This window comes from Clarias gariepinus, chromosome 2 (genome assembly GCF_024256425.1).
Source record: "Clarias gariepinus isolate MV-2021 ecotype Netherlands chromosome 2, CGAR_prim_01v2, whole genome shotgun sequence".
Lineage (NCBI taxonomy): Eukaryota > Metazoa > Chordata > Actinopteri > Siluriformes > Clariidae > Clarias > Clarias gariepinus.
This window is the reverse complement of record NC_071101.1, coordinates 32,558,075-32,846,432: the sequence shown is the minus strand read 5'-3', so window position 1 is coordinate 32,846,432 and position 288,358 is coordinate 32,558,075. Positions and strand designations below refer to the sequence as shown.

The window sequence follows — 288,358 nt, the reverse complement described above, 5'->3', positions numbered from 1 at the left end:
TCAAATTAAATACAACGTGAAGATGCAAGCACAAGTTCTAAAAAGTCATGCTACATAAGAAAATGTCAACAGTTTTCACCTGCCTAGTCACTCCTGACCACACCTTTATCTCTCTTCTTTCTCTCTTAGATTTTTCCACAGTTTTTTCATTTTCTTACCTGCAGCAATGCAGTGTATAATGCCAATTAATATAGCATCTCTCATTTTTAGCATAATTTTAGAAAAATAGATTTTCATTTATTATTCTAGTGGGTAATATAAAGTAACATTGTTTTACATTGCTCATTACAGTATACTACTCTGTAAGATCTTTGACTCGGGATGCACCACAGGCATAGGATACATGTTGGATACATTTTGGATGTAGGATACTCAGCCAGTAAGTAATGGCTGTGGCAGAGTGGCAGAGAATACCTGCGTGGGCAATGACTCCTGCAGGGTCAACAACACAGCTCTCGCAGTAACGGCCAAATGTCCCCACCAGTCCTTCTTGGGTGCGGCTGCAGACAGGAATCAAACATGATACTTCCAACATCGGCTTTCCCTCCTCTGGTAATCAAGGCAGCGATCCTGGCTGGAAAATGGGGCTTTAACATTGACACTGCCACAGCAGCTTGTGCAGTCCTTTAGCCACTGTCTCTCTTATTCAGTCTTGAACTAACAAAAAATAAGTCCATTGTAGACTAGTAGATACTGTCAAAGCTATGCTGTTTAGAAGATTAAATCAGCACCTTTTAATTTGAGGATTCTACTGTGCTTTTAAATATCATGCATGTGCCCTAATTTAATTCCATATTAGAATAATCATATTTCTAGTATTATTTGAAATTTGTAATAATATCAGAATATAAATTTTGTTTATTTAAAACCTATTTGGTGTATATACTCAAAGACATGTAATGATAAGAATACAATAAACATTGCAACATTTGTGTAGACAAATGTTTCACTGGGATAAATCTGTACCTTTGAAACCTCGATTACTGCTGAAGGTCCACATCATTAAAGAAACCAAGTAAAACCAAACCATTTTATCAAAATTGAGGCTTTATGAGCTATACTCATTCTCAGAGTAAGGTTTATGCTTGTTCTGTTATGGAAAAATCTTCTATCCCTGTCTGTGGCTCCTATAGCATTAATACATTGTGTAATACAAGTGCATAGGTGGGCTTTGGTGTGTGTGTGTGTGTGTGTGTGTGTGTGTGTGTGTGTGTGTGTGTGTGTGTGTGTGTAGGTGTGTGTGTGTGCGCGTGTGTGCGTGTGTGTGTGTGTGTGTGTGTGTGTGTGTGTGTGTGTGTGTGTGTGTGTGTGTGTGTGTGTGTTTCCATGTATTGAGTGGTGTTTACTCGTGTGTGCTGACCCTTTCAAATGTCAGCTGCTGATGAGTGAGCATGACTGATTGAGCTACTCCTGTACTCTCCATCTCTCCCTCAATACTTGTAGGAGCTGGTGAGTTTAAATTAATTTGCACATTGCATTTCCTACTGGAGCCTTTTGAAATATCAGGCTGTAACCCAGATTAGGCAAAAAAGACTTACATTATATTCATGTGATTAAAAATTGGGTAGTGAGATATGAATATGTTAAAGATATGTTAAAGACGTTTTACTTTACAGAAACAAAATACTAAGCTGTTCCTTTTTATTGTCTTATTGTCTTTTAGCAAACTGCTTGTAATTGTGATGATAGTTTTCCAGTAACAGGAACACATGAGCCTGACATATCTGCCAAAAGCTTTTATACTCGTTATGCAGTAAAAACCACAAGAAAATTGATCACTTGGGCTAAGTTACTGGTTAACTTGTTTGGTTAACAATCAGATACCTCATCTTTGCGGAATATTGATTTCTTTATGCATTTGTTAAACCAAACAATACCATATAATTAGAATTATGACCTGTTTGTCTCTACTTTATGGGATTAGGCCAAAAATGGCAGATTGGTCCCATTATACACTAATAAAACAATATTCTACACTTTACTGATCATGGAGGTTAATTATGTTTTATTTAAAATTGAAAATTTAAATAAAATATAATGCCTCATTTCTAGGCAAGTGTTACACCCTAATTATCACACCTTAAATTAAAATGCTTTGGGGGGATAGAGCTAATGCAGGGCTGTACATGGTGATGAAGTTGAAGCAGTTGAATAAAGTAAGCTTTCCTGGGGTTTACCACCTAACTAAAAATCTAACTAAAAATGGAATCTTACTTCAAAGTTACATTGTTCAGAATTGATTTTGTTATCATTCTAATTATCAACCTTTGAGTTCTTGTATATATAAACTAGAGAGAGAGAGAGAGAGAGAGTTCAAAATTAGTTCAAAATCATCCATAGAGAACACTGGACACATTTTTTTATTTTATTAATCATGTTATTTAATCTAATGTCACATTAAAATATTGTTAATGGATTGGATTTGTTGCATTGTACTTCACTGTTCAATGATTTGCCATCCAAACTTTAGAAATTAAAAAATACCCAGTAAGCAACAGTAAGTACTGTATAAAAAAAATATATATTATTATAAGCAGATATTTGGAGGTATCTTTTTGACTTAGTCACTAAGGTGAATGAATCAGTATCTGTCACTGCTATGCACTGATTCATTCCTTTTATTCAGCTGCTGAAAGGCTTTGCAATTGCAAACCACAATCTTGAGACAAAAAGGTCAATGCTTTACATTTCCGTAACCAAATGCATAGCGTAGTTATCAGATAAACAATCTAATGCCCTAACAATGCAGGATGGATTGTATGGTTCTGTGGTTTATATAGATATTAATTTGTTTCTGCCTATAATTTTTTCCCAAAATACAGATGTAAAATCTAAAAAAATATCTTACAGTACTTGCCTCCAGTATAAGCTGGACTTGGGAGTTTAGTTTTTAGTTCCTATTGGAAAACCTGGCTTGAAAGGTCAGCCCATCAGCCTCAGGACCGAACTTGGGTTGGGAAACCAGCTCAGCAGGCTTCAGTGTGATCAAGAATTGGAAGACCATCCCTTAGGCCTCCGGCAAGAGCATGGATTACAAGGCCAATTTGTTGGCATCCATTATGAGCTTGAGTTGAATACCTTATCATCTGTATTCATTATGAGGATATAATGAAAACTTACACTGTAGTCCACAGGCTTGGCATGCAGATTCTTTCCCTCACCCTCCTTCCCAAGCTTTTCAAATGATATTGGCACTGTGCTAGGATTCTATTAAAAATGTACTTAAAACATCATGGGTAGCTAGGGTGTCAAAAGGAAGAGCTTAGTGAAATTTATTTAAGCTGAAGAACGTTTCAGCTTGCCAGCTGCCATGTGGTCCTGGTGTTCTGACACTCCAGTTTAATTGCTGAATCAGATATGCATTTAACAATACATATTATTCAGAATTGGGTCAGGATACAGGTAAAGAAAATTAGGTAATGAATAGTATAAACAGGATAAGACAAAGATGAAAATCAGAAATTTTAATTCTGTTGGATATGCAATAACATCCTCATTGAAGTTTTGTGATACTGTAGGTATACTCTAGGTCTTATTATTATATATCTAATTTATTATTATTATTATTATTATTATTATTATTATTATACTGTAAAAAGTTTGTGGTTGGCTCCAGCCATGTTAAACAGTGAGCAAATTTAATTAAGTTATACAAAGGTTTAAAAGTTGTCAAGAGTTGGTTACTAAACAAGTTTAAATAAAAAAAAAATCTTCACACAATAATAAACTTACAATATAACTGTTTTGACAGGACCTTTTTTTAATCCAGTGATACATTATATGTGTACTTGTTTACAGGCATCTCAGTATTGTATTTAAAATATTTGCTTACATCTCATTGTCAACAACAAGCAAAGACAGGAAGTAAGACTCAGGCCAAATGACCATACTGACTGATGAGATGTCCCTACCACAGAAACAGATAAACAAATTCCTTTCAAAATATTTTCAGATTTTAAAAAGAGATAAAGTAAGTGTGGAATTCTCTGCATTCTTTGTCTAAAAGGCATAAATGTCTTCCATTCTGTCCATGATTCATTTCAGGTATAATGCAAATGTTTGAATTATATTAAAAGGATTGTTTGCAACCATGGTCTTGAAAGATGAATTTTCAAAATGCTGCAGAATAATGGATTGTAAAGATAGATCCCTTCCAGCAAGGCTGAGAGTAAAAGAAAGGTAAAAAAATGAATCTTGATATCAACATAACACCTGAAAATTAACACTGTGTGTGGTATTATTGCCTTGTAGTGTGGACTAACAACAACTAAGCTAGGTTATGTATATAGCCATTAAGAGCAGAGCTAGCATAGTGGCAAGTTCACAAAGGGTTAAGCTTACTTCTGTGAAGGATCCATCTACAGTCAATGCTGGTTTTGGCATGCAAGAAGAAAGGGTTATTTTTGTTTTTATACCATTTAACAAAACACTGCCCATGAACCTTTGCTATGAACCAACCATTAATGTACTTCCTTTTACCTATAAGAATTCATCCAGCCCTTTGTCCAGAAAAGTCTCTCAAATGCTATGTGGGGGTGACTGCCAACTGGTGGGTCACTGACTAATTGTTTGTATGTTTTCCATAAGAGCACCATAACTCGGCTGCATTGGCTAAAGACAGGGTAGGCCATTGCATAGAGGAACTGACTGAGTAAGCATGCTTGACCACAGGTCAAAAGCATTTCTTCCATTAAAAGCAATTTGCCATGCATTATGTTTACCTCCTAGGGCCCTCTAAGAAGAGTGTAATTTGCAGACATTTGTGAAGCAATGCCATAGATGTTCACCTGTGTTTACCTTTGCCAGATTTTAGAAAATTACATTTCTTTGTCACAACCCAGGTGCCCTGTGATGATTCAGGGTTATTCTAGCCATTCAAAATACAGTTAGCAATGAGTAATTGTATGGTGTCGTCAATATTTGAGTGCTGTCTTTTATTGTCTGGTAAGGTGTGTCTTCAGGACATGTTATAACCTCTTGTGTCAACTTATACTGTACCAGCCATAACGTTAACTCTGGTCCCTCAGGGCATGCATCCACAAGACCACTGGTGGTGTGCATTGGATGTTGTGCTTTAAATGTGGAGCCTCCATGGCTCTGACTTGTTTGTCTGGCATATTCCATACTCAATTGGATTGGGATCTTAAGAGTTTGGAGGCTAGGTCAGTTGGCCTTGGGCTCTTTGCCTGCCAGACAGCAGACTTAGCTTGCTCCCTGGGTTGGTTCCCAAATTCTTGTCAGCAGTTTACAGATATATAATTCATAGTTAATGTGAAAATGTTATGTGGTTCTAATATAATGGGTTATGTAAGTACATTGTATATAGTAGCTGTAAATTAATTACTCTTCATTCCGAAATGAAAGGAAATACAAAACATCTTTTACCATAGTTCTACCACATGGTAGTACTTCACCACTAGTCCTGAAGTTATTACCTAGGTGTTTCAGTCAGACAATGGATATATTATGCAACCTTTTATTTTGTGTCATATATAAAGAAGAAAATAATTATACATTCTTGAATGTGTGTTGCCCAGGAAGGTTTCACTTCACAGGCGATTAAAGTAATACTAAAGAGCAGCTGGGTAAACACACACACACAAACAACACTACCAACATTCACACATTCACAAAGGTTTCTTTTACCAGAAACACACTCCCACTACACAGAGGATTTATTGTGCAGTTATACATTGAAGAGTTTTAGTGAACTGGATTTGAGGTTTAATTGATTAATTTGCATTATACTAACAAAACTATCAAAAGGCAGCATTGTCACTGTGAAGGGGCTTCCTTACTGTGAAAAAGGAGGATGTTTAAGGAATCTTATGTGGTCTATATAGCATATACAATCATAAGTAATTAAGACGAAAATTCACATAATAGAGGAAAAATGATGCATTTTGCAAAATGTAACTGTGCTTTCTGCAATATCATTGCCCTGGGGCATAAACAGAGTGTTCTGCGATGCTACGAATTGGAATCAAGTTGCACTGACTTCTGACAGTGCTGCAATGTTCTGTTTGTGCTGCAGTGAAAGCTATGTCATTTGCACTTGACTTGTACACAGAATGATAGGTGGCTGGGTGACAGGCATTTACCAGACCAGCTAAAGCCCCAGTTACGTAAATCTCCAGCTGTCAGTTTTGGCCTGTTCTAAACACCTTGCCTAAAGTGGATATTGTCTTCTTTGGCAAGTTAAGTACAAATCTAATGGGAGTTTTATGATTCCCATTATGAGGTAGCCTAGAGGCTAGCTCATTATTTCTAAATTGACAAAGTTAAGTAAAGAGGCATACCCATAGGGTGGTAACAGCTTGCTTGTTTTGGGGGGGAGTTGTGTATAAGGGTTTTAATCAATTTTGACCATACTTATTAAAAACAAAAACAAGCAAGAAGAGCTGAATACAGACAGAAAACAGAACTACAACTGCACTGAACCATTCAAATATAATATTTTACTTTTAGAATATTGCCTCCTGTACAAGAGTACAAAACGCAAAATTGAATATTTTGATTCATGACTTCATGAATACAGTTATAAAAACACCATGGGCGTTCTGTGAAGTGAAAATAAAAAATTTTCAAGTGAATCTTCTTAAGCATAGTACTACATATATCAATATAACATCTAACTGTTCTTTTGAGATATTTGATATTGTTTTGGCTGTAATTTAAACTTTATCTCTTGCATACACCGTATTTTTTCCTTACAAATAAAAAGGTTCCTACTGTATGTTCCCTATTTATTTTTCTTGCATTCACATTAAATTATCCATGAAAAGCTCTCATTTAAGGAAAATTATGAGTGAATAATGTTACTTGTCTTCTGCTAGTCTTCCCTCTTTTATCACATAGTACTCATAATGAACATTAATTATGAAAAATATTATGATGAAAAGGTAAACTCTTAAAATACATCACAAAAGTACAAATAAAAAGCAGCACATTACTAGACAGGCTACTACTATAATTTATTACATTTATTATTTATACTGCCACACTGCTATCTTATCAACTTGTTCCATCATGCTCTACCAGGAACATAAATGAAGGATGCACGCGCACACACACACACACACACACAGTTCAGTTAAATGTTTAAGGTGACCCATTTTACACTTTTTTCCGGTAGTGCAGAGCAAAATGTAAGTTGTATTAAAAACAAGGTAGGAACAATTCTGGTTGTGATATCAAAGCATTATTCATACTGCAACTTAATTAATGTTTAGTTTTTTAATCCATCTTAAAATAGTCACTACCAATAATGTAAACTCTGCATCATATATTTATCAAAATTGTTGCTAAAATTACATTTAAAAAGACCTAACCTCTATAGCACTATGGACCCTGCAAAATTAAGCTTGCAGTGTATTTATATTTCCTGTGTGACACAGAAATAAGGCTATACTAATGCACAAGTGGGGGTATGCCAGAGAGAGATAGAGAGAGAGAAAGAGAGAAATAATGATGATAAAGGATATGTGGTAATAATGATCTTTCAGCCCTGTCCAGGGAGATATCTCTCTTGTATCCACTCTGGCACTGACATCTTTACTGTTCTGAACCTAATTGAACCTGTACGGTTAGACAGTTTCACTGATATGCTGTCAGAGGTCACAGCCACTGGCTCTCATCATCTCACACATTGACCCCAATATTGTAATGAATAATCATCAACTGTATAGAATTGACAGACTGTGATTGAAATTATGTTAAAGGCAATTAGTGGTAAATGTTCATAAGCAATTTAGGATTGTATTTTTCAAAAACACATACACACACACACACACACACACACACACACACACACATACATACATATATATTATATATACACACACTGCCAGTCAAAAGTTTGGAAATGCTTTAAAATGTTCTTCTTCAGGGTTTTTTCTTCATTTTTACATTGTACATTAATACTAAGGACTTTCAAAATAACTTTGAAATATATATGGAATTTTTTAGTAAATAGAAAAATTGTTAAACAACAAAAAAATATGTTTTATATTTTAGACTGTCCAAAAATACTTTTACTGTAGCTTTAAAGACAGCTTGGCACCTGGAATGCTTCCTGTTACATAGTTTCATGGTTTCAAATTGTTTACTATGAGTTTCTCATTTGTACTACTATTTACATTCATAGCTTTTTTTTTAGTAATCATATCAACAAATAAACAGTTTCTTTTTGTTTTTAGTGCCTATTTCTTGCCTATTTTGTGCTTTTTTGATTTTTTAAACAATGCATTAGTTTCTCCATCTAAAAACAGCTAAAGAACTTCAAACAGCAGCAAAATCCCAATTAGGTAAATGTTAAATGCTTATCATGTAACATTAAAGTCATTTAGTGTGTAGAATGTAGTCATTCTTCCTCTATCATCTAGCATTAGAGCCATCACAGTGGCACTCAGTGGCATGTTTGCTCAGCCAAAGCTAATGCTAAAGCTAGCCCACCAGAGCTACCTCTTCTGCATTACACATGTTCAACAGGTTTGCTCTCCACAGCAAAGCCTAAAAGAGCTCTGAATTTAGCTAGACCATTAGGGGCACCAACAGCACTTCTTGGGTATACCCCAGAAACCAGGGCATGTAATCTTAGGACTTTAGGCCAGCTTAGGTTATTCAAGTTACAGTAGTCGTACAGGATCTTATGATGTCTGCCTTTGTCAGGAGTTTAGAAAGACCCCACAGAACTCAGACAATAGAGTCAATACTCTACTTGTTTCCTTGTGTAATTGTAAAACAGACCACTTAAAAACTACGATAGATAAGATACCGCGCCATTGTCATTGTACCATGTTACCTGTACAACGAAATTTTTAAAGTCAAGGTGCGGCAATCATCCTTGCATTCAACACTCAACAATAAAAACTAAATTACAGTACATTAAAAAAAATACATGAAAACAACCCATTTCAAAACATATTCATTCAATCACATATTCACACTTATTACACCAAAAAATAGTTTTTGTTTTGTCCGTGATCTGATTTGTCTGTATCCCATAATAGGAACAGTTTTAACAGATAATGTCTGGGGTGTGATATGTCCTTAAGGATGTTTTGAGCTTTTTTGATGGAGCTGGTGATCTTCTGGGCCATGTTTACAACCCTCTGGAGCAATTTTTCTGAGTCACTGTACAGCCGGTGAACCATACATTGTTGCAATATGTTAGAATGCTCTCTATCGAGCACTGGTAGAAGGTCACCAGCAGTCTCTTAGGGACATTGTTCTTTCTCAGCGCCCTGGGGAAGTAGAGTTTCTACTGGCCCTTTTTTAGCAACTCAGAGGTATTTGCGTTCCAAGACAGGCCCTCCTCTATCTGAAGTCCCAGGAACCGGAAGTCAGCAACTCTTTTAACACAGTCCTCATTAATGAAAAGTTTCTTCCTCTCGTAGTTGATGATAAGCTCCTTGGTCTTTGAGGTGTTAAGGAGCAAGTTGTTCTTCTTACACTAACCCAACAGTTGCACCACCTCATCCTATAAGCCCACTCATCAATGGTGTTGCTCTGATGTGCGGGGGTGCATTCTTGGGTGTAGAAAAAAAATAGAACAGAGGGCTCAGCACACAGCCCTGTGGGATGCTGGTGCTGAGACTGAAATGTATATCTCTGTAGATGTGCAGTATATCTGTCTACTCTAACCCGCTGATTGAATGTCGTGTGGTGTAACTTTCTCAGGTGACTCTACCTGAAAATGGACAAAGAAGAGGTTGAGTTGTTCTGTCAGTTTGGTGTCATCTTCAGCAGCCCTAGGGTTGGTCCTCAAGTTGATGAATTCCTGGACTTCCTGCCACACCTGCCTAGTGTTGTTGCTGTCCTAGTGGTTCGTGATCCTTATCCTGTAGTCTTGTTAGTAAACGCTGGACCTCCCGAGTCATCCAGGGTATCTGGTTGGGATAGACCAACAGTGGACAAATGCATAGATATATGCATTTGTCCACTGTGACAGTGTCTATACAGTTCTTTATGTAGCACAGCTGATATTTAAACAGATCCCAGCTGGTCCTGTTAAAGCAGTCTTGTAGCTGCTGAGAGGCACCTTCCGGCCAAGTTTTTACCATTTTTGTGCTAGTTTTACAGAGGAAGGCAGGGATCAACAGCAGAGACACATGGTAGGACTGGGCCAAGTGTGGTTGTGGTCTTGCCCTGTAGCCCTGATTGACATTAGTATATGCTTTGTCCAGAATGTTTGTACATCTAGCAGCACATTTCATGTGCTGATGAAATCTAGGGAGCACTGCTTTCAGGTCTGTATAATTAAAGACCCCTGCTACAATGAGCACAGAATCTGCTGTTTGCTAAGGCTACCATGTAAAACAATGCTGGCATTCATATCTGGTGAAATGAAAGCCAAGTTATAAACTATGGTAAACTAAATAAGAGATAAAAAAAAAGGAATGGGCCTGCATTTAACAGTCATATACTCTAAATCCGTAAAACATTGTCTGTCCACAGGCACTGTGTTTGTACACCAGCTGTTATTTATATGCCCCCCTCCTCTGCTCTTACCGAAATCTATAGTTCTGTCCTGTGCCATGTAGCCTGTTAACTCAATAGCTGGGTCCAGAATGGATAAATGAAGCCAGGACTCTGTGATTTCAGTATCAGTGCACAACTGTTCCTTACCATGTTGTTGGCAACAATCTGTAGCCTCAATTCGTCCATCTTTCCAGCAAGAGACCTGGCATAAGAAAGAGACTGGGAAGCGGTGTTTTTTTTTTTTTAATGGCTGCCTCCTTAGCCTAGCAAGCATGTCCTGCAGCCCTGCTTCTGTTTCCTATCCTTGCACCGCCTCACCGCTGGGATGATAAGCCACCATGAGCTCGGGGTTCTCGCTATGTCCACCGGGATCTTATGCGAGCAGATAAACTCAGCTATAACACTGCCCTCGGAGCAAAATCCAATCTTTAGCAGGTCACTTTGGCTGAGGATATTATTCACCAAACAGAGTAAGTTGTGATTGAACACCCACACACAAACAAACAAACAAAGCACCGACTCAGAGAGCACTGAACCACAGCAACTGTGTCCGCCGCCATCTTCTAGAACATAAATGAATTCTAAATTTGTGGTATTTCAAACAGCATTAAAGAAGAGCATGTTGAACCACAACAGAGTGTTTTTAGATCAATGTATCTCTTTACGTTTATAGAAGATAACAAAAATAATCCAATATAAATCAATCCATGTACCACATTAACTAGGTTTAATGCCACTATACATGTACACCAGTGTAATGTAGTAATTTAGTGAAATAGGTTATTATCAGCCAAAAAAAATCTCCTTTTAAAATCAGTTATTTGATTTTATGATAATAAACTTTGATGCAGGTGATAATCTGTTCAGTAAGCTGTCCAACTATAGGCCAATTTTCAAGATGCTAGAAGGGGTTGTACCACAGCGGCTTTGCTTATATTTCGTATAGGAATAATATTTATGAAATCTCAGTTAGGATTTAGACCCCATCATAGCACAGAGACAGCACTGGTTGGAGTGGTAAATGACTTCCTACTGGCCTCTGATCAGGGTTGTTTTACATGACCTTTGTGCAGGTTTTAAAAAAGAGGTAAATTATTTGACACCATTGATCATACTATTCCAAATTAGAAAATGTTGTAGGAGTTAAGGGATTCGCCATTTCCTGGCTCCAGTCATATTTCACTGATTGTTATCAGTTTGTAGATATAAATTATGACTATTTTATGTGTACTAAAGTGAAGCTTGGTGCTCCACAGGGTTCGGTTTTAGGCCCACTGCTATTTTCTCTCTACATGTTTCCCCTGGACAACACAATTCATAAGCGCGAAATTGGATATTATTAACTTCCTTCTGCTTAATTTCTGATTACACAGTAACTCTGAATGGCATTTTTGTTTTTTTCCTAGGTGCATGAACAAGCCCCAGTTAGTCCAGACTGCTGCTACCTTCACTAGAACCAGAAGATATGAGCACATGGCCCCAATTAATCAAATATTCACTAGAGTAAACTGCTAATGATTTGCTACACCTGCTTCAATCAGATGCAGGCTGCTTGTCAGCACTTTGTATTAGGAAAAATACCTTGGGGCATTTTTTTTTTACTATTATTATAATTTTTACAAAAGCATACTAATTAATGTTAATTTTTTTAAGTGTTTAAGTCTAGGCTAAAAACCTATTTATTTAACCAAGCTTTTTGTAAATAGATTTTTGAGTCCTCCAGAGTCATCTGAGATAATCTTCCCCACTCTCATTGATCACTCAGGTTTGTTGACGGTGGAGTGAGTGGCTGCTTTTACATCGTAGGGATCTCTCATGTCTGTGTCTCCCTCTGGCTCTCTTTTTTAGTTATACTGTCATAGTTGGTCCTTGCACTCACAAAATATACAATTACCTTTACATTGTGAGTGACTGTGACCATACCAAACTGCTCTCTTTTTCTTTCTGTCCTTTTTTTTGGGTAAAAAGTTATAAGTTTGGTGTTTGTTTGGAGGTTGCATTTACCTAATAGTGGCACCCACTATGATCAGATTTTTATTGTTATGTTTTTATTTACACAAAAGCACATACAATTACAGTATAGAAAAAATACTGTACATACAGTACAAAGTCATTTTCAAAATGTTTTACCCCTATATTTTAATCCCTTCATCTCTTTCCAATTAAATAACAGCATTAGTGTCATCTTCCGTCTTCTTAGAAAATGATAAACTAATTTTAATTCTAAGGTGTGTGATGTTAATGACAGACCTGTCAAGGGGAAAAGCTTCTATGGTAACTGTCATCCAGGTGACAGATGATTAGATATTTATTCCACTTCACTGGTGACCCAACAGAGAGTATAATTTTAGTGAATTAAGAGTGGTGTTAGTTATAGCAGGAAGGAAAAAAGTAGTCAGGTTATCATCAATCATTGAATCTGTTGCTATTTTTTTTCAATAGTGCAAGTTAATCTTTTTTTCTAGCATATCTCTAAAATTAATTTTTACCATTGCCCACTCCTTCAAAAAAATTTTTTCCTAAAAGTGAACAAAGAAGAAAACAATGAACTACAGCAAAATCATCTCGATTCCTCTACCGCCCTTTTTAATGTTTTTCATATTTAGCATTTTATGTCAATTAGATTAAATTTTGATAGTCACAAATGAAAAACTGTTCATCAGGATTTTTAGGTTTTTAATAATATCAGTACATGGACTGACATGGTGACATCGACTGACATGTCTTCTAGTTGTATGAATATATTCTTAAATTCTGGCACCAGAATATTATATCAGTACTGTTATGAAATTATAACAGAGTGCTATCTGACCTTCAGTCTTATTCATTGCTCTAAAAGATCTAGATTTTCTGCATAGTTAATTGGGTAAGACTAAAATAAAATAAAACAACAACAACAATAATAATAATAATAATAATAATAATAATAATGTGGAAGAAGAGGGGATGGAGTAGCTGGAGTAAAAAATCACTGAGAAAAAAACTTAGATTTGAAATTACTGGAACTGGGTTAAGAAACACATTATATCCATGGAAGGATACTGCACTAGCAAAATTGGAGCAGCAGGCCTCCCAGACAACATTTCCAGCATAGTGTATATGTACCACACTGACGTGTAAGTCATATCTTGGATCACAATTATAAAAGCTACGGTTCAACTCTCAATACTGATACAAGTGCACACATAGTTCATCTTATAGAAACTGTGTCTGTTCCCCAAATAGTAAAATAAAAGAATAAATTTTTTAAAAGCTCTCGAAATTATTTAATCACCATAAAGAAATTAAAAGGCCAAATAAGTAACCAAAAAGTTTTTCCAAAGATTGGGCTTCTCAACATTAGATCCCTTGCACCTGAAGCACCTTATTGTTAATGAAATTATCTCAGATTGTAGTCTTGATGCACTCTGCCCTACTGAAAATTGTCTTAGACCAAATGAATATATTGGTCTGAATGAGTCTTCTCTGTCAGGATATTTCTATAAGCATGAGCCCCATCAGACTGGTGGTGGAAATGTCATTGCAACTATCTATAACAATTTCCTTACTGTTACTCAGAAAAAAAGGACCCAGGTTTAACCCATTCGAAGTGCTTATCCCTTATCCTAGATCCCTGCTTTATCTTGCTCTGGCCACTAAATATAATATAATATCCCAAATTTTCTTAAAGAGTTTGCCCATTTATTGTCAGACATATTGATTAATTTTTTTTCCTCTTATACTGTATGAAAACAATTTCTTCAAAGAATTTCAACCTGTCCTCAGGCCCCAGAAACTGCACTAGTTAAATCATGAAGGACTTGTTTTAAGCTTCTTAATTTTAATATTAGTCCTACCCTAATATAAGACTTGACACATAAATCATAATATTTTCATAGATCGCTTACAAAATCACATAGCTATTCAGCTATACCTACCTGCCTGATCAATGTACCATTTTGTAGATCTAAATGGAGAACTGTCCGGTGTAATGCCAGTGAAATACAGAGTCTCACAAGGGTTAGTTTTAGGACCTCTGCTGCTCTCAATATACAAGCTTCCCTTGGGTAACATCACTAGAAGACATGGGATTAGTTTCTATTGTTATGCTGGCAATACCCAGTTACATTTCTCATTAAACCAGATAAAAAATCCATATTGTCTAAATTAACTTGTTGTGTCAAAGATATAAAAGATGATCAATAATTTTCTATTACTAAATCCAGATAAGACAAAGATATTACTTATTAGTCCAAAAAACAGTACACAAATTCTCTCACACTTCAGCTTGCATTTAGAAGTATGTACTATTACTACTAGCTCGACAGTAAAAGACCTGGGCATAATATTAGATAGCAAGTTATCTTTTAAAAATCATATTTCCAATATTACAAAAACAGCCCTTTTCCACCTTAGAAATATTGCTTAGGAACATTTTAGCCCAATCCCAATTCTACCCCTTACCCCTTCCCCTACCCCTCGCCCCTTCCCCTTGTCCCTTAAAACGAAGTGGAAAGGGGAAGGGTTAAAATATTTCCCCTAAGAAATGGGACACCACTACAACACTGTTATACGTCATCATACGTATCCGTTCATTTACATGTACACATACAGTATGGCCGTAAGCAAAACAAACAATGCGTTATCAAAAGCTCGGCAAACTGCCGTGCTACTGAACTTTCATATTTGTTTGTAGCATGTAGTAAAGTGTATATGACATAAAAATATATTTTTGTAATATTGCGCAATCGGCGCTATCCGCTAGCAAACTTTAGCGGTTTTTTTGCAAACGTTTTTTTACAAAACATCACCATAAACACAAACACAAGGCTAAAATTAATATACATATAATAAAAACTTGTCATAAAAATCCTTATTTATGGCAAAAAATCGTTACATTTACGGGTCTGCTTGCTCGAGTGAGCGGCCATCTTGAAAATTTCGTTAGCCCTTCGTTTGAAGTGAGGTCCCGAAAAATCTTCGTTTCGAGGGCTATCTGGCCCTTCCCCTTACCCCTACCCCTCCAACCAAAAGAGAAATGAGACACCCCTACCCCTTCACGTGAACGCGCCAAACGGAGGGGTAGGGCTAAGTGTAGGGGTAAGGGGTAGAATTGGGATTCACCCTTTATCTGCATCTGATGCAGAAAAGCTAGTTCATATATTCATGACCTCCACACTGGACTATTGTAATGTATCTCTAGGTGGTTGTCCTGCATCCTCAATAAACAAGCTACAGTTAGTCCAAAATGTAGCCATCAGAGGTCTTAGTTGAATAATAAAATATGATCATATAACCTCAATATTATCATCCATGCACTGGCAACCCAACAGTTTAGAACTGATTACAAACTAGCACTACTTTAAATCGTTTTGCTCCCTCATCACAAAACTCCGGATTTCTTGTACAGTAGTTCCCAGAATATTAAAGTCTACAAAAGCATTTTTGTATTTAGCTCCTAAGCTTTGGAATAGCTTTCCTGACAGTGTCTTTATACAGACACAGTCTCCCAGTTTAAAAGTAGACTAAAGACATATCTTTCATAATTTATCCCATAACCTTATACTTCAGTATATCTAAATGCACATCATCATCTAGTGTTTGTTTAATAGGTAAAGTAAGAGCATTTTTTATACAGGATTAGGACTAAACAACTGGAGCCATAGGAAAACCAGTTGTTTGTAAAACTCATTAGAAAGAAAAAAAAAGCTTGAATTTGATAGAATTTGCATGTTTATGTGTTTTTCTTCCCTGATAGCACAGGCATATTTCATGACTTTAATTGTGAACTGGCTATTACACTTTGTGCTGTAATTAAAGCCAAGGTGATTAAATAAAAACATGGAGTTTGGGATTTTTCTAACCAGGCAGTGTAAATAATCATTGTTTCCTACATTTTGACAATATAGTACATCTCATAAATACTATATGCTTTCATGCAAATTACAATTTTTGCCCCTTGCCGATTTCTTTTTTTTTTTTTTTTTTTTTGCATGTTTGTCACACTTAATTGTGTAGATCATCAAACTAATTTAAATATTAGTCAAAGATAACACAAGTAAAAGCATCATGCACTTTTTAAATTAAGGTTTTTATTATTAAGAGAAAACAAAATTCAAAACTACATAGTTCAATTTCCCTAGCCACACCCAGGCCTGATTACTGCCACACCTGTTCGCAATCAAAAAATCATTTAAATAGGACTTGAGTGACAATGTGAATTAGATATCCTTAAAAGCTACACTTCCAAGATCCAAAGTAATTCAATAACAAATGAGAAAAAAATAATTGAGATCTATCAGTCTGGAAAAGGTAAAATTTTTAAAGCTTTGGGACTGCAGCAAACCACAGTAAGAGCCATTATCTACAAAAGGCAAAAACACTAAACAGAGGAGAACCTCACCAGAAGTGGCCGGACAACCAAAATGACCCAGAGAGCGCAGCAACAACTTATCCAAGAGGTCACAAAAGACATTACAACAACATCCAAAGAACTGCAGGCCTCACTTACCTCAGTTAAGGTGAATCTTCACCATAAAAAAAGAGACAGGACAGAAATTGTTCCAAATTGTTGCAAGATGAAGCTGAACTTTTTGAAAGGTGTGTGTCCCATTATGTGTGCCATAAAAGTAACACCGCATATCAACAGTAAAATATGGTGGTGGTAGTGTGATGGAAGACTTGCTGTGATAAATTGAACCATGAACTCTGCTGTGTACCAAAATATCCTAAAGGAGAATTAAGATGCTGTGGCCTTAAAAAGGTAGTTCATGCTCGAAAACCTAATATTTCCATTTTTTTGATGATCTAAAACATTAAATTGTGACAACCATGCAAAAAAAGTAAAAAAAATTCTGTGTGTGGGGGGGGTGTTTTCCACACTGCTGTGGGTGTGTGTGTATGTACATACATACATACACACACACACACACACACACACACACACGCACAATGTGTGTATATATATATAATATATAAATAATGTGTGTGTATATATGTGTGTATATATGTATGTGTATGTATGTATGTATGTATGTATGTGTATATATATATATATATATATATATATATATATATATATATATTTATGTATGTATGTGTGTGTATAAATGTATGTATGTATAAATACATGTGTGTGTGTGTGTGTATGTATGTGTCTATACACTGTCCCTCAAGTTTATATATATATATATATAAACTTGGGGAACAGTGTATGGACATTTGGACTAACTTTGGACAATAAATGTATCTGCAGTTTTAAAAAAGAATAATTCTCCCCCACAGATAATCAGGTAATTAAAGCCACCATGAGCTGAAGTCCATGAAGCTGAAGTTCACTGCTCATAGATGACATCAGTCCTGCAATCCACCTCCATGCTCTCATCTGATAAGGGCTGAGAAGTATGACAGGTTCTGAGTAACTCTCTCAGCTATTAAACCCATAGCGGTGTCTGCTGCCAAATCATTCATTTGTCCTGAGCAGGGGTGTCTTTAACCAGCATATATGTTTAAAATTGATCCTGAAATCCATCCAGCAAAAAGCTTTTTGTTTTAAATTTTCTGCAATTTAATTTTTTATCTTTAATTTTACTGAAACTTTATTTTTAATGCAAAATATAAAACTTTTTCTTTACATACAGTATTAACTATAGGCTAAAACCACTCTGTTAATCTATCCTACAGTGTATGTACAACTTACAGCTTGTTTACACAATGTTATATTAGCATGCTATTGCAAACTTTGTTTTTAAAACCTGGAGACAAGTCAAGAGAGGTGAATAAATTATTACTTATTATGCAGTTTAATGCACCCATATTTTTTTCTAATATGCAATGAAAAAGTATCAGGCTTTAAGGAACATAGTATCATGTATCATTACTCAACAAAGCCTGCATTTCAGTATAAGTACAAGCAAAAGGAAAGAAAATACAAGTCCTACTTCGAAGAAGTCCGTGTGTGTGGCAAATGTTTTCAGCAAGCTAAAATTTTATTTAATGCAGCAATTAAAGCTTAAGCATTTTGTAAAAGAAGGGAAGCCTTTTATAAAGGATAGTTTCTAAAAGATTATATGCTGCAGTAAACTAATTTCACCTTTTTTTTTTTAGAAAAGCAGCCTTAGTCATTAATTGCATAAGATCAATAACCTTTTTCCGTTAAAAAAAGAGATTATGAGCACATTATAAGCACAGCTCGCTGAGAAAAATATCATCCATTGCTCAACATGCAAGTATTTTATGTAAGAAAGTGTTGTATTCAGTGGTGATCAGTATGTTGCTGCCATTGAAATCTTACAACAAGACTTGTGATTTTTCTGCTTTTAAAGGCTTAAATTTTCCAGATTTCCTCAAATTCCTACTCTTTTTATGTGAACAGTGGTCCAACAGTGCATCAAATGGACTTTACAGAACTGGACAAGCACTGGACAAGTATTACAAACAAGAATATGTAAATACTGTGGTAAAATTAAAAGTTGAACATGGAACATTTCCCCCAAAAATTGTTGTTTCCCCCTTTAGATATGACTTTTCTCTGATTCTTGTTATGAGTAAATATTAGGTTCTGGGTGTTAAGTACCAGGTAAACTGTTTAGACTAAGGTTCCTTTGCCAGATTCATCACTCAGCCAAAACCCAAATGAGCAATATGCTGGCAGCACCTACCTTGACACCTACTTGAATTAAGTAGAGCATGACATATGTCATGCATTTTATCAAATAATTTAATTGATAGTTTATCACATTATATGATAATACTGATAAATTGATTTATCAGCTCTGCCATTTTCTATGTACATTTCACATATACTTTAAAATACTATTCCAGTTCTTTTTGAACAATTGTTGTATATTAAGCATTAACGAAAAATAAATTATGTGACTAATCAGAATCAATATTTTATAAAGTGATTAATTATTGAAACTATCCTGCTAGCGTTTTTTTTCTCTCTCTCTTTTGTGGGCTGTTGATAAACACGGGCCTATATTTGTTTAAGGGCTCCAACAGGGTCCTAAAAAGCTGAACATTTTTCTTATTCAATAGTCACCCTAAGGTGTTCTTAGCTGTCCCAAACTAACCAATCCAGAATTTCCTACCACCCCTTATTCATAGTCAGAAGACTTAGATTGACTGTGTGCATGGTTAATGGGTTCCAGCTGAGGAGATCAATGAGCTGCTAGAGGCAGAGAAAAAAGAAAAAGGCAGCAAGCCAGGCACCCATGCATTGTCTGAGGAGGGAATGAGGCTAAAAATGGAGGAGGTTATTGAGACTTATGTCAAAAGGTGCACAAATCCCATTTAAATGAAGAGTAGTGTTCTCAAATTCATTTATTGGAGCACAGCACTTTGTCATGACATTTGTCTTTGCCATCAATCATCGCTCTCTGGATGACAGATGACATGTCTGCTGAAAAGTCCAATTGGTACCTCTGGTAACCAATTCCCTGAATAGTGTATTATGGGATAGATAAAACGGAAACTCTCTGTATCTGTGGCCACCCGCAAGTTATATGCTGCCACCACCCATAAGACATTTTACTATGGAATGTACTATAGTTTACTTTAGCTACTTTATGTTAGATGGTACTGTACAGTATGTACTGTACCCCTGTGTACAACATTTACACTTGTATCTTTGATTGTGCCATGGTGCAATGTAATCCATTACATTATATGTAATGTTGATAATTCCTGAATACACTATGGTATTTAATTATAATTAAATAAATATGATGGTAATGCATAGGTAATACCATTATCATACGTAAAAATGCACAGCATATTTTTGACAGTACTATTGCACATGTTCCATGAAACCATACTACACTAGGACACTGTACCATAATGTGGTACATGTGTGGCACATGATAATACTGAATGTACTGAATAATACTGTACTTTACATGTACTGTATCATCAAATATATACTTGGTACTGTTAAAAATACCCTGGTGCAATAGTGGGTGTCACAACGATCTCATAAATTTCAAATATGGCCTATGATAAAATTCTCTGACATTATATGAAAACCCTAATTTATAAGTCTAGGTGGCAAGACATAAAGGCATTCCTAATTACTGCATACATATACACTAAAACTTTAAGAAATGTTTATGCTTGTACTGTAGCTATCAAATGTTATTTTGTAAACCATTCACCTCTTAATGGTTTAATAATTAGTTAGCTATCAGCTCGGTAACACATGGAGAGATAAAAGGGGACAGCATTTGACTGAAGAAAAAACCCACAATGTTTTATAACCTTATTTTGCATCATTAGCAACATACAATCTCTGATGTGTGGGAATGTGCGCTATAGTACTGCTATGCCTGCTGAGAATAAATGATGAATGAGTTGTATGCACCATGGCTACAGGCATAAACCAAGTTTGAGTTTTATTTATTCACAACAGTTAGTCCAGGAAAGAGGAGGAGGAATGAGAAGCCAATTAATATAGGCAGTGGAGACTGAGAGGACCAAGACCCCCAGGCTGAACACGAACTCCTGTCAAAACACACTGAATTCTAAAGCCATTCATTATGCTGGTGCAAAGCGTGGTCACAGATTCAGCAGATATAGACTGGCCAGAAGTGCCTGTCTTTTAGTGTATCTAAAAATCACACCTTTGTGCTTGTTGCACATCCCATTTCTAATTTGATAAGGATTTTTGTTTATTTAATAACCTTCACCTTTCTGGGAAGGATTGACACTAGATTGTGAGGTGTCACTGTGAGCATTTTTGTTCATTCATCTGCAAAAGCATTAGTGAGATCAGGGATAAATGTTTGGTGAGGAGGTGGCCAGGGGTAGCTCAGTGGTTAAGGCATTGGACTACGGTTAGGAAGATCCCAGGTTCAAACCTCACAACCACCAAGTTGCCACTGTTGGGCCCTTCAGCAAGGTCCTTAACTCTCAACTGCTCAGATGTATAATGAGATAAAAATGTAAGTCGCTCTGGATAAGAGCGTCTGCCAAATGTCTAAATGTAGGAGGTCTGGAAGGCAATCACTGTTTCAGTTCATCCCAAACGTGTTTAGTGGGGATGAGGTTTGGGCTCTGCTCAAGACAAGTAATGCATTATATAATTATTTAAAAGATAAATCCATGGTGCTCTGCAAGTGTGTCTAAATAGTTTGTTTTTTATAATAATAATAATAATAATAGTGACACCATTTGTTATGTAAATTGTAATATACGTATAAATATTGTTACTTTGTACGTACTGTATGTGTACTAGTGTAAGTGTTCAGGCACAACTGCAAATGAAAAAGCAGGAGTGTTTCCTGATTTTCCTTATAGCCTGAAGGTTTCTTTCAATCAAAGTTTAATAAAGCTGATGCTGAACAAAGTACAATGTGTGCAAATCTCTTGGTTATTTTTTTTTTACATTACATATACTGTATTTTATATGCTGAATACACCTGCAATGCTTTGAACAATACATTTTTACAACTTTTCAGGACAAAGTCAAGAAGTAAAATCTGCTGTGTAATAAATCTGGGTGTTATTCATTAGAAATGCAGTCACAACAATAAGGAAATGCCTGATAGCGGTTAACATTTGCTATTCATTTTGATTTCTATGCCCACATGAACTGTTCTACAAGCTAAAAGAACAGTGTTTTCTTTCTGTGAAGTAAGATAGAAAAAAAGCAGAAAAGGGTAGATGTACAGCCTTAGGGAAGATTTTGTGCTTCAAGTCATTATTTTATTGTAGAACATAACGAGCATGTTGTAGACTTACCATCCTGTTGTCTTACCTCTTGTCCCTACCAGGTTTTATGAGTATTTAGCTGGCGTTATTTAGCATCTTTCAAATGTAAATCTGTTTCCATATGATAATTTAAGTTGCAACAACCAAGTAGATAATTTGCACTGAGTTTGATGTTCAGTAAATATGGTCAGCAAATGAAAACTCGGGTGAGCTAAGATAAGTTATATATAGCAAATAACATATTTGGTATCACAAATTAACCCCAGTTCTTGGAATGATTGTATTAATAATTCTTTGTAAGGAAGTCTACATTATTCTTCTATGTAATTATGGTTATATTACAGTAAATAGTAATACAATATAAAACCGATCACCTCCAAAATAAATGGTAAGAGAAGAAAAATAATTTCAGTAAGGTGTTGGAGATCTTGTGAGTGGTTGTTAGATGATCAGACAGATGATCTTTCTTATTGTAGTTATTGCTTTTTGTTCAGTTGTGGGGCAAGATGTTGACATATAACCTTGAAGAGGTAAATTATTATTAGAGAGCCAATAAATTACAGTTTTAAAATCTGTGAGTAGACAAAGCACATATTTTAGTGTTATTGAATATGTTTTTAAGATAAGGCTAGGATGATAACTGATACCCCTCAACCAACGCATATGCTTACAAAATGGAAGGAAATACATGTGTCATGACAGGGAGAGGGCCAGGTTTTTATTTTGTTTTCATACCAGCAGATTTTTGGATTGTGTGTTTGTAGCCATAGCAACACCAGTACAATGGGCTTGTCTGGAAAATCCATGATGAGGAGGGAGCTCAATTCATTATACATGTCTGTTCTTTGACTAGGTCAAATGAGATCAATGGAAAGTGCCACCTCTCAGAGTGAAAACAAAGATCCTTCTATAGTTTTAACTTTGTTTTGTGGCTGATCCACATGGGTTCTGGAGTGGTAATTGTTTCTTTTTTATATAATTTAATATGACACTAGTGTGAGGTAAGAATGTCTCTCCATGAACAGCTTATGAAGGCAAAGAGTTAGTGCCAAAGTACGTCAACTGACATATTGATATCAGTTCTGCATTTACTGTGTAAATTGCATCAATTTGAATAAAAAAAAAAACAATCAAAGCTGACTTATTCTAGCTAATTCCTGAATTGTTATGCAACATCGGTGTGTCCAGTCAATTGGCTAAATATGTGAAAATCCAAAGACAGATATAAACGGTGTCCAATAGCATAGATCTATGAAAAAAAAGATAAAATATGGACATACAGTGTTTTACCTAATAGTGACAAGTTTCACTCAGGTTTGCTGATGGTGGAATGGCAGGCTGCTCTATGTCCCAGGGAGACCTCATGCCTATTTCTAATTAGTTTCTCATTCTTATTAAATGCCTGCACTCACAATGTAAATCCTCTTACTTCACTATAGAACAAAAGCTTGCCTAATAATTTATTCTCACTTACTTCATATCTCTCTTTTTCGCTATGTTTTGAAATCCCACCATCTCTCTGTGCAGCTAGTATTTCTGGTACTTGAGAAGGTGCTAGTACCTGACCCAATTTTTTTGGCCTCTGGACCTGTTTGCCCATCCTGAGACTTTATTCTGCATAAAGCTTCTTATACCTGAAAACGCCTAGAACTGCCTTGAGATTACAGTGGTAATATCATAAACCAAACAAGACAAGTGTAAGGTATTTATTGATTTTTAAATACTCTAGCCTCTACTTGAAGCCTTTAAAAATGGTGCAACTTGACCAGTGTATTTACAAAATAAGACTTTTATGAAAAGAGAATTTTGGTTCTTCTTCTTCTTCTTCTTCTTCTTCTTCTGATAGATAGATAGATAGATAGATAGATAGATAGATAGATAGATAGATAGATAGATAGATAGATGAATAGATAGATAGAAAGAAGACACATTTTAATTTCCGCCAGTGTGTTTTTAAAGAGAGAGATAATGTTTAATAGGATAAGTATCATTTGAGAGCTACCTGAATCCCCAGTGACAACCATGTTTCCACTCAACCATGTTGATGTAAATCTCCTGTGTATAAATTACCTAAAAGTTTTTACTTAACTGTCATAAGACAGTCATAATAGAGTGCAAATGCAATACGTTGGCAGTAAAGTATCCATAAAAACAGCTTGCTGCTGTATTGAGCTTGTTTTGTGCATAATGACCTGTCTAAAATGGGACATTAGACGGTGGAACAGTGAATAACCAAAAGGTTTGTGCTTATTTTGTTTTGTCTTTTTTGTGTCCAAAAAAAAAAACTATATATTTAAATGTGGCCAAATTATCATTTTATAATTAAAATAAAGCAAACAGCATATTGTGTCAGGGATCAGGGATGAAATTATTTGAATCTTCTGGCTTTCAGGTCAGCTCTACTGTATGTTCCTCTAGTTCTCCATTCTCTCTGTAACACAACAGATACTTTTCAATATCCAGCAGCTCCCAGATCCTCTAAAGCAGAAAAGGGCCTGCTTTTTAGGTCCAATTTTAGTTGTTGCTTTCAGTCATGAAAGAAAGGAACAACAAATATAGGTGAAGATTATTCTTTAATAGACATAGTGAATACACAGAAGAAACGGAGTATAACATGAACTATGCACAGAGACAAAGAAAAAAACTGAAAGCAAGCATAAAAAAATAACAAACAATTAGTAACAAATGCAAGCCAGGTGCAGACATAATCAGGGGCATGTAATCAATGGTAGCTTATGGGAGCTGTAGCTCCCTGAAACTAAGCAATTTCTCTGTAAATAGTGCTTTTTTTTTTTTAAATCATCATCATTCGCAAATTAACAGAGTCTACTTCAGATACTTAACAAACTTGGACACATGTTGATCTGATGAGCTTGCCTTATGAATTTTAATTAAATCATATCAGCAGATTCAATTGTATCAATAAATTAAAAAAATATATTTTGTGGTAAACATTGTATCATATTATTAAGCAGATTTAATGGTATTGTCAAATAACACATGACTGCCTGAAGAATCTAAATTATTATATTGTAAGGGTTGCCCACTAGAGGGCACTGTGTTTAGTTTGTAGTTTTTGTTGGTAGACTCAGTTTCCCAGAAGACACCTCCGTCAGGTGATGCGGGTGCTCACCTGAATGAGGTAGCTAATTATTCTCGTTATAAATAGCTGGTCGAGCATTAATGTGAGTTCTGTTAAGTGGGTTTTGTTTAATTTAATTATAGTTGGCCTTTTGGTTTCTGGAGCTTTAAGTTAAGTTTATATTTGTCTTAAGTTAGTTTGTCTTTGTGTCTCCTAGCAGGATTAGCCTCTAGGAGAATTAGCCCTTTGTGCTTACCCTCATCTCACACTTACCCTCTTACTCACACTTACTCACCCTGTGTGAGTAACCTCCTTTGCATATATATATATATATATATATAAAAGACTGAGATTCACACACCAGACACATATAGTTTGTGTGATGGTGTTAAAAGCTTTCTTTATTCCATGGAAATGTTTGATATGACATGGTCCTGGAAGATCTCTGACTTTGTCATTTTGATGTTCAGAAATTCAGTCTTTAGTTTATCAGTGTTAAAACATTATCTTAATGAAATATGCAAAAACCAGTAGAAAACAATGTTCACATTATCTGTCATACAAGCCACTGTGTTATGTGCCTATTACACAACCATGTAAAATAATTACCAGCCTTAATAACTCTGGCAACATGACTTCCAACATCATTATAGACCAACTGCCATGTTTTACAGCTGACAATAGACATTTTGAATTGAAGACATCATTTTGTTTTCCAAATCTACATAGGGGAAAGATATCCCACAATAATAGTCTCCATTATTGCTTAAACTTGTGTGCTCTCAGTACCTGATTACTGCTTTTTGCCCTTTGGATTAACACACAAGCAAATTTTACAATTAGCCCAAATTTACAGCTGTTTGAGCCCACAATATATAGACATTTCTAAGATTTAAATAGGTTTATTTAAACCTTTTGTCATTTTTGGCCAGAATTTTATAGTGCTTATTGATTTCTAAGCACTCTGCTGATTGCCTGTCGCTACTGTATACAGCATTTATTTTGTTTATCCTCTATATGCTGCTGGCACCAACACTTAATTCCATTAGACCTGACCACTTTAAAAACAGCTTTCTTAAATAGTCATGGTGCTCCCGCCACTGCGCTTTACTGTTGGTATGGTGTTCTTTGGGTTATAAGCTCTCTTTTTATGCACCAATTGTTAGCCAAAAATGTTATTCATTTCTTTTTTTTAATGATTGATCTATTAATTAAGAAAGAGTTTTATTGTACCCACCTACACTATAATCTCTCTCCTGATTGATATCTTTCAAATGGGAGATCCAAAATTAAGCAATATCACATGAGAGGGAGTGCTGTTGTGCTACAGTAAATAGCCAAAAAAGCAGGCATAGGCACGAGGGCAGCCAGAATGTCAAAAATATTACAACTGTGCTTGGGATTTAGTCTTGTGTTTGAAGCTAGTAAACTTTGCAGCTTGTGTAAGCTGTGAAAAGAATAACACGGAGGGTTCAACAGCAATTCAAGATGATGTAGAAGCAAATACTAAGGAATATAAGTTGTTTTAGATGGCATTAAATTATCACATGAATTTTGGCAGGCAACTTCTCTTCCCTATTTCCACTACTGTGGACCATACTAACCTACTTTTACCCATGCTGGCAACTGACAATTACTGTAATTAACAGTTGTTGGAACACCTGTGACATGGAGTGACAGATATAGTTAAACATCTCAATGCTGTTATGCTGTTTATTACAATTAGTCAAATGCCTCTAATCCAATCAGATTACTTGGTTGGAACTAACATTTGTATACCATAATTTGGAATATCTTGATAGACTATGGCTTCAGCAAGCACACAAAACCAAAAAGTGATGAGAAAATACTAGACACACTTTTTAGGGTTAATCAGAACTACTTATTGGTGACAGCTGAATAATAATTCCATTGAACATGATCGATTTATTCTAAACACAGTCACATGCCCAGTTATAAAAGGGTGTTCTGTTCATTAGAGGCATTTGACTAATTGTGATATATAGCATAACAGCATTGGGATGTTTTACTATATCTGGCCATCTCACATCTCATCTCATGTTCCTGCTGCTTTAAAGAAGACAAGAGTTATTCCCATCCTCAAGAAACCCTGCCTGGATCCAGCAGACATCGGCAACTATCGCCCAATATCACTTCTCTCTTTTCTTTCTAAAATTCTTAAAAGGACTTTTTACAAATACATGTCTTTTCACAGAACAACCTCAACAATCCTTACCAATCCGAATTCAAAGTGACACATTCCACGGAGACTGAACTGCTAGATCGGCTGGGCTGTTATCTGTTCTTGTTCTCCTGGACCTCTCGGCTGCATTTGACACAATTAACCACAGGATTTCCTTGTTTGTTCTTGCAAGCCTTGGAGTCTGTGGCACAGCATGGCAATGGTCTGCTTCCTACCTAAAAGATAGGTTGTATGAGGTGACATGGAGGGGATGCACATCTGCCCCATGCAGACTCTCTACCGGTGTCCCACAGTGCTCAGTACTTGGTCCTCTCCTGTTTTCCCTCTACACCCTGTCACTTGGTAAGGTCATATCCTTTCATAGATCCCATGACACGCAACTTATTCTCTCTTTTCCTCCCTCAGACACTTGTGTTTCCACCAGAATCTCAGTGTGTCTGGCAGACATCTCATCCTGGATGGGCTCAATTTACTGTAAGTAAAACCGAACTGCTGTTTATCCCTGGTGATTCATCCCCCTGTCAATATCTTCTGATCTCCCTGGACAACAATCAGTTCACTCCTTTAGCCACTGCCCCTAATCTTGGGGAACCAACTGATGAAAAACCAACTGTCATTTTCATTTTTTACCCATTCCTTTCTTCACAAAACTGGACTACTGCAACACACTCATGGCAGGTCTGCCTCTGTCCATCATCCAGAATGCAGTGGTACATCTCATTTTCAACCTTCCCAGGTTCTCCCACACCACCCCAAATCTCCGCTCCCTGCATTGGCTTCCTGTAGCTGCCTGCATCAAATTCAAAACCCTGATGCTCGCCTACAAAACTAAAAATGGCCCAGCACCCACATACCTCTCAGCTCTAATCATACCACATTCCCTCCAATCCTCCGGCACTGCTCGTCTGGTCCCACCATCTCTCAGGGATCAAGGAAGACATTCATCCAGACTCTTTTCTGTTCTGGCACCATGGTGGTAAGAACTTCCTCTAGAAGTCTGTACAGCTAGAGTCTTTGACAATTTTTAAACGATGACTTAAAACATATCTATTTCTTTAGTACTTATATTGATCTCCCCTTTCATTTTTTTTATTTGTCTAATTTGTTCTATGTGTTAGAAGCTAAAGTGCTTTTGTATTACATATTTATTACTGTATATCACATAAAAAACTATCACCGTTAACATTAACTAACCTTCCCCATGACATGTATTAATATCCATGCTTGTCTAATTTTTTATAGATTTGCAGAAATTGTCCTAATCATTGCTGTAGTGGATTTAATTAGAGCTAGTACACTTGGTCATTATATATATTTAAGTTTAGTCGTGTCATGTAAGTTTACTCACATCATTGAAAGCTATATGAGAACTAAGTGAATTATGTATCTAGTGAATACAGATGACACCATCCCTATTGATGTAACCCACAAAGAAACCCACATTATATTCGAAATCACATTGGTTATAAATACAGGTCATTTCAGGACCTGAACCAAGGGCAAACAGGATTAGTAAATCTTTTAAACTAGTGAGTACCCTGAACAGATTTGATTGTACTGTGCATCATCCATTCAAAATGCAGGTCTCTCTCTCTCTCTTTCTCTCTCTCTCTCTCTCTCTCTCTGGTTCTCTTTGGCTCTTGCTTACTTGTGCTTTCTCTTCTTTGCAAGACAGCAATACAAGAAGGAGTTTTTGGTTCAAGTTTTTTTTCTGAAAATATTACAAATTAAATTTATACATTACAATGAAACATTTTGCACACTTACTTTTTAATGTGACTGTCAACTATCCACAGTATATGCTATGAATCTGTCAGTTGTCTATTGCACTGACCACACATAATTTTCACAAATTTATTTATTTTTATTTAGTGAAATCATATACAACTGGATGGCAGCAAAATTTATCTTCATATTATTCGTCTGTAGAATAGGTAATGAAAAATCCTGTCATGCCTTCTCCTCATTTCCTGCAGTGCACTCAAATGGAACATAAAGCACACACACACACACACACACACACACACACACACACACACACACACACACACACATCTCAGCCATGGTGAGTAATTTTCCTGTTTACCCACTGCTTGCATTACTAACATTCCTCTGTGACACTTTGGGTCTGCTTAAATAACTGCAGTATGAAGCCGCCATACTGCAAGAGATCTACAGCGTGAAGCTCATTTACCAGATTTTTGTTTGTGGGGTAGCTGTGCGCGTCATCATTATAATGCTGGGTGGGAGTCGCGCTCTCTATCCTTCTGCTCAAAATGTGTACAGTCATACTGTAGTTGAAAAAATAAAATTTAATAAAAAAAAAAAGCCAAGCCAACTTTATTGTGAACCAGCATGTGATTTCCTTCTTAGGAAGGAGGCCCTCTCCTAAGGGCCTCCATTCAGGGCTGTGTGTTGCAGTCACAGTTGAAGTGCAATGATGCTGTCTACATGCTTGATCTAAATTCAAAGCAGATCATTTGGGTAAGATATGTACAGATTTTGACTAATCATGTTGAATTAAGGCATTAAAGGTGCTCAGTTAAGTGTGGACTGTAATACTGTGTGGGCTGCAGATTCTTATACATTGAACTGTGCCATTGAACATAGTCAGTCACAGCACCACCATTGATACCCCACATCATTTATTTTTATTTAAACTAACTGCATGTGCTCAGAAAATTACGCTTTAGGAGTTGGTGGGAGACTGGTTATTGCAAGCTTTCTGTCCTTAAGCAGAGTATCTTGGTGCAGGAACATGTCAATTAGAGCATTTAGAGACAACTGATAATTATAGAATACTAGCTCTGTAAACAGATTGGCAAGGTGTCCTTGATGGAATTCTGCCAGGGTATGGAAACTAACCACAAATTTGTCCAAATGTTAGATGACCTGCTTCAAGAATAGGAGTTACTCTCAATCTTATTTTCCCTTGTGAGAATGTTCAAACATACACTGTAAAGGTAGGATGAGATACACCTAAGAGGTAAGGTGTGCTCCTCCTTGAACCAGAATATTGCAACCAATGTTAGTGCATTGTTGATAAAAAAAAGGTTGATGAGCTTAGCTATTATGGTATGGCTTTTTGGTGCGTGAAATAAAGCAAGCACTTTAGCATGAAGTTTTTCCAGGGTGGCACCCTGAAATACTTGTCTATAGAGTTTACATCGCAAGTGTTGTGTAAAAGTCCTTTTATGCAGTGATTGAGGGTGGCTATAGTCAAGGTCAGGAGTGGTCACTCTATTCCTGAGCATTTGTTACTCTCTTTTCTGAGCTTCCTATGTTTTACCAACTGCATGTTTGTTTCTTCATGTTGATATAAAAATGCTTCAGCTTGCATATGGGTGCACTTTAAGTGCACAATTTTCCTTTAAAATTGTATATGTTGACTTTAAATAATAACAGCATTTTAGCAGTATATTTACAGTCTCATTACTTCAGCTGCTTATATGCTGAAATTCCTTTGTTTAAAATGTTGAATAATGTCAGCTAGCTAGTAATCTTAAAACAGTATAAAACAACATACTGCATGAAGGATTTAGTATTTCACATGAAAATAGATTAATATGCAGTGCCTAATACATTTGCACCATTGATAATAGTTAAGTAATAATTTTCAATGTATCCACTACTAGCATAAAGCAGCACCAAAATGGGCAGGCAAGAGGTGAAGCCACTTTCTGACTAATTGAAACTACTGCACATGGTTTTCTACTGCTCTAGTTTAAACCTAAAAACATTATAACTTTCATTTAATTCATATTATTTTAAGGAATAATATATAATATTACAGGCTACTAAATGGTACTAATTTTACCTCTCATATACGTTTACAATTATTAAATTTGTTTACAAAACCGATGTTATTTGAGCAATGTTATGCTAACTCCATCTACTGCACAGAGCAGTTTTTCCAAATGCTACTGGATGAAACTTTTAGCCATTTGGTTATTGTTAACCATTTACAACTGACAAGCTAACATTAAGGTAATGCCAAAAATGCTAATAAAATGCACCCTAATAGCTAGAAAATACAGTAGAATAGGTTTTTGTAGGTTTGCCATTATACAGTTAAATGTCTGTAACACAAATTTCCATGTCTAACCTAAATTCCCATGCTTATTCAGGTGAAAAAGAATTTAAGGACATGACTTTACAAAAACAAAATTGGACCACAGAACTTACAAACAGTCAAACCAAACATAGCGCAATGATCACACATTAAATTTAAAAAATACCACACTGGTGATCGATTTATAAAAATAATCTCACGTAGGCCAGTTCTAGTGTAGTTAAAATAAAAGTCAAAGTACTGGTAATATTATTTTTATATTCAAATATTATACACGTCTCTATCCAGTTTCACTCATAAGTGTTCATATCCTCGCAGAATCATACTTAAAGGAAAATAACTGGTAAAGCCAAACACATTCAGTTTTTAACGGGATTCAAATTCACATATAATCGTCACATCAGTAAACAAAACATGACAAAGAAAATAATTAAATGGTCCGAATGGACCGAAATGGTATGGTGCGAAAAATTTCATACCCTTCGATCGTATTGCTGTATATTGCTCTGTTTAGCATCAGCAATGGTTTGCAGTCTTTTGTTATAGTTGTAAGCAGGACCTTGTATTTTTTCAGGCTCTACAGCTGCCCATTCTGGTAAAAAGCCTCCAAGTCTCATAAATTCTTAGGTTGTCTTGCATGAACTGCATGTTTGTGAACACCCCAAAGTGTCGCAGTCACATTGAGGTCAGCAGACTGTAATCTCTACGTTGGGACCTTTCTTTTTTTTCTTTTGTAGCCACTGAAGGTCGTCTTGGCCTTGTGCTTTGAATCGTTGCAGTGTTAGACAGTCGAAGAGCATCCCACGTGCAGCTTCTGGGCTGATGAATGCAAACTGGCTTCCAATATTTTATGATATCAGGGGTGTATTCTACTTGCCATCAATTTTGACAAAATTTGCCATGCCAGTGCATCTGAAACACCTCCAGAACATCAGAGATCCACCTCCATGCTTGACAGAAGGGATGGTGTGTCTCTCATCATATGCCTTGTTTACTCATTTCTAAACGTACAAAAACTTCAAATGTAGTCTGATCACTTCATATGACTGTGCAAATGAGAATTTTTAGGGTTTGTCTAGGTTTTGTTTGGCATAATGTATGCAGGCAACGTTGTGGTATTGGCACAGTAACTGCTTTTTTTCTGGCAACTCAATCTTGCCCTTATTATCGTGCCTCACAGCCACACCTCTTCACTAAAATTCCCTATCCTTTTAAATCAAAATACATAATCAATCATGTATTTTTTGAATTGGCAAACTTTTGCACAAATTCTGCCAGGGTATGTATATGATGAGCAGATAAAATCAGGGATAACTGTCAAACAAGTAGGTACTTGAACACTTATAAACATTTGAGTTGCTCTGCAGCTCCTTGGAACTTGGAGTAACAACCTCATACCATGATTATAAGCCACAGTGGGTCTCTGTAAGCTATTGCTTATGTTTCTGCACAACAGCTGGGCAGGGCTGTAAAAAGTTTTAAATAAAGAGATCTTTACAGTTGCTGATCACATAATTTGCCAAGCAAAGAAGTGCATGTAACTTCCGAAAATATCTGGGAATGTCATCATTATCTGACTAGATCCTCAGTTAGGTGATGACCTAAATATTTAAATTCAGTACAAGGCAAAAGAAAATCAGAAAATATTGGTCTTCTGTATTTAATGCTAGCAATCATGCTGTTATTTTTTAGAAAAAAAAATAATAATAAAAAACACACAAATCAGTGCAATGTGGCCAGAAAATCACCATATCATCTGTATACTGTACATAAGATGATTACTAAGAGAATTTCCAACCATAAATCCTGTTCCACTTCTATATAAATGCATTTACAAATCATACATGTAAGGGTAAAGATGATAAAAATCCAAGCCCATTACTCACATTGAAAGAAGCAGATACAGAGCTGTCCCCATTATACTCTTAGAATATGAAAGTAAAATATCTGTGCCATGATTGCATTTAGTTTCAAAGCCAAACTTTTTTACATACAGTACAGTATGATGCATGCTGAAAGTCCACCAAGGAAAAAAAGATCACAGACCAATTGCCATCATAGTTCAACTCAGCTGAAAGAGTAAAAGAAAAAGGATGACTCTGAAAAAAAAAATCAAGCTTCTAAGAGGAGATATATGAGCAGCATCCACAAACACCTGCAGAAAAGCATGCTGTGTATAACACTTCAATAAGCATATTATGAACAGAGTTTTTCTGGTGCTCTTGAAGTTCTATCAACTATTAAAAGCCTAAAAAGAAAGACTAAAACAAATATAGCAAATGCAGAGGGTGAACATGGACAAAACACAGACAATTGATAAAAGTCATGTTTTTTCAAATATTCCATGCATTTTTAAGCTAATATAAGCATATTGATATAACATGAACACTGACTGCAAAATTTAATAATCTATTTTGGCGATTTTGAGGAAAGAATTGGGTTTTTGTTTGTTTTAAAAGAAGCAAGTAGTATAACAAACTCATGTACATACAAAAATGTATATTCATTTTAGGCAATATGGGGTTAAAAAGCTTAAATTGCAAAATGTTCCTCAGTGTTTTAAAATGTTCTTGGCGAAATAGATTTTTAGAATATGGCAGAATTGCCTAGCTTGGCAGAATTGATGCATCAATTTTTGTTGATAAAAGTCATATATATATATATATATATATATATATAATGCATTTTAAGCAAATATATGACCTTTCATTTTTAAATAATATAAACACTAAAATTCACAAAAGGTTTAAAAGATTTTTAAGATTTACTGTAGTAGCTTTGCAGCTTTGATCATCGACAGCAATGCATCAGCCCCTCTACTACAACCACTGGAAGGCAATGATTGCTAGGGGAAATGTAAATGTCCTTTATCTTGACTTTAACCGTCTTCAAAAATCAATTAAATGCATTTAGATCTATTCACTTATGCTCAACTGGTAGTTTTCCTTCACTGGAGATGTGACAGAAACAAGTGATGTGGATTGGATATTGTGTACTGTATGTGTCAAAGTTTGCTGTTATGTGGTCGCTAACTGTCACTTTGGCCAAAAATTTATAAATTTCTTAAAAAAAAATGGCATGGTTTCAAAAAGCCTAATCAATGTCACGGCATTAACTCTCATTATTTTCTCTACAAGATCTTGTATTAATGATAGGAGAGCTTGACTACTGCAACGCACTGCTGTAAAGCTTTCTCTAGCACATTCCAAAGGTTCTCAGTGGGGTTAAGTTCTTTCCTCTGTGGTGACAAATCTATTTATAAAAAATCATACCTTGTGCCTGCATGACAACTCTTTCCCAATTTGAGCCAGATGAATCCTGACCCCCTCATCTTGGAATATGCCAATACAATCAGGGATGAAAAAAATCTATTGATTAAAAAAACAGGTCATTTATTATATTTAGATCTCCAGCAGATCTTGTTGCTAAACCTACAGTATACCTGACCAACAGAAGCAACTCAAGATCATAAACTAGGCCACTAGACATGATGGGTACATCTACCTCTGTTTTTATATAGCTTACCCATCACTCTGGAAAAGGGTAAACCTGGACTCAACAGACCACATGACCTTTAAAGACCACATGAACTACGAAGTAACGCATTAGAGTACTTGGATTACTTTTTTGATGTAATGAGTAATCTACCCTGTCAGGTCCAGCATTTAACTACTCAGTTATTTAGTTACTTTTTCAACAACATAATCTGTTATTCTGACAATTTATGCAAGCCGTGAGCCAGACAGTAGTCAATCCCAATCCGTTATTGTGTGTGTGTGTGTGTGTGTGTGTGTGTGTGTGTGTGTGTGTGTGTGTGTGTGTGTGTGAGTGAGAGAGAAAGTTGTCCTACAAGCCCAATAACCCGCCCCCTCTGTTATTCCTGCTGTTACACCCCTATCTCACTTTGACTATGTGAGGGCTGACATGCGAAAAGATGGAAACCTAATCGAAGTGGCAAAAATTATAAAAGTCTTGACTAAAGCAACATGCATGAGGAATTACATAGGAGTTTTCATTTTCTGCAATAGACAAATACTCTAACTAGTTCCTTTTATCAGAAAGTAATGCTGTAATGTACTTGATTACTTTTTAATGACAGTAATTTTGTAATGTAATTAGTTACCTTAAAAAGTAACCTCCCCAACACTTCTCATAAGTGGTTCTCTCAATCTCAATCCCTTGAGTTGTCTTTAAAAGTAAAATGCTTTTATTTTTATGATTAAACAAAGTTTTGTTTTGTTGTGGTTGTTTATTTTTGTGATTATATTTCTCTTTTTTCTTTGAAAATGATAGTTCATCACTATCTTTCCAAATGGATAGCAGGACAGCAGGACAATGCTAAACCACATATTGCAGCTATTACAACAGGATGGCTTTGTAGTAGGAGAGTCCAAATGTTGAATTGACCTCCCTGCAATCCAGATCTTTCATGTAGAGAAAACATTTGGTGCATCAATAAACGAAAATACGTTAAGACAATCACAAACTCTTCAGCAGCTGGAAACATATATCAGGCATGAATGGGACCAAATTACAACACCAGAACTCCAAAAACTTATAATCTCTTCAAACTGTTTTTAAATGAAGAGGAGATGCCATGGTAAACATGCCCCTGCCCTGACTCTTTTGAGACCTCAAATTTAAAATTAGTGTAGCCCAGTTTGTTCATAAAATTGTACAATTTCTCAGTTTAAACATTTATGTTATCTAAGTTTTATTGTGAATAAAATATTGACTCATGTTATTTGGCAAAATAGTGTTTTTATTGTTATATATATATTTTTTACCTAGTATTATATAATTAAAATTTACAGAAGATTACCCATATTACCCTGACCAATGAGCTATGTACACGTATGTTTGAATTTTACCTAAAGAGGGGAAAGTGATGTTTTTCTATGTTTGTTGGAATGTGGAAGAGTGAACTGTTAAAAAGCAGTGTTGTCACTTTGCCTGTCTTCTATGGGTTTATACACTATATTTTATCATTGTCAAAAACAATTCTTGAAAAAAATCCACACTAAAAAAGGTTTTACGTATACATTAAATATATCTTAAAATATGATGTGTTCTTATCTGTATGTTTATAGGCAAGAACAAAATTTGTGCTTCCATACCAGCCACAAGGCTTATGGCTACAGCATTGTACAGCAATAGCTCTCCACACTCCACTGTACATTCTGGGGCTAAAGAAGTAGTGCTGTGATAACCTCATGGTACAGCTGAAATAAAGTGGTTGCCAAGTTCTTAAAAAATGCTAGGCAGGCACAAGAGCTGAGGCTTTGGCACCTCTCCTGTACACCTGAGCTCAGTGGCACAGCTGCTAATTACTGCAGGGTGCCACATGGCTGCATAGAGCCCTCTAATCCCTTTCCCACTTTTAATCAGCAATCAAACCCTCCAAATGCCTCTCCTCTTCATCAGGTACTTTCAGCTGTTCGGACCAATTTGCTGGATGTGGACATTATCTCTGATTGCAGCAGAAGTACATGTTTGCTGTATTTCTTTTTCTTTCATGTTGAATTGGCGCAGAAGGCTGCTCCAAAGACATGCAATAAGTAAATAGTCATCCACAGTTTTATGCTAAATTGTATGCAGCACAATTCAGTGCCATTATTTTTAGATTTGCAATAAACCCATAATAAATGACAGACATGTCTGACTTTAAAAGAGGCCTGTTTGTTGGTCAGACTGAGGGTGGACTGCTCCAGAGAAAAACAGCTAGGAATCTTTAATTAATTAATGTATTAATTTACTTTAAAAAAGATAAAATGTTAATAGAGTCACGACCATTTCAACATGTCACGGGACAAACTGGAGGTAACAACAGATGACTTAGCAGTTTAGCCCGTGTAGCATGGATAGTAACCCAAACGCGGAAGTAGCACGAAAAGGCAGGATAACCACGCGAATATTCTTAGAACTCTCTCGTAATGAGAGCAAGTGTCTACAAAACCATGGGTAATGTAGTAAAGGGTTTGAGTTGTGATTTGTAAAATACCACAGACAGCTGGAGCCGGAAGGTGACAGGGTTGATTCTGGGGTGGATGCGATATGGGCAGATGAACCTGGGTGATAGTTTCTTTGATTCAGTATGGAGGTGAAGATTTTTTGTTGATAACCACACCTTGTCACCTACGTTATACAACCGTCCTGGAGGGTGTCAATGGCGATGTTGTGTGGCGTAGCAGGTGGTGGATGGCTTGGTTGGCTTGGGTTCACAGCCACCAACACCTGCGGACCAACTGTTGGGCCGACGGTACGTCAACCTCCGGTTCTTGGTGTTTGAACATCTGAGGCTGGAAACCGTGGCATACCTCAAACGGGCTGAGATTTGCGGCAGATGTGACATGGAGATCGTGTGATTCTCAGTGGGGACCGACTCCAGGTCGGTCCCCACTAAAGAATTCAATTCTGGGTCCAGGATATGAGGGGGTCGTGTTGTAGAAGCCAGGGATGTCCAAGGATGATGGGTGGTGATGAGATGGTGGTGAGATGAAGTTGGATCTGTTCTTGATGCATGTCAATGACCAAGGTGATGGGCTGAGTATGGGTGGTGTTGGGGCTAGATGATAAGGGCCGACCGTCAACAGAAGTGATCCAAATCGATAAACGCAGTACTTTCGACTCGTTTGTGGCCAAACTGGAGATATATTTGGACCTAGAGACGGGAGGTGTTGGTCGTGATAGGAGAGTTGGAGATGACCCGGTGAGCTGCCCTTGTTCCTCACCGGGTCTGGGCATTTCCCGGGCAAAGAGGGCAGATGGCTCGATGGTGTGGGTGTTCCACAATACGCGCAGAGCCCTTTCCGGAATCGCCACTCCCGATCTGCAACAGTCAAGGAGGCACACCCTAATTGCATGGGTTCCCCAGCTCCCGTGTCAACCACGGCGGGTGGTGGAGATCCGACAGTTCCAGTGATGGCAGGGTTGAATGTAGGTCGTGCTTAAGGTGCTGGAACATGACAGAAAAGGGAGGAGGATCGTGGTGTGGCGTATGAAGGTGGTGGCGTGGCAGACGGCAGGGTTTGGGGGGCTTGCTTTGGACCAGTTGGATCAGGCCTACAGTACCAGCGTAGCAGGCAGCTCTCGTCCCGCAAGCTTGTCTCTTATGCTTGACGCAAACCCCTCGTAATAGGTTGTCCGGAGGGCGGAATCTCCCCAGGTGGTTTGGACAGCAAGTGTAAACTCCGCCGTGTAACGGCTCACAGACGAACGTCCCTGCCGCAGATGGTAAAGCTTCGTGTCAGTCTGCACCTCACCGGCAGGATGTTCGAAGGTAAGTTTCAGTTGTCGGGTGAATTTGTTGTATAAATGCACGGTGTCAGAATTGGAGTGAAGAACCGCTGTGGCCCACTGAGCTGCCTGCCCGGATAGCAACAAGACAAGAAGAGCGATGCGCAACCGGTCTGTGGAGTATCTGGTGGAGTTAAACTCAAACACAAGATCCAGTGCGGTTAGAAAAACACTACATTTCCCATCTGTGCCATCCCACTTGTCCGGTAGTGATAAATAAACATCGGGTGGAGAACGTTGCGGTGCGGCAGCCGCTGCGATGGGCGGCGGAGCAGTCAAAAGAGCGAGAGTGTATGACAGTGGGCAATTTTGACAGATGTGTTTGTTCTGTTTAAAGATCTGTTAAAAATAACACCCTCATTCTACTATATGTCTATCCGAGTTGGTGCTCTTAAGGTTACTTAAAGACAGTCAACAAAGTATTAATAATGTATTAATTAATATCTAAACCATACTTGTTTAAAAATGAAACAAATATTTAGTTCATATATTTTATCATAAAACTGTGTCTATTTACTGCTAGCATGTCTGTGTAGCTGTTTGGTCAGTCTGAGCAGCTGGTCATTTTTTTCTCCCTCTCCTCAGCTCTTTCATCGTCCTTGCTGCCTCACAGACACCTCAATTACACAGCCATCTTACCGTGTGCTTGCCAAGTCAAATGGTGGCATTACAGTTTGCACCAAAAGACCTGACTCAGCATTATGGACAGAAATTATGCCCTCTCCACAGTAGTTTATGACCTGCAATGCAGTATTTGGCAGGGTCATTCAGCCCAAGGCTTGTCTGTTTCTTTCAGGGGGTGCAGACTCTATTTTCTACCCTACAGACTTTGCTTCAGGCCAACCAGAAGAGATTACATACAATTCAATCATCCTTAGACCAGCAGTTGTCCTTTTTTACAATCTGTTATCATACCTCCTCTCTTCCATCTGCCTGGGCTGCGAGGGAGGGAGGAGTATTCTCAGATCTGCTCTCCGATTCAGACACTAACATGTTATATATGACTAGGAATGGAGACAGATGTCTGTGAAAGATCATTCCCTGGGCAAAATATGATTTGTGTGGGGTTTTTCTATGTCACTTTTTTTAATGCCTAAGGATCTACTGTAAATGTCTAGTGGTAAAGTATAATGCAGCTAGACTTGTATTTTTCTATACTACTGTATATTGTATATTAATGAAGACAATGAAAATAAGAAAAAAAAATCTGCCAAAAAATAAAACTTAGTAAATGTGTATAAACAGATTAATAATATTATATTTGGTTTAATGTTGCCTTATCATAGGAAATGTAAGATATAAAATACAATATGAATGCAAAGTTTTCACTTGCTAAAATGACATGGAAATTCAGCCAATAATACAAATTGATAGAAACTATTTTGTGCATGTTTTCTTTGAGTCCCATGGTGTTAAAAACCTTTGTCAAAATTGTTGTGGTCTTATCAGTCAGAATTTTTACAGCAAATTGGATGGAGGATCTCCACCCATATAAGAGTTTTTGTGGACATGCCCAAAACTGGGAGTTATTTTATCTTTCCTTAAATAGGCTATTTTACATTAATTTTATGAAGAAGAGTCATATTAAGGCAGCATGCTATATATATTATTGCAGTTAGCAATTTTAATGCATCATTATGATGGGATGTTTGAACTGTCCAGTTTTGATTATTGGGGGAATTACAACCCCCATCCCTCCATAAATTATGCCTATGTTTAGAATGCATTGTCAGCATTGTCTTCATCAGCAATGCAGTATCAGCACCTCTACCACTTTTTTACTTGACAACAGCACCTTATGACTGCTGGGGAAACAACAGTGGCAGTAACAGTCTATCGAACAGCACTTTGGCTGTAAAATGTGTTTGGAGCTTCTGGAAGAAAGATTAAAGAACAACTCCCATTTAGAACTTGTTTATATTTAACCATGCTTTCATATACAACATATAGAGGTGAATCTCAATAAGATAGAACATCTTTGAAAAGTTTATTTAAATTAAATTTAAAAAGTGAAACATTTATGATATATTATATAGATTTGTTACTCAAAGACAGATTGATCATTATAGCTTACAGCTAATGAAAACCCAAAATTCAGTATGTCAAAAAAATTCAATAAAATAAATTAAAAAATAAAAATTAACACAAAAATGTTGGACTACTGAAAAGTATAAACACTTTAGTACATGGTATGAGTACTTGGTATGAGCACTCAGTACTTGGTCAGGGCTCCCTTGGCATAAATTATTGCAGCAATACAGCATGGTACAGTATGGAGGCGATCAGTCTGTGGCACTGCAGAGGTGTTATGGAAGCCTGGTTGCTCTGATAGTGGTCCTCAGCTCCACTGCGTTGTGGGTCTGGTATCTCACATCTTCCTCATCTTAAACCAGGGATTAGTACTTTTGGCCGTGTTGGCAGATGCTACGTCCTGCTGGAAAATGAAATCCTATCCAGAAGTCAGCAGAGGGAAGTATGAAGTACTCTAAAATGTGCTGGTAGATGGCTGTGCTGACGATAAAACTGATAAAACACAGTGGACCAACACCAGCAGCAGACATGGCTCCCCAAACTTTCACAGATTGTGCAAACTTTACACTGGCCCCTCGAGCAAATTTTGTCCCTTTCCTCTCCTTCTTAAGATTCTGATTTCCTTGATTTCCAAATGAAATGCTAAAAACTTTTTTTTTTTCCTTAGCTCAGGTAATTCATGCAAAGGGGAGCCCCGACTAGGTATTAACTGCTGGCTCTCTCCTTATACTTTTCAGTAGTATAAAAATCTTTTTTTTATATTGATCTCATGTAACATTCAAATTTTTTTGAGATACTGAATTTTGGGTTTTCATTAGCAAAAAGCCATAATCCTCTAAATTAAAAGGAAAGAATCACTTGAAATATGTCAGCCATTGTTCACACTTGTTTTTTTTTTCTCTCCTTCTGCATTGAGCTACTTTAAGCATCAAAAATTTAAATGCTCTGTCTGAGTGTGACAGTTATTGGCAGGTCTTCTCCACGTTTGTCTCCATGAGGCAGGTTAGACACAGCAGTGAGTAACCACAGTGTGGTTGAATGAGGGAGTGCATGCTCACCATTTTAAAACATCATGTAGTTAATTACTCATCATCTCATCTTCTACTGCTCAACATGTTTATCATGGTACTAGATTAATCTTACAAGGCATCACTGGTTATAAAGCATTTATAACATGGGTTTTTACAACAGGAAGGTAAATAATAATTCACTGTCATCTGCAGCAAGTTGAGTTACACTGCCACTCTAGTGCGTGTAGTGGAGCTGGCCGTTATGCTGAATGCGCGTCGCAATCATTTTACCTTGCTTGACTAGGGGGTTGTCATATGGTGATGCACAGCAGTGCTGCATTGGAGGAGAAGTTGGGCAAAAAGCACTGATAATAACTCACTGGCCCCCAAAAGACTCTGATTTTGGATGTGTGTGCCACTTGCCACTACCCCTTTGTCAGATATGGCGTGGAAAAGAAAAGGGCAGTCCCCAGCCGCATGATAAGCTCATCCACTGGCAGCACATCTCCATAGCTTGGCATGGTCACTCACGCACGACCATGCCCAGTGGTGTTTTAATATCATGTCTCACAAGGTGAGTAAGTGAGTACGTTCAGTGGAGAACATGTCCTGAACGCATACTAAAACTGTTTGATTAGTTTATTAGATTAGAGTAGAAAGGGTGGAACATGTGATTAAAAGTATGCGGTTTGAACGCATACAGAACAGAACAGGGAGGGCTGTTCCTCCCAGGTTTCCTTTGCTACATTGAGCAGTCTGTGCTGCTTCCATCCAAACAGCCGCTCAAAAGGGGATGGTACACGAAGATGCGGATCTGTTTCACTTGTAACAGCCAACACATATCTGCCATTCATTTTGGCATAAATGAAATATAATTTTCAGTAAGCATATCCTTTAGTAGACCCATGTGGCTGAAAAGTAGCACTAGCTTTCCATAGCGGGGGTACTCAGCTGCTATCTTGCATAACCTTTTGAAACAAAGAAAGAAGTACATAAGAGGGAGGGTGTTGCTGACCTTTAGCCTCGTCGTCTGCACTTTTTTCATTGGCCTGGACCATCCATGCTGGGTGTGGTGGGGCAGATTTCTCTTTGTCGCTCCTTGTGGTGAGGACACCTTTTTTTCTTCTTTCAGGTCCCTTTCAGTCCTCGACAATAATGCAAGCCACTGGAACTTCCCGGCAAACTCCATGCACGCAGCTGATCGGAAGATGGCTGTACATCTACGGGATCGCCGATGTGCGAGCTATTTTGACTACTACATACACTTGCTGTATCTAGGAGAACTGCTTCGACACAGACCCATCTGGTGTGGGCTGGAATGCCATCATCATTGCTATGGCTGCAAACCCAGAACTCTCAAGCAGACTTGCCTGTCTCAAGTTCGGTGAGCATGGGCTCATTGCAGGGTGCTGTTTTTTTTCCAGGGAGGTATGTATAGCGGTCGGCTTTCCTCTGTAGAGGAACAACTTGATGCAGAGAGGTGGGAGCCCTCATGCCTTTGTTTCTGAAAGGGAGCTGAAAACCCAATCACAATCCTCTCCATGACCTTACGGGCAGTGAGCTTCTTCAGCTGCAGCCATTGGCAAATGATCCTATACAGTTGATCCAGCTGAGCCTGAGGTGAAACCTGTAAATCACCAGCTCATAAGAGTGAAATAGGCTTGCACAGAGAGCAGAGGGATGAGGTTAGAGGTTCGCTGTTGCTTTAGCCATTCTTCCTGCTCCACTGTCTTTTTAAAAGTCTGTAGGAAGGCTTCCACATTATCATGTGGCATATTCTACCATGAACAAGATGTACTTGTGGCCCCTCGCTGCCTTTCGGAGTGAGCCCATCAGGTCCATGCTGATGCTTTCAAATGGCACAGTCATAATAAGCAGACTGATAAGCGGGATGGAAGCTGTTTTTTTGGACGTGGTCTTCTAGTACTTGGAACACCACTGGCAGAAGTTCTTAATTTCAGCCTTGAGTCCTGACCAGCGATTTGTCTCAGATCCTTTCCATGGTGTTTTTCACACTGAGGTTGTACCACTGAGTGTGTGCGTGTGTCAGGTGCATCACAACATCAACTTTTCCTTGGGGCACTAACAGGAGATTGCATGGTTATCCTCTCCCTGTGTGAAAGTACAACAGCCCTCTGCAAATAAGAAAGTAAAACATGGCATATATTGACCACCAAGCTGCTATCTTGCATAACCTTTTGAAGGTTGCACAGAGAGCAGAGGGAAGAGGTTAGTGGTTCGCTGTTGCTTTGGCCATTCTTCCTGCTCCACTGTCTTTTCAAAAGTCTGTAGGAAGGCTTCCACATTATCATGTGGCATGAACTGGTTAAGCAGGTGCTGGGCCTCCCTCTGAAGTTCGGGCAGGGGAGCATTTTCTCCTCCACTCTGTTTCAGCTGGGAGTGCTGTGACATTGTAGTGAAGTAAAAATTAAATTATTTTGTTCAAAGAATGTAATCATTGGACCTTGAGCTTTAGCAACGTGCAGTTGAGGAGGGGCTGAGCTGTCCGAGTATGAATATGTGGAACCTCCTCAGTGGTTGAGCTTCGGCAGAAGCTTCTTCTCAGCTGATTTGTTGTGTTGTTGAGCCTCTGGATTATATTGGGTGTGCAATGAGAGAGCAGGGAGAACAGATCCATGAGTCATGCACCCAGAATGTATTACAGAGTCTACAGAGTGTTAAAAAAGGATCATATCATCTCCCATTTGCTTCCGTTGATTTACATGGTCCAAGCATGCTCTGTGTAATAAATGTGGCTTTAAAAGTGTATTTGAAGCAACTTCAACTCTGCTGGCGTTCTGGATTAAAATCAAGGGTGGGATATCCTAAAATTGCCACAAAAGGAATACAAATCCTTCCTCCATTTCCAATAACCTATCTTTGTGAGACAGAGTTGTCTGCAGTGACAGCAATGAAAATGAAATTATGGAGCAGACTGGACATGAGAAATACACTTTGTCTGTCACTGTCCCCCATCACTGCTAAATGGGAACGTCTTGTCACAAGGAAACTAGTTTAGAGCTTACACGGATTCTGTGTTATAGTATGTTGTATATATTATCCACTTTATTATGCTTTGTTATGAGCACTTGATGGCCTGTCTTGGAAAACAGGTCTGTGGTGCAAAAAGGTTGGAGACCACTGGTCTAGAGGATGATAACTAATTACACATTTATTCAACTGAATAAATATTTTAATTTGTTTAGCAAGTATTAAAAAACTGATATTATAAAATTGCATTAACAGTTAAATTAACAATGTGTCGGCATGTTCCCAATTAGTAAAGTAAGCTGCAATGAAAAAAGATGGCTAGGCGTGTGTGTGTGTGCGTGCGTGTGTGTGTGTGTGTCTGTGTGTGTGTGTGTGTGTGTGTAAGAGAGAGAGAGAGAGAGTGTGTGTGCATGTCCATGTTTGCACAAGCTTTCTGGGATCACTTTAGACAGATGAGCCATGCTCGAGTTCATGTGTCTTACATATCTATTATTAATCATGCAGCAGAGACAGGCAGCAAAACAAAGGGCCCATCCTCTGGGTGCTGTGCTCAGATGACACACACTCTCTGCAAAAAGAGATGTCCAGCTCCTGTGTCAGTCTGTGTGCTCACTTTGAGGGCTGCTCCCAGTGACAGCAACGAAACCCCGCCTAAGCACTTTGATCATTCAAAAATCTAAAACCATTTGCAGAAACTGAAATCGTGATATGTTTCTGCTTCCAGGGAAAGGTGCTACGATCATAAAAAGGAGAACACTCTGTCTCACAAGCATGGGTAAGTCATGAGCTCCGAGAGGCTATGAGATCAGATATCTGCAGACCTACATTTGAAACATTATATCAATATATAAATAGCTCTGCTCCCTGCTATGGTAATTCCGAAGCCATCTTCTCTCTCCCTCTCTCTAGAGAGTATTTTCAGGGTGTATGATCTGGTACATTTTCCCACCTGCAGTGTGTGCTGTCAGCTTTGTAGAATACAATAAGTCTATGTAATTCAGTCAGCTCATCACTCAGCAAACGCCCAAGTGAGTGTGCGTACTCAGGGAAAAAAGGAGGCAGCCATTGCTTTTGCATATTCTTTTTGTTAATGTGCAAATCTTTCTCTAAATTTTACATTATGTTTGAGGTGCATTATATAACTAATAGTTGTAGTGGCCATTCAGTCTTCTATACCTTACTTTGCATTTTAAATATAATAGGACATCCCAATTTGTATTTCTGCAAGAATTCCATTGAAAAATTTTGGAATTGATAATGCAAAATTTGTAACTATGAATGATCACTATAATCATGTGCTGATCTTAGAAACTGCTGTCAGAATTGGGTGAAACATAGACAGATGATGATGATGATAATAATAATAATGGCATAGTATTCAGGTATATTATTCAAGATATACTGTGTATATATATATATATATATATATATATATATATATATATATATATATATATATATTAAATAGTATACCGAATATATAAAACTTAAATATTATTCAACTCACGTTATTATTAGTAGTAGTAGTAGTAGTACTAGTAGTAGTATCTTGATGGGCAAGCTGAGCGTGGCTGTGGCAAGAAAAAACTCCCTATCAAATATCAAATAGCAGGGATTCATTTGCAGTCATACGGTGTGTTAGGCGGCTCTTCTTGTATGGGGTCACATTAGAGGGAAAAGCTAAATGGCTTGTCCAAACCTTGGGGAAAAAAATGCAATGTGTTTTTGTTTTTGTTTTTTCACATTATTTGTTTCTACTGTCTCTATTGCTATATTTGTCCCTATTATTTCACACTGGTGACGTGTTAAAGTCTAAAAATAACTTTCGAAAAGTTTGAAAAATTTGAAAAGTAAATTTTAAAGTATACCTACTGTAACTCAAGCAAAGTTTTCTGCATGTTAATAATTTCCATTACAAAAAGAAACTAAAAATCAAAGCAGAAATGTAATAAAAAATATTAAATCTGCTTTGATGTGGCATGCAAAGTGGCCCAGTGAATATGCAAAAAAAAAAAAAAAAAAAGAAAGAAATCTTCACTAAAGGTAAGAAAGGTTAAGATGTGACCCCAGTGTGGCTTTCAGCGCACAAAGGTTTAATAATTAATGCCCTTTCACTGAGACATTCTGATAATGTCTGCAGTCGAATATTAAAGAGTAATACTGCATTCTCAACCGCCAAGGCAGGAGCTTGCACTCTTTTAGATGTGTTTGCCTCATCCTTTTATTTTTGCTTCTTCTTTTCTCAATTTGTGTGCAGATTGTAGGAACTGTCTGCAGTAGGTGAAAGATAGAAGAAAAGAGAAGGTGAGAGATTCCACTACTGATCTTGATTTGCATATTTGTTTTCTATTTATTGAAAGTGGATACCTAAAATGAGTACTCAGGCTCTGTAACGCTCAACTGTTGTAAGTTTCCTTACCATAATTTATGGCCATTTTAAATATGGCAGCCTTTGTCATGGAATTTTTACTGTTATTCTTCATAATTGTTGCCATGGTAAGCACTTAAAACAATAAGGGAATTGACTGGGGAAAATTACTCCCATATTTCCTCTTGCATAAGCATTTGAACATTTGTTTAACCAATAGTACCTACAGCAAAAAGCTTTATTATTTTATGAATATATGCTGGCACAGGCTGTGTATAAGGCTTTTGCAGTATTCATTTTTATGGATTTAGGAAGTCAAGGGTGACAATGCACCACAGCACTTCACATTTAAGATAAAATATTGAGAAATAGTGACAGACTGGTATCATGCTGCAGAAATGAGTACCTCGCTTCATTTAACATCTGATTAGCACTTTTTAGCTAATTACCAAGATATTTGAGGGCTAAAGGAGAGGTGGAGGACTGAAGGCTAACACCCTTGTATAATACTATTATCACTTGTGAAATGAAAAACATGGTCTTCTACTGTGATTAATAAGCTAGGTTTATCAGAGTATTATAGAAATGTATAACTAATCTCATGGCCCAATATGAGTCTCTTCAAATATAGTAATTAGCCAAAAGATTAAAAGGCAAAAGATTAAGACCAGTTTTCTTTGGGTTCCCCTTGTGCCACTGGGGCAGCTATGGCTAGTATGACCTCTGGAGGTCTGCTTGTGTCAGGCACCTGAACGTTAGCAGTGGATGGTCTGGGTGCTGTGGATTGTGGGGTGGTGCCTCTATGCAGATCTGATATATGCTTAATCGGTTTGAGATCTGGGGAATTTGGAGGGCTTTTCAACAACCTTAAAATGGCTGCTAAGCCCCATATACAGCAAGGGTGTGCTAATACGTTTCCATCATAGCCAGCTTGCTATGAACTTTATGCCTGCTAAGCCCCATACATAGCAAGTTGTGATGCATTGGGTGCTACGTATAATACATTTCTATCATAGCCATCAATGTTTTTCAGTAATTTGTGTTACATTGGTTTTCTGCGGAATCGAACACAAACAGTTCTGCGGAATCGAACACAAACAGTTCAGCTCCACTCACCGTTCTTCTGCAAGGTCAGACAAAGCAAACTTTTCTGTGAGTAAACTTGCCATGACAATGCACCATGCCTCATACTGTATACAGTACAAAACTCACATTTTTATACAATGCAGTATGTTTTTGTTTTTGTCTCTCAACAGTTTTAAGACTCAGCAGAACAGTTTAAAGTTTTTATATCATACATTTTCTTTGGATGAATGAACTCTTGCCTGAAGCTGCCATCTTCATACAACAAATAAAGCATTTTAAAAATATATACACATGACAGATTTTGGACTAAAACCCAGTGGAATGGAACAAAGTATGTGGGACTTACTGTCTTAATCATGAGTTTTTGCATTAATATGATTTCCATTTTCTGTTTCAGTCAGCATGTATGTCAGAATCAATGTAGCAAAAAAGGGTTTCTCCCTCTCTCTTCATCTATCTCATTTCCCTCCTCCTCTCTTCTTTTTTCTTCTTTAGCTATCCATTTTAAAAGGGTGGGGATGCACATATTGTGCATGGGAAGCTGTTGCATTTGGTACACATGGGTATGTCTACAACTTATCCTGAAGAGGGAAAAAGAGTGGCAGGTGATTTTTAGTGTTTTGCAAGATCATCGAAAATAAATTTATGCAGACATAACCTGAATCATCCTTGTGCTGAACTGGACTCCATGTTAACCTAGACAACTTCTGTTATACTAAACTTCCAGCAGCCTAACACACATGATTTTGGTATATAATTCCTGTTATCCGGTATCACCCAAATAAGGAAGGATGTATTTCCTGTTGAGTCTGGTTCCCCTAAAGGTTTCTCCTTATTGCCATTTTAGGGAGGTTTTCCTTGCCACTGTTGCTGACATCCTTGGCTTGCTCATTAGGGACAATCTCATTTTTATCTAAACACAATTTTTCACACTTTCATAAATTTTCCTTTCATTTTGTGAAGCTGCTTTAAGATGATGACCAGTGTTTAAAGCTCTCTATATAAATATAATTGAATTGAATTAAATTAAATTGAATTGAATAACCAAAACATTTTTGATAAAAAATTTCGCATTTGTGCTTTACCATTAATGCTTTAACATTTGAGCGTTATCATCCATGCGACTCAAAGAAATGTGAGGCCTGACTGATTCAGTCTCCTCTGAACCATGGAAGTTGAAACATAACTGCCGCTGAAACTCTGAGAAGCAGTTATGTGGGCTCAAATCTAAGGTGCTGTAAATCAAAAGGTTCTGATGCTGGTCATTCTAATAAACTTATTCTCTGCAGTAGATGTAGCTCTCGGTCTTCCTTTCCTGGGACAGTTCTCATCAGAGAGTTTTATCATAGCATTTAATGGTTTTGGCAACTACACTTTGGAATACATTTAAAGTTTTAAAGATTTTTCAGATTGACTAACCTTTATTTCTTAAAGTAATGATGGACTGTCTTTTTCCCTTTACTTACCTGAGTGTGTCTTGCCATAAAATAGACTTGTACAGTAGTTGTAGTAGAATTAATAGGGCTATTGAACCTGCAACCAACCTTCCCCTGCACAAGACTGCTGATGGTCAATAAAAGTCACAAATTAACTCTTGAGAAGGCACACCTGTGAATTGAAAACCATTCCAGGTGCCTACCTCAAAAATCTGATGAAAGAATGCCATGTACCAAGCTGTACATCAAATCCAAATGTCGCTAATTTGGACAATTTAAAATTTTAAACATACTCTGTTTAACAGTTTGATGTTTATTATATAATTCCATATGTGTTCTTTCTTGGTTTTAATGTCTAGTATTAATGTACAATGTTGCTATATTTGTCCTGCGCTCATTGGATCATTTAAAAAAAAAAAAAAAAAACCTTCTGAAGCTTTTGAATGATTTCTGCAGAGGAACATTCAAACTTGACACAAAATTTGACACAGATCCATTGCTCTACTCACTTAGTCATTTAGAAAGTGACACCATATATATATATATATATATATATATATATATATATATATATATATATATACTGTATATATATATATATATACTGTATATATATATATATATCCCTACATATAAATACCACCGATTGCCTTTAAGTCAGAGGGAAAAAAAAACTGCCTAAAAATATAGGTGTAGGTAGTGTTTTTTTTTTTTTCTTTTAGCTTGAAAATTTTAGATAAAACATTACTAATGCATTCATTAATGCAGTGTGCTCCCCTATAAAGTGCTCTACTGCACAGACAGTTTGACGGGTAAGCTGACCAAGCATTAATCAGGCATGTTTACAACTCTTTTTTTTTTTTTTTTTTTTTTACTGTTGGTCATAATTTTATGCATTAAAAATATCAGGCCTTGTCTCAGCCTTGTCTCCTTTGTGCAGAATGTGGAAATTAAAGGTGGTAAGTCCGCTGTTACATTTGAGGTCTGAGATAATGATTTGTGTCCAACATCCCTCTGATGAGTGCATGTGTGCTATGTTCAGTTAAGTAGAACTAAGCAGTATTTGAGTTTTGTGCAACTTCCATCATGAATCTAGAATGGGTAATATCTCCAATGAATGATCTGTGGTTCAGTTAAATATTAGGCTATTCATGCACTGTACAGAACATGAAAAGTGCTGGCATTTAATAGCATGAGTCACACTGACTCACTGTTTGTTTACCATGTCAACACTCTATAAATTACTACCGATCCACGCTTCTACAGAGCATTTTCAATTAATGTGTTTAAGATGTAATCTGTAGAAGGCTGCACCGTGTTAATTACACGATTTGCATGAGGTGATTAAGACAGCAGTCACCGAGGAGATGTCCTCAGGAGCAGGCTGATGGGACTGGGCTTCCCACACTGCATTTCAGTTGCCTATGATTAAGTTAGAAAGTAGGTATAATAATGAACAGTTTTAGCACTAGAGAGGGGAATGAGTGGACGGACACAAACTAAGACAGTAACTTTTCTTAATAAGTCATTCACAGCTTATGCTGGTTTTATTATTTGTTACTATATAATTGCATTCATATCTTCTTCATTGTTTAGTACAGTCCTAAAAAAGGGCCTTACATTATGTGTGTGACCTCGATTTGTAAATGAGTTGCAAAATAATAATTTAAATGGAAGCATGTAATTGAGACTTTCATATGAGTAATTACACATCAAGTATATGATGCAGTTATAAAAACAAGAGGAAATTCAGCAAAATCAAGTGAACAGCAAAAAAAAGATTGTAGAAGATTTACTTTTCATATGGTTTTAGGGTTTTCTCTTTGATTGGTGTTACCTGCCTTTAATTTAAATTAATTGCAGTCATTTTTAGTCAGAATAGTTTTTAACGAACTTCAATATTCTGTAAGTAATATTGAGTATTAATAATGATAACAATAATAGCTAATTATTATAAAAAACATCCACACATTTAAGTCAACCTTTGGTGCCAAAACAAGGTTTTGAGCCTCAATCCCGTTATACATACAGAAAAACAGCTTGCTGCTTACTTTACCCAAAGAGAGAGAAATAGATGGTTATGTAACTGTTATCCCTTATCCCACACTCTTGTTCCAAAATCCCTCCTCCTGATACAAAATTGCACGAAATTATGTCTAACCTGCTACAGAGGCTACATGCATACCGATCAGACATACCATTAGCACATTACCATTGATTATCAAATACATAACCAGTAAGCTGGTGACAGGATCATAGGCACGTAAGGCTCAAATACACTTTTAGTGGAGTTATCCCCTGAGGGGCCGCAGCTGCCCTGGCAGCACAAGGTGAAAAGGCACAATACTACAGTAGGCATAATATTTTGTGTTGCAATGTCACAGCCGATCGGTGTATGATTAAACCTGTCCTGTGTCCATTTTAACTTCACTTTTATTCCAACTGCCAAAAACATTGGCTGAACTAAATTTTTCATTAGTGTACATAAGTGTGTGATTGTGTGTTGTCCTGCAGTGGACCATCATGGCATGTACATAAAATCATACTGCAGATGCGAAATCAAACTTGTTTTTTGTCAATGATTCTTTCACAATCTATGACCTAAATGTGCTCATGTTGATACTTTTGATAGTACCACAATTCAGCTTTTGCAGGTGTTAATATCTGCATTATCTTTATGGTTTAGTGATATCAATTTGTCAATGATATCAATTTGTCTTATACAAACTCATGGCTGACATGTTTCTCCAAGCAGCACTAGGAAGTCTACAGGATATTAAATGACCTTCATTAAACAGGGCCTTGTTATCATTTGAGAGGTCCCCTTTAACACAGCCTCGAGCGCTATTTATCCACACCTATTTCTACCGTACGTTACTTTGCTCAACATCATAAAAAGGCTGAGTGTGAAATTACACTGAAAGTCAATGATTTAATGACATCCTCATTAAAATGAAATAATAATAATAATACTAAATTATTATTGTTATTATTATTATTATTATTATTATTGTTGTTGTTGTTGTTGTTGTAATTTACATTATGTAATAAAATAGCTATAAAACAATCAATATTTAGTATGACATCTTTATTCTTCAAAATCTACTGGATTCTGCTCAGCATAGAATCAAGAAGACATCTCTGTACTCTGGTGTCACTTGCTCAATCCATGACTGCTGTTTCCTTCCTGAAGATTATGTACAGAATTCAGTTTATGAACTGCTACAGCCTTCTTCACCAATGTCCAGCAGTTTTCTAGCAGGTGTCGTTCTGAAGATGATCCAGGCCATGGTTTCAGAAGCTGAATGTCATCATCGCATACCCAGTTTTCTGTAGTTTGAAGTTAACTAGCACAACTCTTCAGCCAGATAGGCTAGAACTAGTTAGAAATCACCTGTTTTGTGCACAGGGAGAACTAATACATGGCTCATGTTGTCTTAATACTATTGGCCGCAACTGCACGTATAGAATTGTATACAGTACATTCAAACTGACTGACTTTTTAAAATGAGGTTTTGTGTGTGTGTGTGTGTGTGTGTGTGTGTGTGTGTGTGTGTGTGTGTGTGTGTGTGTGTGTGAGAGAGAGAGAGAGAGAGAGAGAGAGAGAGAGAGATTAAAAGTCTGTATAGGCCCTGTAGTTTTTATTTGGACAGTGCAGTAATTGAAACGTTCTTACTGACCCATAAACCTTAGCCTTACTACCTCTGAAGTGACTTTTCTCGGGCCCTCTTGGTCTAGCCTATATACACTGACCACTACACAAACTCTAACCTAATATCTGAATCACACAGTACTCTCAGCAGCATTTTTAATACAGTTTATTTAATAAAGCTTATTTTGTTTCATAGAAAGAGTTCTTATTCTCTGATATGTTTATCAATCACGCATGCACATTACTTAACAAGTTTACATTCATCTTAAATGATAACTGTATTAAAAGAATATGTTTAATGTTGAGAATTCTTGTGTAGAACAAAAAGAGGTCTGCATACCTCTGCAGGTCTTGAGCCTCTACAGTATGATGGATTGTTGGATAATAATAAATAATTATTATTGTTGTTATTATTGTTCTTTTTATTATTTATGTCTTGCTCAAAGTGGCCATCGTAATTTTTTTCAAATACATTGCACTTAGCAGTAAGATGTAAAGCTATGCAAGAAAAGCCAATAATTTGATCACAGCAACACTGCACAAAACCATTTGCAGCATTATCATTAAAGGCACCAGCAGCAGGAGCATCAACATTTGTAAACCATGGATTCTGTTAAACTGACCTTTCACTATATTCATGTATAGACATGTTCAAAAAGCACATTTTTTATTTTTAGATTACTTTTAGACGTGCTGTTTTAAATATGTTATTTTCAGTCCTGATCAACTCCACTTATCTGTTTAAGGTCTTTCGATTTTCTCATGCTCTGGGATCTAGACTTCAATAATGATCTGTGGTGGTCTGCATTATAAAGTCATTCCTGCTCTCTGAGGTGGTAAGCATATTGACTCTGGGGTTTATCCACACATGTAACTGACAGTTCAGCGTAAACAGAAGGTGCAGAGTTTTACATGAATTTGTAATGACTCATTGGCACCTAATGCCTAAACCAGCATTTATTAGCCCCTATAATTGGACTAAATTAACTTGAGGCACATTAATTAGTCCCATTAATTTCCCATAGTTTTATTTGTACTTTTTAAAATCCAGATCTTGGGATGCTTTGCAAAGACAGTGGTGACAACTGCAAATTATGATTTGTTTTTTATTGCAAAAAGTCAGAAGTCAGGCAATGTAGTTTTAGGTACAAGACACTGTTTGTATATTTGGATAGAAGGGAATCTGATCACTGAAACTCTCTTTCACAAATTATCCAGTGCAGTGCTGAAACCCCACCCATTATTTAGTTTTTTTTTTTTATTATTCAGTCTTTCCTTAATAAAGCTTTCGATATGATTGAGCATAATTTTACATTTTGGAAATTGAACCTGTTTTTTTTTTTTTTCAAGAAATACATTTTTATGCCTAGCAAAGTTAATCAATATATGCACCAAAAATGAGCCGAGGTGCATTTGGAATTGTTTGGTGGTCATGTTTTGGATGTACTCTGAATGCATGCTATTTCATTCTTTTATTAATTGTATATTCTTTGGAATATAATCAGAGGTTTATTGTTATTTATTAGTCCCTAAGCACACTGAAGATGGTGACGTACTGTATGTGTGCACATGCACAGTTATCGCAGAACTCATGACTCTACATTCAACTGCTGATACTTTAGCTGTTTAAAAAAGTTAAATAATGTTCTACTGCATTCGGTAATGAGAGCTAGCAACACATTCTCTTTGCTGCTGAGATACTAATTTCAACTTTTAAAGTACAATGTTTTATCTACTGCAGGAGTTGAGTTGAGTTGAGACATCTACTTATACTATTCTATGTGTTTCTTATTGGATCTCTTGGGTGACATTCAGTCATGGTCAAATGTTAGAACTTAATAAAAATCATCTGTTAATAGCGAGTCTTAGTGTTAGGTAAATACAACCTCAGACAAAGTTATAACAGCAACTTATAACTTTTTTTCGCTGTGCCATTATTATTATTATAATTTTTTAGCAGCAATAACTTAAAGTAATGATTTCCTGTATAACTTTATCAGTCTCTTACATGTGCTTTGCAAATTTGTTTTAGTTCATTGAGATTTTGGGAGATTCACATATGTACTGCACTCTTAAGGTCCAGAGCACTTCAACTGGGTTGAGGGCCTGAATTTAACTACACCATTTTCAAAGCTTAATTGTATAAGGAAGTCTGGAGTGGCAAAGAAGTATATTAGAGTGGTGCAGGACATGTACGAGAGCTGTAAGATAGTAATGAGATGTGCTGTAGGTGAGACACAAAAGTTCAAGGTGGAGGTGGGTCTGCATCAAGGTTTGGCTCTGAGCCCCTCTTGCTTGCTCTGGTGATGGACAAGATGACAGATGAGGTTAGACAGAAGTCTCCATGGACTATGATGCTTGCAGATGACATTGTGCTTTGTAACGAGAGCAGGGAACAGGTGGAGAAAAATGTAGAGAGGTGGAGATACGCTCTGGAAAGCAGAGGAATGAAGGGTAGCTCGCAGCAAGACAGAATAAATGTGTGGGAAGGAGAGGGACCCAAGTGGAACAGTGAGGCTACAAAGCTACAGGTGTGATAAAAGAGTATCTGAAGAATGCAAGGAAAAGTGTACAAGACACTGATGAGACCATCGATGCTTTACAGCTTAGAGAAAGTGGGCCTGAAGAAAAGACAGGAGGCAGAGTTGGAGGTAGCAGAGCTAAAGATGTTGATGTTCTCTTTGGGAGTGACAAGGATGGATAGGATCAAGAATGAGTCCATCAGAAGGACAACCCATGTTGGAGATAAAGTCAGAGAGGCCAGACTGGGGTAGTTTGGTAGTTAGTTTGTTCAGAGGAGAAAAGCATATGTGAGCATATTGGTAGAAGGATGCTGAGGTTGGAACTGCCATACAGGAGGTCTAGAGGAAGACCAAATAGGAGATTAATGGATGCAGTGAGAGAGGACATGAAGATAGTTGGTGTGAGAGAAGAGGATGCAGAGGATAGGGTTAGATGGAGGCAGATGATTCGCTGTACAGCCGAAAGACAAAAAGGAAGAAGATTTAAAATCCTTAACACTTTTACTAAGACACACAATGAAGCGATAACTTGCATTATGTATTCATACAAAAATACACAGAATTAAAAGAGGAGGTACACTGTACACTGATCATAGTTCACTGACCCAAAAATTGGATCTTCAACTATGTTGCTTCTGACAAAAAAAGAGGAGAAAGTGGTATTCCACTGCATTGCTGTATTGCTTCACATACAGTACAGTACCTTTTTGATGGAGCTTATTGAAAGCAGAAGTCTGAAAGACATGGTCGCTACTGCTCTCCACAGTATGTCTACATGTAGATATGAGGATTTGAAAACAAATCACACTGCTTAGAGAAATCAATTGGACAATGAATTTGGTTTATATTACTTCTTCCAGATGTCATAGATTTTTTTTTTATCAGGAGTTAACTCCTGACCTTTCTAAGCTTTTGTTTAATGGTTAAGACATCAGTGCCCTTAAAATCTCAAATTCCTTTATCTGTGAGGTCTGTATTAATCCTTTATATTCTGACATATTATGCAGAAATGGCATAACTCAAATTCACTTTTAAACTAAAAAAAATTTAACTAATTTCCCTAAAATCAAAGGAAACACGCCTTTTAAACTAAGAATTTCAGATTACATTTTGGTCTAAACTTTAACATAAGTCCCTTTTGTAAGGAAGATTTAGAAACACAAGATCATTTATTCTTTGATTGTAAACATATAAAAACTTTTTGAAAAAGTAGTCGTTACTGGTTAGTCCTAAAGTTTATTGATCTACCGAACTCACAAGAGAAAATATTTCTGAACTTGAAACCGTTACAAACATGAGTAATAAATTCAAACCATTCTTCTTTGCATTTCACAACAATCTTTGCAGTTACTTCTCGGCTTCCTCCTCCCAAGTCCTTTTATACTGTAGGATTAGTAGTCCCATGCTCGTAGTAAATATGATAGATCTACTTTTACATCTGACATTTTAACACCAGAAACACCAGAAGATTTTTTTGCATGCAAACATGATTAGGTCATTTTTCTTTGTGATCAAGCAGTTTAATAATAAGGGCTCAATTGTTTTTCCTATAAGCAAACTTTTCTACAAATACTTGGCAGTACTCACTAACATCCAGAACATTACATCCACTAACATCCACATTTTTTTCAGAATTTACCTGTTTCACTTAGCAGGTCATAAGCCAAGTCTCACACACACACACACACACACACACACACACACACACACACATATATATAATGTATGTATGTATGTATGTAATTCAAGTGGAATTGAAAACAATTTAAATTATTATTTATAAATGTCAACTGGCAATTATTTTTAGAGAATCATTGCAATGCACAGAGAGTTTTACAAAGCTCTGGTTAAATAGGTATTTTTTAACAACATGATTTTTTTGTTTGTTAATTAACAACAGATTTTTTAAAATCCTAGATTATGTCGATTGTCCATGTTGCAGATCCTTGTGAATAAGTTGCTGATAAAGGTTTTGCTGATAAAGGTTTATATCAACAAGGACACTGATATAAACCTAACATTTGTTTTACAACCAGAAGCACTCTTCGGGCCGTGCTGTTACACAAAAATACCTCAAGGTCTTGAATGATATCAGAATAGCCTTCATTTAACCTTCTCCTTTCATTTTTTTGTTCACTAACACTGTTGTAATAGAACTAGGAACTGGCTCACTCAAGCATTTAATTACTTACTTTCCCCTGGTCATGAAAATAACACCTTACTGGCTCTAGCACTGATAAATAAACAGGTGAAGAGATAAAGTTCCAAATAAAGAACACAGCTATAGCTTGCCTGTTTTATCAAGTTTAAACAGCATACTGGTCATACCTTTTTTAATAAGAAGCATGTATAACTGGTTTATTTCTTGTGACATCACTACAACTAACATCTCTAAGGAGGATGTAAACCATTTCTGTAAGTTCATGTACATAAATTTGCTTGTCAATATGAGTGTAAAGAATTGAATGTCTGTATTAAACTATTTATTCATAATTAAGATTTCTGGTTGTCAAAAGTAATTGAATTCCTTTACTGATGGTGTTGTGAATGATAACTTCAAGTAGTAGTGATATTATTATTGTTTAAATTGTGATAATACTGTTTAATTATTTGCTTTATTTCAATATGGTGGGAAAAAACACCCCCATTAAGACATATGGCACAGCACAGGTGGTTAAGTAAAGAAAAATTAAGTGACTAACACAAGCCTTCTGGTAAGACTATGAAATGACAAATGAACTGGGCATCATGGTGGTGTAGTAGTTAGCACTGTCACCTTGCACCCTTAGGGTCCGGGTTCAATTCCTGCATGGACTTTGCAAGTTCTTTCTGTCCAGGGTGTACCCTGCCTTGTACTGTATCTTAAGTCTGAGAGCTTCAGCTCTCGAGACCCTGTATACGGGATAAAGTGGTAGACAAAGAGTTAGTGAGTGAGACAAATGGACTGAATATTTATTCTGACCTAATTTAATAAAGTCCCATTGTCAACACTTTTCTGTCCCATGTTATGCTTAATAACTTGGTTAAAGCACTGCTGAGTAGAAAAGGTAAAAGATGATTGCAATGACCTTTGTGGCCAAGCATGGCTCTGAATGTGTGTATGTGTTTCTTTCTTGTACCCCTGGAGACACACAGCAGGCTTCTTGGAGAACACTGCCAATCCCCTTCTCTAATCAGAACTGCTTAACACCTCTTAGGTACCAGGCTAAAAGTAACTATGCAAAATCCTTTAATCACCATAGCCTTTCATTAAGGTAAGGCTAGGTTTCATATCATGCATATCATCTGCTTGTCCAAGAGCTGCTTTAATTATGACCGTTGCCTGCAACTGTGAACAGCATATCACACTACTTTTTAATTAAGAAAGGAGATACATAATTACACATGCACCAAATCAGCCCACTGACTTACTCATTATTATTTTGCAGAAAGACAAAGAGGGTTAGAAAAGGGATAGGAAATTGACTTGCTTTTTTAAATCCTTAGTGCTGTCCCTCTCCAAAAGACAATCAAGAAAAAAATAGCAATGTCTGCCATCTTATATGATGAAAGGCTGTTGCTTACAAAATCCCCAAAGTCACTCTCTGATGTGGGCAGAGGAACAAGATGCCACTAAACTCGCCATGTTTTCATCTGGGAAATAAAGCAGCCTGTCTGAGGATTAAACGGCGCAGATTAGACGCTACATCAACAAGCATCACAATTAAAAAGGATAATTAGAGTGAAATTTCATTCATAGAGGTCAATGAATACACACTAATGATGTTGGAGAGGAAACATGCCCTTCAGTAAGTGACTTGGGCTAAAAAGAGGTCACTGCAACACAGGATAAGCATGTTATCTGTTAATTAAAGAACATGTTGCTACTGTTAGAGTAATTATTTAAAGCGGTACATTTTGAATTGTTTAAAGGACACTGAAGACTGTGTTGATACTGAAGCCTGAGCATCAAAAAGGAGCCAAGAGGGATTGGTTTCATTTTATTGATCTCTGACTGGGTCTAAAGCTCATTATCCTGAGTGCTTCTTTCATTCTTACAGCAAACTCATAGCACTAAAGTAAATTTATTTATGCAAGCGCACAATCTGTGACCTCCAAATTTCTGTTAGTGGTATGAGTCTTTATTTTGATTATTTTGTCTATGAATGAAGCAAAACCCCAGTCATTAATAAATCCCCATTGGATTAATAAAGTTTTTTTTTTTTTTAGACTTATAGATTGTTTGGATTTTAATGTATGTTAATTTGTTTATTAATATCTCCTCCATGATTAAACTCACATGCAGAGCAATAAACATGACCCCAGGAGAAATAAGTTTCTAGCAGGATTTCTTTCATACAATTATGAGGATTGTGATGCTTGCATCATCACAATCCTCATAATGCATCCAAGCAGCCGAAGAGGCTTTTTAGGACAAATCTGCGTTCCTGAATTATGAACTTAAGATATAAAAATGTACAATGTATACAAGAACCATCAACTTTTACAGATTTAAGGGAGTGTTTAATATTTGGTAAAGGGGCACTGACACACATGCTATACAGTAAACCTGAGTTCCTGCAAAGCCTCTTTTTTTTAACACAAGGTGACATCTGCCAAAAACAACATGGACATTTGTACCCGGATGAGTCTAAAATAATCAGATGACCTCTAATCATTTCTCAAAGGAGACCTGAGAAAAACATCAATGTGACCAATCCAGATGAAAATAAAATCAGAAAGTAGACCGCAAAGTAGGAAATTACCGCATTACCCCATGTAAACTGAACCCTAAGGGCTTAATACATACTGTATTACTGAGAAAAAATTATCAACAACTGCTACAATTAATAATCTGCAACAAAAAAAAAGAAGAAAAACAGGCTTTATGTCCTGCACAAAAGAAATTAAAGACAGGAATCTGGGCCATGGTCACCAGGGATCCAGTTTGAGGACAAAATCCAATGCAACAATTAAATAGCTAAAGATATATTGAACATGTTAGATAAAAAATATACGGAAAATATACAGAAAGGGGATTTGATATGAAGAAAGAAGAAGATATCTTAGGGGAGCGGAAGGAAAAAAGGAAATGCTCATTTACGATGCACTCCAACTACCATAGCGACCATATAGACCTTTTAAATAGCCTTGCTTTATGCTTCAAGATCATATCATTTTCTATTACTTTATGCCCAGCCACCCATGACATTATCACTGTACCATTAAATCTTTATCCATAATGGAAATTGAGGACTAGTTGGGAAACTTTGGAGTGTACAGTAGGAGTATCAGGAAAAACAGGAATATAGTTCAGTTAAAAAGCTATATATACTGTGTGTGTGTGTGTGTGTATATATATATATATATATATATATATATATATATATATATATATACACACACACACACACAAGTAAAACTCGAAAAATTATAATGTTATTATAATAAAAGTGCAAAAGTTCATTTATTTCAGCAATGTACTGTAACTTAAAAGGTGAAATTAATATATGAGAGAGACTTATATCAAAGCAAGATAGTTCATAATTGAGATGATTTTGACATACAGCTCATAAAAAACCCAAAATCAACAATCTCAGACAATTTGAATATTACATGTAATCAATAAAACAAGGATTGTACAAAGAACATATCGGACCTCTGAAAAGTATAAATATGCATACGTACTTAGTACTTGGTTTGGGCCCCTTTTGCAGCAATTACTGCCTCAATACGGCGTGGCATGGAAGCTATCAGCATGTGGCACTGCTGAGGTGTTATGAAAGACCAGGATGCTTCAATAGAGACCTTCAGCTCTTCTGCATTGTTCGGTCTCATGTCTCTCATCTTGGCAATGCCCCATAGATTCTCTATGGGGATTAGGTCAGACGAGTTTGCTGGCCAATCAAACACAGTAATCCCACGATCATTGAACCAGGTTTTGGTGCTTTTGGCAGTGTGGGCAGGTGCCAAGTCCTGCTGAAAATTTACATAACTCCCCAAATCAACACAGACTGTGGAAACTTTACACTGGACTTCAAGCATCTTGCAGTGTGTGCCTCTCCATTCTTTCTCCAGACTCTGGGTCCTTTGTTTCCAAACGAGATGCAAAAGTTGCTCTCAAGAAACTTAGGAAAATAGGACTTTGGACCACTGAGCAACAGACCAGTTTTTTTTTTTTTTTTTTAGCCCAGGTTAGATGCTTCTGATGTTGTTTGTTGTTCAGGAGCGGAGGAATACGACATTTGAAGCCCGTGTCCAGGGTCCGTCTGTGTGTGGTGGCTCTTGATGCACTGACTCCAGCCTCAGTCCACTCTTTGTGAAAATCCCCAAATTCAAATTTTGAATAGCCCTTTCCTGACAATCCTCTCCAGGATTGGAGATCATTGCGGTCTTCCCTGCTGCTTGTGCACCCTTTTATTTGACACTTTTTCCTTCCACATAACTTTCTATTAATGTGCTTTGGTATAGCACTTTGGGAACCTCCAACTTCTTTTGCAATTACCTTTTGAGGCTTTTCCTTCTTATAGAGGATGTCAATGATGGTTTTTTTAACTTTCAGGTCAGCAGTCTTTCCCATGATTTTGTTTTTATACTGAACCAGACTGAGAGACCATTTTAAGGCTCAAAAACCCTTTGCAGGGTTTATGGCTTAATTAGCTGATTAGAGTGGGACACTTTGAACCTAGAATATTGAATCTTGCCACAATATTTGAATGTCCTGAGATTGTGGATTTGGGGTTTTCATAAGCTGTATGACATAATTATCTCAATTATGACAAATCACAACTTAAACTATCTTGCTTTGCATGTAATAAGTCTATTTCATATATTAGTTTCACCTTCTAAGTTGCATTACTGAAATAACTGAAATAAATGAACTTTTGCACAATATTTTAAATTTTTCACCTGTGTATATATACACTCACCTAAAGGATTATTAGGAACACCATACTAATACGGTGTTTGACCCCCTTTCGCCTTCAGAACTGCCTTAAGAACGTGACATTGATTCAACAAGGTGCTGTAAGCATTCTTTAGAAATGTTGGCCCATATTGATAGGATAGCATCTTGCAGTTGATGGAGATTTGTGGGATGCACATCCAGGGCACAAAGCTTCCGTTCCACCACATCCCAAAGATGCTCTGTTGGGTTGAGATCTGGTGACTGTGGGGGCCATTTTAGTACAGTGAACTCATTGTCATGTCCAAGAAACCAATTTGAAATGATTCGAGCCTTGTGACATGGTTCATTATCCTGCTGGAAGTAGCCATCAGAGGATGGGTAAATGGTGATCATAAAGGGATGGACATGGTCAGAAACAATGCTCAGGTAGCCCGTGGCATTTAATCGATGCCCAATTGGCGCTAAGGGGCCTAAAGTGTGCCAAGAAAACGTCCCCCACACCATTACACCACCACCACCAGCCTGCACAGTGGTAACAAGGCATGATGGATCCATGTTCTCATTCTGTTTACGCCTAATTCTGACTTTACCATTTAAATGTCTCAACAGAAATCGAGACTCATCAGACCAGGCAACATTTTTCCAGTCTTCAACTGTCTAATTTTGGTGAGCTTGTGCAAATTGTAGCCTCTTTTTCCTATTTGTAGTGGAGATGAGTGCGTGTTGGGCTTCACAAATTCTTTGCTGTTGCTCTCCTATCAGCTTGAATTAGTTGGCCCATTCTCCTCTGACCTCTAGCATCAGCAAGGCATTTTCGCCCACAGGACTGCCGCATACTGAATGTTTTTCCCCTTTCACATTATTCTTTGTAAACCCTAGAAATGGTTTGCGTGAAAATCCCAGTTACTAAGCAGATTGTGAAATACTCAGACTGGCCCGTCTGGCAAAATTTTTTTTTTAATTTTAGATTGTCTTGACCAAGACCACACCCCTAAATGCATTGAAGCAACTGCCATGTGATTGATTGATTACATAATTGCATTAATGAGAAATTGAACAGGTGTTCCCAATAATCCTTTAGGTGAGGGTGTGTGTGTGTATATATATACAGTGGTGTGAAAAACTATTTGCCCCCTTCCTGATTTCTTATTCTTTTGCATGTTTGTCACACTTAAATGTTTCTGCTCATCAAAAACATTTAACTATTAGTCAAAGATAACATAATTGAACACAAAATGCAGTTTTTAAATGATGGTTTTTATTATTTGGGGAGAAAAAAAATCCAAACTTACATGGCCCTGTGTGAAAAAGTGATTGCCCCCCTTGTTAAAAAATAACTTAACTGTGGTTTATCACACCTGAGTTCAATTTCTGTAGTCACCCCCAGGCCTAATTACTGCCACACCTGTTTCAATCAAGAAATCACTTAAATAGGAGCTACCTGACACAGAGAAGTAGACCAAAAGCACCTCAAAAGCTAGACATCATGCCAAGATCCAAAGAAATTCAGGAACAAATGAAAACAAAAGTAATTGAGATCTATCAGTCTGGTACAGGTTATAAAGCCATTTCTAAAGCTTTGGGACTCCAGCGAACCACAGTGAGAGCCATTATCCACAAATGGCAAAAACATGGAACAGTGGTGAACCTTCCCAGGAGTGGCCGGCCGACCAAAATTACCCCAAGAGCGCAGAGACAACTCATCCGAGAGGCCACAAAAGACCCCAGGACATCATCTAAAGAACTGCAGGCCTCACTTGCCTCAATTAAGGTCAGTGTTCACGACTCCACCATAAGAAAGAGACTGGGCAAAGCGGCCTGCATGGCAGATTTCCAAGGCGCAAACCACTTTTAAACAAAAAGAACATTAAGGCTCGTCTCAATTTTGCAAAAAACATCTCAATGATTGCCAAGGCTTTCGGAGACAAAATTTGACCTTTTTGGAAGGTGCTTGTCCCATTACATCTGGCGTAAAAGTAACACAGCATTTCAGAAAAAGAACATCATACCAACAGTAAAATATGGTGGTGGTAGTGTGATGGTCTGGGGTTGTTTTGCTGCTTCAGGACCTGGAAGGCTTGCTGTGATAGATGGAACCATGAATTCTACTGTCCACCAAAAAATCCCGAAGGGGAATGTCCGGCCATCTGTTTGTCAACTCAAGCTGAAGCGATCTTGGGTGTTGCAGCAGGACAATGACCCAAAACACACCAGCAAATCCACCTCTGAATGGCTGAAGAAAAACAAAATGAAGACTTTGGAGTGGCCTAGTCAAAGTCCTGACCTGAATCCTATTGAGATGTTGTGGCATAACCTTAAAAAGGCGGTTCATGCTAGAAAACCCTCAAATAAAGCTGAATTACAACAATTCTGCAAAGATGAGTGGGCCAAAATTCCTCCAGAGCACTGTAAAAGACTCGTTGCAAGTTATCACAAACGCTTGATTGCAGTTATTGCTGCTAAGGGTGGCCCAACCAGTTATTAGGTTCAGGGGGCAATTACTTTTTCACACAGGGCCATGTAGGTTTGGATTTTTTTTCTCCCTAAATAATAAAAGCCATCATTTAAAAACTGCATTTTGTGTTTACTTGTGTTATCTTTGACTAATAGTTAAATGTGTTTGATGATCAGAAATATTTTGTGTGACAAACATGCAAAAGAATAAGAAATCAGGAAGGGGGCAAATAGTTTTTCACACCACTGTATATATACACACCTAAAGGATTAGGATATATATATATACTGTGCACATTCTTAATATAATACTAAATTATTTAAATATGTTTGCATATGGTTAACCATTATTTATCCCAGCCAGTATAGCCAGTGGAAAAATGTCTGTACAATATGACTCAACTTCATCTCTCGAAGGTCAAAAGCAAAGTCCTTCACACATCCCAGCACTGTTCAGAACACCTTGAGATCAGTTCTGCTTCACGTCTGCTGCAACTAGGTAGGCTTTACAGCATGATGCTCTCCACACTCCACACTCATGCTTGCTTTGCTAAACCTGGAAGGCTTAAGTCAGCAAGAAAAGTAACTTGGCTTGCATAATTTGCCTTAAAGAAACTGCAGAGACAGAATAGTGTCAAAAGAGCTTTTTATACTTATGGACACAACATAAATCTTTGTGCACCCTGACACAAATGACTCTGTCTCAAATATCCAATAGATGTACACATGTATTTATTTGAATGGATAAATAGCCATGGCTATGATCACACTGCTTTAAACACTACTTAGCTTTGAATATGAGTTATATACAGTAAAAAACCCTCGTAATTTATTTATTTATTTAAAAAATCCAGTATATTTTATACCAAAATTTAGCAGTGCGCACAATAAACTATATTTAGCACAGTAAGACTATATTTAAAAGGCTTCTGTTTTTTCCCTTACCAAACACATATACAAGGTTTTATAATGGGAAATTTGTGCTCATTATTAACCAGTCACTTTTTAACTTATATTTAAAATTAATTATCGTGCATTTGTCACTTAATTTACCAAAGTGGGTGGCAGCATACAGGATAAAGCGGTATAGATGATGAGTAAGTGAGTGAGGTGGCAGCATGTTTTATGTTCTAATTAGATCAAGTTAGAAACGTTTTTGTGTATTTTTAATATGTAGAACAATAAGTTATTAAAATAACTAATTTGAAAACAAGCTAATAAAATAACAATATACCTAATGACAGTGGAAGCATCATGGTATGGGGCTCCTTTACTTCAGCTGGGACTGGAATTCTAAGAAAGATAGTGAGAATTATAGCCATCACCAAAGCCAAAACCATCACCAAAACCTCCGACAGGATAATATAACATATATACACTGAGGAAAACAAGAAACATCTGACCCAACAATACAAATAAGCTAAGGTTTCTATTAAAGCTCTTGAAATAATATCTGCAATTAGATCTGAGCAGTATACTGTATATACAGTACCAGTTAAAAGTGTGGACACACTTTCTCATTTAGTGGTTTATCTTTATTTTATCATATTTAGCATTGTACATTATTATGAAGACATCCCAGGATATATTTATATGTGGCGGCATGGTGGTGTAGTGGTTAGTACTGTGGCCTCGCACCTTCAGGTTGGAGAGTTCAATGTCTGACCTGGGTCTGTGTGCAGGTCTCCTTATGGTGGGTGTGTTTCTTCTGGGTACTCCACTTTCCTCCCACAATCCAAGGCATTGCAGATTAGGTATAGGTAATTGGTATTCCCAAATTACATGGTGTGTGTGTGTGTGTGTGTGTGTGTGTGTGTGTGTGTGTGTGTAGCCGTCTCCTGGAATAAGCTCTAGGCTCTGTGTAACAGGATAAGTAATATAAAAGATGAGTAAATGTTTTAATATTGTAGATTCATGAGGTAGCACCTGGAATGGTTTTAAAATCACATATGTGCTTTGTCAAAAATTAATCTGATATTTCTTAATGTGATGTGTTTAGACCATCAATTGTCTTGTGCAGAGGAAGGGTGGGTACAGAATCAATAGCACTATTAGTGCTACTACAACTACTGTTTAAATCCATATCAGGCAAGAAGCATTCAGTTAAGTAAGGAGAAAAGACAGTTCATCATTACTTTAAGAAATGAAGGTCAGTCAATCTAAAACATCTCAAGAACTTTGACTGTATCCACAAGTGCAGTCACCAAAACCAAAAAGAATGGAGGACAAAAAATACCTCAGCTGCAGAGGATATATTTATTAGAATGACCAGAATCAGAAAACACAGATTTACAGCACCTCTTATTAGAGCCCACATACCCACATGTTCAAATGGCAGACATATTTCAACATCTACTAGTCAGAGTAGCTTTAACGAGTCACTCATTTATGGTCAAATTGTAGCAAAGAAACCATTACTTCAGAAGAACAACAAGCAGAGGTACTTTGGTCTGGTGAGTATAGATGTGAGACTTTGGTTCTTTGTTAGACATACAGAGGGTAAACAAGCTGTTCCTAAAACTATGGTTCCCACTGTAAAACATTGAGGAGGAGGTGTGATGGTGTGGGGTGCTTTGCTGTTGACACTGTTGGTGACTTAGTCTAAATTAAAGAAAACACTTAACCAGCATGTCTTTCACAGCATTTTGCTGCAACACGCTGACATGGTTTGCACTTAGTGGGACCATCAATTGTTCTCCTAAAGGGCAATGACCCCAAACACAACACAACACTAGGTTATGCAAGCGCTATTTGTCCAAGAAGGAGAGTGAGTAATGCATTAAAATACCTGAACTCCACAATCGCCTGGTCTAAACCAGTTGAGATGGTTTATGAGGAGTTGGACTGAAGAGTGAATGAAAAGCAGCCATCAAGTTCTCAACACCTCTGGGATCTCAGTCAAGATTGGTGGAAAACTATTTTAGAAAACCATCCAGTCACCTGAACTGCCTTATGAGGTTGACTAAGAGAATGCCAGGAGAGTGCAAAGCTGTCATCAAAGCAAAATATAAAGCATATTCTGGGTTATATAACACTTTTTGTTGACTACTGTATATAATTTTATATTTGTTCTGCCATAAATTTAAAGTCTTTAGTATTGAAATACAATGTTAAAAACAAAAATGAAAAAGCATTAAATAAGAAGGTGTGTCCAATCTTTTGACTTCTACTGTACCATACGTATATCCCTTTAATCCTGTCTACAGAATAAGCTTTCGCTTCATGAATGTTATTGTGGCAATAGGATTATAGAAGATCTGTAGCAAATCAAATAAGTGTCACATTAAACATGTCCTTATAGTAGGAGATGCAAGTTGTTGTTGCTGTTTTTCTTTTTTAAAATTCAGTGTTTGCTAAGCATTTTAGCAATGACAATGGTACAGGTTAGACAATAGTAGTGACTGAAATCTGTATTCTGTATCCACTCTTGCACTCTAACAAAAAAAAGTTGTGTATAAAGAAACATAAGCACTTTGTATTTGTGTCCCTAGGCCCTCTATCTATTCCCCTAAACCTATCAGGTCTCCACAGGGGAGGAGTTTCATGCTTAGTATCCATCAAGAAGTGCTGCAGTGGGAGATTCCACCGGAAACAAAGAAAGATGCTAGAGGGTCAAAAGTAGAGTAAACACCATAATGCATTTTCACACTGCAGCAGTCAATGATGCTTCCAGCTCATAGATCCTGGCAGTATGTAACCTCCTAGGACATATTTACCTCCTGTAAATTACATTAATTACCCATTTCAATGCTTATATTTCTGCCATCATACATTATCACCAGTGGTGAGCATTTTAAGCTGTACTGCATTATATAGAAATATTTAATATCAGTAATTCATGACTTTATCTTGTCTATAACTATTAGATAGTAAAATGAAGAAATTGAGTAGTGCATGATTTAAAAAAAAAAAAAAAAAAAAAAAGCCAGGGTGCATGCCATATCCAATACAGCTTGGTTGGTGACTGTTCACACTTTATGATTTTCAGTGCTGATGGCAGCTCTGTGTAAAAAAATAATAAGATGCAGTCTCTTTCTTAATAAAATAATTATCACCAAGGCAAGGTTTTTTTTTATTTATATTATATTTTTATAACCATGGAATTTTTTATTATTATTATTTAGGAGTAATGAAGTACTATCTGTGAATGTGTGCATGACTGCATACATTCCCCGATGTACAACTAACATGCCTCATATAAAAACACAGCCAGAGGATTCGCATCTGCTTCCCTGCAGTAGATTCAAGTTACATTCTTCTCTTACCACTCTGTTCTCTTTCTCCACCTTAGAGCTATGTGCCTTCCCTAACATGATTTCTCATTATATCACCAATAACAAACATATCAGTTGCTGTAATCCAGGACATCTACCTGCGTTTGGAGACTGGATGACTGTTTTTGTTAAGGCTTCAAACAGAGTGCAGTTGTACAATAGAGTGAGCAGTTTCACAGCAGCCACACACATTTTGTTGTTTCTGCTGAGCTAGTCAAGCTCAGATCACCAAGAGCCCTCCTAGGATGTCAGCAGGGTGCAGAAGAATGAAAAACGCTCAGCATCCGAGCATTTTTTGCCTTAGGTCATTCATCTGTCAGAAGAGAAGACAAGAGAAGACAAGAGAAGACAAAAGAGATAAACAAATGATTAAATAAGCATCACTGATACCTTTTCCCTGTAAGTAAAACAGATTTTTATATGAATTTGGTCTTTTTCTCAGTTGTGTTTCTTTTGGGAGGAAGTGGAGTATCGGCTAAAAGGTGATGAAAAGGTGATCTGTCTGAAAGCCCCCCAGAGGACTCAAATTCATTCACTAAAACTCTTGGTGCTTCTAAAATGACCTGTTTCTTTGGATAAATCCATAAGGCTTTCCAAGGCTTCCAATGACAAGACCACATTAATTGATTTCTTCCAACCACCGTCTTCACCCCTTCCGACTGCTGAATGTCTTTGACTATGACAGAAAATCCAAGGTAAATCATTAAAGCAAAGAGATCAGAGAAGACAAAGTGTGTTACGTGTATGACAGCTAGACATGAGTTTCACAATACCACAGCATGCAAAGAGCCACTATAAGTGATGATTTTTTTTCAATATTTCCCTTTACCATGTCAGATGATTGTTGCTAAATTAAAAAAATCTGAAATAAAGAAAAGAGGACAGCAATGAGTAAATATTTCTTGAGGCAAAGCATGTCATCTGGAAGGCTGCTGCGACTCACTGGAAAGAAAGGCAGAGGGGGGAAAAAAGCCAGAAAGTGAGAACAGTTGTAAGTCAGGTGATATTTCACCACGGAGTGAGAGGTTGCAAATATCAGTTATTCCTGGCAAGAAGTTGAGCTGATTCAGAGATCTACTGCGTATGAGAAACTGCAGCTGCCAAACGCTGTGCTTCCTCCTCAGAGAGGAGCTACATCAATTTATTATTTATATTCAGCACTTGCAGAAATGTAAGAGTGCACAATTCTGTAAGCAGCATATTTCATGCTTATAGATACACAGTCATTCTCTAAGGAAAACTCCACTCAGTCCACTGACCAGAAGTCCATTTACAGTATGTCTATTAGAACAGGTAGAATTTCACTGGTCAAACATTTCATGCACTCTTTTGGTACAGTATAGGCTCATGGTGATGTAAGTTAGAGCCTTAAGGGGTCGTTTTCAAGTCGCAATAGCGTCATTTTCATGCCAGGAAGTTTGAAAAACATTGGACGTCTCTTACAGATGTGTGTATGTTGTTTACTCGATCTGATAATATAAAACTCATTAAAAGCCTCGTTTGTGTGCACTTTTACAGTCGCAGGCCTGAATGACTGTTTGTTCTTTTCTTCTACAGTGAACATGCAATTGAAACTGAAGCACAGCAACAACACCAAACCATAATGAGGAGCTTAGCAGCAAGCTAGCCAGCTGCTGTTAATAATAGCTTTAATGTTCATGATTACCTTTTAAAAGACAATGATTAGTAGGGTCGTTGTTATAGATTTAACCACATTCTGTGTGTCTATTTGACCCAGTACTAATGTTTAAGGCTGTAGTTAATTCCATTGTGTTTATTCATTTGCTGCATGTTTCTGTAATTCTTAATTATGTTGTGGAATCCATATTATGTATTTTAATTTTAACTGAAAGTTTGTTTACTATTGCTATTTAGCTGCCATTTTTTGACCAGGTCTCCCTGGTGAAACTGATCTCTAGTTTTTGACTGGATTTGTTCAACCTGAATAAATAATAATTAAATAAAGTAAAAAATAAATAAATGCTGCTATAAACTAATGCAAAATTAGTGATGCGAGCAGCCATGTTGGCTCTGATAGGGAAGGAAATGGTGGTTGGGAAGACTATAGGATGAAAACTACCACTTAAAAATTCAAGCTGAGGGGACGTTCCCTGCTAACAAGCTGCAACCTTCCCCCAAATGCAGCATTATAAATTTTAGCAATTATATTTATAAGCAATTTATTACACATTGTAAAGAACATAAGATGGTCTATTTATCTTATTCAAAATCAATTATCTTTAAAAAGGGTGTGTATAAATATATATATATATATATATATATATATATATATATATATATATATATATATATATATCTTTTTTTTTTTTTTTGCCCTTATTCACATTGCCCATAGTACAGCAGGTGTGTATAAATGTGTTTGTGCCCTGAGATGAGATGGCATACCATCTACACAGTATCCTACAGTATTTTATGCCATAAGTTTCCTGGTACAGGCTTTAGGCCCCCCACAACTGATGGTTGGTTGGTGTGCTTCATGGTGACCTACTAAAAAATTGTTATGAAAAATATGCCAATTACATAGTCTATTTCAGAGAAGATTCATACAGTGATAAAATCATATAAATCATCTAAAAGCCCCTCTCTTTCCTCATGAGGCTAGGACTAACTCTAAATATCAGCTGTTCTGCTGACCATGTTAGCACTACTTCTAAACTACTTAATTCAATGCAGACAAATAATTTGTCATCATGCTCCACCTGCAGCATAAAAACAGCTATGAGAGGTTGCAAGTGGCAAAAGACGGAAATGCATCATCCAAACAACAGATGTTCAGCACCAGCTTATTAGTTTTCTAACATTTTTTGTCTAATTAAGTAATAAAATGTTGGCTGCTTTAAAGGCTAATCAGTGGAGGCCAAATATTTATGCAGTGTGTCAGCTGTGACTTTTATTCAGCAGATATTGACATGGATGCTCATTGTCCTTCAACTCAGTTTGCCTCTCAGTTCTGTGAATGAAGGCCAGGCATCACCTTGAATGTTAAGTAATCTGTATGATTTTCGGACTTATTTCCTTTCTGCCGCACCAAAGAAAGAGAAAGAGCATGCTTATACATTAATATATATTCATCAAAATGCACTAACACCAACACATACAGCTGGTTCAGAAAGAAGGACTACGAATGTAAAGATTATTTTTCATAAAATATAATTTCCCAGAAAGTATTCAGGCCTCCTTAACTTTTTACTCTTTGTTATGTTGAAGCCATTTGCCAAAATCATTTAAGGTATTTTTATTTATTTTTTTCGCATATTTATTAAAAATGAAAAACTGAAATATCACATGGTCCTAAGTATTCAGACCCTTTGCTCAGTATTTATTAGAAGCACCCTTTTGATCTAATACAGCCACAAGTCTTTTTGGGAAAGATACAACAAGTTTTATTTAGAGTACACCTGGATTTGGGGATCCTCTGCCATTCCTCCTTGCAGATCCTCTCCAGTTCTGTCAGGTTGGATGGTAAACGGTAGACAGCCATTTTAAGGTCTCTCCAGAGATGCTTAATTGGGTTTAAGTCAGGGCTCTGGCTGGTCCATTCAAGAACAGCCACAGAGTTGTTGTGAAGCCACTCCTTTGTTATTTTTGCTGTGTGCTTAGGATCATTGTCTTGTTGAAAGGTAAACCTTCGGCCCGGTCTGAGTTCCTGAGCACTCTGGAGAAGGTTTTCATCCAGGATATCCCAGTACTTGGCCGCATTCATCTTTCCCTCGATTGCAACTAGTCATTCTGTCCTTGCAGCTAAAAAACACCCCCACAGCATGATGCTGCCACCACCATGCTTCACTGTTGGGACTGTATTGAACAAGTGATGAGCAGTACCTGGTCATCCAGTGCTTTCTCCACACATACCACTTAGAATTAAGGCCAAAAAGTTATATATTGGTCTCAACAGACCAGAGAATCTTATTTCTCACCATCTTGGAGTCCTTCAGGTGTTTTTTTTTTTTTTTTTTTGGCTTCCGTCAGGCCACTCTGCCATAAAGCCCCGACTGGTAAATGCCTGCAGTGATGGTTGACCTTTTACAAGTTGCTATTTAATTTTTTAGTTTTTAGTTTCTTGGCTTCATTAGTTAAATGTGATTGTAATAATATTATACTTCATTGTGCCTAGTTGATTGAAGATTCAAAGAACTTTATTAATCCCAGACGCAAATTGCTTAAATTGCAATTCTTTGCATTTATTCTTTGCATTGAACAATTGAATTATTGTATGGCCAAAAGTAAAGGGACATCTCTCTCTTTAAACTGTTGCCACAATTTAGTAAACATACAATCATGTAAAATCTCTTTGCATACTGGATGGATTATCTAGAATGTTCACTACCTGCCAAACCTCCTCCTTGTCTGACATCAGTGCCTGACCTGATTAATGCTGTTGTGGCCGAATAACCACAAACTCCACAGCCACACTCCAAAATCTTGTAAAAAGCCTTTCCGGAACAGTGGAGCTTCTTGACTCAAGAAGTCTTTTCAGTCCTTCAAAAATCAATCTGTGGATTTCAGGGTAAATTCACTGACTTGGTAAAAAGAGATTCCACTTTTTGTCCCTGAGGTCGAAATTCATATTAATGATTATATTTCTGATGATCGTCCTGCTTCAAAGAAACTTACCAAAATGATAAATGGAGTAGAATGGTGTGGATATACATGTAATTCAAACTCAAAACCATAAAACTGTCAAGCAGAAATTAAATACAGGATACTGACAAGGCTCAATAATGCATGCAGTTGCAAATAGCAAGTTTACTTAGCTGAGCTGGACACAGCTGTGAGTGATAATGAGCTGGATGATTCTCGGGTTCAAAACTGTGGAGAAGTGACAGTTGTCTGCTGAGCTCCCAGGCATTTGGGCATTTATGATCACTTGCAATGTCTCTATGTATCTCAGAAAACAAGCTGCTGTTGCCAGCTCACCAGTGTGCTTTTCCTTCTGGAATCCTAAACAGTGAATATTGAGACATTTAACTTACAGTAGCATCTACAGTTGGTTTATTCTGATTTTACTGCCCCATGATAATTTGCACTACTGTGATTGACACTTGTTCAAGTCGAACACAAACACGCACACGCACACACACATATATGTGTGTGTGTGTGTGTGTGTGTGTGTGTGTGTGTATATGTGTTCTGGCACCTTTCTATCAGACCCAGCATGAACTTCCAACAATTTATGCTACAGTAGCTTTGCAGTGGGATTGGACCAGACAGGCTAACCTTCCATCCTCACATGCATAAATGAGCCTTGCTTACCCCACAAGACCGAAGAGATGCCCTGACAGTCATCAAGCCATCGAAATTCTTACATGAAATTTTACATGCTGCATAGTATATCTCAAACCTTGACTATACTGTTTTTTCACCTAACTCGTATGAATGATCTGGGAATAAATATATGGATGTCTTGGATTACATTTTTACTTCATAGTGTTTTTATTAATATAAAAACTAGACAGTATCCTTGTTTACATATTCTATATAGTAGTCAATAAATTATCTGTAAAGATGTGTATGTACTTTATGTTTTTATGAGTCTCTACATTATGACAGAGAGAGAAACAGAAAGGGGTGAGGGGGGCTGCAGGCATCCAGCTTGTAATTACCCTGCCTGGAAAATGGTATCTCAAATTGAATTATGTTTGAATATTCTGCCTAGAATATCCACAATGGTTTTGTGCTCATGGGCTCTTAGTTGCTTGGCCAAAGTTTACATACACGAATAGGAATTCGAGCAGCATGCCAAGCTCAACATAATGGGCATAGAACATGTAATTGCTGTAGTGCTGCTTTAATCCTGAATTACTTACAGATTCTTAACACCTTTGATAGTGCATTTATAACTTCCTAATTAACAAAGAATTTAAATTATATGTGTGATAGAGCAGAGAAAACTCATTTTATAGTGCAGCAATATTAAAGAATTGGGAAATGCTCTTTAGACCAAGACAAACCGATGCAATTTTCAAATACACTGAGTAATTGTAGAAAGAGTGAGACAAACGTTTGTGTGTGTGTGTGTGTGTGTGTATGCACCAACGTGTGCATGCATCTTTATCTTCACACTGGTTGAGGTTTGATTAAGTTACAGCTGCATAATAAATAGAGTCAATTTCAGCTGAAGCATTAAATTAGCTGTAATTAGGCTATTGATTGGCTGTTCTGATCTACTTAATTGATTTTATTGTCCATTAATTTAAAAGAAAATCTTCTTTAGGAATAGAAGGATGAGCTGCCACGCTGGAAAAGCGACCATTCTTCAAGTAACTGATATGCAAATGCAATTGTTTGCGGATTCATGCTCCTTTTGGCAAAGCTTTCTAAACAGCAACAACTTCTCACAGACTCAGATTAGAAGTTCTCTTTGATCATTTTGTTCTTTCTATAAGATTAATTTAAACACACTCCTTTAGTAGTTTTTATACTGAAAATGGAAAAGAATGCATGCATGGAAATGCTACGCTAAAGCAATATTGTATGGCAGAGAGTGTGTTTGAATTGAATATTGGTATGGCCATGCTAATTTTCAGTACGCTTCCTCATAAAATATTGCAGGACAGGTGAAAATTGAATAGGCAATATTTAATGGCTATAGAAGTTATAGTATCACTGGAGCACCACCCCATGATGCACCACCTCATTTTGCTCTTACTGTGCGTGCAGGGTTAGACCAGCATTTTCCAGGACATTGGCTGGGATGACAAGGAGGACGTGTACATAACAAAGCCTCACACACTGGAGGACTTGGAGGCACTGATTCATGGGGTTCTCAGCAACATCCCAAACGACTTCCTTCAGAAGACTGTGCATTCCATTCCGTGGGGAAATTGGCTGACGCCACTGGTGTCTACATTGAACTTTAAAGATTTGCTTTTATCTTATGCAATAAACTACATCTACAATTTATGTAAAATTTTAAGTACATCACAAATATGGACACAAATTGTTTAATGTCTAGTTACTTTTCACCCACCCAGTAAATAGACACATTTATAAGTTCCATAAACATGAAATTAGGTAGCATCCAATAAGTGACATTTAGGGCACCGTGTAATTAAATAATCTGTTTATTTTTTGCTAGTGCAAATACGTACTGTAGATCTTAAAGAAGCCACACTCACTTTACTGTATATTATGTCACTAGCTCAAAATTATTTATATACTAGCTGAAGTACATAAGGTTGGTGAAGGTTGGTGAGTAAATAGTTATTAGAAAATAGTTAAAAGGTTAAAGTTATAAATAATCTGATCAGCTTTAATGTAATCAGTGATATTATTATTTGAGGTTGAAGCCCATGTACTCATGTCTGTTTGTCCTCCAGCAGAACTCTCTGTATAACTTATTAATACAAAGAAAAAAAATATTGTACTTCAAATACACTCCTCATGTGGGAATCGGAGAGTGTATCACAGATGAAAAATCGAAAAAGTAGATCAGATAAAATTTTGCCTTAAAACGACTCCAAAGCATTAAAATTCACGGGATTGCGGTGGCTTGTATCTTGTTTCTGTGTCTTCCGCATATTCTACGTATACATGTTCAACTCAGGTTGTTTGGCTCTGGTGAGTGACGCGTTTAGCCACTTTATTCGCTCAAATAAGCGCTAGATGCCTTGATGTATTTTGCCACATATGTATCTGCTCGTCATTTCTACTCAAACTTTTTTTTTCATGTATGGCTCAGCTTATCTAACAACTACAAAATTTCATTAAATTGTCTCCAGGCTGTTTTGTGTGATGCTGTGACAAAATCTGACTGGACAGATGTACATACATACATACTGTACTGTACTGTACATACAAAAATACTGCACATACATACTGTACATACATACAGACAAACAGAACATTTTCTGAGACACGGTGGTTAGCACTGTTGCCTTGCACCTCCAGGGTCCGGGTTCGATTCCCGGCCAGGCTCGATTCCCGTCTCTGTGTGCATGGGGTTTGCATGTTCTCCCCGTGCTTGGTGGGTTCCCGTAGTGTGTGAATGGGTGTGTGAGTGCGTATGTGTGCCCTGCGATGGATTAGCACTTTGTCCAGGGTGTACCCTGCCGTGTGCCCTAAAGATACCATTAAAAGAGCGAGTTTCAACCAATGTACAGGCAAAACCTTTTTTTTATTTATATAGATTTATGGTAAAGGTAATACTGTTAAAAGATAATTACCTCTACAGTTATTAGAGAACAGGAACTAAGAGTTGTGCAGAAAGTAGTTATAAAGCAGTCATTATTTCTACTGTTAATTTTTTTGGTACTATTCTATAACTATGTAATAACAGTAATAAATATAACTTACTGCTCTTCCGTGAACTGAAAAAAGAGGAGGTACTATATGGTTGGTCAGCAACCAGCAATCCACATAATCTGTATATCTCTACCAGACTATGCGTTAAGCAGAGTAAGACAGGGCAGTAATGAGCACACGTGACCTTAGGTTCACTTCATGCTACATTAGCTCCAAGGACTAACATAACATCCACAGCAACTAAGAGCTCGTTCATTGGCATTCTAACAGAAGAACAGTTTTAAAGTGCCTAATCCTTCAAACCTGGCTATAGAAATCGATGTAATTAGATCTCAATGGCACAGGATACAAAAGCACTCATGCTCTTCCCAGAGACAACAACGGACACCTCATTTTTCTTTGATGGATTTTGCCACAGGACATTAAGAAGGTGTGCACAATAGACTCATTATATAATGCACTTTTCACAATATTACCCAGACTATGAGCGCATAAATATTTTAAGACTGTATTAGGAGGTATCCAGCAGTGAGTTATAAATATCTAACACCACAGCATCTTCTTGACCTAGTCTAATTAGAGCAATCTCCAGCAATGAGTCAAGTGTCACCAGTCTGAATTCATGATCAAACAGCTCAGTCTGGGAACTTAGAAAATAGACACAAGACTTTAAAGATTACATTTTATGGATGGTTAAACTGCAGGCTCCGTCACACTCCCACTTCATCCGCTCAGTCTCCTACAGTACGGTCACTCTCTATCCCTATCCATCTCCATCTAAAGAGAGGCATTAAAGTCGTTTCATTTCCAGACTCCTTCTATCAACTGAGCAGATGTTCAGTCTAATCAATTTAAAATTAATAAATGAAACAGACTTGCATCTGGCTAAGAGGGTTAGAATGACCCATGTTTTAAAATCAAATTGTTTAGGATTTTGGTTTTAAAATAATTACAACTTGTTTTGCTGGTTGAATGTTTGTTTATTTGTTTTTTTACAGTACAGTATGTTGTCATAGATGCATCAGTAACGTGTGTGTGCCTAAATTTTTTTTTGCTCTTCGCTCACTCCAAAGAGTTCACTTAGCATGCCGTCTCCCCTTCAGCAGGTGTGTAAAGGGGCAGGTCATTAAATCTGGCACAGCTGGCAGGAGATGATCATCAATGATGATCGTCAGACGTTTGGAAGGAATGAGAAGTAAGGTACCTCTGAACACGCACATGCACATCCTCACTTCTTTCCTCTTTCCCAATTTTTATGAACAAAACATCCCTTTTTCTGTAATTACGTTCAATTAATTTCCATTTCATGGTGTAGTGGTTAGCACTCTCGTCTTGCACCTACAGCATCCAGATTTGGAATCCACCTCGGGTCTGTGTGCATTGAGCTTGCATGTTCTCCCCATTCTTGTTGGGTTTCCTCTCCTGCTCCGGCTTCCTCGCACAGTCCAAAGACATCAAATTAGGCCAAACTGCCTGTCGTGTGTGAATGAGTGTGGGAGTCTCTGTATGTGTGTGCCCTGAGTGCGTGCGTGCGTGCGTGCGTGCGTGCGTGAGTGAGTGAGTGAGTGACATTACTATTTGTTCAGTTTGGTTAGGTGGATTGGCTATCAGGAAGTTTGGGATTTTTCCCATGGCTCTATTTTTCTTCTATTCTTTTCTTACCACAGTACCTTCTCTCTCTGACAGGTCTCTCTCACACCCACTCACATGCACACCATGTACTGTAGCCAGCCATCACTAAAACATAGTTTGTGTTCTGCTAGCATAAAGCAGTAATATAGTAATCTTATCATGGTACACGACACAAATCCCCACACCCATAATAAAAATCACAGTAAAACACTCTCGAGTTGCTCAATCCTTTTAGAAAACACTATAAACAATTCCTTTGCTGTGCAATCCAGTCTTTTAACACTGAGCTTTGGTTACTAAGCAACAAAACAGGCAAAAATTAGAGCATTCTATAGACAGAACAACACATTTATTGTAACTGGTTTATAAATGTAACACCTAGTGCATAAACAAATTATTCAATTATTTAGTCAATAAGAAATTTTATAAGCTTTGAAATATACATTTTGAATCAGATTTTAGAGACATTTAATAAACAAAAAAAATTGAGGAGTCCATCATGGACATCAGCATTATATTAATTACTTTCCTAATCGAATTTTTTTGTTCTGTTTGTACTATGTGACCCATTTTGTGTAACCCATAATTAAAACATACAATATATGTATCCTACTCACATTAACTGCAGTCCTTCATGCACAATCTGTGAGATTACCTGAAATCATCTTCTGAAGAGACCAATTAATTACACATGATAAGGCATTCAAGTTTAAACTGGGACTTTTGATTGCACAGAATTAAAGAACATAGTAACGAAAGGAATCTTTATTCCTATATATATACAATACTACATCGCTTGCCACACTACAATAATTCACTTATCCCAGCACTTTATAGCACTTGGATACCATCAAGTCAGAAAGTTTTCCATTAGCCATGATCAGACTGCCTACTTCATATCTAAAATGCTGGCCTCCCAGGAACTCCTTTTAATTAACTGTATCGAGCTTAATTTAAGCTAGCTGGGCTACACCTTACTTAAATGGCTTCACTTCATGGTAGATATTTTACAAAGAGCATACTGTACACCATGTTTTTTTTTTTCCTCCTTTGCATATTGCTGTTGCCTCTCCAAAAGTTCAACATTGTAAAAAGTATGCAAACCATCACTTATCATTTGGGTTCAACAACTATAAACTGTCATTCCAACGTCCATATACAGTACAGTCTCTTTTACCTGAGCTTGTCATGTTACCAAGAAAAAAACTTCTTAACACTAAAGGCTCCTTCCAAGAAACTCCCCGATATTGCCAATTATACACATTTTATTAATCTGTTTATGTCTCCAGTACAAATTGGAAGAAATGCACTGATGAAAACCTGGGCTTTGTCCTGTCCTTAACTATTCTCATAGCATGCTGGTAAACACCATTAATCAATACCTTCTGACCAAACATAATTTTAAAAAATCAGCTTTTCAAGCATAATTGTCAACACATAGTTGTTTAGTTTTGACTATAGAAAAATTCCTAAATGCATCATAATTGTTTCAATACAGAATTCAGTTAGCAAGCAGTATCTGATTGACTTCTCAAATGATATCAATAATATCCATATTTTTCTATTTAAATAGGGCATTACACCTTGGATTAAATAGCCCTCTATTAAAAGTGGTAAGACATTTTCATTTATTCTTGACTTTTTGCGGGGTCGGAAGCACTTTAAATAAAATACCCTGGATGATTTTTGTCCAAGTCTGTCCCTGTTTAATCTCACAGCTTGGATTAATAATACCTACAGTGGAGAGAGAGTACATTACAGCACATGTTACACAATCTCCTAAAATCCTACCCATCCTGTAGCCTTAAAATCAGTTAATTCTATTTATATAACCAAATACAAAAGACTGATTGTAATCCATGGGGTGGAATAATGCCTACTTGTTTTTTTCTACTCAGGAGTAAATCTCATTTGAGATTTCATAATTTATTTATTAAGGTTTTCATGTTTGAAATACTGTTGGAGCATCACCTTTGGCTATCTTAGATAATCTAAAAGTAGCTTAAAATTTTAAGGGTAAAAGAAACAAGTGGATTTATCACAACTTTGCTTATCCACATTTTGCATTTAATTAAATAGATGATAGGTAATGGAGAAGGAAAGGAGCTTTCATATATATATATATATATATATATATATATATATATATCTGTATATCTACTGTATATATATTAGTATTGAACTACACCATTTACACTAACACATTTACACTAACTGCTAGACTAACACTCTTATATTCTCATCATGTACTGTGAGTCGGTTTTTATGCTTTTAAAAGTCCTGGTTTGACTTGAACACCCCTTGTATTTATGCACAAGATTGTGCAAGTCTAAACACAGTAAAAAATGCATCCAAATGTTTTTTCCTAGTATTTTATACTATAAACATAAACATTATACTAAACTAAACATTTCTGCTTCTTTCTAGAAAAAAGGATATTTTAAGCTTGACTTAGTAATCTTATTATAGGAAATCCTCCATGAATCTGAACTATAGACATTTTTGTTTCTGACTTTGTTTACATATTTTTGTTTGTTTGCTTTTGCAGTGCAGGCTTGTGCAGAGTTAACATTCTGGCTTAGTGAGTTTCTCCCAATGTAGTCAGACACTATACATGATTTGGAAAGTAATTGCTTCTACAATTCTAACACTACATTACAATATGACACTGTATCTTTTTATTTGATCTTCTTTCAATATTCCATTAATTGCTACTTAGCAAGCTTGCTGATTTTAATATATTCAATATTTAAGTTACATCAGCCTGTCAAACATACAAACAACAGATAATTAAGAACAAATTGCGTTTGTTAATTGCTTTTCATTGCATCTTTTCCTAACAAACCTGTGCTTATTTCTCTAGTCTTTTTTATTCTATAGTTTCCTGTTTAGATTACATAACCACCTTTAAAATGAAAAGAGCAGCAAGTTATTTTGAGGCTTTGCTATGCTTCAGATAAAGCCCAGTCCCTACCTTAGTCCACCATGCTGGATAGAAACATTACAGCTGCGAACACAAAATGGCATACAGCACGAATCTCAGTGTGTTAATGTGTATACATGTAATGCTGATAGGGAATTCTCTCAAACAAAATTTAGGGTACTGGAACAGACTAGTCAAGCCCCAGCACCAGCAATCTACCCATGGTAGGCCCTGGAGCAAGGTCCTTAAACCTTCCTGCTTCAACTGTGATGTCTCATGGCCGACTCTGTGCTCTGCCCTCAGCTTCCTAACAAGCTGAGCTATATGAATAAAAGATTTTCCCTAAGCTGTAATGTATAAGTGACAAATAAAAGGCTTTTTTTCATCTTTACTTAGAACCAGATGCTGGCTGTCAATCTGATAATGTTGACAAGCATACATTTTTTGCTACTTCAACCTCTGGATTAAACAGCTTTATTTAAATAATAAAAAATGGCAATGCACTTCATGAACTTGATGTATTCATTTCATATTTATCTTCCTCTGTTGAATACTGAGCATCTGTGGCTTAATTCAGTCGATGGAAACAATGGACCTCAAAGTAGGCTACTACTGCCCAAAATAGTCTTCCTGACTTTTTTGTGTGTGTGTTACTTGTAATGTCAGTTGCCAAACTGCAGAGGCTAAAACAAAAGGGTGTAATATTTTGGAATTCTACATAGATACATAGATGATTCTCATGGTACACATTTGGATTAAAAAAATATATCATATAATTCAGGAAATGCTGCATGTTTTCACATATGGTCTAAAAGATCTCAGAAACACAACTTAGCAAGTTTTGTCAACAGAAATGAACAAACACAAATGAACTTATTCAGTGAATGTACTCAGACCATGCTCAGAGTGATTTAATTGTGATCCATTAGATTTGTGAATTGTGAAAAAATCTCAAATCACTTAATCTCTTTGACCTTGAAAGGTTTTAACAGAAAAACACCACAAATTGGCTTCCTAGGGGGTTGTGCATTCCCACAATAAGGTCACCACAATAATGTTAGGTATCAGCATGGCTAGAGAAAGACCAACTGCAGCACTAGTGATTATGTTTAAGAACTTAACTTACTAGGGAGCAGTAATGGTTTTATGTCAGTGACAGTACAATAGTTATTGTATAGTAATACTACTTAAAAATATTTTGTTTTAGTAAACTGTGTGTGTATAGTGTATACCGTATACTACATGTAGTGGACTACAGTATGAGCAAATATTTGGTTTACAACATCAACAAGTATAACTCTATGCTCTATGGGGTGAAGCATGAGTTGATTATGATGGCTCAGGTTTAAAAATCCTGGTATTTCACTTTAAAATAGTTTTGCCTGCTTTGCTTTTTAGTTGAAAATTACATTTCAGTAACTAATAAAATCATGCATACCATGCATTTTGTTAAGCACTGAACCTGTTTGCATGTAGGTCCTATAGCAGCTCTACGCACACACACACGCACACACACACACAAACTGTAAATAATGTGGCTTTTAAATGAAGTGGCTTTCTTCTGGCAACCTTTTCAAACAAACAATACTTGTTCAGTTTTCTTTTAATGTCATGGACCTTAATAAATAAATAAACGAAGGACCTATCATGGACCTTAACAATTGAATAAACCAAGATGGCGGCATGTGCTTAATGCAAGACTCTTCTTAGATTTAGCAATTTAGTAGTTATTACATCACCATACTCTGCAAGCTGTTAGACATCAGCTACAGTTGCACAGATGGTGTAATAAGCAACTTTCAAGAAAATCAGTATTATACCGTGGGCAGCTCTTCTGTCGGATAAAACCCGACGTTGACACTGAAGCTGTAAACAATGCTAAGGGAAGAAAGGCAGCGTAAGAGCTAGACTAAAGCTAAGCTCACATCGGCCATCTCTCCTAACCATCTTCCTTGCAAATAAGCGGTTTCTGGTGAACAAAATTGATCAAAGGGCATACAGTCCATCACTGATGTCAAACCAGCCACGCAGACTCCACCGACAAACAGTGCCTTCCTTCCTGATGAGATGAATAATTTCTACACTTGCTTTGACCTAGGATGCAGGCAGCATGCCAAAAATGATGACGTTTCTGTGTTGACATCTCCTCTCACTTTCCACAATAGATGTGCACTCAGCACCAAGCAGAATAGCTGCTTGCCCTGACGGCATACCAGGATGTGGATTTAGGGCATGTGTAGGACTACTAGCACAGGTTTTCACAAATATCTTCAACCTGTCACTGAAGATATTGTTTCCACATGCCTGAAGATATCTACAGTAATACAGATGACTGAGCATTCTACTGCATCGTGCTTGAACAACTTCTGCCTGTTTGTACTTACCCCTATTTATAAAAAATCCTCTTGAGTCACCTCAAAACAAACCTACCACCAATGTCACCAGTTTGCCAACTACCCAAATAGGTCGACAAAAGATGCCATTTCTACTGCACTTCATTCGCCCCTTTTCCAGCTAAACAACAACAACAAATACCGAAAGGTAAATTTGGGCAAATTTCGATACAACTACAGTGGTGTGAAAAACTATTTGCCCCCTTCCTGATTTCTTATTCTTTTGCATGTTTGTCACACAAAATGTTTCTGATCATCAAACATATTTAACTATTAGTCAAAGATAATATAATTGAACAAAAAATGCAGTTTTTAAATGATGTTTTTTATTATTTAGGGAGAAAAAAAATCCAAACTTACATGGCCCTGTGTGAAAAAGTGATTTCCCCGCTTGTTAAAAAATAACTTAACTGTGGTTTATCACACCTGAGTTCAATTTCTGTAGTCACCCCCAGGCCTGATTACTGCCACACCTGTTTCAATCAAGAAATCACTTAAATAGGAGCTACCTGACACAGAGAAGTAGACCAAAAGCACCTCAAAAGCTAGACATCATGCCAAGATCCAAAGAAATTCAGGAACAAATGAAAACAAAAGTAATTGAGATCTATCAGTCTGGTACAGGTTATAAAGCCATTTCTAAAGCTTTGGGACTCCAGCGATTACATTATCCACAAATGGCAAAAACATGGAACAGTGGTGAACCTTCCCAGGAGTGGCCGGCTGACCAAAATTACCCCAAGAGCGCAGAGACAACTCATCCGAGAGGCCACAAAAGACCCCAGGACAACATCTAAAGAACTGCAGGCCTCACTTGCCTCAATTAAGGTCAGTGTTCATGACTCCACCATAAGAAAGAGACTGGGCAAAAACGGCCTGCATGGCAGATTTCCAAGGCGCAAACCACTTAAGCAAAAAGAACATTAAGGCTCGTCTCAATTTTGCTAAAAAACATCTCAATGATTGCCAAGACTTTTGGGAAAATACCTTGTGGACAGACGAGACAAAAGTTGAACTTTTTGGAAGGTGCGTGTCCCGTTACATCTGGCGTAAAAGTAACACAGCATTTCAGAAAAAGAACATCATACCAACAGTAAAGTATGGTGGTGGTAGTGTGATGGTCTGGGGTTGTTTTGCTGCTTCAGGACCTGGAAGGCTTGCTGTGATAGATGGAACCATGAATTCTACTGTCTACCAAAAAATCCTGAAGGAGAATGTCCGGCCATCTGTTCGTCAACTCAAGCTGAAGCGATCTTGGGTGCTGCAGCAGGACAATGACCCAAAACACACCAGCAAATCCACCTCTGAATGGCTGAAGAAAAACAAAATGAAGACTTTGGAGTGGCCTAGTCAAAGTCCTGACCTGAATCCTATTGAGATGTTGTGGCATGACCTTAAAAAGGTGGTTCATGCTAGAAAACCCTCAAATAAAGCTGAATTACAAGAATTCTGCAAAGATGAGTGGGCCAAAATTCCCCCAGAGTGCTGTAAAAGACTCATTGCAAGTTATCGCAAACGCTTGATTGCATTTATTGCTGCTAAGGATGGCCCAACCAGTTATTAGGTTCAGGGGGCAATTACTTTTTCACACAGGGCCATGTAGGTTTGGATTTTTTTTTCTCCCTAAATAATAAAAACCATCATTTAAAAACTGCATTTTGTGTTTACTTGTGTTATCTTTGACTAATAGCTAAATGTGTTTGATGATCAGAAACATTTTGTGTGACAAACATGCAAAAGAATAAGAAATCAGGAAGGGGGCAAATAGTTTTTCACACCACTGTATTTTCTCTAATGCAAATAGCAAACCTGATACAGTATATTCAGAGTAAGGACCGAACATTATTATCTGGCTCCTATTGAAGCTCTTCCAAGTTCTTGAATCAGTTTTGCTTGACAATCCTCTTAAGGTTAAGGTCATCCCTGTTGCTTGTGTATTTTCCCTACCACACTTCGTCCTTACAGTCAGCTTTTCATTAATATGGTTCAATACAGCACTTTTCATGGCTTACCCACCATTCGTTCTTCTGGACAACTGTCAAGTCAGCAGTCTTTCCCATACATGTACAGTACCAAACTAGACCAGGATACTGGGTATTATATTTATACTGTCGGAATAATAATAATAATTCATTCGAAGTTGGAATAAAATATTAAAAGTTTTGGAGATGTTGGATTTTTTGTTTTTCCTAAGTTGTAAGCCATAATTATCAAAATTAAAGCAAAAAAAGGAAATATACAGTATGTTAAAATATTTCACTTTACATGCAGGCAATCTAAGATATACTGTATGAGTTTTTATTTTTTAAATTAAATTATAGAAAAACTGTCATGGTATTTTTTAACAGGTTACATTGCCTTATTGATGCCAGAGGTCAAATTGGAATGGCCAAACTGGTTTGAGCTAATAGAAATCGAACAGTACATCAAATAGCCTCTTGTTACAATCTTCATTGAAGCAGATGGGATAGAGCAGCAAAAGAAATGGGTGCTACTCCAGTCAGCTATCAACAGGAAACTGAGACCACAATGGTCTGATGAGTCTCAATTTCTGCTGAGACATTCAGATGGTATGGGCAGAGTTGGGCATAAATAACTTGAAAGCCTCATATCAGCAGTTTAGGCTGGTGGTGGTGATGTAATGTTGTGGGGGATATGTCTTTGGCACATTTCGAACCCCTACTTATTGAACCAATTGAACATAGTTTAAAAGCCACAGTCTTCCTGAGTATTGTTGATGACCATGTCTGTCAGGATAACAGATAATGTAACAAATCTAAAATAATCTTAAACTAGTTTCTTGAACATGACAATAAGTACACTGTCATTAGATCTCAATCCAACAGAGCACCTTTGGGACATGAAGAATGATTGATTCACATCAAGGATGTACAGCCGACAATTCTGCAGCAACTGCTTGATGTTATAAAACAAATAATTAAGGCAGTTCTGAAAGAATTATTTATATATATATATATATATAATATGTATATGTGTGTGTGTGTGTGTGTGTGTGTGTGTATAGGTTGCTGGGCAAATTTCGCTACAAATATTTTCTCAAAAACAAGTGGCAAACCTGATATATTCAGAGTAAGGAATGAACATTATTATCTGCAGGGTGACTCAGCACTCTTAACAGCAAAGAACATGATGCTCGAGAGAGAGAGAGAGAGAGAGAGAGAGAGTGCACGGGTACGATACGTGCATGTTTCGCTGAGCTGTAAGTGTTGACAGATTAGAGTTGTGCTCACATCTCTGTGATTCCCTCCCGCCTGTCATTTTTCTGACAAAAAACGACACACTAATGTGAGATTTTTCGGCGCAGCTTCCACCAAACACTGCACAACTACACGCTGCTCACGTCTGAAAACCAAGCCCAGTCCAGGAACTGACATGAAAAATATAGCTCACACACTGCAAAATGAGTTTCAGGGACTTGCACTGCATCATGAGCTAGGACAATTTAAGTAAGGGTAATTCCATGCAGATGCCCACATTACAAGTTGTGAGCAAAAGAATACTTTTTCCATTTTGGACTATATTTAAATAGTTTTGCTGAATTTTAAGGAAGTTTAATAATTTAACCAAATGTGCAGAGTGCTTTTGCAGGAAATCAGATGTTGCCTTGATTTTAGAGAGGGAACTGGAGTGCCATTTTCCCTAAATGTCTTTAATAAGTCAGGTCAGAGGGAACTCTTATTTTATTTCTAATTCTTTTTGACTTGTAAAAAAACAATCTATACTCAGTCATCCCATATCTATTTGGACACAATTGGAGACGTACAGTAGGTCACTAATTTTAGATTTTGTGTGTAAAGTCATGTATAAAAGTTTGTACCCCCTCTTTTATTCTATGTAATTTTATTTCAAAATATAATAAAAATCATCTGATTATTGTGGGTCTTATTATTAGGGAAATAGAACCTTAGATGAAGAACAACAGGTTTTTCTTCACCATTATTTCTCACATTATTTAGTTAACAAAAATGGAAGTGCGAAATACTGTACTACTGTAAGAACCGCTTCCACAGAATATAAAAGGGTAAGTTGTAAGGTGTGCAGACCTTGCTGGACTGGAGCACACATTTGTGTTAACACAGGTGTGTTACCATAATACCAAGAGGGAGATACATAAACAATAGTCTTAGAGAAGCACATTAATCTGGAAACAGTTATAAAACCTTTTTTTAAACTTTTCAAAAATTAACATTTAATAGAGAGACTAGTTTCAGTATATATATATATATATATAGAGAGAGAGAGAGATAGAGAGAGAGAGAGAGAGAGAGAGAGAGATACTAACATTTAAACATGGCTAATGTATATACAACAATACAATAAATATTGTAAATCTATGTACTGTAAATGCTATCTGATCTCTCTACAACTTTATAGACTATGCATAGTATAGGTTATAGTCTAAAATTACCAGTGTCAAAAATGCTAATAAAACATTTATTGTATTGTGTATTTCAAATCATTATTTGCTGGCATAGCATTCAACTCTATTAAATTTTATTTGTATAGTGCTTTTAACAATTGTTTATTGTAGCAAAAGCAGGTTTGATCTGATGATCTGATGGCAACGGTGGCAAGGAAAAACTCCCTGAGATGGCTATATGAAGAAACCTTGAGAGGAACCTGACTCAACAGGGATCCCATCCTCATTTGGGTGATAACAGATAGCAGGAATTAATCTGTCAAACGTTGAGCCATACAAGTACAACATAATAAGCTGTGTAGGAAATACACAGGTTTACAAACCTGTACACAGGTTTACTGGTGTGAAGGATAAAGGTGCACAAACTTAGCAATATATAAGTTTAAATTTTGGAAATGCTGGAATTTATCCATGGGAAAATGTTTAAGATGTAACCCTGCTTTACAATAGAGCTGTCTGAGAGTCTAAGGAAGCCCTATTCAGTTTATAAATGCCACAAGTTGGAAACTAATCCACATATTCATAAGGTCTGAGGTCTGTGTAAGCCATCCAACAATATTTTAAATTAATTATTTGTTCTGTGAATCTGGAAGGAATATAATATAGGACAGTTTAACAATATTACCACTCTCTTGACAATCCAAAGGATAAACAAAACAACACTTGTACCTTTTGATTATATTTTCAATCTGCTGTAGTAATTTATGTGATTTATCATGTGGTTTGAGTCAATTTGCTAAAATTACATATTAAATTTCAGCTTAGTGTTTTTGTCAAATTTGCCAGAAATGATAAAGTCTCAGCTACAGTGGGCACCTTCCATCCATCTAGCAACATCTTCAATCCAACTAGGGACCATGGAGACCAATGGTGATCATTGTATTTCTTCCCATTTTTACAACCGTTGCAGGACCTCTGGTCAACATTCTCACACGCATTCACACACTACAGGCAGTTTGGGAACGCCAATTAGCCTAATCTGCATGACTTTGGTCTGTGAGAGGAAACCAGAGTACCAGGAGGAAACTCCTTGCACACAGGCCCTGAATTTTCACCATTGAACCTGGATTTTGGAGGTGCAAGGCAACAGCGCTCACCACAGGCAAAGGATCTCCTAAACTAACCAGTTAAGGATTAGAACAAGATCAACCTTTTTTTTTTATTATTTTGCACTGATCCTGTTCCTACTGTAGCCTCTAGTTCATGTTTGGTGGCTAACAAGAAAGGAACCTGATGGGTTGATCTGCTCTTGTAGCACACCCACTTTAAGGTTTGATGTGTTGTGTGTTTTGACATGTAAATTGTGCTTATTTGGTTTGCTGTATCCATCCTGTTGGATCGAACTAGATCTATAGGTTCTCATTTGACCTTACTTATCAACTTGGGATGTCTAACTGCCTATTGAATTTTTGTGTTTAATATTCTGTATAAATACACAGTAAAGCCAATCCCTGAGATCACATTTTCTTTATGTTTCTGTGAAAATTAATTAAAACTCTTGCAAACTGTACTACATGGATGTCACATGGGTGAGGAGCATGTGTTTCTATTAAAGTGGCAAGTGTGTAATAGATAGATAGATAGATAGATAGATAGATAGATAGATAGATAGATAGATAGATAGATAGATAGATAGATGTGTGTGTGTTCATTTATGCAAAATAGGACAATGACAATGAGCAGTGATCACTGTTTAGGAATCTTATAATCATTTAATGCAGTCTTAGTCAACAAGCTTTTTCATTCCATGGCAACATTTGAAAAAGTGAGAAATGCAGGGATCAGGATGAAGAGAGTAACTGGTTCATATGGAACCCAGATAGGCTATGAAGCATTTACTCTATTTTGAGTAAATCACAGACAGCAAAGGAAATTTCTCTGAGGTTGTCACCATGGTTACATGTATTTTGAGCTAGTCCGAGATGAGAGCTAACTACAACACTGTCCCAAATAGTGCCCTAAACCCTGCGGTCCTTCCCAAGGCTGCACTTTGGTAATGAAGGCGATGTGAAAATATCTCCCAAGCTTGAATTTTTAAAAATGGCCATTCATGACACAGCATCCTTTAGATAACATCACACTTTTATTCACTCTTGCTAATGAAGTAAGGATATCATTCTGACGTACCGACTGTATGAACATTCATGAGCTTGACTATAACAATGCTATGCTATGCTATGTTCTCCAAAACCAAACTGAGCCCACCTTTTACAGACAATCTTAACATTCACACACTAGCTTGAGGGCTGACACACAAGGACAGCCACTAGGAAAATAAATCTGCATGTTCTGCCACAGTAGATGTGGGCGACAATTTATTTCCCACTTATCTTCTGTGTGAGAACAAAAATCACATCATGGAAGATGCAGCGCCTCCAGAAAATATTCGCCCCCTTCCCCCAGTGATTAATTCTGTTTTTGCCATATTGCAGGAACAATTTTAAATGCAGCAGAAAATGATTTTTTTCCCCTTCCGTTTGATGTGACAGTCTAAAGGAATAAAATTAAATGAACTTTTCAAATGTCCTTAGAATAATTTTTAAAAAATGATAAGTATACGCCACTTTTGCAGAAAATACAGATTTAAGTTATCTCTGAGATTTGGATATTTTTAGTGTGGCTCTGTTTTTCATTCCTTAATGCATATTTTCTAAAAGTTTCTCAAGTTCCTATAGATACAAAATGTTTGCAGACTGCAATTTTTGGGTCATGTCACAGATTTTCAGCTGGATTTAAGTCTGACTCAGCTGTTCCAAACACAAACCTTTTTTTTAAATAATTATATGTCGTTTTTGAACTGTGCTTTTACTCATTGCCTTGTTAAAATATATGCAGTATTTTCGTTTTAAATACAGACGTCTGGTTCAGGCAAAAAAAGCTCCCTTTAAACCAGTGTGTTAATTTTTTTAATTTTACTTTTGGAAGCTTTGAGGCTCCAGAAGATAAAATGCCGCTTGCTGATGCAACCACCACCATACTTCATCACAGGAATGGAGTTACAGGAATGTTTTGCTGTAATTGTTTGCTCAAATCATTATATAGGCTTTAGACCAAATGGCACAACATTAGTCTTGTCAGACTGGAAAGTCTTTTTGCCACAAGCTCTCAAAGAAGTGGTTTCTTCCTGGGCACCCTCTCATAGAGACCAAATCCTTGAAGAGCTCATGATAATGTTGAAGTCGCCACAGGTTCTTTAATTTTAGACAGTGAGCTCTATAACTCTTTCTCTGTAACTCCTTCTCAGACAATTGCCTTTCTTGCCCAAGCATTCAATTTGGCCTGATCTTGCTAGTGTCTGTTTTTGTCTCACTCTGTTATAATGGATTTCATCGTACTCCGTGGAGGGTTCAAAGCTTCGCCTATGCTTTAATCATCTTCTCCATCTTTTTTGCTCTTAAAAGTCTCATCTTAAAGAATCAGGGGGCGGATGCTTGGTCTTCTTGACAGCAGGACTGATCTGATTTGACATTTTATCTTCGAGACCTTTTAACGTCAGAGATATTTATTGTCCAAGCATACAATTGGACACAAGTGGATTTAAAGTTAAAACGTGTGCCCTGTTTGACATATTTAATGTCAGGGCTTGAAATTTAAATGCTAGTCCTTTTTTAAATTGCTAAAAGTAAAGGACTTGAATAAATATAAATTATGCAGTTTCTTATTCAGACTTATTTTTAGATTTTTTTTCCTATAGAGAGTTTACTCGAAAGGAGCAGAAAATCCCATTTTAATATACTTTTAATTAATCAGTGAATAGTTTTTAGACCCTCTGTATATGCTGCAGTTAAATAGTAGTAAATAGTAATAAAAGTAAATAATAAAAAAAAAATAATAATAATAATAATAATAACAAACAACGTTTGATAAAATGTGGAGTCTATATTTACTGAGCAGTATAATTGTTTTGTTTTACTTTACAATAGTGTATAGGATGTAGAAAGTGTCAAATTGGGAATTTACATACTCATATAAAGTCACCAGATAGCATTTTAAACATAAATTAAAAATGTACTAGAAATAAATTCTATATTAAAATGATATTAAGAAAGCACCCAACAGGCACCTGACATGAGCTTAAAGTTCCTGTCTGCTAGACATTATATAAACATATTATCTACAGATGCTACAGTACTGTATGTGGCTGTCAAAATACACCAATCAGCTTTAAACACTGATTATCAATTAAACCAATTTACTTGTGACGGGATGAGGCCTCATGTGGACCAAAGTGTAGACCCCCTTGTCCGATCCCACAAAAAAAAAAAAGCCAAAGTAGCATAAATTACTGAGAAAAATGTTATTGCTAGTTATGATAGAAAGGTATTAGAATACCCAGAGCATCACAGCCTGCTGTGTATGGAGCTTAGCCGGCAAGGGTTGTTTATCCAGCCTCCAAATTTCCCAGATCTCAATCCAATCGAGCATCCATTTGCTCTGGGCAAACATGTCTGATCCATGGATGCCCCAAATACAGCACTTTAATGGATCTACTGCTAATATCCTGGTGCCAGATACCACAGCAAACCCCCAGAGGTGTTGTGGAGTCATGACTTGAGGAATCAGAGCTGTTTGGTGGCACAAGGAGTACCTACAGTACATAGTATTGGTCTTAATGATTTTAATGTAATGGACGTTTTTTGTAAATAGGTTTCTTGGGCCGGTCCAATGACCACGCATGACCACTTGTACCTCATGCTGTAGTCTGGTTTGTTTCGTCCTAACTAAGGTTAAGGTGGTGAAAGCTTATTATTAGCTAAGGAAAATCTAGCCAAAATACCACACAGGGAGATAATGCTTTAAAGCTTTTATCAGCCTGTCTAAGTGCCCTACGGTTTCATTAGAAATTGTTATTTGATAGCCAATTAGAAACACTTAACTTACTGTACAGTTTTGGTAGTAGCTTACATTTTTAAGGGTTTGTTTTAAAAAAGACGTTAGCTTGGCAGCTCCACTTAAGACAAAATATGATGGCAAATGTTGAGTGAAGAGGCATTAAAGACCCAAAGATGCCAGATGTAACCAGGTGTGAATGACCTCGGCTAATACCCTTGTGATCTGATCACCTAAGACAGATGTTAGCACCAACTGAACTCTGTCAAACTGTAGGTCTGTAGAGTCATACTGTAGCTTCTTTAGGTCTAAGCTTTTAAGACCCAAATATCTCGTATGAGGACATGACATTTTTTCCAACTACATTGTTTATATATCCTTGTAAGGTCCATATGAGGACTGTTGGGTATTATTATTTTGCCAACTTTTTCCAACATTGGTTAAGTTCATAGTTATCAGGTTCTAATAAACAGAAACAGTGAGGAGAAATTGCAAGGTACAATATAGTACAATCCAAGTCTCAGAAAGTTAAAGCTTTAAATGTGAGAAAAAAGTTGACAAAGTTTACATGTTAATGCTATTTCAAGCCCCAAATAGAAAAAAAAATATTATTTGTCATTTTAAAATATATATTTTTTTATTACCAAACATTATTTTATAATGAAGATGTAAGTGCGCATGTAGAACATGTGCAATAATGAATAAAGGGCTAAAGAACTCCTGTGCATATTAATAATCATAATAAAAATGGTGAATGTGTTTGTATATTTGATTGAATATACTGCTGCATGTTCTTTTGTTTATGATAATAATCCCGACAAAAACAGGACATCTGTCTGAGGTAAATGCTATTATCACTGCTTTGGGCACTAGAGAGTGGCTGGCAGTAACTATCCAGAGGAGGCTTGGAAGGAGTAGCAGTGCCAACACTGCCATCTTCAGAAGCTAAAAGCTTTAACTTCAAACTGGCTGATTGGAAATGAGCTAAGGTGCCTCAGTCTGCCCAAACACCAGGAAAGCAGACAGTGGTTGCCAAGCAGCTCTCTCATATGCCATCTCCCTGCATTTCCTTCAACTTCCAACCCCCCACCCCGCCCTGCATACAGAGAGGCAACAGCTCCCCTTACAGGGCCTGAAGAGTATTTTTCCCACTTTACCACCTCAAAGATCCTGTTGCAATGACTAGCATTTGTGATTCCTGAATTTTAACTTGAATCCAAAAGGACTGGCAAATTCTAAAAATATATCGCCAAGTCCTCTCTAAAAATCTGAGTAAGTAAAGACAATCAAGGCACAGAATAATTTAATAGAATACATTGATGTGCTCATATTCATTCATAAAGAATCTTATTCAATCATTTTATTCAAAGATTGAATTATACGGCTGAAGGTCTGTGAACAAGTGACCACTCCACCACACATACATATTAAACCATGTGCATTAATCTAGTGTTGCTAAGTCCTTTGCGTTCCCTTTATAACAGCCTGAGAAGGTTTTAACCTAGATTTTGAAGTGTGGCTGGGGAGATTTATGATCATACAGTTGCAAAAGCATTAGTGAGATCAGGCACTGATGTTGAGTGAGGAGGTCTGGGGTGCAGGTATGGTTCAAGTTTGTCCCAGAGATTTTTAGTTGGATTTGGGTCAGGGCTCTGTGTAGGTCAGCTAACCTCTTCTACATCAACCTTGAAAAATCATCCACTTCTTGGATCTTGCTTTTTTTTTGTCATGCTAGAACATGTTTAGACCAGAAACCTTAGCTCGGATGAACTAGACTCTTCAGTATACAAAGACAGTGTAGATAACTGTGTGCTTCCAAATTTGTTCCAACAGTTTGCAGAAAAATGAGATACAAGTGTTATAGTGAGATACCATACTGTATAATTTTGGCCATACTGTAATGTACAGTAATCTGTGAATTTTATGCAATTGTTGGGGTAAGCCTTACAGTTCGAACCTGAGCTCAGGTTATGGTCTACAGTATATGAAGCTTTGCCCTGTGTTTGCCTCAAAAAGTTCCTCTGGGTTCTCCAATACTCTCCCATGCCTCATGGCCATAGGATTGTTGTAGGATTGTCTACAGTATGCTAAATTGTGTCTGTGTGTAAATGGGTGTGTGATGATGCCTTGTGATGCACCGTTCATGGAGTATTCCCACCTCAAACCCAATTATCCTTGAATAGTATGTAAGTTCACACCAATCCTGACCCTGAATTTTAATGAATGAACGAATGAATATTCAGTTGGGTTACTGAATTATTTTAAAGATAATTCTGCAAAGCTTTTAAATTAGTGACCATAATGAGATCCCAAAATGTTTTCTTTGGATACATCAGTTGATAAATTACTGAGAATAAGTCACTGAGAGAAAAGAAATATGCATTTCATAAGTGCAGCAAATTCATTTAGCAGCCTCTCCATTTCCCACTGGGATCAGTCTGCCAAAGCAAAGCGTCTGTCAGTGCAGAAGCTCAATCTCAACATTTCTACTGTTCATAACCTCAAACTGTTTAGTATTCAGAGCAGCCTGTGTTCATGATTCAACTGTTTTACCTTCAATCAAAAAGTGAAATGTGTTCTTTCTGACCCCTGTTTCAATATCCATTCATAAGGGTCTTGCTCCCTGGCAGTGTGAATATTAGCCACTTATACCCAAAGCTAGAGGCTAGCAAAACAGGCCAGTGCTATCTCTCAGAGCCGTGTGTGTGACGACTGTGTGCAATCTCTATAAAGAGAGTCTCAGCCACAGCCCCTTAGCTCACGCCGCTGGCTTCAGACTGCCAGTTGTGGCATCTCTGAAGGGGGATTTTATTGACAGTTACAAGGTTTGGTAGTTATATAATTCTGATGTGCTTAGAGTTTCTGAACAGATGCAAACATGAGCATGGTCGTCCCACTGCTGTTTATTTGTCATATTGCAGAATTGTGCACCCAACCAGAAGGCATTTTCCTTTCAGTCTTGATTATTTGTTACACCTTTTCCCTTCATAAGCACATCTGCTACCTAACAGAGAGTATGTACTGTAGCATACAGAAGTTAAATTGCTGCTAACAGGTAAACCTCTTTCCAATTTCTTGTCCTTTGTATTTGTGGAAAGTAGAAAGTGTGAGGTTTACTTTTAAGCATCCCTAAAAGTGAATAATCGGCCATTCTTCATTTAAATATTTTATAAGCTGGCTAAAAATGTTCTGCCTAAAACATTACTGTTTCTCTCTCTGTGTCTTTTGCCAGCCAAACATCAGGGAAGCAGGGAATGAATATCCTCTGTGAAGAAAGACAACAGTAGAAATCTGAAGAATTCAAATGGGTATGGAGAGAGAGAGAGAGAGAGAGAGAGAGAGAGAGAGAGAGAGAGAGATGGAAAGCCTGGGAATGCATCCTCACATGTTCTGAAGGAAAACTTTAAGATCTGTCTCCAGCTCCCCTCCCACTCTTCAACTTCTTTCAAGTTGATCTCTCCTGGGTTTGCCAAGCACAAAAGGGCTGTGGTTTAATTATTGACTCGTATTTCTTGACACTTTATTTTTCCCACTTGTGGAGGGTCTTACTTTTTTCTAAAGTTTTACTAAGATCACCACCTTATACAAATAAACAGTGTGTTTTTGTTATTTTGCCAGTATGTTCTATCAACCCAATCTGACTCAACAGTGCATCATTTCGCTGCATGTTGCTGTTCTCTGACTGTTGATGTGGGCATGTTTGTCTTTGAGGTGTTTCCATTTTCAAAATCCGCTCAGTCCAATGTTCACTCTCAGGAGTTTTGGTACAAGATGTTTGCAACCCACTTAAAACTGATCATTAAATATTGAATTACTTACGCACTCATATTCTATATCACTTATCCAGAGTCACAGGAGCCTATCCCAGGAAACTCGGGGTACCGGGCAGGGTACAGTGAGAACAGGGTGCCAGTCCATCTCAGGGAACAAACATGCACACACTCTCACAGGCTTGGGGAGATCATGCAAACTGCATTAACACAGAATCATAGGTGGGAATCGACCTACCATATACATAATCATGGACGCATCTTAACAAAAAATGCTTTAAACAGGCTCTTTTGTTTTCTCCTTAAATGGCTTGACAATTAGATTCAACAATAGTCTTGAAATTATAGCAAACGTTTTCAGTTTCAAATCCTGCAGTCATGTTTCTGCAAGCAATTAGATTTTGGTCAGGATTTTTGTTATCCTGTCAATCAAAGAACTCTTGGGTATTTCTCAAGTTATCCACTCCCTTCAGTTGTGAACCCTTACATGCTAATAACAACAAGTAAATTGATGTGTACCCGATTCTCCACCAGAAGGACTGAATCACACAGAAACTGAATAATAACCTCAGTCACACAGGGATGCATATGCACAGTGTCCGCTTTTTTCACTATGTACAGTATATGTATTGTTAATTCTCTGTAAATTCCTTGGTCACATAAGTACACACAGGCCATGTTACATGTTGTTAATAATAAAGCAGTTTTGTAGATAGGGTTTGTATTTAGACATAAGACCAAATTTTAAAAAATTGGGAGTGCACTGGACCAAAAAAAAAAAAAAAAACTTATTAGCAAGCGAGCATATATATAAAATAGACAGCTCTATCTATTATTTCCTATACTGTAATACGATGACATTTGGCCAAATATAAAAAGACTAATACTTTTTCTTAATATTTTTTTAATTTTAAGCAATTGTTTCTAGAAAGAAACTCTGCCAACAGAATAAAAATTAAAGCATGAAACTTTTTTTCAATTATTTATTTTTAATAGGGATGGTAATCTTATACAGTACTTTGCAAATGTCTTGAGCCACCCTTCATTTCTTCATATTAAATTAAATTATGTAGATTTAACTAAAGAAATTGGAACAAATGTTTTACTGTGACAGGCTGCAAAGTGCCTAAAGATACAATTTAAAAAGTGGTTATTTATGTAACAAGCTCAGCAGCAATATTATTTCCCCTTTCATCTGTTCCAACCACTCAGCATTCAGCATCACCAGTATACTAATCACCAGCCTGATCATCCGTCATCATCTGCACCTGTTTCTCACTTGATCACGCCTTAACTTAGATTGTTTTTATGCCTGAATGATTCATAGGTCACTGTGTGGCTTATCACACAAAACCATTCAACTGAAACTAGTCAGGTACAGTGACCGGGCTGACAATAAGAGCCAAGAACTTGCCAAAAATAAAAGGCAAAAAAAGTAGTGTTAAGAACAGAAATACAGGACAGAAATATAAGAGGAATAAAATGCATTCGCATTTCAATTAAACTGCAACAGAGTTTGGAAGCAGAAGCAGACCAAACCTGTCGAGTGTTCACACCCTTAAATCTTCATGTATTCTGTGTGTGTGTGTGTATATATATATATATATATATATATATATATATATATACATATACAACTCTCTGGTTAATGGTTTGGAAATTGGAGAATATACAAACTCCATGCACACATATGAGATTGGAACCGCTAACTCTGGAGATGTGTAGCAATAATGCTTACTGCTAAACCACAAATACTGTACATATTTTTAATTTATTTATTCCTAATTTTTCAGGAATCTGACTTGTAGTTTACAGTAAAATGTCTATTTTCTTTGTATCATATGCATCACACCCGACCTAATGACAACCTACTGTACCTGACCTTGTTTTGTGAGAGTTTGTTACACTTTTTCAGGTTCTTACAATAACATTTTTACCATACATGAAAGTTTGAACTTTATTCATTTTTCGAGTACATGTTGTTGCTAAATGTACTAGCACAAAAAAAAAAAACATTATCACTAATAGCATGATTGATAATAGCATTAGTGCTATTAGAGTCATCAACCTTCAGACATGTGTAGATGACTGAAAAGCAATGAGTAAATTCTCTCCTTTTTTCCTTACTCTCCCTCTTTTTTTTAGCTAATTCGATCAGGCCCTTAAAGATATCTGACTCTGGTAATGAGAGATCATCGAGCCTTTGATTGCAGTAACAGTGAGCCACCAACACCATCTGGAACATCATGCATACAGTACACACAGGCAGCTATGTCTGCACACACACACACACACACATTTATGCATACATACACTACCAGCCTCACCTTCAGTCCTCTAATGGTCCCCTTAAAGTCTTGTGCATGCCATTTAAGAACTGTGTAGCCATTTTCAACAGCTGGCAGAATTCAGACAGTTCTTGGTAGGACATGTGCTCTTCCAGGTTTTTTGTCCTCTTGAGGCAGTTCTGGTGGCACGTAGACAGTTGGGAAGTCATTAGGCCACAGGGAAGGTCATTACAACAAGATGTTGCTGGAATGTTGTAAGTGCACACTCAATAGACCAAAACAGCTGGAAGGAACCGAAACTGAGAAGGGAAGAGGAGAGGTATTTTCTAACACATTTTCTAACACTACTTGAGGGGCATGGGCTGATTGAGTGGCTTGAGGACAGAAAATGTGTGTTTATAAAATTAAAGCTGTGCTATGGTAAAGCCCCTCTCCTGGGCTGCTTGATGTTAAAGGGATCAGTCTGGGCGGTGTCACTGAGCCTGCCTAGGGAGTGCTGCAGCATTGGAGTAATATATTATATAGACCCACACCCTCCAGTTTAGTGTAAACACCATTTCTCATACATGAGTGTACGTGTGTGTGTGTATATGTGTGTGCATGCAAGCAGAGCCGGCCATCAGGGATGTCACAGGTGAAATAGTGTCAGGGTAAGGACGGTCCGTGATGATGGCAGTTTTACTGTGGCCTGTAAGGCTGAGTCATGCTCTAAGAATGATGAGGACTATGGACCCTTCAGCACCCTCTCATTAAAGAGTCACAGGATTATTCCATATACAATATCAATATTTGTCCAAACTGCATCATTATAAAATATGTAACGCAACAATGTCATATATGAAGCAACGTTAACACAGCTTGATTTTTAAGCTCACTGAGTGTCCCTTTTTTCCCCATGACCTATAATTAGATTGCCCTCTCTCAGCAGTATAGTACATTCCTATCTTCTACATACTACTTCCTACCACGCTTTTCCCATGCTCTAGCTGAGAAAATAGGAATAAGTCACTATAAAAAAATACAAATAATTAGATTATATTCTGTTTGATTTAGCTGATGATATTTCACATGGAGAACATGTACAGTACAGCAGTGGGAAGTTTTGAGTATATGAGGAATTCCAAGCCGCCTAAAAAATACTATACTGACCCTTAACTATGTTAAATTATATACTGTATTCATTACATATATTTAGGTATACTGGAACTTTTTGCTGTGGGCACCTGGAATTGCAAATGCCTCTAAAGGTTTTATCCACCAGAGGGCGGTATTCTCAAAACTACCCTCTGTGGCCTGTGAAATGATAGTGTTTTCTTACATAAGCTATCCAAAGTTTCTTGCGTTCCACAAGTGGTACAGTAAGGCCATAAAGCAGTTTTTTTACTTATTTTGCCCGATGTTTTCATAAATGATACAAGTGATCATTTGTTGTTCTCAGGTTACATTTACAAAGTGCAGTGCCAACATTATAACGCAAAACGTATCAGCTATGGACTGAGAGAGCCAGTGCTTGTTTAAACTGCTCTAATGTTGATTTCTCTCAGGCCCTAACATGTGTGTAGGTGTGCTCAGTCTCCCAGCATGCTTTGCTTATGCCTCAGTCCTTATGCATCAGAGTGTGTGTTTGCATGACTCATCTTAAAGTGTGACTAATATGGCTTTTTTAAATATGAAACAATGTTTAGGTGATTGTGATAGTTGTCTTTCTCCAAAAGGTTCCCTTTTAAAACTCGAAGTCGTCTTTTTTGCAGTAACAGAGTAGAATCTGTACCATCAGCTTTTGTGCTAGTGGTGTGTTTCTTTTTTTTGTTGTTGTTTTAGTTCATGCATGTACGTACATGTTGTTGGTTTTAAATAACACCATGTGCAGCCACATAGAAGCAAATTGTAGGTAGGATGTTCACATTCTGTTGGATGCATTAGTGCCATTTTCTGTTTATTTGGAGTGGGAGTGAAAAAACACACATATACACACACACACAAATCCAATATGTCGATTTTCCCCTTCCTACACCCTTCCTTTGCTCACTGGATAAGGCTGTAATACCTGCAGAGGGATTCTGATCACTCTCCCTGCACTTTACAGGCAACCAGCTTTCATCTGAGAATTGCAGTATTTTCCACAAAGAAGACGTCGAGAGAACAGGAGAAAGAGAAGAGGGATCATTCCTGCTGAGTATAAGGAGGATTAGGATTTATTCAAGGTGTTTCAGACTCTGGAGGGGAAGCAGAGATTAACCACTTCAAAATGTAATGAATAAAGCAAATATAGACCTTTCGTGGATTTTTTGTTTGTTTTTTGTTTTGTTTTGTTTTTTCGCTTTCAATTGTAATTTTGAGTTAGGAATCATTCAGTGAAAATGGTCCTTTGCTGTTTGATAAGAATTAACAAGGTAATTTCCTGTAATCAGCAATACAGAGTACAAGAACAGGGCATAAACTATAAATATTTAAACCTTTATACCAGCCTCTAGAATATCAAGTTCCTGGGCATTTCAACCCAAACAAGGTCAGCCAACAAATCTACATTGTCGAATGCCTGGATTAATTCTGGATGACAGTAATGAAGCACTAAAACCATGTCATTTCAGCTTTAACGTGCTGGTTGAAATGTTGCATCTGTGTATCTCTGCATGTATGTTTGAACATGGAATTACTGATGAAATGACATTTTTGCTCGAATGGATAAACCAGCTGCCCGACCCTCGTGACCACAAACGCTGCCTCAAACTCTGGTACTGTGTCTCTGACATCCTCACTGAGTCAATACAGATAAATGTGGCACAGTTCACAGGCACACTGGGCTCTAACAACCCAAGAAAAGTAGAGCCTAAGCAAATTCATAGCAAAAAACAACCTGATCTCAAATGATTCTCTGAGATCTAAGACACAAGATACAGGAATGTGAAGAAAAGAAAAGCTCACTTTGATATCGTTTTTAACTTTTCATATGAACTATTGCTATAACTGTTGTACCTAGCAATCCTCTATATACTGTATAGTACTGTGGAAAAGTCTTGAGCAACCTCTTATTTCTTTATATTAAATTACATGAAATCATTCAGATTCAATTTTTTACTCTGACAGTGAGAAACATGCATGGCTTAAGTTACAAAAAAAAAAAAAAAAATCCGGCTATTTGAAAGCACAATGTGAAGAAATGAGGGGTGGATCAAGACTTTTTGCACTATTGCACTATTGCACTATTATTGTAATGTTAAAGCAAAGTTACAAAGCTACAGTATATTACAAGCTATATTACATGTTTTTTGTAAATTGTATGAAAAGCAACAAGATTTTATCAATTTTCATAATGCAGCTAAAGAAACATTGCATATCTATTATATCAAAACAGTGTGTCCTAAATGTTAGAAGCTTCTCTTTGATATCTACCAAGATTGAATCAGGTTCCTGATGAAACAAGAAAACTAAAACTCTCTAAGAGCCCTAATGTTTATAATGTTAGCTTATGTGATGTATAATCTATATAATGTACATCTATGATTATATATTCTTTGTTATAGCCTATATGATGTTATCAGCCTCTCTTTAGCAGTACAAGTATTCTTGAGAGGCAAGCAAGGAGCCCTGTTGCCTCTGATAGCCTGAGGCATAAGGATACTGCAGTATTTGGATAGTTGGATCTAATGTTCCCTGGACCAGGGAGCATGCCATACGCAACACCTTACTACCTTACTCACATATTGCAGTGCTTCCTCTGCCAGTGAACTGCTGTACATTTATCAAGAATGTTAATGTGTTATTTGGAAGTGTGGGTGGAAACATATATCAGAGTAACCAGACACCAGTGAATATGAAAAAGAGGAGATTACTCTTGGAGTTTTATTTAATAATCTGAAATTTTGTTCAGCTTTCTATTCAACATTGTCCATTTTCATTCCATTTTCATACAAACAATTGCCTTTCAAAGAATGAAAAAAGTAAATATCAGCTATTTTTCAGCTATTTACCATCGATTATCCTCGCAGTGTCCCATGTGTGTTTATTGTAATCCCTAGTTCTCACCCTGTGCTACTATTTGCACACATGATGGTGATTCAATCATCAGATTATTATACTCTACATGAGGAAAGGAAGGACAAGAGGAGGTCCATGACATGCTATTCTATAAAGAATATGTCATCCTTCAGTTAAAGTAGTTTGATGCATCGTACCTTAAGGCACATGTTGTCCAGTTGATATAACAGTTAAAAGGGGTTTTAAAAGAAGGCTATTTACATACAGTATTTCAATGGTATTTATAATAAGTAATATGTCACCATTTTTTATAAAAAAATGATTTTTTAGATGTTAGATCTTGGAATTGAACCAAGCAATGTCAAGGTTAAAGTTTAATATTAGTCCATCTGGGAGTCAGAAATCTTCATTAGTGCAATATCTCAAAAGCAACTACGTAAAAATAGAGACAGTATGGAGTTCCTGTCACCAGTAAAATGGGTCATGGGTAAAAGTTTGTGTACACCTTATATTACACTACCGTTCAAAAGTTTTAGAACACTTCCTAACTCCATGATGGTTCCTGATTTTTATTTCTTTCTACATTGTAAAGAAATTCTTAAAACAGTTAATAGTGAAATGTTTCTGCTACTTATGCTCTGTAAAGACTTCATAACGCCTCTAATCTGAGGTGCTGTTAATTGGTCATTTTTCAGGCTGATAACTCTAAATGAACTTCTCGTCTGCGGCAGAGGTAGGTTTTAGTCTCACCCTCCTGAGATGGCCTTCATGAGAGCCAGTTTCATTATGGTGCTTGATGGATTTTGCAAATGCACTTGATAATACTGTTCTTGCAAGAACTATTACAGAAAGGCTGACCTCTGTGTCTTAAAATAACAACTAACTGTTGTTTTTGTTGTTGTTATGTAATTACCTAATCACATATGTGTTCTTTTATAGTTTTAAAATCCCCAGTATTGTTGTAGAATGTACAGTAGAAAATAAATCACTTAACAAAAACAACGAAATCTTCAAGTGACCCCAAACTTTTGAACGGTAGTGTATATTTAAGACATTTGGCCAAGGCCATGATCCAGAGTGACTTACAGTATGTTTATCCCATTTATACATCTGAGCAGTTGAGTTCAACAGCCTTGCTTAAGAGTCCAGCAGGGGGAGATTGGCAGTGATGGAATTTAAACTCACAACCTTTTAATCAGTAGTTTAACATCTTAACCACTGAGCTACCACTGCATGCAATCACACATAATCATCAAACCCATTCATGGGCCTTTCATATGGGGCAAACTAAACTGTAGCATTAAGATTTCCCTTGGTACAGGAACTGACCCATGGCCCAAAGCATGTTCACATCCCAGTGCCTTTGTGCACAAAGCTATAACTAAATAAAGACATGTTTGTCAAGTTTAGAGTACTGTGGAAATGAACTGGAACTCAAGGCCTCTTCACTCAACATCGGTACCTGAGCTCACTGATACATAAATCAGAACATAAATCCCCACAGCCAAGCCACATGGTCTATCCTGAGGTGTGATATGATATGTTCACTATTCGCAATTTTGAGTAATCGGCAGGTAACTGTCAAGTGTTTATTTTATTTTTTTTTTTCAAAGATATGGTACAAAATAAAATTTTATTTTAATGAAATTTCTGGCGATCGAAGGCATAATACCAACCAACTAACAATATGCTGACAAGACTCTTAGCTGCAGTAAAATATTTGAATCGCATGAACATTTCAAGAAGGCGGTACTTTCATAAATAATGATACCATGTAAGGTGGCTTGGAGTCTACTGCAATCATTCCCATGAACATTTAGAGAGTATAAAGTCTGATCCTTAAATGCCTCTGTCTGTGGGAACTGTACACAGAATTATTTACAATTACCACTTGCACAGTACAGGAACTCAGGTGAGAGTTATGTCCACATCCTCTATACAGTCCTGACAAGCCATTTCCACATCTGTGCAACAGGAGTTCCTGGGAGGCCATCAACTCCTTTGGCACAAATGTTACAGGTTACAGACATGAAGCAGACAGTCTGACCATGGATCCAGCATACAGAAAATAACTTTCTACATTAGTGTAGAGAGGATTGTATAGATGTAGTTTTTATTCTCATAACTTTGTTCTGTTATTCTGCACAATTAAAAGTCCGCGTTTGACTTGAACAACCCTCTCATGTTTTTTTTTTTCCTATGATATTTCTTGAATGTTTGATTTTTTTTTTAATCCACCCTGTAAAGCACCTTGTAAGGAAAGTAAATTTAGTCCATGAATATGTGCGTAACATAACCTTTACTCATTACAGTATTACAATGATTTCAGTCTGCAGGATTGGCTGTACAAAGCTTAGTATCACTGCTGAAATGAAATGATGACAACGAGCATCTGGAAGCAGTTATAGATTCTTTTTTTTTCCCCTTGAGGGCTGAAAAAAGATTAGGAAACCCCTAGAGGACACATACACACACACACATACACACACACACAGTATCAAGTTAATCAGAACTGAAGATGTGTTGATATACCAGTATGGTATATCGGATCAGCAACCAACTATCTGTTACGGTACGAAACTTTGCTTTGTTAGAAACTGGAAACCAAATTTTAATTTCTGAACATCATGAGGAGTCATTTTGCCCAAAGGAAAGTACCAAAAAAAAGGACCCAAGTGAGTAATGGCCATTATGAGGAAGCAGTTAAAACTACAGTGGAAAGGATGAAGAGCTGTCTAAATTCATCTTTACTTTATTTATAGCCGATTTGCTCAGACCTAGCATTTAGCAAAGGGTAGAGTCTCAACATCATTCAATTTTAAGACTGACCAGGTTGTGTAATTTGAGAGAAGAAGTAGGAAACCAGCATATAAAGGGCAGCAAGGGGGGCATGTGTGTGTGTGTGTTCGGGGGGGTAATGGAACTAGCTGTGAGTTTGCTTAGTAAAAATGTCATATTGGAAAATGTTCACGATTGAGCTGAAATAGAGTATGTACTGTCTGTAGAGATGCACCAGTTGCATTTATTTCGATCACTTTTTTGTGCCTCAAACTTTATCTTCTTTCAGCATTAGCTATATAACATCAATGCCAATAAACCCAAATGCTCTCTGACAGTTTCCAGTGATAACTTAATCAAAGAAAGAATATTGGAACAAAGTTAGCTTTTCACTTCCCTGTGCACAAATCTGACCTGACAGACATATTTTGATTTTTCACACAGAGAGACAGAGATAAAAGAAAAGATGAATAGGACTGAACTGAGAAAGAAGGGGGAAAAGTTTAGTCGTTTCTTTTTAGGCTGGATGCAGGGCTGGGCTTTAGATGAACGGGGTGTGTTTTTCAATAAGAGTCAGGAGGTGGATTCTCACAGCATTTCAGGGAGTACAGGGTGTCCCTTTCAGGTCTGGTTGGTCCGCCCCCCTTCATGAGAATAGCCTGCACAGACCTCTGGGTCCCTAAATGCGGGAAAGGCTTTGAATGGAGAACTAGACAAGGAGACTGCAGAACATACAGGCAACATGAGAGTGCTTCATTTAGCCCTGTGTGCTGTACTGACCCTGCTAAGTCTGCCTCAGGCAAGCCATGGAGGTAAGACAGTCCAAGTTCAAAAATAAGCTTTAATCAAAGCCACACCGGGGCTCTGTCTGAAATCATACTTTTCACTTTTCTCTATGCAAACCTCTCTTTCCTTTCCTTGCTGATTCTTAAGTATGATTTAAATAAGACTGCATAAAGATGCATGTGCTTTATTGTCTGCTTACTGTCAAATGAATTATGTGAAGTATGAATGGACTACAGGCAGCACTGAGTGTCTATATTTGGATACAGAATGTATTTTAATGCTATATGAAGTGTATGAATATGAATGTATATGAGTGTATATTTAAGGAGGTGCATGGGGATAGCTGGAATATGAGAATCAACAGAATGAGAGGGATGTAGTGTGAGTGTGACTGGTGTGAGCTTAAGACCAGAACATTTGTACAAATATTACAGTTAAAGGTGAAGTCAAGGTGTCAGAGTTGGCAGGAGGTGCCTTTACATCCTAGTCAAAGGCTTATTCATTCACACAGGGCAAATAGCAGAAAAAAACTAGATGAAGAAATACAATGCTGCCATAGTACTATGTGTAATTCATCTTTCTCTCTCTCTCTCTCCCTCCCTCCAATTAAGTATGTTTTTCCAACCAGAGGTTTCAGCATAAAACTAGAGTATGGGGGTTGACGGTGGAGTGTGAAGGGAATGGGGGTGGGGGGGGTGCAGCTGCAGACATCCGGTAAGGTTCTCAGAGTTGGAACTCCATCATAGCCAAGAGCTTGTGCTTGCACAAGGCTAGGCTGAATGAAGAGAGCCTTTGAGAACTGCCTGAGAAGCACAGATCTCCACTCACTGCATTCTGGCATGAACGGCTCTCAGAAAAGGCTTTGAAAGCCGCGTTTCAATTGGAAGGAAATCTAACTTGGTATTGAAGTGAACTTTATGGAGTCAGGCTTCAGATCATTAGGTTGGCAGCAGATCGAAGCTCTAAAAGGAAATCTGTATAGCAGAGTGAATGTTTAAGTCAGTGCCGAATGGCAACTTCATTGCTCAGCAATTGTTCCAAGTGCAACTAAAATCTCTTTCGAGTTAAGAGGTCTATTCGGGATTTCTATCTACAGTATGTGTGTGGCTCCGTTCATGAACCATAAGACATCTAGTGAACAAATGAACAGTTCAATGACCACGCTTTCTGGAAACTGTTTATATCTTCTTACTACATCGCCACATGAGCACTGTCTAAAAAGCTTTGGAATGAAACAGAGCTTCTGTGAGGGCGGCGCAGCCATGATGCGTGGAATTAGATCAAACCGACAGCATGGGTGTGGCAATCACATACAGTACTTGGATCCCAGATGTGTGTATGTGTGTGAGACTGTGCTCTAAATTAATGTCTGATTTGTTAGTCTGTCATGACTACGTGATGACATTTGCTCTTGCTGGAGATTTGGTCTTGCTCATTTCTGCATACATTTATATGTCAGGTTATATTGATGATCACAGAATGTAAACCATCTGACACACAACATGAAAGGAAGTTCTCTTCAAATGAACGGTGTTCTATCATTTTATAGAACAGTGTAATTCAGTTTTGGATTAATAGCACTTTAAGCAATGGCTATTGTGACGAAATAGAAAAAAAATTAGGAAAATGTATATGAAATGTGTGAGAAAAATTGTGTAAACCCAAACGCCCAGATTGTCCCTGTAGTAAAATGTTATGTAACTCAGAGAGAAAGCCCAGTTCTTTAGTTTCACCTTAGTTATTCTTTTGCTATGTCACTGCAGAAACACTCAACACAAACAAAATTTCTGCAGGCAAGTTTTTGAGGCTATACAAGGAGTGTGTGAGGGAAGAAAGAGGCAGCAGTGGAGAAGGAGACAGAGACTGAACTGGGGACTTGGCAGAGTAAAAGTGTTAAAAATAACTATATAAGCCAATAAACAAAATATCTGCAAGAATTTGAATGTGATTCCGTAATAATTGACAGTTGATTAATCGTGACCAGCGTCTCTCGATCAAGTTTGTTAATGCACACACATATGCACATCAGACATTGAGGGTAAATATTTACGCATGCATTTATCTTTGCCAATTATAATCCGTGCTGCAGGCTTCCTCATATTGCTCATGCATATATGGAAGATGTAGCCTTCTGTCCAATTTATAGACATTTCAGACTGCAGATTGTACCCCATGCTTGAGGCGACTTTCTGGATATAGATGCAGTGTGGCACAAACAGCCTTTCCCAAAGTAGATGCTGAGCTCAGTGTCACAAGATATCAAGTTACGTTTACATCAACGTTCTCAAATAAGTCAATAAACCCTACATATATAGGTTTAAAATAGGTGTAAGTGTCATTTTGCCAGTGATGCATATAAAATCAAATCAATGCACTATTGCAGCAGAATGAAGTGGATTGACATGCCACTGTGGTGTGAGTGAATACGGCTTACGAATTAGCCTTAATGAGTTGAGATTCATGACGGAGCATATTACTCACCCATCTGAGTAAGATACACTTCAGCCTGTTGCTGTGGAGACCAGTAGAGTGGAGCTATTCAGTGTATTTTCTGATTCATCGTCACGTAGGGTTTGGAATATAGGTGTGGTTTGTGAGCAAACCGTCCACTCATAAAACTGACATATTAGTCGATGGAACAAAAGACACCCTGTTCTGTGTTTATGTGTCGGAATTCTAAAGTCCAACATTTTCCAAATTTATCGATTAGTTGTTGTTAAGTTTCAGTCAAAGTACATACTGCATGTTTATTTGAGACACAGTCCAAGTGATACATTTTCTTACATTAATTAGTAATTAATAAGTAGGTGGCATGGTGGCTCAGTGGTTAGCACTGTTGCCTTGCACCTCCAGGATCCTGGTTCAAGTCCCACCTTAGGTCCATGTGCATTGAGTTTGCATGTTATCTCCTCACTTTGTGGGTTTCCTCTGAGTACTTTGGTTTCCTCGCACAGTCCAAAGACATGGAGATTATGCTAACTGGTGTTCCTATATTACTCGTAATGTGCAAATGAGCATGTCAGTGTACCTAAATGTATGTGCTCTGCAATGGATTGTCACCCCGTCCAGTTGTGTACACCACTTCGTGACATGTGTTAGTCCTCTGGGATCGGCTCTAGGCCCCCCCACAAACCTGTATACAGGATAAAGTGGAATAGATGATGAGTGAATGATCTAATAATTAAATGAACTGAGGATATTAAAAACAACTAAATAAATGAAAGAGAAAATAAGATAAAAATACAATTTGAGATAAAATCAATTTTAGCCTTTATAATTGAGATTACTCAGATACTCTCAAAGGATTTTGTTGGACCAGGTGGAAACTATTTGTTAACAATTTCAATAAAGAAAAAAGCCTTAATAAATAAAAAAATAAAAAATAAATAATTATTTTTTAGATGAAACTGTGTTACGTAGCATGAAGCACATGATACTTTTTTACAGAAATAGAGCTCCAAATATGGCTAAAATGCCTGATTTTGTGGCTTCTTTCTCAGGCACTGTATATTTAAGTCATGTAATTTTTTTATTAATCTAAAAATCATTTTTATTAGTCATTGCGAATTAAAGTTTTATGCACTTTAAAAGTGCAAATGGCACTTATCATGTGGCCAATGTGACCTCTATACAGTAGATTTAACTCCATAGGTTGCACAGAAGAAGGCCTGAGGTGTGCAATTAGGTATGAGGCAAAATTAATAAAGTGCCAATTTCCACACTATAAATATTTCACATCAATCCCATTTTTACACCGCAATGTATTGTGTTATTCTCCATTAGCTGTAACTCAGACCCAGCCCAGAATTTTAGCTATCAAAGGCAATCAGATGTTTTTCTGCACCAAGGAAAATAACAGCAATTTGTCCTATCACAAAATCAACCTCAAAGAGCAATACAGTTAAACTGTTATGCTTTTCCCTCTTAGTGACCATTTTAACGGCTCTGGTTAAAAACAGACGATGCTAATGCAAAACATAGAACAGCGAAAGAGCGGAAAGGAAAGGATTCCTTGCTAAAATGGAAATAATACAGAACCAGGTGTCGGAAATGTTGCATGTCTAGAGCTCTGTTACTGAAGGAATGCTGTGAGGATGTCTGCAGCTTCGGCCTCAGAGAGAGAGAGAGAGAAACAGAGAGAGACACAGAGAGAGGCAGATGCTGGGTGTGGCACTCAGAGGCTGTGTTTGTACTACAACTAAATACATCTGTCAGCTCACAGTTTCGAGCCTAGCACAGACCCACTTTTCAGACATCATGACTGCAAACATGGTAACAAAAGCGGTATTCACTGCTGGTGATCTTTATCATACAGTATATACAGTATCAATCCAGTCTCATAAAAAAAAATCTTTAAATTTTACCACAAGTACCACTTTACTGAGTTTCAGAAATCTTCTAAAAGAAAAAGAAATCTTATAAGCTAGCTAGTGTTACTGAAGCAATATTGCATATGAAGAGTGCGGTTATGCCGAAGTTTAGCACAGCTTTGATTCGGCTGTAGGCACAAACCAGAGGTTCAAGTGCTACAGGTAACCACAGCCATGCAATATTCAGTATAACAACATTAATGTGAGTGTGACATTAGTTTTAACAGTTTTATGAATAAGAAATAAGAAAATGTTTTTGCTGTGCTAGTGGGAAAAAATCGACAAGCCCATCAACTAGCTGACTAGCTAGCTCAAATTGATTTGTAAACCTCTGTTAAATGTGCGTCCAGTCTTCCTTTTCATTTTGATCTGATGTGCTTTCGTATTTTAATAAAATGTTATACTTCTGAAGAAAACATATCTTTAGACATGTCTACTGATGATCATTTTAAACCAGGAAGTGGAATTGTATGAAGCAAACATTGACAAACAAAGTGATACAAACAGTGAATTGTCTCAGTGTGGTCATTGAAGCACTTTTGGATTGGCACTCGACCAATCAGAATAGTGAAATCAAAGTAACCGTTGAATACTGTAGATCATTTAAGTGTTGCAGATAAGATTTGATCTGATAAGCGGGGATTCTACACGCTATACTCGAAGCTCTTGAAAGCTTCCACTTTATCAAACTTAATCATTTTATGTGTATCTCTGACAGATGATCAGCTTTATTAATCTTAAAGCGGCATAGCTAGAGTCCATTGGCTTGTTTGAGAACTTTGAGTCAAATGTAATCTGATCTGTTGTGACAGCAAGCTCAGCATCCATTTTAGGAAAGGCTGTTTCTGCCACGCTGCATTTATATCCAGAAAGCTCTCCTTAAGGGTGCTTTGTTTGTTCCTCTGCTAGAACTCTTGAAGTTTGTATGATGAACTATAGAAGGGAGTGCATCTCTACAAGAAAGGAAAGCTAAGTCTGGAATGATGCTCTGATAAATGCAATGCTTGTTGATAGCGGAATTCTTCAAAACCTAATAATGATGGTACCATCCTGTATTTGTGAAGGTAAATGTTAATGGTGTATGACCAGCACCTCCAGTGTCTGGGTTCGATTCCCGGCCAGGCTTGATTCCCGTCTCTGTGCATGGAGTTTGCCTGTTCTTCCCGTCCTGGGCGGTTTCCTCCCACAGTCCAAAGATATACAGGTTAGGCTAATTGGCGTTCCCAAATTGCCCGTAGTGTGTGAATAAGTGTGCGATGGATTGGCACCCTGTCCAGGGTGTACCTTGCCTTGTGCCCTAAGCCTCCTGGGATAGGCTCCAGGCCCCCACGACCCTGAATACAGGATAAAGCGGTATAGAAGATGAGTGATAGGGTGTATGACCAGAATGCACCATCTGATGGGTGCCTGTGCTTTGCTGCATAATTAAATGTCAAGCTGTGTTATGGCTTCGTTTCCATCTAACTGCAATTGTAATAAGATTAGGAAGGCACATTGTTGGTAATGGTAAGTTAGCTGCTCCTAGAGGCAGAGTCCTACAGTACCAAGTGAAAAAAAAGCATTCAGTCATCATCAGGAGATAGCTGTGTAGATACTGTAACAAAACCTCATATAGAGGGAAATTATTTCTCTACCTACTAATAAGGAAACTAGGTCAGCTCCTGACTTGTTCTCATGAGGATTTGTTGCAGAGCAACAGCATCATCACATGGAACAGCCTGAGGCATAGTTATGCTGCTTGCTTGAAAATGATTTAGACAGTAGTTATGGATCTGTTTTCTTTGATGCCATATTGAATCTTAGGCTACTGTAAATAAGTGTACCAGCCCTGATCTAACATCTAACATCTAGCATTAGCTTCAATGCTGTTCTAACACAAACTGTACAATGCCTGTACTGTAAGAAGTTACCTCAGGTTCTGAAAATGTCCAAAAATACTGTAAAATTCAAGTTAGATATGCTTCTTAGCCTAGTCTAAACTGTAATCTAAAACCAGTGCCACATGACTAAATTTTGAACTGGTTTGAAGGAATTGCTATCTGCTGGGAGTAATTCACAGCTGTAAACATATTTAACCACAAGCACTTTTAAAAGCACAAATTTGCATTGGAGGATGAGGTGTTTTGGGGCGTTTGCAAATATCTTTTCACACGCTTGCTCCCCAGAGACAGAAAAGAGCTAAGGAAAGGGATAAGACTCAGACACCTTATATATTATCAAATAGAGTGCTATGGATAAATATAGTTGAAGCTGAATAGAAAAAAAGAAAAAACTCTATAAAGGGTCCCTAGATAGAGTTTATATGGGAGCCAGTGCACACACTGACTCCTGTATTCATGGCCAGAGTCATGTCGTCATTGAGAATGTATGAGGGCTTAAAATAAACTAGAGGAAAAGGCAAGCCACACGCTCGACTCTGAGGAGGACGAGTTGCTGAAATGCCTCTGCGTGTCTGCTTCAGGCATTGGTGAAAAAGCAGCCTCTCCAAGAGAAAGACTGCTACTAGTGTTGTCTTTTTTTATATATATCTGTCAAGCACTGATAAGGCCTGATTTTAAATGTGGCTGGTTTTAAATATGGCTGCATGTGGCACAAGCATCATGCAACACATCATGCAGATATAGGCCAAGTGCTTGGAAATGCTGGGAGATGGGGAAAAATGTGACTTTGTTTTGTGGAATGGTTAGGCTAGTGTAAGTCTCCTAGGATTTTCACAAACAACCTTGTTCACACAAAATGAGTGAAACAGTCACTGAGTGGTAGTTCTGCAGCAAGAGATGACTTAATGGGAGGTGGGGTTGCCCAGGGGGTTAAAGGCCAAAGAGCTTGAAATTTGCAGGATGTGTATAGGAACCCAATGAACTACTTTTTGCAACCGTGGTAAGCAGAAAGGCATAACAAAAGACACAATATGTCAGACAATGTAATGACTTAATAAGAGCAAAAGACCATATCAGGTTCTACTACTGTCATCCAAGAACAGGAACATGAGGGAAAGGGAACACATGTTCAACAAAATAGACAATGTGAAGATTAGAAATATGTAGCCTGGTGTTGTTGGCAGCATCGTATCTAATGATACTATATGATATCCCATGTTGTTGCACCTATCGGACAGTAAATCACAGTAAGATGTTTATATCCCATGAATCAATGCTGCAACATGTGCAGGTGGGTTAATTAGAAGGCAAGTCAGCTGCAAGCAAGCCCAAGGACCTGCATAGACCTTTTATTTATGTGTCCCTCTCTTCAATTCACCTGTAATGGATTCAGGACCACATGTATGTACGTGAGGAGACACAGTGTAAAACATCGCTCTGAGACCAGGAAATGTGCTCATTAATGCCCAGTTTGCTAACACTGGAACTCAACAAGCAAGCTGCGCCGGGGATCTGTACTCTGAAATGCACTCAGAGACAAATTAAATTGCAAGTTAAAAGGTGCCGTGACATGGAAGTGTTAACGTGGTGTGTTAACCAAAAGGGCAACCTGCAGTTCTGAAAATGAGTCCAACATGGAAGCACAAAGTATGCAGTTCCTTAAATGAGCTGTAGTTGCTGGCTCCAAAATTCAATGTCAATCCCCTCATGTTACAAAACAAATAAACATGTTTACTGTCCAGTACAATAAAAAAAAAGTTTTGAATCCCATTGTTTTACAAAAAGACATTATCAACTGTCTCAGGTACATTTTGTACAATTAGGTAAAGCTTTATCTCTTTACATTTTACTGAGCATGAATATAGGAAAGATTGCATGTTGTTGTATCCACATCTCATAAAACTCACTATTTAGATTTTTATGACTTTCATAAAGCTCACACAGGGTTTTTCATGCAGAATGCAGCATAATTACAGCACAAACACCTTTGTGTCTGTGGCCCACTGAGTTAGAATGGATGAGTGGATAAACTAGATATTTAAAATGCAGATCTCAAAGGAAAAAGAAGCACTGCCTTTCATTTTCCTCTTGGATCAGTCACAGTTCCATTAAGCTTTTCATTTAAAAAATAAAAAATATATATTTTCAATCAAAGTCACTTAAGGTGAACTAATTTGGAGGGGTTTTTTATATAAATGTCTAAAAAAAATTGAGCCTGGAGATGGCGAAAATTAAAATATGCATCAGGGAACATCATCATATTATAAGATGAAAACAAAGGCCTTATGCAAACTCCTCGTACAGGCTTACAATATTGTCGAATACTTATAAATTACCATATTATCTACCACATAGAAATTCATACGAATCAACAGTATACCTTAGCCGTGGATTGTATTAATTCTTTGCATGGAGACCACTTACTGCTGCTGAGGATGCCCCCAAGTTTTCTGTTTAAAGATTGATAACTAAGGACGGTTCTACTTAACATTCATGACTTTGGCTTTGGACAGTTTTTCTGTGACAGCTTGTGACTGTAATCAATTGAATATTTTTAGGACTGAAACTGCCATCAACAGTTTCATATTAAAGTCTCCATCAGTAAACAGTTGGTAGCCTCAACAAAATGGGCTTCATGTTAACTGGAATATTATGTTATGTGTGGTCACAATATCTCCTATCAACCAGATGTGGGTGGCTTCCCTTTTGACATGGGTTCCTCTCTTGGTTTCTTTTTTAAACTTACCACCACCACCTCCAGGCATGCTCATTAGAGACATACCAAAAAACTATAAATGTACAATTTTTGCAATTTATATCCAGATTTCATTTCTATAAAGCTGCTTTGCAACAATGAAAATTGTTAAAAGCTCAGTACAAATACAGCTGATTTAAATTAAATAAAATAAAATTTAATTAAATTACAGTAACCCTGTCCAGGGTGTATGCCGCCTCATGCTTTAAGTCTCCAGCAGTATAGACAATGAGTGAGTGAGTAAATTAATTATACTACTATGATTTACAATATACTGTATAGCACATTTACTCTACCCAATTGAAATATCGAACTGAGTTTATTTCTAAAACTTGCAGCAAATTATATGTATATATTGTTTATCATTAATTAATTTCTTTATTTTTATATAAATTCTTTATATAGTTATGGGTTCTTATAAACTTTAAAGAAAGCCCTTTTGATAGTAAAACAGTTGTTGGGTTATACAGAGAACTTTTAAGTTCTTGAGGTTCCCCTAAAGGGACAGCTCCTCTAACCATAACCCTGGATTTCAGCTTTATTCCTTCTAAAAGCAGAACAGCAATGTAGTTAGCATATATTGTATGATTCTTTTCATATTGGATGGACCAAACTGGCAGCACAGGCTGGTTGGTTGTGATGTTAACTGACACACACTTGTCATTTCACACAAGAGACTGAGATTGACTCAGGGCTACATCCATGAATAGGACAGCTTTTCATTGGTATTCAAACAATATTTTGCCCTCAGCCCAAGCATCATAAGTAGAAGGCATATTCAAATGAATATCTTAGCATACAAGCCGGAGAAAATGAAGGTGAATTGTTAAGAATGTGTTTGTTCACTGGAGAGGAAAATGAGGCTATTAAGCAAGTCTATTTGAGCAATTCGGACTTATATAACAAATTGTAAATATTATGTTTGGACATTAGTGATGTGCATGGCATATAGAACAGCAACGGTAAAGCTTTTTTAAAGCCAGATGGTGCAAATGCTTTTTTGTCATTTGAGATGCTGCTTAAAATAGAAATAAATAAACCTGTTATAAAAAGTGTCATGGGCAGTGAGAGTCACTGTGCTGCAGACAGACAACGCCCTTAACTGGGAGCCAGACCATCTGGCAGTGCGAGGGGATCCCGCTTCTGGAAACAACTGTTACTCAATTACGTCTGCTACTGACTTTGGCAAACTTCTCTCCTTTTTTGGTAGTTTTGGACGAACATTTCTTTATGCCTTTTTCCCTTGGGTCGTTTCCATGTGTGTACTTTTTAGAGCTGCAGTCGTAAGCCAGGACAAAGCCTCTTTCTTGTAGTAGTCTAGTGACAAATAACCTTGCTTTCTTTGCACAGTTTTCCTATTCCACCCTGCTGAACCACCCATTTTCTGTCTGAGGTGGGATCGCCCACTACCTTGTAAAAAATCAAAAAAAAGAAATGCCCTTTCGTAAAAACCACCTTAAAGTCTGGCAGGATAAGGGAAGTCATCGTTTAAATCCTGCACTCATCCCTAGGCCTGTTTAACAGAGAAGACAGAGGTGTGTCCACATGTCTACTTTCTGCTATCATAGCCTTCTCGGTCTGATGACACAGTTCAGAGCGCATGTTTGCTCCAAACGCAGAATTTAATGTCTTAATTTACTTTAATGTTCACGTATTAAGGGGAAATTAGTGTGCTTGGGGTGGTGTTTAGGCTCTCAACTACCACATGGCCCTATGGAGGGACAAAGTAATACATGGACCGACAGACCACCACTGAGGCAAATAAGCAGACCACAGGCTATGATTTGACTTGAGCACATTCACACATATATCTTAATTTAAGAGCTACAAATGGCATTCTTTTGGCATACAAATTCAAGTTTTCTATAGCTCCTCTCACATCTGTACAGGATTCGGGCAGAAACATAGATGCATACACACGGATGCACAATAACTTTTACACAATGCTACAGTATATTTACCTTTACCTAAAGGAAAAGGTTCTAGTTTCAGTAACATTGAGTTTGTACATACATGATAATTTGGGCATGTATATAATTTAATTATGTGAAGAGCCGTGCTGTTCGTGTGGTATATTAGGCTGATGGCAGAACTGCAAGCAGTAGCTGAGTGGAAGGGTGGTGCCATTATTTTTGTGGTCAAACACACATACACACACATTCAGAAATGTCTACTTGTCATTATCTTTGATCAATGACACAATCATTTCTATTCATTTACCCAGACTAAAAGATTCTCTCTTATTATGACAAATCAGCTTGTGAGAAGTTTCTGTGGCTGCCAGATGTTTAGCGGTTTGTAGAATTGCTGAGGAAAGGCTAACAAACTCCAGACAGGCTGAGATGAAATGGAGCAAAATGACCATGAAACATGGAAACAGTTTTGTAACACACAGTGCTTTATTGACACATTCACAAAGCCATTCAAATGCATTTCTATTTAATGAAATAGGGCTTTCGTTGACTGACCTGTTTCATTTGAGAAAATATAGCATAATAACAAATTATTAATACTCTTTCTTTACCCAGAGGTGCTTCACATGGTAGCAGACATCCCACAAAACTCATTATAGAGAGATCCCCCTGGACATCAGTAAGCCCCCAACATGTCCAACCATTAAATCTACCATGGGCAATAGAAGAAATCGCAGCAGATGGTGGATTGGGGGAAGTCTGCTATGATTCTATTATATTCATTAATTATAACATATTCATATTCATATTAATAACTCTACTCTGGTGCTGAAAGAACCTAAACTGGACTGATGAAGAGAGAGAGAGAGAGAGAGAGCGAGAGAGAGAGAGAGAATTTAAATGTAAACCCCTGGCCAAGAAGAGTGGATCATTTAATACAAAGAGAGGCACATCAGCATGAGCTCTCAAAAAAACAAACATCAGGAAGCTTCCATAAATATGCGGAAGTCTCCCAGTGCTTCCGGGTGAGGTGGGATATATCTGACTTTGTATGCTTGACATTCAGGCATAACAATGTTTAAAATTAAGATAGAGAGATGTCTAGTAACAACTGGTTGTTTTGTTAGAAAAATCTTAACGCTGCTTTTGCCTATAGTTGATGCTAAGTAAGCTGCATAAAATGCATCTGTGTTTAATAGCTTGCAACATGTATGAATTAACTTAAGTTAGCTAGCTAGCTAAAAGCATAACCTGAAACCCCAACTGCATGTGGCTCGCCGGGTAATGTTGGCATTTTTATATACTGTTGCTATTATGTGTAGTAATCACTTCAGCATACTTTATTTAAACTTAATAGTTGAAAGATGAAAAATATAGATAGAAAATGCAGAACCACAAGGAAGATTGTTTTTGCCCAATTTTTGTTGATTGCAGTAAAATGCAGCCTACAAATAAGAGAACCCTTAACAGTAGTAATGCAAACTTATTTTCACATGATTAAGACATGGAAAGGACACATCGCATCACATGTTTACTGCATGTTTCAAATGCACTGGTTCAGAATGCAGTATCTATGCATTTGATATTGCTTCACGAGTTTGAAGAATTTAACTAGTGGAGTGTTTTCTTTTATAAAGAAATGTCACAAAGTGAGGACTATGAATTGATGAAATCATGACCTTGTGTTCAGTGAGAGGAAAATTGATGATCTATGATAATCTCACTATTATCTGTCTGTTCCTCCTGGGAGACAGGTTAAGCTCAGATGAAATAAAAGGCAAAGCAACATGTTTAATAAGCAGGCGGCGTGTGCTAGTGGCTGCTGATCCGGTTTCTTCTAATGAATGCTAATAGATCTGCCTGAATGTATGTCCTTCTCCATCTTGTCCCTGCCGCTGAAGCAGGCACACCTCAGAGCTTGCTATTAAGTGACCGTGAAATTAGAAATCACAAATTAGAAGCAAGAAGTATTACTGTTCTGAATGTGATGGAATACATCGGAATACAAATTTTAATAATGTTAAAGAGATTCGCAAATTGGTACCTTGCACCATTCGTTGGTGAATTATGTCTAATAAATAAGATGTTTTTACCTCTTTAAGAAGAAACATGCTGTATAAACATTCACGGAAGACTGTTAAAAGTCATGTTAGCTATGATGGAATATTGGGTTTGCCAGTAGTTTGTATCTGATTAAAAATGCATTTACTTTTTCACTATAGAAACCAGCTTGAAATTCTTAGAAAGGTCACAGGAATATACAGAATCGTGTGCAACAAGATATGTGTGGCATATGGCATAGTATTGTAAATATGATCTGCGCCGAGTCAAATTGTTCATGCAACGCAAAACCTGCAAAAGTAATAAGGAATGCTGATGGCATTGCTTTTATATTCCCCGTGTACACAAGTAATGTTCAATAAGTGTTTATGCAAAACAATTCTCTATTTGTCTCTATGCAAACCAAAAATGTGAAAAAAAAATTCCCTGTTTTTTGCCCTTTTTTATTTTTGTCTTGGTCCGGTTTAAACATGCCAATTAGATTTTCCCAAATTGAGACTTCATATAAGGAGATACTCTTCAGCTTGTTGCTCAGCTATGCTGTTCTGTTAGGGTAGGGCTCAGTAGTGGCTCATTTACATGCACACTAAATCAGTGCATTACCAAATGGGTATTTCATTTGGAGTATAATGAACTTCAGGAAACCTCTGAGACCTGTGTTAAAGAAATATCAAAATATGAGACTTTTGCTATAAAAAAAAAAGTACATATTTGTTATTGCAGATATAATCCTTATATGTGGTGAGGTTTTTGGTTTCATGCCATGTCTTGTAGGATGATGTGCAGTATATTTGCTAGTGCTTCACCCTGCCTAGGGGTTTGTAAGACCACAGACCAAGCTTTGACCACTAAAAAGCATAACAATGTAGGAGTAATAATGTTTAATGAGAGATTTAATGAGACAATTTTATAGAAATTACTCATATATATTTTTGTCATGCTTGGGGATGTTAGATGTTGAAAAAAAAAAGCGTTTTCTCTTGGTATCAATAATCTGATGATAAAATAAGTAAATTAAGAATAAAGCCTTTAATGCCTAAGCATGTATACATTTTTACTGTAAGAAGCTGGTTATTATAGTATCAGACCAATGATGTTATCTTAGAAACAGAAGTACACTAAAAGCGGGAGGGTGGAGGGAAGGGTGTGGACTGTCTTATAACAGCTAGTGACAGCAGACCACATGCAGATACACAGGATTGACTGGGTTGTTTATAGATTTGCTTCGATTCCTCCTAATCATTCAGATTATTGACAGTGAACTCATTCATAAGCAGTGGGTGAAAATAGCACCACCAACAGGCCCTGACATTTCCAGTAGATTGTGGCCATTTGTTGTCTTCTGCAAATTGTTCTAGGTTATATTTCTGTATCTTTTTATCTCTCCCTTACATGTTATAATAGTCCTAATGTTGTAAACTCAAACAAAGGATCCAGAGATGTCAATACCATGAGATACAGTATAAGGTATAAGTCAATCGTGGAGCTGAATCCCCCAAGATCTGTAACAGTACACCTGTGATTTCCTCTACATAATATTCATTGATGTTTTATACTGGATGTGCAGCCTTCTACAGGTAATGCAAGCATCAGACTTCTAATAAACATCTTTCACAGAACAGCCACAGTGCCATGCTGGATGCCTGAGAGTTGATGGACACTTTTTTTTACTTTTTTATATTGCATGTACCCTATTTGTTTGCAAGTGCCTAGCCATGGGAATAATGTGAGAGCGCTGGAGACAGGCAGAATAGGGAACTGGAAATGGAGATTTGGAAAAGAGTGGCTGTTACTAGAGTGCTGGGGATCTCAGATCCCTAGCTGAGCACATGTTTAAACCATGAAGCTAAATGTCCCTGGGGAGTATAAGTGTGATCCACAGCTGTGGAAAGCTAACAGAGGTTGAAATGTAGCAGGGTGCTCTGTCACCTCATATCACAGCTTGATAAGGCGTTTAACTATGCACACTCAAAAGGGGAATGAGCCATGTACACTTGGGGTGAATTTTTCAGGGAATTAACCCACTAGCACCATATTTAAAGCATAATTTATAGGCATACCTTAAGAGAAGCAGTTCAATAGCATTAGTAGTTTAATCTCATAAGAAAAGTCAACATATTTAGTACTCATCAACAATGAAATCCAAACTCAACAGTTGCAAGAAAAAAAGCCTGAAGCTTATAGCTGTGTTTGACTTACCTGGAAAGTAGCTCAGAATGACCTCACTGTGATGACTGATGCCTTTGCAAAACATTGAACTTTGCAGACAGCGTTATAGATCCAAGAAGCAAATAAATTATCTAAAACAAATATTAATACAGACAGTATAACTCTCCAAGTGCCATTGTGTTTACTGTTCATGTTGCGATGTTGATTTTACCGTACTTGCTGAACCTGGGGTTGAGGAGTTCGTTCTTGAGTATAAATTCCAAATAGATTGGCATTTTTTATTTGAAGATCAGACAACCCATAGTCCAACACAGCGTATGTCAAGAAAGGTCTAATACACCAACCAGCCATAACATTAAAAGCATTGACAGGTGAAGGGAATAACATTATATTCTCATGCATTCTTGTGTTTAGTACCCACCAAAAGTACTCCCGGAATGGACAACACACTTGCCAGGAATCTACTGTAATTTTACAGTACTCATACTGTTAAATTAATTTACAGTTTATTACTGTAAACATAAACAGTAAATAAAGTAATAAACAGTAAATAAAACTGTATATTTCTGTATTTTTTTTTTTTACAATTTACAGTAGAATACTGGTAGCACAGACACCAGCAATCTACTGTAATTTTACAGTACAGTATACATCCGGTATTTATTTTACAGTAATTTTCTGTAAAAAATTAAATGCATAACTAATTATCTCAGTTTAACTTTTATTTTCTCTGTTTATTAAACAAATGTATAATTGATAATAAAATAACTTGAGATTTAAAATAAAAAAATCTACAATATAAATCTTATTATATTAAAAATTCCAAATAAAAGTAGAAAAGTATTGCTTTGTAAATATCTATAAAATATACAGTACTCACATCATAACGTATATAAAACAAAAACTTTTATTAAAAGGTAGAGTCAAAAAATGACCCAAAGAACAAGCCACAGAAAAATTTTATGTAACAAAATTTTTTTATTAAAAAAAGTAAAAACAATAGCCATAAATAATTCTTAAATTGCATATCAGAGGCATGATCATGGCAATTAATTTTTTCTTTTGCATTAAATTGCATAACAACGGCTGCTCAAACCATGACAACACATAAAAACTTGTTAAACATTTTGGTATTTACTTTCTACGGGTCCTGTGAGGGGACACATGCACAGTACTCGTAATCACTCCTTGGCTTATTGTTTCTCTCCAGGTTTCCAGAGAACCACTGCAAAAAAAAAAAACAATAAGCAGTAACTTTCTAAACTAAACTTTCTCTAGAATTGTCAAGCAACAATACCAACTCAGATAGTAAGGTGATATTCACACAGCATTGTCTAACAAAAACATGTCTCAACCCATTCCTAACATTAAAAATGTTTGCTAAACAATTTGTATGAAATTTTAAGGTTAGCCCAAAGAGAAATCAAATATAATTAAAAATCATTAACTATACTATCAACTTTATAGTACCTGATCAGCAGAAATTATCGTTAAAAACTTTTAACATGCAGTATTTAATCAATTCCAAGAAAAGTTACATTCAAGGCCATGATAGCTTTTGGGATTTTGGGATGACAACACTGTTGTAATTAGCAGTTTTTTATACCACCTGTACAAATCTTTGCATCTAAACTTCAAATCATATACCAAGTGAGCCACCAAAATTATCTCAGTTAATAATGATGGTTAACACTTAACATGAAACAATGAACACTATTTAACATTTAAAAGACAATTTAAAACAATGTAACAAGTCTTGGTGAAAGCAAAATCCATGAAAGTATAAATGCTCGAGTTACTCACATGTCAGCACTGAAGTACGTTTTAAACACATATTCACAGCTTGCTAAGCATGAACTTCATGTATTGCTTCTGGTAACAGAACCTCTATGAATAAAATACTGTCAAGAAAACAAAGGAAAAGGTTTAAATTACTATTCAGTTTGTTAGTGCAGATGCTGATAATCACAGAGTTGAAGACGAAGGCAATCCTCATGCGTCCTCTTCAGAATAAAAGCTTTATAAATAAGTAATGACGTTTGCGGCAAGTTCACATATACTTGACTGAAAGATATCTTTTAAATTGCTGCTTCTAAAAGTTATGTTTAAGATAACACAAAACATATTACTTTGATAGAAAAGTAATAAGATTTGATCAGCTTTGCACTTATACATTCCATTCAATTTACCAAAAAAATACTGAAATGTACCGTTATTTAAAACATTAGCAAATAAGACTAGACCACAATGCATTGCAAAATACAGAAGATAACCGTATTAAATAAATAGAGAAGACTACTGTTAAAAAGTGCAAAATATTTCCTAGAATACATTCTTTTCTACAGCACATTACTGCTTAAATGAAAAACATTACATTACTGTCGGATTGTGGCTGTTGTTTAACAGCAATTTTTTACAGCGTACAGTTTTGTACCTAAGCCTCCAATAATGCACTAGACTCCATATTAACTTTAACACATCATCTTTTATGTTGAACTTTCAGCAGCCTAACCCACAGTATGAGTGCAAAACAATTCCTGCTATACGTTATCACCCACATGAAGATGGGTTCCTTGTTAAAAAAAAAAAAACATTTTCGAATGGTGCAATTTTAGAAGTCCCTTATGGTTTTGTTGGATCTTAGATTTTAAATATCCAAAGTTGGTTGAAATTGTAGAAACTTTGTGGTGTGTCTGATTAAAACACTGGAAATCCACCAGTCCTTTGCTTTTTTTATATATTTTATCAAGTTCAGGATAATTAATTCTCAAATAACTCCTCATTCCTCCAGGACCAAGGTGCTACATACAGCATAAATTAACAAAATTTAGCTTACCAAGAAACGTAACTAGTTGACTAGCTGAGACAAGACCGATTGACATTTTTTAATTAACAAAAAACTATCTAAGTTCTATACAAAAGAGACAACGAAAAGTGCATGTGCAAATGTGCAAACAGAAGCGACGAAGTGACAAAGCAACAACATGACACATTTCAATTCTTCGTGGTGAGGAGGTAATGAGATAATGAGTTGAGGTAGTGGGAGAAGAAACAGTAAACAGTAAATTTTCCTTGTAGGTAGCAGCGAAGGTAGAAAATTGTTTTGTGCAAATAACAAGTAATAAATATTGTGCAAAAGAGTAGTTACAAGTTGGTGTGAACAATTGTTAGATAACTGTTGATCAATGTGTTTGCTTATGTGTTGTTTATCAGTTCAGTGTCCAATATCACTAATCAACATTAGAAATATTTAAATATAATATTAAATCCAGTCCAAATAATTCAAATAAACAAATAGAAATCATACAATTGGCAAAACAGACTTAACACATTCTAAAAGCTGGACTCAAAGGACATAGTTGGGCGTCCACTCAGCCACCCACACCTCACCTATACAAAGAAGACAAAGAAAAGATGTGAGGTTTATTTATAGACCTTGACCAACAGCGTATGGGTAATTATAGTACACCATATGGTAGTGTAGTTTACCAGGGATTGTGGGTGATGTAGTACAAAATAAGAAATTTAAAAAATAAAATTCAAAACAGGTTTGGCTTCCTGTCAGTAGTGAAGGTCTGCAGTTATTGAACATATACAATATAAATTAAAGTGTTTCTATGGTGATTGCATTCTTTTCTAATGCTTTTATAATTTAATATAAAAAATACAGTAAATGCACTTAAAGCACATGAATTTTACAGTATTCTTAGTAATCTTAGTAATCGGTATACTGTATCCTCACTCACATCATTTACACCGCTCAATCCTGTATACAGGGTCGGAGAGGGTCTGGAGCCAATTCCAGAAGACTTAGTGCATGAGGAAGGGTACACCCTGGACAGGGTCTCAATCTATCACAGGACACACACACATACACACATTCATTCATACACTACGGGCAATGTAGGAATGCCAATCAACCTAATCTGAATGTCTTTGGACTGTGGGAGAAAACCGGAGTACCCAGAGGAAACCCACCAAGTGCGGGGAGAACATGCAAACTCCATGCACACAGAGACGGTGTAAGACAGTGCTAACCACTAAGTCACCATGCCGCCTCAATATATCCTCTTATTGCTTTAATAACAGTATGTGCTCATGATGCATTTTAGATCAACTTAGTAGGTGTGCATTATAAACACCTACTTCAGTAGATGAGATCTGACAATTAACTTGGCCAATATTATGCATTTGCTTTTGCTTACATAGGAGCCTAGAAATAGTACAGATTCTTGTATAGTATGATTAATTTGTTAGATTAAACTTTTACTTTTTATGTGTTAAAAATATTCAACAATTCTCAAAACTATTTTTTATGAAAGAAATCCATATTTTTCGTGTGGCTATTCAAGGCATAATTTTTTACAGTTACATCATTGAAGAACACATAGTTTAATAAGTATAGCTAGCTTCTCTGAAACAACATGACTTAATTATCTAAGTTTAGCTTGCTAGTGTCTTTGAAGTACATACTAGGCAAGACACATACTGTAGGTTTGTGAAATCTATTTACCTGAGAAGACTTCAACGATGGAGCTCCACAGACTGTTTATCCCATTTACTGTATGCCTGTAACCAAAACCGTTTTTCTGTCTGATCTGAACACTTTTCCAACAGCACAATATGACCTTTTAGGAAACAAATTATGGCTTGATCCTAAAATCACTATAATCTTCAGCTTTGTTTCTGCAACCAGGAGGCGTGACGTGTCTCAGTCAGGGTCTATGGCTGACAAAACACAGAGTCATGTCATACTGTGACATAAGGTGAATTTTTCCATCAGGCCGCCGTTTTATTCAAGCGTTTATTTTCAGCATTGTCAGAGAGCCAGGTGACAGTTCGGTCCTCATGTTTTTACTAATGACTGGTTGCAAGAATAGGAGAGAACTGGGTGCGGTGGAGAAACAGTAGCTCGGTGGAAACAGTGGCGTAAGCAGCTACTGCTGAAGAAGGAGTTCCCTGAAGGCTTCAGGGAAGGATTGGGAGCTGGGGCTGCTGCTGGAAAAGCATTTATGAGCCTCCCTAAAGACAGAATTTAAGCAAGGGGCCTGACCAGGGTCATTTAGGCATCTTGTGCGTTCAGCTGCAAATAATTAAATTCACATTTTGATCAAATGTACCAGTGTTTTTGCTCACAGCTTGAGGTAACTTCTCCTAATAAAGGAGTTATAGACGCATACATACATAAAAATAGGAGAGACAGACGTGTCTGCACGATATAACAGTTTCTGAATACGATATTGCCAAAATAAATCAGGAATAAGGAAATAATTTTAGCAAACAGCAGCAGTGTGGAGACCAAATCTCCTGTGATTCTAACTCATTTATGGAAGCGCTTGGTTATAAACTTTGGGGTTTTACACGCTGTCAAAAATACTCTAGGGGAAAAGTTCAGCACAAAGCTGCCATTGTCCAGTGTTAAGCTCTTCACTGATTGCTTACAGACTGATTATGCAATGCAGCTGCACACAGACACACCGTGTTTAGTGCACTTGGCATGGTCGTCATTATCGTCAGCTATAGAAGAAACCTAGCATAAAATCGAATACCAAGCATGCAAATCATGTTTCTACACTACGCTCACTTTGACCTCTCTTCTCCAGTATGTTGCTTGGAAGAAGGAAAAAAAAGTGCACAAGCATGCGGTCCCAGCTATTAGGAGTCACAGGGGTCAGAATCCAAGCAGGAAAGTACAATATGCTGGAATAAACATGGATGAGTTTCCCGCTTAAAAGACATACACATATACATATATGTACATACAGCTCGAGTAAACACAGCTGAAGCATCTGCCTCTGGACACTTTCACTTCTGGACCAGATCCCCAGAATGATATTATACTAGAGTTTGAGCTCTACAAGCGCCATTTACAGCCACATCAATCCTGGATGAGTAAACATGTGGTTCTGCAGCATGTTTGTTAATAGTTAAGATGAATTTGACCATACACTACCATGCAGATCTGTGTACTGGTGAAACGCTGGGGAGACTCTCAGGAGCACACAGAGCAGCTCTTTGTGCTGAGGAACCAGAAAGCATGGGGCATGGTCTCTTTCACACAGCACTACACTTCCGCCTGCTGTTTTTCTTACTATGCTGAGATCATGTAGCCAGCACTTCTATGACAAATGTCGTCAGTGGTGTCTTGGATATTTCTACTGGATCTGCTTACACAGCATGGAGTTCAGCATAAACACACAGGAGGCAGAATGCGTAAAGTGGGGAACAGAGTATGGCAGTGGTGCAGCGCGCGACAGGGCCCACGTGTCTGTTCTTCGTATTGCTGCAAAGTAAACATGAAACCAAGTGCTAGCCATGAGTTCAATGTGAATTCGATTAAGCACTGTGAGGTTTGGATTGTTTTACACAGAACGCGGGGGAAGGGAGGAGGTTATGGAAAGGTTTTAGGTGATTTTCTCTCCAGATGGAGGACTTCTACAGCTCCCATCACCTTTCACCCTCCAGTCTCGTTCTTCCCCCACTGTTCCACAATCAGTCATGGAATTTAATCCAGTGAGGAAGAAGCGAACCGACATCCCACATATGTACTGTATTGGTGTCACATTTAAAGAATGCATCAACTCTTGTAGTGAGTAAAATATCAGCTTGTGGCTTCAATAAATAACTCCTTAAAGTATTTTAATTACAAATAATAATAATAATAATAATAATAATTATTATTATTATAATACACAATGCAACTCAGACATATTTATCCTCACAAAGTTCTCTTCCTGAGAATGTGGGTTAACATATGGATTAAAGTCAGACGCATATTTTTTTTATTCCACTCATGCCGCCGACTCCTCTGAGGATCTTTGTGAAGTGGAGCGCTAAGGGCTGCTGAGCTGGTTTGCAGTTTGATTTGATGTTACTCGGCAAAAGCCGTGTGCAGACTTCAGGTCGGTTGTAAACTAGAGACGCATAGTGAGAAGCAAAACAGAGCTCTATGGCTCCATAAAACACCGGAGTAACATTCTTTACTAGAAAAAATAAATACACACTACAGCTGCTTTAAATAACTTTTAACAAACAAACACCACCTGGCTCAGTCTCTAAACGCTTATAATTATTCCTAATAAAGAGGCCAAGTCGATGGTGCTCTTCATTATGAATGTTTTATGGGTGAGCATAGCCATGAATCAAGCAGCACACCCATCCTTTCCTTAATTAACTGATTATCTGTTTCATGTCTGAGCTCATTATGGAATGATATAACTATTTTGTCTTTGCCTGAAGCTAATTCACATTAAGCAGAACACTCCTAACCATCTCATAACAACTCTCACTTTAGTGAGTATATCCATCATCCTTATGATTGTTTTGTATGTATTTAAAAGGAGTTTGAAATACCAGGTCTCCTCTTAGTTCGTCGATACATAGGAAATATTTAAAAACCTAGCAACAATGTTCAAGTTTACTTGAATACACAGAAGGTTGTCATACACAGTGGCTCCGTCTAAGTGGTACTGTCTTATGTGTCTCATAATTAAAGCATAGCATCACTGCCAGAACAACAACCAAGGTAACCACTTATAGATTTATAGACTCAGGTCCATAATTGTGTAGTTGTTCTGTGGTTTGCTTAAAAAGTAAATGATTAGAGAGCGTCACCATCGTGGGTCTTCATAGAAATGTTTGCTTCATTATAATTTCTGCATCATGTATGTAAACAGCTCGGAATGGCTGACTGCTTCCTGTAGTTTAAGTGTGGTTGTTACTTCATTCAGACATGTGAAAGCAGCAGGGGGTTTGGAATTGGGATTAAGTTGAGAAGATTCATTGAACGTGTATACAGAAAGGCACGCAGAGTTCCCCATAAGATCTATAAATATAAACTGGGCTATATATCATTCTTCATAGCCATCAGTTCTGGCCAGAGCCAAAGCTCGCTCACGCGCGCGCACACACACAGTGTAAATAGACTGCATTCTGCACAAAAAAAAACCTTTGTGCATATATACAAATCTAGGAAACAAGCCTATGTGCACAATTTCAACACACTCCCTTACACATATGCCAAAAATACCATTGTGCAAAAAAGAGTAATGGAAGGTTAATCACATATTAAACGCTTGCCAATTTGCAGTGGTCACATTTGTGGGTTAATTTAGTCTTCCCATAATCCAGGTGCAAATGAGCTCCATACATGTTTCCCAGAGTTATAGATGTTATTATCATAGATAGTCTTGCAAAGTGTGTGTGGTTCCTGTTAAGTTGGGTTGCTTTTGTGCTCCCAGCATGATTTTTTTAAAAATTTTTATTCATTCTCATGTATGGAAAATGTGTAGTTTTTTTACAAACTATTGTAAGACCATTAGGTGAAAGAATGACATAATACTTTTAATACTGCTTGTCTACTTTTGTCACACAGATCTAGTAAGCAGATCTGTCAGAACCACATTAAACACATTGAAGAACTCCACTACATTCAACTTTTGTGCAATGTCTAATTCTCCACATGTAATAGATTTAAAGTAATTCAGTTGATGAGGAACTATTTGCTTAAGGAAAAGAAAATACACAAAGGTGTTCAAGTCAAACCAGGACTTTTGCGCTAAATAACAAAACGTATTTATGAAATTTTAAACCCTTCTTTTATTTCTCTATATAACCCCCTGCTACAGTGCACTAATGTACTTATTCCTGTATTTCACTAGTGCTTGGATACCATCAAGGTAGAAAGATTTCTCAGACATCCTTTAGATTGGCAGTCTTCTGTGCAGTCCAAAAGCAGAGAGCTCTCTCGGTACCCAACATGAACTCTTTCAGAAATGCAGATGTTTGTGAATGATTGTGTGTACAGTTCCCACAGACAGATGTGTCTCTTCCACAAGTTGGCGACAACTTATCTGTCAATTTTTAAGGATCAGGTGTTCCATTTGCTAAATGTTCATGGGAACAAATGCAGTGGGCTCCGAGCCACCTCAACCAGGACTGTCATTCAAGGATCTTCTTTAATCCATTCAAAAGTTGTACTGTGACTAATAGTCTCTTACTGTACTGTGCTTGAAGCCATCTGTAAATGGCAATCGGTTTTACAACTTCAGGCTTCTCCTCATGAAACGTATATTCTTTCATGTTTATTTGTATATTTATTCACTCAAAGAACTAAGTCTGCAGTCAAGGAAGGTTGCTATTATTATCTAACAGGTTGAACAAATGCTTCATTGTTTTCTAGGCACAAATTTTCAGCTATAGTTAAGTACTACACGCAGATCGGAGCAGACGACAGATCCATATTGTATAGTATACTAAAGTAAAGATAACTTTATTGCTAAGATATCCTTTTTTTTTAGTTTACGCTGTGAACATGACTTCATAATGGATCCCTACTCCCTATATAGCGACATATACTGTGTGTGGCCGGTAATAATGAATGTTACAATACCACGCATTATGCCTCAAATATGAAGACATTTAAAATTAACCACAGTATTTAGCTTTAGACTATTCATCCAGTAATGTGCTGGACCTACATCTGCGCTTTCACATGCGTAAAGATTGGGAAGATTGGAAAGAACTTGGAGTCTGTCCAGTCAAACGCCCAACTAAATGTTGTTCTAGCCTTTGCTTCTGTATAGGTCCTCTTAATAATGTCTCTGTTATTATTTTAGTCAACTCTAAAATATATCCCCTTGCCCAAACCGGGGCCTGTGCAGTTGTTTTTCTAGCTTCCCATCAAGGTATGAGAGCTCTGTGCTCAAATATGGCTTGACCTCATATTACATTTACTCTTTATTATTTTATGTATAAAATTTACTGTGGGTGAGAAATGTTGTCCATGGATGCTACATGTTTTTGCTTTATTTTGTGTCCTACTAAGGAGAAAAACACATCCAAGATGACAGCCGCAGCTAAGCAGCAATTCACATTTCATATGAATGAACAATCACAATCAGTGATACATTTACAGTGTGGGAACCTTTATAAGAGATCCACAAAATCTAACTGTTATTATTGTTAAACATGAAATACTGTGTCTATGTTTTTGCATACTGCGGTTTTTACCAGTTTATTTGTTCTTGGGAGTTCCATCTTCTGAGACACCTTTTGTGAAAAGTAGAAGGAATTTAATCCTGTCTGATTTTTGACTTACATGCATGTAGGCCATCCAACTCTGTGCCCATTCTGAGAGGACATGGAGGGGATTTCCACTGACCATGTAGATGTGATTTCTAGACAGTTGATTGTGTAGGCGGTTGTGAAATATGCATTCATTTTTATCTCTTGGCTCAGGCCTTGGAAATGCTTGCTTGTAGGACTTAGTGCTGTTGCTTAGTTTAGTTCAAGGGGGAAAGTAATGGGAAACAATTCATTTCCTGTGTGTATAATATTGGTGGAGGGAGAAGAGAGTGCTTTTTTTCCTGAAGAGATTTGTGCTGAGCAGGTGGCTGAATTTGCACAGAGTCAGACATCGCACAGCCTGGGAAAATCTCTAGCACTACTAGCAGCCAAACATCCTCATGGGGTTATGAATCATCTAAGCATTTTCCACAATCATTCCAATTTTCATGTGTGTGCGTGTGTGAGTGTGTGTGTAGAGGGCAGCTGTGTAGGATTCAATCTGAATACCAGTCAAACATCCAGGATGTATCAGGAAAAAGAATTATTCAACAAACACTATCTGTACCAGGGAACAATGTGGAGAATAGAACTAATCAACATAGAGGGGGAAATGGGGCACCACAGTGTCATTAGAAAGATCAGTAGGTCCCACTAAAATAGCTGAAAGCCAAATACTGATCACTCCCTGCAATGTGGCAAAATGTGGTATAACCTACAGGTCTCTGTAAGATTGTACCTAAAAAAGGTCAACATTGTTGGAAGTTACGGTCAGGCCATAGATGTAAATCCTATTGAAAGAGGGCTGTACACATGAGACACATCTCGTGGGCTTTGTGCATAGAAAAGTGGAATAAAATTGTCAAATCAATTGTGACATATCAAGTCGGTAGTCGCTTACCCAAAATTACTTGTCATGAGTGTTTTATTATGAGCAAAGGGTTCTTTAACAGAATATAAATTAAGGGTTTGTGCCAGTTTTATGTCTAAAAGATTTCTATTTTATTTAGCCTCAAATGGTGTTAGTTGTTGTATTACATTTAAGATGGAAACAGATCTGATGTTACTTATTTTGTGCATCACACAAACCTCCAATTTTTTACAGGGATGTTTTATATCAACTGAATTACATGAAAGCATTAGTAGCCATATGCATCATGTTAACCCTTTTCTTCTGTTTACAGTTTCATACTTTGGGGATAGCTACTGCCGGATAGATGTGGTGCAGGATCTGTTAAGTTTTCATCTGTCACTTCAGTTCAAGACAAGCAGGCGCAGCGGACTTCTCCTTCTAGCCGCTGGAAACAGAGACTACCTGTCTCTAGAGCTCGTCAATGGCAGGTTACAGGTAACACATACACACAAACCTGACCCAACAATATTGTGGCATCAACCTACAATAATTTCTTAAATTATTACTGTTAATAACTTATCAGATTACAAACGAAATACATTACATTTCTCTTGAAGATTTTTTTAATTAGTATTAAATGTGTGTGCTTTAGTACCGAATACTCATTTTGTCTTTCCTGTGGCTAATAATTTGGTTTGGGTTGCATTATAATTTATTTAGACTAAGTCTCATATGTTTTCTTCATTACATATGGATAACATCTCTTCTGGAATTGGAGTGAGCTGAACATTTGAGTTTATATCTGTCGGCACTTAAAGCAAATATTTAGACTCAAGGCCAAATAACACCAAACATATGGCAGAAATTGTTCTCTTTTTTTATGCAACACATTAGGCTTAAAGCCTTGGATGACATCAAAAACACCAACAAAAACAATAATATAATAGCAATGATATAATAGAAATACTACTACTACTACTACTACTAATAATAATAATAATAATAATAAAACTTATACTAATAACTATATTAATGTATTTGCTTCCACAGACAAAAATGGATATGGGCTCAGGGGAAGTGGTGCTGAGCTCCTCATCTGGTGTGCAGCTTAACAATCTTATAGATCATCATGTTTCCCTTACTCTACAAGAAAATAAACTCACCATGACTGTGGACAGTCTTTTTTCAACATTTGTTAATTTGCAAGCAGGGGAGGAACACCTCAGTATTGACATGGGTGTGTTCCTTGGAGGTGTAAGAGACTTGGATGTTGAGTACCTCAGCACAGCTGTTCCCTTTCTCCGTGGCTGTATGAGTGACATAAAGTTTGAGTCTCATCAGTTTAATATTTTGTCGTCAGCTGCAACTCACTGCCATGACACTAAAGATACCTGTAGTAGTGAGTTTGAAGCTGGAGGTGGGGAAGCCACCAGCTTTATCAGTCCAGACTCCTTTGTATCCTTCCCAACCTGGACCCAAGCCAACACTGGTTCTCGCAATTTGGAATTCCTGATGAAAACTACAATCGAAGATGCTATGCTTCTCTTTCATCCAGGTCACAGTGCTGATTTTATTGCCTTGGGCATGACAGGAGGATTTCTTACAGGTGTGGCAGATCTGGGCGGAGGCATGGTAATTCTAAACAATGACAAAGTAAAGCTGGACGATGATCAGTGGCACAGGATAAGAATGCAGGTTGATCCCAACACTTTTGATATAACGGTGGATAGTCAGTCTGTCTCTGTTCCTCTAGGTGGTTCAGAAAAACTGGATCTTGTGGGAAATCTTTACTTAGGAGGTATCCAGGGCAAAATGAAAGATGTATTCCGTGACGACTTCCTGAATCGTATGGAAGATGAGATAACATCTGAGTCTTTCATTGGCTGCTTAGGAGAAATCAAAGTGAATCAGAAAGACAGAAGTCTACAGGACGCTCTGATAACCAAAGATGTTCATGTTAAATGTGAAGGAGAAGATTATGACTATTCCGCCTATTATGATGCGGAACCAACTACAGCTTCACCAACAATTGTGAGTATAACGCCAGCTGAAAGACACTGTTTACCAACTGGTGATATGCCGGAGATCTTTAGAAATGTCTCTAAGCTCTTGGAAGTCACACCTCTGCTGGTTCCAGAGGGGGGAGAGGCTTCAATTGATATAAGCAACCTGAACCCAACTTTCAATTTAGAGGCTGCAGGAATACGACAGTCACAAATAATCTTCACCCTTCAGAGTGACCCTTGGTATGGGCTTGTAGACATGAACATAAACACTAGGCGCACTAAGAAGTTTACTCTCCTAGATGTGGTGAACAAGAAGATTAAATATCTTCATGATGGAAATGAAAAGTTTGCTGATCAAATCCAACTAGAAGTGGTTGCACATGGCTCCAACCTCCCAGAGTGTTTGAAAACTCCCCGCCTTTACATCCTCCCAGTGGAAATTGTTCCTGTCAATGACATACCCCAGCTCAGTGGTGAAGATATTGCACTTACAGAAAATGGACTCACTCGCTTAAGCCCTAATCTTGTCAAAATTGCTGATTCTGATAAGCGGTGTGACAAGTTGATCATCACTGTTACCTCAGATCCAAACCCTCATGGTTACTTAGAGAATTCAGAGCATCCTGGAAGGAACCTAAGAGAGTTCACTTGCAGACAGCTCAAGGATGGACTGATTTACTATGTCCACAGAGGAGGCTCAGTAGATGGACTCACCTTAGAAGTTTCAGATGGTAATCAAATTATCCATTCAGCCACCTTAAGACTCACAATAACTCAATCACAGATAAGCCTCATAAGAAACACTGAACTACACCTCATTCAGGGCACCAACTCCACCATAGGGATACAGAACCTGGCTGTGTCTGCCACTCCCCAAAATGGTGATATCATATTCAATGTCACACAGCCCCTGAGATTTGGAGAACTGCAAATTATCGGGCAAGATGGTGTGCCAAAAAGAGTGTCACAATTTTATCAATCTGATCTGGAGCAGAATAGACTAATGTACACTACGACAACGTTAGCTGATCTCGAGGACACAGAAACGGAGTATATTCATTTTAATGCGCAGCTTGGACAGGCCACTCTTCCAAACAATACATTCATAATTAAGATCATGCCTGCTCAGGACGTAATGGTAAAAATTGTCCCTCTTGAAATTGTAGCAATGGAACCAGGAGTTATCAAAAAGTCTGAGTTAGAATCTATGATAAAAGGAAAGAATATTGATTTGGGTTTTATCAGATACATAATTTGGAAGAGTCCAACAATGGGTGCCTTGATGTTGCGTGATAGAGATCTGTCAGATACTGAGAGCTTCACCCAACAGGATATTGAGGCTGGACATATCAGTTACAGACCAACAATTCGCAAGGCTTTTGATGCTGAGGACAATTTTCAATTTAAGGTTTTAGCAGGGGATCAATACTCTCAAGTATATACTTACCCAATCAGCATCAAAGCTGACTCTAATATCCCTGTACTAACCAATGAGAGACTGTTGGTATTAGAAGGAAATGAAAGTACCCTAAGTAAAGAACACCTCTGGGTGCAAAGCCCACAGTCTACAGACTTTGTGTACAGGATTATACAAGACCCTATCAATGGACATCTCATTCGGGACTCCCCTCCTGGTGTGCCCAGGTTCGAAGGTGCAGTTCGAGTCTTCAGTAATGAAGATATACTCTTAAACAGGCTCATCTATAAACATGATGGCTCAGAGGTCAGTCATGACCAATTCAGCTTTCTTGTCTTTGAAGTAAATACAGGTAGAAGTAATGTCCAGATGGAAGGAGAGGAGGTGATCAAAGGAACATTCCACATAGCAATTCAATCCAGAAATGATTATGTACCTCAGAGGGTCATTAATAAGCCCTTCCATGTGGTAAGAAATGGTCAGCGTTTACTGACCACTGATGACATTCTATTCAAGGATGACGACTTTGGCTTCAATGACACCCAATTGGTTTACGTCCGAGTGGGAATTCTGTCAGGAAACATTGTGTCCTCTGGAGACACTTCACAACCCCTATACCGTTTTACACAGGCAGACCTAAGGGATGGGAACGTTCTATTTGTCCATCACGGTGCTGACCGGGATTTGTTCCAGCTTCAAGTTTCCGATGGGTTGCACAAGACCACAGCACTGCTAGAGGTGCAGGCAGGTGAATCATACCTGCATGTAGTCAACAACAGCATGGTTGTTATAGACTATGGAAGTACCAAGACACTGGATACAAGTGTTCTGGGTGCAGAGTCCAACATGGACATTAGGAGCGCTTCAGAAATTATTTATGATGTAAACACCCCTCCTAAGGATGGCAGGATAATAGTCAGTGGTGTTGAGGCTACTCGCTTCACTCAGGAAGACCTCAAGAAAGGTGTGGTTTCCTATGAGCACAATGATCAAAGCCTCAGGTCTACGGACTCGTTCACCTTTACTGTGCGTGCAAAAGACATGTCTGAGAAAGGCACTTTTAGAATTAAGATCTTCAAGCAAGGCTATTTGTTTGAGCCTCAAGTAACCGCTAATACAGGGATCATTGCATATGAGGGTGAGCATACTGTCATCGATCAGGATAATCTCAGGGTAAGAGTCTGCTTGAATTAATTAAAAATGCTATGAACTTTTTAAAATAATATATGAAATAATAAGGTATAAAATGTTTATTATTACAAACTAGAAAATTGATTTTTTTTATATATATATATTTAATGTTACAAAACTATGCACCATCAAATCACAAGGTTTAAAGCCTGGAGCGTCTGTCTAATGTAGTAGTAGTTTCACCATTCTATTTCAAAAGTAAACTTTCGGGCATGTATGAAAAGCACATACTGTTAGTGAATTTTCTGGATAAATCTGAGGAAATAAGGCTGACTCTGTTAACCCAGTGTTTATTCTTACCTAAATGTAGTATACAGTGATCAGACATAACACTACAATGCAAAACATTTTAAGCCCAACATTGTGTAGGTTCCCCTTGTGCCATTGGGGCAGCTCTGGTCCCGCAGGGACCTCAACACCTTTTTGCCTGCTCAGTCTCATACATGGCAGGCTGTGATGCACTGGGTTTTCTGCTAGCTTTCTTGCTAGCCATTTAATTTTTTCATGATTTGTGCTCCATTAGATTTTCTGTGGAATCAGACTGAGCTGGCCTTTAGTCCATATGGGCATAGATGAGCCTTGGGTGCCCATAATCCTGTCACCAGTTTGTTGCAGTAGTTGCCTTGATGTGGGAGACCCCTAGCGATGGGTGGGAATTGGATACGTCTAAATTCCACTTTAATGTATTCAGTTATATTAGTATTTCTGGTTGAAGCCCAGGTACACGAAAATCTTAATTAATCCCAGTGAAAATATTTAGTTTAGCTTTTATATAAAGATATAATGTAAAGATATCATTGAGTTCTGACCAATGTACAGGCAAAATCTTTTTTTATTTATATAGCTATTGTTCATTTTTTTCACACATTTGTATTACACGTCAACGCAAGTGCAAATCTCATAAGATGGTGTTTAACCCAGGGCAATAAAGCTTGAGCTTATCATATTTGTGAATTCTGATTCATTTATATGAGGTCAGACATTTGACAAAATGTTAAAAAATGTGGTCAAAGGATGATAATTAGAAATAATAATAGATTGAACTTACTTTTTCATTCACATTACCTTCTCCTTAATGTTATTTAGGTTCTTGACATGCATAGTAATGTGGAGTAAATAGATCTTGGTTACAGTCTTTCCAGAAAAATCTATCAAGATATGCTATAAATCATTTTAAATGGAAAAGTTTGAATTGTCTAAACATATTGAATTTCAACAGATTACATGTAATCTAACAAGTTCATGAATTTTTATTTATTTTGATGTATTTTATGTGTGATGATCATAATAGTCATAACGGTCCAAAATATAACAGATTTATTTATTAACACACACTATGCTACTTCCTTCCAGGTGGAGCAGGCTGACATCTCACCTAGTGAGATAGTGTTTAGCATTAAAGAACATCCACATTCTGGCTTCGTGGTCAAACTGACCAATGATACTGAGAGCGCAGTGTCTCCTGTGCTGGAATATATCCAGACTTTTACACAAGATGACATAAATATGGGCACAGTCTTATATGTCTCAGCCTCACTACAGGGTCAAGACATGTTCTCACTAGATGTCAGTAATGGCTTTACAACAGTCGAGGATCTAAAGGTACAGGTGGACATCATGCCCCAGCTCATTCCTGTCCATGTGGGGAACCTCACAGTGAAGGAAGGAAATGCCGTGACTCTTTCCGAGGACATTCTCAACATCACTCACCCATTTTATCGGTCCATTCATATTGAATTCCTCATGGAGGAAGCACCTCAACATGGAGATATGAGATATCTGGACAGGGATGATGACGGGCTTGTGGCATTCACCTGGGACGATGTGAGTACATATCATTTAAGCAATGCGGCACGACAGGGTGATCTCGATATTGCTCTTACACAACAGTTTCACTAACTCCATTAATTATCAACAGATTATAAGTTGTGTCTTTATTGAAGCAGATATTGTGCTCCACCAACACATATACTTCTGCACCTGGCAAAAGTAACAACATGTGACTGGTGGAGCTGTAGCAATTGACAGTTAGTGTAATTAAGAGGGGTAAAAGTAGTTTTAAATTCTTACTGGTACTATGTAGTGTTATTGTAATATTTGAATATTATAAGAAAACATGGGATGCGGAGTGATACATATAGTTAAACGTCCTAGTGCTGTTACAGTACATTATCACCACTTCTGGAAAGTCTCTCGTCTAATCAGATTACTCGGTCAAAACTAACTGACGTATCATTTATTTCATTTCTTTGGTCAAACCCATTAGGGTTGTTTTTGATTACAACATTTTATTCTGCTATGAAAGGTTGCATAATTCCAATTAGGGCAAATGAAGGCAACAGAATGTCTCTGAGTTAGTTTAAAAGATGAGAAGTGAGACATGTTACTCAAGGCTAATCTATTTTCTCTCTAGGTTAGGGGTATCTTTGAGGACAGCCAGGCACAAAATAAAATACCATTTTGTAAATCTTAATTATAAGTCATTCACCAAATAATAGTCGTTGAGCCAGACTTTGATCAAGCCAGTTGTTTGTACTTCAGAGCATTGGTGTTCTTTGTGCTCCAGCGACAAAAGGAATCACTGTCTCCTCTCTTTCTTCCTTTATGTTACTCACATTTCTCTGTTCACAGTGATCTTAGCACTCTTTGAATTCTCTCAGAATAGGCTTTGCTGAGGCTGCTAGCTGTGTGATGCTTACTGCAGTTGTCCAAAGGTCTGCTAGTGGAAAGAGTGAGAGTGAAATGACTGGTCTCTGGTGGAAAGCACTAAGTGCTGAGCAGTGCTGAGCCTCAGGGAGGTGGTTAGACACTGTTCCTAATGGTAAAGCGTGGGGCTTGGCCTCAGCCCCTTCTCTGTTCAAAAACCAGTGGAAACTCTGATGGAGATGTCCTATTGCCCCAAGCCAAAATAAACTGGCCCATCTAATCCTATAATAAAGCATCCACACACAGCTCTCACTGCGCAGTGCCAGCCTCTCAAAGACTCCAGTGTGATGAGGGACTGCGTAGGTCCAGATCAGGAGAATCACAACCTTGAACTTTGTGTTGATTCAGTGTTCCAATAACTGGACCAGAACAGAGGAATGTGAATTGGAATAAATAAATGTCCTGAATAAACATCGACACTACTATTTAATCAGAATGTTGGAATCAGGATGCTAATCATAAGCTTTAACTCTTAAAAATGATATCTCATCCTTGATCTTCAGTGCATATTTGCAAGTGTGGAAACCTTTTTGATTACATTACAGCTAAATTCTAGGGTTCCAAAGTACCTGAAAAATTTCACACCCTCGACACCTGGAAAGCTCATCTTAACATTCGGCAGCATTTAGAGACAAAGTAGTCTGTTGCTAAAGTGCATGTTTTTTCTTTCTCTATAGCATCCTTTTTGTTCTGTCTATAGAGAGTGCTTTGTTCCATAATGCCAGGAACCATAGATGACAGAATTCAGCAGCACTCTAAATGAGATCCATGTTGAGAGGGGAAAAATTGCAGACTGGCTCGGCAAACAGCTGAAACCTGAGAATAATGGTCTCTAAATGAGAGAAGCCTGCATCATTCTCATTATCAGGCATCACTAAGAATTTCTCCATTCACTCATGTGGGACCAGTGGCTCTTTTCATGCTACTGTTGACACTGTGTGTGGCTTAGGGAACTAGAAAACCAGGGCAGTTGCAACAGTTTGTGTTACTCAGCAGAGTCCTACTGTTAGGCTTGGCATGAGACGTAACAGCCACTAAAAGTTGGAATTTATGAGCACAAAACAGACAAAGCCAACTTAATGTGTCAAAATAAGTAGAGTTGCTTTTTCACACACAAACAAAAAAAAAAACAGGGTGACAGATAAACACTCGCAATTTGAGAAAATACTACGATTTTCCCATCTAGGGGAAGCAATCATCTGGAGGCCATTTAAACTCTGCACACAAAACTCTGTTCAATCTGCTATTGTGGCTATCACTTCTTTGTAGCGGCCCCGGGGCAAAAGCACACCAACACATCAGCATTAAACCTGTTCAATAAATGTAGGCAATAAAAGCTAGGCTTTGTGTTTATATCTGCATGAATGTGCTATGATCATATATTAGTTTTGTAGTCTAGGACATTTGGCTCACTACAGACTAAAATAATGTGTAGACTGTGATTTTAGTAGTAGTAATAGTAGCAATAAAAGTAGTAGTAGTAGTAGTCAGTAATAGCAGTATCACTAGTGGTACCACTGTAAACCCTGAGAAGTAGAATTTACTCAAAGCGCTTGGGGAAATCCATCCATCCTTCTAGGAACCTCTCTAATCCGACTAGACGTGGACGCCAATTTTGACCATTGAAGGCAAATGTGACCATTGTATTTATTTCAATTTTGACCATCTCATCAGGGAACCATAGCCTTAACCATTGAGCTACCACTGCACTGCCCAATTTCCTGTTGTTTTAAGTTTTCACCACCAAACTTCAGTTACTACAATAACCAATGAGAATTAGAATCAGGGCAATGGCCAATGTAAAAAATATTGAAAAAAGGACATTTTAAATTTAACATCCAACTTAAAAATCCAACTTACTTATACATTTAGGCATTTGGCAGACGCTCTTATCCAGAGCGACTTACATTTTATCTTATTACACATCTGAGCAGTTGAGGGTTAAGGGCCTTGCTCAAGGGCCCAACAGTGGCAACTTGGTGGTTGTGGGGTTTTGAACCTGAGATCTTCCGAACCGTAGTCCGATGCCTTAACCACTGAGCTACCCCTGACCCCATAAATCATACAATAATAGAAACAATCTAAGATTGGTTACCTAATGCAATATAAGGATGCAATAAGACCATTGGTTTAAAATGATGTTGACTTAAGTTGTTTGCATAGAACGAAAAATGGGCCAACAGCGTTGTAGTAGTAGTATTTGTAGTTGTAGTAGTAATAGTAATGACGTCCCGAATGTATAGTATTATTGTATAATTGTAATTACTGCTTCTCTCTGTCATGTTCAGGTGCAGCAGGGAATAGTCTCCTATCTTCATGACAGCTCAGAGACCACAGAGGACAGCTTCACTTTCTTAGCCACTGCTTTCGAGCTAAACCGCCGCAGCCTCCCCATCGTCCTCAACATCACGGTGATCCCTGTTAACGACGAGGCACCGCAGATAAGACACAACACGGGCCTGGAGGTACGACATTAAACATCTCAATTCTTTTTGTCCATGCTCACTCACAGCTCTAAAAGCCTATCTAGAATTAAAGGGTGACTCACAAACCGCAACGCTATGGAACAGATACTGTACGTGGTCGGAAAATACCAATTGGGATAGTGGAGTGTCTTTTTTTTTTTTTTTTGCCGTTGTCTGTGGTCTCGCATCAACTTGGTAGCTCATATTTTTGGAAAACCATGTCTGTGGCAGGAATCTGGCTTTTAGGAAAGAGATCAAGTCAGCCAATCATCATCCTCCATTACTTTCCCACAGAATGTGAAATAATGATATGCCTTTTTTCCATGCACACACAGTGCAGTATACTCTTTCTCTCTCTCTGTCTTTCTCTCTTCGCCTTCTATGTGCTTTCTTCTTCTCTCATGTGTTCATGGCTTCTCCTTCTTGCTAGCTCTGTTGGTGATTTAAAGCAGGAAACTGCACTGCTGTCTGACCTACAGCAGATGATCAGACATGATGAATAACATAGTGGTGACACAGGCTCAGGGCCCCAGATCCTGCCCCGTCAGGCTCCAGCTGGTATTCATTAGAGAGCCTCCTTCCAAACACACTCTCAGCTTCGTCATAGCCTGCCTTGTGCACTTATTCTCTCAACTAATGCTAAAACTCAATCAAACGCCCATCTCATCTACTTCACATGCACAATCACAACTCTCTCTATCTCTCTCTCTCACATACACACATACACACACTGCATGTTCTCATTCCAGCAGCCTGTGGAGTCTCTGCATTATCTAAAATCTAGGAGACCCGGTAGTTCAATCAGACACTGATTACTAATTGCTCTAATGACGGCTTGTTGAGTCTCTTTCATGCACGTCCCTTCTCCCACTGTGAGCTTAAATTAAATTTGCCGCACAGCTTCTGAACAACGTTATATGCGTTATACATTGTGTAGGAATACAAATTTCCAGCACAATTTGGAGATCAGCTTTGACACAAGCGTATAGAAACACTGCCACCAAGTGGTAGAGGAGATATACTCCAGGCTCTGTGGTGGTCTTTCCAAGCACTAGAATAGCTAAATTTGGGGAGTTTTAATATGCAGTGATACTAGTGACACTCTCGGGCCAGTTTTGGAAATACAATGTGGGAAAGTGTAAGGATAAAATGACTAATGCTGAAAATTATTTAGCAACTCTGCACAACACTGAGAAAATCGAGACTTTTGTTCTTTTTAAAAGCATTATTCTTCACAACACTCTAATAGGAACTTTTGTATATATTTCTTTTATAATCTAGTCTTTTGTCGAAGTTATTATGCTTTTAGTTGTTAACTATAGGTATTAGTTAAAGCTATTATGTCAAAGTGGCAGCATATTAGCTTGTGTGTGTGGTGTCAAAGCTGTGCACAAACCACGATTTACTTAATAAGCCCAAAAGTACATGGACCCCTGACCATCCCCATGGCTCAATAGACAAATCCCCAGAAAAGCAGGGAATAAATCTCACTGATCTTTATTATTGTTAATCCTGTATACAGGGTCAAGGGGGTGCCCTGGAGCCTATTCCAGGAATCTTAGGGCATAAGGCAGGGTACACCGTGGACATGGTGCCAATCCATCACACAGGCCAAAAAAACCTACATACTGTACTCATTTACATACTGCGGGCAGTTTAGGGAATGCCAATCATCCTAATCCGCATGTCTTTGGACTGTGGGAGAAAACCAGAGTATCCAGAGGAACCCCACCAAGCACAGGAAGAACATGCAAACCCCATGCATACTGAGGCGGCTATCAAACCTGGATTTCAAAGGAGCGGCTAGCACTTTCCTCCGAGTGTGTTACGCCACCCCTAACGGTGCAGGAGCAAGCAGTTCGAAAAGATGCGGTCGGCTGGCGTCACGCGGTTCGAAGGAAATGCGTGATAGTCTTCGGCCCTCCCGGCTGAATGGTAGTAGTAGCCTTAATGTGGGAGCCCCCTAGTGACGGGGAGGAATTGGCCACAAATAAATTAGGGAGAAAATCGGAAAAAATTAAAAAATAATAATTATAAAACCTGGACGCTGGATGTGCTGAAATAAGATGTTCATATATTCAAATATATAAGTGTCTGTGTACTTTGGACACTTTGGATTGTACAATACTGTACATTGTAGACAGTATGGAACGCTTGGAAAAGTGAACCAAATAAATATTTCAACTGGAACTTTTTGACAGTTTACTCATTGTCACTTTGACATTTCAGTTTCAAAAAAACTATGTTTTTTATTCTGTTTGTATAACCCAAGTGCCCCATTGTGTAAGGTTAGTGAGTATTATCGCTGCTTATCAACATTTCTTTGAAAATCTATTAATTTTGGCAAAACCAAAAACGTGTTTTGGCAGCACAATGGTCCACCACTCCATCTTCACTGATCCTGAGCTCAGGTTACTGTCTGAGTGGATTTTCTTCTCATATTCCCCTGTGTAATCATGAGAAAATTTGTGAGTATAGTGTCCTACTATAAACTGGGGTCCCATCCATGCTGTGTTCCTGCTTCACACTTCGATTTCCCAGGATGGGCTTCGGATTCAGCATCACCCTGACCGGAAAGGATCTGGGCTTAAACTGAACATCTATGCAATAATCTAAGAGCGATCAATCTCTATTAGAGGCCAGCACCATTTTAGGCCCACCTCCTGGCTATGCATCTAACAGAAACTGGTGTATAGAGAATTGTATTAATGGTTTAGAACTCAGATAGTATACTGAGGACAGTCAAGTTGAGTATTTTGTAACAAAATCCGACACTGCACTTTGTCCATGGTGTTGAGGTAAGTAGGTGTCGTATCCATAGGTGTGTGTTATATGGAAAATCGCTTCCTGAAAAGTAATGGAATTGAAGTGATTGCTTGTACAGCCCACTGCTTCGTGAATTTCTCTGCCAGACACTTTTTTTTCCCAGCCTCTCTCCCTGTGTCTGGAAAGCAGTAGATGAAGGCAGCCGAGGGGAGAAAGGCTGAATAAATCGATACAAGCCTTTCAGTACACGCCTCTCTGTTCTCCCTACTGACTCCTGCTATTTAAGAATGTCTTTCAGGATCTCTGCTCTCTGCTCAGGCTCTTTCAATTAATGTTCCATTCAGCTCTCCTGCCATTACAGGTCCATTAGAGCTCATCGAGGCCTGAGAGACCAAACCAATTCTGCAATTCACTTTATCTTCAGATAACATACCAAGGAGCTATGTTTCTCAACAAACACTGAAACCCAATTTTAGGGAATCCACGGTTGGTTTGAGGGTGTTTTTTGTTTCCTGTCCTAATCATGTTTTGTGTTCTCCCCCACCCCTGTTCCATTTCTGTGCAGCTTCTTGTTGGGGAAGAAACAGAAATCACTAACAAAGCCTTAAGTGCAGAAGATACGGACACCCCTGCAGACAAGCTGGTTTACAACATCGAGGCGACCAAGAGTGGAATCATTGCTCTGAAAGAGTCACCTGATTACAGCATTGAAAATTTCACCCAAGCTCAGATCGACAACAGCGAGGTCATTTTCATCCATAAAGGTAGCCCATTAAAGACGTCTTTCTGTTGGCTTGGACAAAGACATCGATATGGATACAGAAGTCTTGAGAACATGGTCAAATGTAATTTATCATATACAGCTGAACAAGAGTAACATGATTACGCCTTTCCTTTTAAATTAGATCATTTGAATTTGAGATCCTGTTGGTGGTTATTGCTTATTTTTTAGCACGGATTATGGCCTGAAAAGCTTAAAAAAGAAATAGTCCATAAGTGGCAAAACAAACATTTTGTAATGTGAGGGGATTATTCTGACAGTAAAAGACAACTCTGTAAAGACTGACATGACGTTAACCGATTTTAACAAACGTTTTCGCAAAATATGAAAAATCTGATTTAGAAGTAATTTATTAATTTCAATATGTTTTTAGAAACAAATACTGACAATTGTAAAATACAAGATGCAGTTTGTATCTTTTAAATGAAATTTAGATTTAGAAAATTGTCCAAGAAGGCATGTAAGAATGAGGACACAATGTTAGTTTCCTAATATTATATATCATAAAATGTAAAAAAAAAAAGAAAATTATAATAATTACTATGCAAACTGAGAGAGCAAGCACAGGAACACTGCAGCCTAGAGGTATCAGGTCCCAGTGCAGTCAGATATGAAGGTCAAAGTACAGTAAGTCTCTCAGGATGTTTTGCTTGAGAGCATAACACTGCTCTCATGCTAAACGCAATGGGCAGCACTGTGGAACATGCTTATAGTGTTCAGTAACTCCTTGATCCTGGTCAGGGTAAAAAAAGATTAATGAGTCATTTTGTTTATATTTTTCAGAAATAGAAATAACCAAGTTCATCAGGTGCAAAAAATAAAATTAAATAAAAAAAAACGCATGAACAGATGGGAATGGTCAGTTTGCATAGAACCCTATGTTAAATTGTGAGGGGGTGGGGTAAAAAAATTAAAAAGACGAATGAGAAAAATAAAAAAAAACACGTGTCTCACGCACACGTCTGCTGCAGCCACAACTCCACATGGAGTCTGTTGCAGAAAAGCCGAATAGCTCTGGTCCCTGAGCAGTCTGTTCACATCTGGCCCCACATCTCCCAGCACAATGGTGTATTTGTACATGCTTACTGCTCTGCTACACAAATGAAAAATAAGTGAGCTATATATATTAATAGCTAAAGAAAAAGCGCAGAGGACACCATTCCAGGACAGACACATTACTTGTGAACTAGCTAGCTAGTCAGTTAAAACAACCTCACATTAGCTACATACTGCTGTAAAAAATCCATTCAACTTGTCTGGCTGAAACAAATCCATACAAGTGGTCTATTTACCAGCTTGTCAAAGCTCTAGTTGTCTTGTCCCCCTTTTTTTTTTGAGCTGGTAATAATCTGTGTCCACCGTGTGACATTATAATTAAATCAATACATTCTTCACTGTTATTCAGTCAGTAATTTTATTTTAGAGAACATTCTTTCATATTAAAATGATAAGGGGTGCTCAAGTCAAAACAGGACGTTTGATTGTGCTGGCCTCCCAGGAACTCCTTTAATGCCCCAAAAATGTGAAACACTTGGAGAGGGGTCCAGACAGGGGATATGGCAATAACTTCCTAGCCTAAGTAAGTGCATTCCACTCACGGAATGATAACAGGAAAGACTGGAGTGGGCTTCGAGCCATCTTGGCTGGGATTGTCATCCCTTCTTTGAAACTACAGCACTCTTTAAATGTTTTACCTGCAGCTAAGAGTCACAACACCATACTGTGCTTGAGTTTACAGTTTCAAACCTTCATTCACAAGAAATTGCATCACAAGATTGTCTTGAACCCCCTCATAGGTTATTTAATTATAACGTAGCAGAAATGAGTTAAGTGCCAATACCCTACTTTATCTTACATAACTTAATATCTCTATTATACTCATTTGTATGGTGTAAACATGCACTTTCCATTCACATTAAATTGCTAAAATTTGGAAAATTACTCTTAGAAAAATATATATACTTCAGCATTGTTGAATTCTTCAATCATAAAAAGATTAATAAGTTGTGCCAGCTATAAATCAAATAATAGGTTTGTTTCAATGTGTTTTGTCTAATACATTATTCAATTATTCCATGCAATTACATCTTATTTGTATAGCACTTTTAACAATAATAAATGTTTCAAAGCAGCTTTCCAAAATCAAAAGAAATATTAAAACGAGTTCGAAAAATGTGAGGAAGTTTATATAAATTATGAGTAGAGGCAGAGAGGATTGCTAGCAACTCAGAACTACTATGTTTAGCTCGACAGAGAGAGAGAGAGAGAGAGAGAGAGAGAGAAACAGTTCGGTATGGTCACAGTCTTATAATGGATAAGGTCAATGGATATTATTGTGCAAGCAGCACAGCAAAACTAAAAGTGAAAGCCAGAAGGAAACACAGATGTGAGGGCTCCGGTGAAAGTAAAGCAACCAGTCACGTCACCATCAACAAACCTGAGTGATCAAAAATGAATGATTACCTTTTAGAAACAATCCATAAGATTTATGGAAGCAGTCTTAGGTGTCAGCACTTTTTAACTGCCACTGAGCTGTGCATTTTGGCTTATTAATTGTGAGAGAGAGGAAAAATCTGATGAGGCAGGGATTTTTCATATATATTCTGTAATAGACCGTATAGCTAAGATGTTAAGGACACCTGACCATGTGCTTGTTAAACATCCCATTCCAGATTTAGTCCCGCTGTGCTGGTATAACAACCTCAACCTTTCTGGGAGGACTTCACACTATATTTTATGGAATGGCTGTGGAAATTTTTCATAGTAAGATTAGACACTAATGTTGGGTGCAGTCAGTGTTCCAGTTCATCCAAAATAGTTGAAATTTTGGGCTCCACTTGAGTTCGTTTGCTCGTACTGTAGCATGGTGAACCATTTTGTCATGATGCCCACTTTGGGCACAGAGCCATCTGTCAGGCTTAGGCTTAATGAGCTTAAATAAGTTGGGATAAAACACTTTGGGACGTGCTGTGCTGTAAAACCTAATCATGTGTTGGCGAGACATGGTCTTACTGTGTATCATTCCCTACCTACATAGTTCTACTTGAAGAAGAAGAAGACACTACAAGAGCATTGAAATGCACAAAGATAAAACATTGTTTTTACCACATATTTTCAGCATTCCTGTTGGTCTAACAGAAGCTGTTTTCTTCCATCAGGATCTGAATCTGGTGGTTTTAGTTTCACAGTGACAGATGGAGACCACACATCACCTCTCCATCGCTTCGTCGTTGCTGTCCGACAGCTGACAATCTCCATGGATGTACAGAAAGAGCTTTTGGTCTTTCCTGGTATGTTGCCTCTGGGTAATTCTACCTCTATACCCAAACCAACAAGGCATGACAGAGAGTCTCCCCAGGGAAAACATATGCCCTGTTTAAACTCTGGGCCTGTGGGCTATAATACAGCAGAAGATGTACAAGGTTATTTTGGTGTATAAAGTAAGCAAGAGCCATATAACTTGGCATAGTCATTTCAGACACATGTTCTAAAATTTTTAGAAAAATGTGGCTCCCTGAATAAATATAGCAACAAAATTATATAACATAATTAATAAAATGCCTGATGCAGAATGAACATCAGCAATAAATGTCTTGTTGGTATGAATTAGATTTCATTGTCTTCCAAAAGGTATACAAACATCAACATTTTTTTTTATTTAAATGAAAGTATTTGTCTTGTTGTTTACTCAGGCTCCAGACAAGTCATCAATAGTGATATCCTGCGAGCAGTGACCAGTGAAGATGGAGATGAGATCACATATTCTCTAGTGAGGCCTCCACGTCTAGGACGGGTCATTAAGCCCAATCAGAGTGGACAATTTGAGGAAATCAGCCAATTCACACAAACCGAGGTGGGTAAATCTACCATTTTGATGGCTGTTTAAAATTAGTTACGTTTGGAATCTGGAGGTTTGTTAAATGTGGCCAGAGTTCAGCTGAGGACATAATGATCTCAGAGACCAGACCTACATTCCAACTCAAAAAACTCTTTAACTATATAATTACCAGGCAGAGCAAAATGTTTACTGTTTATTGTTACTTCTTCACCCAAAGCAACATTTTTATAATGTAAAGAATGAGATACTAGCAACGGCAAAATTAATTTAACACTAATTTAATGACATCAAAATAGTCTATAGTATATGGTATAACAGGGGATTCAAAATCTGGTTCTGGGGGACCTCTTGTGCTGCAAATTTCAATGTTTTCCCTGCTCTACCGCACCTACATGGAATCAGAAAAATCTGTTAATTTAATCTGTTTATCTGTTAAATTAAATTTGCTGGAAGCACAAAAATGTGCAGGGTTGGTGTCCTCCAGGACCATAGTACCACAGTAGAAGATGATGGCCCATCTGCAAAGGAACTAGCTCAGTCTTGTAGGTTACATCAAAAATTAAAGGCAGGTGGTGACTATGTGAGCTGATTTGAAGATAGAAGTCAGATATAATGCATATATACTTCTTGAAGTAAAGGTGGTACACTGAGTAGTAAAGCCTCACAGCTTTGTCCTATTAATTTGTCAAGTTATTAATTTCCTTTTTCATGTATTCTTTAGTTGGATGCTGGTGCAGTGTATTATGAACACCAGATGCCATCAGAGTCCTTCTGGGAAGTAAAAGATGCTGTAGAACTTGAGCTCACATCACTACCAGCAGCAAAGCTCCAACACGTTCTCCCTGTTACAGTGTCGTATAATGTCACCCAGCGCAATGAGTCTTCACAGCTATGGAAAAACAAAGGTACCATGCTACATCAGTTAAATTAATTTCTAAACACCTTCTTATTTTCTGTATATTGATGTTTTTTTCTGTACTTACACTTCAGGTATGTCAGTGGTGCAGGGACAATCTATGGCATTTAAACTCTCCATTCTGGATGCATCCAACTTATTAGGCAGTGTACCACAAGAAAAACGGATAGACCAGGACATCGTTTTTGAGGTACGACAGTTCCCTGTTCATGGCCGACTCACACTTGGGGGTGATGATCTTCCCCGGGATGCACCCTATTTCCTGCAAGATGACATCAGTCAAGGAAAGCTGGAGTACTACCACGATGACTCAGGAGCATCATCAGACAGATTCTCTTTCCGTGTTTGGCTGAACCGCCGTGGTCACCCACCTCAGGCAGTACCAGGTGCCGTGGTGTTAGAGGGGGTCTTTTTGATCTCAATCAGAAGAAGGGACTCCAGCCCTCCCGAGCTGGTCAGCCTGGACCTGCTGCTGGAGGCACTGCAAGGATCTACTACTGTACTGTCCAAGCAGCACATCAACACTATAGACCAAGACAGTACACCAGATGAGGTCAGATTCACAATCATAAAGAGTCCTACTAATGGACACATCATCTACAAAGATACTGGAGACAGGATCAAGCAGTTTACACAAGAGGAGGTAAACATGGGCCAGGTGGCATTCATGAGCGATGGTAGCTTGTCTGAAGGTTTTATGGAGTTCACTATCTCCGATGGAAAACACCGGTCAGAACCACACATCATGCATATTGGCATCCTAGCTAAGAAACTTGTGCTTAATAAGGTGGAGGAGATACAAGTCAAGCAGGCAGATGATGAGACTCCTATTACAGAGGCCATGTTGAAAGCATCCACAGGAGGCCCAATAGAGGAAGAAGTGCTTTATAAAATTACAAATGTTCCCAAGTATGCGGTAGTAATGGTGGACAGGCAACCCACTTCTGCCTTTACCCAAAAACAGATTAGGGAAGGAAGAGTGAGTGTTCGCTTCACCAAGGCTACTTCATCAAATGACAGTTTTTCATTTGTAGCCCGCAGCAGAGCAGCTAATGTTTCCTCCAGCCTCAACATCATAGTAAAGCCCTTAATAAATGTGGCCAAGGATCCCTTACTTCCACGAGGCACTATAGTTCTGGTGGATAGAAAGCTATTAGATGCTACCCCACTTGCCAACAAGACCAAAATTACACCAACCTTCATTTTGACCCAGCAGCCAAAAGGGGCACGGTTCATTGAAAGAGGAGGATCAGCAGACGGCCAGCCTGTGAAATCCTTTACCCAGAGAGATCTAGATGAGGGACGAGTGGCTCTTGAGGTCTTGAACTCCACTAGAGATTCAACAGATAAAGGTCAGGATCAGGATGAGGCTCGCTTCCTCCTCCAGGCACGTGGAGTTCCTCCAGCAGAGTGCACACTTTCCTTCCAGACTGTGCCTTATGACCCTAAAGGAATCTATGGTGCTACCGTACTTAAGGTCCCCCCATCTGTGCCCAACTCTGACACAAGTAAAGCGGATGGAAACTGGCCATATGAAGCAGGTCCCACCACAACCTCCCCCAGCTCCCATAAATCCCCTGTCTCTAGACGGAATTCACTATGGGCCATCCTTATCCCCATATTAGTTATCCTCCTTCTTCTACTTGTAGCCGGTCTGATAGCATACTATCTAGTGCGTCGCAACAAAACAGGAAAGCACAATGTCCAGAATGCTGCCATCAATCCAAAAAATGGGGAGGTCGCTCAGGAAACCTTCAGAAAAACCGATCCAGCGAATAACATCCCCATGTCCACTATGGAGTCGAAAGACACAGATCCTGAATTACTGCAGCACTGTCGGACAACAAACCCAGCCTTGAAAAAGAACCAGTACTGGGTATGAGAGGAAAAAAATTGAACTCCATTCCATGATGCTGTATTGACATTTAGTGTATGTTGACAGATATTGACCCATGGGAATTAGATTTTTTTTTCTTTGTGGACACTTTCTTGAGTCATTCCTAACAGTATCATAAAGACCTCCTCTTATACTAGTGGTAAAAAAAAATCATTTTTGATAAATAATTTAACTTTTGTTCCATTTCATTTTGTTAAACACTTCACACATGAATCTGCTTTCGTTGTACACTGATGAAGGACCAAATCTTATGAGGATTGGTTTTCGCACCTTTTCACTGCTAGAAACAAATTCTAGTAAAATAAATAGAGTTCTCATAGAAAGACCCAGTAAGTTCAGATTGGGCCCAAACATGTTTACATGTTTGAATATTAGTCAGTTTAAGATTTAGTCAGTTTTAGATTAAGACACCTTAGATTTCTTTGTCAAACATTGTACAGTGTACATTACTGCTATGAAAATACTTTATGTTTTTAATAATTTTAGTTACAAAAAAAAAAAAGTATTTCATAAAAGTTCAAACAAAATTCTTTTTTAAATACTTAAATAGACTTTGGACATGAACATTACTGATATGTTTGAATCGTTTTTGTATTCTGAAATTGAAAATGCATCATTTGCAACGATTTATAAATATGATAATGATGCATAAAATATGCCCCAATATAAATACTTTTATTCATCAAATTGTTTTCAGTTCACTATAGTGAAATGTTTGTTCTGTAAAAATGATTCCTCAAAATATGTTTAAGTGGATATATATATATATATATATATATATTTTTTTTTTTTTTTTTTTTTTTTTTTTTTTTAATAGGAATAACAGTTAAAATTTGTTTATTGTATAAGAGAATGTATTAATTTTTTTTTATTTGAATTAGGGTTGGATTCTGTGTTGATGTTGTTAATAATAATAATAATAATAATAATAATAATAATAATAATAATATTATTATTATTATTATTTAATTCCTCTATCTGTAGCACGCTGTGCCGTAAATCCCTCAGTGCTTTGGTGATGTAGTTGAAACAGCTGAGATTTTATACATACATGCACTGGACTGATTTCAGCACTGAAGAGCAATTTATAAGTTAAAGCTATAGAAGTGTACTGTATTACTGAAGGCAGGTGGAAGTGATTCAGTAGTGACAGTATTTTTACAGCTACATCTTTATTTACTGATACAATGAAAGCTGTGGTCATTATTTTAAACTGGTCTATTGATTTCCATTAATGTCATCAAGCTTATTGGAACATGAATTTTCAGAGAAGCTGTAATAATATGTTTTATCACAGGAAAATGTAGGCTGATAAGTAAATCTCTTGTGTGGTATTTCTAATGATTTTTGACGTTGTAATATTTCCAGTCATGTTATAATCCAAGGCCTTGAGTTATTTTCATCTAGCTGATTTTAGTGACTTGGCCTATTTTTATTTCTTGCTTGGAAAGTTCAATTTTCTATCTATCTTTTCTAGTATATACCACTTCCATATATCATTTAGGGTGTTATCTGCTATAAAAGTTAAAGTAGAGATCTATGTTTTGCCCAGTGGACTTGTTTTACCATGAAGCATCATAGTAACTTGCCTATAAACTTGTCCATGGACTCCACATTCCCTAGCAGATTAGGTTTCATATTTAATAGTGATATATGTTGAAAATAATGAAATTTTAGATCTTTTTTGGTAAATAATGGTTAAGGAATAAACAAAAGCCTGATCTTTGTTAATTCCTGTCATGTATTTGACTCTACTTTTAAAATTGTCCATGCAGACATTTGGACACGGAACACAATGCCATTGAGTTGCATTGATTCTTTTTAAAATTGACCTATAAATCAATATTTGGGTCATATTTAGCAGTATTTCATTTATTTATTTATGTCTATATTGTTAATTCGTGCAGTATTTCTTTTCTCCGATAGTAAAAATTTGTAGCAATTGTCTAAGTAAACGACATCATCTAAATTTTTTTTTTATTATTATCAGTATGTATTCATTTAGATGATCTTTGAGCAAATTATCCCAGCCCTGGGATAACTTTTATCTAGTAAGATATATATTAAAAGTCATTTAATTAAAGAATGAGATATAACTCAGGTTTTAGGTTTATAAAATTGTTTGCAAGAATATTTTGCAAGCAGTGATGAATTTCTTTTTCTTAAAGCTATCAACCCAGATTTTTTTTAATGCCTGTCTTCTTTGTAAATATTGGATTTTTTTTTTCAGCCTAGCTAAACATGCTGAGTAACTCAAATAGTTATTTTTATTTATTTTTTCATTCAGGAATTATACTGTATACTTTGTCAATATTGGTCAACAAATGAAATAAAATGGGGGAAAAAATTGGACCATAAAGTATTTGAGATAATGATTATTGTTAGTAGTACTAGTAGTAGTAGTAGTAGTTGTTGTTGTTGTTGTAATAATAATAATAATAATAATAATAATAATAAAACTACTATCCTTATAAATGATGTATGTACTGATGTATAAGCAGATTTCAGTGCTTTTATTACAGCAGAAGTACCACTGTTGTAGTACACGTAGTGAACAGCAGATGGCGCAGGGATACCTTTCAATCATAAACCAAGCAGTCCTTCCTCAGCTTTTTAACAAGCCTGTGAGCTGCAGTCATTCTTTCCTACAGACGGCATTTTGTCTTGCTGCACATTTCAGCATTTTGACAAGTTTTTTTTTTTTATTCTGCCGGAGCGATGCCAATAGAACCAACGGGCAACTCGAAGCACCACAGTATAGAGTATTGCTTTTCTTTTTCAAAGAAACAAATACGATAGAAACATTTAAACTTCACTTCACCTTCCTTTTCCTTCAGGCGCTCCTTGTATGATGTTAGATTTTGAACCTTCTCACCGTTGACTGAGGCACTGTTATCAGTATTACAGGAGCATGCGTAGCTCAGTGAGTTATTAGCCTACTGATCAGAAGGTCACAGGTTTAAACCCCAGTACTACCAATCTGCCTCTGTTGGGCCCTTGAGCAAGGACCTTTACCCTCGCCTCCTAGGGCATATAATGAGATAAACATACCAAGTCTCCCTGGATAAGGATGTCTGCTAAATGCTTCAGATGTATATTTTTCCCTTGATCTAAAAAAAAAAATGTATTCACTCAGGCTTCTAGGATGTACTTTCAGACTCCTTTATTCTCTATTTCAAATTCAAATTTTATTTTTTCACATACACAGTCAAACACAGTACGATATGCAGTGAAATGCTTACACGACTGCCAGTGACCTCAAAAAAGTAAAAAATATATATTTTAAATATGTAACTTTTAAATTCTTTGTTAATTTTTACATTTTTTGTTTTATATGTTACAAGTGAGTTTATTCTTCACTTTCATTGCATTGAAGACGTTGGAAGAGAATTGTTTGTAAATACTGATAGTTTAAGCATGTACATCATCCAAGAGACAAGCTCAGTTCATTTAGTTCAGATAGTTTACCTACAACTGCTTATTACTTTTTTTCCTCTCTCTGCTTTTTCTTTCATGGATTACATTTGAAATATCGAGTGTACACGGCTAATCCGAGCCCAGTGCGCAGTGTGTTTGTCTAAGGATTTACTGCTTCAGACAGTTTTAGCATCTAAAATTATCCCATGCTGTAAAGATTTTAGGTTTGCTGAAAGCACCCAGACATGAAACTGCATCTAGCAGGAGGGAGAATTACAATATAATTATTGTACAATATATATATTATAAATGAGTTTTATTGTTTGGTATATATATATTTTTTTACAATCCGTCATGGTAATGCCAGTAAAATCATGAAACGTTTTTAAAAAATAATAATAATAAGTAATTACTAAAATATCCAATTTGGTCAGTTAGCCTTTCTACTAGTACAGGACTCTTATAGGATTCCCTCTACACATACAGGTTGGGTGAAAATTAACTTAGCCATACTTAATGGCTATAGAACTTGTAGTATCACTGGTGCACCACCCCATTTTGCTCTTACTGTGCGTGCGTGCTTAGTCCTAGCATTTTCCAGGACATTGGCTGGGACGACACAGACCTCATGAATGGCCACCAAGAAGTCCAGATCTTACTCCATCTGATTTTTTCCTGTGGGGCTACACAAAAGGAGGAGGTGTACAGGACAATGCCTAGCACACTGAAGGAATTCGAGGCATGGAATTAGGAGGTTCTCAGCAATATCCCAATCGACTTCCTTCAGAAGACTGTGCATTCCGTCCCTGTTTGAGGAAACCGTTTTACACCACTGGTGCCTATGTTGAAATTTTTGAGAGATTTGTGAGAAAGATTTGCTTTTATTTTCTTATGTAATAAAGTACATATACAGTTAGTTTGATACATTTCCATTATAAACATGGACTTTATTACCAATTTTTAATGTCTGGTTACTTTTCACCCACCCTGTAGAGGTAGCCTACAGCATTAGAAGATGTGACGCTGAACTTCAGGACAGCTGGCAAGACTTTAGACCGTGGGTTGTTGAGCCCAGCTTTAAACCATGCAGCTCTCCAAGTTGAATCAGGGTACATCAGGGTCAAACACTGGGCCTGTGTTCACTCAAAAAGAAATAAAGACTCATTCTTTAACTTACCACAGCAAACAGCAGATATCCCACAGCCGTTCCAGGGCCTCAAGGATCACACAAAGACTGCCAGCACTGTTATGCTTCAAGCGACAGCATCATCTGCCCTGTGACCTAGAAGTTAGACAAATCATTGTTAGTGTGGGCGTGCTGGGTACGGTGACACATTGTACTGGGAAAAGTAAAAATCCCCAATTTTTACCGGTCTAACCACTGACTCAATTGTTTGTGATAAACTTATTAAGAAATAAAATACAAAAAGCGATTAATGATGATGCCTGATTCTAAATAAACATACATCATTTAATTCGAATTTGTGGTAGAACACAAATATTTGAAACATGAACTGGTCTCTTTTTCAGTCAGAACTAGCCAGGGGTTTCGGCAGTAGACGCTTGTGTTTGTGTAACTTGCAGCACTGTTTTACACATGGTCCCTGAAACCATAAAGTAGGTTAGCTACTACTACAGTATTGACATTTCCCTGTGATAAGCACTAACCTCATCAGTGTGAACACAGTTTTTAATCCAATGTAAGGTTATAGTGGGTCGAGTCATCAACAGGCCAACAGAGGTCAAGCATTCTAGACTAACCTTATTGCTGAGGGTGTATTGATCCCATGAGCTTGCACATGTTATAACCTGCATGATTGTGGCTGTTTTCTTACCTGAGCAAGATGAAGTGTAGAGATCAAGCTGTTATTTTAGGACACCAGTTCTGGAGAGTCTCCTAAGGCCACAGCATGCTTCAAGCAGAGAAAATATTCGGGTGGCTTCCACAACCAATACGATGTAACTACAGAGCAAACAGACGTCATGCAAAGGCTTCACTCACCATGTCATGACCGAACCTGTTATTTGTCATAGTCCAAGCTGATTTATTCAGACCTTTGTCTTTACTATTACTCTTTTTCAAAAGATTACAAAGATGTATAAATGGTTGTAAATTGAATGGACCACCTGCACCTTAGTTCTTCTTTTAAAACTGATCTTCCTCTTCCTTGAGTCTTGAGTGTGAATTCGACTAAAGGTTAAACATTAAACAATGTGTAACTTGTTAAACATTTCCATCCAGCATGAAACAAATAAAAACACACCTACAACTTGAGGGAATTCCATCTTTCAAGACAATATCCTCAGTTTTCAGCTAATCAACATAAAGAGGGCACACCACTTTATGAGGCGCCGTATAGGGCTTAAATCAAACTTCACTCATGCACACATATGAAACACTTGCATACACATATATGAAACACTCACACATACATATATACTACTAACTGATCAAACAACTACATATGAAATGCGCACACACATACATACTTTGCGCACACACGCACATACAAACTTCTCAGTGTAACCGGAAGGCATTTCAGTAAAACCGAAAGGCATTTTGGTGTAACCAGAAGTAAAAGAAAACTTGAAGCACGGAATCTGTGGCAAATATGGCGGAAAGTATGTATGTGTGTGTGGAAAGTATATATGTGTGTGTGGAAAGTATATATGTGTGTGTGGAAAGTATATGTGTGTGTGCGCGCGCCTTTCATATGTAGTTGTTCGAGCCGTTAGTAGTATATATGTATGTGTGAGTGTTTCATATGTGAAGTTTGATTTAAGCCCTATACGGCACCTCATACCAATTAGCCTAATCTGCATGTCTTTGAACTGTGGGAGGAAACCAAAGTAGCCGGGGAAGAACATGAAAACTCTACACACGCGAAGCAACCATGCTAGCATGAACAATTCTTACTTTTAAATGAGTTATACTGTATACACAATATGGTCAGATATAAAGATTGTTAAAGCTATAACAGTTGATCATTTAAATGAGTATTCATCACTTATCCCAGTTAGCTAGCTAGCTTGTTGCTAACAAAAGAAACAAACAAATATTTGTTTTGTTGTTGTTTTTCTTTCCTTTTTTGTTGGTCGGAAAAAATTCTGAAAGTTACTTTAGATCTAATGTGAAATGGAGCATTATTTATGTGTTTACTTATTGCCAACAACTATTGCAACACCATAGTCCTGAAAGCGCAACAGTGCCGGAGCACAATAATACACAGTGATTAATACAAAACCAGAGAGAGACTGAGAGGTTGTACAGTTGTGGGTGTTTTGTCTTTGCATAACGGAAACAGATGTCATTAGGCAAGCTGATGCCTTTATTCTATCCTCATAAATACAACCAGGTTCCTGGATGGTGTACACAATTAGTAATCTCTCTCTCTCTCTTTCTTTCTCAATTTCCTTTCCTATCCTCAAACTCTTTGAACCACAGATGAACATAAATACTAAAGAGGGTCTATTGGCATACATACCAAAAATATACTTTGTCTGCTTCTTGTTCTAACTCTTCTCAAACAAGCTTTTATGCAGCACACCTTTTATAATAGGCATCTACACCAATTAGCCACAACATTAACACCACAAACCACTAACACATTAACATTGACAGGATCATGGGCACACAGGGCTCACCTATGCCTATGGGAACTATGGGCCAGCCAGTCTGGTCCAATCCCATAGAAAAGCTAATGTAGCACCACCCACGGGAAAAAAAAAGTAAATGCTAGTGACGATCGAAAGCCACCATAACACCCAGTGCACCACATCCCACCACGCCCAGAGGCTGGCAGGCAAAGACACTGACAGGGCCTTCAAACTAACCAGATTCTAATTAGATTCAGGAAAAAACACTTGAGATCTGCGGTCAGACAACTGATTCCTAAAACTAGCATTAGTAAGAGTAGATTTTGTTTTATTTTACACTAAAACTGAGCTATCTCAGCATTTATTATTGCATACTATTCTGTAATAGATAAAATCTATCAGTTCTATAATTTTAAGATCTGTGTTCCTGGTTTGTCAACTATATGGTTCCAGGTTCTGGAGCAGATCAAGTCAAGTATATTTAAGTGGATGTATTTATTAACACAGCCTGTTAAAGGTTAAAAATAACCTTATATACCCTCCTTTTAACAAGTTATAGGTCTCCGAGGTCCCCAAAATGTGTCTGTTAATTTCCCAGCTGAAATGTGCAGTATTCTGCCATGTGACTTCTATTCAATACAAGCTGCTTCAGTGTGAATAGCTTTCAATGCAAATAAGCTACCATTCTACCTCTGTAATGTTTGCATCACACTACTGATACTAGATGACCATGTTACCACCATCCAAACTACTACTCTGATGAAATTGACTTCAAATAATTGCATGCACATTTTCTGGTGCATTCTGACTATTCCTTAAGATTACCATTGTGAAGATTTATCCTGCTTTGGAAATGAAATTTCTCCCGTTACCCCTATCAGCTGCATAGCCTTGCTGGCTTACCTTTTAAGTTCAACAGACTAACTTTGTAAATAAGCAGTAACAACTTTAAAGGTCTCATGTATTACTATTTCTTTAACAAGTTAATGCAGGTCTTAGAGGTCTACTAAAGTGTGTGTGTTGATGATCCAGCTAAAATGGCCTCAATTTCACTCCTCCTCCATTCATGCCATTTCAGTGTCTATGTGTAAATGAGCTATTGCTCAGACAAACGGTTAGAATCCACTATTGAGCTTCAGTCGTGAAGGGAATCCAGCACTGAACCGTCGCTTGTTCGGAAAGCAGTCCGATGTGAAATGATTGGCACACGAACGAGACACTGGGGACAGCCGTCAGAACACTTCCAGAGTAAATAAACAATATCCATTATGTGCAGAATCTGCTGCGGTAAGGAAATTACCATGACAGTTAACAAAGCAGTGTTTTAGATACTTTTAGGCATCAAGCTGGAGGAAGATCTATGCAAATAGCTCTTTTTGACTATCACAGGAGGCAGTCTGACTGGCATGCCCAAGCCCAGGTTTCTACATGAACTGAAAAAGAAAACAGGAGGGAATGTTTTTTTTTTTCTTATACTTTATGTTGTGTGTGTCAACAGACACCGGAGACCCATGTGAATGTTCAAAAATGATCAAAAAGTGAATTTTGCATAACAGATGACCTTCAAAATCCAAATTTTGGCTATGACATTGTTGAAATAACTGAAATCATTATAAACAGGAAGGACCCAGAACCCTGCTAATAGATTCCTGATTTTCAGATCAGACTCTCCTCTGTTTTTCCTCAATTCCCTTAACTCACGCAACTGTCTTACAGCAGAAAGCATAATCGTACTTTTGCATCTCTTTTGTTTGTTTGCCCTGTGCACTTTTCTGATCCAAGTAGCGATTGTATCCCGTATACACTGGGTGTAATTATTGGCCAGCAAGATCCACAATACAGACTTGGCTTAAAGGAGGCCTGAAATCACCGTGCTGAAAATCTGACCCTGATGGGTATTGGATCTGAATCTGAAGAAAGAGAGAGAGAGAGAGAGAGAGAGACTAAATAGTGATAGACTGCCCTTTCCCAAAACTGGAATGTTGTTTGTCGAGGTCAGAGAGAATGTGGGGAATGTGGACTTCGTGTTCTAAGGAAGTGACTGTTGTCTCCTCTGGGATCTCAATCTGGGCGGTACCACGGGAAGGGATCCAGGGAGGAGCTTGAGGAGAAACTATGACTGATGTCAACAATGGAGCATGACAAAGGGGGGAAAAATACAGTATTTAGGAACAGGGTCCTAGCATGGAGAACCCATGTGACCAAAAGTTAACTACCCTCTCTTCCATGTTCAGGTGATTTACAGTAAAAAAAATAAAAATAAAAGAGAGGAAAATGAAAAAGAAAAAAGATTTAGATTTGTAAACTTTCCATATCGCAAACTTGTGCTTCCTTTTTTTACTTTGCATAATTTGAAGTAACAGTAAATAAACTGGAGCAGGTGAGGTTCTATAATTGCACTTCATAACAGAAGCCATCTGGTACAGTCCGAATTGATTCATGTCTGGCAAAGCCAAAAACTGACATTATATAATGCTGCCATTGTGAACCTATACTTAATATGTAATTTAAATAAGCTTTTAAGTATTTGTTGGAATAATTCCATATTTGTATGTGCTGTTTCTGTTACATCTCACTTCTATTAAAATGCACAATACATAAGTTTATGATCGTCACATAACCAGTTGTACCAGTCCATGGCTTTATCCTTTGTCTCTTCCCCACAATCCTGACCCACTCACCTTCTGACACGTAGGATCTAGCCTTTATCCAATATCCCCATTCTGGGAGTTACAACCACTCACAGCATGTGTGTCTTCAGCCAAGAGCTTAAAGGTGTGTCTCTTCTCTCATGCTGCTCTTATAGTACTGCCTGACCTGAAATTCTGGTTTTAAGGCTCCAAACATGAGGGGGGCAAAAACACCAAGCAATCACTCTAGATAAAACCAAGAAATATAATCCACATGTTTAAAGCAAATGGAAAGAAGTAGCAATTAAAGACAAGACATTTGGTTTGAGGTAAGGTAAGGTTATTTTTCTGTATTGTAGCATCAAACATAAGTATATTACATAAAAACATCTAACAGTTTATTCAGACATTGTGCAAATTATAAAAAAAAAAATCTAAACATTGTTTAACTGGTGCTGATTTTATATCCACTTGTGGCCAGTTGTACACCTGTACATAAAATATATTTGACTTTACAGTCTGTTGTACAATAAAATGGCATCAGATCAGTCCTGTTGTCATGTAGATTAAGGAAGTGCCTGTGAATTTTTGAGGTATAGTTAAAACAAGGAAAATATTATAGAAGTGTTTAAAAAGATGAGAAAAGCTTTGGAGCAATGTTAAATCCATTATAGCAAAGTGGAAAAAATAAGGCACAACCCCAGACACTTTCGAGATCATGCCGTCTTTCCAAACTGAGCACATGGCCCGGAATGACAACTGTCAGGAAAGTATCCAAGAAGTGAGTGCAAACACCAGGTAAAGGGATTACAGAGCTCATTGGATGAATAAGACAGTGTCATCCCAGATTCGAGCCCTGTGGCAGAGTGTACAAAAGGAAGCCATTTGTGAGAAAGGTGAACATAAAATGCAAGTGTGTTTTTTTGGAAAAAAAAAAGACTTCTAGCCATTTGATTTAAAATGCAAGCCCAAATACAGCTCAACACCCATATAACACAATTTCTGGTGGTGGTAGCATCATCCCCCTGGGTTTGTTGTTTTATTTTAGCAAGAGGAACTCTAAGTCTGTTGCCATCAAGGGTAACATGCATATCAAATTCTTGAGGAGAACCTGTTCCAGTCAGCCATTAATATGTCTAATGTGAAAATTTACATCCAAACAGGACAATGAGCCAAAGCACAGAACTACAAAGGAATCGCTTGGAAAGAGAAGGTTTGTGTTTTGAAATGCCCCAGACTGAAATTCAATTGAAAATATGTGGCATGACCTGAAAATTGCGGTCCACCAACATTCTTTATTTAATTTGGGAGAGTTGGAAAAAATTTGTATTGAGCAATGTGGAGAAAATGCCTGAATTAAAGTGCACAAAGTTTAAAGACTTATTTGAGACAATTCACATCAGCAACTGCTGGAAAATGAGATTGCACTAAGTATTGTCTTGAATGGTTAATTCTATCAGTGATGCAGTATTTAGATTTTTTTAATTAATATTAATGAAATCTGTAAATATCTATAGAATATGTTTGGTTTTATATTTGTATTGAGTCACATTAAAAGAAGCAGAAAAAAATCCCAAATAATAATCATAAGAATACTTTCATGCAGGCACTGCAAGGTATACAGTACATGCATAGCAACACATACTGTACATGACAGCATAAGAACTGGTAATGTTCTTAATTGCCAAGATTCAAATGTGAAAACAGGATACGCAGTAAAGGTTATTCAACTCTGTGTGTCTACACTGATAATTACCAGATGACGGAAGAAGGGTGAGCGCTGCATTGGTGGAGAGCAGCAAATTTCAGTCACATTCCCACAGGGTTAAGTAATGCTCACTAAGACCACATTCCATTAGCAGACCGCGGTGCTAGCTCACTGGCAGAGGACAAGATTCATTACTGAGATTTGGTATAAATATAGAAAACCCAGTGTAAAATGATCTTTCATGACATCATATAATTTTCTATGCCTCTTCATCATAATATTTGCACTTGGCCTTTATATCAAATGTACAGTTATGTTTGGTACTGTAATCAGTTTCACCTCCCAGATTTACCTACCTCAATTCATTTGCTCTCTGACCATACAGATTAGCCTTTTACTTGACACTAGATTATGTTGTCTTGTAAACTAGACTAGTAGATTTTTATACTGCATAGAAGGAAAGCATTTTCTTAAGACAAAAATGGTTAAGAACACCAAAAATAATACAGGATTCATATCAAGTACAGTAAACCTATGACAGTAGCAAAGACCACCAGGGAACATTATGTAGTAGTAAAATTTTGCCTTGAAACTGACAATATTGAAAATATTACTTTAAAATCTGACAATTTAATAGATGGAAATTTCAGAAAATCTGATCCAGGATTTAATACCTCTCAGTTGAACAACTTTGCAGCAGCAGTTAGTTTTAAATACAACATCCAGTAAGAGTCGCAGCAGAATATTTCGACATATTGTCCATTTCCCCATATCCACTCTTGAAGGGCTACTTGTGAAAATTCATATTAATTATAAAATACTACTAATGACCTGTATAGCATTGAGTGGTCTCAACGCATACAGTACCCTATGGGACAATTTGGTCTATTGCTATCTGTACAAGAATAAGTTCATCAGAGGGACAACCCATGTTAGATGTTTTGGAGATAAAGTCAGAGAGGCCAGATTGAGGTGGTTTGGACATGTTTAAAGTAGAGATGGTGAATATATCGGTAAAAGGATGCTGAGGTTTGAACTGCCAGGCAGGAGGTCTAGAGAAAGACCAAAGAGGAGATTTGTGGATGCAGTGGGAGAGGACATGAAGTTAGTTGGTGTGAGAGAAGAGGATGCAGAGGATAGGGTTAGATGGAGGCAGATGATTTGCTGTGGTGACCCCTGAAAGGGAACAGCCGAAAGACAAAGAAGAAGAAGAAAAAGAAGCTATCTGTGCAGCCTAGTTTAACCAGAAGGTGCAGGTTGTTTATTAGTACTTAAAATAATAACCTGTCTACACTAAGGTATGGAGCTTTCGCCTACAAAGCTTCCATGGAATAAAACCATTCCAAATTATTTTTCATGACATGACCACATCCCCAGTATTGGTTTAATCAGTTGCTTTTTTAGTTATACAATAGATCGGTGTTAAATTATCTTTCTCTAAAGTAAAGGTGTAGAGCAAGGTTTTTAATGTGTGTAGGAAGTTAATGGTAAAGCTTTCTTACTTATGTGATTTTAGCGAGTGTTTTTGTGCCATTGTTCACTTTGGTAGCTTTGTAATTATAATCTATAATAATAATTAAAAGCACGAAATACAAATTACATTAAAAGAAATAATTCCTGTGCTTCCAATAAGATGGCATTAAAGTGATAGAAAGTTGCACTGGAAGACTCTGTATACCACTCACTCATCTTCTATACCACTTTATACTGTATTCAGGGTCGCGGGGACCTGGAGGCCATCCCAGAAGACTTAGGGCACCAGGCAGGGTACACCCTGGACAGGGCGCCAATTCATCACAGGGCACACACATACACTCTCACACTCATTATGGCAATTTGGGAATGCCAATTAGCCTAACCTACATATCTTGGCAGGCAGGAAACCCACCAAGCACGGAGAGAACATGCAAACTCCATGCACACATAGACGGGAATCGAGCCTGGCCAGGAATCGAACCTGGACCCTGGAGGTGCAAAGCGACAATGCTAACCACTACACCACCATGCCACCATCTCTTTATACGAGCAAAGTGTTATACATGCCAAACACAGAACTGAACTGATTAAAGAGGCTTTATTCTGTGATGTCTCAGCACACAGTTGGAGTGCATTTATGTTGGTTCAAAACCAAGTGTGCTAAGCACCACTAAATGCCAATACTCATAAATAACTATCCTTAGAGGGAAAAAAAATCTGCCCATTAGATTTCATTATATTTCAATCCTTCTCCTTGAGATAGGGGGAAAAAAAGAAAAGAAAAATGCTGAATCATGCACCAGTTATGTGACATACTAGAACTTTTTTTTTGCCTTAAAGACAGCTGATTTACTTCACCTCTCACATGTTCCTGCTTTGAAAACAACGAGCAGTTTTTTTAATGTATTTTCCATGTGCTCTTTTATGCATGCTGAAAATATGCAACCTGAGAGACGAGAATACATCTGCACACAGGACGTAAAGCAATTCATTCCTTAATGTGGAAAATGAGTGAGAGTCGGGCATTCTAAAAGGGCAGTGTCTTTATACATGAACTATTCCTAAGGTTCTTTTTAAAACAGAAAATACACAATTCAAACAGCTGTGTCACCTCAGGCTCAAGTTCTGGTCTAATTTTCATAGTAGAAATATGAGGTCAGAGGGTTTGGTGTTGCAATTTTGTTTGTTGTATAAAATAATACTAGTCAAATATGAACAAACATAAACAAAGAAGAATTTGAGGATTACTTTTTTTTTTATTAAGACTCAGCATGACTGTAGTAGAAACTAAAAAAAAAAATCAGAATTCACACGTACATTTTTACAAAAACAAACTCGCACATTCTTTCAGAGCCCAAATCGTTCATGTGAAGCTTTTGGTCCCTTAGAGGTCTTACTTAGCAGGGTTTTAGTACAACCCTTTCATTCTTTTATCATGATCAACCAGTGGCACACTGCCATCATTCCAGCAGACCATCTTCATCCTCTTTGTTTATTCTGCCTTGTCAGCCATTTCCAGAGTCACATTTTCAGCATTTTCTAAGCTATATCATACCAAAATGGGTCACAAACATACTGCAAGAAGTGGAAAAATAGTCCTTATTTATTTGACTAGAACTACTACAAACAGTGATACTTTGGTCTGATAGCAATTACACAGCTTGCACACAAAGAAGGGACACTTTATTTCCATAATGACTTAAAAATCAGCCCCATCTAAGAATGTGCTTCATAAAGGACACAAACATTCCTGACTCACTAACTACCTCCACTCCATACAAGTCTTTTCACCAGTTCCCTTTTTTTTGTTTGGGTGAAATGCCAGAAATAAAAAACTTTAATAGATCATACTGCTTTCTTTCAGCTACTGTACTTTTTACTGTGCTGCAAAGCATGCTAAATGCCAGGAAGAGGCAGGAGGAGTTTGACACTCCAAGATCTATAAATCGAATTACAGTAAGCAATGTTGTGGCCAATTCATGGCTAAAAATGATTCCGCCTCATGATCCAAAAGCCAAACCTTCCCAATTGGAGTCCAGTGCCATCAGGAAAGAAAAGGTCCATTGATGTGATAACCTGGTCATTGGGTAAATTCAGGTCATCAACTGACTTCATTTTTCATTTGGTCACATTACGTTGCGGAGATTAAACCTGACCAGCTGAAGTAACCAAAGATCACACCACTGCCTCCACAAGCTTGTACAGTGATCACCATGGATGAAAGTCCTGTACTTCCTTTCATACCCTGACATGCTCATCACTTTGAAATATGGTCAATCTGGACTCATGAGAACACATGATCATATTACTCCAAAGTCCAAACTTTTTTCTCTCTAGTGTGCTATACAGTATAAACCTCAGCACTATCCTCCAGGGTTCTAAACAAAATCCTAGAAATTGCATAATTTTCTTTGATCAATGCAGGCCAATAATTGTACCTCTTTTTTAAAACCTTGTTTTTGGTCAGATAGGGTATGTTTTAAATATTTGGGCGGAGGAATCTATTTTGTGAATGATAGAGAATTTGCGAGACCTTAGTAGAATGAGCTGGCTAAGACGTAAAAGAGCGAGCCTGGTTTAAGCACAGTCCGAGTTCAAGACTTGTGTAAATGAACTGAAATGTGCCAACATTCTCAAAATTAACCTGTAGGAAAAAATCTAAACATAAAAGTATGACATATTAGGTAACCACAACCACTTAACTTCAACATGTAACATAGGTATGAATGTAAGATGCACCTGCACCAAAAAAATTAAATTGAAACATTTCTTTGATTTAAATTCCTTTTTAGACAATCTATACTCAGAAGCACACCACACCTGAGCAGACTAATTTCTTTTTAATTAAATTCTAAGCACAAACTTAATAAAGAATAACTAAAATGACAACCTTTTCTAGCAAAAAAAAAGAAGAAAAAAAAACGACTACAAGTGGCAGTCATATCAAATACTTCCTATAAGAGTCACACCTTGTCACCTTCCACAACTCCAAACTTCTTGATTAATACAGTGTACGTTCATCAGTCCCGCAGTGTAGGGGGCAAATTATTTTAATATGAATTAATTGAAAAACATTGTTTTAGACAATCTGGGATTTGAGTTTCATGAAATACTGAAATGTTACCAAGATTATCTGTCAGTCTCCAATAATTAGAGTTTGAAATCTAGACAATCCAGACAACCTAGTCTCCTATTCAAGCAGAACTGGAATTATGATGAGTGAGACTTTTCATATAAAAGAAACCATTTAGAAAGCTCTTCTGCTAAATCCATGCTAGCCATAAATGTATTCAAGTTGGCCATTCCAAGTTTGTGTTGCAGAAAGTCCTTTTAATGACTGAACACTTCACCCTCCTCTTACAGTAGCATTCTGTGAGCTCATGAGCTGAGTGGATTTTAGTATCACTCAATTCGACAATGAACTCTCGTCCAGGGCACCTGCTGAGCCTGCTAGCAGGGTTCGAGACGGCTGGCATTGAGAATTTCCTCATAAAAATCTATTCAGCCCAAGTTTGCGAGGTGGCCTAGAGTAATGGAAAAAAATAGTGATGTAAGAACTTTACTTAGCAAATAAAATTAAATTAAATGGAATATGTAAAATAAAATAAGATAAAAAAAGATGTGTTTATCAAGGCAACTGTGCAAGTCCCTGGAATCTTGTGTTTTGGCCATGAAAGAGCCAAGAAAGTGACATTTTAAGTGCATGAGCTAGTGTTTGGTCCTAGTGTATATATTCTATAGGTCTGATCATCTCCGAAACAATTTCTTTAAGAGCAAGAATCGTTTGGTCATTTCTCAGCTGTGGGTGTCTGTAAACCAGGAGATAAAGACAGAATAAGCAGCTCTTGTGCAGAAGCAGGATGAGCTCTTGACCCAGGCTTACTAAGTTCCTGCATTCTAATGTCATCGTCTACAGGCTGTCATACATGTGCAGGGTCCTCTCGAGCTGCTGCACCACACGCTGATAGAATGTGATCTGCTGGCGTAAGTAGGCCTGCATCATATCTTTAAAGTCCACCTCCCTGCGCCGGTGGAAATGGTTCATCTCGGCCTGCAGGGCAAAGCCCACTGTCCTGCAGCGCTTCCGGATACCATCCGCCTCATCCTGATCCATCTTCCCTTCGTCACTCATGCGCTGGGATTCCTTTACCTTCGCAAATGCGCCTACAGAGGGAGGAAAAGAGGCACAGAATCAACAAAGGTAAAAATGAGAACTAGAATTTTTTTTATATTCTCCATATATGGCAAACAGCAAAATTGCATTCTCGTTAAACCAGAATTAACCAAATATGACACACGCCGTTTCCCTATGCACACCCAAGGCACTGAACAACTCTCTTTTGAAGTTATTGTGTAATGTTCAGTCTTTGTGATTCAACCTGTTCTTGTGTTGAAATAACATAACTAACACAGCTAACCTTATGAGTAAATACTCCCTGTTCCCGCTCTCTCTCTCTTGCTCTCTTCTACAGTAAATTTGGCTCGAACCCTTTTAATACAACCATTTAGTTAATTATATTATCATAGCCTGAGATGATAAAGCTGCAGACAGAACAAAGCCCATGCCTTAATAAATACACTACCAGCTGCAAAGCGTCATTATATTTGCTTACCAAGTATGTTATTCAACCTCCTGTTGGTTTCGTATCTATCTAACCACTAACTTGCCCTCATGCCCTCAATTTAGTCACAGTTCATTGGCATGTAATTAAACATCCAGCTGTAAAACCATCTACGCTATTTATGGTATGTTAAATGAGACGAAGTGCTACGGGAAAATTGGCCTGCCCACCTCCAGTGCGATTTGCTGATAAAGATGTTTGAATTAATAGAGGCTTGTGTCACACCCCCTCCTCAAATATTACCCTCAAAGAAAGTGTGGAAAACGAATGCTAAATAAAGGTAATAAACATGTATAAAGAAGTAGAAAGTGAAAAGATGTAGTGTTTATCTCCACTACTCCGCCACTGAAGTAGTTTGGCAAATTGGCTATTAGGAGGAATACACTTCATACAGTTTACATTTTATTTTTAAGTCCTTAAAAAAAAAAAAAAAAAAATATGTTAAATAAAATAATTTATTAATTCAAACCTTATTAAATTGAGTGCTATTGTCCTGAATATTAGCAAGACTGTAATTTGGTCATAGGCACGAGGCAGCATGACCTCAAGTGCGATATAGCTTTTATACGACAGTTGAAATGGAATTTATTATCGACAAGTGATGACCAATAGTAAGCAAATAACTACAGAGGAGGTGGAGATACAGTACCACCAGAGAAACTTATGCTATTCACTACTTACATTTATTCTGCTTTAGAATACAAGTTAACTTCTGGGTTTAAATCTCAAATAGTGTTAAATGGAAAGCTAGTGCACTATGTAGGGTGTACAATCCCTTGTTCCACACCCAAATAAGTGCCCTTGATCAGGGATTAGAGAGGGACTTGCGTTGCATTAGAAAATACTTCGCTCTGTAGCGCGCATTACTTTTAAAAGGAACAACATACAGTGGGTACGGAAAGTATTCAGACCCCCTTAAATTTTTCACTCTATTATATTGTAGCCATTTAAAAAAAAATCATTTAATTTTTTTTTCCTAATTAATGTACACACGGCACCCCATATTGACAGAAAAACACAAAATTGTTGACATTTTTACATATTTATTAAAAAAGAAAAACTGAAATATCACATGGGCACAAGTATTCAGACCCTTTGCTGTGACACATATATTTAACTTCAGTTCTGTCCATATCTTCTACTCATCCTTGAGATGGTTCTACACCTTCATTTGTGTTCAGCTGTTTGATTATACTGATTGGACTTGATTAGGAAAGCCACACACCTGTCTATATAAGACCTTACAGCTCACAATGCATGTCAGAGCAAATGAGAATCATGAGGTCAAAGGAACTGCCTGAAGATCTCGGAGACAGAATTGTGGCAAGGCACAAAGCTGCAGGAACAGGATGACTGGTTGCAATCAAGAGAAAGATGGATGTACAGGGATATCCTGGACAAAAACCTTCTCCAGAGTGCTCAGGACCTCAGACTTGGCTGAAGGTTTACCTTCCAACAGGACAATGACCCTAAGCACACAGCTAAAATAATGAAGGAGTGGCTTCACAACAACTCTGTGACTGTTCTTAAACCCAAAAGAGTATTTCTGAAGAGACCCAAAAAAAAATAATTTCCAACCTGACAGAACTGAAGAGGATCTGCAAGGAGGAATGGCGTGAAAAACTTGTTGCATCTTTCCCAAAAAGACTCGTGGCTGTATGGGGGCTTCTACTAAATACTTAAACCCATGTTATACTTCAGTTTTTCTTTTTTAATAAATCTGCAAAAATGTCAACAATTCTGTGTTTTTCTGTCAATATGGGGTGCTGTGTGTACATTCATGAAAAAAAAATGAACTTTTAGCAAATGGCTCCAATATAACAAAGAGCCCAATGCAGATGGTCCGGAACAATCAAGAAGCAAATTAGTGTTGTTTAACATGACAACGCTATCAGATGTGTTTTCTTGCTGAAGGCCTTGTTTCTTGCTGAGCGATTTGTTTTGAATTGCTATCTTTCAGTCAATTAATAAGACACGACCAAGTTTTAGAACATGCTAATTAAATTATATATTATATCGTTTAACGTTGATTGATAAATAAGGCCCAGTGTCCATCATTTGCAGATGCACAATGCACAAAATCACCAGACTGGAATATGACTGTTTGGATTAGTTTAGAATTGCAACTCCTTACAATTTGAGAAGAAAATACTAAAGTTTCTTAATCACGCACTCATCGTCTATACCGTTCATATTGCATTCAGGGTCGTGGGGGCACGACTTGGGGCATGAGGCAGGGTACACCCTGCACAGGGTGCCAATCCATCGCAGGGCACACACACACACTCACATGCTACTGGCAATTTGGGAACGCCAATTAGCCTAATCTACATGTCTTTGTACTGAGGGAGGAAACTGGAGCACCTGGAGAAAACCCACCAAGCAATGGGAGAACATGAAAACTCCATGCACACAGACCTGAGGCGGGAATCTGACCCGGAACCTGGAGGGTGCAAGGCGACAGTGCTATAAATAAATACTATATAGTATTTATATAAATACTGACGTTTCCCAAACAAAGTTTTCATTTAGAATAAAGAACCTGGAAAAATATGATGGATGGTGGATGTTAATTCACTTAACTAGCTTCAATATGCTCAATGGCCTAATCAATTAACTTTGAATTAATTAACTTGTACTTGGATGTTGTTTGGTATACTATGTACAGGTGTAAATATTTGATTAAATATTATTGAAATATCTAAATACGGAGCTGTTGACTTGTTTGCACTATTTAGGTCAGAGATCTCCAACCAGTAAAACAGTGATGGAAATGTCATTGTAAATTTACAATAAGCATTTTAACAATATATATTATAAGCAAAAATATAGATATAAAACAATTACTACTGTAGCATTTAAAAGTAAAATCATAAGCAAAAAGTGATTGAAGCTGAATGAATTATTTAAGAGTTAATTTCATAAAATTATTCTTAGCATATAAAGATTAAATATAAATTAGTGTTTAGCTAGCTAAATCATTCTTTATTGCTAAAAAGTGTATGCATCGTTACAGCTTCTTAAAATCACCTACAACACACAGACATGTGTGCCAGTAAAACGAAATTGTAACACAAGAAAGATCCGAGTACATTAATCAACAAAAGCTCCAAAGCGGAAAAAAAACTTCCTCTAAGTACAGAGAGGAATATTTAATATTTGGATTTATGTCCAGGAACTAAGACAAGCCCAAATGCTTGGCCAAGTATGTGGTATGTTTGAAGCTGCTTTTGAGAAATATGTGGAAGAAAAATATAAAAAACTTGGCCATTAGAATGAATCTAATATCATTTACAACACTAAGCTGCCCTCTAAGGGTATTTGACGACAGTTAATTATGTAGAAATGTTCTGTGCACACAGAAAAATTCCATTGTGTAATAAATATAGTAAATACTACATCAGGATTAAGAGATTTAAAAAATGTACTTATCCAGCTGTAACATGTCAACACTAAAGTATAATTGTATTAAAATCTCAAAATTGTTGACAGTCCAAGGGTAAAAGGTTAAGTTTCTGTGCTTATGACTGAAAGGTCATGAGTAAAAAAACTTCCATCCTCTTTTGAACAAAAAGATTAACCATCACCTACTTTGTTAGATTATATCATTCTTTATGTTGAGGTAAGCGTCTTAAGATCTCTCTTAAGAATATCTGGTATTCACCGACCAGACTAAGTAAACTAAGAGTGCGTCACAGGGCCTCAGTGTGTATGTGTGTGTGGCTCTAAATGATTTGATACTGAGATGTATTTCTATGCATTACCAGAGAGAAAAGTTTCACATTGCCTTCACATGACAACATGAGAAGACCCATAAGGAAACAGAATGCCCTCAGCTTGTTTAACCAGACACACAGGACTTCTGGCTGTATGAGATAATATGTAAGTGATGGCAGATAGCAAGACATAGTGAGTGCGGTTATGATGCTAATAGACAGTACCTGCCTTCAGGGCAGCCTCGAAATCTTTCCGTACATGACAGACATGCCAACTCAATATGCACTACTTGCCATTGTACTTGTATGCTAGCTTTGTTGGAGGATATTTTGTACAATTGTGGACTTGCGTACACTAAACTACTGACTGTGTTAACCTTGCTTACTGGACTTCTTACATGCGTGTACATAAATAGGCAGTTACACGCACATTATGTTAACAAACAGAGGTGCCTGAATGTAGTACAAAGCCCACCGCTGCTACATACAAAACTCCGACACAGACCTCACAGACAGCAACGGCAGTTTTGGACGAGAATTTTTACATAGAGCCACCGGTGATTATGTTTTGTCTAGGCTTCTGATTGGCCCCCTGTTGATTAAGGAGGCTCCTTACAGCACTTAACAGGGTGTTTTACGTTTTCATGTGGACAAAGATATTTTTAAAACGTAGGTCGTGTGGACAGAAAATATATATATATTTATTTATATATATTGAAAATTATCCATTATTAAAAATACCCTTTTCCCGACTACACGTGGACAAGCCGTAAGTTATGGCTGCATATAAATGAGGCAGCAGTGCCAAGCACAGCAGAGTACTGATCTCACGGGTCTCCCCCACCCGCTATTTCATAGCACAAGTCACCATGTTACCTCCCAGCTGTACCCTATTGTTCTATAATCTAGTTGACGAATGCTACAATGCGAGCACAGATCTGAGGCAAGCCCACAAAACAAACTTCATAATTCAATTCTTTTATGACTCACTGGGGACAATCCAGTCACAGACACAAAGTATCAGTTTTGAACCGTTTATCCAAGAATGTAGCAATGTATATACATCCTACAACACCTTTAACAGTAAATACATCACACATATGGTGGGGCAATGCTCAGGAATTCCGGTCAATACACTTCCTGAGTTCAGGCCTAACTGGGTACTAGAGAAAAGGCTGAGTTAGAGTTAAGCATTCGACAGAGTCAAGCAGCACAAGTAAAGTCCTTTATTGCTCTTTAACACAATGAGTGAGGTCGAACACCTGACCAACGCTGCTGAACTGAACCTTTATATTTTCATACAATTAATCTCTAGCTATCGCCCGGATTATATTTAAACTATGCATAAGAAGTATAGCAAACAATTAAACAAACTAGCACTGTTTGACTTACATACTGTTCTAGAAAGTTATGTAATCTTCCTGTAGCATTGTGCATGAATGTGAAAAACTACCTTACACACACACACACACACCCACACCCCCACCCCCCCAAGCACAGGGAGAACATGCACCCACATAGACCTGAGGTGGGAATCGAATCGTCGACCTGGGAGATGCTAAGCCATAGTGCTAACCACTTCTCCACTGTGCCACCTCTATACACACACACACACACACACACAGTATATAACAAAATTAGGACTGGATCTAAAACAGTGCAATTTAAAGAACTACATACAGTAAGTATTAAATAAAAAAAAATACATAACAGTCATAGCAACAGGGACAGGCAAGCAAGATTTTGGACTGGTGTACAGAAATCAAATGATACATGGAGAGACACACATTATTACACAAGGCCAAACAGTGTAAACGATTAGCTTATTTTAGTTACATAGAGGGAGATAAGTAAGTGATGGCTGTAGAAAGAGATTATTTCACCAGCCATGAAATACTGCACTGTAGTGAAAGATGTAGATAGATAGACCAAGTTTTAGAACATGTTTATTAAATATGTATACAGTTTGATAAACAAGGTCCAGTGTCTGATGACAGGACTAATTTGTTCCATCACCAGTCTGGAATATGACTGTGTATGGATTAGTTTAGAAGTCACTTTTAGATGCCATTTTTTTCTCCTTACAACCTGAGAAGAAAATATCCCTCCCTTACTCTATACAGGGTGGGTGACTCCCTCACTCTATACAGGGTGGGTGACTCCCTCCACTCTATACAGGGTGGGTGACTCCCTCACTCTATACAGGGTGGGTGACTCCCTCCACTCTATACAGGGTGGGTGACTCCCTCCACTCTATACAGGGTGGGTGACTCCCCCACTCTATACAGGGTGGGTGACTCCCCCACTCTATACAGGGTGGGTGACTCCCCCACTCTATACAGGGTGGGTGACTCCCTCACTCTATACAGGGTGGGTGACTCCCTCACTCTATACAGGGTGGGTGACTCCCTCCACTCTATACAGGGTGGGTGACTCCCTCACTCTATACAGGGTGGGTGACTCCCTCACTCTATACAGGGTGGCTGACACATTAAACAGACAAAAAACTTTCTTTTCGTAACACTCCTGCATGCCGTTTCAATTTATAATAACATGCAAAATGTACATCTTCAAATAATACTCCTGTGTGTGGGCTCATTCTTGGCTATTCATAGGGCACCAAATACTCATTTCACTCCACCTCCTTACATGACATGCACAACGTCTTTAACTGTGCCCAACCCGAGTCATTAACACTGCTCATAAATTATATCAGATAAAAAGCTGGAACTAAAAGCTATAGCTGTAAAGCATGCCAGCGAACAGCTAGAGGAAATGCTATGAAGTAGATAACGTCTGTCATCAATGTGTGTATCTGAGTGCTTTTGTTTTTTGAAAGAGATGCCTGTTTCTTATTTGCTCTAGGAGAGATGTTATTGGATCTCTGGGGGAGTGCGGTTGGCCCTGCGTGCGTCTGGTTTTTAATTTTTTGTAATCTTTAGAGAAAAGTACAGTGCACAAACCAATGAGGGATTATCCATGATCTGAGAACATTTTTAAGCCTTTGAATGGAGCACATAAACATGCATTGTTCTTGTAAAACAAAGCCTTTTCTTAATTATCCTTAATGAACGCACAGGTTTTCACTTAAAAAAAAAAAAAAAAAAAGCAGCATGATGCTGTAAAGATAAATAAACTGCGCCTGGTTCCTGTGTCTTACTGTGCTTAATCCTGGTGGATTATTACACTTGGGACGATGGTCAATTAGTTGGAATCAGTACCAGGTTTTTAAAATAATAAAAATGAGAGAGAGAAAGATCAGAGAGAGGGACAAAGAAAGAGAGAGAGACAAGACAGTCAAAGAGAGCGATAGAGAGCGAGAGAGAGAGAGAGAGAGAGAGAGAGAGGGATATACAGTATGAGCATTCCTTCTGCCTTGCCAGTGAGGTCAATAAGTATTTGATCACCCTTTGATTTTGCAAGTTCTCTTTACCTAGAAATCCTGGAGGGGTCTACAATTTTCAGCATAGGTACATTTCCACTGTAAGAGGCAGAATCTAAAAAAAAAATTCTGAAAATCACATTGTCTGATTTTTGAACAATTTATTTGTGAATTACTGTGTCAAATAAGTATTTAATTACTTGCTTTTCAGCCAGATTTCTGACCCCACACTGCTACACTCTGCTCATGATTCTAAATTAGTAGCACCTGTATATGACAGGTGCTACGGTCTTTATCTTAGGTGTCATAAAGACACCTGTGTACCCCACAATCAGCCAAAGTCTAAGATAGATACATGGGGTATCAATAAGGCTAAGAATGGCGAAGAATCAGCCCAGAACTACACGGGAGGAGCTGGTCAATGCTGTGAAGAGAGCTGGGACCATCGTTTCCAAGGCTACTATCAGTAATACACTAAAATGTCATGGTTTAAAATCTTGCATCGCACGGAAGGTTTCCCTGCTTAAGTCAGCCCATGTCCAGGCCCATCTGAAGTTTGCCAGGGACCAGCTAGATGATCCAGAGGAGTCATGGAAGAAAGTCCTGTGGTCAGATGAGACCAAAGTAGAACCTTTTGGTCTTAACTCCATTCGCTGTGTTTGGAGGAAGAAGAATGATGAGTATTATCCCAATAATACCATACCTACAGTGAAGCATGGGGCTGGAAGCATCATGCTCTGGGGGTGTTTTTCTGCACAGGGGACAGGACAGCTGCACTGTATTAAGAAAAAGATGAACGGGGCCATGTATTGTGACATATTGGGCAAAAACCTCCTTCCCTCAGTCAGAGCATTAAAGATGGATCGTGGCTGGGTCTTCCAACATGACAATGACCCAAAGCAAACAGCCAGGAAAACCAAGGAGTGGCTCTGTAAGAAGCATATGAACTATTTAAAAGGAAAATAACTGGTCTTTGAGGGTCAGAAATCTGGCTAAAACGCAAGTGATCAAATACTTATTTGACACAGTAATTCACAAATAAATTGTTAAAAAAAATCATAATGTGATTTTTCTTTTTAGGTTCTGTTTCTCACAGTGGAAATGTACGTATGCTGAACATTTTTGACCCCTCCATAATTTCTAAGTGAGAGAACTTGCAAAATCACAGGGTGATCAAATACTTATTGACCTCACTGTACAACACAAACTGGCCTACGGGATGAACCTCAATATTATTAAGTACAAAAGTGTAAAATACACATGGATATACATAGGCTTTAATTTAACATCCTGCACATCAGGGTAAATCGTGAGCAAGAGTAGATCATCGGCAGTGCTTTAATGGGTCTAACAGACCTGCTGTGCAGTGTAGAGGAAACATTGTGAGGAATGTCAGGCTCTTTGGTGAGGCCTGGAAAAACAGACGAAGGCTTCACGCGGATTTATCTCTGAGCAAATACGGACATGCAGACTAAGGGTTTGGGAAAGGTGGGGCAGAGGCTAAGATCTCCGGCACACCGACAGAGATGTGTGACGAGCTTTTTGTTTTGCTTTATGGCAGTTTTGGCTTGAGATGCTGCTATACTGTAGCTTGAGGCTGCAGTGAAAACTATCCGGTAAAGGAAGGAGGTTCTGAGTCGAACGCAAAATTGTTACAAGCGTACTGATAGGCAGAAAAGAAATAAAAATAGTGCAGGCCTAAATATACAAAACTAGGTTAGAATGTGGTGTTCTGGTAATAAACTAGTGCATCAGGGTTTTTCATTTTGCCTTTTCAATGCTAATTTAAGCCTTGCAGTTAGCAATTCACCAGTAATTTAACCTATAGGAAAAATTTCTTCTAGGATTTCTCCTACAGGTTACATAAACTGAAAAAAAAATAGAAGAATAGAAATAATAGAAGTTGTTTCATGTGTTCTACTTCAAAGAGGAACCATAGAGAGACAGGCATTCTCAAATCCTGTGTCCACACCAGTGTGCTATTACGCAAGAGCAGGAAGTGAAGCACACTCTAGATGTGGAGGAGATCGTTCTCGTCAAGGTCTCCGTTCTCCCTGTACATCGTGATGGAAGGCACACGTCGTTTCATGTTTGCTGAACTCTTACACAACTAGAAGCATGCAGACACGCACAGTGTCACACTGCATGTGTCATAACACCGCTATTCATCCTGTCTAAAAGAAAAAAAAAATGAAAAAAAAAATACAGGGTTTCGTCTGACTTTTCAGTACCGTCTCGCTCGTTTCCCTAGAACAGTTTCACAGATGGAAAGTGAGTTTGCTGGTCTCTCTGTGCAATCCCCTTTCTTAGTATTCAACCTTTCTCTTCTTTTTTATTCCTAGATGACGGATTTCAAAACTCATGTGCATGCATGCGTGCGTGCGTGTGTGTGAGTGTGTGTGTGTGTCTGGTCCACATCAAAGCCCCAGCTCTCTTCCTCAACACTGCAAGAAAGCCAAGCCAAATCATAACTGGAAAAGGAGGAGAAATGATGGAGAGCAGACTACACCAGACTGATCACTCAAGAAAAAAAAAATGTATTCTGTACTGATGTCCACAGTACAAACGTTTTATTCATTATGCAACTTTAAACATCATGCAACACATAACGCTGATGGAACTACACCTAAAGCTACATGTTCAGACTGACCCCAGTTCCACCCATGTACACAAAGCTCACGAATTAAAGGTGCGTCAATTGGAATTACCATTAGCAAGCGCTCCGCTGTGTAAAAGTCGAGGCTGTTTCCTCATAAAAATTTAGAAGCATGTGTAGCGGTGCTGGGGACGTGTCCAATGCCATTAGACAGATGAAATCTTCAACACTGATGGAATTAATTACTGTTTTAAGAAGACAGTTGAAATCAGTCTGTCTGTCATTCGCCTTTACAATCTGCCTATGCAGTGATCTCATCCAATGAACCCCACAGCTATAGCTGATAAATTAAAAGGGCAGATGAGAAGAGGGTCGCCTTTTTACATTGTCTGCAAAATGTCAACATCGTGTATTCTGTCTTGTACATGTGTTCTCTTTTTTTTTCAACGACCTATGTGCATACTGCCACCTGCTGTCTTGGAGAGTATAGATGTGCAAGTGCACTTTAGTAAAAAAAAAAAAATAATTCTGTACTGATGTTAAATTAGGCCAGCAGGCAGTAGGGAGTACTGGGCAGAGAATGTGGGGGTTGGGGTGGCTAACTTGGGAATGATATGAAGCAATCATAGCTAATGGGAAAACAGTCTAAATGTAAATGTGTGGGTGTTTTTTAACACATTTAACCTAGGTTTTATGTTTTGTTCACGCTCTCAAACACTCGTAAAGGTGTCCAAACACAATCCCTCCTTTCATTCAACACTGATTTGCTGAGTTTTTTTGTAGAGTGCAACACCACGACGTGCTACCATAGAAACCTTGCACAAGAAAGCATAATAATCATTAACCTGTCTGTGTTTTTTCATAATTTTTTTTTTTACCCGAGTAGCAAAGGAGCTTGTCATATATTATTCCGGTAAACAACTTTTTAGTCTAGTCTGAAAACCAAAACTTACACCGGGCAGCAAATGAGTGGTAGGGGTGAAAAAAAGAAACATCTTTATATTTCCCCTTGTATCTTTGAACAAACTTGCTCCACTAATTAGCTTTCCCTGATTGCTCCTTACGCTGTCGCAGTGTCTGGATGCGAGTTAAACGGGCGCTCAGGTTTCCTAATTCCTGCCCACCGTGTGTGACACCAGAGATGCAGCGAGGCTCAAGGGCTATTGTTTTCCTTCTCGGACAGAAACTGAACACCGGTGGGTGCATATCCGAGCAGCACACGTATGTGTTTTATAGCATCCATTTCCAAGTAGTAACAACAAAAAACAACAATCGTAGGTTTGCTGTTGGACACCATCAACATTACACAAAAGCTTTTCTAAAATGAACCACTCTGACTGGTTGATTGGTAGAGTATGAAGATGAAGATCAACCAAGCAGAAAAAAAAAAATAGTTGAACCTAGTGTTTATTGCTAATAGAAATGATGTTTAATAAATTGCATCATAACTGAACGTTTCTGGTTTAGATTTCAAGTCTACTTCATCCCCCCCCCTTTTTTTTTTAAATTGGTCCCATATGGGACCCGTGCCATACCCTCCAGGTTCTGCTCTGGGATTCCACAATTTCCCTGAAAGACAGTAACGGGTGAAGTGCAAAGCACCTGATAGCAACTATTAAGAAGAACATAACAAGGTATAATTGTTGTTCTGATTTTTTTTCTCTTCCTTTTCTTAAACGGTTACAGGAGGATTCCTCAGTTTACTCACTGCCCCATGTGACTCCAGGTAGTCACTCCTTCCCATAGTCCAAATAGGAATTAGTTCAGGCGGCATTCCCGTCTTTTATTACGCTCCTGAGAACGATTTAGCACTCCTTGAAGCATACAGGAAAGTGGGACAAAGGGTAATCAAAGTGGCCTTCCTGTACATCAGGTACGTATAATACATAAGTATAATCAGAAAACTCAAGAAGAAAATTCAATCAAGCCTGTGTTCATGATTTTCTGACTGCAATTAATGAATCTTAAATAAATACTTCAGTACTAAATAAAGAACTTAGAAAAAAAAAATAAAAAAATCATGGAGCACGCAATAACTAAATGTGTGTGGTTCCTTTAAAATAAAGAACCAACACAGCATTCATATCTAGAACCTTTGTAAATGCCTACAACAGGCCCTTAGATCTTATTCTGTGGAAGTGCATGACTGTTGCTTGTTAAAAGTTTGCTGTGCAAGCACAAACTTGTAGAAAATCTGGCAAAGGCAGTTCACGCTCCTTTTTTCTTTTACAGTAAACTGAAGAAAGGGGGGGGGGGGGGACAGCTGTTGGGTATAAAAGAGATAAGTGTAGCTATCCCATAACTCAAGCAGAAAGAGAAACCAACCTGATGGCAAATTTTAGAAAATGTTTTAGAAACATCTGTTGTTACTTTTTATACAGCAGAGATGTGAATTCAAGAGATCTGACCACAATCTATATCTACCTTCTGTGTTTGATAAAACATGGAATATCTTTCTAGAGATAGTCCTGTATGTTTCTCCCTACAAACTCCACAATTTCCCATTAAAAGGTCCTACAGAACAATCCCTATCTCTTACAACTAAGCTAAAAAAATAGATAAGTTTTACATTACCTTTCTGTAAATGAATGATATCTGGAAAGTTGGACAGCAAGCCCTGATACAGCGAAAGTTTATCCAGCATGTGGAACAGGTCATTTTTGGGCTGCTCTGCAAACATCTCCCCGATGTTCTCGTACGTCCGACCAGTGTGCGAGATGGCGTTGTTCAGGGCATCGGAGCTGTGCGGAGGGTCCAGCATGAACGCCTGGCTGATGGACTGGAAAGCATTGCCAAGGCGCTGAAACTCTTTCCGGAAGCCACCGAGATGCTTGCGGACGAGTTCGGATGCGACGTGCGTGAGCTGCATGACACTGTCGTCCATTTTCTTGGCGAAGGCCTTAAAGGTATCGATACGCTCCTCGACATCTTGCAGGTCCTGGTGCTCTTTAGGCATGTGGAGAGTGAGCATGAAGTGCGCTCCGACCATCTCGTCCTTCTCAGCACGACGCTTGCCCAGTTTCCATTGCTTGTCATCGACACACATGAGGAAATGTTCAAAGCCCTCATACTGAGACAGGACCGGGTGACTGGTCATGTGATCCATCCATAGGATGAGCCGCCGCTTTCTCTTTTCGATAAAATCGTCCTCAAAGCGCCCGGTGGCTTGCTTCTCTGGTAGGTGGGGGACGGAAATGACAGTGAACTTGTGCAACAGGCGATTGTACAGCCAGTCAAAGTGCTTATAACGGCGATACACAGGCCTGCCAGTATGACTGGGGGTGACTCTGTAGGAAATGTAACTCTTAATGCCCTTGAACTTGGTCTGTTTTGTGGGATCCTCGATTGAGCAGTTGAAAGGCTGAGGACTTTCTTGCCACTGAGGTCCACACGAACCCATTTCGATGGTGTAGGACTCGGCTATCTTTGCCATCATAGGCACATCGCCGAGTACAAACGCCTCGACGCCCGAGCGCACAAAACTAGAAAAGCGATTGAGGTTGCGGCCCACCATGCTTCCTTTCCTGGAACTGGACATGCTGTCCTGGCGCTCCACGCGGGGTCGGGAACGGTATTGCACGTTAGGGTTAGGGTATGAGCTCTGCTGCGAGTGCCCATTGGCACCCGCCGCCCGACGAGGGTCTTCGTCCTCGACCACTGTCGAGTTGTCGTCCCAGTCGTCCCAGTCATCGTAATCGTCATCATCATCATAATTGGTGTTGGTATTGGATGTGAAGAAGGGCTCTTTCCCAGGGGAGCCTGCAGGGCTCAGAGAGTAGTCAGTCAGGTTAGAGTTGGAACGTGGCCGAATGATTTCCACGTACGAGGCGGGAAAGAGGCCTCTCTCGCCACGACTGTTTTCACCCTGTAACCAGCCGTCTACAGAGTTCTCGTCAAAAATAACCAGCTCCTCGTTCTCCTGGATGCTGATCTCCTCTTTGTTCTCACTCTGGAAGGTATAAAGTGCTATAGCTTTCAGTGACATTATAACCTCTCTTGTAGTGCCGGAAAAAGTGAAAGCAAAGTTCTACCAAATCCCTTGACTCCTATATGATAATAATCATAATAATAACTATTATTATTATTATTATAATGATGATTCAACTCATCTCCTGATGCAGTTAAAACAACCCAAGCACGACTTCATCTCCACTTGCTGTGTGATCATTTCTTGGCAGAAATGTCGGATTAAAGAAACTAATTATCTGTACCACAACACTCGTTGCTCTGAGAGCTAGTTATGAGAAAAGTCGATATGAACAGCTTTTGGGTTTTAAAAACAACTGCTTTAACCGTTACCTGTGAGCTAACATTTTACATTTTTACGCTGTTGAAAAAGAAAAGTTGGAGCAGGTCTAAAAACAAAAACATTTGTGGAGTTGTTGTTGTTTTTGTTTGTTTTTATTCCGAGCGCTCAAGAAAGAAGCTTCGAGATCCTTTAAAAGCCTAAAGTCAGTATTCTGTGTTTTGGTCCAGAAGGCGAATGTAAACACCGGCTAACTCACAAAGTCCAGTCCTGAGGAGGGAGTAGAAGCGCGGTGGTGTTGCAGTCCGGTTTGTGCTCATGTTGAGCGAAGGGACAGAGCAGGAGAAAGACAAATAAATAGCAAAATATTGTCGGAACACAAAAACAAGCCAGTATGAGAGACACGGCGGTGGTGGTGGTGGTGCTGGCGGTGGTGGACGCGTCCCAGTGCGTTTTCCTTCTCCTTATTCCTCACTCCATCTTCAACACAAAAACAACCACTCACGAACCCAAACTCAGCTCATTATTAAGAACACACACAAAAAGATCAGCTATTTACATTCAGTAAAAAAAAAATGCAATCCCCAACCCGCCAATGACGTGAGACTCAGACAATGAATCACGGAAAGTTTTTTTTGTGGCTTATTTGCTGTAACGTTACCTTCTCCTTACATATTACACGAGATTTTTTTTTTAACTCTCTGTCGCCGTCAAGTGGAGATGCATTTGTTATCAAAATGTTCGAAAGAGTGGATATTTTAAAATAACACTCCCCGACACAATGCAAAGTCTTTCACTGTTTAGTTTGTACCGTTTTTGTTTTTATTAGTTTTCCAACAGCAATTTAATCAGCGTTCGAACGATCGGACTCCGTGAAATCGTTCGGTCGACCAACAGAAAAGATGGCGGCTCATCATGATTCCAAAATGGTGCCTTGTGTAGTATGTAGTGCACTATGTATAGCGTAGAAGCTAAGTACTCGCTTCCTAATGTAGTGCACAGACATAAGGGTAGACGTTTCTATTTGGGATTTGACCCTAGCTTCAAGAGAGAAGCGTGACCGGAGCAGGAGCAGCGTTTCTGCGTCTCTGAGCGTCCACAACGACAGGTTTGAATTGCGCTTTCCGGAAATATGATAGTTAGCAAGTTCGCATGGTAACGTAGATACATGGCTAGGTCTGTACGTTAGTCTGTAGATTGTGTTCTGAGCTGCTAGGGTGAGCTTAGCTAATCTGCTGGTCAAGTGATATGCTAAGAAAGAAGTGCACAAGTGAAATGTTAAATTAAGATATGGCCTTGTGCACCCTATGTAGTGCACTATTAATTTACATTGTTGACTAGCTATCCTGCTTTTTTTATACATTAAGTGATTACAAAGCTGTATGATTAGTAGGTTGTAACTTCAAATCCCAGAACATCCTGAAAGCAAGTGTTGGTTCTTTAAGGCAGATTGCAACACACAAGCCAGAGGTTTGTGGACACCTGCAGATCACACCCATATGTGTTTGTTCCCCAAACTTGCTAACACACATACAGTATGTACAGAATGACTTAGTAAGTAAGCTATAGCATTACAAATCCTACATAACTGGAACTGGGACAAAAGCTGTTCCAGCATGACAATGCACAAAGCAGTCTCTACATAAAGACATGTTCTATGAAGGTTGGAAGAGATGAACTCAAGTGTCCTAAGTCCTGATGATTTGATGGTCAGGTGTCCACAAACTGTTGGCCATATAGTGTAGTTGTTGAACAGTCTGTTGAAGTCAGCCTGTATGAAAATGGTCCCATGTCAATGTCTTATGCTCTCTTGTTTATAGGTCAACAATGGATGCCTTGACTGAGGCGCTGTCCTCCAGCTTCTGTGTTACGAGAGAAGCGAACAGCACCTCAGCCCCACATCCCCGCCTGGCTCAGTACAAGAGCAAATACAGCGCGTTGGACCAGGATGAGCGGCGGCGGAAGTTCCTGCAGGAGCAGAAGGAGTAAGTACTTACAGTACCTGCACAGTAACATGTTAACAGTGTAATTTAAGCTAATTTGATTAGTCATGAAAATCTTTTCATAAAAAAAAAAACTTCAGTACTACAGTATTTGATTTCATATGTAAAATTAACATTTAAAGTGTTAAAAACACTTTTACACACACACACACACACACACACACTTGTTTAAAGTGCGTATTTATTAAATTTTTAGTGTTTTGCAGAGCTTATCCAGAGCTACTACTCGAAGAGCTTTGGATTCTCTAGCAAAAATACTTCCTTATGCTAGGTCACATCTGGTAAAATTAAATAGATTTGTATTATTACCATTAATTAATGGCAAACTAATACAAACCTGTAAATTATAACAAATAAAAGTAATCCATTTAATTATGACAAAAGAAACGGTGTTACATCAAAACAAATGCCTCAGCTGACAGAAGATTAAATGTTATTTATTATTGAGTAACTTTGTACAACTTACTGCTATAAACACATTTTGTATTTGTAATTGACATACTACAGTTTCCTCACTAAGACATTCTATACAGATGTTTGTTGCCAAGTCTTGGGAAGATACGTGATCATCTGGAGTCCACAAACTTTTGGCTTATGCATTGCAATTTGGAAAAGATACTATCTAAAAAGTTGATGGTTAAAATTTCTTAAGTTAAAGATCCAACCTGGCTTTCTGGCTGTCCTAGGATTTGACCGTAACACCTACTGATCATACAGCTCAATAATTAATCCACGTATAATTTAAAAAACTTTTTGCACACCAGTATGAGGAAAATTCAGCGTTTATGGAACTTTTACAAATCTGGTGGAAAAATGTAGTTTTGTTTGACTTGTAAAACCATTTACACAAGTCAAAGATTAATAAAGCCCGTTGTCACTACATTAAAATGTTTATAGCTATAGGTTGTACAAAATGTAGCTTGATTTACAAAATTTGCTCTGTACGATTTTCATCTTGTCTCCCCATTCGATAACACATCTGCTGTTGTTTATGTAATTGTACTTGAATTGTAATTTAAATGCGCTGAATGCAATTCCAGCTTATAAAAAAATATATATATTTTCCTGTTTTGTTTTGGGTTTTTTTTTATTGTAGGAAAAGGCTGAATTATGTAAATCACGCCCGCCGTTTGGCAGACGGGGACTGGACAGGTACAGACAGCGAGGAGGAGGAGGAGGAGAAAAAACGGAAAGATCAGCAGCACGATGAAACGGAAGATGAAGGGATGGAGGTTGAGCAACGCAAAAAGTTGCCAAAGCACTACGCCAACCAGGTCATAACCTAGTCAATATGTATTAGCATGAATAGTGTACAATAGGCATTTGTGATATTCATTTAATTAATTAATTTTTTATTATGATGTTTCCCTTGTTTAAAAGATCCCCTAAAAGATGTATTTAAGCAGGAGATATAGTCTTAAGTTAACAGAGTAATAAGCATTTTAAACATTCAAGGTTTAAAGAGAGGAAGTGAGGGAGTAATGCTTTTACCAGCTGTGCATTTACAGGAAACTCAGCTGGATGGTGGATTTGTTTAAGTGATTTTGCAGGAATGCACAGTAAATAGTCAAAATGTTAAATATAATAATATTAAATGTTCTTCTTAATTTTCATGAGAATGTTCATGATCAGGAACATTTCCCCAAGTGTCTCATCCACAGTATACTGATGTTAAATGTATGCTTGTCTGCTGTTAGCTAAGTCAGACTTGCACTTGTACATTTCCTTGCGCATTAATGGCCATGTCAGTTTTCCATGACAAAAAGTGAGAAAGCCTGCGATGGAAAAAGAGGACAGGGCTTCTCGGACACATTTATTAACATTGTTCAAAGCACATCCGCAAAATTGTTTTAGATTCACTCGTACGCATTTCTCACCAGCTTCTTGTGTTATGTGGATTTTACACATTTTTTGAATCAACATGTTTGCTGAACATATTCCAATTGTTTCGTGACTTTTTAGGAAACCTGTATAATCGACAATTTCGTAGCAACATAAGATTGTGTACAGTTGATAAATATCAATGATATTAAGTTTAATGTAAATATTCTTTACTAACTTTAATGCCTGTGCTTCAGCTCATGTCATAATTAACATGCTGTAGTAAAGCAGACACGCTTCACATCCTAGACTCGTGGTTTATTTGTTCAGTACTATGTTTAAACTTTCTGTACAGCTGATGTTGTCAGAGTGGCTGGTGGACGTCCCTGTGGATCTTAGCACTGATTGGCTGATGGTTGTCTGTCCTGTAGGGAAGCGCTCGCTCATCGTCGCATCGAAGGTTTGTATTTATTTCTTCTGAACAACTGTGTACACACACACACAGACACATTCAATTTTAATTTCTCCATGCAAGTAGAATTTTATTACTAGAGTCTATCAGGGCATCTCTAACAGGAACTCCAACCAGAACATTTTCAAAGGAAAACAACACTTTTAAAGTTGAAAACTCAATGGTAGCTGGTACATAATTACAAATCAAGTGGGATTTGTCCATTAACAATTACCCATGTTTTGGTGTCTAGGTATCACTTTGAAACCTACCACTTTTTTTTTACATTTTATTCTCTATTCAATATTTTTTCTTGACAGCTGCATCCAACCAAAAGAAGGAAAATTACACATAGTTATTTTGAGGAACGCTCCCACCTGCCTTTTCTATTAGCTTATGGCACAAAAGAAAAGATGTCTGCTCAAACATGAATAATGAAGCGTCATGTTTACAAGGACAAATAGGAATGAATTTATCAAGAAAAAAAATAAAACAAGTGAAAAAGATAAAGAAGTTTAAACAATAGTAAAAAAATTGGATTAATAATAATCAGATGTGTCAACTATAATAGTTTAATTCTAGTCCAAAAGGATTTGATACACTGAAGTCAAGCTTTTCTTGGGTAGAGAGTGCATTGCTAGGAAGTTGAAGAAGGTTTTATGTTTATATAGTGGTGAAAATAATTGTGTGATTTTATGACATCCTGCACGAAAGGAGTTTTATAATGAGTTTCATAAGGTCCCATAAACATCTCCTTTATCATAATAACATTTGCACACACTTTTAAATTTGTTTATGTGTAGCATCCGCTATACAAGGCTACTTTCCAAGAAAAGTCCTGCTGGTTGGTCAAAATTAATGCATTCTTTCTATTACGTTCCTGTTTCAATGGTAACTGTTACCATAGAAACAGTTACATAATAGAAGGGGCGCAAGAATTTTAACCATTCACAGGTCTGTGGTATGAAGAGTGAACAAGTTCTTCAATAGTTACATTTTCATTAATTGTTTATCTGGATGAAGCAACATTGCCTCACTGTGTCTGCAGTGTATCTATCTATCTATAGGCTATATATAGCTCCTTTACCTCCCCAGTGACTAGTAGATTATTTAATTTTTATCATTCTGGTTTTACTCGTCACATGGCAGCTAGTGAACTACACCAAGACATGTTAAAGGGATAGTTCAGATTTTTTCCAAGTCTTAATTAAAAATTCTGGTTCATATAAGCTCATTACAGTAGGTCTTGGTTGTTATGAATTTTCCTGCTCTGCATAACTGACTGTGAAGTTTATCACCTGGAACGCGAGTACAATGTAAGTAATCTAGGCCAAATTCCACAACCTTCATTCTGAACAAAAATGCATTTTATAGTTCAGCTGAAACTAAATCGCGTTGGAATCTTTCCAGGTTTAAACAAAACTCTTTTCTTTCCTGTGAAATCTGCACAGACCGCACTACCCTGAGCTCGGCAACCCAGCAATTCACCTTACATGGTGTTAAATTCTCAATAATAGACTGAATATGTATTTATGTATTTCTTTTAATTAATAGGGCTCCACATCATCGTACACTAAAAGTGGGTACTGTGTAAACCGTTTCCCTTCTTTGCTACCAGGAGGGAACAGACACAACTCGGCCATTGGGAAAGGTTTGTAATACAGGACTAAACTAAAATTATATTTAGCCTATGTAGAACTGTCTGGTGGTAATGAGGATTGGTTTTTATATTCTTGCAGATTACACCATCCTAGACTGCATTTACAGTGAAGTGGATAGGACGTACTACATCCTGGATGTGATGTGCTGGAGAGGCCATCCTGTCTATGACTGTTCTGTCAGTCAATTTGTTCTCGTGATTTAAATGTTATTTCAAAGCTGTATTTGGTTTTTACATCCTGATGATTTCAAATGATGTTGTGTCACATCGATCACATGCATTCTCGCCACCTGAAATGATTGAATTTTTTTAATAACAGACTGAGTTCCGGTTCTACTGGTTGCAGTCAAAGGTGGAAGAGGTGGAAGAGCTGTCGGAGATCTGCAAACGAAACCCTGTAAGTTTATCTCCTAGTACTAAAGACGGTTTAACAGTAAGATTATTAATCTAATGTACTCATCATTTTGTTTCCCTACATGTGTTTGCAGTTCCGTTTTGTGAGTCTGAACAGTATCAGCTGTACAACAGAGTCAATTCAAAAGGCCCTGGCACATGACTACAGCTTCAGTGTAAGACCATCTGAACATAATCTAACTTTTTTGACAAACAAGTTGTTTTCCTAGTGCCATTTCTATAATGGATTAAATGGTAATACTGGATTTGTTCACTGGAGAAACTGATGAATAGAAATAGCAATTATTTACAGGGAGGCCAGAGTAAAATGATAGAGTTTGTAAGTAATTATAGTGCAAAAACATTTGGCTGATGAACATAAAAGTCTAACAATCTACTCAAAAGAAAAAAAAATACACCTTTGCCAGTGGACAGAAATCACAAAAAGGTTCAGACTACTCACAAAAAACACTGATCAGCCATATCATTAAATCATTTAAATACAACATAGTGCAAGTTCTCCTTGTGCCACCAGGTGGCCCCTCGAGACATGACTCCACGAGACCTCATGTGGATTCTTTGGGTGCTGTGGGTTGTGGGGTGGGGTCTCCGTGGATGACTAGTTTGTCCAGTGTGTTTCATGGGTGCTTGATTAGATTGAGATCTGGCAAAGTTGGAGGCCGGATCAACACCCTTAAACTCTTTACCTGCTAAGCCCCATACACAGCGAGCTAAGTGTTCTTGATACCGTAGTATTATAGCTAGCAGTGTGCTACACTAGTTTATCTGCATGATTGGACCAGACGAGCTGGCCTTTGCCTCCTACAGGTTTAGATAAGCCTTGGGTGCCTATGATCCTGTCACAAGTTTACTGGTATATAATTCATAATCAATGTTTTTCAGTTTTCCTGGCAGTGGTGGTGTGGCTGATCAGCGTATGCGATTGATAATTATGTATCAGTCAAAATGTATTTCTTCTGATGTTTTCCTTTGTATCACATGACCTCACTAATATGTGATATCCTTATGTAAGATTTACAAAGCTTTTATAACCTTCACTATCCTTAACTAATATTCACTTTGCTTATTCATTAAGCTTACATAATATTCAATATACCTGTGTAATTTTCACTATGTTTGCATAGCAATTAATACACAAAATCATTATATATACACCACCCTTATGTTCACATAATGTTCACTCAACTTTCATAATATTCACTGTCCCTTCAAAATATTGATTACTTTTGTAGACGTCAATGCTATCATCACTATGCTTATTAATTTTCACTATGCTTGTGTAATAATCGCTCTCCTCACATACTATTCACTGCGCTAATTCACTATGCTTAATACTCACCATGTTTATTCACTATAATGTAAAATTGACTATGTATTATTCATGATGATTATTCACTGTCCTTACATTATATATGCTGCACTAGTTTATTTACTACTTTTACAACATTAACTTCATTATAATAATCAGCACGCATGTATGACTATATATGATGTATATAATTTTCACAAAGCATGCATAGTCACTATCCTTATACAATATTGAATAATCATATACAATACATTTACATTATATGCACTATGCTTACTCATTTTCATTATGCTTGTGTAATACTTTCATAACGTACTCTTTACTACACTTGCTTAATATTCTTTACTTAATTTTAATAGGCTTGCATCAAATTCATTATCCTTATGTAATATACACTATGCTACGTTACTATCCTTAGGTAATATTCACCATCCCTAATAATATTCACTGTCCTGTATATTCAAGCAGTATCACAGGCGAAGGTTTGCTGTTATGCTGGTTGTAAGCATCACAGCTGTGCTGATAACCAGCACAGCAGCACAACCTTAAGTCTGATTTTTTTTTTTCTACAACAATTCCACAAAAACCATTTAATATCAGCATGTTATGATTTTTTTTTTTTTTACCAGTTACTGTATTTTGCTCCAACAGCACATACTATCTATGTCTGGTGGAACTAACTAACCAGTTAGTGTAAATAATGTTTGTTAGAACACCTGGGACGCAGAATGATGCATATAATTAAACGTCCTAGTGCTGTTACTGTCCATTATCAGCACTCTTGGAAAGCCTCTCATCCAATCAGATTCCTCAGTTGAAACTAACTGTTGCATAATATTTATTGTCCTTATTGATTAAGCAATCTTTAAACTTTACCATTACATAATATTCACAACAATTGCATAATTTGCCCAATGCATTCATGTAAACTTCCCTTCATGTAAATAATGTTCACTATTCACATGGCTTTTGTCTCCAGGTGGATGGGCTCTTGTTCTACCATCGTGAGACTCACTATACTCCAGGCAGCACTCCGCTGGTGGGATGGCTCAGACCTTACATGGTGCAAGACATCTTGGGTATAGAGGTGCCACAGTGCCCCCTCACTGCCAAGCCAGACTACGCTACACACCAGATGCAGCAGATCCTGGAACACAAGAAGCCGTCCAATCAGGTTCGGCCTGCGGATCAGAACGGGAGATATGAGCTAGAGCATCTGTCCACACCGGAGACGCAGTCAGGAAGCAACAACTCAAAGGAAACCATGGAGATCTGATTGCTTGCAGCTCAGCAGCTACTGGTTTGAAAATGTTAATTTTTGATGGACGAGAGTTCTCCGATGATTTCTGAAACCCTATTGATTTTAGATTAGCCCAGAGAAAGCTTTTTACTTTCTGCACTGTATATGTTTTTTGTCAGCTCATTATTGAGCTGTTAAACTGTTTTTGATCAACCATACTGTTTCAAAAAACATTTTTAGTGGTTTATATTTGTTTGTGTTATCTTAACCTTATCTTTAGGTGAAAATGTTCAAATTGCTTTAACAATATAATTTGATGCCTTATTCAATGGCTTAACACTGTAGCTCCAGGATAATACAGTGAAGCAAACTGAATCCATTTGGGCTCATGTAGATGCACAATTGAATTAAGTGAAATTTACAACCCACCATTGTGTGTGCATGTGATAATCTGTATGAGTGCCTTTTCTGGAATATTGCATTTTGAAATTTTTAATCAAGACTATCCTTTTCATAAATGGATGCTTGAAAGACTTTTAATGCTATATTAATAAATCTGCTTTTATTCTTGGCATGTTGGATTTCTCTGGAAACTTACTCTTCTTTTTATTTATGTGTTTTTATTTTTAGGAGAATTTAGCTTTTTTTATTATTATTATAATTTAGCATTTGTAGGTTCACCCAGGAGAGCTAAATAAATAAAATGCACAGCTAAGCATTAGCCATGATACTGTGTACGTATTGGCTGTTAGAAATGAAACTCAAATCTCTGAAACAATCACTTTAACTAGGTCAGTTCACCTGATGATTAAATTACCACTGGATAAAATATGTCAAGCCGGAGTGAAACTCATTATAGTCTTCAGTTATGAATACATTCGGGTTGTTGTTTATTCTAGGAACAATAGTATTGAATGTAATGGGTAATGTAGTGTACAATTTGTTTATGTTTATGATTTTTTTTTTTTAACATTTAAACACTGTACTCATAACGTTAATTATTTTATGTGCAATCTTATTTGTTATACTTTTTTTTTTATAAAAAAAAAAAGGTCTTTTGCAGACTGATGAGCTCTGCATTCCTGGAAAGCAACCCGTGACTAATAGCAAAACCGCTCTGTGAAAAACCACACGTCTCTTACGTTACCTCCTTGACTAAGCGATAACCTGGTTTCATGTTGTTGTTGTTCTAAATGTTAACCTGAGATTTTCCATTTTCAAATAGAGACAGTTGTTCAGACCTTCCACAGAAAAGGGTATTTTTTTCCTTCATCAGAAGCCCACTCCTTACATATCCACAGTTGCATCACTGGAGAGTTCTTGCTCAAGAACTGGAAATAAATCTTTCTAAGATGTATTAAAAAGGCAAAGCAGTTTTTCTATAAAATATGATGTTACTGCACATTCAGACTTTACCAAGAGGAAATTTAGTAGGTAAGATTTCACTGAATTTATCATTACAAGTAAGTAAAATAGTCTTACCATTGTTCTTTTCTTGCTTGCTTCCTTCCTTTCTACCTTCCTATATTCTTTGTTGTTTTACTGACTGAATTCCTTAATTACTGACTGACATAATTATTGACTTATTTAATTTAATATATTCTTAATTGCTGACTCAGTTACTGACATTAATTACTGTCTGACTTAAGTCATATTATTTTTATTATTATTAACTTCATAATTAGTGACTCACTAACTTATCATCAATAATGTTTTATCCTGTATAGAAGGTGGCGGAAAGCAAGGAGCCTAGGGCACAAGGCAGGGTACACCCTAGACAGGGTACCACTCCATTGCAGGGCGCACACAAACTATCATACACTATGGCAATTTGGAAAGGCTAATTAGCCTAATCTGCATGTTTTTGGATTGTGGGAGGAAATAGCAAGAGAAACCCACGCGCACTCCATGCACACAGATCCGAAGCGGGAACCAAACTCGGACCCTGAAACTGCAAAGTGACAGTGCTTACCACAAAGCCACTGTGCCACTTTATTTATTTTCTATACTGCTTTACTCTGTATACTGGGTCACAATGGGCCTGGAGCCTATCCCAGGAGACTTAGGGTATAGGGTAAGATACACTGGATGGGGTGCCAATCTATCGCAGGGCACACATATGAATTAAACCAGGATCCTAATCACTACGCCACCGTGCCTCCCCCTTACTTAATTACTGATTTACTCATTTCTTACTTATGTGAATTTATGACTGATTTACAAGAACACATCAGCTATTTTCCCCAAATTTTAAGAACTGACTTAATTGCTAACTGGATTGCTTCATTGTTCCTGTCTTATTAATTACTGACTCACTGACCAAATTACTTACTGACTGACTTAATTATCAGGATACATGAGCCATATGCTAACTTCTGCACACTATTTTATTTAAATTTTTTTATGGTTCATCATAAAACCTATGGATTGTTAGTGATTACTTATAGGTCCATTCAAAAATAGGAAATTTTGACTGTGATATTAAGGATTAGAACTGCTCTAATAAACAGCTATGCATTTTATGAAAGTGCAAGGAGTAAAAAAAAAAAACACATATAATGAATAAAAGACTGATGGAGACTGCAAGAGTTTATATGTAGTGTGACAGTTGATGGTTCCCCCAGTGGCTTTAAGGATGGGTTCCCTGTCTTTTAAACTTTTTTATCCATAGGTGCACATTGCCCATGTCAAAGGTGTAATCTTAATTAACAGTGGAAAAGACCTTCAGCTGTGACAGGGATTATTCAAGAGTTGGGTTAATGATGATACAAATGTATCACTTGTGGCAGCAATTAACTGTATTATCAATCAAGACAATTATTTGAGTCAATAAAACTTTAAGCAAAGGGCCATCACATCTTAATTCCTAGCATCAATCGCAGGTAGATGGCGCTATTTACTGAGTAGTAGGTCACTATGCTGAGATAAAATGATAGTGCTTAAGGATTTTACTTGTTTAAAATCAAATGAAATGAAACATGACAATGAACAACTGATTCATATGCAGTGTGTAAAATCTGACAAAACATTACCGTAGTAAATTACAGAAAAATGAGGGGGTGGGGGAATTTGCAAAACACTATTAAGATCATCTGCTTTGAAATGGTTTCAATTTCCCAAAGTTAACAGATCAGGATCAGTAGCTAAATCTTTTTTCTAGAATACCTTCCTGATTGTCTCATACCCACACAGTACTGTGCAAAAGTCTTGCGCCACCCCTAATGTCTTTTTTTTTTTTTTTTTGCTTCCAAAAGGCCAGGTTTTTGGCTCTCATTTCAGTCCAGTCTTTATTCACACTACTATATATTAATGTTAACCACAGTGAAAACACTGGTTCTTTTCTTATACTCAGACAGACAGAAAGCCCTGTAGGCATTTTTAGCTATTTCTACACTGGCCTATTTTATGGATGTGCAATAAACACTACAAAGAAAGAAGATTAGGTCTCTAATACTTGCGTCTGTTCCACATTTTAATAATTCCATCCTGTTTTTATCCATATAGTTCACCTAGAAGCTATAATGGATTATAAAGTGTCCTTAAAATGACTGACATGAGGTGCATCAAAACACAATCACCCATTCCATACCAGTCATGTGGACCATAAGGGAAGTCAAATCCTAAAAAAAGTTCCTCCTATTTATTTATTTAGTGCATGGTAAATCTACATATGTGGGGGTCAGTGGCGGCTGGTGAAAAATTTTCCTGGTGGGGCTGATGTGACAAAATATTTCTTTGCTTAGTCCAATATAAGAATTAAAATCAACAGTCAGACGATGATTACAATTAACAGTAATGGTTTAATCTCCTCCTCAAAATCACCAGTTTCACAGATAAAGTAAATGAACAAATTTCCATTGTATAATACGCCATGCATGCTTAAGAGAGTATCAAATACAATAATCAACATCAAAGGGTATGATCAGCTGGATCACCTTTCAAGCAAAGTTGCATCTCAAAGTGGTTCACACAAAGAAAAAGAGTTTTAAAAATGAAATTTAACACAACAGTCTAAAACGGGTATATTAATAAGGATCTCACCGAATTTGGTGGAAACTGCTCTTCGCTCGTTAAGTTCGCCATCATTACTCTGATTGACCGCGCCTCTCTCTGATTGGCCGCGCCTCAAAAGAAAAAGAAAAACTTAAATCTCGCGGTATTTTCTGCGGCTTGGGGCAGAATTTTCAGCGCCCCAAGACCATAAAATTCTGAGAACCTGATTGGCCGCATATTTATTAATTTACCCTAGCAACAGCTACATGACTGGCTATTTGGCTGCACTCAGGGGCGCTTTTTCTCAGCGCCCCATGACAGAAACGATACAAGTCTGTCTGTGGAAATTCACTGGTGAATGAATGTCACTAGGTGGGAAATGTTGTATATGTTATTCATATCGCATGTAGGCACATACTGGTGGGTAAACCGAATTTAAAAACTTAATTTGTAAAAAATATATTTTACATTTTTAGCCCCTCTTATCAGGGAGGGCGGTGCCCCAGCGCCCCCTATGGGCCGGCCGCCACTGGTGGGGGTGCTTGTGTGAAACCCATGTGCCAAGCCTTATATTATAACATATTTTAATATTTACATTTTACACAGTTTACACATTTAACATATAATATTAACCTTCTATACAAACCTTAGTGATTGGAAGGAGGAGGAGGAGAAGTAACATCAGAGTACACAAGAGTACAAGGAATGTTGGACTTGTGTGGCGATGCAGGACAACAAAGGTGCAGTAGAGATGAAACTGAGGGTCTGAAGCCTAAGGGATTGTGGTTCGGGGCAGGAGGCTAGGTTATGTTGGCAAAGCCTAATTACTGCATTGATGAAACAACAATATATGTGATTATTTTTTTTAAGTTCACATTTATAAATGACACAGGTTATGGACACAGGTTATGTTATTCTAGCTGGGATACCTTCTTAAATTTATAAAATTTTCGTAAAGGTTTAGGCTCTAAACAAAGGCTAACACAAAGTACATAGTGTACATTATATAACTCCTGTGGGATACTGAAAAGAACTGGTCCTGGGTTTAGTTAGGAGTCATAACAGGAGCAGTAGGTGTAAGAATATAAACCCCCACGCGAACCTAAATCGAATACCACTGTTGTCAACATTATGCTTTTTCTGGGTTGTGACAAAAGTTTACATTCGCATAGCTCTGTAACGTCGTTGACGCAGGCGCGGCGATTGGCGCATGCGCACTACAGGCCGTGCCGCGGCACACATAATGTCCGTCCAAAATGGTTATTTTTTATGAATGAGAGTGGGCGGAGCTACAGCTTCACAAACAGTCTGCTCTTGTACCCAACAGGGGGCGCGTATGTATACGTATATATATATATTTTTTCCTTTCCACAGTGCAGCTAAAAGCCAGAAAGCGACGAGAAGGAATCCAGATGTTGTCAGAAGTTTCTTAGTTTAATGTAACGCAGAGAGAGAGAGAGAGAGAGAGGGTGTTTCCGGTTTCCGTGTTTACGCGTCCTGGAGCTGAAGTCGTACGAACACGAGGCAGTGCTAGTCTGACATTAGCTTAGTTAGCTTAGCAAATACGAAGCGGCTAGTTCAGCAGGATTTAAAGGTGTCGCCAGAGAAACGGTGGCTGATAATATATATATTAAAAAAAAAAAATCAGTTTTAGTGTTTGTTGGCGTGTGTGCGCGCGCGCGCGTCTGCGTGTGGGTGCGCGCTCGCGCGCGTGCAGGCATGGCACAGAGGCTCGCGCCTCCAGTCCAGCGTCATGCAACTTGGATAAAATGCCAAGTTTGCTTTCAGTCCTAGAGCTAACAGCACTCAGTGGGTTTTATCTCTCTCTCTCTCTCTCTCTCCCTCTCACTCTCTCTCTCTCGTGTAAAAAGAGCCGTCGTCTGATGATTCCTGAACACATCACTGGCTTGTAGTCTTGGTTTCTTTTTTTTTTTTTCTTTTTTTTTTCGCTTGGAATTCCTCGACGACTGATTAAGAAAAATCCAGGAAGGTGTGTGTTTGTATTGCTGGAAAAAGGACCTGAAGTGAAGCATGGCTGCCACCCTATCACCAGAGGAAGAGCAGGTAAGGGTGCCTTTAAATAATAATAATAATGATAAGGATATTATTATTATTATTATTATTAAGACATTCTAGGTGCTGAGTGGATCTGAGTCAAGCAGGATGTCAGTATCTGTGGTTCAGTCTCTATTAGAGTATAATTTTTGTATGTATGATAAAACATATACTCTAATAATGATGCTATTTATAGTAGTAATGGTTATAATAATAGTCACAGTGACCATAATATAGGAGGTGTTCATGGATCCAAATTAATTTCTTAAACTCCTCTGCATGAATGATTTTTACTCCTACTGATTGTTATATTAAGTCTAACATGTTAAATCTGCTGTTTATTATTATAAATTATTATTATTATCTATAGATTTCTGCTGAGAACCTAGGGTAGAATAGAATCCCCATGTCTTATTTCAGTGTCAACTTTTTACACTTGGCTGTCTTTCATTCAGACCGCCATATGATATATATATATATAGAGAGAGAGAGAGAGAGAGAGAGATGAAAAGTTAAACAAACTAAGTTTACATACAAATGTGTATATATCTACACCTCTCTTTCTCTCTCTTTCTCTCTCTCATATTTTAGTGTAGTGCCCTTGCCTAGGGAATAGGGAGTTATTTAGAATTGCACCGTTGTTTAATTTCCACAGGTCGTGTCCGAATTAAAGATTTGAAAAGTATTTTTGTGGAAACATAAAGCACAGAAACTATGGTGAAAGTGGAGGCCATTTTCCTGTCACGTTATTATCGGGTTAGTGCTGTAGCTCCTACACAGGGCCTGCGACAGGAAACAGCCCTTATATAAGCTGCCGCTTATTTATTTACACTGTTTTACAAGTTAAATTTAGTAGCTTTTCACACACTGCCTTTGTGAAGCTTTGTGTACTTTAGGTCTAGCCTGGTCGACATAAACGTCAGAATGATCTTGGGTTTGTTTTTTTCTCTACCATCACCACTACCACTACGATGTGATGTGCTTCATTCTTATCCCACTTGTAACCTAATCAAGAGGATGCGTTTTGAATATTATGGATTTATCTTTCAGACTCTTGTGTTGATAGGAAACCAAAATCCTGGTGCCGGAAACTCTTTGGGAACTGGAGCTTGAGGAGAGCTGCCGGATAGTGAGAATTGTGTATTCGTGTGTCTTTTTGTGTGTGTGTGTAGTAATTTTGTCTCACGCTGGACATGTTGAACATCCAGCAGAGAGAGAGGGAGAGACCCGTTCCCTGAGCCAGCTGTTTAAAGCATTTCTCTTGACTGAGAGTTCATCCGTGGAATGTACCATCTCTCAGTTCAGCAGGCGAGTGTGAGTGTGTGCGCGTGTGTGTGTGAGAGAGAGAGAGAAAGCGATAGGGAAATGAAAGACAGAGACATGGGCAGAGCTGATGACGCACATCTCTTCCTGTTCGCTATCGACCGATGCCAAAATAGACGCGGCTGACGACAGGGTTATGGCTGTGTATGCGAGTACATGTGTACGAGTTTGATCACATGCAGGACGTGAACACTTCTCAGACTGAACACACAGATGAGATGAGGGAGCAGTACAACAGTGACCCATGGTGTCTGATGAGATCTGAAATAACAATAAAGCGTGACGCTGATGTAGAGATTTTTTTTTTTTACTACCTTATTTTTCATCCCAATAATTATGAAGCTTCTTGAGGGATTTAAAATGATGTTCAGAAACAGGAAATGTCCTTTTGAAGGATATGAGGCATAAGTATGTGTCTGCTCAAGAGATCTAAGATTGATGATTATTTTGTAGCACCCGCTGGCTGTGCACAAAGACTGAGGCTAGGTGTTAAGCAATGTTGAGTTTAATCTAAAGATAAAGGTTACCAATGTGTGTGTGTGTAAAAGAGAGATATTTGTTAAGCTAGGCCTTTTTAGCTACTACGCATTAAGTCACTCGACTTAAAGCCAGTCTGACCACGTGACTTACAGTAAGATTTGTTTTTGACTCGACCTCAGGTGGGAAAGTTCCTCAATTCTGAAAAACGCTGCCCACAACGATGACACTCCTTTTGACTTTCGAAGTCTCGCTGACTCAATACGATTTCCACGTACGACCACAGAAATCTCTCGTTTCCAGAACGCGAGTTAAACGAAAACTCAGTCTGTCGGTCTGCGGTGACACTAACCCCAGCCAGGCTGTAAACATCGTTATAGATTTGACTTTCATGAGTTTATTAAAAAAATGTGTAATTCATTTTAAAATCTATTTTTTTTTTCTAAGTCTAAGCTCGTTTTGCCCAAATAGAGTTCTAAATCAAGACAGCGTTGCCTTAACTTGTGCTTTGTTTTTAATAAACCTGCATTTTAAAGGGATCCAATCTTCATTAAAACTCATTTCGAAGTTGTATTTAGACATTCAGATGGGCCTCCAGGGTGTGTGTGTGTGTGTACAAAAAAAACACTCACTGCCTTTTGTCCTTTTTTTCTGATTTTTGTATTGGCCTGGGTTTAAACAAGCCAGTTTATTGTTCTTTTTTTCCCCCTATTGTGACCCGTTGGGGGAGGGGGGTGGGGAAGAGGTAGCTTGGTGGTTAAGGTAATCAAGAGGTGCCCAGTTCGAGCCCCACCCCTGCCGGGCTGCTATCGTTGGACCCTTAAAGTGCTCAGATAGAATCGGGCGTCAAGCAGGCCATCCAACCCTATGAGTAACTGCCACAGAATTGACAGAAATATTTCCAGGTTGGCACAGAAATACCTCCATCGCTTGGGTGGCATGTAGACGGACCTTTTCACCATCATTCACCCTTCATTGTGACATATTATAAAAAGGTTCCCACTCTGGCTTGCCGCCTGGTCTACATGGACACAGAAACGGCATGTTTAAAACAGGAGTGAAATAAATATGGGACCTTTAAGCTGTTTGTCACTCATAATGTAATAGTCATATTCATTTTTTTACTATAGCAAAAAATATGATCGTATTATATGTGTGTGTTTAAAATGTCACTGCATTCTGTAAAGGCGTTTTAGCACAATTCATATATAAATATAGACATATGTCTCTATATGGCCAAAAATGTGTAGACCCCTCTATGTGCTTGTTGAGCATCTCATTTCAGATATTTAGTTCCCCTGTGTTTACTGCTACAATAGCATCCACTCCTCTAGCAAGGCTTTCTGTTAGATTTTGGAGCATGTCTCTGGGGATTTGTGTTCATTCAGCTGCAAGAGCGTCAGTGAGATCAGGCACTCATCTAGCGTCCAGTCGGTGTTCCTGTGTGTGGTTTGGAAGGGGTCAGTACACAGCAGCAAGAGAGGGCAACAGCAGGGCTACACTGGGTTCTGGTGTTGAACTTCCTCACTCTTTTGATTTGTTAAATATCTTATAAATTTGACTTCTTATGAGATCATAGCAAAGCCACGCTACTCTACAGCAAACACCAAAGCGTTCCTTTCGACATTGGTAAACTTCATGAATGTGCACCTGGTTAAAACGCTCATTTGCATCATGCAAACCGGACTCAGCATTGCAAACCACAGTGCTGAAGTAACAACTAAACAAATGACGGATTGTGTTTTGCCGAAATGTTACACTGAGCAAGGCTCCTGCTTGATAAAACATTATTTTAGCGTATATTGCATATTACAATAGCAATTAACTCAAAGATTCTAACTGCTCATGTATATTTCAATCACGTCTCGTTCGTATATCTCCATCTTACATTTGCTATGCTGTGTGTGTGTGTGTGTGAGGGAGAGAGAGAGATTGAGATTATGGTGTTTCAGGAAGTGACTGAACATACTTAATGTGTATTAGCAGTAAACCCTTTTTTTTTCTCCGTACCCGCATGGATATCTGAGCCTTTGCAGTAAGCTAATCTCAGCCCACTCGCCTCATTCACCGCATGCACACACACACACACACACACACAATGCACACTGATCCATTTAGACCTCTATCATTAATACTGTAAAAAGCAAAGAATGCAGTCCCTCAAGGCAGAGACAAGCCTAAACTTCAAACCATTTCTCTTAATAATATGTAAAACAGGAGCGCCTGGTGATGTGCTACAGATTCTTAACACACCCACGATCTGTTCGCTTATCAGCAGCGGCCAGTTTTCTCTTCTTAATGGCTTGACTGAACATTTTAATGAAATTCTGAAAGCTTTATTTCAGTTCCTTATTAATGCTTGAGTGTGTGTGTGTGTGTGTGTTAGGGGCCACCTTCCTTCCAGGCCAGTGAAAGCACTGACTGCTGATACTGCTGCATCTCCTATTTTATAATCACTGCACAGAGCACTGGCTCCTCAGAGACACCAACAAAAGCCTTCTTTCAGAATAATCCTACCGATGATGCTCATGACTAGCCGCACTAGACTTATTCACTCGAGCAGGGTTTGTCCTGGCTTCAGATAGGGCAAAGCTGGCAGATGGGGTCTTTCACCAGGTGCAGTGGTCGCTTGGCTATTAGAATCACAGATCAGCCTTTCAACAAACACCTTCATTTATGACTCCATACATTTGGAACTCAAACACTTAATGAGCAAAGATCGAACATGAGCTGACATGAGCGACTCTTCCCAGTCGGAGGAACCATTATTTGGACCATTGGCCAAATTATTATAGAATTTTTTCTTGGGTTTGTCCTTTTTATCGTAGGTGTCTCTGTATTAGATCATTCGACCCGCAGGTTTCGGGAATAGTTTTTAATGCCGGATGCTCTTTCTGTTGCAGCCATTTCCTAAATGGGCTTGGGACCAGTGCTACTGTACATGCAGTGGCCAGGTTGTAGGGTTAAAGGTCTTGCCCAAGGACCCGACAGTGGCAACCCATGACTCTCATAGCACCAAAACAGAGAATCATCCACCTGAATCACCACTGTTTCAGTGTGTGTAAATGAGTTATTGCCATTCCATGCCCATCCAGATAACAGCAGAGATGAGCAACAAAAGGGAGGCATCTCCTTATATGAGGTCACAATAGGGGGGAATATTTAATTGCCTTATTTAAACCCCCGCAAATACAAACATTTAAATAGAACATAAAAAAACATGGTTTGAACATTAAATGTTTGAACACACACATTGGAGACCCATCTGAGTGTCTACAAACGACATATCATTCTCCCTTTATCATGAAAGAATATTTGTCAGATTTCTCACATTTCAATTTTTTGATGAATCCAAATTAGTTCCACTCCATCCAGCTAGAGTGAGAGCTCCTAATCAAAGAAATGACTAATCCAGTGATGAAAAAAAATCCTACAGCTCTATTGGCTTGTTGATGAAGCTTTTCAAACATTAGTCAACCTAAGCAAGCCTCTTATTTGACTCATCTGAATATTGAGGGATTTTTGTGATCTTATTGTAATCTGAATGGTGTTGCTCATGTGTTTGCAGGCCACTAAGCAGTTCCTGGAGGAGATCAATAAGTGGACAACTCAGCATGGAGTCTCACCCCTGACCTGGGATGTGGCCGTGAAGTTCCTCATGGCAAGGAAGTTTGATGTCCTTCGGGCCATAGAACTCTTCCACAGCTACAGGGTACGTAGAGTCGGGTTCTTTTGTGACTCAACCTTGTTTAAAATATGAAAGATTATTTAAATTCCTTAAACCCACACACAGATTTTAGTTAATTTCAGAGAAAATTACCGTGCTACTCATGAAAAAACCTGCGAACATGGGAAAACAGTAGCTATGGTTAATTTAAAAACGGCTTTATTCCTTCGTGTCACATTAGTGACATTGATAATAACTTTCATGCACAGTGTCGCAATTACGGAATGCTGTCACGGCTGTTTGATTCATTTAATGCTAAAAATTGCTTTGTGGTTTTACAGCTACATTATGTTTGATATAGAACGGCATTTAAAGAACTTTCACCACAGTACAGGTGAATTTTTGAATCTGTTTGGTCAGAAATTGTGCACCAGCAGGTCACCCAGCACTCCTCCATTCAGTCAACAACAGGCTCGTGCACAGGACACGGGGAAGGGAAGGGCAGGGCAGGCGTTAGTGTTGCCGCGTCCATAAATTTAAGAGGCGGGGCTTCCTTCGATAATCTTTAAATCTAAATGAATGTAGGAGTTGATATTAAATCAGCATTTTAATTTTGTAAAAATGTGTGGTACGTTATTAGATAGTCTATTACTCGTTAATAGAATAAATATTGCCATTTCGGTAAATTGCTGTTGTAAAAGTGGAAACTTTGCGAGCGTGTTAAGTGGAAAAACGGAACGGAGCAACGGAATAACAGCGTGCTGTTATGTGAAAATAATGCACTTTGGTGAAGCATCGGCATTCTGCTTGCACTTTGTGCTCCATCACACCACCCTGACATGCATTATTTTCATTTAACAGCATGGTCTGTCTTGTGGTGTTGCTTACGCATCTGACTGGAAGTGTGTGAGCTATTTTCAGGTCTATTCAACATTACAAGCGATTCCATTCAATTTAGACAGCAACATGAACAGAGATTATTTATTTATTTATTTATTTATTTTAATGAAATTCCTGCCCTAAACAGGGACTTCCTATTTGTTACTTGCGTTCTCTACCTAAAGTATAACACGGTTACTACATAAGTGTAATGATTTCTAATCTTGTCTTACTTAGAGAAGCATGGTTTCCTTTTTGCTTGAGGTTTCTTTTTCATACCTTTTTTTCCCACATCTGGATTTCTGTTAAGTTACTTTGTGAAAATATCTATGGTTAAAAGCAGTACAGTATAAATAAAAAAAACCTGAATCCAGGATGGTGAGGTAAGTTGTATCATAAGTTACTTAAGGGTGACTGTTTTTCTAGGCCATGCAAAGTGAATTACTCAATCCTGGTTAGCACTTACGAAGGAAGTGTGTTGAACAGAAACTAGTTGTAGTCATGAACATGCAAATATTAAGATCTTTAATAAAAATAGAAAGATGGTGTCTGCGTTTCTGTTCATCTTGGTGCATCAGTGCGGCCACGCAGAATAACACGAAACCTGTGAGGGTTGTGAAATGCATCATCACATCAGATTACCACCGGAGCTGAAGCTCGCCATTTTAAAAATTGTTCACATTCAAAGAAAACTAAAGGTCTTCTAGTGGTGTCCGAATCCATTTGAGCAGGACTCTAATCTAATGTCTAATGGAGAGAAACAGTGCTGAGTGTATCTGTTAGAATTGATCTGCTCATACAGGCTATTATACTAACCTCCTTATGATTTATTCATAATGAAATGACAGAGCTGTTTATTTTGTTTCTGCTGAAATGGAGGGTTTTGATGCAGGGGGGAAAAACACCCAAGTAAATCTTAATCCAAGCAGCTGTAGAGTAGTTCACTAAGGAGGACAGAACGTGAAGATCACAAAGCGTTAGCTGCTTTAAGAGTTCTCGCTGTACTTGACTAGCAGTCAGTGGTATTGTTTTTATAGGGTTGTGTGAGACTATGTTAGGCCTGCGTGAGCCTAACATTGATCCCTTACAGGATAACCTACGTTTCGGCTTTCCAGAAGATAAGAGTGTAAGAATAGTGAAGTAGGTCAGTATTAAATGTTAATTTCCTTGAATCATAATTTACTATTACAATGTCGAAATAAGAAAATGGCCACATCGTAACTTCTTGTTTCCTGTTTTCATTGCACAGAATAATGAAGAAAAAAAGTGATTTGCAATTGGCACTCCTATCTCTGTTCTCACTTTTAGTTTGCTGTGCTCAGGACATTTTACTTGCATTCAGTTCTTTCCCAGCTACAGTAAATGCAAACTCGGCTTTTTCAGAAAGGCTTCTCTAATAGCTACCTAACTACTGCTGAGACGTTCTATACAGTGAGACTTGTTAATTAATCTTGACTAAAGTTTTTCTACACCAGAGCAATATTGCCAGTGGATGGAAGAAAATCCCCACCAAATTGACAGCAGTTTCAGTTACGTACGTTCCGGTACGTCAGTCAATGCCAGTCTCTCCTATGTTACTCGGGCACGCTCGTGCACAACTTTACATTTAGTGACACAAACACATAAACTTTTAAACTTTTAAAAAACTGTGAAAGAGCGTGTTTAGCCAGTGACGTCAAATCAGAGAGTGAACTGCAAACACGGCATCACTTCCTAACTTTAATGCAGTTTTTTATAGTTTCTTATTAAATCTATATAAGTGATTATACAGTTTGTGTTTTCAACGTGGTTGGGGGCGAATATACATCACTCATAAGAGCTAGCTAGCTTGTTGCTAAATTGGAGGTTTGTGTGTTTTTTTTTTTTACTTTGACTCTCAAACGCATAGAAATCGAAAATAACAATTCTGATCTGACTTGCCATTTCTGTGGTAAAGCCCAGTTCCCATTTTCACAAATCTTTTAGCAAATTTTTACACTTGATTGCTGTGGAAATGGCCCTGCGGCTTTATAGCATGGACTGCTGGAGTATCAGTGCTATGGTGGTCGTCGTGGTGATTCATAGCACGCCACAGATTGCCGTATTGTTGTTTGGTTCTGACTGTCTGTTTGCGCACAGAAGACCACTAATAGGACCTACAAGTTATAAAAAGCCGTAGCTTTGCCACACATCTTTTATGCAAGTTTAAAAAAAATACATAGCCCATGTTGGCAAGCTTTGAATTGTCGTTCAAGTCACCACAACACTCTATCGGAAAGCCACAATATTACAGTATGACTACATACAACTTATCACAGTATGTGAATATTTAAGGATTCGTCAAAGTGAGAACTGGGCTAAAGTCAAATATAGCATGAGCTGGCCAATAACACTGCAGCATGTCAGCTACCACAGACACACATCAACACACACAGTAACTCTTCTTCCTGCTATACAAGTACCTTTTATTTTGTCCTAACTCAATAGCTGCTATTATTTCTTTTAATTCTTTTAGATGGATTGCTTTCTTTCCAGTCATTAACACGAAGCGATCAAGTTTTGCTTCAAATGACTAAATTCATTCACAAACTGTCATAGGACACGAACTTTTTCTTTCTTTCAAATTTGTCTGTTATTATCCAGTTTAATTAATAAGTGTGATTCATCTGGTTAAATGTAATCGCAGAAATGACTTTCTGTCAATATATACAATTATACCTTAATAAAGACGTTTAATGAAATATTAGATATTAGAGTTGCGACCATATTGTTCAAGCAGTGTTCTGATTGTGAAAAATTTGTAAAGTTGTTTATATGGATGGGTTTACATTTAACTTCACCAAAGTAAAAGCATTTTAAGAAAAGCTAATACAGGACACACTTTAAATAAGAAAAGCTAATGCGGGACACATTTTAAATAGGAAAAGCTAATACTTTCGGGCCACGTTTTAAATGAGAGTAGCTAATACTTTCGGGCCACGTTTTAAATCAGAGTAGCTAATACATCGGGACATGTTTTAAATTAGAATGGCTAATACGTTGGGACACATTTTGGAAGAATACCTTTATTCTCTACATATGTATTGACATACCCCTAATACAGGTAATGCAGAACTAAGCTTTGTGTTTTTCAATTTGCATGTGTCCTTCATACACTTTTTGTTTAATATCTGGTAAAATGTGATGGTGTGTTTAAAAAGCTGTGGGTGATCACACACACACACACACACACACACACGCATACTGAACAGATGACAGCAGGTTGCGTGGGCCGGAGGCCTCCACTGGAAAAAGAAATCAAGTAAAAGATGTAGTGTTTTCTTTAAACCTTCTGTGGTTTTGGTTTCTAGAACTTTTTATGTGTTCATGTGTTTTGAGTCATTTCTAAATTTGATTAATGTTCAGTGTTATATTTGTTTTTTCCTTTTATTTAAAAAAAAGGGGGGTGTGGGTTCTCATCATCCTTTGCTCAGCAGGATTCCAAATATCATAAATATTACACTAAGTCTTAACTAAATCATAAGCAGCTTGATTCCAGTTGGAGCAAAAATGTATAAACATCACGTTTCAGCAGACGAGTGATTATATGCTTATACGTTTTCCAAGTTGTTCAGTTCATTATAAACACCAAAAAGTCATGTGGCTGCTAATGTAACTAAAATGCTGCTCTGTTTTGTGACAGGAGACACGACTGAGGGAGGGAATCGTCAAGCTTCAGCCCCAGGAAGAGCCGCTGCGCTCTGAGCTCCTCAGTGGCAAGTTCACTATCTTGGTGAGTATCGCTTCAGCGAGCACGAGCAGTATCTGACCCTACACACCCTGCAAGATATTACCTTTTTTATGCTTAGTAATCTTGATGTAATTGTTTTCATCTAGCTAGCTATAAATACTAAAAAAAAAAAAAAAAAAAAGAAAGGGACCCTCACCAAGGCAGGTCATCTGACAATTTTTTAAATTTGTCCAAAAGGTCACGGCAAGGTCAAATGTTTAAAATGGTTCTTCATTAGCTTCCTTTATGTGTGAAATCTACTTAAGTGTTCTTTCTAGCACACAAACTAGTAACAGAAAGGAAAATTTTCTAATTTCAAAGTTTCTAATCTTTCATTTAAGCCTAGACTAAACAGCAGATCATAACATACACATGGTCAATGTGCAGAGCAGGAACGTTTACAACGACCAAGAACTGCTGTAGTGTAAAAGCTCCTTAATTTTTGATTTAAGACAGAATTGAAAATAAAATCAACCATCTGTCAAAGGCCTTTTTCTATTTTCAGAGTGTTTTAGAAATAAGTAAGATGATCCACCAGGAGAAGACAATGTTAAGTTTGGATGGAGTAAGAAAAGAAAAATGGGCTTAATAATCATACATTTGTTTAAACAAAATTCGAATAAATAGAAATAATAGAATTTTCCTGTATTTAGTATAATTTTACTTGCCAAGATATCTTTTTTTGTTTTTGTGTTTTGGCATCGAAAGCAGTATTTTTATTAAAAATAAAATAATGGGGGGAAAAACTATTTTTTTAAATTGTTTTTTAGCAAACGAAGTCAAAATAAAACCGCCAGAACTGGACCAGAGCAACAACAGTATAAAGCATGCAAGGCTTTTTAATCAGACTGCACTGTCATATCTCAGCTCATTTATGCTCTGAGCCATCCTGACAATTAGGAGAGATAAGATTTCAACAGGAGAGATCTTCTTGTCTGAGAGAATCTTTGCTCATCAACTATGAAGGTTTTATATATATTTTCCCCTCAAAGTGATTAGGATCTTATGACAAAACTAGCAGTTATTAAGAGTGACTTTGTTCTGTTTGGAAACTTCTTCGTATGCTGATACCGGGTCGATTCCTGTAGCTCTTAACTGAACGGCAAACCACAAACACAATTACTCACTGACTGCAGGATGCAACGCAGGTCGAGTCGAAGCAGGAAACTTGACTGCTGCCTGTGAGTCATGAGGATGCTTGTCAGGTCGATCAGCATGTTCACAGGAAGTGCTGGAACTGTCTGACTGCTGTTAGGGTGTGTCAGTGAGGAAAGTGAGGCCCTGTTCAGGCTAGGCATTAACATCGATCACAAGCTGTTCATGTGGGCTATTCATGTCAGGATTTGAATGTGTCTTGTAGGCGGTGTCTAGCAGGGTCACTGCAGTCGAGGCCAAAACTAACCAAGAGCAAAGTGTAAATATTGTTATCTGTCGAACAACATTTTCCAATTAAATACTTGTACTTAAATTACATACTGAATGTGTTAATATCTGACGTTTCCTTTAACCATGTTGTCTGAGGCCAAGCTCTATGCACTATTTTAAGTCCTCACATCACTGAAGAATAAGCCATAATGCTTAGTGACATCGTAGACTTTTACTAAAGAAGTTATTTTAAAGGTCCAGTATATAATATTCCTTCAACAAGTTAACATGCATTTCGCAGGTCCACTGGTGTGTGTGTGTGTATGTACAGTGTGTATATATGTATACCGTCTTAGGTCTGTGTGCATGGGTTCAGCATGTTCTCCCTGTGCTTGGTGGGTTTTCTCCAGGTACTTTATCCCTCCACAGTTCAATGACATGCAGATTATGCTAATTGGCAAAATTTCCAAATTGTCTGTAGTGTGTGTATGAAAATAAGTAATCTAGAAAATGGGTGAGTAAGAGAGACTGAGAGTCTGGTCTTTGGTGGTACTTCTGGTTTCACACACATTTTATGCTAGTTTGTTTTAAAACATAAATGTGACTTTTATATGTCTGAATCATATTAATTTCATCCTTTTACATTCCCAAAAAGCATTTTATGTTGTATCTTTTATATATAAAGTAAAAAAAAATTGCCAAAAGCCACAGGTCTTAATTTTTCTATAAATGGTCTAAATGTTCGGATTAGATGATTGATGTTCACACCCGCAATCAGTGATTGGTACTTTAATACCAAATCTGAACAGAGCCAGAGTGTGTGATGATTCTGATGGTTTCTGATCGATGCAGTACTGAAATGTGAATGACGCTGACTGCAGCATTTAAACAGTGAGCTCTTTCTCTCTCTCTCTCTTCATGACTCTGTCTCTCATTCTCTCTTCGTCTCTCTTGCCTTTTTTTCCCCTGGATTGATCGATCAGAGTGCTCTGTTCCTTTCTTCCTGTCCTACATCCTGCCAGCAGTATTTATAGCCCTTTATCCCCACTGTCTGACTTCTTACTTCAGCTGTCTGTCAGTGTTTCCCAAACTTGGACAAATGACAATAGATCCATAGACATTTTTTTTTTCTCATCTGTGTCTCAGCATAGCATTATGGTTATGTTCCAGTCATTGTGCAGGAGTCAAAATGACTGTTCAATAGTTCAGATGTTGTATTTGAGCCATAGCTGGGTAAAAGAAACTGTGACATGAATTTGGTCATCGTAATTTTCAAGATAAGTACATCATGTTCATTTTGGACAATGTATGAGTAAAAAAGGCTCTCCTTGGTCTTTTATTCTGTCTTCGTGTATTCTGCCTCCCTGTGGACATATCAAGAACATCGCCTGTGTTACATGATGTCATTTTCTGTGATGTCATTTATTATTCAATTGCACGACACAAGCCTTAAATTAAATACTGCCTTCTAGTGGGATTATTATTCGTCTGCATAACCACTGACCCCATATAAGGTACATTTGCATATATTGCTCCCTTTGCATGTAGAGGTTTTGAATGTGTGTGTTGTAGAAACTGAACCTTGTAATGTCAACCTCTTTAGGGAGTAAGAGACCCTTCAGGTGCCTCCATTGCCCTGTACACAGCAAAACTGCACCACCCGAATAAAACGGGCAACCACGTGGTGCTCCAGGCCCTGTTTTACCTGCTGGACAGAGCAGTCGAGAGGTCAGTGCAGACGGTTTTATGTTTGTATACAGCCTCCTTATACAAGGAAGGAAAAAGAAAGCTGTGTTGATATTGTAGGATTTACATAACTATGTTGATGATGGTTATAATCATACATACGCACAAAATCTCACAGTTATAAGTGTTTCAACTTTTATTGCAGTTTCGAGACGCAGAGGAACGGCCTCGTCTTCATCTACGACATGGCTGGATCCAACTACACCAACTTTGAGCTGGACCTCAGTAAGAAGATTCTCAATCTGCTCAAGGTTACTTCCATTTTGCTTAAACTTTTTGATAAAAGACCAGATTATTATATCATGGGCTTCACCGATACACTCCTTGAATCATGTGGACTATAAATAATGTTATGTCTTTGTCTGCGTGCGTAGGGTGCATTTCCTGCTCGGCTGAAAAAAGTGTTCATCGTTGGCGCTCCTGTCTGGTTCCGAGTGCCTTATAACCTGCTGAGCCTGCTGCTCAAGGAGAAGCTCAGAGAAAGGGTACGTACACATCCATCCCCTCAGTCCTTTCGATTACAGATCTAATGTTGACACGTGATTTTTGTAGGAGGTATGAGACTACTCTAGGAACAAAATGCTACCATAAACACGTATAACTTTTAGACACATTAGACCCACATGGACAGTTCACTTCTACAAACACACGAGGATTTACACACATACACACAATTTAAATGACCACTATAGACGCATAAGGCTTCCATACACACACATGACTACTGTAGACACACCTGGGTATCAGAGACGTGTGACTTCCTCAGGCATTTTTGACCACTTTAGAGACACATGACTACTGAAGATCAGTAGAGACCTACTGACACTCATGATCACTCAGTCACATTTAACCATGTGACTGCTGTAGGCTTATATGTCTAAAATGCACGTGTGTGACTACTATGGATACATATGACAACTATATAGACCATAGAAAGATCATATAAACCTCACATAATTAAAATAAGATCTTTTTTTCTCTCTCAGATTGTTTTAATTTAATGCGTTTATCATCCAATTGCAGGTCCAAATGGTGAAGATGACCGATTTGCGGCAGCACCTTCCCAGAACCTGCCTGCCCGAGCACCTGGGTGGCTGCTTGCCTCTCGACGTCTACGGCTGGAACCAGCGGCTGCTGGCTGAGCAGAACGGCCACGTAGATCCAGTTGATGAGCTACTGGGCGTCCCACTGGCGACCTCAGCAGTACACACACCAGGCCCCGAAGCCATGCGACTCCCCGAGTTCACAGCTCATGTGACTCGGGCACAGCGTAGCGGACTTTATCATGAGTACGAAGAGATCCGCAAAGAGCCACCGTCCGGAACCTTCCACTGTGCGCTGTGAGTACAGCCGCTTAACCATGAGTGACGTGATCATCTAATGCAGGTTTAACCAATAAGGCCGGTGTGAATTTGTATAAGAAAACCATGTCTGTTTAATGAGCCTCATCAGGTGCTTTCACATCTTTAGGGCCGTTTACAACCAGGAGAAGAATCGCTACGGTGATGTTCTGTGTCTCGATCAAACGCGTGTTCGTTTGAAAGCCAGAAGGAATGAGGTTTGTACAGAACTGAAAGCTTTTACCTTATTTAAATATTCATAAATCGGTGTGCCTTTTTAAAAGAAATCATGTTCTCTCTTTACAGAGATCCGACTACATCAATGCCAGCTTCATGGACGGCTACAAACAGAGGAACGCATACATCGGAACTCAAGGTAGAGCAGAAGAGCCCTTTGGGTTATGAGGCTAGATATTTGTTTGTGGGTTTAGCCAGGAATTCTAGTATTGCGATTAGTTTACAGTTTGGCTTTGAATGACGTGACTGTGCACAGGGCCGCTGGAGAAAACTTATGACGATTTTTGGAGAATGGTGTGGGAGCAAAATGTGCTAGTCATCGTCATGACAACGAGGTGAGATATGAGTCAGACGACAGAAACTTGAAGGGCTTCCGAGTGATGGAGCCCGGCAGCTGAATTTGTGTATTATTTCAGAGAAAATGTTTGATCTAATGACAACCTCTTAACTTTCCAGGCGGTTGTGTAGGATGTGTGGTTTCAATTATCTGTAAACGGGGTAACTAACTCTCTGTGTGTGTGTGTGTGTGTGTGTGTGTGTGTAGGACAGATGAGGGCGGCAGGAGGAAGTGTGGACAGTACTGGCCTCTGCAGGAAGGAGGACAGGAAGTTTATGGACACATAGCTGTGGTCAACCAGAGAGTGGACAACCATTCCCATTACAATCAAACCATTCTAGAGCTGCATAACACAGAGGTACACACATGCATGCTTGCACTCGCGCACGCACGCACACACACACACATACATATGCATGCACATACCCCTAGATGGAAGGAAGAGGAGTGTTAAAAGAGTGAACCACTTTACGTAATTTGGTTTGTGCATCTCAACAGTTGAAAGGGTGAATGCCCAGATTATGTCAAATATGAAATATTAGTTAGGAAAATATTTGTTGTGTATTACAAGCTAGAAATAAGCAGATACATTTTTCTGAAAACGCCAAAATGGATCATGTCCCCTCTTGTGTAAGTTATTACAGAAAATTTACTGTTTCAGAGCGAGCAAACTTCAGATTGTGTAATAATGTAAAATCTTTATGTCTCAGTGGTTTATGGAGTTTTTAAACCACAAATGTGTTCGTTATGTAAACATTTGTTTTGGAGGGGTTTTGTTGCAGTCTGATATACAGTACTGTGCAAAAGTCTTGAGCCACCAGTTATTTCCTCATATTAAATAAGAGTAAGTTATGTTCTGTATATGAAATTCAAGAAATAAAAATAATAATAATTTCTGTGACAGCCTGCACAATGCCTGAGGATACAACTTTGAACCTGGTTATTTATATAACAACCTCAGCAGCAACCTCATTTCCCCTCTTGTCTGTTCCAACCACACAGCATTCAGCATCACCAGCATACTAATCACCAGCCTGATCATCTGTACCTTTTTCTCACTGGTTCATACCTTAAGTTAGATGTGTTCTACGCCTAGGTGATCCATATGTCACTGTATGGCTTAATAATTAAATAAATAAAAACATTCATCTGAGACTGTCGGGGAAAGGGACTGGACTGAAAATGAGTGCCAAAAAAAAAATCCTTTAGAAATATTCTTCAAGACTTATACTAAAGTATAAAGAAATGATGGATGGATCAAGACTTGTACTGTACACAGTACTGTAGTTACATAAAGTTAGCGTACCCCTGCATGGATGCATGCACCTAATACTTTGGCTTTATCGGACGTGTCTTTGCCTCTCTTCTTCTCAGACTTGTGAGCAGAGGCAAGTGAGCCACTTTCAGTTCCTGAGCTGGCCCGACTACGGGGTTCCCTCCTCGGCGCTCTCTCTGCTCGACTTCCTGAGCACGGTGAAGAGACAGCAGAAGAGGGCAGTGAAGGCTCTGGGCTCACAGTGGAGAGGTCATCATCTGGGACCACCGATGGTCGTCCACTGCAGCGCAGGCATCGGCAGGACTGGTAAATACTTGCTTACCTACACAGTTTGAGACGGTGTGTAGTGGAAAGACATGGCAGCATCTCCATTGAAAAAATGGTGTAGCATGGATTTCTTTATTTCTTTATAGGATTTTGTGGGTTTATCTTTTTTTAGAGAAAGAAATAACAAGGTCCTTGGTGTATATTTTTAAGTGAATATATCTATTTATGGTTGTTGTTCTAACTTTATAAGAAAAGGGTAATGAAATGAACAACTTTCAACTAGCTAAATGTGGTTTAAGTTAATACTGGAGAGCTATTTGCTAACATGAACCAGTTTCAGAAGCCATGATAAAGTATCGTTGTAAGTAAGCCATGATTAAGGATCATTTTTCGCATATTATACTGATTTTACTGAGTCTCGCCACATGATACATTCCAGTGTTATCTGACTGCAGTGTGTGCACGACTGCTCTCCAGCATCAGTTAGCATCCAGTGAGTAATTCTCATAAGTGAGTTTAAATGTAGGATGTACAAGGTCTACCTTCCTAAATTTTGTTTTTTTTAACTGTCGAAGCTTTAAATCGTGAATGGTGCAAGAAGCCCAAAGTTTACAGTGTACTAATTACAGCACTTTGTTTCAAATAGGCTACAACAGCTGGAGACACTTTTAAGGTCAGGGTTAAAGGAAAAAACTATAAAAGTGTGTCTTGAGCTCATCATGTGGGGCTGTGTGAAGTAAACGGGTCAGGGATGAAATGATTTCCTGTCACTTGCTAGGATCAAACACATTCACTGAAGAACACCTGATCAGTATGGAGATCAGCACAGTTACTCAGTTCATAACTTCATGACTACAGTAACCAGGATCACACTGGTCCACATTGCAGAAATGTACCTCATGCTGCGTCCAACTGAAGGCCATGACTAGTAATTCTCTGGCGCCGACTAGGAAACAAAAAAACACAAAAAAACCTCCCCCTTAACCCGAAATTGCTAGTTAGGAAATTGTGACGTCTCCTCAATCCACTGAGTTCAGCAAACCTGTATGACAGACTGCAAAGTGCCTAAAGGTACAATGTATAAATTGGTTGTTGGTATGTAACAACCTTAGCAGCAACCTCATTTCTCCCCTCGTCTGTTTCAACCACTCAGCATTCAGCATCACCAGTAGGCCTTAAGTTTTGTTTTTTGTTTTTAGCGCTAAAATGATTTATTTTGTAGCTTAAGAAAACTAATTAAATTAAATAAAATTTTATTTGTATAATGCTTTTAACACATAACTTTTCTGGCGACCGACAGTGTAATTAACAGGGGTGAAAGGAGTTTCAATTGTTATAGGAACTATTTAGAAAAAAGTTAAGGAAGGTAAACCATGGAGGAGGTGCACAGTAATGAGAAACTTGTGAGATTTACATCATATTTCAACTTTTTCCACTTTAGAATATCAGCTTTTGGTTTACTGGGTTGACCCTCAATTAGCATAGAATGGAAAGCGAGTGCACTATTAAGGGCTTACAATCCCTTGTCCCACTCACCAAGTAGTGCCCTTGATCAGGTGTTAACAATTGTTAGAACACACCTGTGTGGTGGAGTGCTACATACAGTATAGTCAAATGTCCCAGTGCTGTTAAACTCTACATCAGCACTCATGGTATGCCTCTTTGTCCAATCAGATTACATGGTCAGAACCAACTGTTGTAAAAGTTAGCTTTAAACAACTGTATGCCAGGAGTTAGAGTCTGGTTGCTTTCTGGACGTAACGCCTCCAAGGTTCTGCTGATTGGGTTTTGACATGAGAGGTTATTCCGTGCTGTAAGCTACCTTGTACTACAATGTTATCAAGATGTCACTGTTTTCAGAGTGAATTTGATGACCTAAAGATAGTAAGTGGGGAAACTTTTGGTGATGATGCAAAACTTACTAAATAGTGGCAAACCCAGGATCACACACTGCAGGGCATAATGTTTACTCACATTTTATCCACATGACACATACAGCATTCCTGCACAAGGAAGTTAAGACATTGTGGAAACGATTGATGCCACTTTAAAAGAAAAGAAAACAAAGTTTTCCAAAGAAGAGAGTAAACACTCTGCCTTGCTGTATATCTGTATAGTTTCCAGTTTTTTTAACTGCATATTGTTGGCTTTTACTCTTCTAGAAATGGTTGATGACCCCCCCCCTCTCCTTTCTTTTTAGGTACATTTTGCGCTTTGGACATCTGTCTGTCCCAGCTGCAGGACGTCGGGACGCTGAACGTGTGCCAGACGGTGCGGCGCATGAGAACGCAGCGCGCCTTCAGCATCCAGACGCCCGAACAGTATTATTTCTGCCACACTGCCATCCTTGAGCACGCCCAGCGTAACGCACAAGCCACCTCTAATCAGTGAGAGACGGAGCCTGTCATTGGCTCAGTTGGTAATGGGAATTTTTTAAATGTTCGCCACGGACTAAACTCAACACCCTCACCCCCCATCTTTCCCTCGTGTCCCTGATGTTCACTCCAAGAACAGTATTTTTTTTTTTTTTTTTTGGAGTTTTGTAAAACTGCTGATGTTTTAAAAGTGCCACCGTCATAGCAATCATAGCCAATGCTGTTTTGCCAAGAGGCCTAAATCTCTGCTGGATCTAACTGAAGACTCAGTAAGTTTGGGTGTCTTGTAGCTAATACGTACCGCTGTATGAATCAGAAGTGTACTACACTGTTTATATAGTTCAGCTGTCTAAAGAAATGATGTAAAAAAAAAAAAAATGTAAAAAGCTCCCATCGGGCTTTAATTCACATTTAAGCAAAAAAAAAAAGGTGAAGTTATTAATAAGTAAGTAGAACAGAAAATCAGCTTGAACAGGAAAGTGTGTAAACTCTTCTGACTTTGAATTCAGTTTAGCAGCTCAGTTAAGGGACCTGTGCTGATGTATTTTATCAGAAAATATTACAACTGAATTAGTTCTGATGGTTTAAAAGCAGTCAATATTTTCCTCATTACTACACAAACACACTGGACGCAGCATCTTGGGTCCTCTGTCCTGTTAGTGTTTCACAGGCTGAAGTCTCAAGCTCCGTTTACTGTATTAAACAATACAATATGTAGCACAGTTCGCAAACGGACCGCTTAACAAAATAACCCATGGTTAATCTACACAATATACATTGGTTGGGTATTGTTATGGCGTTTATATTTATATTATAAACTAGCTTCACTTTAATTTCACATTGTCTATAGACAACAATAGGCCTCATTTTATTAATCTTTTAATAAAGTTGTGTCCAAGTGTTTTTTTTTCCGTACGCCAAACCGAAATAAAATTCACAAATGTTTCAGAAACCCTGATTTTCTTCACTCGTGTGTATGTTACTAAACCCCTTAAGGTTAACAGCACCGGAACTGGGTTACAGTAAAATTAAATGAGATAGGATGAGAATTTAATGAGAATTAAGTAAATTGAAAAGAATCTGAAAGTATATCTGAATATACAGTACGCATTTACTATGTGCGGGTGATTCTGGACAACAAGCACGCCTCACAGGGAAACTACGAGGGGTGTCCATATCACACCAGGCTTTTGTACAGAATAACAGAACAAACCTACCTTTATTTCTCTATATAATCCCCTGCTACACTAATGCACTAATCACAGCGTTTTACTAGTGCTTGGATACCTTCAAAGTTTTCTCATTATGCAAGAGCCACGCTTTACGTCCGAAATGCTGGCCTCCCAGGAGCTACTTTAATGGACCAAACGAAATGGCCCGGAGCGAGGTCAGGGGATTTAGCAATAACTCCCAGCCAAGTGCCTGTAATGTGCAAGTGGTGCAGCAGTGGGCAGTATGAGGTTGTGCACTGTCCGGCAAAAAAAAAACAAAAAACAATGTCTGTAGTGATCAAGCCAGACCATTTTTCCTGGGAGCGTTCCACTGACTGAATGTACATGTAAACCTTCTACAGTGGGCTCTGTGCCGAATTATTATTCACGGATGTCTGGCATTCTTTAAAAATGTTTGCGCCATTTAAATATCGTACTGTGGCTAAGAGTCTCATCACCATGCTGTGCTTGAAGTCTTGTCTAAATTGTCGTTATGCGTTCATTCACAATAAATTTCACCACATGCCCCAAGTTTATTTGAAAATTTTTTATAATTTAAAGCTAGATGTGTCCTAAACGGAATGGCATAGAAATGCTGATGCTGGCGTGCAGAACACTAGGGAGTATACATCACATTGCAGTTTGAGTCATACCAGATCAGTCACTTATCGGTGCTCTATGCGTAGTAGCTCAAAAGTGTTGCATGGCATTAAAAACCAAGATGCCTACTGTTTGAAATTGACCATGATACATGTAATGATATGATATAAAGCTGATCACAGGAGATCTCTATTATCAACCAGAGTTCATCGTCTTGTGCGCACCCTGTATACACACGTTCAGGGGCTTGAGTAGGATATGCAAAACCTACAAATAATTTACAGCGATCTAGTTTGATAAATGAGACCCAATTGTTCGTACCGGTGGATTTATGAAATGAGTCTGCTTTGTTTACTCAAGGCCACCTCTTCTGTGACTGAGAGATTATTTGAACATTTCAAGAAGCTGTTCAGGCAGCAAGTCATCTAAACATGCTCTTTTCATGTGCTTATGCTGATCACCTCCCTCCCTTATAAAGTTTAACAACTACTAAATTGTTTTAATAAAGTTTAACAACTACTAAATTGTTTTGTTTTAATTGTTATATTTTTTTTATCACAACTTATGCATTCATTGAGCTCCACACCTATACACTTTTTGGATTTTTTTAATTTTTTTTAATAACATGAACAATTTGGACCTTTAGACCAGTTTAAGTTTGTATTCACCCTTTACACTGATCAGCCATAACATTAAAACCACCTAGGTTTTGTCACCCAGGCAACTCTAGTCCCTTAGTTGGTGCTGTAGTTTGGGGTGTGCGGTCTCCATGGATTGGACTTGTTTGCCCGGCTCGTCCCAAGTGCGTTCGATCAGGTTATGATCTGAGGATCCTTGGTGGTCATGGGCTTTTGGCCTGCTGGGCACAGTGCGTGGCAGGTTGTGGTGCACTGGGTGTTCTGGTGCCTTTCAATCATGGCCAACATTGAATTTCTTTGGGGATTTGTGCTGCATTGTCTTTTCTGTGAGATCCAACTGTGCAGGTCATTCACCATGATCCTGTCAACAGTGTACGGGTATATAATGTTATGGCTGACCTATGTAGATTAAAATCATTGTACCAGTAAAGCTAAGGAAGTAAAATGCTACCAAAAAAAGAAAAATTTAATTATTTTTAAATGATATAGATATTTTGTCCTGCTATATTTAATTTCAGATTCCTTTAGCTTTGCTTGATCCTACTGCATTTCCACTGACCCTTCTTTGATTTGTGTGCTTGGACACTTAGACCCTAAATATAGTCCAGATATATGGCTGATATAAATATAATAAAAACCAAAGACTGCAATTGATCTGGGTGGCATTGTGGTGTAGTGGTTAGCACCGTTGCCTTGCACCTCCAGGGTCTGGGTTTGATTCCCGCCTCGTGGTCTGGTGTGCATGGAGTTTGCATGTTCTCCTCTGTGCTTGGTGGGGTTCCTCTGAGTACTCTGGTTTTCTCCCACAGTCGAAAAACAGGTAAATTAGGCTAATTGGTGTTCCCAAATTGCCAGTAGTGTGTGCGTGTGTGCCCTGTGATTGATTACCACACAAGGGTGTACCTCGCCTTGTGAAGTCCCCTGGGATAGGCTCCAGGCTCTCCTGCGACCCCGTATACAGAATAAAGCAGTGAGTGCAATTGATCAGGAATCACCAATGGGAAAAAATCCACTACCACTATCGAAACACATCTCAGAATATAAACAAGATAAACAAGAAAAAAAAAAGCAGTGTGCGCACCTACAGCTGTAGTGTCACTTTTAAATCCAACATCCTGGAGTCAGTGTGTAACCTTTTAAAGTTTGGTGCATAGAATTTGTCCCGTCTGATGTTATTGATGTCTTTAAAGCAAGACTACTGGGGAGGTGATTTATTCAAGAATGTGTCGAGAGAGTGCAAATTCTGTGCGCCGAGTTGTTGATTGGTATATTTATTATCTGACACTTTGCTGTGCTTTGACAGCTTATAGGCATCTCTTTTACAGTGTATGTGTTTTTTTTTTTTTTTTTTTTTTTTTTCCTTCACAAAACACTTTTTTTTCCCACTCAGCCACTTTGGAGCTCCAGTTTCAGCTTCTGATTTACTTCTTAGATTGGATGTACTTTCTTAACCATTGAAACACTATTTGCTGTGCTTATTAAAATATAAGTTGTTGTTACTTATACTGTATTAGTACCAATGTAAAGGTATGGCTTATGTCTGTATAACCCTACAAAAGCACTTTCAGTCAGCTGTTCTCCATGTGCGTTCACTGTACCTGCAGACGTTGTGCAACAGTAGAGGACTATCACACCACAGGCTTCCTAGCTGATATTATGTGGTAACGCAGTTTGTTGTAAAATCACCAATGTGCAGAATGGTGTTCCTTGTTAATCATATATTTGTGTCATTCACAGTTGTAATTCTGATGTATCATGTTTCATATCATCGTGTATTTTGTGCTTGGGTATGTAAACCATTGCTACTCAATTCATATTGAATTTGCTTGTAGTGAAGCGTCTTGTAAACACTCATCTGGACGCGTATAAAAAAAAAATTGAGACGTTCCTTAGAAAATGGACACAAATATTAACCGACTTTATTTTTCTATTATACTCAACAAATTACTTCATTTGCAAATAATTACTTATATTTTTCTCATCCTGTAACCTGTCAGTTTGTAGGATTTTTGTGTTCATGTAATCGAAGTATATAATCAATAGTGCCATGCTGTCCGCTTATACGTGTTGAACACTTGAAATTATGACCAAGTACTTTTGATTTGAAGGAGATGTGTGTAGAGTGAAGTCCTGGCCTAGGAGCCAGGGACATGTGGACTCTTGTAAACTAAGGATTCCAAGTTACTGTTTAAAAACAAAGACATTAAACAAAGATATCATTTCATCACATTGAGCCGTTGTGTTGACTTTTTTTTTTTTTTTTGACCGCGGATACCTGCATATTATTTCTCATGGTTTATTGCAAGACAAGTGTAGTCATGTCTATTAATAAATCAACATTTTCAAAGTTGTTTATTTCTACTTTTTTATTATTCACTGAATTTTTACCTTTAGTATAATGGTATAGACAGCTAAAATGTCCAGATACACTATAAGGGTAAGAATTTGTGGACACCTTACCATCACACCAGTATGTACTTCCTCCCATTCTATATCTGTTCTTCCTTTACAGTCACAGTAAGCTCCACATTTCTAAAAAGGCACTGTCCGGATTTGTGTTCATTTAGATACGAGAGCTTTAGTGGGGTCAGGTACTGATGTTAAACGAGGATGTCTGGGGTGCAGTTGTTATTCCAGTTCATCCTAAAGGTGTTTAATGGGGTTGAGGTCAGGGCTCTGTGCAGGACGCTCAAAATCTTCCACTCTATTCTTTGCAACAGGGGCCTGAATAAGTTTGAGCCTCTTAGTTCCGGTAAGGAGGAATTGTAACGCTACAGCATACAAACACATAATGTATAATTATGTGCTTCCAACTGTGTGTATGGCACCAGTTGAGGAAGAACCACATATGGATGTGTGTGCATAATTTGGCCATGTACTGTTTGTGTACAGTGTATTTTTTTTTTTTTTTTACCTGCGTTTTATTTGCTACAAGGTAGAGCAATACAGAAGTCATCAGAGCTATAAAATAATATATATGGAGTTATGTGATCAAGTAAGGAGACACAACAGGCGATCATTACTTTAAAACACGAAGGTCAGACCATGTGGAAATCAGGGAGAAACCATACACCACGAAGAAACTGCCACTTGTAAGGATCCTCCCAGAAAAACAAGACCAAGGCTTACCCCTGCAGGAATGGAGTTGTTCATTTATATATATATTTTTTTTTTAAAAGCACCTCATATAAAAGCATACATAAATGTTTCACAAAGCTCAGGTAGCAGACACATCTCAACATCAGCTATCTGAATATTATTATTTCATAGTTTGGATGCCTTTGGCACTATTGTACAATGTAGAAAATCAGAATAAAAAAAATACCACAGAATTACAAAATGTGATCAAACTTTTGTTGGTAGTGTTTATTCAGTCTTCGATTGATTTCTAAGTAAATGTTTTATCCTTCTTGTTACCTTTGTTTGATTCCCCACAAAGCCTATACTGGGAAGTCTTAACATGATGTGGGAATACCTTAAATGGGATTCCAGACCATGGCTCCAAGCGCTTACAAACAAAAACAATTATTAGGGACAATGTGAGCGCTTGGAGCCACGGTCCGGAATCCCATGGCTCCAAGAGCGTACATTGTCCCTAATAATTGTTCTTGTGAGCACTTAGCTCCATGGCTCCAAGCGCTTATAAACAAAAACAATTATTAGGGACAATGTGACATGAATCTATTAAACTTCGGAGCAAACCACTGGACCTTGAAGGAACATTAGAACCTTAATGGGGACGTAATTGTAAACTATTTTGTTGTGAACGTGTAGGAACTTGAAGGACCTGAAAGCAACATTAGTACTCAAAGACACCAAAACATTAGAACATGGAGGAAGCCAGACAACCCAAAAGAACCAAAATGTCCAGGAAGATGGAACATGCATTAGAACATGGGGGAGAATTCAAACCACTGAATGTGTAGGAAATATGAAAGAACAATAGAACTTGGAGGAAACCAAAGATTCATAAAGTGTTAAAACCTGAAGGGAACCAGAGGATCAGGAAAACGTATAAGAGCATGGAAAAAAACAGAGGACCTGGAGAAATCCTACACAGACTCAAGTGGCATGTTTAGCTAATGTATAACTTAATTATTGCACAATTTAAACCGTTGCAAATAATCATTTGACCTGCCTAGCCTGTGCAAGGGAGTGAATGTCTTCCACCTTGAGTGCTACTGTCCTGTCAGCATTTGGCGGCTCTTATTCGAGTCGTGATTACGTCAACGTCCTCGTAGACCAATCAGAAGACAGAGGGGCGTGTTCAACGATTTTGTTACAAACACGAATCCGGAGTAAGAGGCTTCTTTTTCCTAGGTACGTAACAGCTGGGCAAGAAAAACAAAATGTAGATTGTGTGTGATTTACAGCGCGAATGGTTACTGTAACTGATCCGGAACCTGTGACACGACGCCTCTCAGGTCGAACTGTGCTCGGTAATGAGAAATTAAGCAGCTCAGACAGCAAGGTGGCTAGTCCAGCCTCAGGCTGCCAAACACACGCGCTCGGCGCTTTGCGATTGTCTTTTCCTCTGAGCTGAAGGTGTGTGTGTGTTGTGTCCTGAAGCTCTCCTCCGCCTTTCATTTTAAACTGTGGAACAGACAGATAGATAGTTAACGGAGGGATCGAGAAGAAGGAGGGAGAGGAAGGAGGAGGAGGATGGAGTTGTGTTGTAGAGAGTCGGTTAGTTGGACGTTTTCCTCTGCAAATACGCCGAGTAAACAAAGGAGCTGTGACTTTAGTTTGTATTATCGAATTTAGATTCAGATTTTGGGGGGAAACCCCAGTCAGAATCATGTCGTTGTGTGTGTGTATGTATTACTCCGTTTCATAGTCTATTGTTTAGCGGGACAGAGCACTGAACCTGTGTGTGTAAGAGAGAGAGAGAGAGTGTGTGTGTGTGTGTGTGTGTGGCGTATTAAAGGGGACATGGCCATAGTTTTTAGACAAATCTAAACAAATCCGTCCCACGGCGATGTTTTCGGTCGTGTACGTGCGTGCGCGTGCACTCATTGTTTCCTGATACGATTTGTTTTTCTTTTTTTTCCACCCCCGTAACGATAATCTGTCCTCACTGTCGGTACCGCGTTTTCAGTCATTTATGTAGGTTATGACCGAGGTAAAAGTGAGACTAGTCGACCTTGTGGGGGTATTTAACCGACTACATGTTCAAAATGTCGTCATCCGTTTAGCTCCGCAGCTAACTGAGCGCGAGCCTGTGTTCTCGGTCAGTCAGAGTCAGAACCGAAGAGGAATCCCGGGCAAGTGTTTGACTCCGCCTGTCGTGGGTGGGGCCTCAGTTTAATTTAGTTCTTCCGCTTTTAGAGGGGCGGGCTGTTTAAAAAAAAAAAAGTTGCGTGATCTGGTTGGTTACAGGGACGAAAAGTGGGCGGGCGCTTTTGCTGTTCAGTTTGTAGAACGTAGGCTATGGTTAAAACATAGTCGTGGTAAAGTCACGTGTGAAAATAAGTTCAGGAAGTTATATTCTCACTAATTATACACAAAAGAGAACTCCTAACCCGAGCCTTTATAAGATGAACGGCTGTTCATCCTGCACAGTCTTATCGAGTTTGTGTGTGCGAAACCTAGCAACCAAACAAGCGGTCAACACATGCACGCGCACATTTAAATAAAGGAAAATCGCTTCCAACCAACAGGTTGGAAAACAAACAATGTGTCATTTTAAACACTTGAATACATCAATTGTCTTACAGATTTCCAACAGCAATCAATAAGAACTTGTTTTTAAAGTTTTTTTGCGTGTGTTTGGTACGAGTCTGAATGGCGGGCAGGGGATGAACCCACTTGAGTGACGTTTAAACTGTCCAATGAGAGCGACACGTTTTGCGCCTTCCATCAATCCAGAGCCAATCGGGAAGGCGTTAAGGAAAAAAGGCCACGCCTCTCGACAAACAGCCCAACTGGGTTGTTTTCAGAAGAGAAATTTTCGGTCCATTTTTTTGTATTGCGCGTTATCATAATTGTTTTTAAATATTTAACCAGATGTCGTGTTTTATTGCCAGCGTGCCTTTTGAACCGGCTGCGCGCACACTTTCACATGGAGCAGTGTTTTAGTATCGAAACAGTTTTAAGTTAATTCGGTGTTTTGTTTGAAGTCGTGGTGGGAAGCTCAGCAACTCGACTAGCTTAGCAATTGCCGAGGAGGTGAGTGTGAATTCTTCACTCTGTAGTTTGAACAAGAAAAAAAAGGAAATTTTACATACATTTTCTCATCGAGGCTTTTCATTGATTAGTATACGGGATGTGTGTTTGTGTTTAACGCGCACGCGCGCTTACGTTTCAAACAGCTAGCTCTGGTCGCGTGCATGTGGCTGCTATTGAGCCTGCGCTGAAATAGAAACCTCAACCGAACAGCAAAGTTAATTTCCAGTACACATTGCGATTATGTTTAGCTAAGTAAATAACATCAACAACAGTATGCGTGCATATATACTAATCCGCGAACATGCGCGCGCGTGTTTGCAGGTCGGAGTTGTTAGCTAGCATGCTAAGCGCCCGCAGTGTGGCTTGTTCAGGGTTTAAGTGAACGTTAAAGGTTTCTTAGTGTGTTTTGGTATTTAGTTGGAGCAACGTGACAGGCCTTAAGGCGCAGGGGGAAGGGGTGGATAACACACACAACCTAACAAAAAATAAATAAAACGTACGCTGAACTACTCTGGTGAATGAGGAATGACGTCAGACGCGTGTTTTGGCTGTGTTGATTGTAACGCTGTACATTCAGCAGATGAGCCGGGGCTAAAACTCTAACGTTACAAGTTTGTCTAAACGAGAGCTGCGCGCGCGCGTGTGTGTGTGAGCGAGAGGGAGGTGGTGCCTTGGCTGTGTGTGTGCGCGTGTGTGCGCGCGCAATGGCGTAATGCTCAGTTCTGCAGCACGCCTCCTGTGTGTCCACAAGGCAAGGGCGCAAAACTCCAGCCTGAGATTTGTCCTGCTCACACACACACACTCCTGCACCCTAACATAACCTTGCCCATGATGTGATGAGGTCATAACAGCACTGTACTCTAGGATCATTTTACAGAGCGTAAATAAAATCCAGATGTAAATAAAATCGACTTTATTAGTCAAAGGGCGAATGCTTGGAAGTTTGAAAAGCAGTCTACAGAAACATAAGTCAGGGCTAAACAGATCATAAATCTGTTGCATAATTATTCACTGGATGAGAAAGTGCTGCCTGTGTTTTGGTTACAAACGTACCTGTAGTTGGCTGGTTAAAGGGAATGATCCAGTTTGTGTCCTTTTGCCAAGTTGGTGCTCTAAACACACGTCATGTGCAAACCTTATCTTGTACATAAACATGTATTTTCTCTTATGTAGTAAGAAGGAATGATATAAAGCCTTTTTCCCCTTTTTTTTTTTGGTTTGGATGTGGTGTTTTTGCAGCTTGCCAACTTGATGTTGAAAGAGGTCGCACTTCTGGTGGCACAGTGTGTAGTGTAGAACAGCAGGCTGTGAGATACGGAGGAGCAGCGTTGATGTGCGTCGTATCACTGTGATGCATGTACTCTTTCGCCTCATCTTCTGTTCATTTAAGATTCACTCAAAGATGATGTGACTGAATTGTCCCATACAGGGACACTAAAGGAAAGATTCATGTGATGTTTTTGCCTGAAAATAAACACAGCCAAATAATGAGATAATAAATGTACATGACATTCTCCCTCCAGTATGAGTGGTGATATATACGAAATCTGATCTCTCCAGACGGTTGTTCGTTGCATGTGTCAACAGGTCCTGAGAGTGAAGTCTTAAGTAAAGTAAAGGACTTTTAAAAGTCCAAAAGCAGAGAAATTGCTTGAAAAACAAGTCAGAGTTTTGCCTTAGCGTTCTTTAGATCTCGAGCTGAAGGCAGCATATAACACCTGGCAGAGTTTCGAATGTTAAATATTAATCTATTTTTGGTACACACGGTGATAAAGAAACATCTGCAACACCTATGAACCGAAAATCTTATTATTTTTAAGGGAATGCAAATGATTCTGACCTCAGCTGTATGATTGTTTTTCACCTGGATTAGTTTTTTCTGAGGTATGAGTTGATTAACATGCAGTGCCCTTTATAAAGGACACTGTGACCTTAGCAGGAAAAGTTCAAGCCCCCCCCCATTGGCACAAGGGGGGGTGGGGGTTAAAAACTGTCTGCCCAAGTCCCTCACGCAATGTTATAGAATTAGGATAACTCCAGTGGTTTTGCAGCTTGACACGTTTAAACATTGTGTATTTAATTTAACATCAATCAACAGGTTTGTAAAAGTGGACGGAATTGATATGATTTGACAATGATTTAAGTTTTAACAGTGCAGTGTTGCTCATCAGTTTGATGAATAATATCCATGATGGTTGTTGACTGGGTTCGGATTCCTAATCCTAAAAGAAGCAAATTTAACGTAAATGAGGGTCCTAATCCTCCAAGCTCAGTTCGTGCCACCCAGTCATTGTCCTGAGATCACTTAAAACTTGAAGCACTTGAAATAGCCATCGCTGATGTATTTTGTGGTGTGAAATCTTTGGATGCTCCATGAACCTTATGTGCCAGCGTGTTGGCCGTTTTCACAGCTCAGAATACTTGGTTGAGAAAAAAAAAGAGGGGGTCACCTAATTATCGTTGACAAAATTGATATTTTAACAACACTTAGTATAAGAAGGTCTTTTGATTTTGTTTATCTGTATTTTGCCGCGTTTTTTTCCTCCAACGCTGTTTTTGTTGTGCTTGAAATAAGCAGGAGAGGATAATGTTGTTTAAAATATTGAGATACAAAATAACACCAAGACGAACTTCATTTTCTTGTGAGAGTCGTGATATTCCTGTTTAATTATCATGAACTTAAACTCATCTTATACCTTACATTCATACCTGCACCAAAACCTGCTCACTTGGAAGTGCAAAATAATGCCAGAACAGCCCGGGGAGGTACCGCTCAACTTTTCCACATCGTCCAAAGACTAATTGCCGTAAACCGTCGTGTGTGTACTCACACTCTGGTTTGATTGTGCTCAGGCCACAAGGTAAAGTTGTCTAAAAGTCAGACAGCAGTAATTGTAGTAGTGTTGGTATACAATGTATTTATGTCAGGAGAAAGAATTAAAATAAGTTAATAGCAAGGAAAACTCGCTTTATGTGAAAGAATACTTCTGATCCACTTTTCTTACAGCACAGTGTATTGATATTGCACTGGTTCTCTTTGTTACCTATTCAAATTATGAATATGTATTTCATATTTAATTTGTCTTTTGCATAATTTTAACACCAGGTCCTACTGATGAACCTAAAACATTAACAGAGGTTTTGTGTGTACTAAGAATTTAATAACCAAAGACTTTCTGATGGTCGTGACTGAAAGCAGTAAATAAGACAAAGCTGACTTTTCACTGTTTAATTGTTCAGTCTTTAATTTCGACTTTTGAGTTGGAGTTTGTGTTCATGCCGGCAACATGGGAGATTTCCAGGTTCTGTGTGTGATGTTCACGAGAACTTTAAAAAGCAAATTTTTGCTTAAAGCAAAACAACAATGGCTTAATGGAGTGTAGAACCAGTGTGTGTATGTGTGTGTTAACACTTCAGCAGAAAGACCTCTCAATTTTATATATATATATATATATATATATATATATATATATATATAATTTAATACCTCAAACTACCTTTATCACAGTATGGTGGTTTGTCTTTTTTTCCTCTTTGCTACCGAAGGTCTGTTTTCTTACAAATCTATTACAGGTAACCCTCCTACAACTACCTGGCCTCTAACACCAGAAGTTTACTGTTCTCTCTCTCTTCCCTTTCCTCCCTATCGTTGAGTCACCAGCAACTCATGTGTTTGATAGAGCAACATAAAAGAAAGTAAATTTTGTAGATAATATCATGTTTTTTTCCATTTTTAATGAAGCATGACTGATGGTGTTTAAATGATGCTCAGAGATTCGTCTGAAGCTTCAATACAGAATTAAGTTTTATGTTTCCACCCACAGGTCTTCGTGCCCCCCGAGTATGAGTTCAGAATGAAGCGGCGTTTGGATGATCAGGATGCGGGTTTCGCAGCGCAGCAGCGCAGGCTCCCAGGAGGTGCAGAGGGCTTCCAGCACAGGGTTCTGGCTCCAGCGCCAACAGTGTACGAGGCTGTGACCGAAAGCGTTCAGCCCACCTCTGGCATCCAGTACCCTGTTCCCCCGGGCTACCAGGTACACACGGTTCATTCTCTCGGCTACACACAGCGTTCTCGATAGGGATGTGAATCACCACTCACCACGTGATGCATCATTACGATACCTAGGTGTTGATTTGATTAAAAGTGCGATTTGTATAAGTATCACGATTTTATAAAAATCCAGATTCACTATTACATTTCCCAATTTTAAAATTTTGAACATTTACAAAAAGTTAATTAATTGTTAATTTAATGATTAATTAAATGTGGCCCGTTCCTTATAACATTAGTTTTCTCACATTAAAAACAAAGGGCAGCATTTTAACAATACAAACCTGAAACAAACTTTAAACAAGAGTTTAAATTTTTTAATTAAATGAAGGAAATTTTTTACTGAGTAGCATGTATCTCTGTTATCCGCAATAGTTAGTTTTAAACAAATTATTTAAAAATAATTAACTGAAATAATAGCAAGCAAATAATTCTTTCCTACCACACAGGATAAAAAATGTGTGAATACTTCAAAGTGTACTTCCTGGAGGATTATTAAGAAACAGTGATGTGTTTTTCACCTCAGGCTAGGGCTGCACGATATTTCGAAAGATACTTGTTTTTGCAATGATGGTATACGCGATATCTGTATCGCAAAGAGTTGTGATAAATGAAATTTAATTTATGTGCCAAGCATTTGTTTCCAGATGGGCCCTTACTAGTGATGCGTGGGTCAGGTATTTTTTCAACACGCGGGTCCCGCTCTTATGAAATTATTCGCACCGCGCTACTGTATCTATTTTTTGCAATCCGGCCCCGCACCTGCGACCACTAAATAGACATACTAGGCATTGTAATTTAAATGAAAACAGCCTTTATTTCAGCCTGAAAGTGCTTGGAAACATCGCCCTGTAAACTGGCAACAACATATGATTATGAATATGAACGATAAATCAGGTCATATTAATAACAAGATAATGATTAGGGCTGGGTGATTTGGCCTAAAATCTAAATCTCGATTAATTGAGCATTTTAACTCTATTACAATTAATGAACGATTATTTTATTTATTTATTTTGCCCTCATTACACGTGATTGTGCTTTAAGTGTTGAAACAAATTGGTAGTGTTACCTTTGGGCATCAAAACTGTTTTTCTACAGTATCTACATCTAACTTCATTTTGTTCAGTGTCATCCTTACTAAAGACAAAATGTGTCCAAATAACGGAGACTGCATTTTTCTTTGGTACAAGCTGCTCTTGTTGCTCAGTTGTCTGTGTTTAAGCTCTTCATGCTCGTCATGTTGGCGAAATAACGTAACGGAGCGGGGTCACGTGACTCCACACGCGGTAATGTTTTTAAAGGGAAAGTAATCGAAATAATCGACCTGGGAAATTTGAATCGATTATTGGTTCTAATTGTCGATTTCAAATACTTTTCGATTAATCGCCCAGCCCTAATAATGATGCACATTTTAAACATTTACAAGGCAGCATTTGTAATCTAGGCTAAACAGTTTTTTATTTTAGATTTGTATTGGGCAGGCCTACAGTTTACAGCCTACGCTAAATAACCACTGACACTTTTTTTTTTTTCCTCATTTATCACACGGAAACGTTCATTTAGCGTTTTTATGTTCGCTGTGCAAAAAGAGAATGCTAAAACATTAGATTTAGCAGCCTGACCTTTTTTTCTTTTAATTATGTGAATTCTCGTTTCTCCCGCACCTCGTCTTCCATCTTCACTTTTATTAATTTGCTTTTGTTGTGACTGGCAGCGGTAGCTGCTCGGCCGTTTTTATGACTTGTCATGTGACGTAACCTTATCAAAGAACTAAATAAAATATGAAAATAGATATTCCCAAATATTTAATTTAGGCTATAGGGAATTGCAAGGAACATACATGGATTTTTTTTATTTAATTTTGTTTTTAATTTACCCGCCCTGCGCATCACTAGCCCTTACTATCTTTATATCCGCCTCCCAAGTAGGTGATATAATGCTATCGGCTAGACCGGGCCAAATGGTGAACCTAGCGGCTCAGAGCAAAGAATAAAAAAATAAATATGGCAGGAGTAGAGACAAGCGAGGAAAATGACAGCAGCGAAGAACTTGTGCGTAAAAAGAACAGTACTTCAGAAATATGGCAATATTTTGGCTTCAAGAGAGAAAACGTCTCTCAAATTTAGGTACATGTATAAAAGATTTTTAAAAAGAATAGCCAATAATAATAAAAAATGCATTTCTTTATTGAAATGTTATATCGCAAGAAATATTATCGCAATATTCAACAACAATATTGCATATCGCATATTTTCCTAATATCATGCAGACCTACCTCAGACACCTCCAAAGTCTTAAAACTCAACTTGACAATGAGTTTGAGTGACTGCAAGCACGCGGGCATGTGGGACCTTTAAGATGATTTTCAAGACAAATTTGTGCTTCCACAGTTTTGAGACCAGAGTCTGTGGCTGATTCACTTAGAGTTGGGGAAAAAAAGGCAGATCTGAGGCTTTTTACGTTCACAATTTTTAATAATGAACCGCCATAAAAATGCGTTTATTTTGCGCGACTTGGAAGTTTCTGCACTTGGTACAGAGTCATAAATTTTTGAGGCAGATCAAATGGAAAACCTGCCAATTCTATTATCTTGCTGATCAAACGGTTTGTCTCATTTATGAATGCAAATGAAAAAAAATTTGTATCTGATGGGTGATCCATAAATCGTGGTTCCTATCTAAACCTTTTTTCCTTTTTTTTTCTTCTCTTCTCCCAGCCCCCCCTTCAACCCCTTCCCGAGCTCCTGGTTGCACACAGCATTCCCTAGCACTATTTGTTTGGCAGCACAGCCCAGGGAACATATTTGTCAAAGAAAGGTGTTTCGTGTCTCCAAAAAGGAACATGTATTACGAAATTAATTTTTATCTCCTGTTCAGCCTGCAGATATCCTCTTTTCCCCTCACATTTGACGCTCTGAGAGCTTAACATTTAATATACAAAAATATAGCAATATTCAGTTGTGTTAGCATTTTGGGTCATTATGACAAAAGAGCTCGACACCGCACAGAACTTTGTTTGCATTTACTGTAATAAAAAGGGCTGAGTCCAGTCGCCTTGGCTTACCACTAGTGTGTTGTGTGATGATTTTTCTGCAGGTTCCTGCTGTGTCTCAGAGCTCTGGAGCGCATGGCCACACTCCAAACCCTGCTGCTGCTCACGGCAGCTCCCATCACCACAGCCCCGCTGTACAGTCTCACGGCCCTGCGCTAGTCCAGAGCCACAGTCACCCACCCAACCCCACTACTGCCCCTACACCTGGCCAGCAGCAGTTCCAGAGGCTGAAGGTAAGACTGCAGTTCTTAACAGAACGTGAATCTACGCCGTCGTATGTGGACGTCTGACCATGTGTGTGCCTTCCGCAGACTGATGTGCAAACTTGTCAGGGATGTCTTCGTATGTTGTATATGTCACTGGTCCAGACCTTGTTTCAGCAGAACAAGGATCATGAAGACCTGACTTGCCGTGGAGGGACTGGAACAACTCGTATGAGCCTAAATAGACAAAGCATTAGAGCACGCTTCCTAAATCTAGAGAAAAGATTGTGCAGAGGAAGAATATTTTGAAAAAGCACAGCTGGTCATGGTCAATGTGTGTGTGCGCGCCGCAAACCTTTGGCCATATAGCCATCATGTGGTGTTGCATCCTATCCTGGACATTAGCAGGGGGTCTGGACAAGAAGGGTGTGTTTATTCAGTCCACGTCTTTTGCGTTCAGTATGCTCTGAATTTTATTTATTTATTTTTTTTTTACACCTTTGTGTGTCTTCTTGTTCTCAGTGCTTCACAGATATCGTTATTGTTACAGGTTCGATCAAGGATTAGTTATTCAGCTATATCTTTTAACATTTGCCATACAGATTACTATGCATCTAATAATATAAAAACAATCAGCCTAGTAATGAAAGAAAGAAGAGCTGAAAGTTATCCATCACCAGGCAAGTTAAGAGTGTGACCCAAGTTAGCTAGCCATTCTCATAACCATGCCTCAGCACAGGCTGACATGGAACTGGTTGTTTAAAATGTTATTAGCATTGTTGTTGTTTGTCTTTTGGCTGCTCCTGTCGAGGGGTCGCCACAGCGCACCAACTGATCACCACAACAACGACAGCACTTTATTTGTGTGTGTAGGCTGGAGGCCCTTCCTGACACAACCCTCCCATTTTATTCGTACTATTTTGTTTATCTCATCATTATTTTTTGTGTGACTTCCCCACTCAGCTAATGGTTGCCATGTAATTAATATTAGAGCCTTAACGGCCATCTAGCATTCGTTTACTTTTAAATAGGTAGATTTTATGTGCATTAACCATGCACATTGTCCCAAAAACAGATTTTGTATCATCCTGGATCTTATCATCCTCAGAGACAAAAGGATAGCGGTGGCCTGGAGTATTGTGTCCTGTGTAAACACTAGACACTGGTGTGTGTTTTGCGGGGGGAATCCCAGGAGATTAGGAATTTCCGAAATTCTTAAATCGGCACAATCGTGCCAAGTCACAGATGACATTTTTCCCCCTCTCTCCTTCTGAAGTTTGATTTGAACAGGAACTGAAGCTTGTGGCCTGCATCACTCTGTGTTGCACAATTTTAGGTTATTGCTTAATCATACCATGTTTGTAGCTAAACTACACTTAAAACAATTTTTTTTGTGCTTTTTGACTTATGTTTAAAAAGGGCGAGTGTTTTATTAGGTTTTTCTGAAGCTTGATCAGCTCCGATGTATCCGTGCAGAAAAGTTTGATGTTGTGAAAGGTGTACATGGGGGGGGATAACGACACTTAAAAGCCTCTTTTTATTGTGTTGCAGGTGGAGGATGCTCTGTCCTACCTGGACCAGGTGAAGCTGCAGTTTGGAAGTCAGCCCCAGGTTTACAATGACTTCCTGGACATCATGAAAGAGTTTAAGTCTCAGAGGTAAAATTTGATGGAAAATATTTTTGTTAGTTTTTGTTTTTCAAAGTATTTTATAAAATTTTTTTTTCCTGTTTCCCTTGTAGTATCGACACACCAGGTGTGATCAGCCGAGTGTCCCAGCTGTTTAAAGGCCACCCCGACCTCATAATGGGCTTCAACACCTTTCTACCACCTGGATACAAAATCGAGGTGCAGACCAACGACCTGGTGAACGTAACAACGCCAGGCCAGATCCACCACATCACACCACATGGAATCTCGGTGCAGAATATACCCACAACAACTCCAGCACAGCACCAGAGTCACCCAAGTGCACAAGCGTCCAGCACAGGCACCGCTCCCTCCACACAGCCTTCTCAGAAGAACAAGGTAGTGCTTTAAGTCCGGCATCTGCAGGGTTGTTTTGTGCAGTTAGAGGTGGAGCACTAGGCAGACAATTTTTAACTTGCATTAAACGAAATGACTGAGAAGAGTCGGTAAACAGATCAAATAATTTATGCTTTATAGTTGCTTTACTGAGTTGGTGAGTACAGGCTTTTGTCTCAAAGCCAAGTAACCACAGGCTTCTTTCTTGTCCAAGACCTATCTATAACTTTGTTCCTGTGCACCATAACAACAGGAGTCTGGGCTACCTCAAGTCTTTGGTAATGATACAACGATCATTTTGACAAAACACCCCTCAACATGGCCCAAACATGCAAATGGAAATAATGAAAATAAAATAGAACTCCTGAAACATTCCGAGTTTAGTTTAGAGTCCACTGCATATCAGTGAACCTGGCTATCTTCAGGTCAGACGTTCAGCGCAAGACACAAAATTGAGAGAAATGAAAACATACTCATGATGTGTTCTGGTTTCATTTTTTATTTTTGTAAAGAGCAAAGATTTTATTAGTTATCCTTTTCCAAGTTCTCTCTCTGAGATTTCAGTTTGGATGATATCTTAAAAATTTGATTTGTTAAATGTTTATAGGATTTTAAAGATTTTAGGATTTATAAATGGGTATCATTGTACTCATCAGATGATCAAATAAAATTTTGAGATTAATTTGGACAGGGTGAAAGTCAAATGTCCAAAATTGTTTATATTTGAAGTACAAACATACGTTAAAGAGTATTTAATGTAGACCCTTTGTCTTGCATGTGATTGTATCACATCACGGGTATTTAAATGTTTTTCTCTAATCTACTATATAATACATAAATGTTTCTATACACCTTTCCTCTCGTTGTCTTCAGCCTTTGCAGTCTCCAGCCCTCACTCCCAGCAGTCAGCCCAACCCGTCCATCCCGCCGTATGCCTCGCCCCGTTCTCCGCCGCTCCACCCCCACACCCCCATCAGCAGTACCCCCAACGCCCCACCACTGCAAAACAACCAGCCTGTGGAGTTTAACCACGCCATTAACTACGTCAACAAGATTAAGAATCGCTTCCAAGGCCAACCAGACATCTACAAAGCCTTTCTGGAGATCCTGCACACATACCAGGTGGAAGCCTTAATACACACTATTTACCTCTTTATTTTATGATGGTACTCGTCTCCTTATTCAGTGCTTTTTTTTGTTTCTGCAGAAGGAGCAACGTAACGCTAAAGAGGCGGGGGGAAATTACACACCAGCTCTGACTGAGCAGGAAGTTTACGCTCAGGTGGCACGGCTCTTCAAAAACCAGGAGGACCTCCTCTCGGAGTTTGGGCAGTTTTTGCCAGATGCCAGCAGCTCTGTGGTGAGAGATCACTAGTAACTCTACAGAAACTTAAAAAAAAAAAAGTTTAAGAATTGGGAAATTTTAATTGCGTTCACTTTATCACAGTCATGTGTGCCTTGATTACTCACTAGCTTTCTTTTTGTATCCGTGTACTCACTAGCTGCTGGGCAAGACTACAGCGGAGAAAGCAGAATCTGTGCAGAACGATCATGGAAGTACAGTAAAAAAACCACAGCTGAACAACAAGCAGAGGCCAAACCAGAACGGCTGCCAGATTCGCAGACACTCCGGCTCTGCTGCAACCACACCACCGGTAAAGGTAACACTTAAGAAAAGAACCATAAGCTTTTTTTTTTACAGAGGTTCGGTTACCTGACAGTTTGCCAATTTCTAGTTTTTAATACACTTAGATAGGCTGTAGTCCATCATGTCATCTGACTGCTTTTTTTATCTCAAACTGTTTGACCTGGTTTGTTATAAAACCAATGGTGTTTAGTGATTGGTCATTGGGTAACAGTGGTAACTAGAGTGAATGGTCAAGTATTACAGTGATTAGTGATACAGTCAGGTCCATACATTTTGAAACAAAGATGATATTTTTTTTTTGTTGTTGTTATTAGGGATGCACCGAAATGAAAATTCTGGGCCGAAAACGAAACCGAAATTTTTGGATGCACTTGGCCGAAAACCGATACCGAAAATGGCTTCATTAAAAAACATGTTTAAAATATTTTCTTTTTGTTTGTATTAAAAAAACTACAAATTAATTAAGCAATCAAACTTTTATTGATAATAAATAACAGTAATAAGGCTGTTTAACAATAACAAAACTAAATAAAATTTCTTTCTGTAACATATTGCAACTTTGCTGTCCTCATCTGAAACTTTGAAGTGCTTCCAAACCGCCGACATACTCCGTGTTTGATGCGTAATGACGGCGCGAACGAGACGGGAGGATGGGAGAGGCGTGGCGACAATTTTGGCTTTTATTTTCGGCGCTTCCTTACGTTTCGGCCGAAACCGATAATGCTATTTCGGCCCCTGTGCACTACCACAGTTTAATTTGAACACAAAATGTTAGTCAAGGCTTTCAGCTTTTTTCAAGGGGTTTGATAAAAATGTGTCATTCAGGAATTAAAGCTTTTTTCTTTCTTTTTTTTCATAACACCATCATTTCTGGGGGCTCATAAATAATGAAAATCCTGGAACCCATTGACATGACCGAGTTTTCATCCTCAAGATGCTTTGCCAAGACCTTACTGCAGCTGCCTTTAGCTGCTCCTTGTTTCTGGCTCTTTCTGCCTTTATTCTCCTCAGTAAGTGAAGGACCTTCTATACTGGGTTGACAGCAGGTGACTGACTTGGCCAGTGAAAAATATCCCATGTCTTTGCCTTGGGTAGCTTTCGCTGTATGTTTTGAGTCATGTTTCATCTGCAGTACGAAGTTGTCAGTTCTTCAGCATTTGGCTGAATCCAAGCAGAGAGTATAGACGTATACACTTGAGAAACCATCCAATAAACACCACTGACCAAGTTACATTGGTAGCTGTATATTCTCATGCCATAACACCGCCTCCACCATAGTTGGCAGATGATGTGGTGTACTGTGGATCATGAGCTCTCTTTTTTTTTTTTTCTCCATACATTTCTTTTCCCATCATTCTGTTACAAGTTTCATCAGTACAAAGAATCTGGCAAAGTCTAATCTGTCCTTTCTGTTCTTCAGCTTCAGCAGTGGTTTGCATCTTGTTGTGAAGCCTCTGTATTTATTTCATAAAGTCATCTCTTGACTAGACAATTTGACAATGGTGCGCCTACCTCCTCCACAGAGTTTTTGACTTGGCTGCGTTGTGAAAGGCTTCTTTACCATGGACTGCCGTCATATATTTCAGTTGTCTTTCGTGGCTTCCAGGCCTTGTTGCTGAGCTTGCTAGTCTTTAACTCCTCTTTTTTAATAATGTTCCAAACTGTTTTATTGGCCACTATTTTCTGATAGTTTTTTTTTTTTTTAAATCAATATTTAGATGTTTTTTTTAGTTATTTTTTAGTCTATTGCTTACCTTTACTACCACAAAACACCTCTTTGGACCTCATTTTGAGAGTGAGGAGCCACCAAATGCAAATGTAACACTCAGAACCACTTCCAGGCCTTTTATCTGCTTGATTAGCAGGGAGCAAGCCACACCTGGCCATGCAACCACATTCAATTTGAACACTCGGGGTGTCTGAAAATGGCTATAAGTCCTGAATGATTAATGGTATGCTTTTGTCTTGCTTTTTATTTAAAGTTCCCATAAACTTTATTTTATTTAAGGTTTTGTACCAAATGGCAAAAAGCATTTGTTCCTAAATTTATGGACCTAGCTATATAGGGGGGTGTGATTGGTAATTTATTATCTTGGTTCCCCAGTTGTTGAACACTGATGATTGGTGAGTAATCATTGGGAAACAGTAGTGATCAATGATGTATTGTTGGGAAGAGTGTAGATTACTGATTATTCACCGATGCGTCACAATACAGTCAGGTATTTCACACTGAACCTGCTCTCACGACTGTTATAGCCCTGAAGAGATGCAAGCTGGAACTTTAATCAAGACTATTGCTTACTTTATGCTTAATACTATTACTTATTGAAGTTGCTTTTTTTTTTTTAATCATTAACGTCTGTATTATCAGTTCTGTTTGTGATCATCTTGTGACTACTTTACGTAGAATTAACTTTATAGGAGGGCTTGATGTAATATACTAATATACCCTGGCTACAGCCGGGCCATATTTTCCACTGCCTGATTAAAATTACTGTTGTTTACAAACGTACTGTTTAAGAATAACTTGTAATCATCTTCACCACCCGGGTATTTAGACAAATTGATGAGTTGTAAATTTTTAAGAATGGGGAGTCGACGTTTATGGAGATTTTTATTATTATTGATTATTACAATGTTGTAATAAGGAAATTTCATGATGGAGCACCCTATGCGCTTGAATGTCAGCCCTTGTTCATTTCAGTGGATGTGTGCTCTTTGAACATGCCCACTGTGTGTCTTTCAGAAAAAGTCAAAGTTGCTTCAGAATCAGAAGGAGAGCTCTGTAGCAGAGGCCAGCAAGCATGGAGTCGGCACAGAGACTCTCTTCTTTGAGAAGGTTAGAGTGCAGATTACTTCAGCATCACAAAATGTATCGGTTAGGGTGTTTTTGCCATCCTAACCATCACATTAACTCAATTTGATGTTTACCCCCAAAGGTGCGGAAAGCCTTACGAAGCGCTGAGGCTTATGATAACTTCCTGCGGTGCCTGGTTATCTTTAACCAAGAAGTGATTTCACGAGCTGAGCTCGTGCAACTGGTGCTGCCTTTCCTGGGGTAAGTACATTCCTGTCATAGAATATTCAGTTTTAACCTGTTTTGCGGTGATCTGTGTAGTTATTTAAATACAATAAAAATGTGTAACATCCTCAGGAAGTTCCCAGAATTGTTCACATGGTTCAAGAACTTCCTGGGTTACAAGGAGATGTCCCATTTAGAGAGCTACCCCAAAGAGCGGGCAACAGAGGGCATCGCCATGGAGATAGACTACTCGTCGTGCAAGAGGCTGGGGTTCAGTTACAGAGCACTGCCTAAGAGCTACCAGCAACCCAAATGCACAGGAAGATCACCGCTGTGTAAAGAGGTGACTCTTCATCTTAACCACATCATCTGGACACATTGGGGTGGCTTTTTGTTTCAGCAAAACCATGCCAGTTAAAAAGGATCATTAGTTGGAGATCTGATCTGTTTTTCTGGGTTTTTTTTACCCCCTCCAGGTGCTGAATGATGTGTGGGTTTCATTCCCGTCTTGGTCAGAGGACTCGACTTTTGTCAGCTCTAAGAAGACACAGTACGAGGAGCACATTTATAGGTGTGAGGACGAGCGCTTTGAGGTGAGAGTTTAAAGCTTAATAAAATGCCTGTCACACTTTAATACCAGTCGTCTTTGTGCCTCATTCAGTGCCAGGACTTGGGCATATGTTCTTGACAATGTACTGTATATAGGACAGAGAGATTTTTAATCTGCCATAAAAATTTTAAATATTTAAAAACATACAGTACTTAATATACAGTACATATTATTCTTAATAAAATTAAGTGAGTAGTTTTATGCCGTGCCTCATATCATGGCTTTAGTGCATCATCGTATACTTTAAATATTTCAATCATTCATAAAAGATGTACTGTGATTTTTATTTAATGTTTTTTGTGTCAACAGTTTGCATGAAAGGGTGATGAAAAGTTGTTTTATATGCTGTTGTGATGAGCTAGAAAGACAGTATAGAAAACAAAGATAAACCCGACAAACAATAACGCCCTTTTGTCTCATATATCTTGTATTGTGACAGATTTTTTTCCTTTTCGTTGTTCATGTCTAGTTGGATGTGGTTTTGGAGACAAATCTAGCCACTATTCGCGTGCTGGAGTCCGTGCAGAAGAAGCTCTCACGCATGTCTGCTGAAGAACAGGCCAAGTTCCGACTGGACAACACGCTCGGTGGCACTTCTGAGGTCATCCACCGCAAGGCCATTCACAGGATATATGGAGACAAAGCCATGGACATCATAGATGGATTGAAGAAGAACCCTGCTGCTTCCGTCCCAATAGTCCTTAAAAGGTGTGTAATCGGGAGGTAGTGAGGTTTATATTTACCTTAGCTTTAGACTAAATATTTAAATAAATACTATCTGTATAAAGTTCTATCACATAACAGCAGACCTGATCCCATCACAGTGGTGTGGTGTTGCGCTTCTTAATTTCATATAAAGGGTGCAATCTGAGCTGAAAAATGTCGTTCTTTATCTGTATTCAAGATTAAAGCTAAAAGAAGATGAATGGAGAGAAGCGCAGCGGGGCTTCAATAAGATTTGGCGCCAGCAGAACGAGAAATATTATCTCAAGTCATTAGACCACCAAGGCATCAACTTCAAGCAGAATGACACCAAGGTTCTCCGCTCGAAGACCCTCCTCAACGAGATCGAGAGCATTTATGATGAGGTAAAACATCCACTTAGTGTCTTTAGTTTTTCATCTGAGTGTTTCGTGTGCAATGGCTTTTTAAATTTTTAACTAACCAGAAGTACTGAACTATTAAGTGCCACAAAAGATGACCATCTGATGGTTGTTTCTGAAGCGCCAGGAGCAAGCCCCTGAGGAAAGCGGGACACCGGCGAGCGGCCCTCACCTCACCTTCACCTATGAGGACCGGCAGATCCAAGAGGACGCCGCTGCCCTGATTATCCACCATGTCAAGAGACAAACCAGCATCCAGAAAGAAGACAAGTACAAGATCAAGCAGATAATGCACCACTTCGTCCCTGATATGCTCTTCTCTCAGCGAGGTGCTCTGTCAGACGCTGAGGAGGAAGAAGAAGAAGAGGAGGATGTCGAGCTCGACGAAGGAGGCTCCAAAAAGCACAACGGTGTAACCGGGAGCCCCAGCAAATCCAAGCTCCTTTTTACCAACACGCCAGCTCAGAAGTTGCGCTCCTGTGACGATGCCTACAACCTCTTCTTCGTCAACAACAACTGGTACATCTTCCTGCGCCTGCACCAGACGTTGTGCACGCGTCTCCTGCGTCTGTACACCCAAGCTGAGCGGCAAATCGAAGAGGAGCTTAAGGAGCGTGACTGGGAGAGGGAGATCCTCGGCCTCAAGCGGGAAAAGAACGACAACCCTGCCATCCAGCTTCGGCTTAAGGAGCCCAGTGAGTAGATGTGGACTCAGAACTGGTGTTCTCACTGGGATCTGAATAAAACCTCAAACATTGTGCTTTTTTTTTCTCTCTTTCTCTTTTTCTTTTTCACGTTTTATTCTCTTTCTCCCAGTGGACATAGATGTCGAAGACTACTACTCTGCCTTCCTGGAGATGGTGCGCAATTTACTGGATGGTAACATGGAGGCATCTCAGTACGAGGACTCACTGAGGGAGATGTTTACCATCCACGCCTACATCGCCTTCACTATGGACAAACTCATCCAGAGCATCGTCAGACAGGTCTGTTCTCACTCCCACTCTTTATCCTGCATATTTATTGGTCGGATTGCTGTACAACGCAATGGTGTGTGTGTGTGTATATTTATATATATATATATATATATATATATATATATATATATACACACACACACACACTGCACGGAATGACGGTATATTGTTCTCAGCTATTTTTATTATTGTTACTAGCCGTGCTCACGACTTTGTTCTTGTGGAATTTTGGAACTGTATAGTTATCGCTACAAACTTTAACAGACATTTTAAAAAGCAGTTGCACACTCGTATTAAAATGTACATTTAAAAAAAAAATGTACAACGACATCTGTTAAATTTAGAATTAACTGAAATTTTTATGTGTTGCCGCGAAGTGAACAGAATGAAGGTGTGAGATAATGTTTATTAAGTAGATTTTAATTGCGCAATCAAATTTATAAATTGTACAGCGCCATCTGTTGAATTTTGAAAAGAACTAACTTTTTTTTTTTCAAGATCCTGTTTTTTTTTTTAATGAGGGTTTTCCATTGAAATTTCAAATTAGCATGTCTTCTCTTCTCATGGACCGATTGCGATGGAACAAAGCCTAAATTTTTCCTTAAGCTTGCCCAAATACACATGAGACTTTGCGTTGTAGTTTTTACGTGAACTGTTCACAGACAGACAGACAAAAACTCCAAAAACCATCTTTGTGTTCTGTGACTTATCTCCCCCCCAAATTATTTTTTTGCAAATATCTTGAATATACACTCCAACTTTACAGTTTTATTATATGTAGATTATACTGTCTATGTCTTCAGTGTAGCTGGATTTTAAATATTTAAAGCTTTTTATGCTGGTGTCCTATTTAAAAAAAGGTGAGGGTGGAAACAGTGCATCTCTGGTTAATTGTTTTTCTTTGTTCGTCTCTACAGCTGCAGCACATAGTGAGTGATGAGATCTGCGTGCAGGTCACAGATCTGTACATGTCTGAGAGCAGTAGCAGCGCCACCGGTGGCTCGCTTTCCACGCAGGCCACCAGATCCCCTGCAGAGTCAAGCTACCAGCGTAAAGCCGAGCAGCTCATGGCTGATGAGAACTGCTTTAAGGTAAAGGCTACGTCCTCTCTGCCTTCCTCCACTTGCTCGGTTAGTTACTTTGTCTAAAAAGCTGAGCAGAGCACAGTGCAGAAACTGGGAAAAAAAACTGCTTGGCCAAATTTATTCGTTTTGGTGGTTTGTTTTTTACTGAGGCAGTTCACACTTTTGTTATTTCTAGTTTAAATGATGAATTTTATTTTTTTGGTTAAATTATATTTTAATGTTTGGAATTTGTTACAGAATCCCACATCAGATACGTTTATACAGCTGATTTAACAACAAATTTTATTTATTTATTAATTTTTTTTATCTGTTATCACCCAGATACCAGTGCCTGGTATTACATCAGTTCCATTCTAATAAAGTGCGTTTAAAGATATGCACTGTATGTTATTATAAAAGATGGTAAATATTTAACTAAACACATTTGTTGATGCATTTTATGAAAAGAAGAATTTGTCTATACGTTGGTCGAAACGCACTCTTTCAATGATATCTTTACGTTTCTTACATTGAGGCATCCGAAAACCAGTGTTAGCCAGTTAACCAGTTGTCTGTTAAGTCAAATGTAAGTTTTGTCTGTTCATTGGTCAGACAAATGGGTAAATTTTATGAGCAGTTTTGTGGCAGATTATTTCCTGCAAGTTTTGACAGCGTACTGCACATGTGGCAAACTGTGGGTGTTTCATATCTGTTCTGTCATTATTTCAATGTCTTCAGTATTAATATATAATGTGGAAAACATTACAGAGAAAACACTGAATAAGATGGCGTGTCCAAACGTTTGACTGGGTGTGTAGGTTTTAAAAAGTGCAAACTTTTTACTTCTGCTGCTTCCAGTCAGCCTGACACAAAAAAAAATCAGTAACTTTAATATCTCTAACGTTATTGTGTCGAACTAGCTACATCACTTTGTTAGTATTATATCTATCATATGCAGCTCTAATGATGTTAAAGGATGTTTGTTCATAAGTGTATTTTGCGCTTCTTCTCTTGTAGCTGATGTTCATTAAGGGGTGTGGAAATGTGCAGCTGACAATCGAGCTTTTGGACACAGAAGAGGAGAACTCGGACGAGCAAGGAGATACAGAGGTGAGACACTTTTCCTCACCATCCACAATGTCAGTCTGAGAGAAAATGGTGTTGTTGTGTTGAACTTTGTGTCAAGTGTGTTAGTGGGGTTTTGATGTATTTGCAAGGGCATGGTGTTCTCAGACCATATAAGGTTATTGTGTGTGTGTGTGTGTGTGTGTGTGTAGCGCTGGTCGGATTACATGGGCCGATATCTTGCTGCTGATGTGACGTCACCAGAGCTGAGAGAGCACCTGGCGCAAAAGCCTGTTTTTCTTCCAAGGTAGTAACGTCTGATCTACACCAGCATGTCTTCAGTCTGTTTAAATTTAATTTAAAGAAATTTATATACATTTACATATTTATATATCAGTCCCTCTTAGTTGTTTTGTACATTTCTCTGTGTACTTTGGTGTCATTTGGCCGAAAACATAATTTCCACCACCTTCTCTCGAATGTATCCGATCACACATGCTGTCCAGCTTGTATAGGGCATTGATCCTTTTATTTATTATTATTATTGTTGTTTTTTTTTTTTATTATTAATTTTTTTGTTACAGAAATCTACGGCGAATCCGGAAGTGTCAGCGAGGGCGTGAACAACAGGAGAAGGACGCAAAAGACGCTGGAAAGAAGGAGAACCCGGAGAACATGAAGATGGAGTGCATGTTTAAGCTCAACTCCTACAAGATGGTGTACGTGTTCAAGTCTGAGGACTACATGTACAGACGCACCGCACTGTTGCGAGCTCATCAGGTAAATCAAGCAGTTCCAATCCACTCCATCTATAAATTTTTATATATGTTTTTGTTTGGACATAATACAACTTAAAGCTGTTATGAGTTTATTTGTGTATTCTGTGATAATCAAAGAGGCTTTGGCTCCAAGCCTAAATGTGTGTGTTTTCTCAGGATAAAAGAAAATGTCAATTGCAACCTTCGTATATAGATGTCGTTTGTCTGTGTGTTTCAGTCACATGAGCACGTGAGCACAAGACTGCATCAGCGCTTCCAGGCCTGGCTGGACGGATGGGTGAAGGAGCACGTGAGCCAGGACATGGCCACCGACACCACCAAGTGGCTAATGGGAGAAGGGCGAGAAGGGCTCATCCCGTGCACTACGTCCTGCGACCCAGAGACGCTCTACTACAGAAACATCAACAAGTACAGAGTGAAATACAGCAGCAGCTACAAAACACCGTGACACGGTTGGCATGAACGGGTTGGGTGGTTATCCATGAGTGTGCAGCCGAGGAAATGGACTTGGCAACAACTTTTTAAGGTGCTCAGAAGCTCTAATGTCAGTAGTGGTGGCTGCCGTACATCTTTCTTTCTTTTTTTATTTTTAAGCGTTATTAATTGAATCTGTGCCCACGTTGCTATCTGTGCCAAACCATGGGGATAAAATTTGCATCAAACAGCATGAAGTTTAGTTTAATGTAGGAGCAGAACCGTTGTAATAGGGGTCCCGGTCCTGCCGAGCTTGTCACAGGCTAAAAATAAAATATTTGACTCATTCAGGCACAGGCCAGGCAATAGAGAGATTCAGTGCTGTGTCCTTTCTCTCTAAATCACCTGATAGATGCTGTTGAACTTGATGGAGAAAACTCGGGAAGGAAATTAATTAAGCTTGTGATAAGTGCACTTAACAGAGGGATAGACAAAGGTATAATATACAATCATCTTGAGATACAGTTTCAAAAATGGAAAAGCACAGCTTTCATCATCCCGTGTTAATGACAAATTTATACACAAATTTATATCACAGTGAGACGTGAGCACATAGGTTTGTCACCACCCTGACTGTGAACCTTATAAAGTTGCTGGCAAAGGCCAATGCCAAAACACCAGCTAGAGCGTACACACATACACAAACAAGCAAAGTTACAATGGACGTTTCATGGAACAGTTCCCTGTTTGTAAATAGCTCTGTATATATATTTTGCCAAACCTTTTTGCTCCTTTTTTATGACCGAGACCTGCATTGTTGTTCTCATGGACCGTTACAGGCTTACTGTGGACATTAGAAAGAGAGACGGCTAAAAAGGAAACATGCAAGACAAGTTTATTACTGTTTTTACCAAAGGGAGTTAATTATAATGATAGTCGTTTTTCTTTTTTCCCTTTATTTCTTTTTCTCTTCTTTTCATGTTTACTCCTTTCCCCCCCTCTCCTTTTTGTGTTTTTTTAATAGTAAAGAATTGTTCATTTTGTAAAAGTAGAAATGTATCCAGGTTCTTGTTTTTGAAATGTTTTTATAAGAAAAGGGGAGGGAAAAAAAGACAAAACATTTTAATTTTTTGGAAGGTAAAATTCAGGCTCCTTTTTCAGCACACCTTAATCACTGCCTGTTTGGATAAACATCTGTTCTCTAGTCTGAACACTGAGGAAGCCGAGTGTTTAAGCTCACACCTTCCTCGGCTATCCGGAGAAGCCCCGCGGATGTTACTTGCTGCATTCGTCTCGCGAGGTTTTCTTCTTCACCCTGGATAGATTTCTGCTGGATGATAATATAAATATATATATATAAAAATATATGAATTATATACATTTTAAAAATGAGAGTCACAAAAGCATGTCTTTTTTTCTGTGAATCATAGCCCCTTTATTTCGATATTATTTAAGATAATAATAAAAGGACATTTGTAGCAGATGCTTGGAGCATTTCTTTCTGCGCAGTGTCAGAGATTCAACCATTATTAGCTGAGCAATGCCTGGTTTAGTCAGAAGAGGGAGCCAGATGTTAGTTCTATTTATCACTTAAAGTGTCCAATATCCTGCCTGTGCATTAATGTTTATGCAGCACTGCAGAGGAGATGCAGTAATCTCCTTTATGTATTTTTACTGTTTTTTGTTTTGTTTTTTTAAGTAGAGAGGATGTGTATTTTCAAGAAAACATATGTACAGCCATATAACCCAATAGCACAGTTTTCAGTATGTTGTATTTTTACAGCAGCGGTGCAAGGTTTAAAATGTTAGTAATAAAAAAAATAGCACATGGACACCTGACTCTCATCTATACGTCTTTCTTTTTCCCAAGCTTTTTCTACAAAGCTGGAAGCTCATGATGTGTCTTGGTGCATTAGCTTTATAAATTTCCCTTCACTGGGACTAAGAGTTGCAACCCTGTTCCAGCATGATGTCCTTGTGTGCAAGGTGAGCTCCATGAAGACGTGGTTTGTCAGATTAACACTTCAAGGCCTTGACCTCAACCCCACTAAGCACGTGTGAAACAAATGATGTTGTGACATCATTAATGCTCTTGTAGCAGAATTACATACAGATCACCACAGCCATGCTCCAAACATCTGGTGGAAAGTCTTCCAGAAGAATGCAGGTTCTTATAATGGCAAAAAGGGACTAAATCTTAAATGGGATGTTCTACAAACTTTTGGCCTTAAACTATTATGTCCTAGACAAACATTAGATCTATTTTTATGTAGATTTTTTCCCCAGCAGCATGTTGCATTGGCTCCTGACAGATTCATGGGTCCCTGCTTTGATCTTAAGCTGGATTCTTTTGGGTTTCATTAGTGTTCCAAAACAGGCCAGTAGTGGACTGGCTGCGAAAAGTTACCCCTAGATGGATACCAGTGTAAATGTGTGTATGCATGTTTTCTTAAATGCTTACTAAAACCACAAAACGATGTGATGTGATGATACTTTGTGTGAATGATGTGATATTTTATCTACAAAGTCTTTTTACATTTTTAATAATAAAAGGTTCGTTGTAGCATTTCAACATTCTGTATGAGCATTTGGACATGCCGTCTCAAGCCATCCTTTGAGCGCCTCACTAAACTTTGTCTTCATGAGCTCTATGTAAATGAGAACCGAGCCTGAGCAGCATTAAGACGCTTTGCTTCAGCACCCGTCTCGTCCAGACAGTGCGTTCTGCGAGCAGGGTGTCCAGAGTGACGGTGCTCTCTAAGCTGTTATTTTAATCCATATGGCATGAGTCACTACGCTGGTGCGGGTATGTTGATCTGGAAAGCAGGAACCTGTGGTGAAGGCACATGCTTCAAGCTGTTCACTCTACTCATTAGATCAGCAATGTCAACTCTAATTTCTTCCTGAATGTACAGACAGATTAGAGATGTATTGATGTCATGAAAGACTTGAACAGGTGAGCATGTAGTTGAACACATATTTGGTATAGTTTATGTGGATTAAAGGATTTTTAAAGGTAAGTAATAACATGGTTAATTATTTTCCTAAAGCAGCACACTGACCATTTGGTGTTGGGTGAAACCGAAGGCCAACACCATGCTGAAGTAAGTGAGTGGTGAAAATGGCGCCCTTCTGACAAGTCGGCATGACTCAGACACTTGCTGTGATGAACACTCGACCTGACAGGTGCTCTCCGAGACATCTCCTGGTGAGAGAGCTAATGAGAGAGGGATGGTGTTATTGCAGCGAGGATCAAACTTCTGCATGACTAGGCATCTCCCCCTTAATCAGCAGCTAATCCTGTACAGCACACAAGGCCGCTTTTACCTCTCTGAGCTGAGCTAGAGCGATTAGAGATGATTAGAGACAACAGATTGATGCTTAGAGTTTATGCTAAAGGTATTTAGTCTTAGTTTTCATGTTACTGTTCATTTCTCTTGTAGAGTCAAGTGGTGCGTCTGCCATGTTAATGTGATTGGAAAAAGGTTTATTTCACTATGTCAGAGTTCCTGTGGGACAAGTGTTGTTGTAAAGTGTTCTAAAGTTTGTACCCCCTTAATTGTATTTTTGTGTAAAACCCTAATAAATATAATCTGATCTTAAAAATAGGCAAATACAACATCAGACAAAAAAAACAACAACAACTCATAGGCAATGTTACCCATGCCCCCTACTGCCTTTATCACATTTAAGAGGGTCAGTTGCAGCAAGGTGCTGCTAATTATCAGCCCTTAATTAATCGATAAGCAAAAGTGTTCTACAGTGAGCGAGATTAATCACAGAAAGTGGAAACCATTTAAGGCTGTTGCCAATCCTCCCAGAAGTGAATGTTTTAACACAGACTATTATAGAAATATATTAGAGAAATACCAAACAACTCAAGAGCTACCTCAACCTACAGGCCTCAGTGTTGGTCAATGATGATGCAATTACAAGACTGAATAATTGCAGTTTGTTTGGAAGGGCTTTCAGGAGAAGTCTTTGCTGTCTAAAAAGAAAGCGGAAGCACGACTAAGTATTACAAAACCTCTGAAAAAGTACAAGGCTTCTGGAACAATGTCCTATAGAGAGATAAAGCAAAGGTTGTTCATACCCACGGTCAAGTACGGTGGTGGAGGGCTGATGAGTTGGGCTTGATTTTGCAGCCACAGAACCCAGGACCCAGGACCCTTGCAGTCACTGAGTTGACCATGAACTCTGAATACTCAGTTACCACTGAGTATTTTAGAGGCAAATGTGAAACGTGTCCATGAGCTAAAGTCCGGGCAGAACGAGTTCATTGGGAGTAGACCTGTTGACTACATTTCGATGAATTGGCTTTTTGCCCCCGATTCCACAGGAAAATCCAAGCAAATCATTCAACTAAAAAAAACACTAAGCATCGCACAAGCATGTGTACTTACAGCTTTGTGCGAATGCAAAAGAAGTGGGGCCCAACAGATACACTATAATTAAGGAAACGGGCACAAATGAACCACTGTGATGAACAAACTTTGGTTTTAAAGTTTCACGTAAACCCAAAGACGACAACAAAGGAACTGCTAAAGAGCAGATAGAGGCATCACATACCAAATTAAACACACACACAATCACACAAGAAGCTGCTAGTCTCAGCCCGAAATAATAAAGCTGCTAAAGTGTGTTTTTGATGACCAGATAACCAGGCCTTTGGAGGTGTATTCTCTGGTCAGATGAAGAAATCATGGAGAAATAATAAATCTTTATTTTCTTTCGAATATCATCCCAACTGTGACACATGGTGGTGGCAGCATCATGTTATGTGCTTAGTTTGCTGGCAAAGGATAGGTTGCATCTTGAGGAATTTTTTTTTTTTTAGCTATAGTAACATAAAACATTTAAAATGTGGTCACAAGCTGGCGAGACTGCCAGCAGCACAATTAACTAAGCAAACTTCCAGGAATGGAATGGTTTCAAAGACAACAAAGTGAAAAGTATTGGAGTGGCTTTCACTAAGCCCTGACCTGATTCCCAGAGAAAATGTGTTGACTGAACTGTGAAAACAGGTCTCAATGAGGTCTACAATCCTGACTGATTTACATTAGTTCTGTCAGAAGGACGTGGCAAAAATTCCAGCAAAGTGTTGGTTTATGGAAGGCCATGATAAGAGTTTTAAGTTCAAACAATTAAAAGGGAAGGACAAGGTTTTCTGTCAACATTTGCCTAAATGAAGTGCTTATGCAGTAAAAAGATGTGAAAAACGAAGGCTGAAAACAATCAGCCACACAGCCATGGTTCGAAAAGCCAGCATGCTGCCATTACTCTGTCATCTCCCTCTCAAAGCTCTATGGTCTAACGCCAGGAAAAAGTGACCAAGCTGTTTGCAGCCCCAAGTCCTGACACACGAATAAAAGCCTGGAGAAGATCATGTACCACATTCCGAGTTCCTCATTTTGAGTTCTTTCTAACTCATGTGTTTGGATCCCTGCCAGAACCTTGGATTCTCACAACTCCAGGATGGAGTAGTGTCATGCCCTGATATGTGCCTATTTGGCAAATGATGGTGCCCCTGAAAAGCTCCCATGCCTATAAAGCCAGCGTGGTATGTACAGAGTGGCTGACAGAAGGCCCAGTGTTTCTGTATTCCCCTCTGCTTACCTACAACTGTGCCAAAACAATGACTTAATTCAGCCGAGTAGGAGAGCGGCAGGGCCCCGGCTCATCATTGGGACAGGCGGTGCGTGTGGGAGGGCTATTGAGATGCAACCGGGGGGAAACTGATTCTTTCAACAGCGATCAGGTCAGAAAGCATGGCAACGGCGCTGTAGCCTAATGGGAACGTCCACCATGTCGCAGTGTCTGAGGCTTGTGAAGTGAACACGTTGAAAGGACAGCCATTTAGCTCCATGCAAGATGGATTCATTTTCTGCGCTTAGGGTTTTGTTTCTGACAGTGATGTAGGAGCACACGTTTCTGACTGAGGTCAAGTAGACCATGCAGAGTAGTTGTGTAGATTGTGGCGTTAAACTAATACAGCCTTTTTCAGTATGCAATTGTTAAAATTCAAGTCAGTGTTGTAGGAATCTTTTAGCAGGTTACGGGCATATACCCGGAGCATTACAGAATTGCTTTGTGTGTGTTTTGAATCTGTAAGAATCTTTCCTCTTTCATTACCTCATTCATCCAGCAAGAAATTCTCATTCTCTCCATAATGGAACTTTAATGCTCCAAGACTGGGAATGCATGCTGACCCAAACATCTTAGACTGTAATTTGTTTCTTCTCCAGACTCAAATGTGTGGTGGTTTTTTTCTCTCCAGGTCTGTAGTTATCTTTTGGATTCATGTCCCTGTGTGGTCCACTAGAAAGAGTTCACTATATAGTACACTATATAGTACACTGTAGCTACTCGGACCTGTTTCCTGTCTGAACATAAGATGAAGCTAAAAGGACTGTATTATAATGATGATGATCACGACGACGACCACCCAAGTGTTTTCATTTTAATATATTTTTAAATGGATTTTGGTTGGAAACCTAAAGGCAAAGCCAAGGCAAGAAGGAGGGAGTGTGACAAAGCAGAGCCGTATTAATTTATTGAAAGCCCAAAGGAGAAAAAAAAAAAAAAGCTCATCGATCACCCACTCAACTGAAAACAATCAAGTCTTTACAGAGGTTTTTCTCCAACTGGGTATTGAAATAGGAGTGAAGTTCACTGTGTGCATTGGTTTGGGTGATTTGCTGTCTACGTTGAACTGCCCCATGTGTGATTGTGTGTGATTGCACAGTGATATGACGTAGGTGGGTTGTACAATGTATGTTCACATGTCACATGCAGCATTCCTGAGACAGGCTCCGGATCCAGAACCACCAGGATAAGCCAGACTGATTAATGAATCAATTAATTAAAGAATTAATATTACAGAATTAAACACTGACAAATCTACCGATCCATTTTTTTTTTCTCTGTAGGTAAATATAATCAAGTTATCTAATGAAAGACTATTAAGTTTGTCTTTATCTATTTTGGTCTGTGAGGCAGAAAGAGTAATGAATGACCGGTACTACTATTAGCATGCTTCATCTTTTTCTCTCCATCCTCACCCTGTTCCCTGCCTGAGGCTTCGGGAGAGACCCAGACTGAGTAATTGTTGCAGTGCTGTATGAGAGACGCTGCTGGCTCAATTACGACAGCATCCTGAGCCAGACAGAAAGTCTCTTTTCTTGCAAGATAATTTTAACATGTTTAAGGTCAGGAAAACAATGCTAATCCTTCAGGTGCTGACATCTGTGTTCAAATGTGTTCGTATATTGGAAATGTTAAAATAAAAAGCAAAATCTAATTCTATTTAAGCAGCAAGTTAGACAGTTAAAGTACCATTTAAAAAAAAGTTGTGACGTGATATACGTGAACTAAGCATGTCTCATCCTTGAGCATAGTGCATCTTTATTACCAGTCAAAAGTTTGGACACACCTTCTAATTACATTTTTATTTCCTTTTAAACTGTAAAACAATTCTGAAAGTGTGTAAGACATGCAATAATCCCTATCGAACAATTAATATTGAGATGTGTCTGCTACTCGTGATCTGTAAAGCCTTCATAACGGCCTGTAATCCGATGTGCTGTTAACTGGTGATTTTTGAGGGTGGTCACTCTAAACGAGCTTCTCCTCTGCAGAAGAACCAGTTTCAGCATAATGCTTGATGGGGTTTTGCAAATGCACTTAACAATACTGTTCTTGCAAGAACTATTTCAGAACAGCTGATATTTAAACGTGTTTGGTTCCATATGTTCTTTTTTTCATAGTTTTGAAACGATCCAGTATTGTTCTAGAATGTAGAAAATATATCCAAACCTGTCCAAATTTTTGACTGGTACTGTAGAGTGATCAGATGTAGTATTCAAACCACTTCAATAATATTGTGTAGGTGAGTGTTGTTATAACCAAACATCACTGTTTCCACAAATGCATGCTACAGCAGGTCACTGGGATTGGAGCATTTTGCACCCTTAACCCTGTCGATGGCTCACTGTCCTTGTTGTAGGTCCTGACCACTGCAGACTGGAAACACCCAACAATACCTTCCATTTTGCTTACATCATTCCAGACTCCAGCTTACATCATTCCAGTTGTTATAGAAAAATGAGCTTCACCTTGACATGCTTCATTTCATAGTAATACTTTTGAATAAAATGTGTTAAACTCAAACACACAGTGCACACGCTTTTGATTGTGTTTTACTTTTATTCCTGTTTTTTGTTGGTGTTTGTCTGCAATACCACTAAAATGCACAGCTAAAAAAAAAGACTACTGGATGAATATTTAGCACATAACCACAGCTAGAAGACACAAGTGGAAGTGCACAATTGGCCAGTTAAGAGAAGATTAAGATGAATGAACATGTTGTTCTGATCCCACATCACAGTAAACTGAAGAACTGTTGATTGACATAAGGAGGGATTTGGTCTCTTGGATGTTGGATTTCACCATGATGCTTCAGGACTGGCCGATGAAATCTGAAGCACTATTCCCGTACGTAGATCCGTGTGCACACCACATCGTCTGCTCCAAATGTCTGTGAGAAACCGGGGGGAAAAGGTTTAAAAAAAAAAAATTTTTAAAAAAGCAAGCAAAACCTTTTTTTTGTGTGTGTTTTTTTGGCAGAGTGCCACCTCAGACATCATCAGCAGCTGCTTGAAACAGAGGCGTAAAAATGGTCACGATCAGCATGAGTGCAGCTTCACACCATTAAAAGTCTACTTTAAAACAGTTTGAAAACAGAGAGACGCGTACATTGTCTTTGGCTAATTTATGCTTTCTAAAAATGTAATGAGGCATGCATGTTTTATGGAAATGTGCCCTAGATTAACTATGAACCCCCAAAGACGAGCATAATCAGAAAGCTTAATTGTATTTATTTAGAATTTATTCTCTTCCTTTTTCTCATAATTTCTCCATGCTTTGTGCTTCGTTTAGACGCCTATGAACATCTATGATGAACAGGCTGCTATTTCATTTGGACGCATTGGCACATTCCAGGACTTAGTCTGGTTTGGAGGCTGATGGTCACGATCAGCCCAACCTTCATATAATCCAGTCTGTGTTTTCGCACCATAACTCCATATGGCTTCTAGACATCAGCTTAAAATTTACAGGCAAATGCTTTCGGTTGGACAAGAACACATGTCAAGAATACATTAAGAAGTAGTGAAGCTAGGGATCGAAGGGGAAAATATTCTGTGCATGTTCTCATTGTGTTGTTTGAGGTTCCTCCCAAGTTATCCGCTTTCCTCCCACATCCCCAAAAAAACATGCCAGTAGGTGGACTGGCTGTGCTGAATGACCCATAGGAGGGACGAGTGTATGAATGAGGGTGAATTCTCACAATCTACACGCAGTTTTCCCAGGAAATACCACACCCCTGACCAGGATGAAGTGCTTTTATGTGAAGATGAATTTCTCTTTTTGTGCATTTAACCCGCATTTAAATTTACGAATTGCAAGGGTTGAAGTGATGCTCCTTACCTCTGCTTATTCACTGCAGTATCATTTTTCTCCTCTTTCTTAGTCCATAAACACAAATTCAGGGTGAAGTTCAGGTTCACTAAGTATAATTGTCATCTTACTGGCAATTTTATTTCATTTCAATCCTCCTATATCATACAAATTCTCAAAAATCACAAAGAGTATATGTTTGTGTAGCTTTTTTTTTTTTTTTTTTGCTTGACCACCTCAAGTATCCCGGATGTTAAATCGGCTTCTAACTAATCTGTCAAAGCAACCTTGCTTAGTTGCTCTGTCGGCTTCTCTTCTCAACATCATCATTGACTGGTGTATCAATGGCTGAATAGGGAGTGTTGTTTCTTTCCAAGGGGTTGAGTGAAAGTTCATGTAAAGGTTGCTAAACAGTTCACTCATGCTGCTGGGAGGTGATTGAGTGGAGCTCCTGAATGTGTTTTCTGGCTCTTTGCCTAGCTTCGGGGTGATTGCAGAGTGCACCGGGTTTATTTCTGTCTTCTCTCTCTGTCTGTCTCTCTCTCTCTCTCTTTCTTTGGAAGGCTCGGTGTTGCTCCATAACCACTGGGCAAATCCTTTAACGTCTTTGGAATTCTATAATTGTATGACAGCCATCTGAGTGCAGATTAAGGCATTGAGAAAAAGCTGGCAGATAATTCTTTACCAAGCAAAGTTGTGCTTTGGAGATGTCTAAAAGCAGGCAAAGCTTTTAAACTTTAAATGATCAAAAGAGTTTGTCAGGTGTTGTGTAAATTTATAAACACAATCTGTAACGTTCACAATTTTTGTTTGAGATGATTGGTGTGAGCTGAGTTTAGGGTTGGGAAATGTAGACCTATTTTGCTCATCAGCAACTGGAACTCCATCCATGCATCCATCCATCCATCCATGCATCCATCCATCCATCCATGCATCCATCCATTCATCCATCCATGCATGCTCACCAGTATGAGTTCATCCCCCTTTAGCTCCCTGGACCAGTATGTCTTGGGCCCATCACCATCTACCAGCGTCTGCTTGCAGTAAATCTTGTTCTCTGTCTCCCAAGTGGCCAAGCTCTACAAACACAATGGAACATACAGAGACATCATCAACAGAGAGCAATAACTATGACTGGAGTGCTAGCAGTCAGTTTAGACACCCTCATTAATGCAATAAAGCCTGCGTGTAATGGATGGCATGTCTGTGGCTGGGCATTAGGGAGACAGGATTCATTACAGAGTATTGCAGTGATGGCCTTTCAGCTCTTGGCTCAGATTCCTGTGTTGTCCTGCGTGTCCTTTCAGACCCTTGCGGCGGATGTCTCTAGCAGCATGTCCCCAATGCCCTGATTGCTAACGCTGGCCATCGTCACCTGGGGCTTGTTTCTTTTTTTAGCACATATTTTAGATTGTAGCTTTAGTAATAGTGTTTATCCCTGGTCTAGACTGGATTATTATAGAACGCTTCAAGCACTAAACATGGATATGTGAAAGGAACATCCCTCAGACCACAAGCAGCTGTCTGGGACAGGAAGGAATTCCTCCCTGGGGTTTGCTGTGATACCAAGATTGTTAAACAGGATGGATGCTCTGTAGGCTTGGGTGAGGGGTTAAATGAAAAAGAAACTGGTGCAAGTTGGACATGATCGTTTTAAATCCATAACTTTCTAAGATATTGACTCCCCTCAGTACTCGTTATTCTAGGGTGGCAATAGTGGCTCTCCATGACCATCATGTGTCTCGAACCCGGTTGAAGACAGCTGCTTCGGCTGTTCTATGGGTTAAAGGTCTGGTAATTAAACTAGTCCAAATTTAGTTTTAATAAATACAAATTTGAACGAATTGCCGGACATTTAACTCTGAGAATTAACTGATAACTACAAACTCTTTCGAAAAGCATCATACTGTAGTACATTTCCAGAATCAAATTAGTATGACTCGAGGTGGTAGGGATTTAAGTTATTATATCCCAACCTTAAGCTCCAAGCATCATCTGCTCAAAGTTTTGTGCAAGTTGTGTGAATTTTTAAGGATGTGCAACAGTCCCCAGTGTTAATGAATCTTGGCCTGGGCCGTGGTTGTGTGTTAAACTACTTAGACGTTTGCACTTCAATAAATCCTCATTCCAGGCACTTAAACTCTTTGAATAAAGCGTTACTCTAGCTTTAGAGCCAATTGAAGTGACAGCCGGTAGACAGCGATTCACAGAGCTGCAGTGTGAGTGAATTATTAATCACCATATCAAAGGTGTAGCAGAGATCAGAGAGAACGAGGGAGAAATAAGGAATGGCACCAAAACAAGGCAATGGGGTGATGAGGGGGAGGTGGGGTGGGGGACTGAAATCCGGTTGTGCAGAAGCATTCTGGATCGGTCGCAGGGCTCGGATGGCACGCAGGGGAAGAACTGCCAGGAGCCGCTTGCTTTAGCCATTATGAGTGTATCTATAAATCTACACCGGCGAGCGAAGTGGAACTTCTGAATCACAGACATCATCTGTGTGGAGCATGGAAAAGACTTGTGTCTTCAGCTCAGAATATGAATACATGCTGAACCTGTAGGGAGTAATCTTCAGCAAATGAGCTCAGTCTCGAATCGAGACGCCAGTCCCGCAGAAGTGATGCAGAGTATATTGTAAGTTGAGGAATTTATAAAGTGCAACATGATCTAATAGTTGCACATCTGCTTGAGGCTTATGTGACTTTAAAGCTGAGGATACACTAAATAACTTTAACAACAGATTGTGGAAAGGCGGGGAATATACATAAACTGACTGGCATCCAGAGACTTTTTTATGATGACTCAGAAAACGGTCGATCATACATTTAAATGCATAATTCTTTTTTTTTTCCTTTTCCAAGTCCGAAAAAGCAAGAGTAAACTTTTAAAATGAAGAAACGAACAAACATGGATGCAAGACAGGCACGCAAATTGTCAGAAACACCACCATCACACTGTAATGAGAATGAAAAAAAAAACAGGCAAATATACATGTAGTTATATATTATTTTACATGTAGTTGTGTGAATTTAGAAGTCCGCTTTGTTTCCTTCATCCTACCCATGATCTCGTCTGTTCTGTGTTCATGGGCTATTGATGGCGCTCATTACCCATTTGGGTTGGCAACCACTGTACACTATGTGACAGCCCCCAGACTCGGCTCTGATAGATCAGACGTTTGATCTACTTCGACTCGTGTCGGGAGGAGACAGTTCTCACACGCTTGCTGGTTTGAGTCTGTACCTCTCATATACTTACAGATCCCTGTGCCTACTTGCTAGACCAACTTGTACTGACTGGCACAGACTAGGATGAACTCTGCATGATTTTAAATCCTATACAAAGATCTATCCTATCTAAAATCGTGTAGTTTATCCCCGGTTCAAGTCTTTCTCTCTTTGATTCATCTGCTCATGTCTGGCACAAACACATTAATAATCCCCCAAATGCATAAAAAAAAACCATAGTGGTGATGTTTAGTTCTCAGTCTTTTGGTTGTTTGGCTCTTTTACTCGTTGACGTCCATGATAAACTGACTCTTTTCCTCTCCTCTCATCCTGCAGGTGAACACATCTAAAGTCTGTCTCTATAGCAACAAGCCAGGGAAGAAAAAGCTTCATTTGTCAAACTCCTGTGCCTTCGGTCCCTCCTAAGTGGAAAGACAATAAGGCTGTATAAATTGTTGTTTAAGGTTATGATGGATGTTTTAACAGTTCGGAAATAAAAATCAGAGCCGCTCAGAGTGGTAGCGCGGGATGATTAGACAAGTAGCTCTGCCCTGTTGAGATCAGATTTGCAAAAGACATCTGCTGGTGTGATGCATCTGAATTACTCGAACTCCCTCTGTGTGATTGTGTGTGCACACTCGCGTAGCTGTAGCTCGTTACTCAAATTCTGGCTTCAGGGGAAATGGTACTATTCCCAACAGTATGCTCGTCTACAGACTCGCGACCAAGGAAAACAAACCCCTGGAAGGGGTGCTCTCACGTATTACATGTCACTGATTTACTGCATCGCATGTCACTAATCAAATATCCAGTTTTATTTCGGTCAGGTCGAGGACGAAGTTTGCCGTCTACAGAGAAGCACAGATGTAGTGCATAGAATGTAGACGTACTGCGACACAAACTAAAGCAGAGCACACGGCAGACACTTCCCTGGAGATAGAGCAGTGTGATAAAAGCGCTGAGCTGAAAAGCATGTCGATCATCAGGCTTAAGTCTACAAAACCAGCAACACAAGCCTCTCCAGGGACAGACGCACAAAGCTGGACGCTCACAGTGGCCCGACACAGGACGGTGTAATAGAGAAAGCTCTCTGTCCTCACACAACAGGAGGGTTTATAAGGAGCGTCTTTGATTCTTACATGCTCTTATTCTGTACTTGTACTCGACTTCACAATTCCAATATATATTTTGATATTTTCTATATTATCATCTCATACACATGCTTCTAAACTTATCCAAGGTTACAAGCTCAAACGTTGCTCTTGTTCAGCTTTAAGTTCTCTGGATGCCTCTCCTGAAGTCTCCACACACATTTACCTTTCTTATTCTTTTATTTTTTCTTCTAAGAAAAGCAGATTCTGAAGTGTTAATGGAAATTTATAATAATAATAATAATAATAATAATAATAAAAAACTGCGTACACACTGTATACTGTGTGTGTGTTTATATATATATATATATATATATATATATATATATATATATATATATATATATACACACTATCTATATATATATATATATATATATGTATATATATATGTATATGTATATGTATATGTATATATATATGTATATATATATGTATATATATATATATATATATATATATATATGTCAGAATAATATTGTCCTTCAGCGGGCTTCATAGAAACCAATCCTTTGGGTTTGTGCTTGCTTTGAGATTGTCGATGTCATGATTTTGGATTAACTTTATAATGCATGATTCATATATAAATACACAAATAATATATATGACATGCATACAATATGACATCGAGTTAGTCTCTTTCTTTGATGTTATTGTTTTTGCCAGAAAAATGTCAAATATCTTGACAGGAAACTAAAGAAAAAAAGTTAGTGATTTTTTAAACATTTTTTTAATCTATTACTGTTGTGCCCCTCCAGGGTCCAGGGTTCGATTCCCGCCCGAGGTCTGTTGTGCATGGAGTTTGCAGGTTCTCCCCATATTGGGTGGGTTTCCTCCGGGTGCTCTGGATTCCTCCCACAGTCTAAAGACATTCAGATTACCCAAATTGCCTGTAGTGTGTGAATGAGCATGTGAGTGTGCATATGTGTGATGGATTGGGTCCAGAGTGTACCCTGCCTCATGCCCTAAGTCTTCTGGGATAGGCTTCAGGCTCCTCTGGACTCTGTATACAGATTAAAGCGGGGTAGACAATGAGTGAGTGAGTGTTGCATTAAACACACCAGAGTCTAATACTGATATATTACATGCAGAGATGTTTCTAGACATCTTAATTTCAAAAGATGGGGAAATTTCGCATCAAACGAACTAACAGACTGATTTACTGTGGCGGCAAAAGCTTTGAGGAAACCCAAATGACCTAAGCTGATTTTTTATTAAAGAGTCTGAGGCTCAAAATATATTCTTTGATCAAATTTCTTTAATGATTCATTAAAATATACTGTACGAGTGGAATATATGACCAGACTCTAGCAGTGAAGAATCCACAGCTGTATTTAATAATCCTCTGGAGGGCAAAGTGTTCATTAAGAAATGCATCATGACAGTGTTGTTCCACATCCCAACCTCAGGTTAGTCTTTCTACATCTTTTTCTCATCACTTGTACCACACCATGAAATCTATTTATCAAGAGGAATATTTAAAGTGTATTAAATTGCTCTGTGGAGAGTAATAATAATGCTGAAGCATGATATGAATATTAAATGCAGAACCTTTCATAAGGGATAAACGTCTAGCAGTGGATCTATGCTCTCAGAATTACAGATGCTTAAAGAGTTGTACTGTTAAGGTCCAAATAGAGTACATTCAGTTATTAAGTGGTTTGCATACTGAAGAGGGCTCCTTTATGGGGCTCCACCAGAATGGAGTCCAGCTGATCATCAGTTCTTGAACGCACTCTTTCCAAACCGATGCACTGGGATGGATGGACCAACGTAAACTTGGCCAACACGTTCACCACTTATGACCCCTTTTACTTTTTGTTTATGGAAGATATACCAAAGGCAAAGTGACCTGTTTACCAGCTGGAACTTGGAATGCAGGGATAATGGATGCTTTAGCGATGGTGAATAATGAGAATGAAATGAGAACGCATATGCTTATAAACAGCCTAGGTGTTCGGTAAGATATGTTTAAAATAAGGACACAACTGGTTGAAGAGTATTAACGTTCCTATAAGAGTGGTACTGATGATATTAAGTTAATAAGTAGAAAAAGCAGCTAAAGCATCATCATTAAACCATGTTCTGCAATGCTGTTGGAGATACACACCCCCTTTTGCAAGTCTCTTATGTAAGTTTCTCACAGTGTACCTTACACTTCCTGCCATCCACCGTCTCTTCGTCATACTCCTCGCCGATGTGGAAGTTGATCTCCGTGGTACGCACCGAAGTGGAGGTCTTGATGTAGAACTGCTCTCCATCCTGCCGGATCTCCACATGAGGCTTGGCAGCAGCCGCCCCAGCCACCTTCCTCAGCATGGCGTTCACGCCTGACAGGGCACAGCATGAGGGTCAGAACAAGCTCCTCTGCCCAGAGAACTCACCCGACCCCAACCCCACCCTTGACTATGACCAATGGAGAGCAGTTGCACCAAAAGAAAAAAAAAAAAAAAGACATAATAATTCTCAAAAGTGTCATGTCGGGGGTAACAGACAGAAAGCTTCACTTACAGTATGAGACCTTCTGTAGTAAGAATGTGATGTTGCAATGTTTAGGCAGAGTGTGAGAGAGCTGGTAGGATTGTCTCACAGCATGGATGTTTTCACAGAAAACTGTTTTCACATTTTTAAGCTCTGTTTTGCTTTTCTTTCTTCTTCTTCTTTTTTTTTTTTTTTTTTTTTGCTGCTTCATTCTGCACCAGTGGACCCTAGTGGGAAATGTGTATTTTGTATGTAGCTGATCTCACCCACAGCTCCATAAACTCTGCCTGGACTGTCAGTGAGACACAATCGGATAAGATTTGGCTTTTAACGAATCTGGATTTCTGTGGTCTGGTTTTAAATGCTGTGGATATAATGAACTCATTTGAACTAAAAACCTGGGTATGGTATTAACGTAAAGGTTTATTTCTGTGTTTATGCAGTTTTTCAGGATTTGTGTTGTGGAGATCTGCATTAATCACAGTCGAATGCAAATGGTAACTTTGACTAAGTAAAATGTGATGCATTTCTTAGCCAGATGAGAAACCGGGATGACATTTAAATTTTTCTTAAACATTTTCCTTTATAAACAAAAAGCTAGGCTTCAGTACTTGTAAATATTGATATGAAATCATTATCATTATCAATAATTATCAATATTCAATCAATAATCCTTAGTAACCTGGCAAGTGTGCATAACATGAGGAGCTTTCAAGTCAAACTGGAATTTTCTCGTGAATGAAGACGTAAAACTGATTGATATCTACAGAACCCCTCCGATCCAATACAGTGATGAGACTCTTAACATTTGAATGGGGCAGAGGTTTTAAAAAAGGCCGTACATCCATGAATGGCGATCCCGGCTGTGGTGGCTCAGAACCCACTGCAGTCGTTCCTGCGGGCTGAGTGGAACGCCAAAATGCCTAAACCTTGAAAATCAACAGATAATTTGTTGGCAACTTGCAGAGGAGACACATCTCTCTGTGGGAACTGTGCACACAATCATCTACCAACACCAGATGCACATTGCAGGAACTCGGCTGGATGTTCTAGCCACATATCCCTGTACAGATCCCTGATCTCGCTCCAAGCCATTTCCCCATGTTTGTGCCATTTAAGAAGTTCCTGGAAGGCCAGCATTTTAAATGTGAAGCAGGCAGTCTGATAATGGCTCTGGCATACTGAGAAAACTTTTCATATGCTACCTTAATATAGCAGGGGATTATACAGAGACATAAAGAGAGTTTTTAATCTCATAACTGTATTACTGTAAAAAGCCAGTCTGACTTGAAAGCCTCTTTTACATATATAAAGTTATATATTATATATATATGTTATGTAATTTATATAGTCCAACTATATAAATTACATAAATGTACAGTATATACTGTAAATATACATTATATTTATTTTTTACAGGACATTTTGTGCATACTTACTTCCTATATTTAGTTATTAATATTATTTTTGCTAGACTTGTACTAAAGACAAACGTCATATATTTTCAGATCAGATTTTGATGCCAAAGCTGAAAAAAAAATCCAGATTTTTTTACCAAAAATATTTTGTAATAATTAATATTTATATATAAAAAGAATTTTTTTTAAAGGACCACTTAAGTTAAATCGTGTTATTAACAGCATTGATATACTGTAGATCAAACAACGTTGCTGCTATAATATTATTTCGTTCAAAAGTGTGCCATCACACACAAAAAAAACCTTACATCAAGTGAAAATGTAAATATAAGAAGTAGAGTTCTAAAGCAAATATAGCATTAATAAACCTATTTCTAATTAGTTCTTTTCAGTCTTTAAATCGTGTAGCTAGAAAGATACATAATCCTCTGCCGTTTAAATAAGAACATTTTAAACCAGAAATACACCGTATATATGTAAATGACCTTGATGTATAATCTTATATGACCTTATAAACAAATACCTATTCAAGATATTTTTACTTTCCTAGATGTTGTCATGTACGGTAAGAGTCAAAAGTTTGGACACAACTTTGGATTTATTTTTTATATTCTAGAGCAGCCTGTCTGTGCACTTGACAATAACGATGAGGTTCTTTTAACACGACATTTCAGATGCAGCAAGTCAGTGAATTTCATGTTGTAGTTGACATGGATGCTGCCTCTCTGAGCCATGAGGTAATACCAAAGCTATATATGAGCCTTAATCCCATCGCTTGCAATCTGCCTCGTCAATATATGAACACTGCTGTGATGATGTTACCTGATGCTTACACACACACACACACACAAACCTAAAACATCGTGTTACAGTGCCCTGTAACAGCATTCTGAGCACAATCTTTTGCAGATTTGAATCTGAGAAGTAATTTCATTTGCATTTCTGAAGGGCTAAGAGGTAAAACAGCATTAAACATTTTTCTTCTGGTGACGAACTCACACCCATTCGGAGATGCTCATAGTTGTGGTTTGTAAGTTGTTTAGTTAAGCAGGAGTAATAGTTACACAAGTCAGATTTGCAAGCTAGACTAGACACTCGAGTGGGGTTCAGAGATGTAGAACTATAAGTTTTCAGGGAATATATTAATTTCCTGATGTCTAAACCACTGTTGGTTAAACTGTTCAGATTTCATTTTCATTTTGTACTTTTTTATTATAACACTAACATTTTGAGTGTTTTGGTTTTGTCAAACTTCCATTACACAATACAGCCAGTAAATGATCTAAAATATTATTCCAACAGGTTGCACTTGTCTTTATTAAAGAAAACCATTTTGCATTTTTAATGAAAGCACTTCTCCAAAAAATTAGAGTGAAACTGTATTAATTTACTGTATTATTATTGTCATAATTTCTATCAATTTTTTTTTTTTTTTTTTTTTTTGCCGTTCTACTCAAACAAGGGTGGGGAAGCTTCATTCCCCTGTAATCCTTTATCATATCTTTAATCATATAATAACTAAAGTCTTTCTCTTAACTAAAGGCCTCGTTTATGCGTCTTGTGTCACACATGACTGTGCAACATGAAAATAATAACGCGTCAGTATACACTAATGCATAAGAGCAAAAATCTATAGCAGAAAACTGACTGACCCAGTTTCACACAGACTGTCTCGAGAGCTCTGATTACTCAGGGGACTGATCTAACAGAACTCTCCTGCAGAAACCTTAAGCATTTTTTTAAACCAAGCAACAGAATTAGAGAGAATCATCAGAGCCCTGGGTCCATCCTGTTCTGATCTACTTTTAATGAAAACCATCACTAATTAGTCCTCGATCTACTGCCTGCCCTTCTGCTGTATAAAAGCGACGCCTGTTCCGGCTGAAATCCATGCATCAGTCGCTTATCACACTAACTGATATCAAGATGCACACATTTGATTTTCCAGTAGGAATGTTTGATTTGTGTCAGCGTCATGATACGATCATAATACGAGAATACGACAGAAGATGAATCCTACCCATGGCTTTGAGAAGTTCATCAAAATTCTCACTGCTCTTCATTTTCCAGGTGCCGGCAAAGTTGGGATGCATTTTCTTCAGGCAGGTTTTTTTTTTTTCAGACAGAGAACCTCTTCTTGCTCCCTCTCTCTTATGCTCTCTCTCCTGCTTTTTTGCTCCTCTTGTCTCCCTCCTTTACTAGCTTCCTTCCCTGCCCCTCCTTTTCTCTTTCTCTCTCTCCTGCTTCTACTGTCTTCTTTGCTCACCACAGTCACTCTTCTCTGTCCCTGTGCCTCTCTCTCTCTCTCTCTCTCTCTCTCTCTCTCTCTCACGACCAACACGGCTCAAGATGTAAATTCACCGATTCGTCTGAGAGCAGTGAGCTGTCTGATGAGTGCATTTTAATGAGCCTGTTTCAGGGTCTTTAGGCTGAGCTGAACACAAAGGCATAAACAGAGAGGATTAAGAATCTCTATCTATACAAACAATCTAACTTTTCACAATAGACTACAATTACTAGAATAGCTTTCCATCCATGTTATCTATGCAAATTGTGCTAAGATTAAAGCTTGCTTCTCAATGGGCCATATCACATCACCCTATTGTAGGTATTTGAACTAGAACGAGATGATCTGTCATATGTCTAGATTTACTTATTTAGCATTTGCCTTCTAAGCACTGAATATTATAGTCTTAAAAAAATGTCACATTACTTCCAGACAGTAGCCCTATTAGGAAACTAAATCAGAGCATGATCTAATAATATTGTCTCTTATTAGTGACAGAAATATCAGTATTGTGCTGTGCTGGGGGCGATGTTCCTGTCACTTTCATGAGACAGATTCATATAATGTATTACTTTCCTTTTATTATTATTATTATTATTATTAATAGAAATAGAAATATTCATTATTTTAATATCTAACGTTAAAGCAGCAACACTGCATTTTCCCGGACCCCCACTCTGATACTTGACTGCCTTTAGCTTTGATTACATCACACAGTGTGGTGTGGAAAATGATTCCTCTTGCTCCCAGAAGCACTCATTGACAGTTTGAGTCCTAGAATATGCCTTTGCCATCAGGGAAGATGTGATAACCTGGTCATTTAGTACATTTAGGTCATCAGCTTCATTTTATTGCCACATAAAGCTGAGACTAGACCTGACCAACTGAAGCAACCCCAGATTATAACACTGACTCCTGAGGCTTGTCCAGTGGCCAGTAGGCATGATGGGTGCATCGCTTCATGTGCTTCCTCCTTACCCTGAATCACCCTTCGCACTGAAACAGAGTCAGACTCAGATCACATGACCGTTTTTCATCACTCCAAAGTCTAATCTTTATGCAAATCCTGTGAGTCCCAATCCTCAAAGTGTTCTCCTCTCCTTTGTGTGTGTATGTGATTATTTTTTTTTATTCTTGTAAGATAAGACTTTTTAAACTATTTCTCATCCTTTTTTAAAAAACTCATTTTAAAACCTTATTATATTATTGCACATAATTTTGCCTCCATCTGGAAACAATTGGCTATTTTTAGCTTGATTTAAAAAAAAATGGATTAATAATCTTAAATCTGGTTCATTGTAACTTTCCCATAAGGAAGGCTGAATATAATATGTAGAGTATATTTAAGATATTTTCACTTGCTCGGATTTTCTACAGTGTGTAATGAGATTTATTAGTTTATTAACAAAGCCCAATCTCTGGTTAATACTGGCTACATAGTATTGCCTTCCATGCTTGTTTGCACTTTACTATAGTTTTGCTGTTACAGGAAAGAAGAGCTCTGTGTGTCGGCGACATGGTTTAAATTATGACACAGACTGATGCTATGACTCTCCTGTCAGCCTGCAGCATCAATTCTCTATTACTGTAGGTATTCATATAAAGAGACACGATGGAGGCATTTAAAAGGCCTGAGTTTTAGGAATAGATCAGTAACTTCAAAATCATGATGATTGTTTATTGCTACAGTTAAAAATGAAACATCTACATAATAAACTACAGTTTTCTGTTAAACAACAGAAATATTTCTTCTCTCCCTATAATTTATAAAAGAAAAACATTAAAGACAACACAATCGGTATGACTTATTAGCTTATAAGCTTTTGATTTTTACACCACAGTACTTTTGAATTCTTAAAACTGATTTGAGAAGGACCTGCTCCAGCTAGATTCTGCTTTATGATGGCTGGAGCTACACATCCTGCTCCTGTGCTCCCAGTGATCCAGACCCCATCTGCCCTCTGCACCTACTGCTGAACTGAATCTACACAACTTCTGATATATTGAACTTTTACCTGCACAACACACATGATGTTATTTCTATCTGTTATCACCCAGATGAGGATGGGTTCCCTGTTGAGTCTGGTTCCTCTCAAGGTTTCTTCCTATTACCATCTCAGGGAGTTTTTCCTTGCCACTGTCGCCGTCACCCTTGGCTTGCTCATCAGAGACATTTCATTCATCATTCATTCATTTCATTATTATCTAGACACATTTTTCTCACACATACACACTTCCAAATATTTTCTTTTCTTTTCTAAAAAAAAAAACCAAAAAAAAATTCTTTAATTTTTTTGTGAAGCTGCTTTGAGACAATGACCATTGTTAAAAGCGCTATATAAATAAAATTGAATTGAAATGAATTGAATTGGTCAGAAAGTGTTGATTAATTTTCTATAACAGCTCTGACAATAGTGCTGGCTGTAATTTAAATCATTCAAATGTACAGTTTGTACCACTATTCTTTCTTTCCATTTCTATATTAGTGATGTCACAAAACAAAAATTGTGTATTTGTTGATATGGTCAGGTTAAGATGAGAAAACCTTTTTGTGTTAGAATTCAAGAATGACTGTTGAAAAGCAAGATTGTTAAATATACTGTAGACTGCCTGGGCAAAAAAGGTCACCATTACTAAAAGGTCACTCATACAATTACTGTCCTGGATGAAGCAAAAAAAAAAAAATAGGAACAAAATGATGGGAATAGAGTTAAGATGCCTATAACACGTTATTCAATTATTTAAAGTTATTCTGGAATTACATTGTTGAAGAGTCAACTTTCAGTAAGAAATTGTTACAATGCGATGGGAACTCACAGAATTAAGAATGCGCTATAAGAAAAGACTTTCATGTGCTATAAAGCATAAAGATTGGACTTTATGAGATGGTTTAAGATCAGATTAACCCTATTCTAGAGTGATGGGTGAGTGAAGTGAAGTGCATGAGGTGATGCACCCATCATGCGTAGTGGCCACTGTACAGTGCAACCTTCTGGAGGCAGTGTTATGATCTGGGGTTGCTTGAGCTTGTCAGGTCTAGACTCAGCAACATTATGTGGCAATAAAATAAAGTCAGTTGATGCCCTCAAAGTACTGAATGACCAGGTTATTGCATCAATAGAGTTTTTTTTTTCTGATGGCACAGGCATATCCCAGGACTCAAACTGCGAGTAGTTCTGGGAGCATGAGGAATCAATTCATTGCGTGCTGTAATCAAAGATACTGTAAATGTGAATCTGTATATAAGCTCTGCAGTGGTTTTTTGTTTCTTCAAGGACTCAAGAACTTGTCTCTCTCTCTCTCTCTCTCTCTCTCTTAAACTCTCTCGTTCTTTTCCTGCCTTCCGAAATCTAGGTCATGTGAGTATTAGAGACAGAGGTGTTAAAAAGTCTCGGAGAGATCAACTTCTTTCATAAGGCCCTTATCACTCACAGACATAAAAAGATTTATATTCATAATTCAACCCTTTTACACATAGTGTTAACACTTATGGACAAAATTCAGTCTGTTTTTTAGGAAGATGTTAGATGACAATCAGATGAAAAGCACTTCTTTATACCAAAACAAATTAAAAAAAAAACCTTAAATGAACCAAGTAACCAATTACCACCTTATGTTTTTACCATAAATGTTGAAATTACAGATAAATGTTAACTCAGATTTCACCTACATCACAAATACCACTATAATGTATTAGAAAAAACAATATTCTCTATAACTATAGCCATCAACACTGAATACTGAACACCCAAAAGTTATCCAATTGTCTATAATCTTGGAATTTCTGAATTACTTCATCTTTTACATGTGAATAATGCATTTGCTTTTATTTTTTTTAGATCTGATTTACATAATTAATATCTCCAGGCTCGATTCCCATCTCTGTGTGCATGGAGTTTGCATGTTCTCCCCATGCTTGGTGGGTTTCCTCCGGGTACTCCGGTTACCTCCCACAGTCCAAAGATATGCAGTTTAGGCTACTTCGCGTTCCCAAATTGCCTGTAGTGTGTGAGTGTGTGTATGTGTGTGCCCTGCAAAGGACAGGCACCCTGTCTAGGGTGTACCCTGCCTCATGCCCTAAGCCTCCTGGGATAGACTCCAGGTCCCCGCGACCCTGAATACAGAATAAAGCAGTATCAAAGATGAGTAAGTAAGAGTAAGTAATAATACTGAAAAGTTTATAAGTTTAAATCCCAGGACTGCCAACCACTGCTCATTTATATGCTCGATACATTTTCTAATGTTTCATGGTATAAGATTAAAATGAACCTATATATAAGACCTGGATTGCACTAATTAGTTGAAATACACTTATCATGGCAGATTTTTTTTTTTTTATCTCATTTGACTATTCACACAGAAAATGCAGGAATGTGAGAATTATTTTAGAACCATGTTAGATAATATTGTATTATGTGTAGTGTAATTATACAAAAGGAAACATTAGTTATGTTTGACTCTGTTCAAGATATTCTCAATAACTATAAATCAATACTTTAATGATCTCCACTTTAGGTAAATCATTATCCTTTTATTCTTACGTAAATTTCTAAATTGAATTTTATAATTATATTCATTTAGATATTGATTTACACTAAGTCCCAAGTGACCTGATGATTTCATACCTTTTTTATGTATCCCATCCTTTTGTGCTGTAAAAAAGTATTTGACTGACCACTGTTTTTATTTATTTACCTATTTGTCACATTAAATCACTCAGATCATGAAACAAATTTCAATTTTATCCAAAGATAACCAGAGTAAATACAAAATGCATTTTTATTTTTTGTTTTTTTTTAAAGTTTGATTTCATTTATTATGGGGGAAAAAGCTGTCCCAACCTGCCTGGCCCTATATGAAAAAGTAATTGCTGAATTAAATTTCACTTGCCAAACCCAGGCCTGATTACTGCCAGACCCCAATATAACTTGAATAAAACCTGTTTAAAAAAAGTTAAGCATGCTAAAAGATCTAAAAAGCAACTATAGAGCTATAGAAATTTAAGAACAGATGTAAAGAAAGTAATTGACATGTATCAGTCTGGAAAGGGATGCAAAACAATTCTAAGGCTTTGGAACTCCATGAGAGCCATTATCCATAAATGGATCACTTGGATCAGTGGTGAAACTTCCCAGGAGTGGCCGGCCTACCAAAATTATTCCCAGAACACAATGACACTCATCCAGAAGCTCATAAAAGAACCCAGAACAACATCTAAAGAAGTGCAGGCCTCGCTTGTTAAGGTCAGTGTTCATGATTCAACAATAAGAAAGAGTCTGGGCAAAAGTAGCATCCATGGGAGAGTTCCAATGCACAAGCCACTGAGCCAATAGCTTGTCTAACAATTGCCAAAAAATATCTTGATTATCCACAAGAGATCTGGGCAAAAATTCTGTGGACTGAAAAAACAAAAAACAGCATGCCAACAGTCGAATATGGTGGAAGTAGTGTGATGGTCTGGGGCTTTAGGACTTGGAGGACTTGCCATTATTAATAAAACCCTAAATTCTGCCCTCAACCAGAAAATCCTGAAAGAGAATGCACCATCATCAGTTTGTGACCTCAAGCTCAAGGGCACTTGGGTTATTCAGCAGGACATCGGAAACATACAGTGGTGTTCAAAATAATAGCAGTGTGTTGAAAAAACTGAGTAAAGCTCCATATCACCCAAATGCATTGGACCCCCTGCACGATCTATTCTGAATCACAACATGAAAATGTGCTAAATTAATTATTAGTTTACAGAAAGTGAAGAAAAACAAATATTAGTCTATTAAAAAAAATTGCAGTGTCATTACTCATCTTTACAAAGTGATGAATTTACCGTTCAAACAAAAATGCTTGAAGTTTAATCTTTCTTGTGCATCTCTGAACTAATATTTAGTTGTATAACCTTGCTTTCTGAGAACCGCTTCACATCTGTGACAATTGAACAACACGCCACAATTCCTCTGCATTTCTTAGTTTTGCCTTAAAAACAGCATTTTTAATGTCAGTCCACAAGTTTTCTATTGGATAAAGGTCTGGGGATTGGGCTGGCCACTCCATAACGTCAATCTTGTTGGTCTCCAAGATGCTGTTCGCTTACTGGTGTGTTCGGGGTCGTTGTCTTGTTGAAACCCCAATTTCAAGGGCATTTCCTCTTCGGCATAAGGCAACATGACCTCTTTAAGTATTCTGATGTACTCAAATTGATCCATGATCCCTGAAATGTAATAAATAGGCCCAACACCATAGTACAAGAAGCATCCCCATATCATGATGCTTGTCCCTCCATGCTTCACTGGCTTCACAGTGTACTGTGGCTTGAATTCAGTGTCTGTGGCTTCTAGACCCAAAAAGAACAATCTTGCTTTCAACAGTCCACAAAATATTGCACCATTTCTTTTTAGGCCAGTCAATGTGTTCTTTGGCGAACTGTAACCTCTTTAGCACATGTCTTTTTTCCAACTAAGGGACTTCTTGCTGATAGCTTGGCTTCACACAGCCGTCTTCTAATAGTAACAGTACTAACAGGTCACTTTAGGTGTTCTTTGATCATGCTGGAACTGATCATTGGCTGAGTCTTTTCCAATTTTGTTATTCTTCGATCCATTCGAATGGTAGTTCTTCATTTTCTTTCACATCTTTCTGGTTTTGATCTCCATTTTAAAGCATTTGGTATCATTTTAGCAGAACAGCCTATCATTTTCTGCACTTCTTTGTATGTTTTTTTCTATCTCTAATCAACTTTTGAATTAAAGTACGCTGTTGTTCTGAACAATGTCTGAAATGACCTGTTTTACTTTGATTTTCAGAGGGAAATGCACAGAACAACCTTTTCTGCATTTATCCTTAAATAAGGGGAACTTGTTTGACACCTGTTTTTCACAGAATAATTTACCTCTCTAATTGAACTCCACACTGCTATTATTTTGAACATGGCCCATTTTAGTTAATGATTGAATTACACAAAATCAGGTAGGCTACATGCAGGTCATGACTGTTGGGTCTATTGTTTTTTTTTTATTATTACTCCACTACACCTACAAGTAAGATATTTACCTTAAAGAATTATAATTATCTGGTTGTTGGACTGCTATTATTTTGAACACAACTGTACCAGCAAGTCCACCTCTGTATGGCTCAAAAAATACAAAATTAACTGGACTGGGCTGGACTGGACTGAACTTCTTTTTGGAGTCGTCTAGTCAAAGTTCAGGCTTAAATCTGATTGAGATCCTTTCGTGTCATGCTCAAAAACCCTCTAATTTAGCTAAATTAAATCAATTCTACAAAGAAGATTGGGCCAGAATTCCTCCACAGCAATGTGAAAGACTCATTTCTAGTTATCGCACATACTTTATTGCACTTGTTGTGCCAAGGGTAGCACAATCAGTTATTGGGTTTAGTGAGCAATCACTTTTTTCACATAGGGCCAGGCAGGTTTAAAGAGCTTTTTTAAATTTATTAATTTATTTTTTTGAAAGAAATAAAATTATAATTTAAAAACTGTTATTTTGTTTTTACCTTGGTTATCTTTGTGTAATTTAAAAATTGTTTAATGATTTTAATTATTTAAGTGTCATAAATATGCAAACAAATCAGGCAAATGTGCAGTCATATATTAGGGGCAGTTTGGCCTAAAACACGTCATTATTAACAACTGTGGGAGAAAACCAGTGGACCAGCAGGAAACCCATCAGGCACAAGGGAGAGAAACTCCACACACACACACACACACACAGAGAGAGAGAGACCACAGATGAGATTCAAACCTCTAACCCTGGAGATGCCAGGCGACTACTGCGCAACATGGAAAATTTATTCATTTATTTATATTGCATGAATTCATTTGTTTTTAAATAATTTTAACATTTACTCTGAGTAACTAACAGTGCAGACGAACAAAACACCACCTGCTTTAATATAATTTATTTTATGAACGTTATACAATAAAAATTATTTTAAATAATATTTTTTTATTTTAAATACTTTTAAATTTTATGAAACATCATTAATACTACTTTTTTTTGTTATATATTTTATTCAGCTGCTAATCCCGGAAGTAGTGCACCATGCCAATATACCCATAATGCATTGCGGGCAGCTATCATGGCGGCTCACTGATGAGGAGAAGCGGTAAGCATCTTTTCAGAAATGCGGTTTTGTTTAATTTGTTCTGCTCTATTTTAATTCAAAGTCGCTTTATGTACACGAAACTGTTTCTCGCGAGCTAAAAACTGAAAGCTGTGTTAATATTGGGGCGGATTTGCTGCTGTTTTATTAACTGTTGACGAAAGCGAGTGTAAACTAGCAGCTAAAAGCTGAGAGAGAGTTAAAGTGTACAAAGCGTTAATAATGCCCGTGTATACTGAGTGTACGGCGTACTCATAAGCCTCTGTCGTGTTAATTAAGAGTCTGAGCTTGATTTTGACTTAGGTTTTTCCTTCTTATGCAGATCTAAAGCATAGAAAACATCACTACTCGACCAGGAACTATGAGCACTCAGGTAAATAAGACTGGACTTCTCTTTAGCTGTGTTATTGAACAGTAAGAGTCTGTACTTGCAATGGTTTATAGATGGATGTAAATCTGATTTGTTGCTGTCTTGTCTGTATTTCCTCCCATACAGTACAGCATACTGTTCAAGCAGGAGCATGGTGAGTGTTTTCTTTATATATATATATATATATATATTTCTTTCCATCCTAAACCACATTACATAGATGAGGTCCCTTTAAGTCAGAGCAGGATGTGTGATGAAATGTCTTGTGAATTAAGGGGGAAAACATTTACAGAAGACTTCAAGTACACAGTGCGGTGGTGAGACTCTTAGCCGCAGTAAAAGATTTGAGTCGTGTGTACGTTTTTAAAGAAGGCTGTATGTCCGTGAATGACCATCCTGGGCAAGATGGCTCAGAGCCCACTGTTGTTGGCAGCGAATGGAACGCCTGATCCTTAAAAATAGACGAATAATTTCTCGCCAGCTTGCAGAAGAGATGCATTTGTCTTAAGGAACTGTACACACAACAATTCACGCACGTGGTTTGCACGTTACTGGAGCTCAGCAGGTAGTTATTGCCACATTCATACATACAGTCCAGACCTTGCTTCAACCATTTCCACATGGTTGGGCCATTAAAGGAGTTCCTGGGAGGCCATGAAAATACATGAAGCAGGCAGTCCAATACTGGCTCTAGCGTTTCTGCTCCAACATTCTACTTGGTGGTAATCAAGCACATATGAAACGCTGGAATAAGTATACAAGTGTTGCAGGGGATTGTATAGAGAAATAAAGGTAGTTTTACTCTCATATTGTTATTCTGTACAATCAAAAATCCCAGTTTGACTTGAACAGCCCTCGTATCCAAATTGAAATATTTGTGATGTGGCCATTCCTGTAAATTTAAATTAAAAGTTGGTTGTAGTGCTGATGTCTTAGTCAGACATTCTAGTTTAGATGAACTGAGTGGTTCAGCCTTTTTTTCCCTCCATTCGACTAATAGCGGTATAAGCGTCAGTTTGAACTGATTTCCCTCTGACCAAAAATCTCAAACATCAGCTGTAAGAGAATATCACCTCCACCCCCTTTACTGCTACTCTCAAAAAACCAATACTGCTAATAATAGTATTGCAGACATTTTTCTTCTTTTAATTAATTAATTTATTTACTTTTTTTTTTTGCTTCCACTAAAGCTCCAGCGGTTTCCCCATCTGCCATATTGAATATTACTTTCCAAACAAAATAATTTGAACAGCTGTTTCACAATTCATGAGATAATTGTAAGATAATAGCACATGGTAGCTTAGCGGTTAATACATCTAATTAACAATTAAACAATACTGTTGAACATGCACCACGAGGGAATTGTAACCATCTCTGTACCTCTCGCACAAAAACTGCGTGAGATTCGGCTCGGCTAGTTAACGATCTGTGATGGCGTTTAAGTGTCCTAGCATGAAAGTTGAAGCTTTGTGAACTGAATATACTAAGGAATTAAAAAACTGCTGCTTTCCTTTGTTAAAAATGGATCAATGTTCAGATACATACTGATTATAAATATCTATCTGCATGTCATTGAAGTGGAATTTTACCATATGTATTTGTTTTGAAGTAGTCACCAAGCTCCTCTGACTGTGTGTTTCTGTAGCCCATGACGATGCCATATGGACGGCAGCATGGGGGAGAAGTGAGAAGGACGGATCAGAAACTATCATCACTGGCTCTCTGGATGACATGGTGAAAGTGTGGAAATGGTAATTGTCCTGAGTTATCACTGACCACAAGTGCTGTATTTATTGGGGAACCAAGATCACACTGTAACACATTGGTAATATGTTAGACTTTATCACTTCCTCCAGACACACTATGAACATGCGCAAGATCATCACATGCAGCATAGTGCATTCTGAGAAAATCCTCATCATACACGCACATCATATTTCTGAAATCTACTGCATTCTTTTAAGAAAATGCTGAAATAAAGTAGTACACTGTATTAGTGATTAGGGTGTAGAGTTATAGATTCAATAAGCACCAGAACTGCTGGCACTCTTTATACAAAACACGCCAAGCACTGTTTGAACAATGAGCTTGTGAGGATGTTTAGCAAAGATAAAAATCACAGTTGCATGTTTTCAGATGTCTGCTTACCAAATCCACACGTAGACACATCTGTGCCATCAAACTATTGGGAAACATTGCCAGGAGAACATTGCCTGGAAGCTACTGGAACTTTGAGGTTTCTGGTTACAAAACACTCAAGATATTTAATGGCTTGGTGGAAAGAGGAAGATGCTAATAGTTAAATGAAATAAATCTAGTCTGATCAGTATGATTGAGGACCTGTGAAGTTTTAAGTCTTTTTTTCCTCCCATTAAAAGACCCCAGGAACCTTGGTAAGGTGTGATGCATGAACTCGATCAAGCCTCAGGAGATTTTAAATCTGCCTAGATCTGAAGACTGGGTCAAGGTTGGACCTACCAGCAGGACAGTGATCGAAAAACATGCTTCCAAATGGTCCACTGACCGCAAAAAACAAGTCGTGATATATGATCTGTAAAGATGTAGTATTAATGAAGAATCTTCCATCTTTCCGTTTCAGCATCATACATGAATAATCACAGAGTGTCCAAAAGTGCTTCATTACCCTTCTATCTCTTCCCTAAACACTTTGCTGCCAGCACAGAAAATACAAGTTCCCCAAAATGTACAAACTCTGGAACCTTCTTCTAAAAAAAATTACTTTTGTACAAGGATGTTTTGTTCTTCATACTCTAAATAAAAAAACTCATAATATTTTTTCCTGCTCTGGATTCTTGACTGCCCTCTGCAGGTCAGATGAGAAGCTGGAGCTACAGTGGACTCTGGAAGGCCACCAGCTGGGTGTGGTGTCCGTGGACATCAGCCAGAATGGCGCCATCGCGGCCTCCAGCTCCCTGGATGCTCACATCCGTCTTTGGGACCTCGAGACTGGCAAACAGGTCAAATCCATGGATGCAGGACCTGGTGAGACGTTTAAGATGATTGCCGTGACGTTTTCTTAGAGTCAGTTCCATTTCATGTGTCACAAGAGTTTGATGATGGAGATATTTTGCCTGGCCCTTTGGCACCTTAATCTGAGAATGTAAGATGAACAGAAGCAAAGACTACTTAATAATTCATTGCCACGATTCTTCATAACATGGTTTGCATATCTTTATTGAGCAACATTTATTTGTCTAATAATTAAAATTTAGGTCATGATTATCTTTTAATGTATAGATTCTTATTCAACTTCTTGTGGCAAGAGGATCACTTTCATTTATTAAATATGACTATTTCTTATTTTCCTTATTACTATGTATTTTTTTAATAAGCATGAGACTTTTGCTCCTTCATTGTTGATTTTTAGTCGATGCCTGGAGTGTAGCATTTTCACCGGATTCGAAATACATTGCCACGGGCAGCCATCTTGGCAAGGTGAACATCTTTGGCGTTGAGAGTGGGAAGAAAGAATACTCCTTGGACACCAGAGGGAAATTTATTCTCAGCATCGCCTATGTAAGACTTGCCACCGTTACAAATGCAAATAAAAAATTTTTTTACAGGAGGTTATGCAATATTAACAAGTTTTTTAAAGTGCAGCATGGGTGTTCAAGTCAAAGTGGGACTTGTGGTGATTAAAAAAAAGTAAATAATGGTGTAAAGCCAATTGACATTTAACCAAGCCTTCAAGCACAGTACAGTAATGAGACTCTTGGGTGGCGTAAACGGTTAGGTGCAAAAAGATGAGAAAATTATTGCCACATCTCAATTTGACCTCGCTGCAGGCTATTTCCACACATTTGGCGCCATTAAGGACGTTCCTGAGAGGCCAGAGTTTCAGACGTAAAGAGGGCAGTCCGATCATGGCACTGGCGTACTAGGAAATCGTAATAGTATCCAAGCACTAGTGAAATGCTGGGATAAGTGCATTAGTGTCGCAGGAGATTTATATAAAGAAATAAGGGTATTTTTTTAACTTCTATAACTGTTTTGCTGCACTTTTAAGAGTCCTGGATTGACTTGAACGCCCATCACATATAGAGGGTTTAAGTGGTTTTCACAGCTCTGAAGCAAACAAGCTTCTTGAAGCTGGTTATGACTTTATAAAGAATGTGGTCTCTCATGTCCATGGGAAATTGAAGTTAGAATTTTACCAAAGCATTATGCCTGGCTTGACTTTAATAAACAATTATAACAGTAATGAGGCCTGTTTATAATCTAATGTTTCACTCCAGACAGACGTAGCTAAAGCAAAGATTCAGATCAAAAGCCAGTGTAAAGCAGCAGCCTTAAATAAAGCCTTTGACATTTGAGTGATTTCTGCATCTCCATCATGTTTTTCTCTGTCTTCTTCAAGAGCCCAGATGGAAAGTATTTAGCCAGCGGTGCCATTGATGGAATCATTAACATCTTTGACATTGCTACTGGGAAGCTCCTCCACACGCTGGAAGGTAAAGTTACACCTCAAAATGGAGGACAGTGGGACTGATAATGATTAGACCAATGTTTAGATCATTTATGAGGTTGCTGACAATCAGTGGCCCACAAGATCTAGTTCCTCTGTGGTTATGGGGATTTGTGCTTATTCAGTTACTGGAGCATTAGTGAGCTTCCTGTAAATTTCACACATCGGTTAGTGTGGGTGCAGGGAGAAAGTAATGATGAATATGTTGGTCAGGACCATCTTGGGAAACCCTTTTTTTGTGTGTGTTAATTGATGTGTTCTCTTCACAGGACACGCTATGCCCATCCGCTCTCTCACGTTCTCTCCTGACTCACAGCTCTTAGTCACAGCCTCAGATGATGGTTACATCAAGATTTATGATGTGTAAGTGAAGCTTCAGCTTTGGCACTACAAAACCCCTTCGTTCCAAATGTGCTTGGGTTCATGTGCTGGGTTTAATATTTTGGGGAAAAAAATGTTTGCACATTTCAGAATATACATAGACAGGATATAATATGAGGGACATTCAAGTTAAACCGGGACTTTTAAATAAGCAGAACACAGTCAGGAGAGTAAAAACTGTCGACTACAGCCTTTCTTTAAAACGTTTGCCCCGTTCAAATGTTTCAGTGCGGCGAAGAGTCCCATTACTGCAGTGCTTGAAGTTTCCTGTAAATTTCAATTAGTGTTGTGCCTTCATTTACAAGAAATTGCATCACAAGTCCCAGTTTGACTTGAACGCCCCTTGGGTGATGTATCATTATGTAGAGTAATCTAAAATTCTCTGAACTTCTGCATATTGTGCCTTTGTGTAAGTTGTGAATCTAATTGAGGTGTGTGTGTGCGTGCGCGCTACAGACAACATGCTAACCTGGCAGGCACCCTGAGCGGCCACGCATCTTGGGTCCTCAACGTTTCCTTTTCACCTGATAACACACACTTTGTTTCCAGGTAATGATCAAAATCCCTTTAGTATTAAAACATAAAAGACTCCCATGTTTTGAAGTTTAATTAATCTTTTTGTCCTTGTTGTCTTCAGCTCGTCAGATAAGAGTGTGAAGGTGTGGGAGGCCAGCACCAGGGCGTGTGTGAACACTTTCTTTGACCATCAGGACCAGGTGCGTCTTATAGTCTCCTTTATGATCTTTCTTTAGACAGTGAAGAGGAGAAACACAGGTTTGATGGCTTTCTTCTATATAATTGGAGAGATTTATAATCAGTTAATGGCTGCTGACATGAGCAACTGACTGCCTGGCCTTTATTTTACACCACCACCACCACATGCATTGAAACCTGCTTATTATTATTTTTGTTATTTCTCTAAGCCCATCGTCTATAATACAGTTCAGGTTTGATTACAGCACATGGTCTTATTGATCTATGTTAATCTAATCAGAGTCTAATGATTTGATTGAATATTTTTCATCATCATATAAAAAACACTGGATAGCAAGTTAATGAATTATTATAATATGCACTTAAACAGTACACATTTGATCAGTCCCAAGATGTACACAGGACAGTTGATTACAGCAGGGTCAATATTTAATGTATCCATGTTAGATATTGTAAAAATGTAAATGTATCTGTTTATTAAAAAGAAAAATAAATAATAATGATGGCAATGTGTGACATGGATGTATTTGATAGAAAATGCAACCGTTGCTGGACGTCTTGTCGTCACAGACAGTCATGGTTTTGTGCCAGTGTCTCTGAAAGTTGCTCTGCATGTCCTTATTTATTCAGTGCAATTTATTTAATCATTGTTTTAATTTATTTTTATTTATTATAGTACGTTAGTTCATTTTTCTTAAAACTCTTAAATGTGTTTGCAGGTATGGAGCGTGAAGTACAACAGCACTGGCTCCAAGATCATTTCGGCCGGAGACGACAGAGCCATCCATATATACGACTGTCCCATGTGAGGCTTTTTCACCATTTGCTTCACACCTGACGGGAAACTACTCTATCTGAGATACATCATATGGAACTTTTACCAGAGCCGTGCTCTTTGTCCAAAAATATTCATACATATCATCTTTGCTGATCCACGCATTCCTCTAACAGCTTTTAAAGGAAATAAACCTTTAAAACCATCAGACACATGCATAGGTAAAACATAACCCTGAGATCTGCTGTTTCATCTTACATTATTGTCTCCTGAAACATTATCCACTTGTAAGAACAATAAAACATTTTATAAATAATATAATATGGTGGGTTTTTTTCCCCCTTGAGGAATGGACTATTTGTAGTGTTCAATTATTTCTTCACACACAATATCAAGCTGTTCTCTCCAACACCCTCTGCCTAGCGTCACCACATATGCCATATTGACTGCAGGATGAGTGTATGAGTGAGATTCAGGGCTTGTACATGCGTTTAAATACCCTGTTTCACATTACCTGCTTTTGCTTTTAGGTATCTTATTGTCAACAAGAGGGTTGTGATAATCCAATGTTTAATGCGTCTCTCTCACACACAGGTTTAGACACTTAAACATTACACAATGAACCTAAAACTTTACCCGCATCCACAACATATTTTTTCCCATATTTGTACAATACAAGGTGTGTTATGGGGGAAGAAAAGACAATGTGAGTAAAAGGGTGACCACAATCATGTGAACTACACATTCACGACTATACATACATCCACCATGATCGTCATAGCCATTTCTCATTCACGTCTTAATCGCACCAGCCATCTGATTCAGATGACGGCTAAAGTGATTTTAAAAAGAGTTACATTTCTTATATAATTATCTTCTGATATATTACACATCACTAAGATCCTTACATTACAAAAGAACATGTATAATTCACTATGAAACCGTATGCACACAAAGATGTACACACAACACACTTTTGCAGTGTAAATACTGTAGAAAACATCAGTGTCGATTTTCTCTGACTGTTAAGTTTTTTTTTTTTTTTTTTTTCAAGTAACTTCATTCAAGCTCAAATAGAGCATTATTTTAGGGATTATTTTAAAATACAACTCTGATATCTGATAACGATTTGACATTGACATTTTGGCATCAAACATGAACATTCGTCCTAGTTCATGTAACGCTTTCCTGAAACCATACGTGACCAAATATAATGTACGTCCTCTACTGTCTGGTCCTCTTCCCAAATATCCTGCTTGTACTGGCTAACTTTCGGTTAAAATATCAAACAAGGCAACGTTAAAAGGCAACCCACACACACACTAGGTCAGCCTTGTGTGTATGTATCTGTACATGTCCTGGAGCCTGCTCGTCACCATTGTCTTGTGTGGACGAGCTCAGGTCGCAGGCTGAGCCTCTTCAGGGTCTCGTAGCCGATGACGATGAGGATGGAAGTCGGCAGGGACGAGATGATGCGAGCAGAGAGACCCTTGGAGAAGCCCCACATGCCTTCCTCAGCAATAAGCTGCTTAAATGTTTCAATAACAGATGAACGGCCTTCCACCTGGTGGCACAGAAAAAAAAATTAATTACCCAACTGGATAAAAGGTATTGATAGAATTGTGGGTTTTGTGATTGGGAAAAAAGAAAGCAAGCCAGATATTTCTCTGAGCAAAATCAAGATATAGACTTATATCAAATATGTTGTACAAGCAAAAGGCTTTTTTGTTGCTGTTTCAGCGTATATATAAGTGAGACTACAGTTGAGTCACGCCCCTCCAGAGAACAACAGAGCGGAGGAAGGGGAGGGGATCTTTTTAAATAAGGTCACAATAGCAGGGAAATCTAATTGGCTTGTTTAATCCCTTGTCAACAGAAAAAGGACAAAAAATTTTTTTTTTCTTTCACCTCCCCAATAACTTAAAGCACACCTATTATGCAAAATACACCTTTTACTCATTTTATCATAGTGATGTAAGAGGTACATAATTACTGTAACCTTTTCTCTTTTTTTTTTTGCACTTGAATATTCTTTGCTAAAGTAACAATGACAAAGTAAAATAAAAAAACAATAAACAAATTATTGATGAGTGCAAACTGGTTTGTGTGGCTATTTAAATGCAAGCTATGTCGACGAAAACAACTGCAGCCCAGTGGACTGATTACTGAGCTCTCGGGGGGCAAAGTGAAGCTGGACTCCGGCTCTGTGAAGTGAACTTTAAATGTAAGGCACGTACAGGCAACATGCTTCAGAAATCTGGCTTGGATTACTGATTAGGGAAAGAAGGAAGGACGTAAACATGAAATGATTTATCATGAAAAGAGGGCACTCGTTTGGCTCCAGAAACATTTAAGAACTGAAACTTGCTCATGTTCCCTGTGGTTTTAGAGAACAATGTGGCAGAGCTGCTTTTATGCTGATATAAATAAAAACAGCTCATGTGACAGACAGGCTTTAGCCAAAGCAACATCTTTACAAGTCTTAGCTAATAATAGCTGACTACATTTAAAGCCAAAACTGTACATACGCGAAGGCTCAAGTTGTTTAAAACAGTATGTTATGACATCCGTCTTATTTCTAAGAGCATGATTTATATCAGTTGCTATGTTCTAGATCAGATTAGATTTTCATTTGATCAAAAGTACATATACACTTGTTAGTGTTTGCTGATGCCTGTTTACTCCTTAAAAATTTGTAGACTCTGACTTCCACAAGTTCTTAACACACTGCTGAAATGTTCGCCCAATTCTCTAAACTAAACTTGTGTAACTTGGTAATGTGGGCCTTCTCAGTTTTTTCCAGTCTACTGCATGACTCTTCTCTGGGATTCAGGTCATGGCTCCCCTAATACATTCACGTTGTTGTCTTGAATAAAGGTGAATTGGTTAGGATCATTGTCCAGCTGGAAGACTCCCTGATGCTGAGTTTCTAAAGTGAAACGTCCAAACCCATAACGTGGTGCTACCACCACCATGCTTCAGAGACGGGACAGTGTTCTTTGGATTAAAAGCCTTATCCTGGTAATAATTAGAGCTGTGAATCATAAGTATACTGACGATTTTCGATTGGATTCACTAGCACTAACGCTTTTTGTCTGATTTGTCCTAAGCAGCTACATTTCTTACAGGTTTTGAAAAATTAAAAACTAATAAACGTTGGAATTCTGTGTAACTTGTTGATTGTTTAAATGTCATGTCTCATACAAAGCGCTAAGATTTTTTTTTATGTCAATCTTCTGCTTCACAGTCCAGTGGTATTGTACCAACTGCCCATGAACTCAAAAGTGGAAGAAGCGATACTCTTGCAAAACATGAGTATTTTGCAGAAGACAGAAGTGTTTTCTATTTACTGATAAGGTTTTAGTACTTTTTTAAAGGAATTCATGGATCAAACCAGTTCCTTCGGGGTTCAATTCAAATTCAAATTCAAATTTTATTCGTCACATACACAGTCATACAAAGTACGATATGCAGTAGAATGTTTATACAACTGCCAGTGACCTTAAAAAATAATAAAAGCTTATACTTAAGAAAAAAATTAGAATAACAGAAATACGTTAGAAAATAAGATTAACTAGTGAAATGTACTGTACAAAGTAAAATATACTTTACAAATAAGAACAAAATATCAATATAACAATAGAATAGAAATAGAAATTTGTCAAAAAAAGAAATTTAGAAGTTTTGAAATGGCTGGGGTGTGAAAATATGCATAAAAAGTGACTTCGTAAAGTGTCTTATTTAAAGTGATTTGTGCAGTGGAAAATATAAATAATGTAGTGCAGTTGAATCTTTTAGACAGGTTTATGATGGTCACTGATTTCTGACAATGAATGTCGGCTCTGTGTGGTTCCAATGAATTTTAGATTTACATATAATTATCTGAACAAATTCTTTTGGGTCTAAGTGATGTTATGTGTGATTTGAGTTGAGCAGAAAGAGATTGACTCCCTGAGAGTCATGTAACCAATCACAAATAAGGCCACGCTTTTGCCAAAATCACATGATTGATTAATTTGGCAGCTTATTTTTAAATGGAGCCACCAAGAAAAAAAAATGACCTACTTGAGAACATTTTAAAGTAATTACTCCCCAAAATATAACTGCTGTAATATATTGCTAGAATATGGTCAGTGGCTTTTTTTTCTTTTCTTTCCCATTTCAATTGTGCCACTTGCAAAGTCTGGGTCAATTTCTACACATAATTTGTCCACTAGAGGTCAGTACAACAAGCTCTTCAATGAAGCTTTATGAAATGAACCTTCTGGTTAAACTGTTGGCTGGGAAGCCTGGCACACCTAATGAGGGTTCATCTTACCATCACTACTTCTAAGAAGGACATGAACTTGTGGAGGTCCACAGTTTTGTTTTAAAGATCTTGAGTTGAGTTGCTTGGATCTTTACAAGGACACAAAGGACCCTGGCTTAAATACAGCCACAGGTATACTACACAAGTGTCAAAAGTTTGGACACACCGTATAATTCCATGGTCTTTCCTTTCTACATTATAAAACAATTCTAAAGGCATCCACATTTGAGGCTGGTAACTCTAAATGAACTTCTCCTCAGCAGCAGAGGTAAGTTTTGGTCTTGCCTTCCTGGGAAGGTCTTTGTGGTGCTTGATGGGTTTTGCAAATGCACTTGACAATACAGTTCTTGCAAGAACTATTCCAGAAAGGCTGGCCTCTGTGTCTTAAAGTATCAACTGACTGTTGGTGCTTGGTTACCTAATGCAATATGTGTTATTTCATAGTTATAAATATAATAAATATATCCAAACCTGTGTCCAAACTTTTGACTGGTACAGTTCACTCCTAATCATGATATTTTGCCAATCAGGAGAATCTAAATGCCACTACATTTATAACTACTACTAGGTTATAAAACAGTGGTTTTATAACCAGTGTGTTTACCTGCACTCTGGCTCTCACAACATCCATGGGGTTGGTGAGTGTGGAGGCGGTGGCAGCAGCCATAGGCCCGGCCACGGCCTGCAGGAGAAGGTGAGGGCAGTCGGACGGCGCCAGTCGGGACAACTGTTCTGTTTCAGCACACAATACACACAGTGTTAGTCCTTCTGAAACCTAAACCAGGGGTGGCAACATATTAAATTGTGATAACTGATTAATTGTTTTCTATACAAGATCTTTACTAACAAAATAATAAGAACACGATTTAATGTAAAGCACAACTTAACGACATGCTGAAAGATATAAATTCCTCTTATATGCTCTGGATTTGTGTTCGTGATCCTACAGATCTGTTTGGTGCTTCGAGTTTAAAAGGCTATTCAGAAATCCTTAAGTAGCTGGAAGTACTAACAAAAGTCTTACAACACATTCTCTAGTCACTCTACACACACCGTGACCCTGGCCAGGATAAAGCAGCTAGATGAATTAATAAAAGATGATCCTGTTTGGCTTAAAACAACGTATAATCTTCATAATCTGATGTTTTTGGTTGCTGATCAGGTTTCTCCTCCTCAGCAGTTAAAACCCAAAACACATCATCATGGCTGCTCCCCAAAGAGAATCAGGAGACCAGAACACATCCATCATGAGGCTAAACTTTGTGACTGTGCTTTCTGTTATGGTTTGGTAGTTTTCACGTGTGAATCCTGCTCTGCAGCCTGCTGTTGCTCAGCACGTCATGGTGCAACATGTGCTCTTAAGGTATCGTACTCCGCTTTGGAGTTCAACACAAATATCATCTTTGTACGAAATAACCATTTAACAATATCCTGTGTTATGGTTGAGAATGTGAAAGACACGTACAACTGCAAGGTTAGGCACAATAAAAGAGAGTTAGAATTAAGAGCATAAAA

General features: G+C 38.1%; 8 protein-coding genes and 1 long non-coding RNA gene across 15 annotated transcripts in view; 5 read left to right on the top strand and 4 right to left on the bottom strand.

Annotated features, from left to right (window-relative positions):
• Positions 1 to 107,519: 107,519 nt before the first annotated feature.
• Positions 107,520 to 153,846, top strand: cspg4 (chondroitin sulfate proteoglycan 4). The gene is made up of 10 exons (XM_053484466.1): positions 107,520 to 107,643; positions 134,015 to 134,178; positions 134,734 to 138,279; positions 139,651 to 140,121; positions 143,292 to 143,468; positions 146,800 to 146,998; positions 150,174 to 150,305; positions 150,708 to 150,868; positions 151,575 to 151,758; positions 151,844 to 153,846. Exons 1-10 carry the CDS (start codon positions 107,574 to 107,576, stop codon positions 153,649 to 153,651), a joined length of 6,912 nt encoding a protein of 2,303 aa, XP_053340441.1. The 5' UTR covers positions 107,520 to 107,573; the 3' UTR covers positions 153,652 to 153,846.
• A 4,422-nt stretch (positions 153,847 to 158,268) lies between these two features.
• On the bottom strand, positions 158,269 to 163,442 carry LOC128511560 (uncharacterized). The gene is made up of 3 exons (XR_008356181.1): positions 163,362 to 163,442; positions 158,919 to 159,046; positions 158,269 to 158,365 (listed from the first exon to the last, which is right to left on the bottom strand). It is a non-coding gene; the product is annotated as an uncharacterized LOC128511560 (long non-coding RNA).
• A 6,595-nt stretch (positions 163,443 to 170,037) lies between these two features.
• Positions 170,038 to 185,696, bottom strand: snx33 (sorting nexin 33). The gene is made up of 2 exons (XM_053475928.1): positions 183,385 to 185,696; positions 170,038 to 170,658 (listed from the first exon to the last, which is right to left on the bottom strand). The coding sequence occupies exons 1-2, from the start codon at positions 184,793 to 184,795 to the stop codon at positions 170,405 to 170,407; spliced, it is 1,665 nt and encodes a 554-aa protein (XP_053331903.1). The 5' UTR covers positions 184,796 to 185,696; the 3' UTR covers positions 170,038 to 170,404.
• Positions 182,664 to 194,528, top strand: snupn (snurportin 1). Of its 3 annotated transcripts, none has more exons than XM_053475959.1 (9): positions 182,664 to 182,683; positions 186,877 to 187,041; positions 188,156 to 188,333; positions 189,236 to 189,340; positions 190,886 to 190,982; positions 191,071 to 191,168; positions 191,311 to 191,388; positions 191,480 to 191,560; positions 193,694 to 194,528. In XM_053475959.1, the coding sequence occupies exons 2-9, from the start codon at positions 186,884 to 186,886 to the stop codon at positions 193,988 to 193,990; spliced, it is 1,092 nt and encodes a 363-aa protein (XP_053331934.1). In that variant the 5' UTR covers positions 182,664 to 182,683; positions 186,877 to 186,883; the 3' UTR covers positions 193,991 to 194,528. The 3 variants fall into 3 exon arrangements, with proteins under 3 accessions (XP_053331934.1, XP_053331915.1, XP_053331923.1); XM_053475940.1 differs by lacking the exon at positions 182,664 to 182,683 and adding an exon at positions 186,022 to 186,164; XM_053475948.1 differs by lacking the exon at positions 182,664 to 182,683 and adding an exon at positions 186,505 to 186,526.
• A 4,784-nt stretch (positions 194,529 to 199,312) lies between these two features.
• Positions 199,313 to 219,994, top strand: ptpn9a (protein tyrosine phosphatase non-receptor type 9a). Of its 2 annotated transcripts, none has more exons than XM_053477759.1 (13): positions 199,313 to 200,011; positions 205,371 to 205,514; positions 210,010 to 210,099; positions 213,065 to 213,189; positions 213,353 to 213,458; positions 213,582 to 213,692; positions 214,231 to 214,547; positions 214,678 to 214,765; positions 214,854 to 214,923; positions 215,041 to 215,119; positions 215,329 to 215,479; positions 216,496 to 216,703; positions 218,865 to 219,994. In XM_053477759.1, the coding sequence occupies exons 1-13, from the start codon at positions 199,979 to 199,981 to the stop codon at positions 219,053 to 219,055; spliced, it is 1,713 nt and encodes a 570-aa protein (XP_053333734.1). In that variant the 5' UTR covers positions 199,313 to 199,978; the 3' UTR covers positions 219,056 to 219,994. The 2 variants fall into 2 exon arrangements, with proteins under 2 accessions (XP_053333734.1, XP_053333741.1); XM_053477766.1 differs by lacking the exon at positions 199,313 to 200,011 and adding an exon at positions 201,168 to 201,310.
• A 5,748-nt stretch (positions 219,995 to 225,742) lies between these two features.
• Positions 225,743 to 249,509, top strand: sin3aa (SIN3 transcription regulator family member Aa). 3 transcript variants are annotated; one of them, XM_053480058.1, is made up of 21 exons: positions 225,743 to 225,808; positions 231,481 to 231,690; positions 234,806 to 234,994; positions 236,516 to 236,622; positions 236,706 to 236,991; positions 237,862 to 238,110; positions 238,196 to 238,348; positions 238,491 to 238,649; positions 241,383 to 241,475; positions 241,576 to 241,694; positions 241,791 to 242,001; positions 242,135 to 242,251; positions 242,738 to 242,976; positions 243,173 to 243,356; positions 243,493 to 244,066; positions 244,188 to 244,357; positions 245,266 to 245,439; positions 246,430 to 246,522; positions 246,690 to 246,784; positions 247,062 to 247,257; positions 247,474 to 249,509. In XM_053480058.1, the coding sequence occupies exons 2-21, from the start codon at positions 231,511 to 231,513 to the stop codon at positions 247,702 to 247,704; spliced, it is 3,819 nt and encodes a 1,272-aa protein (XP_053336033.1). In that variant the 5' UTR covers positions 225,743 to 225,808; positions 231,481 to 231,510; the 3' UTR covers positions 247,705 to 249,509. The 3 variants fall into 3 exon arrangements, with proteins under 3 accessions (XP_053336033.1, XP_053336043.1, XP_053336024.1); XM_053480068.1 differs by lacking the exon at positions 225,743 to 225,808 and adding an exon at positions 227,342 to 227,656 and having other exon boundaries at positions 238,491 to 238,643; XM_053480049.1 differs by lacking the exon at positions 225,743 to 225,808 and adding an exon at positions 227,343 to 227,656.
• A 6,346-nt stretch (positions 249,510 to 255,855) lies between these two features.
• On the bottom strand, positions 255,856 to 267,653 carry crabp1a (cellular retinoic acid binding protein 1a). Its single transcript, XM_053484213.1, has 4 exons — positions 267,424 to 267,653; positions 263,656 to 263,834; positions 258,092 to 258,205; positions 255,856 to 256,206 (listed from the first exon to the last, which is right to left on the bottom strand). The coding sequence occupies exons 1-4, from the start codon at positions 267,494 to 267,496 to the stop codon at positions 256,156 to 256,158; spliced, it is 417 nt and encodes a 138-aa protein (XP_053340188.1). The 5' UTR covers positions 267,497 to 267,653; the 3' UTR covers positions 255,856 to 256,155.
• Positions 267,654 to 275,759: 8,106 nt separating this feature from the next.
• Positions 275,760 to 282,947, top strand: skic8 (SKI8 subunit of superkiller complex). Its single transcript, XM_053514528.1, has 11 exons — positions 275,760 to 275,811; positions 276,131 to 276,181; positions 276,305 to 276,332; positions 277,824 to 277,929; positions 279,009 to 279,181; positions 279,567 to 279,715; positions 280,557 to 280,650; positions 280,934 to 281,027; positions 281,502 to 281,594; positions 281,683 to 281,761; positions 282,479 to 282,947. The coding sequence occupies exons 2-11, from the start codon at positions 276,170 to 276,172 to the stop codon at positions 282,566 to 282,568; spliced, it is 918 nt and encodes a 305-aa protein (XP_053370503.1). The 5' UTR covers positions 275,760 to 275,811; positions 276,131 to 276,169; the 3' UTR covers positions 282,569 to 282,947.
• A 140-nt stretch (positions 282,948 to 283,087) lies between these two features.
• The window catches only part of slc25a44a (solute carrier family 25 member 44a), a 7,749-nt gene continuing 2,478 nt past the window's right edge, over positions 283,088 to 288,358 (bottom strand). For both annotated transcript variants that reach the window (XM_053514505.1, XM_053514514.1), the window contains exons 3-4: positions 287,448 to 287,575; positions 283,088 to 284,098 (exon numbers count right to left, since the gene is read on the bottom strand). In XM_053514505.1, the coding sequence (XP_053370480.1) occupies positions 283,907 to 284,098; positions 287,448 to 287,575 (320 nt within the window). In that variant the 3' untranslated portion in view covers positions 283,088 to 283,906. The remainder of the gene's footprint in view (positions 284,099 to 287,447; positions 287,576 to 288,358) is intronic.

Coding starts and splice junctions, on each gene's coding strand:
- snupn (XM_053475959.1), top strand. CDS start 186,884: ATGGATGCCTTGACTGAGGCGCTGTCCTCCAGCTTCTGTGTTACGAGA. Junction 187,042..188,155: donor TTCCTGCAGGAGCAGAAGGA/GTAAGTACTTAC, acceptor TTTTTATTGTAG/GAAAAGGCTGAATTATGTAA. Junction 191,169..191,310: donor ATCCTGTCTATGACTGTTCT/GTCAGTCAATTT, acceptor TTTTAATAACAG/ACTGAGTTCCGGTTCTACTG.
- ptpn9a (XM_053477759.1), top strand. CDS start 199,979: ATGGCTGCCACCCTATCACCAGAGGAAGAGCAG. Junction 215,120..215,328: donor GTCATCGTCATGACAACGAG/GTGAGATATGAG, acceptor GTGTGTGTGTAG/GACAGATGAGGGCGGCAGGA. Junction 216,704..218,864: donor CGCAGGCATCGGCAGGACTG/GTAAATACTTGC, acceptor CTTTCTTTTTAG/GTACATTTTGCGCTTTGGAC.
- crabp1a (XM_053484213.1), bottom strand. CDS start 267,496: ATGCATCCCAACTTTGCCGGCACCTGGAAAATGAAGAGCAGTGAGAAT. Junction 258,206..263,655: donor TGGATGGCAGGAAGTGTAAG/GTACACTGTGAG, acceptor TTGTGTTTGTAG/AGCTTGGCCACTTGGGAGAC. Junction 256,207..258,091: donor AGGGGGATGAACTCATACTG/GTGAGCATGCAT, acceptor GGTTTCTCACAG/ACATTTGGAGCAGACGATGT.
- snx33 (XM_053475928.1), bottom strand. CDS start 184,795: ATGTCACTGAAAGCTATAGCACTTTATACCTTCCAGAGTGAGAACAAA. Junction 170,659..183,384: donor TATCATTCATTTACAGAAAG/GTAATGTAAAAC, acceptor CTCCCTCTGTAG/GCGCATTTGCGAAGGTAAAG.
- cspg4 (XM_053484466.1), top strand. CDS start 107,574: ATGAGAGTGCTTCATTTAGCCCTGTGTGCTGTACTGACCCTGCTAAGT. Junction 134,179..134,733: donor TCGTCAATGGCAGGTTACAG/GTAACACATACA, acceptor TTGCTTCCACAG/ACAAAAATGGATATGGGCTC. Junction 150,869..151,574: donor GCCAATTCACACAAACCGAG/GTGGGTAAATCT, acceptor TGTATTCTTTAG/TTGGATGCTGGTGCAGTGTA.
- sin3aa (XM_053480058.1), top strand. CDS start 231,511: ATGAAGCGGCGTTTGGATGATCAGGATGCGGGTTTCGCAGCGCAGCAG. Junction 238,111..238,195: donor AGATCCTGCACACATACCAG/GTGGAAGCCTTA, acceptor TTGTTTCTGCAG/AAGGAGCAACGTAACGCTAA. Junction 242,252..242,737: donor GTGAGGACGAGCGCTTTGAG/GTGAGAGTTTAA, acceptor GTTCATGTCTAG/TTGGATGTGGTTTTGGAGAC.
- skic8 (XM_053514528.1), top strand. Junction 281,028..281,501: donor TACATCAAGATTTATGATGT/GTAAGTGAAGCT, acceptor TGCGCGCTACAG/ACAACATGCTAACCTGGCAG. Junction 281,762..282,478: donor TCTTTGACCATCAGGACCAG/GTGCGTCTTATA, acceptor ATGTGTTTGCAG/GTATGGAGCGTGAAGTACAA.